Source organism: Nerophis lumbriciformis, linkage group LG39 (assembly GCF_033978685.3).
Source record: "Nerophis lumbriciformis linkage group LG39, RoL_Nlum_v2.1, whole genome shotgun sequence".
NCBI lineage: Eukaryota > Metazoa > Chordata > Actinopteri > Syngnathiformes > Syngnathidae > Nerophis > Nerophis lumbriciformis.
This window is the reverse complement of record NC_084586.2, coordinates 7710500-7961890: the sequence shown is the minus strand read 5'-3', so window position 1 is coordinate 7961890 and position 251391 is coordinate 7710500. Positions and strand designations below refer to the sequence as shown.

At 40.6% G+C, this 251391-nt stretch overlaps 10 protein-coding genes, 1 long non-coding RNA gene, 11 other non-coding genes and 1 pseudogene across 27 annotated transcripts; 18 read left to right on the top strand and 5 right to left on the bottom strand.

Moving 5' to 3' along the window:
- Positions 1-7817: 7817 nt before the first annotated feature.
- On the bottom strand, positions 7818-10590 carry ptges (prostaglandin E synthase). The gene is made up of 3 exons (XM_061931951.1): positions 10454-10590; positions 10296-10378; positions 7818-8742 (listed from the first exon to the last, which is right to left on the bottom strand). Exons 1-3 carry the CDS (start codon positions 10559-10561, stop codon positions 8493-8495), a joined length of 441 nt encoding a protein of 146 aa, XP_061787935.1. The 5' UTR covers positions 10562-10590; the 3' UTR covers positions 7818-8492.
- Positions 10591-22870: 12280 nt separating this feature from the next.
- Positions 22871-49823, bottom strand: usp20 (ubiquitin specific peptidase 20). Of its 3 annotated transcripts, XM_061931812.2 has the most exons (25): positions 49571-49823; positions 49370-49461; positions 45837-45890; positions 44328-44390; positions 44113-44247; positions 43948-44044; positions 43800-43869; positions 43611-43724; positions 42362-42461; positions 41255-41750; positions 40563-40712; positions 40353-40465; positions 39159-39331; positions 38984-39078; positions 36330-36363; positions 36206-36251; positions 34627-34807; positions 34431-34557; positions 31779-31948; positions 31527-31608; positions 27636-27744; positions 27467-27569; positions 27330-27398; positions 27100-27268; positions 22871-24086 (listed from the first exon to the last, which is right to left on the bottom strand). In XM_061931812.2, the coding sequence occupies exons 2-24, from the start codon at positions 49445-49447 to the stop codon at positions 27111-27113; spliced, it is 2817 nt and encodes a 938-aa protein (XP_061787796.1). In that variant the 5' UTR covers positions 49448-49461; positions 49571-49823; the 3' UTR covers positions 22871-24086; positions 27100-27110. The 3 variants fall into 3 exon arrangements, with proteins under 3 accessions (XP_061787796.1, XP_061787795.1, XP_061787797.1); XM_061931811.2 differs by having other exon boundaries at positions 22872-24086; positions 49370-49823; XM_061931813.2 differs by having other exon boundaries at positions 22872-24086; positions 42383-42461; positions 49370-49823.
- LOC133577702 (large ribosomal subunit protein eL8-like) lies at positions 49645-55064 on the top strand (annotated as a pseudogene).
- Positions 51150-51224, top strand: LOC133577965 (small nucleolar RNA SNORD24). The gene has a single exon (XR_009811800.1). It is a non-coding gene; the product is annotated as a small nucleolar RNA SNORD24 (small nucleolar RNA).
- On the top strand, positions 51488-51558 carry LOC133577966 (small nucleolar RNA SNORD24). Its single transcript, XR_009811801.1, has one exon. It is a non-coding gene; the product is annotated as a small nucleolar RNA SNORD24 (small nucleolar RNA).
- LOC133577973 (small nucleolar RNA SNORD36) lies at positions 53035-53111 on the top strand. The gene has a single exon (XR_009811808.1). It is a non-coding gene; the product is annotated as a small nucleolar RNA SNORD36 (small nucleolar RNA).
- Positions 53316-53392, top strand: LOC133577961 (small nucleolar RNA SNORD36). Its single transcript, XR_009811796.1, has one exon. It is a non-coding gene; the product is annotated as a small nucleolar RNA SNORD36 (small nucleolar RNA).
- On the top strand, positions 53597-53673 carry LOC133577972 (small nucleolar RNA SNORD36). Its single transcript, XR_009811807.1, has one exon. It is a non-coding gene; the product is annotated as a small nucleolar RNA SNORD36 (small nucleolar RNA).
- Positions 53875-53951, top strand: LOC133577970 (small nucleolar RNA SNORD36). Its single transcript, XR_009811805.1, has one exon. It is a non-coding gene; the product is annotated as a small nucleolar RNA SNORD36 (small nucleolar RNA).
- LOC133577971 (small nucleolar RNA SNORD36) lies at positions 54156-54232 on the top strand. Its single transcript, XR_009811806.1, has one exon. It is a non-coding gene; the product is annotated as a small nucleolar RNA SNORD36 (small nucleolar RNA).
- On the top strand, positions 54430-54506 carry LOC133577963 (small nucleolar RNA SNORD36). Its single transcript, XR_009811798.1, has one exon. It is a non-coding gene; the product is annotated as a small nucleolar RNA SNORD36 (small nucleolar RNA).
- Positions 55065-57792: 2728 nt separating the features above from the next.
- On the top strand, positions 57793-65581 carry rpl7a (ribosomal protein L7a). The gene is made up of 8 exons (XM_061931863.1): positions 57793-57829; positions 58535-58655; positions 58838-58987; positions 59163-59303; positions 64819-64898; positions 65091-65221; positions 65289-65358; positions 65445-65581. The coding sequence occupies exons 1-8, from the start codon at positions 57827-57829 to the stop codon at positions 65547-65549; spliced, it is 801 nt and encodes a 266-aa protein (XP_061787847.1). The 5' UTR covers positions 57793-57826; the 3' UTR covers positions 65550-65581.
- Positions 58698-58772, top strand: LOC133577964 (small nucleolar RNA SNORD24). Its single transcript, XR_009811799.1, has one exon. It is a non-coding gene; the product is annotated as a small nucleolar RNA SNORD24 (small nucleolar RNA).
- LOC133577967 (small nucleolar RNA SNORD24) lies at positions 59023-59093 on the top strand. Its single transcript, XR_009811802.1, has one exon. It is a non-coding gene; the product is annotated as a small nucleolar RNA SNORD24 (small nucleolar RNA).
- surf1 (SURF1 cytochrome c oxidase assembly factor) lies at positions 61233-77441 on the bottom strand. The gene is made up of 10 exons (XM_061931857.2): positions 77235-77441; positions 77105-77171; positions 74238-74362; positions 74093-74175; positions 73841-74032; positions 69212-69284; positions 68980-69142; positions 68831-68912; positions 68697-68759; positions 61233-61504 (listed from the first exon to the last, which is right to left on the bottom strand). Exons 1-10 carry the CDS (start codon positions 77295-77297, stop codon positions 61501-61503), a joined length of 915 nt encoding a protein of 304 aa, XP_061787841.1. The 5' UTR covers positions 77298-77441; the 3' UTR covers positions 61233-61500.
- On the top strand, positions 64942-65018 carry LOC133577962 (small nucleolar RNA SNORD36). Its single transcript, XR_009811797.1, has one exon. It is a non-coding gene; the product is annotated as a small nucleolar RNA SNORD36 (small nucleolar RNA).
- surf6 (surfeit 6) lies at positions 77389-80753 on the top strand. Of its 2 annotated transcripts, none has more exons than XM_061931856.2 (4): positions 77389-77615; positions 77752-77916; positions 78541-78623; positions 78690-80753. In XM_061931856.2, the coding sequence occupies exons 1-4, from the start codon at positions 77525-77527 to the stop codon at positions 79365-79367; spliced, it is 1017 nt and encodes a 338-aa protein (XP_061787840.1). In that variant the 5' UTR covers positions 77389-77524; the 3' UTR covers positions 79368-80753. The 2 variants fall into 2 exon arrangements, with proteins under 2 accessions (XP_061787840.1, XP_061787839.1); XM_061931855.2 differs by having other exon boundaries at positions 77752-77961; positions 78690-80752.
- A 12-nt stretch (positions 80754-80765) lies between these two features.
- Positions 80766-106856, top strand: LOC133577703 (kynurenine--oxoglutarate transaminase 1-like). Its single transcript, XM_061931681.2, has 25 exons — positions 80766-81132; positions 81221-81279; positions 81488-81635; positions 88918-89067; positions 91117-91203; positions 91272-91400; positions 91457-91577; positions 94215-94291; positions 94360-94449; positions 94506-94692; positions 98613-98689; positions 98918-99004; positions 99081-99139; positions 99607-99655; positions 99734-99773; positions 101807-101914; positions 101989-102148; positions 102235-102324; positions 102402-102451; positions 105615-105745; positions 105811-105883; positions 105957-106055; positions 106122-106224; positions 106367-106514; positions 106585-106856. The coding sequence occupies exons 1-25, from the start codon at positions 81052-81054 to the stop codon at positions 106648-106650; spliced, it is 2469 nt and encodes an 822-aa protein (XP_061787665.1). The 5' UTR covers positions 80766-81051; the 3' UTR covers positions 106651-106856.
- A 4-nt stretch (positions 106857-106860) lies between these two features.
- st6galnac6 (ST6 (alpha-N-acetyl-neuraminyl-2,3-beta-galactosyl-1,3)-N-acetylgalactosaminide alpha-2,6-sialyltransferase 6) lies at positions 106861-146013 on the bottom strand. Of its 2 annotated transcripts, none has more exons than XM_061931860.2 (6): positions 145933-146013; positions 128458-128516; positions 116719-116913; positions 116231-116643; positions 116061-116168; positions 106861-108884 (listed from the first exon to the last, which is right to left on the bottom strand). In XM_061931860.2, the coding sequence occupies exons 2-6, from the start codon at positions 128467-128469 to the stop codon at positions 108698-108700; spliced, it is 915 nt and encodes a 304-aa protein (XP_061787844.1). In that variant the 5' UTR covers positions 128470-128516; positions 145933-146013; the 3' UTR covers positions 106861-108697. The 2 variants fall into 2 exon arrangements, with proteins under 2 accessions (XP_061787844.1, XP_061787843.1); XM_061931859.2 differs by lacking the exon at positions 145933-146013 and adding an exon at positions 128717-128958.
- LOC133577820 (uncharacterized) lies at positions 139830-140517 on the top strand. Its single transcript, XR_009811772.2, has 2 exons — positions 139830-140020; positions 140124-140517. It is a non-coding gene; the product is annotated as an uncharacterized lncRNA (long non-coding RNA).
- An 8733-nt stretch (positions 146014-154746) lies between the features above and the next one.
- st6galnac4 (ST6 (alpha-N-acetyl-neuraminyl-2,3-beta-galactosyl-1,3)-N-acetylgalactosaminide alpha-2,6-sialyltransferase 4) lies at positions 154747-192756 on the bottom strand. Of its 2 annotated transcripts, XM_061931862.2 has the most exons (5): positions 192469-192756; positions 192243-192392; positions 169367-169776; positions 166803-166910; positions 154747-159580 (listed from the first exon to the last, which is right to left on the bottom strand). In XM_061931862.2, exons 1-5 carry the CDS (start codon positions 192478-192480, stop codon positions 159376-159378), a joined length of 885 nt encoding a protein of 294 aa, XP_061787846.1. In that variant the 5' UTR covers positions 192481-192756; the 3' UTR covers positions 154747-159375. The 2 variants fall into 2 exon arrangements, with proteins under 2 accessions (XP_061787846.1, XP_061787845.1); XM_061931861.1 differs by lacking the exon at positions 192469-192756 and having other exon boundaries at positions 192243-192410.
- A 267-nt stretch (positions 192757-193023) lies between these two features.
- Positions 193024-213854, top strand: miga2 (mitoguardin 2). The gene is made up of 16 exons (XM_061931732.2): positions 193024-193309; positions 193870-194108; positions 194214-194424; positions 194519-194634; positions 194709-194829; positions 200039-200163; positions 205783-205900; positions 205978-206084; positions 206160-206272; positions 209251-209323; positions 209412-209498; positions 209573-209671; positions 211028-211162; positions 211229-211282; positions 211357-211473; positions 211553-213854. The coding sequence occupies exons 2-16, from the start codon at positions 194013-194015 to the stop codon at positions 211748-211750; spliced, it is 1770 nt and encodes a 589-aa protein (XP_061787716.1). The 5' UTR covers positions 193024-193309; positions 193870-194012; the 3' UTR covers positions 211751-213854.
- Positions 213855-213991: 137 nt separating this feature from the next.
- dolpp1 (dolichyldiphosphatase 1) lies at positions 213992-225712 on the top strand. The gene is made up of 8 exons (XM_061931638.1): positions 213992-214109; positions 214741-214841; positions 216409-216493; positions 216573-216672; positions 216783-216881; positions 224077-224205; positions 224289-224378; positions 224454-225712. The coding sequence occupies exons 1-8, from the start codon at positions 214034-214036 to the stop codon at positions 224488-224490; spliced, it is 717 nt and encodes a 238-aa protein (XP_061787622.1). The 5' UTR covers positions 213992-214033; the 3' UTR covers positions 224491-225712.
- The last annotated feature ends 25679 nt before the right edge of the window (positions 225713-251391 follow it).

Genomic DNA, 251391 nt, shown 5'->3' with positions numbered 1-251391 from the left:
GGTCCTAAAGTTACACACGTTAAAAATAACAACTACATAATGAACTACTTTTATGTTAAAACTCTTATCTTTCTTGGTAGCAAATACTCAATAATAAACGACTTTTATAGTTTAAAAACGGTAAATATAAATTTCTTGGTATCAAATACTCAATAATAAAGGACTTTTGTAGTTTGAAAAAAAGGGTAAATATATACAGGTAAAAGCCAGTAAATTAGAATATTTTGAAAAACTTGATTTATTTCAGTAATTGCATTCAAAAGGTGTAACTTGTACATTATATTTATTCATTGCACACAGACTGATGCATTCAAATGTTTATTTCATTTAATTTTGATGATTTGAAGTGGCAACAAATGAAAATCCAAAATTCCGTGTGTCACAAAATTAGAATATTACTTAAGGCTAATACAAAAAAGGGATTTTTAGAAATGTTGGCCAACTGAAAAGTATGAAAATGAAAAATATGAGCATGTACAATACTCAATACTTGGTTGGAGCTCCTTTTGCCTCAATTACTGCGTTAATGCGGCGTGGCATGGAGTCGATGAGTTTCTGGCACTGCTCAGGTGTTATGAGAGCCCAGGTTGCTCTGATAGTGGCCTTCAACTCTTCTGCGTTTTTGGGTCTGGCATTCTACATCTTCCTTTTCACAATACCCCACAGATTTTCTATGGGGCTAAGGTCAGGGGAGTTGGCGGGCCAATTTAGAACAGAAATACCATGGTCCGTAAACCAGGCACGGGTAGATTTTGCGCTGTGTGCAGGCGCCAAGTCCTGTTGGAACTTGAAATCTCCATCTCCATAGAGCAGGTCAGCAGCAGGAAGCATGAAGTGCTCTAAAACTTGCTGGTAGACGGCTGCGTTGACCCTGGATCTCAGGAAACAGAGTGGACCGACACCAGCAGATGACATGGCACCCCAAACCATCACCCAACCATGCAAATTTTGCATTTCCTTTGGAAATTGAGGTCCCAGAGTCTGGAGGAAGACAGGAGAGGCACAGGATCCACGTTGCCTGAAGTCTAGTGTAAAGTTTCCACCATCAGTGATGGTTTGGGGTGCCATGTCATCTGCTGGTGTCGGTCCACTCTGTTTCCTGAGATCCAGGGTCAACGCAGCCGTCTACCAGCAAGTTTTAGAGCACTTCATGCTTCCTGCTACTGACCTGCTCTATGGAGATGGAGATTTCAAGTTCCAACAGGACTTGGCGCTTGCACACAGCGCAAAATCTACCCGTGCCTGGTTTACGGACCATGGTATTTCTGTTCTAAATTGGCCCGCCAACTCCCCTGACCTTAGCCCCATAGAAAATCTGTGGGGTATTGTGAAAAGGAAGATGCAGAATGCCAGACCCAAAAACGCAGAAGAGTTGAAGGCCACTATCAGAGCAACCTGGGCTCTCATAACACCTGAGCAGTGCCAGAAACTCATCGACTCCATGCCACGCCGCATTAACGCAGTAATTGAGGCAAAAGGAGCTCCAACCAAGTATTGAGTATTGTACATGCTCATATTTTTCATTTTCATACTTTTCAGTTGGCCAACATTTCTAAAAATCCCTTTTTTGTATTAGCCTTAAGTAATATTCTAATTTTGTGCACACGGAATTTTGGATTTTCATTTGTTGCCACTTCAAATCATCAAAATTAAATTAAATAAACATTTGAATGCATCAGTCTGTGTGCAATGAATAAATATAATGTACAAGTTACACCTTTTGAATGCAATTACTGAAATAAATCAAGTTTTTCAAAATATTCTAATTTACTGGCTTTTACCTGTATTTCCTACTATGCTAACATCGGTACGAGAGCTCTACCTGGTGGTGGCTTGGTGTCACAGCAGCCTTCAGATTGCCTGCATGACCTCCTCACCATCCTTTCCTCTCCTGCTCGTGTCCTCCAAGGTGGTGGAAGGTGATGTTTACAAAGATGCTGTGTTCATTATGACTTTTTATTCCCATTTTGTTCTCTCATTCCTACCTCCCCCTTGGCATTTGGCTGTTTTTTTGTTGTTTTGTATTGACATCTGTATTTCCTCTTGCTGAACCTCTCTGTGATATCAAAACGAAAGGAAAATTCACGAGAAAAAGGACAAAAAAAACAAAAAAAAACACCAAGTGTCTTAAAATATTGTATCGCCATCGTTTTTAATGCCAAGTACTACTTGTAAATGTTTGTGTATCAAATGTGGCCTCAAATGATGAAGCAGAGATGAAGAGTTATTATTACGATGAATTAATATTATAATTATTGTTATTGGAGCAGTTATTTTAAACGAGTGCTGTAGACCACCGCTGTGAAAGTAGTTCTGTTTATTGATATGTAATAAATATTTATGGAATTTAAGCTGTAACGATCTTTGTTTTGCGCTGATGTGGCAGGAAATGATTTGATGAAGGAAATGTTTGTTTTTCATCACAATTTCCTGCTTGCGTTTGTCTGATGCCAACATGAAGTGACATACTGACAGTAAAATACACACACACTGTTAATCACAATCTTGATAGAATCTTTAACAAAAGAATATATAGTTTTTAAAAATGTTTTGTGTATTTCATCTCCCAAGTGTATATATATTCATAAAATGTAGAGAAAATGTTTAGCTGAAATGTGCTAAAAATATTGTTTTTTTATGAAAAAAAAATCAAATGTATTCATTATAATAATACAAATATTATATATGTATATATATATAATATAGTATATATAATTATAAAAAAATAATTATATACAGTATACATACATGTATATACATATATATATATATATATATATACATGTATGTATATGTATATACATATGATGTATAATATATTTATATATATATAATTTATAATACATTTTTATAATTATATATATACATGTACAATATTTTTATTATAATTAATACATTTTATAATTTAATTTTTTTATAAAAAAATTTTTTTTAGCACATTTCATCTAAACATTTTCTCTACATTTTATGAATTATTTACAATAACATAATTATAATATATATTTTATGTTTAATATATTGTATATTAAAAAACGAATTTATATTTTCATAGTATTTTTTAATGATGGATTCTTTAACTAAAAATATTGTAGTTTTTACAAATGTTTTCATCGCCAAACTTTATTAATAGTGTGTGTGTGTGTGTGTGTGTGTGTGTGTGTGTGTGTGTGTGTGTGTGTGTGTGTGTGTGTGTGTGTTAAAATAATTTATAATATAAGATAAAAAATATTTATTTTTAGCACATATTTGAAGCTAGACATTTTTAATACAATTTATTAATTAAAAAAAAAATATTGTCTATCATATATATTAGAAGAGGGCAGCACGGTGGAAGAGGGGTTAGTGCATCTGCCTCACAATACGAATGTCCTGAGTAGTCCTTCATATATATTAGAAGGGGGCAGCACGGTGGGGGAGGGGTTAGTGCATCTGCCTCACAATACGAATGTCCTGAGTAGTCCTGAGTTCAATCCCGGGCTCGGGATCTTTCTGTGTGGAGTTTGCATGTTCTCCCCGTGACTGCGTGGGTTCCCTCCGGGTACTCCGGCTTCCTCCCACCTCCAAAGACATGCACCTGGGGATAGGTTGATTGGCAACACTAAATTGGCCCTAGTGTGTGAATGTGAGTGTGAATGTTGTCTGTCTATCTGTATTGGCCCTGTGATGAGGTGGAGACTTGTCCAGGGTGTACCCCGCCTTCCGCCCGGTTGTAGCTGAGATGGGCTCCAGCGACCCCAAAAGGGACAAGCGGTAGAAAATGGATGGATGGATGGATATATATTAGAGGAGTGCTTTTTTAATGCCGTCGTTCACTTTGAAAGTCGCCATTAAAGGTCAATGTTAACCATAGTAACAAGGTCAAAAGTCAAGGTAAAACCAAGTATGGCTTGCATCTAAAATCTCTGTTACAAGCAGTCCTGCAGCGTGTTTACTTCTGCTAAGCTACACAGTTAACGTCTAAATGTCCTTCAATAGGCACACAGCGCTGGTCTTTTTTGTAAACAAGGCAGGCTATAGTCTACTAAAAGCTAGCACCTACACAGCAGCTAAGCACACAAGAGCACACATGCTAGACATGCGTAATAAGTGTCCTCAGTTGAACAATATTGCACATTTGTTTATATAAACGTGTATAAAACAATCATAGTTGCATATTACTTACAGGTGCAAAGGATCCAAGGCAAAAGCATATTAGAAACGAGTCCGCATCATTCAATTGGCTGCATCATGAGCTAAACTGCATGATTTAATGTGGCTACTAAAAAAAACTATTACCATTCCACTTCAACTTAAAGACAACATAAGTCCATTCCAGAGAGTTAATAATAAATAAGTTAGTGTTTTTGTAGTGTTTGAGTCATTTCACTTGATAAAGCCTTTTCTAACATTCCACGCTACAAAGTAATAAAAGCATGTACTGTGATTCGTGCTGATATTGTTAGCAGCCACTACCCAAGGCGCCGATAGCGGTATCGGATGCGGGAAAAAGCTATATTGGGACACCCCTAGCGATTAAGATGATTGTGAAGGAAGTGCGCCAAGTTTCGAAGTTTGCTAGTCAATAATCCATGCGACACAAACCACATCGAGTCATATCTCAAATTAAAGCCCTCAATGAGCGCATTTGAGATACGCTGTTACTTAGTCAGACATACCTCGTATGATGACGCAATTGACAAAAGAAAATCAACAAAAACAACACAAAAGAGTTTAAAAGGTGATGTCACTATTTGTCTCTTTATCTTCTCAAACACATCTTTATTTCAGGGATGTCCAAACTTTTTCCACCGAGAAGCCACAGACTGACGAAACGTTTTCACCTTCAAAACCAGTAGCTAAAAACGCTAGCATGCTAATGATAGCAAGCTAAAATGTTAACTCTAACGTGCGTTAAGTACCATAACATAATACTTTGAGGTGTGTACCCCAAAATTGTATTTAAAATGCTAGCATGCATCAAGTACCAAAATATGACAGAGGTGTATACTTGAAAAAATAGCTAGGAAAAAAAGCTAGCAAACTAACATTAGCATAACAGGCATCGTTCATCAAGTAACAAAATATTTGACGCTGAGGTGCAAAATGAGCTAAAAAAAAAAATAGCATACTACACTAACATGCTAACAATAGCATGGTTACAGTTTGCATTAGTTAAATACCAATATATGACACTGAGGTGTAAACCTGCTAAATTCGCTAAAAAAAAGCTAGCATGCTTAGGACAGCATGCTAAAATGCTAACTGTAACATGCGTTAAGTACCAAAATATATTACTCTGTGGTGTATACTGGGAAAAAAATAGTTTAAAATGCTAGCATGCTAAAGTTGGCATGTATCAAGTACCAAAATATGACTGATGGGTATACCTACAAAATTAACTTTAAAAAAAACCCAGCATACTAATGTTAGCATGCTAACTGGTATCAGTTGAGGTGTGTACGGTAAAAATGTGTGTAAAATGCTAGCATGCTAACGTTAGCATGTATCAAGTACGAATATGTGACTTAACTTAAAAATAAAGACAACAGATTGTTGACTTTGTCTCACTTTGGCCGAAAAAAGAACAAGCACATTCTGAAAATGTACATATTGCAAACGATCCTCTTGGCAAAACACATCAAGTAAGTTAAAAATGCTGAGGAAAAAATTGGTGCAGTTTCAAAAACACCATGAAGAACATAATGAACTTTGTCTCAGTGTTTTTACAAAGCCATTACACTTTAAGCCCTTCCTGTTTAGCATTCTCATGTTGGCAGTTCACCATTTAAGACGTGTTTGGAAAAGCAACCGAGTGTTTCCTCAAACCGTCATATTGGTGACATCCGCAACTGCCACAACACATTCATGTATCATCATTTAAATATTACAATTATAATATTACCAAAACAATTGTCCAAAAAATGACACTATAATAGCCAAATTAAAGGTAACACAACTATAAACTTAACCAATGTCAACATAGTTGATTTAAGCTTAAAATAATATACAACAAACACAACAGATGTAGAAACACACATTTTTACAATGGAGTTCAGGGTGCGCAACGTGCTTTCGATCAATTGCAAGCTCTGCCTGTAACTAACCACAAGGATGATGGTCATGTTGACTGAAGTCTTTGCGTCTTACAGTTTCGTTTTTTTATCCGCTGAGTGGATAATTTACAATAAAAGAAGGTGTGCGTCAATACTGCATTAGTCTGTCGCCTTCTGCTGCCAACCACAGCAGGAGCAGCTGATTGCTTGAACCTGCGCTGATTGGAATAGCGGCAGCCAATCCAGAGAACGCTTAAAGTCAGCTGACAGGTCATCTTTAAACAGTGTGATGTGTTACGTGAGTTACTCTTGAATTGCTGTTGCGACATCCAGTGGACATATTTAGAACAGCAATTTATTTCATTAAAACATGCAACTCATTGTTGTATTTAGCAAACTCATCTGGTGGGCCGCGGGCCAGATTAAACCGGTTCGGGCCTGGGGGCCATACGTTTGTCACACCTGCTCTAAGGTATGTACCGAAAAAAATTGTTTAATATGCTGGCATGCTAACTTAGCATGCATCAAATACCAAATATGACTGAGGTGTATATATAAAATTTGCTTTAAAAAACCCAGCATACTAATGTCAGCATGCTAATAGATATTCATCAAGTAACAAAATATTTGACCCTGAGAGGTGTATACCTGCAAAATGAGCTAAAAAAAAGAAGGTAGAATGCTACCAGTACTATGCTAACATGCTAACAATAGCAAGCTTACAGTTAGCATTAGTGAAATATGCAGAAATTTGAGTCTTAGGTGTATACATGCAGAACTGTAACATGTATTAAGTACCTAAGCATATTGCTCTAAGATGTGTATCGCCAAAATTTGTTTGAAACGTTAGCATGCATCAAGTACCTAAATATGATTGAGGCGTATACCTACAAAATTCGCAAAAAAAAAAAAAAAAAACAGCATGCTAACCTTAGCATGCCAACAGCCATCATTCGTCAAGTAAAAAAATATTTGACGCTGAGGCGTACCTGCAAAATTAACTAAAAAAAAATCTAGCATGCTTACAGTAGTATACTAACATGCTAAGACTACCGTGCTTACACTTCGCACTAGTGAAATACTAAAATATATGACAGTCTAGTGTATACCTACTAAATTAGCCAAAAAAGCTACCTTACTAAAATGCTAAAGTTAGCATGTATCAAGTACCAATATTAGACTGAGTTGTATACTTACAAAATTAGCTTCACAAAATTGTTTGGCATGCTAACAGGCATCATTCATCAGGTTACAAAAAATTTGACGCTGGGATTTAAATCACCTATAAAAAAAAAATCTAAAAACAAAAAAGCTAGCATCCTTATTATGATAGCTTGCTAAAACGCAAACTGCAACGTGTGTTAAGTACCAAAACATATTACTCTGAGGTGTGCACTGCAAAAAAATGTTTTAATATGCTAGCATGCTAACGTTAGCATGCATCAAGTACCAAAATATGACTGCGGTGTATACCTACAAAATTCGCAAAAAAATAGCATGCTAACAGGCATCATTTGTCAAGTAACAAAATATTTGATGAATATTTGGTGTCTACCTGCAAAATTTGCTTAAAAAGCTGGCATGGTAAATTGCTAACTCTAACATGCGTTAAGTACTAAAACATATTACTCTAAGGAGTGTACTGGAATTTTTTTTTTTTTAAATACTAGCATCAAAATATAAAATTAATTAAAAAAAAAAAAAAGGTAGCATGCTAACAGGTATCATTTGTCAAGAAACAAAATATTTGGCGCTAAGCAAAATGAGCAAAAAAGATAGCGTGCCAATATTAGCATATTAACAATGAGCTACGGGCCGCACTGCTTCATTCCAAAACAATACACGTGCGTGTGCGCCCGTGCCAAAGCTGTGACTCCGCCCCTTTGCCCTCGTTAAGCTCCTGAATGTTGAACCGGAGCTTCGTGACGACATGAGTCCACGTCTTTCCCCGAATCCTCCCACGCGTTTTCCCTTTCTTTTGTCCGCCGGGGAAAACTCCTTCAAACCCCCAAAATGCCGCGGTCTTGAGTCACGGTCCCCGGCGGGGAAGATCAGCGGATGCTAGTGAAATAACATTAGCCTGAGGCCCGAGGTGATTAAAGGCAACATAGCAGTGCGGTGATGTGAGCGCCCCTCCTTGCCGCTGCCTGGGCCCCCTCGGGTTATGACAGAGAACAGACGCTTACATAAGAGCTGCAGGAATGCTTTAAGAGGGGCCCCTGGCGGGCAGCACATCATGACACCACACAACTTAAAAAGTCAGCTTTTTATTGTGGAGTCCCAAATAAAAATGAAAGAATAAATTACTGTGAAATGAGCGAACCTTCTCTGTCCGTGTCAGCAGGGTCTTCCTTCATTTCGCTTGCGTCCTCTCCACGCAAAACTTCATGTCTGGTAAACATATTGTACTCCTCTTCAGTGTGTGTGTGGGGGGGGGGGGCAAAGGTGACTGCTCGGGTCCTAGGCGTAGGGCGCCACCGCCGCAAGGATCTGCAGCGCCATGGATACACACGGCACCTGCGCCGCCACGTAGGCCAGCGAGCGGGTGGGCGCCGGCAGGGCCCCCAGGTAGGCCACGCTGTGCAGCGCCCGGCCCCCCAAGAAGGCCAGGAAGTGGAGGCGCGCCACGGCCAGCGAGGGGCCCGTCATGGAGTAGACGGCGCCCAGGAAGAGGAAGGGAAGGATGTTCTCCATGTCGTTGCGATGAGCTCTGCAAGAAGACGAGGACGTTTGGGTTTTGAAATGGACTGAGTTTGCAAAATGATAAATGTCGTGCATTTCTTTGAGAATTTGTGTTATGGGAGTAATGTGTCTCCACTGGTCTCTGATTAGAACTTAATTCCAGAACACCTTGCCTCTTGGATTGTTTACACATCTTTTGAAAAGTTTGTATGTTGTTGTTTTTTTTACGTTGGTATTCCATTAACCTCATACGACCATATAAATACAACAAGTTCAATTAAAATGTCAATTAAAACTAAATATCAAATTCAACTGTACATTAAAATTGTTTAATAACAGTAAAAAAAAAAATGTATTTACTTGAAATAAAAATGTAATTACATTTCATTTCATTAAATTCCATAAAATGTTTTCACATTTTGTTATGTTGTCTTGTGTTATGCCATATTATGTTTGTTATGCTATTTTATGCTATATTATTCTATACTATTTTATGTTATGTTATGCTTTATATTATGTTATGCTATGTTACTGTGTTATAGTATGCTATACTATGCTACGTAATCATATGCTATTCAATATTATATTTATGTTGTGTTATTTTATGCTATGTTATGTGATATTATATTTGTTATATCATGTTCTTTTGTATTATTTTATGCTATGATATGCTGTGCTATATTATGATTATGTTATGCTAGGCCATATTATATTTGTTGTTATTTTATATTGTGTTGTGTTGGTTTATATTATGCTATTCTATGCCGTGCTATGTAATGTTATGCTAAACTGTGCTATGCTTGTAATGTTGTGTTGTGCTATGCTATACTACACTACACTATGCTATATTATGTGTGTTGTTATGCTATGCTATACTGTGTGCTGTTATGCTATGCTATATTATGTGTGTTATGCTATGCTATACTACGCTAGATAATGCTACACTACGCGATGCCATCTAATATGTGTTATGCCATGCTATGCTATATCATATTTGTTGTTATTGTCTATTAATGTTTTTGTGTTGTTAATTTATGCTGTTATGCTACACTATGCTATGCTAAACTATGCTATGTTGGTAGTGTTGTGCTGTGCAATGCAATGCTATGTTGTGCTAAATACCTCGCTAAATGTTTGTAATGTTATGTTTTCCTATGTTTTATGTTATGCTATGCTATGCAATGCTATTTTCTGAACGTATTCCGACATTGATGGCCACGTATAGAAAAACTGAAATGAAATGCCTATACGTACGCAAAATACAATTCAATGTTGATAACAAGAAAAGTGCAGCAGTTTCTCTTTTAATGATGAATATTTTTTTATTTTAACGATAATGATTTTGAGGGTTTTATTTAAAAAAAACGCTGCTATGATGTGAATATCAAGTTTGTCTTGAAGTTTATCATTTCTCTCTGTCTGTCTTTTGTCGTACGCACGCCATCCTGTTGCACGTTTATAAAGCATACAGAGCCACCGTACTGCATCTTAGATGTAGCGCTGGAATTGTGTCACCATAAAGTGTTGTTGCAACAGCGTCATGTTGTGTTGTGTTGTGCAGCGTTGCGTAGTCGCCCATACCTGCGGCACCTTTCCACGTCGGGATCCAGCCTGTGAAACTGCAGTCCTCCGTGTCTCAGTGCGTCCTCCGGGTTAGCGAAAGCCTTCCACGACAAAAAACAAGAACATTGCGGCGTTGCGAGTGCAAGTCCCGCATGTACTCTTGGGGTCCCACTCACCTTCTTCCGCAGCCGCACTTGTCCCGTGATGACGGCCATGGCGTACATCTTCAACACCAGCAGCACCGCGTAGAAAACAAAGCAGGAGAAAACGTCATTCCTGATCATTGTGACTGCCGCTGTCCAAAAGTCAGAGAGGAGAAGTGGAAGAGTGAGCTCAAAGGAGGGAGGGGGGCTGATATTTGTAGGCTGAGCCTCCACCCACTTTTTGAGTCAAAAGGATGATGGCAGCAAAGCGTTCATTCATAGTCTGCTTCTTCTCCCACATGTGAAATGTCCAAACACGCATCACTCGGGCCCTCAGGCTGCAGTTCGGCTCTTTAAAAAAAACTTTTTTACTTTGCTCAGCTGCCTTACACATCCTACAGTCTGGACTTTTAGTCAGCATTACGGACGCCAAATACTCCCGATTGCCTTTCATTTATTTCATTGAAGACTAGAAATTGTCTTCCGAAGACCTCAAGTTGCTCAAAATATTCGCAAAAACATTAAAGGGGCCTAATATGCACAACCAACTTTTCTGACCTATTGGTAGATGTTTTTGTGTACCGTATTTTCCGCACTATAAGCCGCCCCGGGTTATTAGCCGCACCTTCAATGAATGGCATATTTCAAAACTTTGTCCACCTATAAGCCGCCCCGGACTATAAGCCGCGCCTACGCTGCGCTAAAGGGAATGTCAAAAAAAACAGTCAGATAGGTCAGTCAAACTTTAATAATATATTAAAATCCAGCGTTCTAACAACTCTGTCCCAAAATGTACGCAAATGTGCAATCACAAACATAGTAAAATTCAAAATAGTGCAGAGCAATAGCAACATAATGTTGCTCGAACGTTAATGTCACAACACACAAAATAAACATAACGCTCACTTTCTGAAGTTATTCTTCATTCATAAATCCCTCGAATTATTCTCCTTCGGTGTCCGAATTGAAAAGTTGGGCGAATGTGGGATCCAAAATGGATCTCGCTGTCTCCCTGTCTTAGTGAAGGTGTGTTCGCCTTCGGTCATCCATTGTTCCCACGCAGTTAGCAGTCTAGCTTCGAATGCCCTGTTGACACCAATATCTAGCGGCTGGAGGTCTTTTGTCAATCCACCCGGAATGACGGCGAGTATTGAATTAAGCGCGTAAGCGTGTCTCTTAATGTGATGTTATGAGCTAGCAAATATAACAACTACACTACCCAGCATGCAACGATAGTGACGAGCATGCGCGGTAGCCCTGAGAAGCGTTGTTGTATGCTGGCAGTTAGAATGTGGTTATGAGCACGCTGTGAGTAAACGTTGAGAACTCAGTTAACACGCCTCGTCTGCATTATTTATAATTAGACAGACAACACACTTAATAGGAGCCATTTTGGGGTCTTTACATAAACACACAAATGGAAATGAAACGTCACATATCCCAGCATGCACCGGGCGCTTCTTCTACGGGGAAAAAAGATGGCGGCTGTTTACCGTAGTTGCGAGACCTAAACTTTATGAAAATGAATCTTAATATTCATCCATATATAAAGCGCACCGGGTTATAAGGCGCACTGTCAGCTTTTGAGAAAATTTGTGGTTTTTAGGTGCGCCTTATAGTGCGGAAAATACGGTATTTGGGATTTGCATGAGTCCCGAAAATGTGAAATCATTGCGGGGAAATATATAAAACAATCTTCTAACTTCCTCCAAACGGTCCGTTTGGAATTTTGTTTAAGTGTGACGTCGTCATCCATATATGGTAGACATTTACCCAAACATCCTTGCACGAGTCTGCCTTTTTTTATTTATTTAAATACATCATGATGGAAACCCAATGAAGGAACATTTTGTTGTTTGTTTTAACCAGAAAAAGTCACTACACACATTTTCAGCCTCATATAAAGTAAAAAGTTATTTACTTTAAATGTTTTATGATTCGTGGCAATGTGCCTTCAACTTGAAGAAGTAGCAAACTTTCACAAAAAGATGGATTTTCTGAAAAAAATAATTTTAATGGCAGAGTGACTGCTCTTCATGGCAATGGAGGAGACAATGAAACGGTAGGTTAGAAATGTGTAAATAATACGCTGGCAATGTTAGCTCGAGTTGTTGCGTAGCTATCTTAGCCTTCTACTGTAAGACAATAGAATCTCATCCTCTGGCAAAATAAAGAATGAACATGGGATTTGTGGAGGGAAAAACATTGTCTATCACGATAACATGAACATTGTGTCGACTGAAGACTTTAAATTGGCTTAAATGTTTGCGAAAACACTTTGGATAAGTTCCGCACAGACTCCTAAATTGTTTGCGATGTTTGAAAAGAGGTACATGTCTACGGAATACGTGCATCGGATATTTGAAGACTACACTGTCTTTGACGTTGACAATAACATTCATGTCCCGTCAACCCTTTGGTTGTATATTGTATATTGCAAAACTAAATTGTTTTTGGATGTTTAAAAACACGTACGAGTGTACGAAGCAGATACAAAGGAGTCATGGAAGAGAGTACACTGCGACGTTTACGAAAACACATATATTAGGTGGGTTGAATTGTCTTTAATGTTTGCGAAAATGAGTACAAGACTCAAGACTCAAGACTTAAAAAAACATACAGATATTAACGCAAGAGGTACATTGGATTCGTAGAAGACGGTACACTATCTTTGATATTTATGGAAACCCATTAATAATAATAATGATGGATTAGATTTATATAGCGCTTTTCTAGACACTCAAAGTGCTTAGCGCATTAAGTTAGCAGAACAGTTTTTAATGTTTACTAAAACGAGTATGATATACTGACAGAAGACTTACAAAAACGTACAGAGGTTTACGAAACAAGTACATGGGATTCGTATTGTTCGTATTAATTCGTATGTTTACGAAATGTTCACTAAAGATTGGTTCCGATGTTTAAAAACACGATGTGATTAATTTAAGATTGCAAAACACAGTCTTTGATTTTTTATGAAAACACATACTAAAAGTTTTACAAAAACGTACAGATGTTTACAAAACAAGTACATGGGATTCATAAAAGACTGCGTAGTATCTTTGACGTTTATGAAAACGGGTGCGAAGACTTTCCAAGAAAAATAACATAAGAATTGTTAGAGACTCAGTATTTGCAAAATCACATACACTCGGGTTGTTGAATACTCTACACGTACAAAAACACGTATGTTACGTTCGTTAAAGACTAAATTGTCTTTAATGTTTACGAAAACACGTACGTTACGTTCGATAAAGACTAAATTGTCTTTAATGTTTACGAAAACACGTACGTTACGTTCATTAAAGACTAAATTGTCTTTAATGTTTACGAAAACACGTACGTTACGTTTGTTAAAGACTAAATTGTCTTTAATGTTTACGAAAACACGTACGTTAGGTTCGATAAAGACTAAATTGTCTTTATTGTTTACGAAAACACGTACGTTATGTTCGTGAAAGACTAAATTTTCTTTAATGTTTACGATAACACGTACGTTAGGTTCGTGAAAGACTAAATGGTCTTTACTGTTTACGAAAACATGTACGTTACGTTCGATAAAGACTAAATTGTCTACTGTTTACGAAAATACGTACGTTAGGTTCGTTAAAGACTGAAATGTCTTTACTGTTTACGAAAACACGAACGTTAGGTTCGTTAAAGACTAAATTGTCTTTATTGTTTACGAAAACGCGTACTTTAGGTTCGTTAAAGACTGAATTGTCTTTACTGTTTACGAAAACACATACGTTAGGTTCGTTAAAGACTGAATTGTCTTTACTTTTTACGAAAACACATACGTTAGTTTCGTTAAAGACTACATTGTCTTTAATGTTTCCGAAAACACGTACGTTAGGTTCGTTGAAAACTAAATTGTCTTAAATGTTTACAAAAACACAAATGTAAGATTCATTTAGGACTTCGTCTGTGTGAGCATGAATCGTTTCTACGTCAGTCTCGTGATTGACAGGTTAATCCTGCCTCTAGCTCAAAGTCCCCTGGGATAGACTCCAGCATCTCGTAATTCTAAGTAGAATAAATGTCGCTGTATAAAACGATGAATAAATGGTTCAAATTGCAGCCGTCACTCAGTGAGAATCAACTTATTTCATGAAGTTAGACAAACTTTCACTCTTGCATAATTTGACTCACATTGGGGGTGACTGTTTTGACTGACGTTACTTTTTTTTTTTTTTTTTGCCTCGTGTTTGCCTCATTGGCAACATGATAGACTGCTGGCAAAATATGGGCTCTCGTGTGTGTGTGTGTGTGTGTGTGTGTGTGTGTGTGTGTGTGTTTTGTGTGTGTGCGGTTGCAACACTAAGAAATTTTCCACTGTGTTGACTTTACAAGCCAGTCATCTCTGTCATCACTCAAAAAAACATCACATAAATGATTAAGACTATCTCTCATCTCCTCGTCTAGTGGATATATTGATTCAAAATGAATTGAACTACATGTTAACACAATTGTTAAAAAAAATAAAGTAAAAAAAAACTTCTGGTTTTATTTTGAAAAGGTTCTGGTAATACAAAGTGATATGTTAACACACTCATTGAAATCATACTTGATGACTGCTGTTTGAAGTTGGAGTGAGACAGCAATGTTAGAACTTTTTGTGGAATAACATGACCTGTAAATTGTGGCATGAAAATTCAGGTAAACAGTTTTTGTTGGAGAATCTGATGTAAACACATGCTAATGTAATTTGTGAAAACAACAACTGTACTGTGATTGTAACAAACATGGGCAAAAATACGGAGGGGGCCGGGGGGGAATGACGATATGACTTGGCAGGTGAAGTTACAAGGAAAAGGACAGACCGAAGCATAACTCCTTTGATCGAGCAGGTAGAGATGTGATATTCGTGAACGAATCGAGTCTTTTGGACGATTGCTCATTCTACTACAAAACCCAAAACCAGTGAAGTTGGCACGTCGTGTAATTCGTAAATAAAAACAGAATACAATGATTTGCAAATCCTTTTCAACTTATTCAATTGAATATACTGCAAAGACAAGATATTTACTGAGAAACTTTTCTTTTTTTTTTGCAAATAATCATTAACTTAGAATTTAATGGTAGCAACACATTGCAAAAAAGTTGGCACAGGGGTATTTTTACCACTGTGTTACATGGCCTTTCCTTTTAATAACATACAGTAAAAGTTTGGGAACTGAGGAGACACATTTTTTAAGCTTTTCAGGTGGAATTCTTTCCCATTCTTGCTTGATGTACAGCTTAAGTTGTTCAACAGTCCGGGGTCTCCGTTGTGGTATTTTCGGCTTCATATTGCACCACACATTCATATTGCACCAGTCTAGTACCCGCACTCTTTTACTGTGAAGCCACGCTGTTGTAACACGTGGCTTGGCATTGTCTTGCTGAAATAAGCAGGGGCGTCCATGATAACGTTGCTTGGATGGCATCATATGTTGCTCCAAAACCTGTATGTACCTTTTAGCATTAATGGTGCCTTCACAGATGTGTAAGTTACCCATGCCTTGGGCAATACACCCCCATACCATCACAGATGCTGACTTTTGAACTTTGCGTCTATAACAATAGTTATTTTCCTCTTTCACACGACGTCCACAGTTTCCAAAAACAATTTGAAATGTGGACTCGTCAGACCACAGAACACTTTTCCACTTTGCATCAGTCCATCTTAGATGAGCTCGGGCCCAGCGAAGCCGGCGGCCTTTCTGAGTGTTGTTGATAAATGGCTTTGGCTTTGCATAGTAGAGTTTTAACTTGTACTTGCAGATGTAGCAACAAACTGTAGTTACTGACAGTGGTTTTCTGAAGTTGTTCCTGAGCCCATGTGGTGATATTCTTTAGAATAGAATAGAATGGACTTTATTGTCATTATATTTGCATAAAACGAGATTAAGGACTCCAACTTAAGGTGCGGTAGTTGGAACAAATATGGGGTAAAAATAAATAAATAATAAAATTAATTACACAACAGGCAATAAAGAAAAAAATTAAGAATTTAAATAACAGACTACTATTCAATAAGAATAATAAGCAATCCTGTACAATATACAAAACACTATAGAAATACAAAATACTGTACAATATACAGAACAAAACAAGAGTACCGGAGTAATAAATAACAATCAGTGTCGGACGTATTGCCCTCGAAGGGTAATATTGCACAGTAGGGTACTAGGGTAGGATATTGTATAGGGGTGAATTATTATTATAAGTTAGAGTTCAACATGGTGACAGCTCTTGACTTGACTTGACTTTATTAATTCATGCTTGCAGTGGAGCCAGGGCCCCACTGAAAAAACAGCTGAACTTTACAATGAATATCAAACAAACAAAAATAAAAAAAATTAAAAGAACAGACAGTATTTTATATTAAAAAAAAAACATTTTCAGGGCAACAGCAGCATGGAAACTATTAGCATTCTGGTATATGACTGTATTACTTATTTAATTAGATAGTGTCATTATACAGTTTAATTGCAGCAGGGTAGAGTTTTTAAGTCTCTGTCTTGGCTTTGAGCTCGGGTTCAGCCAGCTTATGTTGGTTCCTCAATGTCCTGGCAGTGCGGCTGCCTCGTGTTGGAGGTAGCAAGTCATGCAGAGGGTGTTGCTCATCATGCATATCCCTGACCAGCTTCACTGCAGCCTCCTCTCTCCTGGTCTGGAGTGATGGTAGGGGTTGTGAGATGTTTCCAGCTTTCCTCGTAATGATTTTACAGGCACGTTTCTGGACTCGCTCTAGCTCTGCCTGTTGTTTTTTGGAGCAGCCCACTAAGAGCACTGAGCTATATTCCAGACACGGCCTGATGAGAGTGGTGTAGATGGTAACAAGGTCGTCTGCAGGTAGTCCATGTCTTCTCTGGGAAAGAAGCTGTCTCTGAGCCTGTTTGTTCTGGCTCTGATGCACCTGTAACGCCTGCCCGATGGTAGCAGGTCGAACAGGTGGAAGCCAGGGTGTGTGCTGTCCTTGGTAATGCTTTTTGCTCTGTTGAGGGAGCGGGACTTGTGTAAATCCTTCAGGGAGGGGAGGGGGCAGCCGATGATTTTTTGTGCAGACTTTATGACCCTCTGAATCGCCTGTTTGTGTGCTTCAGTGCAGCTGGCGTACCACACTGTTATGCAGTACGTCAGCAGGCTCCCGACAGCCGAGCGATAGAAGGTCACCATCAGCTGCCTCTCCAGTCTGTTCTTCCTCAGCACCCTCAGGAAGTGGAGTCTCCGCTGGGCCTTCCGGATGACCGCAGTTGTATTTTAGGTCCAGGAGAGGTCAGTAGATATGAGCGTGCCGAGGAACTTGAAGGAGCTGACTCTCTCCACCTCCTCGTCGTTGATGTAGAGGGGGGTGGGGTATGCAGTGTTTTTCCTGAAGTCAAAGATGAGTTCCTTGGTTTTTGTTGTAATGGGACCCACCACCGTTGTGTCATCGGCGAATTTGATTATGGTGTTCTCCGGGTGGGCTGGACTACAGTCATGGGTGTAGAGGGAATACAGCAAAGGGCTCAGCACACAGCCCTGTGGGGAGCCGATGCTGAGTGTGCGAGGAGGAGAGATGGGGGCCGAGTTTCACTGTCTGAGGTCGGTTGGTCAGGAAGTCCTTAATCCAAAGACAGGTGGGTGTGGGGAGGCCTAAATCCAGCAGTTTGGTGACCAGGATGTCTGGAATGATGGTATTGAAGGCGGAGCTACAGTCGATGAAAAGCATCCTGACATAGCTCCCCCGGTGTTCCAGGTGGCTCAGTGCCGAGTGGAGAGCCATGGTTATGGCGTCGTCCGTGGATCTGTTTGCCCGGTAGGCAAACTCCTGTGGGTCTAGGGCGGGGGGAGGCAGGCTTGAATGTGGTGTAGGACCAGCCTCCTGAAGCACTTCATGATGACAGGTGTGAGTGCTACTGGGCGATAGTCATTGAGGTTGTTTGTGGCAGCTTTCTTGGGTACCGGGATAATTGTGGCGGATTTAAGGCAGGGTGGGATGAGTGCCTGTGCCAAGGAGAGGTTGAAGAGGACGGTGATAATGTAGGAGAGCTGGTCAGCACCTTCTGGACCAGCCGCCTTCCTGGGTTTCACTGCCTTGAGCACCCGCCTGACCTCGTGCTCCTCAAGAGTGAGTGTGGGAGTGCTGGGGGCTGGGGGGGTTGGGAGGGCTGGGGGCCGGGGGTTGGGAGGGCTGGGGGTGGTGTGGTTGTGACTGTTTGTGATGTCTCAAAGCGAGCAAAGAAGCAGTTCAGCTCCTCTGCCAGCGATGCATCCCAGTCCCCGGTTACTGCGTCACAGCCTTTATAATTGGTGATGTGCTGTATGCCCTGCCACATCTGCCATGGGTTGTTGCTTGAGAGGTGGTCTTCGATCCTCTCTTTGTAGTCCCTCTTGGCTTCCTTGAGTCCTCTCTTCAGGTCAGCACGCGCAGCACTGTATAGAGCACTGTCACCTGACCTGAAGGCGGTGTCGCGGGCCTTGAGGAGCATGCGGACCTGGCTTGTCATCCAGGGTTTCTGGTTTGGGTAAACCCGGATGCTTTTTTTCACATTGACATTGCCGATACAGTACTTTATGTAGGATAGTACCGACTCTGTGTGTGTGGGCAGGTCTTGGTCTTTGAAAACATCCCATGCAGTGTATGCAAAGCAGTCCTGTAGCTGGGGGAGTGCATCCTCAGGCCAAATTGTGACAGTCTTTATTACTGCTTTTGTCCTTGATCTGAGGGGGGTGTAGGCAGGGATGAGCATCAAGGAGAGGTGGTCTGACTGGCCTAGGTGGGGAAGGGGGATGGCTCTATATGCCTCTTTGATATTAGAGTAAACATGGTCCAAAGTGTTTCCCCCTCTAGTAGGGCATTTAACATGCTGGTAAAATTTTGGTAGTACTGTTTTCAGATTGGCTTTATTAAAATCTCCAGCAATGATGTGAGCACTATTGGGGTGGGCACGTAGCTGTTTATTTATTGTATTTAGCAGTCGAGAGAGCCATGCTAACATTAGCATCCGGTGGTATGTAAACTGCCGTGATGACTACTGTTAGCTCTCTTGGCAGAAAAAAGGGTCTACATTTCACTGACATTAACTCTAGGTCAGGAGAACAGTGACTGTCTATGATAGTGCTGTTATTAGACCATGCGTTATGTACATAAACACAGAGACCACCTCCCCTGCTCTTACCGGAGTCCTCGTTTCGGTCCCGACGTAGCAGCGTGCGGTCTGTTAGCTGCACCGCAGCGTCGGGGATTAGGGGGTGAAGCCAGGTTTCGGAAATGACCAAAAAACAACAGTCCTGAATGTAGCTATTTCCAGCTAGCTCAAGTTTTAGCTCGTCCATTTTGTGAGCAATGGATCTGGCGTTGGTGAGGTATACGATCGGCAGCGGAGGCTTGTGGGGCTGTTTCTTGATTCTCTCCAGGAGACCAGACCGGCAGCCCCGCTTTTGTTTCCTCTCCCGCCGCCGCCGCCTGCGTCGCCTGCCGGATCCAATAACAATCCACGGAGATTCCGGTGGTCTTGCTATCTCGTCGGGTATGTTGTGTGAGCGGTGGAAATCGCTCGAAACAGTCGCAAAGGTAGACAGACATAACCAAAACAATATAAAACTTCACACACCGATGTCGGTTTTTGATGCAGTACCGCCTTTTGATGATATTACGGACCGTAGATGGTGAAATCCCTAAATTCCTTGAAATAGCTGGTTAAGAAATGTTGTTCTAAACTGTTGGACAATTTGCTCACGCATTTGTTCACAAAGTGGTGACCCTCGCCCCATCCTTGTTTGTGAATGACTGAGCACCTATAGAGTAATATGTGTGTACATTTAAATGTTTATGATCCACTGCTTATCTTATAACTGACACTAGTAATTGTTTGATTCCTTGATAAAAAAATAAAAAAAAACTGTTAAAAAAAATAGTAACAACGCAGCTTTTTGAAAGACTCTTTGGGGGGAAAAAAAAGGCTCCTCAAGATCCAGCTCCCTTCAAAAAGCCATAAATCCAACCTCTACCAGCAATGCCTCTGACGGCAGCAGACTCTGGAGCTCGAATACTCCCTTTCGAGGAGAAAGTACCCTGCCCTTGTTTGAATAAGATTAAGAAAGACACAATGCTATTTGATCAAGCTAACTTTGTAGCCCTTATTTTTAAAACGGTGACTGTAGCGATCCAACAGCAAAGGACAAGTGATAGAATTAAAACCGTAGTCAAGGCTGCAGAACAATTTCTGGGGATTGAGGAGGCGAAAGCAGAAATTCTTTATGAGATGCTTCAAGAATCCTGTCAACCATGATTGATGGTATTTCTTGTGCAACAATGCCAAAAGTTGAATTGTGAATGGGCAAGAGTTTAGGAAAATGGTATCAGAGATGAAAGTAGCTCATGAAACATGGTGTAAACCTCAGTTGGACTTTGTATTGAACTATCAGATCTGAAAGGAAACAGTCAACAGGATGGTGGCTGCTAAACATTTGTAAAAGATACTGAAGTGAATTAATTAACTCATATTATGTTTTGTATATGGTGAAGGTTTATATTCACCTTAGAGAAAGCGAACCACCAGTATAAGTAGTGGTATTTCAGTTTGAGCACATACTAAGATAATGCCCCTTAGTTTGACAGTCGCATGTGGACTGGATCATTTCTCGTCGGAGAAAAGGCCCAAATTTGGACTTCGGAATGCAAAAGTGATAGCCCTATCCTTGACTACATGTTTAGCTCAACGCCAACATTTAATTTATGACTTAAATCAGTTGTTTTTCCAGACACTTTCACATGAACATCTCCTTACATGGTCAGGTTGTGTTCTTCTGACTTAGCACACAGACACAGGAAGGAGGAATATAAGAACTGTTTTGGCTTGTCCTCCTCCAGGAACTGCAGTCCTGTGTCATGACGCTTGCTTGTAATAAAGCAACTTTTTGTTCAACGACGCATCACCGACGTCTCTTTTGATCCAGCCGCACTGCCATGTCACCCTTCTGTCCAGATGAGGATGACAAGATCCGAAATACACATCAATACACTGGCAAAACAAAAATAAAATGTTTCCAGTGACTTTGAATGAACATTAATTAAAGTCTGTAGCCCTATGATAAAATGCTGAAATTGTCAGTTTTCAAATCCAATAGATTCCCAGAAGTGCAAGAGGCGGGAAAAAGTACGGTGGTGCCATGTCGGAATGATGATTGCAAAAAAGCAATAAAGGTTAGAAACAACGCTTCTAGAAAATGAAGGAAGCATTGTAACCAAGACAGAATATAATAGAAGATCAATGAAAGAAAATAATGAAGTATGAGACAATTTTTCTCATGAATTGGTGCGGAGATACAACTAAGAGAAGTGTGCACAATGGTTAGGAATTTAAAAGAAACAAACAAGGTGTTAAAATACTTGTTAATGGAAATGACTGCGCTGTCACAAATTAAAAAAAAAAAAGTTGGACTTACTTGGAAAAAAGGTTGCAGATATTTAAAACAGTGGTAGTCCCTTGGACCAAGCTCACAGCCAGCACAAAGAGGAAATACCAAGAAGTAGTCAAGAAAAAGCCTAAAAAGGGAACTCTAGTCAATAATGATTTGACTGTATGAACTCAAAAGAGCCTTACACAGAAGTGGGTTTTCAGCACCAGGACAGTAGCCGATACGTTTTGCAAGTACCTGAGGAAGCAGTGATTGTTGTACTTAACTGTTTTAATAAGACATGGAGTGAAGGAGAAATGCAGGCCGGTTGGAATAGCGCCCTGATTCAGGAAGCAGGGCAAAGACACAGCAGATGCAGGAAACTATCGACCAATAGCACTTCTCACTTAGACAAATGAATGGAAAAAGTAACTGTCAACAGGTTGTCATATTATCTACAACCAACAGAATTACTTGTGTAACCCACCTGGTTCAGACCTTGGTTTCTGTTCCGACCAGGACTGAACCTAGTTCTGGCATGAGACGAGCGCACTATCAACCTGGTAACCAGCACTGCTCTTAAAGGTTGTCAGAGTGAGGTTTACCAATGTACCCAAGGCACAGCCACACCAGCTGGCCCCTGACACTCACCCCCTTAACCCTCACTCTCATCCGGGTCACGGCACCACTGTAACCTGCCTGGTTCAGTCCCTGCTTTTCTGTTAAGCCAGGACCCAAACCTGGGTCATCCAGCATGAGACAAGCATGCTAGGTAACCAGCACTGTTCTTGAGGTTGTCAGGGAGGTTTACCAACGTACCCAGGACCCAGCCACACCGGCCTGGCCTGTTACTGCAATGAACAAAGGAAATACTCGAAGTTTTTTTTATTACTTTTTAGAATTCGGAGGACTGATCTTGTGGTAGAGCCCTTCTTCTGTTGGATCCTGGCGCACATTGGTATATGGGGCAATGTAAGCGCTAACAAAGTGTTCAAAATTGCAGACAATGACCTGCTTTTATCATCTTCACAGAATTAGAGGTACCCTACTTTTTTTTTTACACAAGGTTATATATTATAATTTTTCATTCCTTTTAGGGTCTGTGTTGAAATGTTCAGCAGCACCAGAATACACTTCCTCTCAAGCTTATGGTGTCATGGCTGCGCCATAGTCAAATAATGATAGCGACAGAGGACACTTGATGAAATACCAAACCATTTAATCACCAGATACAAGAGGACATCCTGTTGACATTTCAAAATTAATGTGTGAAATAATGATTGACGTGAAATAAGATGACAGCAGCTGCTCTCCACTTTGCTAACGAGCATCTTTTGCTAATGAGCAGGAATCAAACTATTACATCTGTTAGCCTTTTCACAATATTGCTCGGGGGACATTTAAGATACGCTTTAATAAATTAAAGTTGTTGGACGTAATGTCACTAAAGTCCAACATTCTCATAAAGTGATGATAGTGGAGTGCTAATTCTAGTGTGCTAGCATCATGGATTTCAGCTTTTGTGTCTCAATTTAAAATGCCAGCTAGGTAGTGGTTCATTATTTAAAATGCTGCTAATCCATACAACTACAGCTCATACATATATTTGGACGTACAGTAGACATATCAGCTTATTATGACTTGAAAACCTTTTGACTTTGTTCTACCTATTTGCTTTGTAAACAATGCACTGTGTAGCTCTTGTGTTAACACTGAACAGACGGCGAACATACAGTAAGCTCGTATTCATCCAAAAAGTCTTGCTCGTGACGTTTTTATCGTCATCCCGGGCAATGTTCCGTCCATACGCGCATATTCCAACATGTTTTACGGCATAGCGGTGCCGTGGACCTCAACAGGAGTGACTCAGAAGTTGAATTCAGCCAATTCAAAGAAGCAAAGCCTGCGTTCATCCTGTTGGTGAAATGAGCGGCATGCTTTTTCTTTTCAACTGCGCGTGAAAATGCTCACTCGCACGCATGCTTGGTGCTTTCTTATGCACTCGCGAGACATTCCAGACGTGGCGTGCATTTCAAGTTTTGGCTCCAGGTGTGCAGGCTGTGTTGTCGGAGCAGGTTGCTATGCAGGCCAACAACAAGGAAGTTGTCTCTGGTAAGGAAAGGTGGACGCAGCATCAGGTGACATTTTACATAAAACACCAGCTTCAACTTCACTTCCATAACAAAAAAAGTGCCGTGTGGTCCAGTGGTTTGCAGAATACAGCGCTGCTCCATCCACTCACGGCCAAGAGGTGCAAATTCCTCAGCTGTCTGCGAGGGCAAACGGTGGAGAGGAGCTGCCAGGACAAGGGAGGAATTAAAGTTAGGAAGGAAATGAGTTGCAGCTGTTTAAATAATACGAGTGAGCGGCTCCATTATTCTTTTTCTTATTCTTGGCCACATGTGTTTAAAGAACTGACGTCAACAATGGAAACGTTTTAAGACCAGGACTTCCAGTAAATGCTTACACACCAGCGGCTGGGAAGTCCAACACACCAACGACTAAGTAAAGTACACACGTACACACCACTACTTACGTTGACCACAGAACTTTTCATTTTCATTTGAAAAAATTGAAAGATTTGATCCTAATCCTTTTTAAAATGCCACCTTTGTTCTCTTAAGTCACACTTTTTTTCTCAGAATTGTATTATTGTGTGGGTTTCCGCAACTTTAGTGTCATAAACCTTACTCATATTTTGTTTCTAGAAAATGTGTTTTTTTTCCCTCACTGATCTTTATTCCATTGATTATATAAATATTCAACTTTATTCAGACTTTTTTCCTGCTAATATTGCAAATTCCATCCATCCATCCATTTTCTACAGCTTAATTTAAACTGTTCTGTTCAAAACGACTTTTGCCCCCCCCCAATAAAACTTTGTTAAAACTACCTTTTTTGTCAAATTATTGATTTCTACAACTTTTGTCTAGTAATGAAAACATACTATTAAATTGAGATGTTATTCTTATATCATGATATTCTTGTATTATAGTTTCCCCACGAAATTACATTTTCATTGTAAAACATTCTACTTTATTTGGATAAAATCTGATTGTGGAGGGGGGCGTGGCCTGCGGGCCTGCCGCGGAACGGGGTGTGTCAGGACCGGCCTCGAAGATGGCGACAGGTGCGTAGATGGCCCAGGTGGGCCTTGTTATCTAATCACTTGTCGCCCTTTATTGGCAGCAGCCGGGAGGAAAGGAGTAGTTGGAGTTGGAGGTGCTGCTAAGCAGACGCAGAAAAGACTTGTTGCTGGAAAGCAAAAGTTTCGCACCTTGTGAGAACAAAATAAAACAGTGCTATACCCTGAATTCCTGGCAGTGTGTGGTGGTCTGAAGAACCCACTAGAGGGCAAACTCTACATTTGGCGCCCAACAAGCCAGATCACCCAAGGACGTTGGAAGCCGACGCCCTGACGGCTTTGTGGAGCGTTCTCGCGGAGGTGACAGTGGCCAGCTGTCAACAGCTGGAGGCGGTCCGCCAACAAGTGGCACAGCAGAGCCAAATCCTGCAGGCGCTGGCGGACCCGATCGGAGCGGCACCGCCAACATCAGCGGCCGTCTCCATGCAGCGCATGAGGGAAGAAGAGGACCCCCATGCCTTCATAGACATTTTTGTGGCCACAGCGGAGACATGTGCGTGGCCGAAGGAGGAGTGGGGAGTGCGACTCTTGCCGCTGCTGGCGGGGGAGGCGCAGCGAGTGGCGCTTAGCCTACCGGCAGCCTCCCGCGTGCACTTGCCGGACCTGAGGAGGGCTGTGCTAGACCGGACCGGTTGCACCGCCGAGGACCACCGACGCCGGTTCCAGGCGCTACGTCTGGGGACAGAGGACCGCCCGTTTGTGCTCGGAGCGGCTGGTCACGGAGGAGTTCTTGGAGGCGATCCCAGCGCGGACGGCGGCCTGGGTCCGTTACCACCGGCCCCAAGACCTGGCTGCAGCAGTGACGATCGCCGAGGACCACCTGGCGGTGCACCACGAGGCGCGAAGGGAGACGACCGTGGAGGCAGCCGAGCGGCCAGCACAAACACCGCTCAGAGGGAGGAGGCGGCGCCGGCAACTGACTCTTTTGTGTGTGCTTCCTCGCAGGTCCCAGCTTGTTGGGCGCCAAATGTAGAGGTTGCCCTCTAGTGGGTTCTTCAGACCACCACACACTGCCAGGAATTGGGCATAACACTGTTTTATTTTGTTCTCACAAGGTGCGAGACTTTTGCTTTCCAGGAACAAGTCTTTTCTGCGTCTGCTCAGCAGCACCTCCAACTCCAACTACTCCTCTCCTCCTGGCTGCTGCCAATAAAAGGCGACCGGTGATTAGATAACAAGGCCCACCTACGGGCCATCTACGCACCTGTCGCTGTCTTCGAGGCCGGTCCTGACACACCCCGTTCCGCGGCAGGCCTGCAGGCCACGCCCCCCTCCACACTGTTATTTTCATAAAATTTTAACTTTTTTTTTCTCAATATTGTACAATTAGAAATATATTCAAATATAACTTTATTCTCGTAAAATGACATTTTTCTTCTGGGTACAATTATGGATTTTTACAACTTTTTTCTCGTTATGTTCATACAATTTCAATAAAAGTGAGATTTTATTCTCATTAATTTTTCTCATATTATTAATTTCTTCTTATGAAAATAATTATTATTCTTATAAACATTTCAACTTTATTTAGATCAAATTTAAAACATCCTCCTTATATTACAATGTAGTTGCATAAAATCAGAATATTGCCAAACTTTTTTCTCAATAGAATTACAAATGTATTTTCCTAAAATGAAAAAATGTATTGTAAAATTATGTATTTTTAGTCTCGTAATAATGCTCATGAAATCAGATTTTTTTGTTTTGTTTTTATAAAAGTGAGATTGTATTCTTCTAACATCAAGATTTTATTATTATAATATTCCAATTTTTTATCACTAAAATCATGATTTTATACTTGTGTATGTAGGTTCATCCAACACTTTTTTCTTTCCAATATTACAACTTATTTACATTATTTTCTTTGTTTTTTTATTTCAAAGTGACTTTTTTGTAAAAATGTGTTATGCAAAATTAGGGTTTTTGCGTTTTCAGTCTCGTAATAATCAACAACAATCATTCATACATTTCTTTAAGGGATTGAGATATTGTTACTTTGCTCGTGTATGATTTACATGTTGTTCTCATAAGTTATGACTTTCAAAAAATACAATTAATACAATTCTTAATTCCAGTAATAGTTTTAGATTAGTGTTATAAAATGTGTTTATTTCCTCAGTGAACCTCAATGGAATTTGTTCAACTGAACATTGTTTCTTCTAACCTTCTGTGATGTCAAAGCGCTCTGGTCTCAGCTTCTATTTTCCTCTCTCCATGAAGACTGTCGGGGTCGGGCGGGGCCACCGTTTGCCTGACAGCAATTTCAGGCCCCCCGCCGTAAATAGCTAACAAGTACTGCCAGGTCTCCTCTGAAATCTGACCGTAGTCTGCACCTGGTGGGGGATGCACACATTTTAAGGTCTTCTTTGTGGCTTGGGTGTCCCTGAGGCTCACCTTGCTTGAGCTGAACATGTCCTGCCTTCATGACGCCTATTTTACTATTGTCGATTGGACCAGGCGGCTCTGCGCGGACAAAAAGCGAGCTGGTAGACCGTAAGGATGACACAGTGCGTTTGTGTGCGCCATCTTACCGTTGTCTTTGCCTTTGACAAAGCTCTCCCACTCGCGGAACCACTGCATGCTGATGCAGAGGATGACGGTGGGCGCCTCGTCGGCCTGGAACTCTTTGTTCAGCTGCACACAAAAAGAACACCTAGAAAGTCACACTCGTTCCTCACACAAGCAAAGCTACACTTTTACCTTAATGAATGTGTCTATTTCCGTTTTTCTGCGTTTAGCCAGCGCCTCGAGCTCCACCTGGCAGATGGCGCACATGTACAGGTGGTTGACTGCAGGCCCGCCTCCAAATCTGACAACACAAACCGTGTGTAATGCTTTATATTGTAACTCAATATTTTAAGTACTATAGTGTAATGTGTAAAACCATTGTTAATGAGAGGAATATTATAAGGTTAGAACAGGGGTCGGCAACCCAAAATATTGAAAGAGCCATATTGGACCAAAAATACAAAAAACGAATCTGTCTGGAGCTGCAAAAAATGAAAAACCGTATATACAGTACGTCTTATAATGACATGACGCAAATGTCTATATTGGCAATAATAGCCTACTATCAAAATGACTATGTGTCGCAGGCTGAAGCAAATCTTCATTGACAGAAATGTTGAAATTTAATATTCATTCGACACATTTTTACAACATTAGAAACCCTTGGTAAATCAGAGGCTACTCAGGTGAGGTAACTCCTGCAAATTACTGGCTTTTAACAGCCAACGTAAAGATGTGTGTGTCCCCGAGTTAAAGCTGTCTTCTTCTAATGGATTTATTACAATCTTTGGCAAACTAGGTAATGTTTGCTGTGGTCTGGAACAACATGGCACACAAACAACTTTCTGAAATGCAGCCAATATTACATACAGATAATGTGTCATGAGACATGCAAATATAAATTGTATACAAAGAGGATAAAAGTAAAGGATATTAAATGAGCTCAAATACACCTACAAATGAAGCATAATGATGCATCATGTTCATACAGCTAGCCTAAATAGCATGTTAGCATTGATTGGCTTGTAGTCATGCACTGACCCAACATGCCTGATTAGCACTCCCAACAAGTCAATAACCTCAACAAAGGTCACCGTTGTGCATTCACGCACAGTATAAAACATTTGGTGGATAAAATGAGAAAGATGGAGTGGAAGATTTTGTCCTCAAACAAAAAACATACTAAAACAAAATAATTATTTTCCCCCCATCATTTTCCATATTCAATCCTTTTTTAAGAATGCTCCAGGGAGCCACTAAGGTGGTACTAAAGAGCCGCGGGTTGTGGCTTAGACTATTTAAAATAGAAATGTAACACCTTTGAACCCCGAGGGCCCAAAACGGGCATTACATGTGTTCCTTATTGTTTAGTTTATTTTCAATAACATTTTATTGTGGTTTTAATTGCAGCCTTGTTATTATTGGATACAAACATAAAGTATGCACACATTCTCTTAAGGACTCTTTTGGTCCCATTGACTCCCATTATAAATGCTGATTTTTAACAGACAGTAATCCTGGTATATTACTATGCTGTTTCCATGAAAATTTAATGAATCTCATTCTTGCCAATTTATGGATGTTTTGGTGTAATTGTGCCTCTTAACCACCAGATGGCACCAGAAAACCATGAGCGTAATTCTCAGAGCTTTGATGAGCGCAAATGAGTTGAACGGCCATTAAAGGGGCCCTATAATGCAAAAACAACTTTTCTTACCTATTGGTACCTGCTGTTGTGTGTTTGGGATCTCCATTAAATAACGCAAATTTGAAATCAAACCGTGGCGGAGATATTTATGAAGATTTTGCCTAATTTCATACTTACTGTAAATGAGCTGTTTGGAATTGTGTGTCCTGTGGCATTTTTCACACCAGTGACATCAGCAGATTTTCCATATATGGTATAGATTTACCCAAAGTGCTTTGCACGACTCCGCCATTGTAGTCCGTGCAGTAGTTAATAAACTCCTATTTTTTTCTCTGTCCTCTTATTGTGATGCAGACTGGCTCGTAAATGCACATGCATCCTTTTTCCATTTCTAATACAAAGTACCGTAAAGTTCTAATTGTATATCTGTCAGTAGATTTGCTATGGAAGCACTAAAAACTGCAACAAAGATGAGAGAAGACGCTGTCAAAGTGGAGCCACGTAATTAAGGCCACCACAAAACGGCACATTCTGAAGGGAGATGGTCAGAAAGCAGGTTGAAGATGGTCCGTAAAACATAATCTATGCAATACTTTGACCAAAGAACCACCATTACATGTCATGTAGACCACAAGGAAGTGTTTTAAATGTAGAAAAAAAAATCTAATATTGACCCGTTTAAAACCACTGAAATACAATAAAATGATCTATAATAGCATGGCAAATATGTATAAATAACTTATGTAAACTCAATAAGCTCGTACAAATAATATTGGTTGTCTACTTGTCCACTGTATCAAAGTCAACGAATTATTGACCTGTTCTCGGCTGTAATTACCCAACAACAAATATTACACTCTGTAGTTTATTTATTTTTAAATATTGCAATTTAGCATTTTTCTATTACAGTATTTTTTATTTTTGTCAACAAAAACAAACATAAAACAACCCATAAAAAATTATAACTTCATATCAATTGATAGATCCGAACTTCTTAAAAGATTTCAAGCGTGGAAAGTACAAAATATATATATAAACTATTTATAGACTAATGACACTTTTACGAGTGAATCTCTTTTAAATCCTTGGTATAAGTGTGTATAGTCAATCTTAAAGGGGAACTGCACTTTTTTTGGAATTTTGCATATCGTTCACAATCATTATGAAAGACATGACAAAGGATGGATTTTTTTTAATGCATTCCAACTTGTAAATAAAAGTCCTCTTACTGCGGAGTTAATGGGAGCTCACCCATAAAATTCAACAAACAACCATTTAAAAACTGCCATCAATACTCCATTTACATTTTGTAATTTGAATATTAACCAAGTATTAGTGATATTGTTGTTATAAGCGCTAATGCATACAAACTACTTTCGTGTGTACCTATGTTTATATCATCAAGTGGTCTGCTGCTTCCTTGCTCCCTGTAAGTTTATTGTAGATCATAAATCATGCATCTCACCTGGACAGAAGACGCCTGAGTAGGTATTCCGACAAGTTGGTACACTTTGACAGCCATTTAGGCCCGAAATTGGCGAGGATTATGATTCTTTATTTAAATAGGAATATATGAACATCCGAGCAGTCGACATCCTAATGACAGCAGACATTGTGCAGTAGGTGATGTTTTGTTATGTTGGTTGGCTCTCATGAAGTCTGCAGTGAGTAATAATCAGTGATGAAGAAAAACAAAAAAGCAAACCTCATGCGTAAATTAATGTGCCGTGTATGCTTAAAATTATCAGAATACGTAAATATTAAATGCTATTATCAATGTTACTACATTACATATATGATAAATAAATGATAAATGGGTTGTACTTGTATAGCGCTTTTCTACCTTCAAGGTACTCAAAGCGCTTTGACACTACTTCCACATTTACCCATCCACACACACATTCACACACTGATGGAGGGAGCTGCCATGCAAGGCGCTAACCAGCACCCATCAGGAGCAAGGGTGAAGTGTCTTGCTCAGGACACAACGGACATGACGAGGTTGGTACTAGGTGGGGATTGAACCAGGGACCCTCGGGTCGCGCACGGCCACTCTTCCACTGCGCCACGCCGTCCCGTATACACAATAATATACTTACATTATGTATATAAAACCTCAATGAAGGTGTTTGGATATTCTTTTAAGGGCTTAATAGGCAGAATTGCACAGCTCCCATAAGCTCCATTGTAAGCGAACTTTTGATCACATTTATTTAATATTTAGAATACAAAACAAATATAACATCCGTCGTCATGTCTCTCATAATGATTATGAACGATGGGCAAAATTCTAAAAAAACAGTGCTTTCCACAGGTGTTCACTTTTTGCCATTCACAGAGATCTTGGAACATAGAATAGCAGGGGTCTGCCTAATAGATGTAAACTTGGACTCTTTTACAGAATGTGATTGCGTTGAAGCGTGTCAAATATTTACCTGTTGTAAAGGTACTCCCACACATTCTGGGGCACGATAACGACCAGGTCGTCAATGTAGTGGTATTTAGTCGGTGGGATGCCTGCAGGAAGAGAAGGAAATATGTGGAATGTGAGGGAGAACTGTTAACAAATGACTTTCACCAGGTAGTTGGTGAATTATAGACTTCAACCCGATTAGGAAATATTTTTAAATGGTTCATGAAATGTAAATAGGACAATGTGTAACAAAAAACTAGGATGCTCCCGTTACCTCCATGGCGACAGAGGAAGGTGTGGTTGCTGATAGGGCCGGGCTCGGCGAAGGTGTTGAACTTGTTGAGCCATTCTCGGGAGATGTAAAACTGCAGCAGGCTGGGCTCCTTGGCGCTGGCCAAGGCTACCACCTTCTGCCGCTCTCTCACCGACTCCTCGCTGCTTTTCCTGCACAGAGTTCCAGAACTGATCATTTCTTTATCGTTCACAATCCTTATGTGAGACAAGAACATATGTTTTAACTTTTTAATGCATTGTAACTCGTGAATAAACACTAGCAAAAGTCAGCTATCAGTAAAGCCAAAGGTAGACACTCAATTTCGCCTATTAAGCAATATATGTAATGTAGTAACATGTACATTCATAATAACATGTAATATTTATGTGTTTTGCACATTTTAAGCATACGGCAGCATATTACATTCACAGACGCATCACAAAGTTCGCGTTTCCCTTCAACAACAAAATTTTAATTATGGCAGACTTCATGAGAGACAACAACGACTACTTTGGGAAAAATTATGATCCAAACCTAATATTTTTAAGCCTGGATATGTGGAGGATGATCTACAAGTTTTAGAAGCGGAGTCCTAAACAGATCCAGCTTTAGTGGCACACTAAGCATCATGCAGCAGTTTTGCTAAATGCAAAACAAGATATACAAAACACGAACATAATAAAACAATCACTTACTGTACAATGTCTGCTCTCACTGGGATGCTGACTGATGGGATGTTTATATCTTCTCGTTTAAAAGAAGAATTAATCTAAATCCTATCGCAGGTATAAAAAAAAAAGGTACTCAAACAAGCGTCTTTTTGTGCCTTTCTTGTCATCTCTAGGTTTACGTTGACTGTCAAAGTTGAACAACTTCTCGTTCACAACATCCTTACTATCCAGGTGAGAGGCATGATTTATAATCAAGAATTAACTTTCACCAACTCAGAGGCGATGCAGCAAAAACAGCTTAGTATGTCAATACTGTATCAGCATAAGCATGTTAGCTCTCTGTGATCACGGCACCGCTAAACTTTGTCCGCGTTAGCGCTTATACTAACAATATCGCAAATACTTGGTTAATATTCAGGTCACGACATGTAAATAAGGGCAGCACGGTGGACAGGGGTTAGTGCATGTGCCTCACAATACGAAGGTCCTGAATAGTACTGAGGGATCTTTCTGTGTGGAGTTTGCATGTTCTCCCCTTGACTGCGTGGGTTCTCTCCGGGTACTCCGGCTTCCTCCAACCGCCAAAAACATGCACCTGGGGATAGGTTGATTGGCAACACTAAATTGGCTCTAGTGTGAATGTGAGTGTGAATGTTGTCTGTCTATCTGTGTTGGCCCTGCGATGAGGTGGCGACTTGTCCAGGGTGTACACTGCCTTCCGCCCGAATGCAGCTGAGATAGGCTCCAGCACCCCCCGCGAACCCAAAAGGGACAAGCGGTAGAAAATGGATGGATGGATGGACATGTAAATAAGAGTATTGTTGGCGGATTTTGGATTTAAGATTGTGGATGATAGGCAAAATTCTAAAAAAAAGTGCACTTCACATTTAAGTACAGCGGTACTTTACGAGTTTGTGACGCAGCTCGTACCTTGAAAAATTCGTATTGCGAATAAATAAATTAAAATATTTATTCGGGACAAAAAAACTACGGCACTCACTTCTTCAGTTAAAAGTATTTAACATTTACAGCATTTTTAATGGACCTTTTAGTCGCTCCAACTCGTTCCAGCCATTACCACAATTTTTAAAGTACACCAAGTGAGCTTAAAGCCAGGAATACCACCAATAGGGTGAAGTTGTTTGTCCCTCTGATGAAGGCCAGATAACTAAATCACTTTGGGGCTGATTAAAAGGTCCTTTAAAATATGCCGTAAAAAGAGAGTGCCTTAGTTTTTTTTGTACTTTTATTGAATTTGTGTCCCTATTCCATAGAGTACCTCTTTTGTGATAACCTTTCCACTTGGAAGCCCAGACAGCATTCCTCTTAAACCATTTTTCTATTTAATCTTCTCCCTCCCAAAACACCCCAATTTTAACATGTAACATGCCTTTTTAAAAATTAATACAAACTTTTAGATAATAAATATTGTATAAAAACAACACAATAGAATGTTGTATAAACAACTACAGTAGTTGTATTAATTAATTTAATAATGTACAGCGTTTACTTTAGAGAGCAGACTTCTACAATATCACCTTGTGAGCTGCTTCTTTATCAAACACACCATCAGCAGCATCCGCATATTTTCATGGATAAATGTTTGCCGGTTAGGTATTTTTTGGCTGGCGTTTATCGACTCATTCTGCTTCAGTATGGTGCAGACTAGCTACACAATTGGTCATGTTTTGATGTTTTCTTTCTTTAGTTCGATGAATATCATCTACTACTTCTTCTCAGCAATGTCCTTCACACTCACTTTCTTCCTTCCATTGTTTGAAAAACAAAGTTGTCGATCGCTAGCTATAAGCTAATGCCAGCGAGTAAAACCATATAATTTGGTCGGATTTTATGGGGTTTACTGTGACATTCACTACGCTAACTAACATAACAATTAGCAGATAGAGCGCTCATATCCCGAAAAACTCGTAGCCCGTAGTACCACTGTATGTGAGATTGTTACAAAACGGTTTATGCAAACCTGTAGAAGAGCACATAGGCTTCCGCGTTCTGCACCACAGTCTCATGAACCTCTGCGACGTACTGGTCGTCAAATTCGTACCACTGTCCGTTGATGACGTTCTGACAGTACGCTATGTAGTGTCCACCTGGAGGAAAACAGAATAAAATGTGTACAAAGTAATTTATATACATGATATATATTTTCTTTGTCGTACTTCCAGCCGTGCCGTGGTGACAGATGACCGAGAGAAGGTCGTAAGTGGTGACTTGGGATGAACTGTCTTTAGCCAGGAAGGGTCGCATGTCCAGGCCCTCCAGCGGGAAGGAAACGTGGCTGCCGATCTTGAAAGAATACATCACCTCGTGCCGGAAACGTTTCAGGTGAATGCACAGAATCTGCACCACAATATTTAAATTAAACAAAAAGACAACAGTAGGTTAAAGTATGAGAGGGTAATACAGTGGAACCTCGATTTGCAAACCCCTTATTTGTATTTCCGCCTTTTGACAAGTTTTTTCCATTTTGCTAACTCAACATGAGTCCCAAAAAGACAACAAACCAGTGTGGAAAGAAGGTGGAAATAGCTCTGGAGTTAAAAAAAAAAAAAAAAAAAGACAATTTGTGAAAGGTACAATAATGTACAAGCAAGAATGGAAGAATCGACAAAGCAGGCCTTTCTCTTTCTGTCTGTCTGTGCCTTCCACATCAGTTCCTCCTTTGCCGGTATTAATGTAAGTGGATTTCACTTTTCAGGTGTTTATTATTGTAACAATATAGTTGTTAAAGTTAAGTATTTGTGTGATTTCTGATTGTTAGTGAGGACACTAAAGGGACCAAAACCAGAACTAGCAAAAACAAAAGTATGGTCTGGAGTGTCATGTGTCGATGTACGGTAACAATAAAAGAAGGTGTCCAGTTGTCGTCTTAATGAATTGTTTTATTCAAGACCTTACAGCTACTCCACGAGCTAACTGCTAGCCTCAAGCATGTACACAGAATGTCCCAACATGAAGACGCGCGGCAACTCGCACAAATCACAACATGCAGGGCACAGAACAGCTCCATTTCAAGAAGAAAGCTAAAACAAAAGTAGTGAACAGAAGAAAACATTTATAAATAACGTGATTACGTCAGACAAGCAGAAATGCACAGAGCCATGTTTGTTTACAGCAAAAGTCACTGCTTCTTCGCCTTTTACTTCTGTTTCCGGTATGTGCTGCGCATGTCAAAATAAAATATTCCGATTTAAGGTGTGATGCATGAAAATGCACGTCATAATCGGATCGTTTTTTTCAGGGTCTATGTACACAATAACATTCTAATCCTAATTATGATCACATTAAATACGTTTTGCCCGTGTACATGTAGCTAATGTTGGTTTAATGTCTTGTTCTTGCTGGGAAGTAGTGTTGTTGTCATTTTGTTAATAAAGAGATCCATCACCCCCTTGTTATGTTTGTTTGACATACAGTACTGTATAGCACTTTATATCGTGTTCAATGCTTCAGTAAAATATGGACTTTTGTCAAGGCTGGAATCCATTATTCATATTTACATTTTTTCTAAAGGAGAAATTTGCCTCACTATACGAAACTTTTGCTTTACGATCCCTATTCGAGAACCAATTAAGTTCGTAAATCGAGGTTCCACTTTATTATGCTTTTTAAAGGCTCCTTGCATGTGTAGCAGTGTTGTGTTAGTAATACAATTGTGTGTAAATCTATACAGGTCCAACAAAAAGACACTTTACTGTCTAACTAAATATAGTCGCAGTGTTTAAAGACAAACAATACCTCTGGAAGTCGCAGGACTTTGCAATATTTCACTCCATTTCTCAACCTGCAAAATTGCATTGACAATAATTCAAGATTAAGAAATATGTTTTGGGTCATTTATTTGCTCCCTTTTCATACTCACTTCTTACATCTCTCACAGCTGTACATGTTGTCTCCTGCAAGGCGACAGGAAAGCAAAGTGTATTATCTATTATGTTGACATGTAGGGATGTAACAATATCAAAATTTCACAGTATGATATTGTCACTGTATTAAGGCCACATTATAATTTTATTGTGGTGTTGTCAAAAACAAAAGACTTGGTAAAAATGCCAAAATGTGTCAAATTAAGTGGCAGGATTGTTTATGATTAACACACTTACTGTAATTGAACACATACATAATGCTCAAATGTTCTAATCATATTTATTACTTTAAACATATATTTTTAAGTGCAGACAATTGTGTGGGAACATCCAGTGTTCATTCTCTAAAAGCAGTGTTGTCTACAGTGGACATTTTTCAGATCAGTTTGGAAAACAGCATTAACAACACACATCATGGCGCCGATGAAGGCTGCCTCGGTGCTCTCGTGGGCTCTGTTTTGTTTGTTTTTGTGCGTAAATTGTGTGTCCGCGTGTTCTTACACCCGCGAAGAGCTACTGAACATCAGATCCATCATTCCTATGGACTTATTACCGGTCATTTTAGCGTCAGCTGCAGATTTGGTCCATTCTGTGATCAAAAGAGGGAGGCCGCACCGAAGAGGGAAGCGAGCGGGCGCCCTTGTCCGTCTCCGCGGACAGGGATTACGCACGCCTCGACCTGGCATCTTTCTCTCCAACGTCCGCTCACTTGCCAACAAGATGGACGAGCTAGCGTTGCTGATGAGAAGGAACAAGGACTTTTCCTCATCTTGTGTTTTGTGCTTCACGGAGACGTGGCTGAGCGCAAGTGTCCCGGACAGCGCGGTTCAACTGGAGGGCTTTCATCTTCTCCGCGCGGACCGAGAAGCGGGACTCTCCGGCAAAATAAGAGGCGGCGGAGTCTGCTTCTTCATCAACAACAACTGGTGTACAGACGTGACAGTGATATCCAAACACTGCTCTCCTTCTCTGGAATATATTTTCATTCACTGTAAGCCCTTTTACTCACCGTGTGAGATCATTTCATTCATTCTGGTGGCTGTTTACATCCCACCCGGCGCGGACGTGCGTGACGCTCAGCACACGCTTGCAGACCAGATCTTACATGTGGAACGGTCTTTTCCGAACTCTCTTGTTATCGTGCTTGGTGACTTTAACAAGGGAAATTTGAGCCAGGAATTACCCAAGTATAGGCAGTTTATTAAATGCCCGTATACAAATTGCTGCACCTCCAGTCACCAGTTCGTAAAACTGCTCAAGTTTGCGGATGACACTACCCTCATCGGGCTCATCTCGGATGGCGATGAGACCGCCTACAGGAGAGAGGTGGACCGGCTGGCGTCCTGGTGCAGCCTCAACAACCTGAAGCTGAACGCCCAGAAAACAGTGGAGATGATCATGGACTTCAGGAAAGTCACAGCCCCACCATCCCCCCTCACCCTGATTGACTCTCCCACCCCCGTCTCCATTGTGGACTCCTTCCGTTTCTTGGGCACCACCATCACCCAGGACCTCAAGCCGACCATCAGCTCCCTCATCAAGAAGGCCCAGCAGAGGATGTACTTCGGCAGCTGAGGAAACTTAAGGTGCCGACCAAGATGCTGGTGCAGTTTTACTCAGCCATCATCGAGTCCATCCTGACCTCCTCCATCACCGTGTGGTTCCCTGGTGCCACAGTCCAGGATAAGCATCGACTGCAGCGCATCGTACGTGCTGCTGAGAAGGTTATTGGCTGCAAACTCCCATCCCTCCAGGACTTGTTCTCCTCCAGGACCAGGAGGCGTGTGGGTTCGGTTCACAGCGGACTCTTCTCACCCTGGACACAAACTATTCTCCCCTCTCCCATCAGGCAGGAGACTACGGTCCATCCAGACCCACACCTCCCGCCACCTGAACAGTTTTTTTCCCTCGGCCATCAGGCACATGAACAATAACTCCTAACAGTAGCTCCTTTGAATTCCTTATAAGTCTATAACAAGATCTGATAGCTCAGTTACAGCTCTTGTTATTACCAAATCTGTGTTATATGTGTTTTATGTTGCACGATTGCACCAAGAAAAATTCCTAGTTTGTGAACCCGTTCTCAAACAATGGCAATAAAACTATTCTGATTCTGATTCTGAAAATGCTGTTTCTCAGCTAAGTTAACAGACAATGTTACTTTTAATAATGTAGATACCTCACAAATTGGTGATTAGCATTGCTGGCTTCAAATATATTTTCCGCGTGATTATTTACCGAGTGTCGGTTTGGAAACGCTTCAGACGAAGGTGGGGTGCTTTGCTTTGGAGTACACAGACTTTATTACTTTCGCCAAAGAAGTTGTTTTCACAAGAGTTTCTTTGTCTGTGTATTAACTCAAAAATGTTATTGACTGATTTTGATGAAATTTTCAGTTAATGTCCGCATGCCCGTATTTCTCCCTTTTACGGCGTCACACGCCCCCAACTTGCCAGTCCCGCGCTGCGCAGAGGATTTTGGGAGATGTCGTTTTTTTCAGTCCAGCCAATGCAAAAGCGCCAGAAAAAAACTACACTCACCAATTTTTCTTTTGATGCTGTCACACATCACAGCATTATTGTGAGAATGGTGAAACCCAAATACAGTTACACCCCTATTGACATGTGAAACATGTTAGGCTGTTCTTGACCTTTAAGTTCATCTGCAGCAAAGAAGGCAGCAAGGCAGTCCTCCAAAGTCACCATGGGACCCCAAAACCAGCTGGGGATGCACGAGACCACAAACCTATACCAAAGAGAACGTCAGAACTGTTTCAGATGTCACACGGGATATTTCAGAAGGAAAAAAAATACAGATCTACTGACCGGCGTATGGAATCCATGATGAAGGAGATCCATCCCTGTGAGCCGTACGTTTCAGGACACACGCCGGTTTTGACTGGCATGTTCTGATGGATGGAAGAGTGCAGCTTGGCTAAGTCCTCCTTCCCGGGAATGGGCAGGGACAGGTCTTGGAAGGTTTCCACTGTAGTAGACACCTGTGGTAGCAGTCAGGCAGTTATGGTAATCAACGTTCCCTCTAAGGTGCGCGCCTGTGCAATTGCGCACTGCTCAAGCGTCCACTGCGCACAGCAAATATATGCCGCGCACCAAATCAAATCCCATCTGAATTCTAAACAAAATAAACACATTTATTCTGTGTAATTTTGCAATGCAACTGAGTGACAGTTGTTCGTCAACACCGTTCAATTGAACACCGTTCAATTATTGTAGCGTCTATCGAGATGTTTCGAGGACAGGAATTATATCGATTACTTTATTGAGCAAAACTGTTTATATTCGGCCATAACCACACCAAAAACATGAGTAAAAAACTTCTATCTCGAAAAACTAGTCATTTTCTGCCGTACAAACCAGGCCAAAACCAACACGCATACCACTAAGCCACTGGTGCGTTTATGGCCACACAAAAAGTCGGACAACTCAAACACCACACAAAGTTACACTATGACTCCTCAGTCATACGTGTGCTTATTCTACTGTCATTTATTATTAATGTTAATTTATTGATATTAATCATGGAATGCTGTTACTAGAGAAAGTTACAGGAATGCACACTTCATCCTATGCTTACATTTCATTGTGCAACATGAGGATGTTTAAAGGGAACTAAATGTGATCTCTGAAAAGGGTACAAATGATTTCCAAAGCAGGACCCCCACCCAGACATATTGTACAATACTAATCCATAGTTAATGAAGAACAAGATTTCTGTTATTTTCATTACAAGTGGGCCAAATCACTAATATTACTAAATAATCTCATGAAAATGACTCCTCTCATTTGAGTGTTATTATAAAAGATTGGTTTGAGAAAGGTGTGCACGCTGGTATTGCCACGTGTGATGTTGCTCACATGTGTTCCACTGAATGCTCAGGGAGTTTTTGTGTTTGCTCAGACACATGAACAATTAAAGGGAACATTGATAGTAACCCCTTTCACGGTGGATATTCTTTGCCATGAAGGTGGCGCCCCCTGGTGTTCAATCACACAACTCACCCTGTCGCAGGTCAAGCACTGGACCAGGCTGAGGATGGAGCCGTCGAAGATGTCGGAGATGACGCTGCGATAGTGCAACTGCTTCTTCTTTCTGTAGGTGAGCAGCAGCTGAGCTGAAGTGGAGAATAAAAAACATGATATGGTGGAAGTTGCTGAATAAGCACTAATGCTAATGGCCGTGTGGACGAGGGGGGAGACGGCTTTCCGCACCTTTCTTGAAGGGATAGGAAGCTCCTGCCGAGCGTAACGGGCTGGAGCGAGGTGGACTGGAGGACAGTTTGGAATGGAGATCCTGGAGGGTCCTGACGGGACTGCAGGGAGTGGAATGTGGCCGGGGCGTTGCCGCTTCGTTGTTTGGCTCTGCATAAAGAGGTTGTGAGAGGAATATTTTTTTTACCTTTGAGCAAAATGGAAGGCCTATAAATTACTAGCTTTGTCCTTTGTTTTGCTCGAATGATCACACCCTGTTTTTTATCAATGCACACACACACATACTGTATATTATCCTCTCTAGTTTTAACAGTGTCAAGATTTACCAGGTGTGGGGGGCCATAGTGGAGAACAATGTGTGTGCACTCAGCACACACGCCAAGCTAACTTTCAGTTTCGATCAGCCAAGGTCGACAAAAAGCATGTGAAAAGGGCGACTATTTTAGAGAAGGCTCTGGACTTTAGATGGCTCGGTCCTCTTTCAAGCTCTGCTATTGCTGTTGTTTGTACTTACTCTTTGGAATACAATGAATTGTTCATCTTTAATTTTAGTCACCTCTCATTATTTTAGACAGCCTGAGAACTAAAGAATCTGGGTGGACCCTTCTTTCAAAAAGGTTGGGTCCCAATAATGTCAAAGTGCACATGACTTTCAATGCAAGTGTTCATCCGCCAGCTTTAAAGCATCTTACCTGAGCTCTTGTCTGCAACTGTTGGACTTGACAAGTTGTTCTCTTGGGTTTGGCTGTCAGTATTCGCCGCCACCCTGCACTCCTCCTCCTCGCCTCTCTCGGGAAGGTCATCCTCAACTGCGGTGTCCACATCCGCGTCCTCGTCCATTTCCTGCGAGGCTCCGCGGAGCGGCGAGCCGGACACCCTCCTCTCCTTCAGCCTCTCCTTCTCTGAGATCGCCCCGCCAACGGGACCATCCCCCGCCCCCGAGGGCAGGCGGACGCCGTCGTACTCGTCCTGCGCCTGCAGCTCGCCGTCTCCGGCGCCTCCCACCTCTCCCCGGTCGCTGCTGGAGCCCGAGTCGCAGGACAGGAAGTCGTCCTCGGCCGGAGAGCGGTCGCCGTCCAGCCTCTCCTCGCCGTCGCTGCTCTCGCTGCTGGTGCCGCAGTCGCTCAGCGGCTCCTTGAGCTCCTCATGAAGCTGATCCATCAGGCAGCGCAGGAACTCCTGTGTGTCCTTTTGTACAATTACAACAAAACAAGACAGGATTATGTGCAACTGTTCTAAAGCAACACAAATAAATACATGTTGTATACTGTATATATAAATATATATATATATATATATACATTTGTACATAATTCTTATATATGTATATATATGCATATATGAACATATATATATACATATACATATATACACATATCTACACATATATATACATACAGACATATATACATACATACACATATATACAGTATATACATAGTGAAGTGAATTATATTTACATATTATACATACATACATATATACTGTGTATACGTGTGTGTATATATATATATATATATATATATATATATATATATATATATACATACATACATATATATACACACACACACACACACACACATACATCCATATATATGTAAACATTTCCAAAACTTTTGATACAGCTCTTGTATTCGATCACAATAGATTGTTTACCTAATGTTGTGGCCAGTCCATATCTACAACATCTCTTGCTTAACTTTCAGCGTTAAATTTTTATGCACTCAAATGTGCGGTGTAATGTAGTATTGTTGAAAAATAAAACGGAAATGAGGTCTTTTCTTGAGGGTAGTTACCTGCTGGGTGCTTGCCCCTACCTGCTGAGCATAACCACGGAACATGGGGTTCAGCAACTTGATGCCGTGGGACAGACTGGTAGGCACCACGTAACTGGGCCTGGAAGGGCGGTGGTGATTACAGTTTCAATACAGACTTTACAGACATGGCATGTGTAAAGCTGAAGTCGACACAAGTCCAACATTCCCGGAAAAAAGCTGCTAAGAATATAAACACTGACTGACACCATGAATTAGGGAACACAAGTGAGTGATAAACCGTTACGTGATTCAGTGAGTGACCATATTACAATACATATGATAATTTATTGATATATAAGTTAAGAATGTTTCTTTTAGGGTTTTTATGCTGATCATCCATGAGTAAGATCGGGCTGATAAAAATACCGACCACACGTTTTAACTCAAAACTCCCTTTTTTTTAATCAAAACAAAGTGAATACAACATAATAAATATACAAAAGTAAAAACTACTATTTACTGCTCTTTTAAATCCTTTGATTGTTGCCCTTTAAGTCGTCATGTGTCCAGGGAATACTCCCCAAGTTTGTAAAAACAAAAACAAAATTATTGTGAGAAAATAAAAATATCAACCTATCAATCATATACTGATACTACCCTTGGTGTCGATCGATCCGCCCTCTTCTTACATGTCGTGTACTGACTGTGACAATCTGACACAACAACAGTTGTTGTTATATTAACCTCTCTCTAACTCTTATTAATCTACTTGTTAATTTTATGTTAATGTCTGCTTATTTTCTGCTTCATCACGCACTTATTTATTGGTGCAGTTCCCAGCTATCTTAGCGGCTAGCTGGGCAATTAACATGCTTGCTCCTGACTGGCTCTTGGTGTGTCACATGTTTAGTCTCGTACTCTGGTGAAAATAATACTTAAAATACTAAGAAATGTAGTTTATTTGCCGTAACAGAGGTGATTATTACTAGCTTAAGGGAGCGGCTCCGCACTGTATGGAGATACATAATTAGCTGCTAGCCACTTGTCAGCCGGGGGGCTAACGATAAATACAGAGGGGCTGGGCATTAATTGGCAATGGCGATCACATACTTTTTCACGGTGGTCACTCGTTCGGCACATCCCGAGTAGTATCCTGATTGAGGTACAATTTTTTTTAGATGTGTTAATAAAATGTACCAATAAAGACCTCCCCCCTAATTAAAGCCTGACTGTTACACTCTGCAGTTGAGTAAAGTTGTCTCTCTATTAATAATCAACCGTTTATTACCGTTTTTTATGCCAGAGTTCTGAGATGAGTTTCTGGTAGCTTTTGCAAAGAGCGGGCTTCTTGTCGGTCCGGACCAGACCCCCGCAGTCCAGGAAGAACTGAGTGAGAGGAGGACTGCTCGGAAACGTCAGGACAGGAATCAGAACCTTGTCAAACGGAGGTGGTGTGTTGCGGCAAAAGCGACCTCACCAGTTGGACAGCGCTTGAAGAGCAGCGTTCATGTAGCAGGAGTTCCCAATATTTTTCATCCCTGTTAGACCTGAAAAATGTCAAGGGAAAACACGATCAATGTGATGTTGCTTGGGAGAGGAAATGCTGGGAGATGGAGGCGATGTACCTCTGGGCTTAAGCTCGTCCTCCTCCGACTCTGACCCTTCGTCTTCCGCCATGGCTATTGGCACGCCTTTTAGCGGGTGACTGAGCGGCGCAGCTTCCTGGTAAAGAGTAGCGTTGTGTCATTTCCGCACTCGTCACCTATGAGGGGGGCGGCGGCTTTACTTACCTGCTCTGAGGCTGCACAGTGGTGGGGGGCTGCAGGCACCAGGGCGGGCCGAGGTTCCAGGAACACCTCCCGCTCGCACACATAGCACCAGATCCTGAAAGTGGTCAGGTTCACGGTCAGGTTGTGCTTCTTAGCCTGAAAAAAAGACAGAATATTACATTTTAAGTGTTCTTTAATTGGACACGCTAGACTCAAGAAGGGGGGGTGAGGCTTACCTGAGCATGCAGCGTGCTGTGGTCAGAGTAGGACTCTCCGCAGCCAACATAAGGGCAGTCATTCTATGGAGCAAAAACACTGATTTACAAAACAATAATGCTTTTTTTTTTTAAAGCTATGTATGTCGTAAGGCTGCACAAAAAAGATCGCTATTTACACGAACACAAAATAAATTTTCGAAAGAACAGTGGAACCTCAATTTACGAAGTCTTTTATTTTGCAAACTTTTCGATTATGAACTTTTGGACAAAGCGAAATGTGTATCCGTGTGCGAAGACACTTAATTCATTAGGAAGGTGTGGCTCAGATGGTAGAGCGGGGGGTCCAGAAACTCGCCATTGTGTCTTTAGGCAAGACACTTCACCCACCTTGCTCCCTATATGAAGTTGGCGACCCCACCTTGTTCAAATCTCCCCAAAAACATCCAGCTGGTTTGTGCTGCAAAAATGTTTGTTTGTGCCGTTACAGGTTTTAATTTATTTACGTTTTATGTTCTTTACGATATTCACGTGTTATTATTCATAACCAGCCATTCAACCATGTCAAAATCTCCCCAAACTTGTCCCAATTGTTTGTGCTGGTTTGTCCTGCAAAAATGTTCAGTCTAATTTGGTTATTAACGTTTTATAGTTGTTATGCTTTTTAAGTGTTATTCATCATAACCAACCCATCCACCATGTCCAAATCTTCCCAAACTTGCCCCCTTTGTTTGTGCTTGCATTTGTGCTGCAAACATTTTTGGTCTAACTATTATAGTTTTTAAAAAGAAGGGGAGAATTGCTGTGGAGTTAAAAAAAAAAAAAAGAGAGACTATTTGGGTGTCAAGTATGGAAGAATGGACGAAGCAGGATTCATACCAAAGCAAGTTTGAATTGTGATGAGACTGTACTTTTTTGGAAAAAATATGCCAAAGCAGACTTATTTCATAGCAAAGAAGAAGGAACTCGTCTCTTTCAGCACACACACACCATCTCCTTCTCTCTGTGTCTGTCTGCTTTTTTCTTGTCAACTCATTTTAAGTGGATTTTGCTTCTTTAAATATTTATTATTGTTGTTGATGGTTGTTAAAGTTAATGATTTTTTAGATTTCTAATCACTTGTGAGGGCACCAAGGGCACTTCCGTGTGTGTGCAGAGCAGAACATACAGAAGAAAGCAGATTGTTGTTGTTTTGGCTTGTTCATAAGGAAAGTTGATCCTTCACCTCCTTGTTATGTTTGTTTGAGAGCACTTTACATTGTGTTCAAAGTGTTAAAACTCTCACTAAAATATGGAGTATTGTTGAAACTGGAACCCATTTTTCTTGTGGCGAAATTTGCTTCACTATACAAACTTTTCGATTTACAAACCCCGTTCAAGAACCAATTAAATTCGTAAATCGAGGTTCCACTGTATGTACAAACAGACCACTCTGAATTTTCTTTAAAGCAGAACAGGGTAATGAGCGGTCTAATAATAATGTAAATACGTTTGGTTAATGTATGTGTGTCACTTTTTCCCCAATATTACCTGAAGACAGGCCCAGAGGTTTGGCCCCCCGACACCACATGATTGGCAGGTTCCCTGCAGGAAAAGACATACAGTACTCAGTAATGGTGTTTTCCTGACATGAATAAAACATTTTGTGCATATAGTATTCGGGAATGACAGCTTCTAGAAGAGGGTTTTCCCAAACTTTTCGCCTCCAGGGGCCAAAGTGAAGATGTGTTAATAGGTCACGGGCCAAACATTGCGATTTTAAGTAGGGGTGTCCCGATAAAACTTCTTCACATTACAAATATTGGAGCCTAGAAAATTGGCCCATATCGATATTGATCCGTTACAATATCACCAGGAAGCATACAAACAACACTTGTATTAAAGTTAAAGTGCCAATGATTGCCACACACACACTAGGTGCGGTGAAATAAACCTCTGCATTTGACCTATCCCCACAGGGGAGCAGTGAGCAGCAGCGGTGGCCGTGCCTGGGAAGCATTTGGTGATTTAACCCCCAATTCCAACCCTTGATGCTGAGTGCCAAGCAGGGAGGTAATGGGTCCCATTTTTATCGTCTTTGGGATGACTCGGCCGGGGTTTGAACTCACGACCTACCCATCTCAGGGCGGACACTCTAACCACAGGTCTACTGAGCAGGTTTTATTATTATCATTTTGTAGTGTTGAATTTTAGAAAAGGCTTGGTCAAGTGAAATGAGTAAAACAGGGTTGATATGAAAAACACTAACCTATTTATTATTAACCAACTGGAATGGACTTATGCTGTCTTTTAAGTTGAAGTGGAGGGGTAGTTGTTTTTGGCGACCCCGAGTGGCCAGAATAATTCATGTACGTTAATTGATGCGGACACGTTTGTTATGGGTACTTTCTAATCCGCTTCTGCCTTGGGGACTTAAAATTATTTGAGACAAATGTCCTGTTTAAGACCGCAATATTGTTCAATGAAAGACACCTATGTCTAGCTTCAGTGCTACTGTGTGCTTAGCTGTTGTGTAGCTGCTAGCTCCTGGTAGCCGAGCATGATTACCTTTTGTAAATAACTTGACTAAAAGACGAGAAAAGACCTACCCTGTGTGCTTATTGGAGGACATTTATTAGATGTTAACTGGCTGCCCAGCTTTGAAGAAGTAAACATGCTTGTATCGGAGGTTTTACATGCAAACTGGTATCATCCGATACTTGTTTTTTGCTGATATCGCACCAATATCCTATACCAATAACGGATTATGACACCCTAATTATGAACTTGAAACACAAACAACCAAAATGTACAAACCCCGTTTCCATATGAGTTGGGAAATTGTGTTAGATGGAAATATAAATGGAATACAATGATTTTCAAATCATTTTCAACCCTTATTCAGTTGAATATGCTACAAAGACAACATATTTGATGTTCAAACTGATAAACATTTTTTTTTTGCAAATAATCATTAACTTTAGAATTTGATGCCAGCAACACGTGACAAAGAAGTTGGGAAAGGTGGCAATAAATACTGATAAAGTTGAGGAATGCTCATCAAACACTTGTTTGGAACATCCCACAGGTCTGCAGGCTAATTGGGAACAGGTGGGTGCCATGATTGGGTATAAAAACAGCTTCCCAAAAAATGCTCTGTCTTTCACAAGAAAGGATGGGGCGAGGTACACCCCTTTGTCCACAACTGTGTGAGCAAATAGTCAAACAGTTTAAGAACAACGTTTCTCAAAGTGCAATTGCAAGAAATTTAGGGATTTAAACATCTACGGTCCATAATATCATCAAAAGGTTCAGAGAATCTGGAGAAATCACTCCATGTAAGCGGCATGGCCAGAAACCAACATTGAATGACCGTGACCTTCGATCCCTCAGACGGCACTGTATCAAAAACCGACATCAATCTCTAAAGGATATCACCACATGGGCTCAGGAACACTTCAGAAAACCACTGTCAGTAAATACAGTTTGTCGCTACATCTGTAAGTGCAAGTTAAAGCTCTACTATGCAAAGCGAAAGCCATAACATAACAACATCCAGAAACGCCACCGGCTTCTGTGGGCCCGAGATCATCTAAGATGGACTGATGCAAAGTGGAAAAGTGTTCTGTGGTCTGACAAGTCCACATTTCAAATTGTTTTTGGAAATATTCGACATCGTGTCATCCGGACCAAAGGGGAAGCGAACCATCCAGACTGTTATCGACGCAAAGTTCAAAAGCCAGCATCTGTGATGGTATGGGGGTGCATTAGTGCCCAAGGCATGGGTAACTTACACATTTGTGAAGGCACCATAAATGCTTAGAGGTACATACAGGTTTTGGAACAACATATGCTGCCATCTAAGCGCCGTCTTTTTCATGGACGCCCCTGCTTATTTCAGCAAGACAATGCCAAGCCACATTCAGCATGTGTTACAACAGCGTGGCTTCGTAAAAAAAGAGTGCGGGTACTTTCCTGGCCCGCCTGCAGTCCAGACCTGTTTCCCATCGAAAATGTGTGGCGCATTATGAAGCGTAAAATACGACAGCGGCGACCCCGGACTGTTGAACGACTGAAGCTCTACATAAAACAAGAATGGGAAAGAATTCCACTTTCAAAGCTTCAACAAATAGTTTCCTCAGTTCCCAATCGTTTATTGAGTATTGTTAAAAACAAAAAGGTGATGTAACACAGTGGGGAACATGAAACTACTTTGGCACGTGCTGCAGCCATGAAATTTTAAGTTAATTATTATTTGCAAAAAAAAATAAAGTTTATGAGTTTGAACATCAAATATCTTGTCTTTGTAGTGCATTCAATTGAATATTGGTTGAAAAGGATTTGCAAATCATTGTATTCCGTTTATATTTACATCTAACACAATTTCCCAACTCATATGGAAACAGGGTTTGTAAATAATAAAGTTACCTCCCTTTGGCGGGCCCTGGTAACCTGACTCTCACCAGATCCTTGTAGTTCGCTGAGCTCCACACAAGGATCTGGGCTCGAGGGCATTGCAAACTCCTTCAAGATAGCAAAAAAATAATGAACCAATCCGGATCGCCGGGCGTGTTTTCATAGATGTCGCGTAGCGCCGAAGCAACTGTTTGATTCAAACAACAATGGCGGCACGCATTGAGGAGTCGTGTGCTGACATTGATTCTGCTATTGCAACTGTTTTGTCGAATCTATCGAATATTTAATATAATATAGTATATTTAATATAACTTTTCGCTCTGTTGTTATCCAATATGTCGGCTGTTCTGTTTTGGATTTCCTCTCATCAGCGTCACAAGTTGATTTCAATGTGAGTGGTTGAAGCAGCACGTCACTCAACATAACGGACAAGTGGTTTATCCAATCACATACAATTATTTTTTTACAAGGCCCCCCCTCTGAAATACATCTCCTATTGAGAAGTCCCAGATCCTTGTGTGGAGCTCAGCGAACTACAAGGATCTGGCGAGAGTCAGGTTAGGGCCCCGTCCCACGGGCCACACTTTGGGCTCCCCCATACTAGAACATACTGTAGCAAAGCAGGCACCTTCAATGTCAGTTAACACACAAAATAAACTAAGGCCCACCTTGGATTTCTGAAGGAGCTCATCCTTGGTGACCTCTCCGATGTCGTCCAGGTGGGGACAAAGGTTCTGCTCGGCCATGTTTACTTCTGCCGCTACAGCAACAATTCACAGCACAGGCTAATGTTAGCGTTGACTGATGACAAGACACAAAAGCGAGCACGACGACTACACATCGTGTCTGAATTCCTAAATGAAGGAAACCTTTCACAAGTAGCCTCCCACTCCCAAAGTAAACAGCGAAAAAGAAGCCACGAGAGGCCTCACTGACGACAACGATGGAGAAGAAGATGCTAAAAGATGCCAGCGGCGGCCATGACAGTTTCACGCTCGCCTTGACCGAGGCATGTGACAGCTGTCACGGTGATGACAGCGTCATAGTCCCGGTAGGCAAAGCACACCGGCTCCGACCGGGCAGCAACGGGGTGAACCGACTGACAACAAGAGTCCCCCAAAACAACACGTCACGCCCCCTCATGCGTCATAGTCACAAGCACTGCACGTCGCAGAGCTCAGCTGGGGACGGAGCTGTCGCTGTGACGTCACGACGTAACCTTACTGTTTACAACATATCATTTATTGAACCGTGTACGTATGTTAATATCAATAGAAACGTATCACTATATTCAAGGCAGACTTTCAACACACAAGCCTAGTAATTAGTATTCAAACTTACATACATTTGTAAGAAAACATTAAGGCAACAGCGCTGAAGAACTACAATGATTTCGGTTTAATTAAACACTTGCAGCCCCAACGCTGATGTTTATTGTTTATATTTTGTTTTGAACTATTTTAAAACATTTCTATTAAAGAAATGAAAAATGGCTATTGTAATATATTAATAAACTGTGACGCCCATCCTGGATCAGTGGTGCCATTTTTTTTTAAATACTGGAACGATTTGTAAAAATGTATATTCTGATTCCAGGTCTGCCCTTTGCAGATCACGTTGTCAGCTCTGCAAACCTCGCGGTATTTACGTTACCCAGCAGCCACTGTTCCTCCTTTCTGCCTGAACCGACATGGTGGGTGCATAGTCTACTTCACAGTGGAACTATCTTTCATATTGTATCTGTCTGCATCCTCGTGTGTTTGTATGCTGTTACATTGATCAACTGGTCATGCGGGATGTGTAATTTGGGAATATATCGTTATTGTTCGCTATAGCGTTTGTTTTTCGAACTTAGATGAAAAGCTTCCTAGGTAGTGCCGGTGCTAGTAGCTAGCACTGCGGCCGCTAGCTTAAATGCTAATGCCGACATGCGGTTAAAAAGCGTTCCTATTTCGTCTTTTATTCTCTAAAAAACTTTTCATACGGAATTGCTAGTTGCTAAGTCGCTTACTATTTGCAATAGTAATTAGTCCTGTTGGGGCCGTTTAATTCAACGAAATGAACGTAAATCACGTTAAGATAATTGCTAAACGCACATCCATTTTCATTTAATCAGTTTATTTGTATGACCCTTAATTGCAAGTGTCTCAGAAAGCTTCACAAACCAACGAATAGGTCTAATGCCATTGAAATGAACGAGTTCCTTTTACAGCCTTGATGATGATATCAGAAGTATTAGGTTAGTGATGAGGCATGGTCAATTGAACTTGTCTTGACTATGTCCGCCCAAAGGAAAAAAGGCTAAGGGGAAGAAGGTGGCACCTGCTCCTTCGGTGGACAAGAAGCATGAGGCCAAGAAACAAGTCAACCACCTGTCTGAGAAGAAACCAAAGAACTTTGGCATTGGTGAGTTAAACAATGGCGCCACTTGGTGTAAAGACTGCAAGGTGCAGATGATGTAAGCGAATATTTGCTATCATAATATCAGTGATGACAACTATTATCACCAAGATCGCTGATGCATGTTCTTGCATGATGCATTCCTGCGGTTTGTTGTGGTCAGATTCCTAACGTTTGCTCTCCCGCAGGCCAGGATATGCAGCCCAAGCGCGATTTGACACGCTTTGTCAAATGGCCGCGCTAGTCCGCCTGCAGAGGCAGCGCTCCATCTTGTACAAGTGCCTAAAGGTCCTCCCTGCCATCAACCAGTTCTCTCAGGCTCTCGACCGCCAGACCGGTATGTCTTGCGGGGGGGGGGGGGGGGGGGGGCGTTTCATATCAGGACATGCAGAGGATGTTAAAGAATATGTGCTATCTTAATACTACTGCTGACATTTCCACCAAGATCACTGATGCATCTTAACATTAACAATCACTCGTTTCCTTTGTGGATAAATGTATATAAAAGTGTATGTTTGTTTCAGCCACACAGCTGTTCAAGCTGGCCCATAAATACAGACCAGAGACCAAGCAGGAGAAAAAACAGGCTGCTGGCCCTCGCTGAGCAGAAGGCAGCCTTACCGACTGCAGGTGATACACCTACCTGTTCTACGTGCAGGTGAGCAGTGACCGACATTAAATCTGCACCAACAAACATCTGAGGCTTTGTCCACACATGTGCTACCTTCTCCACTAGGGCTGGGCTCTCTGGCTAAAAACTGTATCATGATACAGTTTTGGCCATATATGACCTGTCAAAAATAAGGACGAGTAGATAAATATATTAAATGGCAAGAAAAAAAAGTAACTTTTCTGATTATTATCCCCTCAGTTATCAAGGCAGAAAGGAAATGTCAACATAACCATGAAAAAGAATGTAAACAAAATTCTTTAAAATCAAATTGAACAATAACCTTTTAAAATATAAGGTGCAAATATAAGATATGCTTAATAAAGTGAAACAAAATAGTGCAAAGTGTTAAATGAACCAGAAAAACCTGACAACTATTTTTTGCAGTTTTCGTGCCAGGAAGTTACGGCTGTGCTCTAAAGGGTGAGCGCAGATAGGCCTGGACGATATGCCCTATAAATAAAATGGCAGATTTTTCACACAAAAAATTTCTCAACATACATGGTGGTATCATACATAACTGGTGTAAATGAGTCCACCATAGTAAGCTCGTAGTCTGTTTGTTGCGGTCTTTTTCGCCTCGTAAAGAGTTGCATTTCCCGTACTTTATTAGAGGCTCCGGTTTTAGATGCAGAAATAGGTTTGTTGTGCTGCTGTCAATTTTTAAACAAATTTTGCACTTTGTATTTATTGGTTCCACTTCTGTTGCAGCTAAACCAAAGTAACCTATGTTGCTCGGTTACCAGAGAGCGAGTGCCTTTGATCATGTAACCAACCCTGTCTCACAACTTCCGATTTCTTCCATCAAAGAAGAGAAAAAAATTATTAAACACATTTTTTGATATATTTCACGGTAAATGCCAAATTCGTGATCAGGAGTAACATTCGATTAATTGTGCAGCCCTAGTAAAGGATGTTAGACTTGCATTATATTTTGCAGCAAAATGAATCACTTTTTTCCATGAAAATGTGCCCTGTGGTCTAAAAGCATGAAGTAAACATAGGTTATGTTGTGTGGACAAAGTCATGTTGTTGTACTGAAGTGGCTTGTATGCGATAATTACTTTAATTCCTTGATCTGACACATGTATCACACTTGACCGCCTTCACAAAGTTTTTATTTTATTTTCCAGATGTGTCACTGTCACCTCTTTGGTGGATAGCAAGAAAGCCCAGCTTGTAGTCATCGCCCACGACGTAGACCCCATTGAGGTAAAATGTTATTACCGGTAAATGTCACTCGTCTTTTGGAGGAACGGTCACTGGCAATGATGTTTGAATTTCTTCACCTGAATCTTCCATGTTGATCAAAACATAGGAGCTTTTTAACCCTGAGCTACTGGCCAGCATGTCCACATGAACACTCAACATCACACTTGACCTCCTTCACAAAGGTTTTCTTTTATATTCCAGATGTTAACACCGTCACCTCTTTGGTGGATAGCAAGAAGGCCCAGCTGGTAGTCATCGCCCACGACGTAGACCCCATTGAGGTAAAATGTTATTACCGGTAAATGTCACTTGTCTTTTGGAGGAACGGTCACTGGCAATGATGTTTGAATTTCTTCACCTGAATCTTCCATGTTGATCAAAACATAAGAGCTTTTTAACCCTGAGCTACTGGCCAGCATGTCCACATGAACACTCAACATCACACTTGACCTCCTTCACAAAGGTTTTCTTTTATATTCCAGATGTTAACACCGTCACCTCCTTGGTGGATAGCAAGAAGGCCCAGCTGGTAGTCATCGCCCACGACGTAGACCCCATTGAGGTAAAATGTTATTACCGGTAAATGTCACTTGTCTTTTGGAGGAACGGTCACTGGCAATGATGTTTGAATTTCTTCACCTGAATCTTCCATGTTGATCAAAACATCAGAGCTTTTTAACCCTGAGCTACTGGCCAGCATGTCCACATGAACACTCATCACACTTGACCTCCTTCACAAAGGTTTTCTTTTATATTCCAGATGTTAACACCGTCACCTCCTTGGTGGATAGCAAGAAGGCCCAGCTGGTAGTCATCGCCCACGACGTAGACCCCATTGAGGTAAAATGTTATTACCGGTAAATGTCACTTGTCTTTTGGAGGAACGGTCACTGGCAATGATGTTTGAATTTCTTCACCTGAATCTTCCATGTTGATCAAAACATAAGAGCTTTTTAACCCTGAGCTACTGGCCAGCATGTCCACATGAAGACTCAACATCACACTTGACCTCCTTCACAAAGGTTTTCTTTTATATTCCAGATGTTAACACCGTCACCTCCTTGGTGGATATCAAGAAGGCCCAGCTAGTAGTCATCGCCCACGACGTAGACCCCATTGAGGTAAAATGTTATTACCGGTAAATGTCACTCGTCTTTTGGAGGAACGGTCACTGGCAATGATGTTTGAATTTCTTCACCTGAATCTTCCATGTTGATCAAAACATAAGAGCTTTTTAACCCTGAGCTACTGGCCAGCATGTCCACATGAAGACTCAACATCACACTTGACCTCCTTCACAAAGGTTTTATTTTATTTTCCAGATGTTATCACTGTCACCTCCTTTGTGGATAGCAAGAAAGCCCAGCTGTTAGTCATCAGCCACGACGTAAACCCCATTGAGGTAAAATGTTATTAAATGTCACTTGTCTTTTGGAGGAACGATCACTGCAATGATGTTTGAATTTCTTCACCTGAATCTTCTATGTTGATAAAAACATACAAGCTTTTTAACCCTGAGCAAGAGACCATTTTATATAATATTTTTCACTGCAGATGTTGACAATGCTGACCTGGCGTTTCTCTGCCTTTTCCAGGTGGCTGTCTTCTTGCCCGCTCTGTGTCGCAAGATGGGCATCGTGATGGGCAAAGCTCGCCTGGGCAAGCTGGTGCACAGGAAAACGTGCACCTCCGTGGCCTTCACACAGACCAACCCGTAAGCATGCACGTCTTTGCTTCCTGTCATGTATTTTAATAAGCTAATGGAACATTTCTTCTTCCAGAGAGGATAAAGGAGCACTTGCCAAGCTTATGGAAGCAATCAAGACCAACTACAACGAGAGTAATGAAGAGGTTCGCTTTTATTCTGCTGACTCTTAATGAAAATGGAGAATGAATGTCAGCATTGAGCATTTTGTTTTTGATAACTGATAACTGGCTCTACATCCATCGTCACTGGGGAGGCAACATCTTGGGTCCCAAATCCACCGCTCACGTCGCCAAGCTGGAGAGGGTGAAAGCCAAGGAGCTGGCAACCAAGCTTGGCTAAATTGTTTGGAATAAAAAGTGTATGTTCTAAAAGACGGCTTGTTTTTGTCATTTTGGCTTTGGCATGTTATAAATGATAAATGGGTTGTACTTGTATAGCGCTTTTCTACCTTCAAGGTACTCAAAGCGCTTTGATACTACTTCCACATTTACCCATTCACACACACATTCACACACTGATGGAGGGAGCTGCCATGCAAGGCGCTAACCAGCACCCATCAGGAGCAAGGGTGAAGTGTCTTGCTCAGGACACAACGGACATGACGAGGTTGGTACTAGGTAGGGATTGAACTAGGGACCCTCGGGTCGCGCACGGCCACTCTTCCACTGTGCCACGCCATCCCGTTGATCAAACGAAGATGAATTGTTGATTTGTGACGCTTAACAGTGTTGAGGTGGATAACTGGAGTGCTCTCACAGTTTTACAAGATGACCATGTAATCAAAATATACGCATTGTTGAGAAGATTATGATTTCCCTCACCAGTTAAACAGGAATATAGAAACCATAGCATTCACTTTTGAATCCTCAGTTCTCAATCTCGTGTGTGCATGTATGACCGGCGTGCACGTTTGCACAAGACCATTCAAATTTGGTCTGAACAGTAATTTTTTACTAAGTTGAAACCAATTCTGGCAAATATGCATCTGTTTCCTTAAATAGTCTTCTAAAACAGATTACCTCTTTTTTTACCTCAAGGCCTAACTTCTTGACTACAAAAGCAGCTGGTGGTACACAACACTGAATTAGTCATTTTATTCTTGATTTTAATCATTCAATGATATCAGACCTATCTACAGTTAAACAGGATAAACTGTCAAATTATATGAAATGTCAGAAAGATTATCAAGGCTCACGTCAGGCTGATTACAAATGTGAATATTGATGAAATATACTGGATTAGAAGGGACTCAATGAAAAAATTACACACTATAAAAAGTGCTAAAGGAACTGAATTCTGACTACAAATGTTTCTAAAAATAATTTCCTTTATTTCCAATAAAATTGCAAATGAAAATACAGATTTACCATATTTTATTTGTGCCATTTTATGAAAACTAACGAGCTCCAGACATTGATTTTGTCATTACTGCCACAAGTGGTAAAAAAAAAAGTGTATTACAACTGAGAACCGCTTCGGTTCATACGGACCATTGCTGAGAAAAATATATTTTTTAGGCGGGCCTATGGAGGGCGCTCGCAGCCCAACAAAGGGCCCGGCACTATGATTGATGTAGTTTTTGGTTAATTGTTTCTATTTTCAGCTGGTGTCTGGTGACACACTCCACCTTTAAATATTTAGGGTTTTTGAATGAAACATACAATATCTTTTATGGGGCAGTGGCCTATTTTAAGTCCAGGGAAAACTAGATAAAGAGTCAAGCAATACTGAAGCATTGAAACATAATGGAACACAGAGTGATACCTCACTTGTGTGGGCCACTAAGAAAAAAAACGTCGCCAATTAAAACTTCTTAAGTGCTTGTTTCAGCTCACGAGTGACAAGCTCCTACGACCTGAAGTAAGAAGATTTGTGTGACGTTTGATATCGATTTTCATCACTGAATGGAACTTAGAAAAAGGAAAACTTTCAAAGTCCATCCATCCATCCATTATCTACTGCTTGTACCGTGGGGGAAAAATGATATTACAGCCCCAAATAAGATCAATGTTATTTTCCTGTTTACTATTTGACCCATTGACCATAAAAGCATGTTTCATTCCCTTCTGCACACCTATTGGTTTAAAAAAAGAAGGTTTTTTGCTATTACCATAGTTACTTGCAGGCAAAATATAGATACTTTTTAAATCCAGCAGATAGCACCGTTATCAGTGGCCTAGTGCGGTAGGTTGTGAGTTCAACCTACCCCAAGTCATACCAAAGACTACAAAAATGGAACCCATTACCTCCCTGCTTGACACTCAGCATCAAGGGTTGGAATTGGGGGTTAAATCACCAAAAATAATTCCCGGGCGTGGCCATCGCTGCTGCTCACTACTCCCCTCACCTCCCAGGGGGTGATCGAGGGTGAATAATTTCGCCACACCTAGTGTGTGTGTGACAATCATTGGTACTTTAACTTTAAATGCCAATAGCGTGCCACAAACTCACCGAGGCGTCATTTACCTATCACTAGTATCAGGCATGGCAATTGGTGTCTTTATCTGTAAATACGTATTTATTGTCTGCAAATACAGTTATATTATGTTATGAATATATGTTCTACCAATTGTTTAAACGTAACACATTTTTTTGTACACAAAAAACGGGGGAGGAGCTGTCGCTCTGACGTCACGACGTAACCTTACTGTTTCCGATCATATCATATAACATATCATTTATTAAACAGTGTACGTGTGTTATCAATACAAACTTATCACCGTAATCAAGACAGACTTTCAACACACATAAGCCTAATAATTAGTATTACATCGTGCATGTATAATATTGTAAGAAAAAAATTAAGGCAACAGCGGTGAAAACTACAATGATTTCGGTTTAAATAAACACTTACAACCCCAACACTGATGTTTATTGTTTATATTTAGTTTTGAATTATTTTGAGAACATTTCTGTTGAAGAAATGACAAATGGCTATTCCACTATTTTCATACATTGTCACGCCCATCCTGGATCAGTGGTGTCATTTTTTTTTTTAAATACCGGAAACAAATTGTAAACATATGAATAATCTGATTCCAGATCTGCCCTTTGCAGATCACGTTGCCAGGCTGAAAACATCGCGGTATTTACGTTACCCAGCAGCCCTTGCTCCTCCTTTCTGCCTGAACCGACATGGTGGGTGCATAGTCTACTCCACAGTGGAACTATCTTTCATGTTGTATCTGTCTGCATCCTTGTGTCCATGTGTGTTTTTATACTGTTACATTGATTAACTGAGCATGCGGAATGTGTTCTTTAGAAATGTGTCGTTATTGTTCGCCACAGCGTTTGTTTTTGGACCTTAGATTAAAAGCCTCTGAGGTAGTGCCGGTGCTAGTAGCCAGCACTGCGGCCGCTAGCTTAAATGCTAATGCCGACATGCGGTGAAAAAACGTCATTTGAGTGGATTTTCACATCCGTATTTTGTACTTCCTTCTCTAAATATCGACGGTACGTTGGTTTTAGTTGTAATCATTATCGTGTAGCTGTTGGACTGGTACATGAACCACGTCTTATAGTATGACGAGGCCTCATGTAGTTTTCATACGGAATTGCTAGTTGCTCAGTCGTTTACTATTTGCAAAAGTAATCCGTCCTGTTGGGGCTTTTTAATTCAACGAAATGTTAAACAAGTTAAAGTATATGCTTAACGCACATCCATTTTCATTCTGTTTGTGTATGCCTCAGGAGGCTTTACAAACCACAACATCCCCTGACAATGTAAAAGTCTAATGCCATTGATTTAATTGAGTAGTTCCTTATACACCCTTGATGCTGTTTGAATTATCGGGAGGGTTGTGATGAGGCCTGTTAAATTAAATTTGTCTTGACTTTTGTCAGCCCAAAGGAAAGAAGGCTAAGGGGAAGAAGGTGGCACCTGCCCCTTCGGTGGCCAAGAAGCATGAGACCAAGAAAGAAGTCAACCACCTTTCTGAAAAGAAGCCAAAGAACTTCGGCATTGGTGAGTTAAACAATGACATTACTTGGTGTAATGACTGCAAGGTGCAGATGATGTAAACGAATATTTGCTATCTTAATCTCAGTGATGACATCTATTATCACCAAGATCGCTGATGCATGTTCTTGCATGATGTGTTCCTGCGGTTTGTTGTGGTCAGACTCCTAACATTTGCTCTCCCGCAGGCCAGGATATTCAGCCCAAGCGTGATTTGACACGCTTTGTCAAATGGCCGCGCTACGTTCGCCTGCAGAGGCAGCGCTCCATCTTGTACAAGCGCCTAAAGGTCCCCCCTGCCATCAACCAGTTCTCTCAGGCTCTCGACCGCCAGACCGGTATGTTTTGTGGGGTGGCGTTCAATATCAGGACATGCAAAGGATGTTAAAGAATAAGTGCTATCTTAATACTACTGCTGACATTTCCACCAAGATCACTGATGCATTTAACATGAACATAATCACCGATTTCCAATTGCGGATACATGTATATAAAAGTGAATGTTTCTTTCAGCCACACAGCTGTTCAAGCTGGCCCATAAGTACAGACCAGAGACCAAGCAGGAGAAGAAACAGAGGCTGCTGGCCCGCGCTGAGCAGAAAGCAGCCGGAAAGGGTGATACACCTACCAAGAGGCCCCCTGTTCTCCGTGCAGGTGAGCATTGTGGGACATTAAATCTGCAACAACAAATATCTGAGTCTTTGTCCACACATGTGCTACCTTCTCCACTGAAAACTGTATCATGTGTTTTTATATGACCTGTCAAAAATAAGGACCAGTAGAAAAACATATTAAATGGCCACAAAAAAGTTACCTTTCTCTGATTATAACCCCCTCAGCTATGAAGGCTTTTCAAATAACTAAATTTAGAGCTCCCCCCCGGTAAGCAATACTTCTGTAGTGATTAAAATACTTCTGTTAACAAAAATGTAGATTTGCAATTTGCATGTAAACAAAATAGTCTCCAACATTGAGATTATTAAAGTGTAATCTTAACACTTCTGTAAATAAAAATGATACATTATACTTTGTATCCAAATTACCGTATTTTCCGCACCATAAGGCGCCCTGGGTTAAAAGCCGCGCCTTCAATGAACGGCATATTTCAAAACTTTGTCCACCTATAAGCCGCCCGGTGTTGTAAGCCGCATCTAACTGCGCTAAAAGAATGTCAAAAAAAACAGTCAGATAGGTCAGTCAAACTTTAATAATATATTAAAAACCAGCGTTCTAACAACTCTGTTCACTCCCAAAATGTACGCAAATGTGCAATCACAAACATAGTAAAATTCAAAATAGTGCAGAGCAATAGCAACATAATGTTGCTCGAACGTTAATGTCACAACACACAAAATAAACATAACGCTCACTTTCTGAAGTTATTCTTCATTCATAAATCCCTCGAATTATTCTCCTTCGTTGTCCGAATTGAAAAGTTGGGCGAATGTGGGATCCAAAATGTCGTCTGGCGCTGTCTCCCTGCCTCCCTGTCTTGGTGAACGTCACGTGTGTTCGCCTTCTGTCATCCACTGTTCCCACGCAGTCAGCAGTCTAGCTTCGAATGCCCTGTTGACACCAATATCTAGCGGCTGGAGGTCTTTTGTCAATCCACCCGGAATGACGGCGAGTATTGAATTAAGCGCGTAAGCGTGTCTCTTAATGTGATGTTATGAGCTAGCAAATATAACAACTACACTACCCAGCATGCAACGATAGTGACGAGCATGCGCGGTAGCCCTGAGAAGCGTTGTTGTATGCTGGGAGTTAGAATGTGGTTATGAGCACGCTGTGAGTAAACGTTGAGAACTCAGTTAACACGCCTCGTCTGCATTATTTATAATTAGACAGACAACACACTTAATAGGAGCCATTTTGGGGTCTTTACATAAACACACAAATGGAAATGAAACGTCACATATCCCAGCATGCATCGCGCGCTTCTTCTACGGGGAAAAAGATGGCGGCTGTTTACCGAAGTTGCGAGACCGAAACTTTATGAAAATGAATCTTAATATTTATCCATATATAAAGCGCACCGGGTTATAAGGCGCACTGTCAGCTTTTGAGAAAATTTGTGTTTTTTAGGTGCGCCTTATAGTGCGGAAAATACGGTAATCAAGTAAAACATTGAGGGTTATACAGTAAGTTCCGTATTTTTCGGACTATAAGTCGCAGTTTTTTTCATAGTTTGGCCGGGGGTGCAACTTATACTCAGGAGCGACTTATGTCTGAAATTAACACATTACCGTAAAATATCAAATATTATTTAGCTCATTCACGTAAGAGACTAGACGTATAAGATTTCATCGGATTTTGCGATTAGAAGTGACAGATTGTTTGATAAACGTATAGCATGTTCTATATGTTATTTGAATGACTCTTACCATAATATGTTACGTTAACATACCAGGCACATTCTCAGTTGGTTATTTATGCGTCATATAACATACACATATTCAGCCTGTTCACTATTCTTTATTTTAAATTGCCTTTCAAATGTCTATTCTTGGTGTTGGGTTTTATCAAATAAATTTCCCCCAAAAATGCGACTAATACTCCAGTGCGACTTATGTTTTTTTCCTTCTTTATTATGCATTTTGGGCCGGAGCGACTTATACTCCGAAAAATATGGTAGATAAACAGAGGCTTTTTCATTCGCACATCTTGGAGATGTGCAGTGACTGCTTTAGTGATCGCTCTGCATTGTGCTTTTTTCTCAACATACATGGTATCATAATGAATAACTGGTGTGAATGAGTCCACCCTAGTAAGCTGCTTTTTAGTTTGTAGTCTTTGTTGCGGTCTTGTTAGCCTCGTAGAGAGTTGCTTTTCCCGTACTTGATTGGAGGCCCTACCTGCAAAGCAAATAACTCATAATCAAGGGTTCTTAATGTAACTTATCCACTCTAGAGAGGCCCACTCAAATATTAACACTGAATTAGTAATCATAGCCTTGAATTTATTCATAAATGATAATGATAAATGGGTTGTACTTGTATAGCGCTTTTCTACCTTCAAGGTACTCAAAGCGCTTTGACATTACTTCCACATTTACCCATTCACACACACATTCACACACTGATGGAGGGAGCTGCCATGCAAGGCGCTAACCAGCACCCATCAGGAGCAAGGGTGAAGTGGGGACGGCGTGGCGCAGTGGGAGAATGGCCGTGCGCGACCCGAGGGTCCCTGGTTCAATCCCCACCTAGTACCAACCTCGTCATGTCCGTTGTGTCCTGAGCAAGACACTTCACCCTTGCTCCTGATGGGTGCTGGTTAGCGCCTTGCATGGCAGCTCCCTCCATCAGTGTGTGAATGTGTGTGTGAATGGGTAAATGTGGAAGTAGTGTCAAAGCGCTTTGAGTACCTTGAAGGTAGAAAAGCGCTATACAAGTACAACCCATTTATCATTTATTATTTAAGTGTCTTGCTCAGGACACAACGGACATGACAAGGTTGGTACTAGGTGGGGATTGAACCAGGGACCCTCGGGTCGCGCACGGCCACTCTTCCACTGCGCCACGCCGTCCCTATTCATATTCAATATTTGTGTAAAGCCTACTTAGTTTACAGCCTTGTCAAGTTATATAACTACCGTATTTTCCGCACTATAAGGCGCACCGGATTATTAGCCGCACCTTCTATGAATTACATATTTCATAATTTTGTCCACCAATAAGCCGCCCCGGACTATAAGCCGCGCCTACGCTGCGCTAAAGTGAATGTCAAAAAAACGCTGCGCTAAAGTGAATGTCAAAAAAACAGTCAGATAGTTCAGTCAAACTTTAATAATATATTGAAAACCAGCGTTCTAACAACTCTGTCCCAAAATGTACGCAAATGTGCAATCACAAACATAGTAAAATTCAAAATGGTGTAGAGCAATAGTAACATAATGTTGCTCGAACGTTAATGTCACAACACACAAAATAAACATAGCGCTCACCTTCTGAAGTTATTCTTCATTCGTAAATCCTTCGAATTCTTCGTCTTCGGTGTCCGAATTGAAAAGTTGCGCAAGCGTGGTATCCAAAATGGCCGGTTCCGTCTCGTCGAAGTCATCGGGAGTCAGTGTCGCTGTTGTTCTGTGAATCCTGCCTTCCGGAAAGCTCGGACCACAGTTGTGACCGAAATATCTGCCCAGGCATTTACGATCCACTGGCAAATGTTGGCGTATGTCGTCCGGCGCTGTCTGCCCGTCTTAGTGAAGGTGTGTTCGCCTTCGGAGCTGTGTGAAAAAAGCCACCCGGCCTCTTTGCGTAAACTTCCCTTAACCACTCGCTCATCTTTTCTTCATCCATCCATCCCTTCGAGTTAGCTTTTATGATGACGCCGGCTGGAAAGGTCTCTTTTGGGAAGGTCTTCCTTTTGAATATCACCATGGGTGGAAGTTAGCATGGCAAGCTAGAACCACAGTGAAGGATGACTTCTCATTCCCTGTGGTGCGAATATTCACCGTACGTGCTCCCGTTCCACAGTGCGGTTCACAGGAATATCAGTTGCTGTGAAATACGGTAGTAATCCGTGTGCGGATGGAGAGATTGCGTCTTTTTATGAACCGGATCGCTTAGTAGGAGCCATTTTGTGGTCTTTACAGATGTAAACAGGAAATGAAACGTACGGTGATATCCGCGCGTTTTTTCTTCTTCTTCCGGGGGCGGGTAGAAGAAGAAGCGCTTCCTGTTCTATGGGGGCGGGTGCTTTCCTTGGCGGTTGCTTGCGTAGAAGAAGAAGCGCTTCCTGTTCTACCGGGAAAAAAGATGGCGGCTGTTTACCGAAGTTGCGAGATCGAAACTTTATGAAAATGAATCGTAATAAAGCGCACCGGGTTATAAGGCGCACTGTTAGCTTTTGAGAAAATTTGTGGTTTTTAGGTGCGCCTTATAGTGCGGAAAATACTGTATGTGCTAATCACAATTATTCAGTCAGCACATAAACCTTAGTTTAAGGTCAGGCTGATTAAAGAAACGTGTACTACCGTATTTTCCGCACTATAAGGCGCACCTAAAAACCACAAATTTTCTCAAAAGCCGACAGTGCGCCTTATAACCCGGTGCGCTTTATATATGGATTAATATTAAGATTCATTTTCATAAAGTTTCGGTCTCGCAACTACGGTAAACAGCCGCCATCTTTTTTCCCCGTAGAAGAGGAAGTGCTTCTTCTTCTACGCAAGCAACCGCCAAGGTAAGCACCCGCCCCCATAGAACAGGAAGCGCTTCTTCTTCTACTGTAAGCAACCACCCGCCCGCGTAGAAGAAGAAGAAGCGCGCGGATATTACCGTACGTTTCATTTCCTTTGTGTGTTTACATCTGTAAAGACCACAAAATGGCTCCTACTAAGCGACAGGGATCCGGTTCATGAAAAGACGCAATCTCTCCATCCGCATACGGACTACTATTTCACAGCAACTGCCTAAAGACTTTCAAGAAAAGCTGGCTACTTTCCGTGCATATTGTAAAAACAAGATAGCTGAAAAAAAGATCCGGCCAGAGAACATTATCAACATGGACGAGGTTCCACTGACTTTTGATATTCCTGTGAACCGCACTGTGGATACAACGGGAGCACGTACGGTGAATATTCGCACCACTGGGAATGAGAAGTCATCCTTCACTGTGGTTCTAGCTTGCCATGCTAATGGCCAGAAACTTCCACCCATGGTGATATTCAAAAGGAAGACCTTGCCAAAAGAGACCTTTCCAGCCGGCGTCATCATAAAAGCTAACTCGAAGGGATGGATGAAGAAAAGATGAGCGAGTGGTTAAGGTAAGTTTACGCGAAGAGGCCGGGTGGCTTTTTTCACGCAGCTCCGTCCATGTTGATATACGACTCCGTGCGCGCCCACATCACGCTGGTTTTTAATATATTATTAAAGTTTGACTGACCTATCTGACTGTTTTTTTGACATTCCTTTAGCGCAGTTAGATGCGGCTTATAACACGGGGCGTCTTATAGGTGGACAAAGTTTTGAAATATGCCGTTCATTGAAGGCGCGGCTTATAACCCAGGGCGCCTTATGGTGCGGAAAATACGGTACTTGAATTTCTTCACCTGACAGATGTTGATGTTTTTAGCTTTTTAACCCTGAGCTTACTGGCCAGCATGTCCACATGAAGACTCAACACCACACCTGACCTCCCTCACAAATGTTATTTTATTTTCCAGGTGTAAACAATGTCACCTCCCTGGTGGAGAGCAAGAAAGCGCAGCTGGTAGTCATCGCCCACGACGTAGACCCCATTGAGGTAACATTTGTTAAATGTCACTCGTCTTTTGGAGGAACGATCACTGCTATGATGTTTGAATTTCTTCACCTGAATCTTCTATGTTGATCAAAACATATGAGCTTTTTAACCCTGAGCAAGAGACCATTTTATATAATATTTAACACTGCGGATGTTCAGTATGCTGACCTGGTGTTTCTTTGCCTTTTCCAGCTGGTGGTTTTCCTGCCCGCTCTGTGCCGCAAGATGGGCGTCCCTTACTGCATCGTGAAGGGCAAAGCTCGCCTGGGCAAGCTGGTGCACAGGAAAACGTGCACCTCCGTGGCCTTCACACAGACCAACCCGTAAGCACGCACGTCTTTGCTTCCCGTCATGTATTTTAATAAGCTAATGGAACATTTCTTCTTCCAGAGAGGATAAAGGTGCACTTGCCAAGCTTGTGGAAGCAATCAAGACCAATTACAACGAAAGATATGAAGAGGTGAGCTTATATTCTGCTGACTCTTAATGAAAATGGAGAATGAACGTCAGTGTTGAGCACTTTGTTTTTGATAACTTCTTCTGTAGATCCGTCGTCACTGGGGAGGCAACATCTTGGGGCCCAAATCCACCGCTCGCGTCGCCAAGCTAGAGAGGGCAAAGGCCAAGGAGCTGGCAACCAAGCTTGGTTAAATTGTTTGGAATAAAAAAATTACGTTCTAAAAGACAGCTTGTTTTTGTCATTTTGGCTTTGGTAGGTTGATCAAACGGACATGAATTATTGTTGGTTTGTGATGCTTAACAGCGTTGAGGTGGATAACTGGAGTGCTCTGTTTTTGGGACGGCGTGGCGCAGTGGAAGAGTGGCCGTGCGCAACCCGAGGGTCCCTGGTTCAATCCCCACCTAGTACCAACCTCGTCATGTACGTTGTGTCCTGAGCAAGACACTTCACCCTTGCTCCTGATGGGTGCTGGTTAGCGCCTTGCATGGCAGCTCCCTCCATCAGTGTGTGAATGGGTAAATGTGGAAGTAGTGTCAAAGCGCTTTGAGTACCTTGAAGGTAGAAAAGCGCTATACAAGTACAACCCATTTATAATTTATTATCATTTATAAGATGACAACAAAATATACGCATTGAGAAAATTAGGATTTCCCTCACCAGTTAAACAGGAATATAGAAACCATAGCATTCATTTTTGAATCCTCAGTTGTCAATCTCGTGTGTGCAAGTTTGCACAAGACTAAGTGAACCTCTGGAAAATATACATCTGTCTACTAAAACAGATTTTTACCTGAAGTCCCTACTTAACTACAAAAGCAGCTGGGGGCACACAACATTGAATTAGTAATCTTATTCTTGATTTTAATCATTCAATGATAACAGACCTACCTACAGTTAAACAGGATAAACTCAAATTATATGAAATGCCAATTATCAAGGCTCATGTCAGGCTGATTACAATATAAATACTGATCAAATATACTGGATTACAAGGGACTCCTGAAAAATAAATGTACATAAGGGAATAAGTGGTAGAAAATGGATGGACAATAATGAAATGTTAAAAGAACTGCATTCTAACTGAATCACACATCTGTTTCTAAAATAAACCATCAAAATGAAAGTGCAAATTGTCATGTCATAATTTGTGCACTTATTTTAGGAAACAAACCAGCTCCGGATTTCTATTTGATATTGTCATTACTGCCACAAGTGGTGAAAAAGTGTATTACAACTGAGTACCGCTCCGGCCCATACGGACGGACCACTGCTGAGAAACAGGTATTTTTTTAAGCGGATCAGTGTTGTGCCAAAATGTGATTGCCTGCCAAAATTGGATTTCCTTCGCGGGAGCGCGTACCGCTCCCTAAACCTGCATTGCTTGGCTTCGTCTGTCCACAGCGAATTACTAGGTGTAACTTAAGACAAACTTTATCTTCATGGTCATTGTAACACTACGTGTTTGACATTATTTAAGCCTTTATCATGTCCGGAGAATGACAGTTTGCCTTTTTTGTGGTATTAATGAGATTTAAAGGAGCTTTTCTGTGCGTATTAATGAGATTTAAAGAACTGTTAGTCCAATGTTGATGTGATAAAACCTATTTCTTGTTTGGAAGATACAACTGTAACTGTTATTTCTTCATGCACATAAATATAAAGTGTTTGGATGTATTCATTTATGTAACATTTTCATTAAATGTAATATTGGTCCGTATGGGCAGCACGGTGGCAGAGGGGTTAGTGCGTCTGCCTCACAATACGAAGGTCCTGAGTAGTCTTGGGTTCAATCCCGGGCTCGGGATCTTTCTGTGTGGAGTTTGCATGTTCTCCCCGTGACTGCGTGGGTTCCCTCCGGGTACTCCGGCTTCCTCCCACCTCCAAAGACATGCACCTGGGGATAGGTTGATTGGCAACACTAAATGGTCCCTAGTGTGTGAATGTGAGTGTGAATGTTGTCTGTCTATCTGTGTTGGCCCTGCGATGAGGTGGCGACTTGTCCAGGGTGTACCCCGCCTTCCGCCCGATTGTAGCTGAGATAGGCTCCAGCGCCCCCCGTGACCCCGAAGGGAATAAGCGGTAGAAAATGGATGGATGTAATATTGCCTGACAAGTGATTCAACGTAATATTTTGATATTTACACACGCATATTTTACTAGACCAGTGGTTCTCAAATGGGGGTACGCGTACCCCTAGGAGTACTTGAAGGTATGCCAAGGGGTACGTGAGATTTTTTTTAAATGTCTGTCAAAAATAACTGTGAAAAGAAATGCAACAATGCAATATCCAGTGTTGACAGCTAGATTTTTTTGTGGACATGTTCCATAAATATTGATGTTAAAGATTTCTTTTTTTGTGAAGAAATGTTTAGAATTAAGTTCATGAATCCTGATGGATCTCTATTACAATCCCCAAAGAGGGCACTTTAAGTTGATTACTTCTATGTGTAGAAATCTTTATTTATAATTGAATCACTTGTTTATTTTTCAACAAGTTTTTAGTTATTTTTATATCTTTTTTTCTAAATAGTTCAAGAAAGACCACAACAAATGAGCAATATTTTGCACTGTTATACAATTTAATAAATCAGAAACTGATGACATAGTGCTGTATTTTACTTCTTTATCTCTTTTTTTCAACCAAAAATGCTTTGCTCTGATTAGGGGCTACTTGAATTAAAAAAGTGTTCACAGGAGGTACATCACTGAAAAAAGGTTGAGAACCACTGCACTAGACGACCCTTATGAGCATTACATATATCAAAATCAAGTACCTACTGTACTGTTGACTTGTTGAAATACCATTTCAAAGCTAAAATCTACCAAAACGACCACTTTACATAGTGGAACACAATGTACATCTGTTAATACCTCAGATGTGTGGGCCACTAAGTTTGTTTCGGCTCACGAGGGATGGCTCGTACGACATGAAGTAAGACGATTTATCAATTTTCATCACCATCATCAATCTGAATGGAACTTAGAAAAAGGAAAACTTTCAAAGTGTGGAATAAATTTGATATTACAGCGCCAAATAATGTCAATGTTATTTTCCTGTTTACTATTTGGCCCATTGACCATAAAAGCATGTTTCATATTACCTTCTGCACACCTATTTGTTTAAAAAAAATATGGCCTCATTTAAATATCACTAGTATCAGGCATGATAATTGGTGTCTTTATCTGTAAATACTTATTTACTTTCTGCAAATCAGTTATATTCTGTTATGAATGTCTGTGCTACCAATTGGAAAATGTAAACATTTTTTTTGTATACAAAAAAACGAAGGTAATCGGGAGCAACATCAGATTAGGAATATTTATTCAATTTGTCTTACATTTTAATCTTCTTGATGAACTTCATGTACCACATATAGGATGTGGCCGCACACAGGCCGTACCTAAGAAGGCAAATTGTGTTAATAAGCTAACAAGCTAACTCAGGTGTTTTGATCATTCACTGTCTGCCTACCATGTGATGACATACTGCATGTGTTCATTCCTCAGCGTCACCCTCGTCTGTCCGCCTATTGGTCCACCAGGGATGGTGCTCGCTGCAGCACATTTAAAATGTGCATTTAGAAAGATAAAAACGTGCTTATAACAATGCTGATATTCTACCAAAGTCTGCATCAATGAGGATGGGTTCCGCTCCGGTTATGGCAGACATGGCGTCCAGGTCGCGGTAGTGCCAGCGGTTCCTGTCCACATCGTTGTTGGGCATAAAAGGTCTACGCTGCTCTGTCAGCCTGACCACACCCACCAGCTCCACCTCGCCCTCCACCTGCGAAAAAGCACACATTATGTCAGGGGAAAAAAAATAAAATAAAGATACTAGTGTTGGAGTGCTCACCTGACCCTTCATCCTGGTCTCTGGTCGGACCTTCTGCTTGGGAACGTAGCCTCTGTTCACCAGGATGCTGATGCTGCACAGACAAGACCATGAGCATGTTTGGTGCATGCGAGAGATGTTACCACTATTTTGTCCTGTGAGTACAACTGGAATAGTACAACTTTATTCACAGAAAATGATAATTCGTTCATAAAATTACAACTTTTTTTAAGATGTGGGTTTAGATCAGTGGATTTCGTAAGTTTGTGAAGCCCTTTGAGACAGTTGTGATTCAGGGCAATAAACCTTGATTGATATACTTTGAAAATACCAAATTTTTCACATAAAATTAAAATGTTTTTTATTTGGAAGAATGACAACTTTATTCACAAAAAATAATAGCAATTTTGTCCGATCAGTACAATTTTTTCTAATGACATTACAAATGTACTCAGAGAAAAGAATGAGTATCTTGTCCCTTAAGTACAACCTTTTTACTCGGAATAGTACAACCTTATTCACAGAAGATTCTGATATTTTTTTCATAAAATTATTATTTTTTTTAACTCAAAATATTACAGCTTCATTCACAAACTATTATGACAGTTTTGCCATAAAAGTACAAATGTCTTCCTTGTAATATTACAAATGTATTCAGAAAAAAGTATGACTATTGTGTCCCATAAGTACAACTTTTTTACTTGGAATAGTACAACTCTATTCACAGAAAATTGTGATAAAATTTTGTTACTCAAAACATTATGACAGTTTTGCTGTATGAATACAAATTTCTTCCTTGTAATATTGCAAATTTATTCAGAGAAAAGTATGACTATTTTGTCCTATAAATAAATGTTTTTACTTGGAATAGTACAACTTTTTTCACACAAAATTATTATAATTTTTAACTTAAAATTTTTTGAGATGTGGGTTTAGATCAGGGGATTTCGTAAGTTTGTGAAACACTTTGAGACACTTGTGATTAGGGGCAATAAACCTTGAATCATATACTTTGAAAATACGACCATTTTCACATAAAATTACACCTTTTTTTTTTACTTAGAATAATGACAACTTTAGTTACAAAAAATAATAGCAATTTTGTCCGATCAGTACAATTGTTGTCTAATGATATTACAAATGTATTCAGAGAAAAGAATGAGTATTTTGTCCCTTAGTACAACCTTTTTATTTGGAATAGTCTAACTTTATTCACAGAAAATTCTGATATTTTTTTAATAAAACTAAACAATTTTTACTGAAATTATTATAGCTTCCTTCACAAAATATTATGACAGTTTTGCCCTGTAGGTACACATTTCTTCCTTGTAATATTACAAATTTATTCAGAGAAGAGTATGACTATTTTGTCCCATAAGTACAACTTCTTTACTTGGAAAGCCCTTTGTGACATTTGTGATTTAGGGCTATATAAATAAACATTTTAATGACATTAAATTACAACTTTTTACTCAAAATATTACAACTTTTTTCACAAAATAGTATTACAATTTTGTCCCTTAAGTACACATTTTTTCTTGTAATATTACATATTTAAGTATATTTTGTCCCATAAGTGCAACTATTTTACTTGGAATAGTACAGCTGTATGAACAGATAATTTTATTTTTTTTCATAAAACTACACCTTTTGTACTCAAAATATTACAGCTTCATTCACAAAAAAATATGAAGTTTTATCTGATAAGTACAAATTTCTTCCTTGTAATACTACAAATTTATTCAGAGAAATGTATGACTATTTTGGCCCATAATTAAAAAAGTTTTATTTGGAATAGTACAACTTTGAAATTATGAAATTTTTTGCACAAAATCACAACTTTTTTCACAAAAAACTATGACAATTTTGTCTGATTAGTACACTTTTTTTTTAATAATCACAAAGTGATTAAGAGAAAAGTATGACTCTTTTGTCCCATTAGTACAACTTTTTACTTGGAATAGTACAACATTATTTACCAAAAATATGACAGTTTTGCCCTGTAAGTAAAAACGTATTCCTTATAATATTACAAATGTATTCAGAGAAAAATAGGACTATTTTATTTACAAAAAATCATGATACTTTTTTCATCAAATTACAACTTTTTTAAGATGTAGGGAATGGCAGGAGTTTGTGAAGCCCTTTGAGACACTTTTGATTAAGGGCAATAAACTTTGAATGATAAACTTTGAAATTACGATTATTTTTACTTGGAATAATGACAACTTATTCACAAAAAATAATAGCAATTTCTTCTGATCAGTACAATTTTTTTCTAATGACATTACAAATGTATTCAGAGAAAATAATCAGTATTTTGTCCCTTAAGTACAACCCTTTTACTTGGAATAGTACAACTTTATTCACAGAAAATTCAGATATTTTTTTTATAAAATTAAACCATTTTTAGTCAAAATATTACAGCTTCCTTCACAAAATATTATGACAGTTTTGCCCTATAACTACACATTTCTTCCTTGTAATATTACAAATTTATTCAGAGAAGAGTATGACTATTTTGTCCCATGAGTACAACTTTTTTACTTGGAAAGCCCTTTCAGACACGTTTGATTAAAGGCTATATAAATTAACTATAAATAGATGAACTTTAAAATTATAACTTTTTTATGACATGAAATTTACAACTTTTTACTCAAAATATTACAACTTTTTTCACAAAATAGTATTACAATTTTGTCCCTTAAGTACACATTTTTTCTTGTAATATTACATATTTAAGTATATTTTGTCCCATAAGTGCAACTATTTTACTTGGAATAGTACAGCTGTATGAACAGATAATTTTATTTTTTTTCATAAAACTACACCTTTTGTACTCAAAATATTACAGCTTCATTCACAAAAAAATATGAAGTTTTATCTGATAAGTACAAATTTCTTCCTTGTAATACTACAAATTTATTCAGAGAAATGTATGACTATTTTGGCCCATAATTAAAAAAGTTTTATTTGGAATAGTACAACTTTGAAATTATGAAATTTTTTGCACAAAATCACAACTTTTTTCACAAAAAACTATGACAATTTTGTCTGATTAGTACACTTTTTTTTTAATAATCACAAAGTGATTAAGAGAAAAGTATGACTCTTTTGTCCCATTAGTACAACTTTTTACTTGGAATAGTACAACATTATTTACCAAAAATATGACAGTTTTGCCCTGTAAGTAAAAACGTATTCCTTATAATATTACAAATGTATTCAGAGAAAAATAGGACTATTTTATTTACAAAAAATCATGATACTTTTTTCATCAAATTACAACTTTTTTAAGATGTAGGGAATGGCAGGAGTTTGTGAAGCCCTTTGAGACACTTTTGATTAAGGGCAATAAACTTTGAATGATAAACTTTGAAATTACGATTATTTTTACTTGGAATAATGACAACTTATTCACAAAAAATAATAGCAATTTCTTCTGATCAGTACAATTTTTTTCTAATGACATTACAAATGTATTCAGAGAAAATAATCAGTATTTTGTCCCTTAAGTACAACCCTTTTACTTGGAATAGTACAACTTTATTCACAGAAAATTCAGATATTTTTTTTATAAAATTAAACCATTTTTAGTCAAAATATTACAGCTTCCTTCACAAAATATTATGACAGTTTTGCCCTATAACTACACATTTCTTCCTTGTAATATTACAAATTTATTCAGAGAAGAGTATGACTATTTTGTCCCATGAGTACAACTTTTTTACTTGGAAAGCCCTTTCAGACACGTTTGATTAAAGGCTATATAAATTAACTATAAATAGATGAACTTTAAAATTATAACTTTTTTATGACATGAAATTTACAACTTTTTACTCAAAATATTACAACTTTTTTTTTACAAAATACTATTAGAATTTTGTCTGATAACTACATATTTTTTCTTGTAATATTACAAATTTAAGTGTATTTTGTTCCATAAGTGCAACTATTTTACTTGGAATAGTACAACTGTATGAACATAAAATTATATTTTTTTCATAAAATTACACCTTTTGTACTCAAAATATTTCAGCTTCATTCACAAAAAATTATTAAGTTTTGTCCTATAAGTACATATTTCTTCCTTGTAATATTACAAATGTATTCAGAAAAAAGTATGACTATTTTGCCCCATAATTAATTTTTTTTGTACTTGGAATAGTACAACTTTGAAATTATGATTTTTTTTTACACAAAATCACAACTTTTTTCATTAAAAATTATGACAATTTTGTCCAATAAGTACACTTTTTTTTTTATAATTACAAAGTGATTCAGAGAAAAGTATGACTCTTTTGTTCCATTAGAACAAACATAGTTCTGCCCCGTAAGTAAAATGCCTTCCTTATAATATTACAAATGTATTCAGAGAAAAATATGACTAATTTAGTTACAAAAAAATGATGATAATTTTTTCATCAAATTACAACGTTTTTAAGATGTGGGATAAGAGCAGGGAATGTCAGGAGTTGGTGACACTTGTGATTATGGGCTATATAAATAAACTTAGATTGACTGATACAAAGGCAGCAGTGAAATGCTTTGTTGCTGTTATGTTTCGTTTTAAATCTATCCATCCATCCTTCCATTTTCTACCGCTTGTCCCTTTTAAATCCTCCTAACAAAGCGATAAAACGGACTCACCCAAGGTCCGTGCAGTGAAACGGCGTGACCACATTGGCGCCCGTCTCCCCGCTGGACGTCAGCCTGCCTGCCTCCCTGGCCTCCTTCTCAGGGTCGACGGGCGAGCGCGGCAGGATGTAGAGCTCCTTGGCGTGGTCGTAGCGCCCGCGCACTCTCACCCGCCTGTACTCCAGCTGGCCCAGCTCGTGCAGGCTGAACGGAGGAGAAGATGTTACGTTTTCGTGACGCGATAAGATGACCTGTGTCACTCACTCGACAGGAAGCGGAATGGGCTCCGCTGAGGTGAGCTTGTTCAGGTCGTCAATCAGCTGCAGTTTCCACTGGCGACGCTTCACCTAGACGACAAAGAGTCAGTGGAAAAACCACAGAGGAACAAGGCGGGAAGAAAATATGATACCTGCCAGGTGCCGAGACCAAATGTGCTGGCCGGGATGAGCAGCAAGAACCATTTAAAGAAGGAGTCTTCTGCAGTTGTAGTTTTGGCTGCTGTGGAGCTGCATTGTCGCCATCCAATGGACCTGGCTGGACATTTAGGACAGCTTGTTTTCCCCCTATTTAATGACTTTGTGGACAGTGTGCACATGTAATGATAGAATGATCGAGCCTGGCTGGCTAACAATAAATTAGCCAGGTTTAAACCTGGGCTGATATTCGATAAGTCAATCAATCGAACAATAAATGAGAACGAACTGGATAACTCTGCTGGCCTTGATAATCGGCATGTGCATGTTTGTTACAGGCTGCAAGAGCCGTTTGCAATTTCATCTGTCTTGATCCACATTGCAGCGACGTCTCCACGAGGCCCCACAGTCTTTCTGACAAGTTTCGGCTACCTTGCTTCTGAGGTGTCATGTGATGTTAGCGTGACGTCGTCTGTGACATGTTATATGGATTTTTCCATCCACCTGAGGTGTCAGGTACAAAAATTCACCTTTGTAGTCAAATAAATAATAATAAACGGTAATAATGATAAAACTCCCAACAGTTAGTTTTTCTGTATTAACTTAAAGTTATCGAAAAACTGTGATTGATTACCACGCTTTGATCAAAATATGGACCGACTGGCGTTAGCTTGCTAGCTAGCTTAAATGCTAACATGAAAACAAGAGTCTTTAACGTCTTTCCCTCTAAAGAAACGTCATATGACAATATAAACTTGTACAAACACATAACTGTCTAAACAACTAAGATATACTATTCACATTGAACATAAAGGCTGTCTAAACGGAGAGAGACATTTAAAAAAAAAAAACATTTTATAAACCTTTATTTATAAATTTCAAAATTTACAAACAGTTGAAAATAATAATCAAAGTAAGTACAAAACAGTACAAAACAGCGCCAGAGCCAGGGGGTTGTAAATTCAAAGTAACTAAAATAGAATGCAAAATATATATATATATATATATATATATATATATATATATATATATATATATATATAATAAAAAAAGTGCAAAGCCATAGGCTCACTCAATCTCAGTAAATAACTTAAATTTGGAACACATCATCATCGTTTTCACAGCTTTTTGGTTGTTAGAGGTAGAGAGTGTTTTAATGTAGAGTTCTAAATCTTTTTTAAAGGCACAAAAAACAGGTTGGGTATTGAGAAACTTACATTTATGAATATAAAACTTAGCCAATAGTATAATGAGGTTGCAAAGGTAAAATTCCTTTTCGGACAGAAACATCTTCAACGGGAAGCGAACTTGCGTGACGTTACATAAACCGGAAGTGAGCCAAGTGATCGCCCAGTTTGCATTTATTAAAAATCATTCTGAAACGTTTACAAATTAAAATGCAAAAAGATAAGCATATTTAAACACACACATAAAACTGATATGGCGCCTGTAGAGCCATTAACAATATTTAATGTTTCCTCTGCCAAGAAAATATATTGTGTGTCTACTTATTTTAGTTATTTAGAAAATAAAATACAACTTGATTCAAAGATTTACGTGTGTGTATACGGTAATACATTTTTGAGCACGTTCAAAAATATTGCCATAATAATGATAACTGTGATCATTTTGGTCAAAGTAACTTTATTCAGCCATTTTATTTATTGTTTTGGTTGTGTATATTTGACAGTGCCCCAACCTATCCTTAACAGAGACAGAACCTATTTTATTGCGATTTTTATTCAACTGCAAAACAGTTCGTTATTATCTATTTGTTTAATTTAACTCGGATATGTGAAACTTTACATTCAAATTACAATGCTAAAATATATGAGGAATACAAGTGTAATGCATTTGAAAGGGTATACTTGCATTATTATTATGTATTAACATTATATCAGTGGATAATTTAGTCTCAAAAAAGCTGGCCTTCAAAATTATATTGTTTATCTGCAATAATTCCTAGGTCAATAGATCGTAGAGCAGGGGTGTCAAACTCAAATACAGAGTGGGCCAAAATTTAAAACTGAACAAAGCCGCGGGCCAAGGTTGAACAAATTAACCTTTTAATAGGGACCCAAACAAGTTTTGCATTAAATATTGAACAAGCAAGGCTTATATAACTTTATAGTGACATGCAAAATCGAGTTTCAAATAATAATAATAATAATAAAGATTAAAAAATATCAATGGCATATCAAATACATTTTAAATAAAATTGAATGCCTCTTTTGTATTTGCAGCCTTCTGAGGTAAATATCAACATTAACTTTTTCCACAAGCTAATAAATTTGAAAATAAAATAATGAATAAACCAACCATTCAGGACTTTAAACTGCTCGGATTTCATATTTCATTCATTCACAACTCCTCCAACACGAACATTATTGTTTTTGCACTTTTGGCTTCTTATTAAATAACTTTTTTAAAATACATTCAATCTTGCACGTTGAAACTTTAAGTGTGGGCTTTAGTTGATATAACACTCCCGTCAGGGGGGTGCATTCTACGCCGGGGGTGTATTATCCAGGACAACACTTGGACGCTAACTGGCTAACTTCTGTTTTGTACAGCATTTTTTATTTACTGCATTTTCCCATTGCATGTTTTATAAATGGCCTTTGTATATTTTTTGGTTTTGAGTAGTAAGTCTAAAAATATACACTGCGCATATTTAATTGCTGTTTTTTTTCCTGCTAGTACATGTTTACTTCCTACTGTGGCATTCAAATGATGGTTATTTCTGCAACCATTAAGATTGGCCCGGGAAATATTAACTTTTAAAAGAAACAAAGCCATGTAAAGATGTATCTTTACAGTACATCTTTACATTTGTACTGTAAAGATGTGCAAATGTATTTACCATTTCCTCGCTTGACGAGAGGGGATCTGAGCAGGTAAAACGCCCTCTTGATGCAAACGACGTTTCTCTGCAATCACATTCAAGTTTTACACAACAAAACATTGTTAAAATGTTCTTTTAAAAAACTTACTTCCGCTGTTAAAATCGTAAAGGTTCTGTGGTGAGAAACCAGCAGCGTTTTTAGTGACAACATTCCGAATGGCAACTTAAACAACCAGAAACTAGAAATATTGTACAACCTTCCTACACGGACAGCTACATAACTGTCATGTTGCTAGTCAGACCGAGGACCAATTTTAGTGTAACTACTTCCGGTCCCTTCGTTTAATCCATCCCCCTTTTCACACGTGAAAGCATCATGGCTTTTCTTTTTATTGCGAATTTGAAAAATTAAGACAACATAAATATATATTAGTCGACATGGATCTCGCCTCTAAAGATTCGTACATCCAGAAGCTGACGAGTAAATTTTTAAACCAAGGCGTGCAGGAACCAAAGAAAAAGACATTTGGTAAAGTTCACTCCGTTTGTGTTCATTCTTGTCTTTTAGAATATTATCATACCTCCAAATTAAACATGCAACTCAAATTCCCATTATATAAATGTTTTTATTTAATAATAATATTCAGTTTTGTTTTCACCCGCAGTTCATTTTAACGCCAAGAAAAATGTTGGCCCTGCACAGAAGAAGAAGAAAAAGAGCCAACAATCACAAGATGGTAGAAATAACAATAATAATAATCGAAACCAGAGGAAGAAGAAGAAGCACATTCCTGCACCTCAAACAAAGTCCAGTCCAGCGGCACACAACGGTGGGCAAAAAATAAACAAAACTACACAACAGACTTCAGACAAAGGTATAGAGAATATTTACTTTATCACTCAAATTTGAGACAACTGGGATGTATAGTCATGCGTTGTTTCCAATTTACAGTAAAGTTCAGCGTTACTGGTAATGTTGGTGTTGATCTGATACCAAGTAAATACAGGGCTAGTATCGGCCATACTGATACTTTGACTTGTAATGTCATAACCATTGAATAATTTTGCCGTTAGGTAGTTGATTATGACTAAGAGTAACTATACAAAAAATGTATAAGTACAACATCAATTAAAACACCTTATGTATAATTTCTAATTAGTTATATAAGAAAATGGTTACTTGTCCTTCAATAGGTCAATAATTCATAACATTGATTTTGATTCATTATTATTTTTTGAGCAATGATAATTTTAAAGAAAAAAGATGCCTGCATGGCAGCTTTGTGTGATTAGTCAACATTTGCAACTTTTTCTTATAACATTTCAACTGTATGCTTTTTTTATTCTACTTTTTTAGTTTTTTTGTAATAGTATTTTTTAGAGCCATGCCGGTAAAAAAAATTGCTGTGGGCCGCACTTTGGACATGTCTGACTTGGTGTTTTTTCTTAAAAAGGAGGAGATGTGATGACCAACTTCTCCACAGTTGATATTCTCCGTAAGAGGCTGCATGAAAAGATCGAAGAGGCTAGAGGACAGGTGAGCAAAGATGAAGAAAACATAAGAGAAGTCCTGTAATTAACCGTCAGTGTCGTCAAATGTCAGGGAGCCCCAAAGGACTCGTTGTCCGAAGAAGTCCAAGCCAAGCGAGCCAAGCGGAAAATGGACCGCGAGCGCAAGAAGAGGAAGAAGAAGGAGTTCCGTATGAAGAAACTGGCAGAAGCCGCAGTGCAAAACCAGCAGCCGGAGGTTAAACAGGAAGAAGAGGAAGCGCCGGCTGTGAGCAAAAGACAAGAGACGGCCATCGTCTTCAACACGGTGGAAACGGTGAAGAAGGAGTACGTGGACAAAGCGCTGAAGCAGAAGACCAAGAAGCAGCGCCTCAAGGGTCAGATCACGCCGCTGTCGGGCAAGAATTACAAGCAACTGCTGAGCCGCGTGGAGGCGCGCAAAGACAAGCTGGAGAAGCTGAGGGAGAAAGACGAGGGCAAAGCCCGCGACATGGAGGTGAAGATGAAGTGGACCAACATGCTCTACAAGGCCGAGGGTGTCAAGATCAAGGACGACGAGAACATGCTGCGCGCTGCTTTGGCCAGGAAGGAGAAGAAGCGCGCTCAGAGGAAGAAGCAGTGGGACCAGCGGAGCGAGGCAGTTGTGGGGAAGATGCAGAAGAGGCAGGACAAGCGGCGGAGGAACATCCGGAAGCGGAACGACCAGAAGGCGGATAAGAAGGCGGCCAACGCCAGGAAGAAAGGGAGGGTTCTATCTCAGGACTTGAAATAAGCTTGTTTTTTGCAGTGCGACTTATGGAAATAATACTTAATGTGATTTCAAAGTATTAAATGGTTATTGTAAAAACATATTACATATTTTACCAAAATGATCCAAGAAGCTGAAATATGACAAAAAACTAAACACTGTGGTTTTGGGCTACATATTACCTTAGGCCAGGGGTCGGCAACTCAAAATGTTGAAAGAGCGATTTTGGTCCCAAAAAAAAAAAAGGTTTGGAGCCACACAAAATGAAAAGCCTTCTATAAGTGATATAATGAAGTCAGCACATGATGTACGTGTCTGTATTAGTTGTATTAGCCTACTATCAAAATGACTTTAAAAGTCTTATACAAGTGTTATAATGAAGACAACACATGATTTAAGTGTCCATATTAGCCTATTTTTATTTTTACAACATTGGAAAACATTAGTAAACCTTCTCAGAAGGTGAGATAACTACTCTAAATGACTGTCTTGGAATGGCCAAAGGTATAGATGTGAGTGTCCAAGTTAAAGGAAATGGCGGGCTGTCTTCTTCTAATTAATTTATTAGAATCTATGCAAGCTGGGTAACGTTTGCTGTGGTCTGGAACAACATGGCACACAAACAACTATCAGAAATGCAGCCAATATTACATACAGATAATGTGTCATGAGAAATGTAGATAAAAATTAAATACACAGAGGACATAAGTAAAGGAAATTAAATGAGCTCAAATATACCTCCCAAGTGAGGCATAATGATGCAATATGTACATAAAGCCAGCCTAAATAGCATGTTAGCATCGATTAGCTTGCAGTCATGCAGTGACCAAATATGCGTGATAAACACTCCACAGAAGTCAATAACATCAACAAAGCTCACTTTTGTGCATTCACGCACAGAATAAAACGTTTGGTGGACAAAATGAGACAAAGAAGGAGTGGCATAAAATATGTATTTCTCTGGCATGTTAAAGAAAGTTTAACATGAAGAAAGAGTTCAAGGACCGCCAAAATTAGGACAAAACGGCGCTCGCCAAATACTTTCATCAGAGAATCATGTTTAATATAAACTGTGGGATTTCTAACAATTAGGGAGGATTGTGTCATGTTGTCCTCCTACAGAAACCCTATTAAAACAAAAATATATATTTCCCCCCCCCCCCATCTTTTTTTATTTTCATACATTTTTGAAAAAGCTCCAGGGAGCCAGTAGGGCAGGGCTAAAGAGCCCACATGCAGGTAGCAGACCCCTGCCTTAGGCTAATTAGCTGCTGTGCTAATCTAACAGAAAGCTATTTCAAGAAGATATCTATCTCCCCTGATATTTCTGTTCATTATCACAGAACAACAATGAAAAACATACACATTTGAGATCGAATAAGTTAAACTATTAACAATTCTGTTTTTTTAAGTGTGCCAGCAGTCCTGCCATTTTGAGTTGGGCTACGCTAGCTTACGCGACTGCCACACATTTTAGAAAGCATTTCAGAAATAGTGAAAATTCCTTAATACAAAAAATAATGCTGTTGAATTATTTTGCTGTATTTTGTATTAATTAGTTAGTTTTTTTGTAGTTTTACGCCGCGTCTCCGTCACATCTTACCCGGCTCATAGCGGAAGTGCACTATCAAAACAAACGAGTCACCGCCGGCGTCTAAATCAACACAAACACCCTCAAGAAGTCTCAGGTAGCGGCACAAAACCCCACATGTATGCACGCATTTTACCCTTTAAAGACACTCCTGCGACTGCATTTATTGTGAAAGTTGTGACTGCAAATCTTCCGAATGTGAGTATAGTTGCGCAATGAAGCGTCTTAATCACTATCAATTTTGACCTTTGGTAAATATTATTTTCTCTCTCGCTTCTTTCTCCAGACAATCATGTCACGAAAACTCCGCGCCAGCAGGACCGAAGGAGTCGATAAAAACCTTTGGTAAGAAAAAGAACTGCAAGGACTCTCACATTATTATTTGCATTGGTTTTTTTTTTAATTCCAAATCTAATTCTTATCACGTGACAAGTGAACGGAGTGTAGCCAATCCGACTCTTCGTCACATTATATTCATATTAAAAGATAGCATACTCAATTCGACTGCTCCGATGTGTTATTATTTTAATGATACATTTTTTGCTTCAAACAGGGTTGAATTTACAGAGCTTGCAGCCAACTACAAAGTGGTCAACCTCGGGCAAGGCTTCCCGGACTTTGCTCCTCCTGAATTTATTCAAGATGCCTTCCGTAAAGCTCTGAGTGGAGGTCCCACCATGCATCAGTACACACGTGCCTTTGTAAGTGGACCACAAGAACTTCTTGCATTTTCCAGAAGTGACCTAGACAAACGGGTCATATACGCTTCCAAATCATTTGTTTAAACCAGGGGTTCCCCAAACTACGGCCCGCCAGCGTCTAAAATCCGTCCCGCGGGAAGTCCCAAGTTAAGCGTTAAAAAAAATAAAACAATTTCCTTTCTAATCCATTTTCTACCGCTTGTTACTCTCGGTGTCTCCTTCGCTGCTCAAGCAAATCATATTGTCTAAAAATGCATTTTCCATCGATAACGTAACATTATCGGCAAGTGCGCGCTCTTTCAGTCAATTAGTGCGTGAGGAATATATATATATATATTAGGGCTGCAACAACTAATCGATTAAATCGATTAAAATCGATTATAAAAAGTAGTTGGCGATTAATTTAGTCATCGATTCGTTGGATCTATGCTATGCGCATGCGCAGAGGCAATTTTTTTATTTTTATTTTTTATAAACCTTTATTTATAAACTGCAACATGTACAAACAGTTGAGAAACAATAATCAAAAAGAGTATGGTGCCAGAATGCTGTTTTTTTCCAATAAAATACTGGAAAGGATAGAAATGTAGTTTGTCTCTTTTATCCGATTATTAATCGATTTATCGAAGTAATAATCGACAGATTAATCAATTATCAAATTAATCGTTAGTTGCAGTCCCGATTGTATATATGTGTGTATATATATATACAGGTAAAAGCCAGTAAATTAGAATATTTTGAAAAACTTGATTTATTTCAGTAATTGCATTCAAAAGGTGTAACTTGTACATTATATTTATTCATTGCACACAGACTGATGCATTCAAATGTTTATTATTATTATTATAAATTATAAAATAAACATTTGAATGCATCAGTCTGTGTGCAATGAATAAATATAATGTACAAGTTACACCTTTTGAATGCAATTACTGAAATAAATCAAGTTTTTCAAAATATTCTAATTTACTGGCTTTTACCTATATATATATATATATATATATATATATATATATATATATATATATATATATATATATATATATATATATATATATATATACAGTATATATATATATATATATATAAATGATATATACAGTCAGTACAGGCCAAACGTGGATAGCCTATACCAGGGGTGCCCATTAGGTCGATGGCGAGCTACCGGTTGATAGCGGAAGGTGTGTGGGTCGATCGCGAGGTATAAAAAAAAAAAAAAATGCTTAAATATTTCTGATCATCAATCTTCACTATGATGTCACTTGATTCACATTCACAGCACCCGAGAAGCTTACGAGATGACGCTGGCTGCTGCCAGTTCAGTATGCTGGAAAAAACGGCCGCAGCAACGCGAGACGCAATTTTTATTTCAACAAACTCTCTCTCTTCGTATCGGCTGTCACAAATTTAAAGACCAATCGCACAGTTCCTGTCTTCCCAATAAAAGTGCTGCTCCATCCTGCCTGCGCAAACAATATAAGGCTCTCCGAAAAAATAGCGCATACAAGCCAGCGAGCTACACAGTTAACTCCAATGTATTTCTTGTAAAGGGTATAAAAAAAACGAGAATGGAAGCTGGACAAATAAGAAGCTAAAAAATAAACACTTTTTGCTGTGGTATTAGAAAGAGAGGATGACTTCACAATATACATTAAAAGTTGTGAAACTTATCAGCACTACTGTGAATCCTTTCTGATTCCAATAAATGCAAGTCATCACAATAAAGTAATATACAAATTTATATTCTCGTCTTCAAGAAAGAAGGGACTCTTTAAGCGTTAAACATGTTTGTATTTTTATTAAACACCTTTAACATGTTAATAAAAAACATCTATTATATATATATATATATATATATATATATATATATATATATATATATATATATATATATATATATATATATATATATATACACAGTCGTGGTCAAAAGTTGACATACACTTGTGAAGGACATAATGTCATGGCTGTCTTGAGTTTCTAATAATTTCTACAACTCTTATTGATAGAGTGATTGGAGCACTTACTTGTTTGTCACAAAAACATTCATGAAGTTTGGTTCTTTTATGAATTTATTATGGGTCCACTGAAAATGTGACCAAATCTGCTGGGTCAAAAGTGTACATACAGCAACATGATCAATTTTGGTGATGTAGAAAAGTTACAATCCAATCAAATTAGCTTCATGGCATGGCCTCTTAACTTCATGTGAGTGATTATGATTGACGACACCTGTTGACTTATCTGAGCCCATTTAAATAGGGCTCTTGTGATGCAGTCATTAGACTCGGTTACAAACGCGACAATGGGAAAGTCAAAGGAACTCAGCACAGATATGAAAAAACGAATCATTGACTTGAACAAGCCAGGAAAGTCACTTGGAGCCATTTCAAAGCAGCTTAAGGTCCAAAGAGCAACTGTGCAGACAATTGTTCGTACGTATAAAGTGCATGGCACAGTTTTGTCACTGCCACGATCAGGAAGAAAACGCACGCTAGCACCTGCTGCTGAGAGAACATTAGTCAGGATGATCAAGAGTCAACCAATAACCACCAAAAAGCAGGTCTGCAATGAATTGGAAGCTGCTGGAACACAGGTGTCAGTGTCCACAGTCAAGGGTGTTTTGCATCGCCATGGACTGAGAGGAAGCCAAGAAGGAAGCCCTTGCTCCAGAAGCAACACCTTAAGGCTTGTCTAAAGTTTGCTGCTGATCACATGGGCAAAGATAAGACCTTCTGGAGGAAAGTTCTGTGGTCAGATGAAACAAAAATTGAGCTGTTTGGCCACAATACCCAGCAATATGTTTGAAAGAGAAAAGGTGAGCCCTTTATCCCAGGAACACCAGGCCTACGGTCAAGCATGGTGGTGGCAGTATTATGCTCTGGTCCTGTTTTGCTGCCAATGAAACTGGTGCTTTACAGAGAGTAAATGGGACAATAAAAAAAGAGGATTACCTCCAAATTCTTCAGGACAACCTAAAATCATCAACCCGGAGGTTGGGTCTTGCGCGCAGTTGGGTGTTACAACAGGACATTGACCTCAAACACACATCAAAAGTGGTAAATGAATGGCTAAATCAGGCTAGAATTAAGGTTTTAGAATGGCCTTCCCAAAGTCCTGACTTAAACCCCATTGAGACCATGTGGACAATGCTGAAGAAAAAAGTCCATGTCAGAAAATCAACAAATTTAGCTGAACTGCACCAATTTTGTCAAGAGGAGTGGTCAACAATTCAACCAGATGCTTGCCAGAAGCTTGTGGATAGCCAACCAAAAGCGCCTTATTGGAGTGAAACTTGCCAAGGGACATGTAACCAAATATTAACATTGCTGTATGTATACTTTTGACCCAGCAGATTTGGTCACATTTTCAGTAGACCCATAATAAATTCATGAATGTTTGTTGTGACAAACAAGTATATATATATATACAAACCCCGTTTCCATATGAGTTGGGAAATTGTGTTAGATGTAAATATAAACGGAATACAATGATTGGGGCGGCATGGCGTAGTGGGTAGAGCAACCGTGCCAGAAACCTGAGGGTTGCAGGTTCGCTCCCCGCCTCTTACCATCCCAAAAAAAAAATCGCTGCCGTTGTGTCCTTGGGCGGGACACTTCACCCTTTGCCCCCGGTGCCACTCACACCGGTGAATTGAATGATGAATGATAGGTGGTGGTCGGAGGGGCCGTTGGCGCAAATTGCAGCCACGCTTCCGTCAGTCTACCCCAGGGCAGCTGTGGCTATGAAAGTAGCTTACCACCACCAGGTGTGAATGAATGATGGGTTCTACATGTAAAGCGACTTTGGGTACTTAGAAAAGCGCTATATAAATCCCAGTTATTATTATTATTATTAATGATTTGCAAATCCTTTTCAACCCATATTCAGTTGAATATGCTACAAAGACAACATATTTGATGTTCAAATTGATAAACTTTTTTTTTTTTGCAAATAATCATTAACTTTAGAATTTGATGCCAGCAACACGTGACAAAGAAGTTGGCAATAAATACTGATAAAGTTGAGGAATGCTCATCAAACACTTATTTGGAACATCCCACAGGTGAACAGGCAAATTGGGAACAGGTGAGTGCCATGATTGGGTATAAAAGTAGATTCCATGAAATGCTCAGTCATTCACAAACAAGGATGGGGCGAGGGTCACCACTTTGTCAACAAATGCGTGAGCAAATTGTTGAACAGTTTAAGAAAAACCTTTCTCAACCAGCTATTGCAAGGAATTTAGGGATTTTACCATCTACGGTCCGTAATATCATCAAAGGGTTCAGAGAATCTGGAGAAATCACTGCGCGTAATCAGCTAAGCCCGTGACCTTCGATCCCTCAGGCTGTACTGCATCAACAAGCGACATCAGTGTGTAAAGGATATCACCACATGGGCTCAGGAACACTTCAGAAACCCACTGTCAGTAACTACAGTTGGTCGCTACATCTGTAAGTGCAAGTTAAAACTCTCCTATGCAAGGCGAAAACCGTTTATCAACAACACCCAGAAACGCCGTCGGATTCGCTGGGCCTGAGCTCATCAAAGATGGACTGATACAAAGTGGGAAAGTGTACTGTGGTCTGACAAGTCCACATTTCAAATTGTTTTTGGAAACTGTGGACGTCGTGTCCTCCGGACCAAAGAGGAAAAGAACCATCCGGATTGTTATAGGCGCAAAGTTGAAAAGCCAGCACCTGTGATGGTATGGGGGTGTATTAGTGCCCAAGACATGGGTAACTTACACATCTGTTAAGGCACCATTAATGCTGAAAGGTACATACAGGTTTTGGAGCAACATATGTTGCCATCCAAGCAACGTTACCATGGACGCCCCTGCTTATTTCAGCAAGACAATGCCAAGCCACGTGTTACATCAACGTGGCTTCATAGTAAAAGAGTGCGGGAACTAGACTGGCCTGCCTGTAGTCCAGATCTGTCTCCCATTGAAAATGTGTGGCGCATTATGATGCCTAAAATACCACAACGGAGACCTCCGGACTGTTGAACAACTTAAGCTGTACATCAAGCAAGAATGGGAAAGAATCCCGCCTGAGAAGCTTAAAAAATGTGTCTCCTCAGTTCCCAAACGTTTACTGAGTGTTGTTAAAAGGAAAGGCCATGTAACACAGTGGTGAACATGCCCTTTACCAACTACTTTGGCACGTGTTGCAGCCATGAAATTCTAAGTTAATTATTATTTGCAAAAAGAAATAAGTTTATGAGTTTGAACATCAAATATCTTGTCTTTGTAGTGCATTCAATTGAATATGGGTTGAAAAGGATTTGCAAATCATTGTATTCCGTTTATATTTACATCTAACACAATTTCCCAACTCATATAGAAACGAGGTTTGTACATCTAACACAATTTCCCAACTCATATGGAAACGGGGTTTGTATATATGTATATATATATATAAATATTTATATATATATATATATATATATATATATATATATATATATATATATATATATACACATACATACAAACCAGGGGTGCTTGCTGAAAAAGTGCAGGCACCCCTGTCCTCTACAGCACTGCCCTTTAATGTCTTGGAAGTGCAACTGCATTGCAAATGAGGCACACATGGAATCATAAAACAAGATATAAGAACTGGACAGCACAGTTATCATAATCAGCTAATTTTTAAAGGTTACATTAAAAAAATAAAGGTTTATCGTCAAACACAATGTATATTAAAGCACACAAAATTACAGAAAATTGGTGAAGTTGAGTACCGGTATCGATTTATATCAATAATTGGTAATGTATCGGTTCAAATGTGAACGATACCAATCCCTCACTGTAGCTATTCTTTATCGCTGTTATTTAGGTCTGTGCCTAACCTAAATCTAATATTTTTATAGGTAGACCATTAAAACTTGTTTTACCACTGTTTATATACCTTTTCATAAAATTATCAGAGCCCTCTAGAAATGAAACACCCATATGGTCACTTTTAAATTTTTTTGTTAAAATATAGTAGTCATACATTAATAACAGTAAAAAATAAGACCTATACAGACTTTATGAGCCACGGTCTTGTACTACTGTATTAGTGATTTAACAATATGAAAATTGCATATCACTGTTATTGTGGCTGAAATGATCGAGTTGTTATTATTATTATCGCGGAATCGTTGAATGTGCTCAAAAGTACTTATACACACAATGAAATCTTTAGCTTTTTTAAGAATAACTAAAATAAATAGACCCACTGTTTGAAAGCCCACTATTTTGGATGTTTTGTTTTTCTTAATTTTACTGATAAGAGAGTTCTGGTGGGCGTTGCGGTGTTCTCCTCCAATCAGCTGTCCTTGAACGCACCATAAAAACACCTTTGTGTCATACCAGTGTTTCTTAACTATCGGGCCCATTGTTGGGCCGCTAGCGCCCCCTAGAGGGCGCCAAAAAAATACCTGTTTCTGAACTGTTAGCAGTACTGTAGCAGTACAGTTGTACTACATTTTTTCCACCACTTGTGACATCCATCCATCCATCCATTTTCTACCGCTTGTCCCTTTTGGCAATAATGACAATATTAAACAAACAGAAGAAGTCTGTAGCTAAAGTCATAGAGAAGTTTCTTAAGCGCAAAAATTATGACTAAAGTAATGAAGCTGTATTTTAAATTTTGTAGAAACTTTACTTAAAAAAAAATAATTATTTATTATTAATTTAGTTAGAATGTATTTATTGTGTAATTGTTTTATGAGTCTTTTCTTTTGCAGTATATTTGATTAGTATTTATTTTTGTAATCAGTCTGACCTAAGCCTTGATAGTAATATTTGTGATTAACATATGCTTTCATATCATTTTACATCATTTTTCTTTTTTTATTACTATTTCTAAAGTTATGTTTTTGTTTTTAACATGTCCAAAATAAACTACTACTAGTACAATTTTGAGACGTGCTATTTTCGGTGCTGTCAAAATGAACACATGAATGCAGTCCCTTTGCTCAAAATGAAACAGTGTTAATTTGGATAAAAAATGAATTATATTTAATCAAAATTAATCCAAAGCAACCTTGTGATTATTTTGATTAAAAAATGTTCATCGTTTGACAGCACAAAATATTTGACACTGTTATAAAGCAACCCATTTTTATGACCAAGATACATATTTACATATTTTTTTATTCCACCACTTTCTTGTCGGCGTCCCGCTCACGTAATTGCAAACTAAAAAATTCCTCAGGTTTTAGTGTCATTGTATGAACTCATTTGCAGTCAGGATTTAAAGAAAGCACCTTCTTCCCTCCTCAGGGTCACCCTCCTCTTGTGAAGAGCTTGGCCAAATTTTTCAGCGGAATTTTCGCACATGAGATCGACCCAATGGAGGACATCCTGGTCACCGTTGGCGCCTACCAGGCGCTCTTCTGTGCTTTCCAGGCCCTAATTGACGAAGGAGATGAGGTGAGAGTCCTCATCACGTCATGTGGTTAGCTAGGGATCGACCAATATGTTTTTTTCAGGCTCGATATCAATTATTTTTGTTTAAGGAGGTCGATAGCAGTAAGAGTTATTTAAACAGGAGTAGTATATTTTAGTAAACCGCTGGACAAATAGTTGCTTTTTTAACATGATATTTTAGGAAAGGTCGGACCAGTAGCGACAATGTTTTATGCAGCGCTAATGTTGTGGTTAAGTTAGCACAAAAACAACAGGGAATTTCACAAACACCTTTTATTAAGTGTGTTCAAGATGAGCATCAACATTTGCATGTGGCAAATCTCCTGAGAAAATTGCTAAAAATAACAATAACTCGCCATCTACTCAATTTTATAGTGGTTTATGGATTTAATACATTGTAAAGTTTCCTTGTGAGGAACCCTGAAATCTTGGGAACGTTTAAATAAAAATAATTCTGGGCTTCTCCACATAGATTATAGTGAATTCTTCAAGCTGGCTGACATAATTTCTTCCTGGATGTTACAGAAAATATGAGACTATGTGAGCAGCTGCCTGCTCTTCTTTGCTTTTATAATATTACCGAATAATTTCCTATTTCCAAATAGTTTCCTATTTGTCAAGATATTAACACAAACTTCGTATTTTTCGCAGCGATTTCTTTTCTGTCGTCTTCATGTCCGTCCATCTCTATCACGTTATTTGATTGAATCACGGACCATGAAACAAGCTCCTGTCAAGGGGAATTGCACTTTTTTTGGAATTTTGCCTATCGTTTACAATCATTATGAAAGACATGACAGCAGATGGATTATTTTTTAATGCATTCTAACTCGTAAATAAAAGTCCACTTAAAGTGGGCCAATAGAGGTTCTCTGTTGCGCCCATAAAATCCATTAAAAAAAACATCCAAAAAGCGTCAACAATACATTTTGTGAATTAAATATTGTTATTATAAGCGCTAACGCAGACAAACTATTTACATTGTATATTTTATTTATTTACATAACTGTTTACATCACCGAGTGGTTGGCTGTTTCCTCGCTTCCTTGCTCCCTGGAAGTTTATTCCAGATCATAAATAATGCCTCTCACCTGGATAGAAGAAGGCTGAGGACGTATTCCGACAAGTTGGTACACTTAACGGCCAATTCAGACTCGGAAAACGACATGAAAGTACCCTTGGCTCCACTCCGCTTTTCTTTGCGAGGATTATGAGTCATTCTTCATCTAAACAGGAATATAACAAGATTCTATTTGTCGGCATCCTAATGACAGAAGGCCTTGTACAGTAAGTGATGTTTTATTATGTTTGTTGGCTCTCATGAAGTCTGCAATGAGTAATAATCATTGATGTTAAGAAAAAAGAGAACGTTGTTATGCGTTTTTTAAATTAATGCGCTGCGTACACTTAAAATGATCAAAATACGTAAATATAAATGTTATTATAAATGTGCCCGTTACTGAATTACATATATACTTTCATTATTGATATAAAACATTAATGGAGGTGTTTGGATGTTTTTAAGGGCTTCATAGGCTCCATTGTAAGCTGACTTTTGATCAAATTTGTTTGATATTTCAAATGCATTAAAAAAAATCTATCCGTCATGTATTTCATAATGATTGTGAACAAATTCCGAAAGTGTAGTTCCCCTTTAAGGAGCCCACGCTCCGAGTGTTGCGGACGGAGGCTTGTTGGGTGATCGATCGCTGCAGAAAACAAACAAAACAGAACCGGGAAGATGCCAAGAAAGAAGGACAAAAACTGGACATCCCGGCAAAAAACTGGAAGTTTTAACAGGTAAGCAGAAGAGACGTACTGCAGGAGGGAAGGGGGAAACGGGCTGGTGATTGAGCAGTGGTTATTATGTATACAAAATGCTGGTATATATTGTATCTGCTGGCGTAGTTATGTTGTAGTTGTTCAAAAGAAGGCTGATATTAATAAAAAAGGGCCTTGCCAAAAGGCCAAATATCAGCGGCGATAATCGATCGATCTCTAGTTTTAGCCATTGATATTTTGTTGGCAAATATTGAACATGTGTCTTTCAAGGTGATCATCGTGGAGCCTTTCTTTGACTGCTACCAGCCCATGGTGAAGATGGCGGGTGGGAAGGCTGTCTATGTTCCTCTGAGGCCAGTAAGCGCTCGACTAAATGCGTCATTTTGCACTGAGCACAGCTGACACAATCACCTCTTTTCTGGCAGAGAGTGGAAAGCGGCGACGGCGTCCTGTCAAGCGGCGACTGGGTCCTGTCCGCCGACGAGCTGGCTGCTAAATTCACCCCGCGCACAAAAGCCATCGTCTTCAACACGCCCAACAACCCGCTCGGGAAGGTGGGATGAGCACGCTGCTTTCGAGCCGTGCCCCTTTTTGATGCGTAACCTTGCAGGTGTACAAGAGGGCGGAGCTCCAGATGATCGCTGACTTGTGCGTCAAACACGACGTGCTGTGCATCAGTGACGAGGTGTACGAGTGGCTCACTTACGACGCTGCCAAGCACGTGAAAATAGGTGAGGTGTCCCAGGGAAATACTGTAAACAAATCACGGTTTTATGTTACAATACTGTCAAAGGTGGGTAGAGAGCCAGTCATTGTAAAAATTAAGAGTACAGTTGCTTTAGAGTAGGGGTTTTCAACAGGGGGTCCGTGATCCCCGGGGGCCTGCAGAGGTACTGGAGGGGAGTTTTTGGTTGATTAGACCAGGGGTTCTTAACGTTTTTCAACTCTGGTGCCAACTTTTCCACTACAGAGGTGTCTGGGGTCCACTCAAAGATCAACACTGAATTAGTCATTTTACTCTGGATTTTAATGGTATCCAATAATTATATCTAACCTATTTACAGTTTACAACCTTGTCAAATGATATAAAAGCATGTGTTAATCACAAATACTATTATATATTTAAAACATAAACCTTAGGCTTAGGTCAGACTGATTAGAAAAATAAGTACTAATCAAATGTAACTAGTAACTGACAAAAAATGTACATACAATTGTTGTGGTAAAATAAATAAATTAATAAAGAATACGTTTCTAAACCGTCATTAAAATTGAAGTGCAAATGAAAATACAGCTTCACCACTTTAGTCATAATTTTTCCGCTGAAGAAACTTCTCAGTGACTTTAGCACCAGATTTCTTCTGTTCATTTGAAATTGTCTTTACTGCCACAAGTGGTGGAAAAGTGTATTACAGCTAGGTACCATTGCAGACCTTATATGGACCACAGGTGAGAAACAGATATTTATTTGGCGGTCCAACAGTGGTTAAGAAACACTGGATTAGACTATGTTTTCAGTAATTATTTTATATTACCTAGGCAATTTTACACCAAATTCAATTTTCTTTAAATACACATTAACACTCTGTAATGTAGCTTAGAAATAGAAGTGTCATAAACAATGTACTTGCTGTACCTTGCAAGTTTAAAATAAAAAACATGAATAAGTAATTATATTATTGGATCTATTTTAGCATTTAAAATAGCCAGTAATTAGCACACCAGATGCCATCTATCATTGGCGACGCAAGTTGCAAGCTAGCAATTAGCACACCAATTGCCTGCTGGTGACAGCTAGCGGTTAGCGGCGTTATACCTTACTATTTGAATATTTTAGTATTGCGCAATAACAAAGTACCTTTAGGACCATTCAAAACATCATTGTATACAGGATATATAAATGAGGGTCTATCGCTCTATCAGTTTGGGGGTCCTTGGCCGAAAAATGCTGAAGACCCCTGCTTTAGGGTAATATGACTCAAGTAAAAGTAAAAAGTAGTCATTCGAAAAATTACTTGAGTATTTAGTGAAAAAACTACTGATACTTAAATTATACTTTGCAACTTTCTCTTCTCTTTAAATGGGTTATACTTGTATAGCGCTTTTCTACCTTCAAGGTACTCATAATTTTTATTTCCATTCACACACTGACGGCGGGAGCTGCCATGCAAGGCCCTAACAACGACCCATCAGGAGCAAGTGTCTTGTTCAAAGACACAACGGACGTGACGAAGTTGGTAGAAGGTGGGGATTGAACCAGGAACCCTCAGGTTGCTGGCACGGCCACTCTCCCAACCACGCCACGCCGTCCCCAATAATACGACGAAGAAAAAAATGTGGATTATTTAATCAAACACATTTTCAATTGATATCGTTTACGTAAGTTGAGTTGAGTTTGAGTTTATTTGGAACATGCATGCATACAACATGATACATCACAGTTTCCAGTTTCTCTATTCAACATGTTTGAAAAAGAGTAGGAAGAAGCAGAGCTTATTTAATCCTACCCCTTTTCCTTTACATAGCAGTTGCTAAAACTTTTGTTCACTTCCTGTTCTCAATTTATTCACAATATACTCCATAAGTAATAACAATAACAATAAATAAATCATACTTGGTGAAGTAAGTTATATTTCATATGGTGAGATGAGATTATCTTGAAAATGAATGGATGGATGAGATAAATTCAGAATGTTTATCATGGTTCTTCTTCTTTATACTTTGTAAACACTTTAAGTTTGAAGAGTTTCTTGAAGTGGATCATATTAGTACATTATTTGATTTATTTGCTTAATCCATTCCTTAATTTAATTCCACATACTGATATACTGAAGGTCTTAAGTGTTGTACATGCGTACAAATGTTTTAAATTAAATTTTTCTCTAATATTATATTTCTCCTCTTTTGTTGAGAAGAATTGTTGTATATTCTTGGGTAGCAGTTTATAGTTTGCTTTGTGCATAATTTTAACTGTTTGCAAATTCACTATGTCATGGAATTTCAGTATTTTTGATTCAATAAATAAGGGGTTTGTATGTTCTCTATATTCAACATTATGTATTATTCTAACTGATCTTTTTTGCAACACCGTTAATGAATGAACGTGTGATGTATATTGATATCATTTTATCGCCCAGGCCTACTCCTGGTCATTTATTCCAGAATTTATGTACTGTATCAATGCAGTAGTCAATGATCACACGTAGCTAACAAGTACGTACTGTACTTGATATTTTACCTATGAAGTAAAGACTTTGTACGTTCACTCACAGGAAACCAGTGCACTGGAATCTGGACTTTTTTTTGTATGAGACAAAGAAAACAAGTGAGAGCTAATAGTTCATCATTTGTGTTCGCTCTGCCCACAGCCAGCCTGCCCGGCATGTGGGAGCGCACCATCACGATTGGAAGCGCAGGGAAGACGTTTAGCGCGACGGGGTGGAAGGTGACAGTCGACTCGGATCGGTGTTGTTTGTGTTGCTGGCACTGATCGGTGGCGTTGGTCTCTTTCAGGTGGGCTGGGCGATTGGCGCCGGACCTGTCATCAATCATATGATGACCGTCCATCAGAACTCTGTGTACCACTGTGCCACGGCCGCTCAGGTAAGGAGAAGCATGGTGATGATGAAGACAAACTGTGCTCCTTACTGCCCCCACAGGAGGCGGTCGCTCGCGGCTTTGAGCGAGAGTATGAGCTGTTTGGCTCGGCGGATAGCTACTTCCAGCAGCTGCCCGCCATGTTGCACCACAAGAGGGAGAAGCTGGCCAAGTGTTTGGAGAGCGTGGGTTTGAAGCCCATAATGCCCGAGGGCGGCTACTTCATGATGGCGGACATCTCCTCTGTCAGTAGGTGCCGCTCCAAACAATTTTAAGACCTGGATCCAGGGGCGGTTTTAGCTTCTCTGTTATAACGCTGTGGCGGGGACGTGACTTGCAATTCTCTACCAAAACGCTTTGAATTCTTGGTGACGCAAGATTTTTGGGGGGAACGTAGATGTCAATTTCTTTCCTGCAGACGGTTTGGTTTAGTCGGCGCTAGGCCCTGGCCAATCTATAAATCAATTATTCAAAACGATAAGTGAAAAAGATCTCAATCATTTTGCCGGCATCGATAAGTTGCCATGTCCGTGTGTTTATGTTTTGTTCGTCTCTCACTTTCAAACAGGGTGCAAGAGGGTTCACTCTGTGCACTATTTATTCAATAGTAGAATTAAATGAACCCTCTTGTCAGTCATTGTTTTTGGATTTTTTTCTTATTCAGTAAAGAAATGTCCACAGAGAGCTAAGGTATTTTAAATACCGTATTTTACCGGACTTTAGAACGTATCGGTATTTATGCTGCACTCACAAAATTTGGGAACATATTATTTTTTCCCCTTATATTAGCTGAATTGGACTATAAGCCACAGACATATATGTGGTGAAATTAGTTATTTACACAGAAATATTTTGTAAATGTTTATTTACATACATTAATTGTTTCCAAACGGTTTCTGTAAAACGGCTGATCAAACAAAACAGAAGTCATGGTCATGGACGCACTAGCTGCGGAAGCTAGCTCTCCAATCAGCTAAACAGACTCAATAACTCCAGGGTGACGTTTTGGTGAATTTATTGGGGAATTTGAGAAACCGAAACAATACAAAAATAATGCCATTGTAAGTTAATAATACTAACACAGACACTCGTAAACGTGTTAGCATATAAGCTAATGCAAACGACGCTAGCTTCATTACATTATGACAACACATATAAATATGCTTGAAAACACTCCTACAGACATCACACATGGGATGGTTTAGTAAGTATGAATTGTTGTAGTTATATTGTAAAACTTACAAACGTTGATTGGAGTGATGATTAAATTATCTATACGAATAGATGGACGTCTAGAAGATGGAACAGCACTTCTACTTCCAGTTTAAAGCACTAAATGGAAGAAAACTGCAGCACCTGCAGTGAGCGAAATTGTTCAAATGAGGGTGTCATAGAATAAACAATAACAGACCTTTTCAGTGTTTGTTTGTTTTTTAAACTATTTGCATTATTGCCGTCAGCGAAGAAAAATCAAAAAATTAGCTGCACCGTTTTATAATCCGCGGGGTGCAAAGCGTAGGAAAAGTATATGCTCCGAACAGAAAAGAAAAGAGAGAAACGAATAAAACTTGCAGACTTTTTGTCTGCCTTGGGAATGTGACGACAGAGGAGGAAGTGTTTGAGCGAAGAAGTGTTTTTTTGGGACGTATGGGAGGATGAGCAAAAGACAGACGCTATCTGATTGTGATATTGGCAAAAAATTGAATGGTTTGGTCAAGCGTTTGAAAAGGCAGCAATACAGCATCAATTACAAAAAGAAACCCATTTGGGGAGTAACCTTCGACAAAAAGACAAATACAACATAAATTAGTGATCTTTGCCATCATATTAGCTTTTGCATACTTGCCAACCCTCCCGAATTTTCCGGGAGACTCCCGAAATTCAGCGCCTCTCCCGAAAACCTCCCGGGACAAATATTCTCCTGAAAATCTCCTGCTTTTCAGCCGGAGCTGGAGGCCACGCCCCCTCCAGCTCCATGCCGACCTGAGTGAGGACAGTCTTTTTTCACGTCCGCTTTCCCACAATATAAACAGCGTGCCTGCCCAATCTCGTTATTCCATACGAGGCGTCCACGTTGCCAAAGCCGACGCTGGTCAGGCTGCTGAGGGTGAAATAGAGGGCGGCAATGTACGAGCTGCGCGCCGACGGGCCGCCAACTGTGTTGTTGACGTAGGGCATCTCCAGGCGTTTGCCCAGCTCATGGAGCCATCCTTGGGGAAGAGACGGGAGGACAACAGAGTGACAAGAACTAAATCATCTAGACTAGAGATACATTGTATTATTATGTTTCTCTTACCTGAAAATAAATATATTTATTCATTTTAAAAAAATATATACAGTATATACATTTTTACTATATTTTGCTAAAAACATCAAAATTAATTGTAATTGTATTTGTATTTTTTCTGACTCCTTATTACACCCAGCCATAGAATTATACATTAAAATAAACATATTTGAAATAATTAATTTTAAATGATCATAATAATTTATTTAAAATGACCATATTTAATTATTAAAATAACTGCTTGTTTATCAACAACTTTAGCATTTTATTCATTACATTTTGAAGCTCTCAGAAGCCAAGTTATGTTATATTGCTTAAGATTTATTTATGCAAGTTTGACATATCAATTATCTAAACACAGTTTTGTTTGCATATTTTCAGGATGTAGATATATATATATATATATATATATATATATATATATATATATATATATATATATATATATGAAATACTTGACTTGGTGAATTCTAGCTGTAAATATACTCCTCCCCTCTTAACCACGCCCCCAACCTCTCCTCCCAGGGGGTGATCAAGGGTGATGGGTCAAATGCAGAGAATAATTTCGCCACACCTAGTGTGTGTGTGACAACCATTGGTACTTTAATTAATTTAGCATAATTCAAAGTTCTTGGCCCTTTCAATTACAATATTAAAACAATACTTAAGAGAAATGCAAGTTTATTTGAAAGTGTTACTTATTATTATTATTATTATTATTACTTTTATTATTATTATTACATTGTAGCAGGAGTGTCCAAACTTTGCACACTGAAAAATCAAAGCATGCGGAGGCCATTTTGATATTTTTCATTTTTAAATCCAATACAATACGTGTATTTTTTCAACATTTTGTGCTCCCCTCAAGTTTGAAGGGCTTCAGTCATAAAAATGTTAGAAATAAGTCATTTATTTATATATATATATATATATATTTATTTATTTATTTTTTTTTTAAATTAAATGCTCTAATTTCTAGATCAACTTTAAAAAAAATGTTTTATGTCCTTTTTTTTAATCAAAATCCAACAACACAAAATGTGCAATATTTCAGCCCCCAAAAATGTCAAAGTGGAATATTTCATGTGAAGTAATTGGAGCCTTAAATAGTTCAATAATTCATCACACAATTGATTTTAATTCATTATTAGATTTAAAGTGTTAAAAATAAGTACAACTTTTTTTAAAACTTTGAACGCTTAGGTCTCTGGATAAAATGTAAATCTATCTGTCATGTATACGTTTTTATTTTTGTTTTTGGGGGTTTTGTTTTATGCCCTTTTTATCAAAGAAGACTTAGTTTTTATGGCAAACAGGCAAAATATGCAATAATTTTCCCCAAAAAATATTTCAAACTGGAATATTTGATGTGATGTAATTAATTAATTTGTTCTGTGAATAGGTCAATAATTCATAACATGGATTTTGATTACATAGTTATTAAACAAAGACAGCTTCAAAGAAAAAAACAGTCTGCAAGGCAGCTTTGTGTTACTAGTCAACATTGCAACTTTTTCTCCTTACATTCCACTGTTTTTTTAATGGTATTTTTAGAATGTGCCACAGGCTACAAATGGCCTCGGGCCACAATTTGGACACCCCTGCATTAGCGCTTCATTTTGTCTCCAAATAATGCTGACAATAGTGTCATTTGTCGGCAATAATTTGCGGGACAATATATTGTCCAGCCTAATCGGTCCAAGCCTCGTCTTCGCGGCTGCAGTTTAGGGGCCGCAGTGTAGGGGCGCTAATTCCACACACGGGTCAACATATACCACTGTTATATAGCCCACTGTTTTGCATGTTTATGTCCTTGTTTCATAAACCAATAATCTAAACTAAAACTAACACTGCTTGTAACTTCTGCTTGTTTTATTGACAGAGGTGGACCTCAACGACCAGAACACCAAAGACGAATGCTACGACTTTAGATTTGTCAAATGGTTAATTAAAGAGAAGGTAAATATTTAAGAAGATAATCCGTTCCAGGGTCAAACTGTGACCATTATTAAACTTGTTATGTATTTAACATGCTTTAATGACATTCAAGAAGTTATATGTAGTTAGTAATTTAATATAACTTTAATAAAGGGTCACGCATTTTTTTTTTTATCAGTAAGATTTAGTAGAATCCAAGTTAATGTATCGTTTAGCGTATCTATCCTTAATTTTCCCCTTCCCCGGCAGGGTTTAGCGACCATACCCGTGTCGGCGTTCTACAGTCCAGAGCACAGCAAAGAGTTTGACAAATACATCCGCTTCTGTTTCGTCAAGGTACGTCGATGCGAGCGCATCGTCCTTAAATTTACTTGTATCCGTGAACTCTTTCTTTTGTTTCCCCCCAATAAAGGAGGACGCCACCTTGGAGGCAGCACAGGATATCCTGAGAAAGTGGAGTCGCGGAGAATAAGATACATGAAGCACTTCCTAATCTATTTTAATTTCCTTTACGTCCATAATTAAACTAATCATGACCTATGAGCCGTATTAATTTTCAGCCATATTTCTGAAATACATCCTCACTATATGAGCCTTTTTTTTTTTAATTATTATTATTATTAACAGGTGCTGTAGTTTCTCCTTATGTTTGTCAACGCATAGTTGTTGTTTTTTAAATACATGAAATGTGATGAGCAGTTGTTTTAATCAACGTTTTTAGCATTGTAACGTAACAGGAAGTAAACATTGTCACATGATCTATATTGTAATAAAATTATAATAAATGTATATTTCTAAACTGACATGATTTAGTTTCTTGGTTGCAATTTTAAATTCAAACCTCACGTTGTGAGAAGCATCCGATGAATATTGAGCCCTTATTTTGAAATTTGGAACGCGACCCGGAAGCAGTTAAACAGCCCTTTCGCTGCTTAAAGCATGTCTGACTCGATACCTGCGAAGAAGCCCAAAATTATGTTCACTCAGGTACTGCTCTACTCATGTTTTACATCAGCACAACGTTTCTTTTTAACTTTTGGCATATTTGTTTTAATGTGTATTTAGCCCGAGGAGAAGGTGGACTGGAGGAAAAGGAAAGCGCTATGTGAGTAACGCAAACTGTTAGCTTGATGCTACTTGCGTGCAATCTTATGCTGGCTTTCACGCATCACATTCAATGTATTTTTACAGTTCAATATTCGAAACAACTAAGTTCCAATTTGTATAATTGATGAATTTTTCTCGTTGCCAAGGAAGTTTATTTGGAAAACCCGTGCGAATGTACGAAGTTGTGATCACCAAATAGTGTGAAGCTTTATAAACAGTGTATATAATTATACAGTGTCAACATCCATCCATCCATCCATCCATCCATCCATCCATCTTCTTCCGCTTATCCGAGGTCGGGTCGCGGGGGCAGCAGCCTAAGCAGGGAAGCCCAGACTTCCCTCTCCCCAGCCACTTCGTCCAGTTCTACCGGGGGATCCCGAGGCGTTCCCAGGCCAGCCGGGAGACATAGTCTTCCCAACGTGTCCTGGGTATTCCTCGTGGCCTCCTACCGGTCGGACATGCCCTAAACACCTCCTTAGGGAGGCGCTCGGGTGGCATCCTGACCAGATGCCCGAACCACCTCATCTGGCTCCTCTCGATGTGGAGGAGCAGCGGCTTTACTTTGAGCTCCCCCCGGATGGCAGAGCTTCTCACCCTATCTCTAAGGGAGAGCCCCGCCACCCGGCGGAGGAAACTCATTTCGGCCGCTTGTACCCGTGATCTTGTCCTTTCGGTCATAACCCAAAGCTCATGACCATAGGTGAGGATGGGAACGTAGATCGACCGGTAAATTGAGAGCTTTGCCTTCCGGCTCAGCTCCTTCTTCACCACAACGGATCGATACAGCGTCCGTATTACTGAAGACGCCGCACCGATCCGCCTGTCGATCTCACCATCCACTCTTCCCTCACTCGTGAACAAGACTCCGAGGTACAGTGTCAACACAGTGCAGTTAAATAACAAAATATGTTAAATTTACACGATGTATGCGAATATTTCTAAAGGGGCTGACTGTTTTGTATACTCCAAACAGAAATGCATCAAACTGAAACACAAGAAAATAATGCAATTTTAAAAGCATGTAATATCACGTTTTAAGTCTTGAAAGATGGATTTGCCTCAGATCTTATGTCTTGTGCAAAATGTTGCACGGTTTTGAGAAAAAAACCTGATTGCGATTGAATTTGCGAATTCTATATTTCATAAATACAAATGCATAAAACTAACGAAAAAATAACGCGTAAAGGAAAACATGTTTCATACATTGTGATGTAGCGTAATCATAATATATAATAATGCAAGTAACCATTTAACGTTTACCGTTAAACAGTAATTGGAAGGTAAAAACTTTGCTATCCTGAATAAATAACCAAAAATGGACTCTCATTTTTGTCAGCAAAAATTTACTTCAATTAAATATTAAACGTCTTAAAGTGCATTTACTTCCAGTTGGAAAAACGAGGTCAGATGTTGTGTTTTTGTTCATTGCCACCACGTGATCACGGCATTCTTGCTCGATCGTCAAGTATATTGCCCATCCAATTTGAAGCTGAAATATTATCACAAAAATCATTTTTTCCCCCCTCCAAATATTTGTTCATTTGCAGCGCTTTTCACTGGCCAGTCGTGAGTACGAAGGCTGTCTGTGTGTGTGGATAAAGTTTGCGCTCCGGTCTCTGCCCACCGAGACAAAGATTGTGGATGACTGAAGAGGGTTCACTGCGTTCAGTTAATTCTACTGTTAAATAAACGCGATACACATAGTGAGACCTCTTCCTCTATGTTTGAAGCAAGAGACGAACAAACGCGAAGCTCAACAATGCTGATTAGCAAACATGTCTGTCACTTCAATGCCAGAGACGGAAAAAATAAAATCCTCAGCCTCTTGCGGTTATTTATCGCCCTAATTAAAACCTTGATCATGCAGCCCTACTTGGCAGCCTGGCTAACTTCCGTTTTGTTCTGTCAACCTTTGGTATTTCTCTCATGCTTGTAATTTTGATCTTGTAGCATTTATGTTTTTGAAGTTAATGTTGTGTGTTGGCCCTGCCGTATATTTCACCTCATCACCTATCATGTTCTTAATAGTACAGGAAGCCAAGAGGCAAAGGAAAGCCGCCAAGCTCATCAAACAGTTGGAAAGGGAGAAACAGGCTGTAGAGAAAGAGAAAATTGAACAGGAGCAGATCCTTAAAGGTAAACAACAAACACATTCATGGATTGTGCAGCCGAATGTTGATGAATCCAAATGTCCTTTGTTTCTTCCCCAGGTCGTCCTTACACCGTGACTGTGGCTCTACCCGGTTCTGTCCTGGACAACGCTCAGTCGGCTGAGCTTCGGACCTATCTGGCGGGACAGATCGCACGTGCTTGTGTTGTTTTCTGTGTGGACGAGATCGTCGTGTTTGACGAGCACGGGAAAGATGCCAAGTGAGTTGCTTCTAGTGTAAATGTCCAACTTGAGATTTTTTGTAATGCAGCGTGACTGCAGTTTTACATTTTTTTGCGTGCCACAGGACTGTGGAAGGAGAGTTTACCGGTGTCGGCCGGAAAGGACACGGTTGTATTCAGCTTGCCAGGATACTGCAATACCTTGAATGTCCACAGTGAGTGTGAGATGACCAGAGCCTCACCAATCCGCGTATCTAAACTCATTTGGCTGACTTTGTTTTCCCTGCATTAGGTATCTGCGCAAGATGTTCTTCCCAAAACATCAAGACTTGCAGTATGCAGGTATGAAAAGTTCCCCCTGACATTTTTTAACCCAATGCGGCCACCCAGTCAAAAAGTTTGGACACCCCTGTTGTAGAGTATTTATGAGTAGCCAGCGAGATGGTATTATTTTGGGGTGACTGATTGTAAACAAAGGTCACAACACCGGAAGTATATTACCTGAGGAGGCGTGGCTACATGATAGTTGCCAAAAGTTTTCTGAGTTCTTTGCATGCATGTTATAGCATGTTGCATTACATTTTTAATGATACTATTTGTAAATCATCTACTAAAAATGTTTTTAATTCTGTGGTACATGGGAAATGTAAGTGTCAAAAAAACAGCCAAAAGAGGTTGGTAGATAATCATTCTAAAGGTAAAATATAGTGTAGAAATGCACACAATTGCAAGAAATGCAGTCTTGAATTTTCTAAATTTTTTGGGGCGGTTGCCGTGGAAGGACTTTATGTTGATAGACATTTTCCCCAAATGGTGCTCACATCCCTAAACTAATGTTTGGCCTATTGGACTTTTTTATGGGGAGAAAATGTTTTTTGTATTGAACCACCATGATATACAAGTGTGAGCTTTACAAAAATAGAAAGTGACCGCCAAGTTACGTCGTCATAGTGCCTTTTATCCGAGTTGCGTACAAAGAGAGTATGGTCAACTAAACAACAGACTGTGCGGCTGCAATTGCTGTCGTTTTTTTCTGACAAAATAAGCCAAAATAATACGTATGTGTATATATATATATATATTAGAGATGCGCGGATAGGCAATTATTTCATCCGCAACCGCATCACAAAAGTCGTCAACCATCCGCCATCCACCCGAACTAACATTTAATCAAAACCGCACCCGCCCGCCATCCGCCACCCGCCCGTTGTTATATATCTAATATAGACGATGCAAGGCATTAGTGAGGTTATAAAGCTTTTGCCTGTTAAAGAAAGGAGACTGATCCAATGCAGCAGAGACATTCAATGCGTACCACGCTGTCACGGCCCAGACGCACACCAGTGCGCAATCATCTGGCAGCCGCGCTGAGCGCACCTCCAAGTGCGCTCGCGCCACTCAAACTGCTGCAGGCAGCTGCGTTCTATCTTGTTTTAACATCCTGTGGCACTCTTCTGGGATCACGGCGGACGAAACTGCTCATGCTCGGGGTGTTTGTGGAGGTTCGGGGTTTTGCACAAATGTGATGCACCATGTTAGATGTCCCGGTTTTGTGACTGTCGTAGACATAAACAGCGTCACAGCTCTTGCAAATCACGTAGCCAGCATTACTATCATCCTGATTTACAACCTCATAAAAACGATTCCACGCTGAACTTTTCTGGCCTTTTTTTCCCCTGGTCTGTAGTATTCCCTTTTTTAGTTTGTCGCGTACCACGTTTGCTGCCGGCGTTGCCATCTCTTTTTTTTTTCTTCTTCTGTTGTGGCATGCTGCAGGTGCCTGCTCGTTTTTCGTATGTGGGTAACAACATTTAACTATGTATATATATTTCCGAATTGGTTTAACTGCCACCCGCCTGAATCTATTTAAAATCTAATTTTTTTTTTAATTTCAACCGCCCGACCCGCGGATAATCCGCGGACTCCGCGGTTGTGTCCGCAAACCGCGCATCTCTAATATATATATATATATATATATATATATATATATATATATATATATATATATATATATATATATATATATATATGTATATATATATATATATATAGTTCTGAACTTAATCCAGGTCATGAACGTATAAATGCTCTTATTTTGTCAAAGTATAATTTTGCGGCCGTATTTGACGCACTCTGCTGCTACAGTGTTTCGTGACCAGCAGGCCAGCTCCCGAAAAAAATACACAAAACGAGAAAAAAACAACCTATTAACCTCGTTTTACCAAAATCTTCCATGGCTTTGGACCAACAATCACAGAAACATTGTGATATTTGTGTGAAGTATGTCAACTGTTGTGGCACTGTATGGATCACTTATGTATTATTCTGAGCGTTTTTTATTGTAACATGCCAAGTGAATAAGTGTACTTTTGTAGTTATTTCCCCATATTTATGCACAATAACTCAGATATGCTAACACTGGCAAGCAGTAGAGAATATGGAGTGATTTTTGGTCCAGAATATATTTAGCTTTATTCATTATTTACATGTTTCTTACCACTTTATATTGTATATTTTTTTATTAGATTTTCAGTTCATTTTCACATCTATTATTGCACCTAAAATTTGGTTTATTTTACTTTTTCAATGTCTGTCTATTTGTATTTGTTTGACTTTCTCTTCTGCTGCTTCTAAATGTCATTATTTTAGTTTTACTGAGATTCAAAGTTAGTCTGTTTTCTGTCAAATCATGTCTTACATTTATTATTTATTCTGTCAATTATTTGTATCAGCTTCTGTGTGTTTTCTCCTGAACAAAACGCAGATGTTGTGTTGTGTGATTACCACGCACAAGATGCTGTTCTACAGTGTTGTTTGCAAATAACTGTCTTCTTTCCGGGTGGCGGGCAAAGCGACATATAAACTTTCCACAGTTCTCTCGAGTGGAGCAGCCCCCTGATGCAAAACAAGGCATTTGTACACATTGAAAAACTGAGGAAGCGCCGCAAACACATAGCGTCAGCTCAAAGTTTTTAGCAGTCATGGCGTCCTGTAGTCATGTGAGTGCCTAGTGACCAATCATTGAGGAGATCAGTGAAAGGAGTTGGCCATACTCTGTTTATATCTACTGTCACTGCCCCCTGGTGGTTTAAAGTATTTTGAATTATAGTAGTGTGATGGATGTTTTAAGTTAAAGTTAAAGTACCAATGATTGTCACACACACACTAGGTGTGGCAAAATTATTCTCTGCATTTGACCCATCACCCTTCATCACCCCCTGGGAGGTGAGGGGAGCAGTGGGCAGCAGCGGTGGCCGTGCCCGGGAATCATTTTTGGTGATTTAACCCCCAATTCCAACCCTTGGTGCTGAGTGCCAAGGAGGAAGGTAATGGGTCCCATTTTTATAGTCTTTGGTATGACTCGGCCGGGGTTTGAACTCACAACCTACCCATCTCAGGGCGGACACTAACCACTAGGCCACTAGATGGCTCTAGATGGCATTTACTTCAAACCTACCAGTTGTTTTTACAATCATTTTTTACACTTGTCTATTTCTTTCACCAGGTTTGCTGAACCCCTTGGACAGTCCTCACCACATGAGGATCGATGAGGAATCGGAATACAGAGAAGGCATCGTCCTCAACAGGCCGCCTAAAGCAGGAAAAGGCTCTTTTGTCAACTGTGGGATGAGGAAGGTAATACCGTACAAAAGGACAAACTCAATAGTCTTGCCAACGCTGACTGGCTGGCTTTCCTGTAGGAGGTTGGGATCGATAAACATCTGCAGCCGGGGCTGCGAGTCACTGTGCAGCTCAACAGCACACAGAAGCCAGGTGACGGTCTCTTTTAAGTTGTCAATGTTTTCAAGTCAGTCACGCATGTCTCTGTCTTCCTGTCCCTTCTCAGAGAACAAAAACTTCAAAGGCGTGGTGGTGGCTCCTCACGTGCCCAGGACCCATGGTGGTCTCTACTGGGGTTACACGGTCCGCCTGGCGTCCTGCCTCAGTAGGTGTCCTTCCCCACGTCACGTTCCTGCTCACAAACGGGGTCTGACAGTCTTGGTGTGCACAGGTGCAGTGTTCACAGAATGTCCACACAAGAAAGGCTACGATCTCAGCATCGGGACGTCTGAAAAAGGCAGCCACGTAGATGAGACCAAGCTGCCGCCGTTCAAGTAGGTGCTCGCTTTTTCACAGCCACACACGCTGGAGCCCACCTGCAGGGCACACTGGGACCGAGATGCCTTGCTCAAGACCACCACACCTCTTGTTTGGCTGGCATTTACCCTCACACTCCTTACGCGTTGGACATTCCAGGCATCTTCTGTTGGTTTTTGGAGGCCTAGAAGGCTTGGAGGCCAGTTTGGATGCTGACCAAAACCTGAATGTGACGTGTCCCAGCGACCTCTTTGACCACTACATCAACACGTGTCCCAGTCAGGGAAGCCGCACCATTCGCACAGAAGTAAGAGTGCAATATTTCAGCGGTACGTCAAGATGAAAGTAACCTTTTATTTATTTTTATTTTTGAACAGGAAGCCATTTTAATTTCCATGGCAGCGTTGAGACCGAAGATAGCTGCAGCCTTTTCCAATAGTTAAAAGAATGGAGTAAGGTGCATATGTAGGACTGCAGCGCGTACAGGAGGGTGGATGATGTCATCTAATTTGCATAATTGACAACTTTTATGGGCGCTGTGAGAGTCAAAGTGGGCAAAAAAACGTCCAAAGAATAGTTTGCAACATTTTTTTTTAAAGAGGAATCTGGATACTCGCTAAATTTATAAATAAATCCGCCAAGTTTGCAACGCTCTTCTGTTATGTCTTATTCTCTGGCAGAATAGCTGCTGAGGTATTTGTAGGCAGTTACAATGCCATGGAATGACATGCTACATTCCTAGTGTTTTTTAGCGAGGGCGATCAGGTAGCGCCAAATCTCAAGAAGGATTTTTAAAAGCTCTTTGATGTTTTTGCATTTTTTCCCCCCCAAACAATGGTACGTTTTTTTTCCACATAATTTTATTGATGCAAATCTTCACAAGGAAATTCATACATTTGATCTTACTCTTGTATATAACACATCAGTGCAAAAAATTCACTTAATAGAATTTGTATATTCTGAGTATATTGTAAGGTGTATTGTATATTGTATATTCCATCCATTTTCTACCGCTTATTCCCTTCGGGGTCGCGGGGGGCGCTGGAGCCTATCTCAGCTACAATCGGGCGGAAGGCGGGGTACACCCTGGACAAGTCGCCACCTCATCACAGGGCCAACACAGATAGACAGACAACATTCACACTCACATTCACACACTAGGGCCAATTTAGTGTTGCCAATCAACGTATCCCCAGGTGCATGTCTTTGGAGGTGGGAGGAAGCCGGAGTACCGGGAGGGAACCCACGCAGTCACGGGGAGAACATGCAAACTCCACACAGAAAGATCCCGAGGCCGGGATTGAACTCACGACTACTCAGGACCTTCGTATTGTGAGGCAGACGCACTAACCCCTCTTCCACCGTGCTGTATATTGTATATTGCAAAAAATTCACTTAATAGAATCAGCACCTCCAAGTCCGAGTCCATGGTTCTCGCCCGGAAAAGGGTGGAGTTCCATCTCTGGGTTGGGGAGGAGTTCAAGTACCTCGGAGTCTTGTTCACGAGTGAGGGAAGAGTGGATCGTGAGATCGACAGGCGGATCGGTGCGGCGTCTTCAGTAATGCGGACGCTGTATCGATCCGTTGTGGTGAAGAAGGAGCTGAGCCGTAAGGCAAAGCTCTCAATTTACCGGTTGATCTACGTTCCCATCCTCACCTATGGTCATGAGCTTTGGGTTATGACCAAAAGGACAAGATCACGGGTACAAGCGGCCGAAATGAGTTTCCTCTGCCGGGTGGCGGGGCTCTCCCTTAGAGATAGGGTGAGAAGCTCTGTCATCCGGGGGGAGCTCAAAGTAAAGCCGCTGCTCCTCCACATCGAGAGGAGCCAGATGAGGTGGTTCGGGCATCTGGTCAGGATGCCACCCGAACGCCTCCCTAGGGAGGTATTTGGGGCATGTCCGACCGGTAGGAGGCCACGGGGAAGACCCAGGACACGTTGGGAAGACTATGTCTCCCGGCTGGCCTGGGAACGCCTCGGGATCCCCCGGGAAGAGCTGGACGAAGTGGCTGGGGAGAGGGAAGTCTGGGCTTCCCTGCTTAGGCTGCTGCCCCCGCGACCCAACCTCGGATAAGCGGAAGAAGATAAATGGATGGATGGAATTTGTATAAATCTGAAATAAATACACGAATGTAACAAACCAAATATAACATGGTAGTCGTTATTACAAACAACCTGCAGGTGCTTTTCATGGCTTCATCCCCGGAAAGCAAGCTCATTTCTTCCTAATCTGCCTTAAAACCCCCCAAAGGCTTCACCGTGGAGCGCACTTGGATCTTTTTAAGCCTTTTTTGTCAGAAGTGTCTTAGCAGCCATCCATGAGATGATGCACTCACTGTACCGGCCGATAATTATGGGAAACATAAGAGCATCACTTTTGACGCAAACGAAAACATTTGGTCCTCTTTGTAGTGATCCCTGAAAGTCTATGTCGTCACTCGGCTACTTGCCGGTCTTAGCCCGTGTACGGGCAAAGGGAAAGGGTACTGTCACCAAGCGGGATAGGCGAAGGTGATATTGTACTGATGCGCCCAGCGCGAAAACACCTGCTTCTCAGTGATGAAGCGATGGTGGCTCCCTACTTTGTTGTTCTCGTTCTCCACGTAAGTCTCGCATTCGTCCGAGCCCCTCGGTTTGTAGTAGTGATACGGCAGCTTTTTGGATCCCATCCTATTCCTGAAAAAACAAAAAACAAACACGCAATAAACAAGTTTGTCAAATAATACGTTTTTTTCCTCTGTAGAAATGATGCATATTACAATTTGTCCCGTAAAAAGTTAGTGAAGTGGTTAGTTTTAAATTCTGCGCTGCAGTGCACTAGTGTACAACAAGTGAATTTTGATCAATCATTGTGCAAGGGTGTTTTTACAGTGCGCATAGAAATTAATTTGACGAATGTAATCCCTGAACATCATCTTTTTCAGGAATTACATTTTGTTTGGTTTTATTCAGGAGATTTTAGACATTTAGAAGAGGACCAATGATGATTTTAGTCTACATTTAACACTTCCTTGTGGTCGAGATCAGTGGTTCTGAAACTTTTTTCACCACCTTGGAAAAAAACTAATGACCAACATTAAAATACAGTAGTGTAGTAGACCTAAGTTTTCATTAAAAACAAGCCAGAGGTTTTATTTAACATTTTTGGACACACTAACATTACATACAATTTGAACAGTAACTTTGTTTAAATGTAGGAAAATAAAACACTATTCTTTTATCAAGTGTTTCTTTGGCACACCACTTGATAGATCCAGCATACCACAGTTTGCAAATCACTGGTCTAGATCAGTGTTTTTCAACCACTGTGCCGTGAAATACAGTCTGGTGTGCCGTGGAATATTATGTAATTCCACCTAATTGGGTTAAAAATATTTTTTGCAAACCAGTAATTGTAATCCGCAAATGTGCTGTTGAGTGTCTACTGTCTAGAGTTTGGCAGAGTAACCGTGTAATACGCTTCCATACCAGTAGGTGGCAGCAGGTAGCTAATTGTCGCAATCACAATATGCAGACGACAGCGGGAGGCAGCGTGCAGAAGAAAAGGTATCTAATGCTTAAACCAAAAATAGGCAAAAGGCGTGTTGCTAAGAAAAGGCATGGAAACTAAAACTGAACTGGCTACAAAGTAAACAATAACAGAATGCTGGACGACAGCAAAGACTTACAACGTGTGGAGCAGAGAAGGCGTCAAAGAACATCTGAACATGAAATGACAATCAACATTGTCCCCACAAAGAAGGATAGGAACAACTTAAATATTCTTGATTGATAAAACAAAGCAAGTGTGGGGAACAGCACTCAGGGAAGAAATGAAACTGCTACAGGAAAATACCAACAAAACAGGAAAAGCCACCAAAAAACAAGAACTAAAACACTATACACAGACACAAAAAAACTCGAAACGATGTGACAAGTCGTGTCAGTACTTTCAGACAAGGGCTACAGTATAGTGATGCATGCTTAGTTATGGTTTGAATTCATATCCAACACTTGCGAGAACAACTTCTTACTGTCAATATCGGCTGCTGAGTTTCATTTTTAATGTTTTCTGCTGGTGGTGTGCCTCCGCATTTTTTCAATGAAAAAAATGTGCCTTGGCTCAAAAAAGGTTGAAAAACACTGGTCTCGATAATACTGTACATATTGGATATGCTTTGGTGTCATTTTTGCTCCACAGTCACGGTTATATAACCCCGTTTTTTAGTCTGTCTGCAAGTTGTGGAGGCGTTCCCAGATTGTAAATGAAACCATATGTGCCACCCTCTCCAAAAGCATCACATTTTATCTTTGGAAAAAGTACATGGTTTAAATATATATCTTGAAGTTGTCACTATTTTCCAGCAATTAAACACATAGATTCATTTGGTCACATCATTAGGTACAGCTGCACAATCTCTGATTCCGAGTGCATACAAATGCTGTTTTTTGTAGCATTTATGTCACTGCACGTTGCACTTTAGTGTAATTATGCACACGCCAAAATTACATAAAGATAATACTTTAACCCTCCTGTTGTTTTCTCATGGCATCAAATGTTCCTTGTGGATTGAACAATTTCCCTTGTGGATCAATAAAGTTTGTCTAAGTCTCCCCTTCTGGTTGAGAGCTTTACTTAATGTCCGAATAAGTTAGTCTGTCACGACGTAATCAGACTGCAGACCCTGCCAACAGAGGCATCCAAAACTGTGTGCAAGCTCACGCCAAAATGCATGAACCTTTTGATTTTGGCCGTTTTCTGCATTTTTTGTAAGCAAGTATCCAACATTGTAACATTTAAAAGTCCGAATAGATCAAATTCATAATAGCTCTCCTTTAACAATTTTATCCATAGATATTTTAAAACATTTTAATGATTGAAGAAAAAAAATCCCTTATGCATAAGGGATTTTAATTTTTTTCTTCAATCAACTGACATTCAATCACAATTACTTGTAATTGTGATTGAATGTCAGTTTTCAGTTTATAATACAAGTTCGTACAGGTTATGTTCTGAAATAGCCCAGTGCAAGTGACTGATCAGGCTCATTTCCCTTTAGAACCATTGCTCAAAGACACCACAACAACAGTTTCCTCCCCTTGTACTGCAGAGTCTTTTGCAGCCCGACACATTTCCGCTTGCCTCCAGCAGGGACTTCACATTTGTAATAAAAATAAATGAAAAAAACTCACACTGCTAGCAGCAGTTGTACTTGATACAGTTTCTTAGAAGAGGTGCATGCTCTATGGCAGGGGTCCTCAAGTACAAATCTTGAAGGTCCACAAATGTTTTTTTGAAACAGGCTGGGTCCGTTTATTATCGGTCAAGCTTATATAGTAGCAGGAGGTAGGTAGTTTAACATTTTCTTAAAATTAACAAAAATAAAACAAATATCCAATAAAATACATGAAATATTTTCTTTGAAACAAAAATAAATAAGAACTTTGAAAAAATGTGTCTTCTGCATTTGACCCATCCCTTGATCACCCCTTGGGAGGTGAGGGGAGCAGTGGGCAGCAGTGGCACTGCGCCCGGGAAGAATTTTTGGTGATTTAACCCCCAATTCCAACCCTTGATGCTGAGTGCCAAGCAGAGAAGAATGCTGGTATGAGCTTTTAAACATAACCCGTTAACTGCTGCCAATCAAATGGTGAATAAGATACTCTTTAGGGTTCATATGTTTGTAAATCTGACTGTGATGAAGTCAGTGCCTCACCAGCCATCAACCTCACCGCACGTCACTGCTCTGTTGCTATTTGTTGTTGTGTCATAGATTTAACAAAAATCTTGCTTGATGTTTCATATGACTTTTTCAGCCTCGTGATTTCTTTTTTTCTTAGCTCCGAATCATGAGGAAATGTGTCTTCAAATTCGCGGTGCTCTTTCAGATAGTGACGTTTCAGATTTTCACTTTTCACCAGAGCAACAGTACTGTTGCATATTAGACACATTGGTCTGGTACTTGCAGTAGGTAGGATGAAAACATATTGCTCTGTCCATTCTTCCTTGAAAAGTCGGTTTTCCCTGTCCACCTTTCTTTTACCAGCCTGAGCCAACTTGGAGCATGCCATTGTGATTTGATTCACATTCAGTGACTGACGAGTGAACAGTTAGCGAAGTAGCGATACGAGACAACTGTGTGCCTGCAGCGAAAGGTTCCATATGCACTGTGCACATGTGTATGACCCAGGTGGTAACAGCCTATCAGCGCGTCGTTGTGATAGAGATGACAACCCATACCCCGGAATTAGCCAATCAGAGTGGCGTTCTCTCGCTCTCACTCCGTCTCTCTCTCTTTCTCTCTCTGAGAGAGAGAAAGAGAGAGAGAGAGAGAGACGGAGTGAGTGAGACATGAGAAATGTAAACGAAACGTGGAGATATTTGACTAAAAACAACAAAGAACGTTGACTTGCGCTAGCGATAACTCACAGATAAATACAATTATTATATTTTTTTATAATAATTATAATTATAATAATACAACTTTTTTTTTTTTTTTTTTTTTTGTTTAACTATAATTCGTGCTGGGTCCGGACGGACACGTCGCTGGGTCCGGACATGGACCGCGGTCCGCCTGTTGAGGATCACTGCTCTATGGGTTGCGGTCTCAAAGGGGACCTATGATCAGCTTTCTCTTTTCTGACTTATAAATGTCGTTACGATGTTGGATATTTGTGTTAAAACATCAAACAAGGTTGATGCTTCTTTTTTTTTAAGACCTCAGAAAGCTGTGTTTTGCAGTCTTTTTTTTAACCAGTGATGTCACAGATTTGACGGACGTCCTCATTTAGGCATTCCAGTACATGCTCTCTGCCTGTAAATATGTCTGTTTTTTGTAATGATCCAAGAGTGTGCATTTTCAACTTTTCATTTATTTCCGTGACTGGAGAAAATAGCGGTGATGTTCGTGTTAAAAAAAAAATACATCTAACAGTGTACAGTATACTTTCAAGATTATAATTCTGATACTTTTGGGGAGGACCGAGCATGTAGAGCAGGGGTGCTCACACTTTTTCTGCACGCGAGCTACTTTTCAATTGATCAAGTCGTGGGGATCTACCTCATTTATATATACAATTTATATTTACTTATTTATGAAATATATGTTTTTGTTAATAAGTTAAAGGTGTTTAATGATAATGCAAGCATGTTTAACACATATAGTTAATATTGTTAATAAATTAAAGGTGTTTAATGATAATGCAATCATGTTTAACACATAATTAATATTGTTAATAAATTAAAGGTGTTTAATGATAATACAAGAATGTTTAATACATATAGTTAATATTGTTAATAAATTAAAGGTGTTTAATGATAATACAAGTATGTTTAATACATATAGTTAATATTGTTAACAAGTTAAAGGTGTTTAAAGATAATGCAAGCATGTTTAATACATATAGTTAATATTGTTAACAAGTTAAATTTGTTTAATGATAATACAAACATGTTTAATACATATAGTTAATATTATTAATAAGTTAAAGGTGTTTAAAGATAATACAAGCATGTTTAACACATATAGTTAATATTGTTAACAAGTTAAAGGTGTTTCAAGATAATGCAAGCATGAATATTGTTAACAAGTTAAGGTGTTTAAAGATAATACAGGCATGTTTAACACATATAGATTCCTTTCTTTCATGAAGACAAGAATATAAGTTGGTGTATTACCTGATTCTGATGACTTGCATTGATTGGAATCAGACAGTGGTGCTAAAAACATCCGCATTTTCGAATGGAGGAGAAAAAAGTCCTCCTTTCTGTCCAATACCACATGAAAGTGGTTGGTTTTTGGCATCTTATTTGTCCAGCTTCCATACTCCTTTGTATACACTTTACAAGAAATACATTGTCGGCAAACTCCGTAGCTTGCTAGCTTGTGCAAGCCAGCTTTCTGAGACTCTTGTTTTGTTAGCGCAACTGTGCAGTCGGTCTTTGGAGTTTTGACGACAGGTACGGCGCCAGAGTCTGTTAAAATAAAGTGTTTCTCACCTTCCAGTCGGTAATTTTAATGAGCTGGCAGCAGCCAGCGTCATCTCAGAAGACCCTCGGGTGCCGTGACTGTCAATCAAGTGACGAAAGTGACGTCATAGTGAAGATTTATGATCGCTCATTTTTAGGACTATTTTTTTAATGTCTGGCTGGTGATCGACTGACACACCCTCCGAGATCGACCGGTAGCTCGCGATCGACGTAATGAGCACCCCTGACGTAGAGGTTAATTTGCAATCTAAAGCAGAGGTCTTCACCAAGGGGTCAGTAGAGGAACTGCAGGCAGGGTCGTAAAATTTTGGGTTGATTGTACTTTAAAATGCGATGAGGTGGCGACTTGTCCAGGGTGTACCCCGCCTTCCGCCCGATTGTAGCTGAGATAGGCTCCAGCGCCCCCCGCGACCCCAAAGGGAATAAGCGGTAGAAAATGGATGGATGGATGGATGTACTTTAAAAAAAAATATATATATATATATATATTTTCTCATATTCCCCCACAATTTTTCCACAAATTTAAATGTCCTTAAATACACATTAACATTGATCCAACAGACTGTAGTGTAGTTTATAAACGGCATTGGCATGGCCGCCCTACTCACTGTACCATGCAGGTTTTAAAAATAAAAACAAGAAATAAGTAAATATTATTCTGATGAACATTTAAGATAGCTAGCAATTAGCAGTGCTGGTTTCCAGGTAGCTATTAGCAGCACTATACTGTATTATTTGAATATCTTAGTATTGCACAGCAGCAAGTTTAATTCAAAACACAATATAATACAGGATATATAAATCTCCCCAGTTTTTTGTTTTTGTTTTTAGAGGTCCTTGGCCTGGAACCTGTGGAAAACCCCTGATCTAAAAGGTAACTCCTCATATACAACCGATTTGCAGACATATTCAGGTATGCATATCTATTACATATTATTTAGACCAGTGTTTAACCGCTGTTGGGTCGCCAAAAATGTTTCTCAGTTGTGGTCGGTATGGGCCGCTGCAGTACTCAGTTGTTATACACTTTTCCACCACTTGTGGCAGTAATGACAATCTCAAACAGAAGAACTCTGGAGCTATGGTCATCGAAGTTTCTGAAGAGCAAAAATTATGACTAAAGTAGTGAAGCTGTATTTTCATTTGCAGTACAAATGTATAGCTGTTTTTTTAAGAAACATTATTTTTCATTAATTTAGTAAGAATGTTTCTGCGTAATTGTATGTAAATTGATTTTTCATCAATTTTTATGAGTCCCTTACTTTACAGTATATTTGATTAGTATTTATTATTGTAATCAGCCTGACCTAAGCCTTGATAATAATATTTGTGATTAATACATGCTTTCATATCGTTTGGCAAGGTTGTAAACTAAGAAGGCTCGATATAATTATTGAATATTATTAAAATCAAGAGTAAGATGACTAATTCAGTGTTAATATCTGAGTGGGCCTCAAAAAATTGGGCCTCGAGGTCAAAAGGGTTAAGAACCCCTGATCTCGACCACAAGGAAGTGTATTCAACGTACATTAAAATTTTCACTTTGTTTCTCTGATACATAACCAGTCACTTAAGATTATGCTTTTTACCAACCAGTCAGCAACTCAGTAAAAAGAATACATTTCATAAACCTGCAGATCACAGATAGGTGTGGTTTTGCACGCAATTGCTTGACCTAGACAGAAACTGGATATTTAACTTGCAAGTCGAGACACTGTGGATTTCAATCTAACTTCACAATTGTAATCAAGGCCCTGTAACAATGCAGGGGTCCAATGCAGTGAAGGCGACATGTTTTACCCTAAAGGAAATGCGTCCCTCAAGAAATGAACGTGTCTATGCTGAGCTGACTGGCTCCTGCTTGGACCAAAGTATCTACTCACTTGCAGTGATTGGGCGGAACCATCCCGTACACTTTGATATTGTCGCATATTTCAATGGCGATGACCATGGTGAACCAGCCAGTGCTCAACCATGAGTGTGATTTTTGTCTGCACAAAAAGATAGTGACATTAAAACCAAGATGTCTTTAGATGGTTTCTAAAAGCCTCACCTGTCTCGTCCGGTCTCTCGTTGGAACAGACTGTCAAATCTGCTCATTTTGCTGGGCGCCACGGTGAAACAAGAAACATTGGCATAAGTGGCGTGGATTGTCTGGATGGATCTGTACACGGCTGCTTTGGAGTTCTTAGTCATTTTGCTTGGGGGTCCCCAAAAGATGATGATGGGTTTGCTGTCCGCGCCGCTCAGGAACTCTTTAGGCTGCCGGACCACCCTGTACACGCTAGAGTGGGCGACCACCCTCAGGGTTGTCCGTTTGCCCACGTCAGCAAAGTAACCCGTCGTAGGGGCGTCGTTCATGCGGATGACGCAATTCGTGGCGTCGATCTCCTTCCCGGCATTGCTGCCCAGGACGTGGCTGGAGCTGGTGACCAAGGCGCATTGGTGACATCGCAAAGTCATGCTCTGCCGAGGAGACAAAACACAAGATGTCCATAACATAACGTAAAGTCACTATCGGTCTCGTACGAAACTGCCTACCTTATTCCCCTGAACGGGCACGTAACAATCTTTGGTGGCCCACTTCTTTAGGTCTGTGGTCTTGGGGGTGTGGTTGCTGACCACGGTGAAGGGCGCGTATGTTTCGTTGCTGGTGTTGGAGTTGTAGAGGATGAAGAGCGTCATCAAGATGAAGACAGCGGCCAAGATGGCTAACCGATGGCTCCGCGGTGCGTCCTGAGAAGAAACAAGTGCACCTCTAAGAATGTGGTCCACAAATCGACACGGGGGGGGGGGACACGCCCAGATGCTCAAAGCCGACTGACTGAGGCCAGGTTGTGGGGTCGGCCTCTCGTCAAAGACTTCAAAACACTTTTGTCCAACCATGCAACGCATACGGAAAAATCCAGATACCGTTTCGTTCTCACCCTGTATTTTGGAACAAATTCCCAAGCTCACAGAGAGAGTGGCCGTCGAAGAGTTTGTCATTTCAAAAACCAGAAAAGGAAAAGTGAGACCCAAAGCAAACACTCAAATGGGTACAGGATTCTTGTGTGCAGACAAATGTAGTTTTTTTGAGTGAGAGATAACTTACCTACTGACACTTCAGCCTTCGTCAGACCTGTCAGGTTACAGTTTCTACAGTGAGCAAAAAAACCTGCAAATATTTCCTAGAAAATCAGGTTTTTTTGCAATTATATACTGAGAGAGTTGCAGCAAAGCAGAACGCCATCACCAATTTGTTCATGACAACAACCAAGAAGCAAAATCTCGCAAAGTCCCTGATCTGCCGCAACTTTTAATCTAGATCGTCCCCCAAAGTTGAGCAACTTATTTTTTCCAAGGCCTCTTTTGTGTAAAGGTTTGTGGTAATCAATAGTTATTTTTAAATAACTTGTGCTCACTCAGAAGAAAATGGCAATGAAAGCATCCCCTTGTGTTACGTGTATCTCCAAAATGTAATTTGTCTGAAACGTGAAGTAAATTTGTGTCGGTTCAAAACGATGAAAAAAAAATTGGAGTCACATGTTTTATATTGGCCTGTAGAAATGCTAAGGTCAAACCTAACTATTAGCGTGAATGCCGCAATGCCGGATGAGTCTTATTTAATCACTTGCTCCTTCTGGAAGAAATAGAGACGTCCAGAATGGATCTTTTAATGCTAGCAGAACGGACGTCTGGTGGGTTGCATGGCTCAAAAGCTTTCTTTCCAGAGACATTTCTGGTTGTTATTCTCCATTGAATGTCCTCCGGGGACTTCACAGCTGGGATATTCAACTAAATTGTTTTGGGAGTCACACTTACAGAAAGCCAAGGAACAGGAGGGCAGACTTCCCCCTTCACTGTTCGTCTTATTTTGTATAGTCCTGAGAACTAGCGTCCTCTACAGAACACATTTGGTCTGTTTAGTTTGCCAGAGTTACAATCGTGCTCTGCAGTTTTAAGGACATTCTGCAGATTACCTCTATGACAGCATTTGAGTGTTTTTTTTAGAATCTGAGTGTCTTACAAGTTTTTTCAACCAAACTCGCAGACCACACGACCAAATGACTACAAAGAGAGGACCTAAAACCAACCTTGGAAGATTACTGCTAGTATTACTAATGAAGTTGAACAACTGATTACTGACTGCATCTGAAGCTACAGCAACACCTTAGTTACATAAATCACTTGATGCCAAGCCACGTGTTACAACAGCGTGGCTTCATAGTAAAAGAGTGCGGGTACTAGACTGGGCTGCCTGTAGTCCAGACCTGTCTCCCATTGAAAATGTGTGGCTCATTATGAAGCCTAAAATACCACAACGGAGACCCCGGACTGTTGAACAACTTAAGCTGTACATCAAGCAAGAATGGGAAAGAATTCCACCTGAAAAGCTTAAAAAATTGGTCTCCTCAGTTCCCAAACGTTGACTGAGTGTTGTTAAAAGGAAAGGCCATGTAACACAGTGGTAAAAATGCCCCTGTGACTACTTTTTTGCAATGTGTTGCTGCCATAAAATTTTAAGTTAATGATTTGCAACAAAAAAAATGTGTTTCTCAGTTCGAACACTAAATATCTTGTCTTTGCAGTCTATTCAATTGAATATAATTTGAAAAAAGGGATGTCAGATATTGGCTTTTTGCCGATATCCGATATTCCGATATTGTCCAATGTAATTACCGATACCGATATCAACCGATATATACAGTCGTGGAATTAACACATTATTATGCCTAATTTGGACAACCAGGTATGGTGAAGATAAGGTACTTTAAAAAATTAAAAAATAAAAATTAAAAAATTAATTAAAAACATTTTCTTGAATAAAAAAGAAAGTAAAACATTATAAAAACAGTTACATAGAAACAAGTAATTAATGAAAATGAGTAAAATTAACTGTTAAAGGTTAGTACTATTAGTGGACCAGCAGCATGCACAATCATGTGTGCTTACGGACTGCATCCCTTGCAGACTGTACTGATATATATTGATATATAATGTAGGAACCAGAATATTAATAACAGAAAGAAACAACCCTTTTGTGTGAATGAGTGGGGGATGGGAGTTTTTTTGGGTTGGTGCACTAATTGTAAGTGTATCTTGTGTTTTTTATGTTGATTTAATAAAAAAAAACCTAAAAAACCCTCGATACCGATAATAAAAAAAAACGATACCGATAATTTCCGATATTACATTTTAACGCAATTATCGGCCGATAATATCGGCAGGCCGATATTAACGGACATCTCTAGTTGGAAAGGATTTGAAAATCATTGTATTCGGTTTTTACTTACAAATTGCCAACTTTACTGGTTTTGAAGTGTTATTTTTGTACAAGATTGTGATGTACAAACAATCAACTGGCAAAAAAAAGCGTCCTAATTTGTGTTCGCCTGTCTGTGCGCACGCGCATCCATATAAATGCATTTGCGATTACTATCGAAAATATGGCTTTCCCGCAGGTTGTACTGTATTCTTACTTGTTTGGCAAACTTCCATCTTCAATTTGGTACGAAATTAATAAGCAGACTTCAAGCATTGCGATCGGCGATTACATGGGGGGGGGGGGGAGATGTGTAAACGTTATCACAGATCATTTTGAGACAGCACACAGTTGTAATAAATAAAAAAAACAACTGAAGTTAGTGCAGTGATTTCGGTATCAAATTTATTTAGATGCTTATTTAATTACATTACACCTATTTATTTATTTTTCTCTCTGGCTCTCATCGAGGGCGGACGCTCCCCTTTCCTCTCCCTTATCTCTCCTGCTTGCTTCTTTGTCTTGTCTTAACTTTCTTGTTGCCTCTTTTTGCACTGCTCTCCAAATCTAAACATTGGAACTATTTAACTGGCCTCTACGAAATTGACAAGATCTTGGGTTTGGGGGAACCTGCTTGTCGTGACGGAGCGGTTGTTGCTGGACACACGACGGACTCTTGGGAGAAGAAGGAGTGCCGCGTGCCTGGCGACCCTTTTCTGTCGAGGACGTGAAGATATCCACCTATTAGGAATCATGACAACAGGACATCTGCTGATTGGAGTAAGCGTTGCTCTGGTTTGTCGACAAATTAGAAGTTACTGGCAGTCTTCAAAGTACCCCAAAGCTGCCACGAATGATTGGAGGATGCGGGAAGAACTGTGGACATTCTTGTGATTTGGATAACATCGGACTGTCTGCCCCGCAGGATTTTTGAGGACCAGTCATAGACAATTTAGAGTGAAAAGCTAATTTTTATTTTCACTCGCATACAAAACATTCTAACTTGGATTGTTTCCGTGGCTTCGAGACTCTCCCGGAAGACTGTGCGGCGAAGACACAACAAACTCCCTTCTTGTCTCTCATGGACACACACCTGTTGTTGTTGACTTTGGACTAGCGTCTGCACAAGATCAAGGCCGCGGAACAGAGACACATTGCAGGCTTACACACAAACATGCATCCAAAAAAATATACGCCACACATACACCCCTCCCCCCAAACCCAACGCCCTCGACGCAAATCCCATCGGGGTGATGAAAGGATGGTCAGCGCCTGAGAGCTGCGGCCTACCAACATGACCCCGCACTCCCTTCCCTCTGTTGCTAGATATCTCGAGATGTACGTTGTAATATGTATATGTGCTTTGCTATGGAGGTTTTTTCCCACTCCAGACTGGGCCCCCTTAGGAGCCCAGTCTAGATTGTATTTTTTTACTCATCCTTCCCCAGTGTTTTACCTTTTTCCCCATCTTTTACAGAGCGCCTTGTGGCGACCCATCATTGTTCCTGTTCTGTAACCCTGTAGACCAGGGGTAGGGAACCTATGGCTCTAGAGCCAGATGAGGCTCTTTTGATGACTGCATCTGGCTCTCAGATAAAACAAAGTTTCGTTGTACTTGTGCAATGACAATAAAGACCTATCTATCTATTTAATATCTATATAAGTACACATACTTCAGAACTGTATAAATATATAAATTGTATGTACATTGTGTGCATGTGAGTGTGTATATACATAAATAGTATGTATATATAATCATATGTATATAATATATATACACATTTATAGGCTATCAGTATGTATGTATATATAAATATATTGTTAATTTACATGCAGTCGGGATTCGGCCCCCTATTAGCCCAATGAGGCCCCCCGAGTTATAAAGTTTGGACATCCCTGTTCTAAACTTTATTATCTAACCATGCAACAAGATATCCCAAGCATTTTTGTCATAAATACTCACGATTGTTTGTACTAAGTTTTGGTGTAAATTCTGTGATAACGTTCTTATTTCTAGTTTCCACTTCCTGTGTGCTTCCTCATTTGCCACTGAGCACTGCCTCCTACACCTGTCCCTGATTGGCAATCAGTGCACACCTGTCCCTGGGTGCCAATCAGAGTCTTTCTGATGACAGCCCTGTTACACTGGAAGGGGACGGCATCACTGTAGTTGTTTTCTGCAGTGCTATTTCTATTAAGAACAAAAAAACAGACTCTCGCGCTGTCAAAAGCCTAAAGGCCGACCGCACAGTTCCTGGCTTCACAATAAAAGCGCTGCTCCATCCTGTCTGCGCTAACAAAATAAGAGTCTCAGAAAGCTAGCCCACACAAGCGAGCAAGCTACGGAGTTTGCCGTCAATGTATTTCTTGTAAAGAATGAAAGCTGGACAAATAAGATGCCCAAAACCAACCACTTTCATGTGCTGTTGGACAGAAAGGAAGACTATTTTTTTTCTCTTCCACAATGTACAAACCTCGTTTCCATATGAGTTGGGAAAAAAACATTTTATTTTTTTTTGCAAATACCGTAATCATTAACTTTAGAATTTGATGCCAGCAACACGTGACAAAGAAGTTGGGAAAGGTGGCAATAAATACTGATAAAGTTGAGGAATGCTCATCAAACACTTATTTGGAACATCCCACAGGTCAACAGGCAAATTGGGAACAGGTGGGTGCCATGATTGGGTATAAAAGTAGATTCCATGAAATGCTCAGTCATTCACAAACAAGGATGGGGCGAGGGTCACCACTTTGTCAACAAATGCCTGAGCAAATTGTTGAACAGTTTAAGAAAAACCTTTCTCAACCAGCTATTGCAAGGAATTTAGGGATTTCACCATCTACGGTCCGTAATATCATCAAAGGGTTCAGAGAATCTGGAGAAATCACTGCATGTAAGCAGCTAAGCCCGTGACCTTCGATCCCTCAGGCTGTACTGCATCAACAAGCGACATCAGTGTGTAAAGGATATCACCACATGGGCTCAGGAACACTTCAGAAACCCACTGTCAGTAACTACAAATGGTCGCTACATCTGTAAGTGCAAGTTAAAACTCTCCTATGCAAGGCGAAAACCGTTTATCAACAACACCCAGAAACGCCGTCGGCTTCGCTGGGCCTGAGCTCATCTAAGATGGACTGATACAAAGTGGAAAAGTGTTCTGTGGTCTGACGAGTCCACATTTCAAATAGTTTTTGGAAACTGCGGACGTCGTGTCCTCCGGACCAAAGAGGAAAAGAACCATCCGGATTGTTTTAGGCGCAAAGTTGAAAAGCCAGCACCTGTGATGGTATGGGGGTGTATGAGTGCCCAAGACATGGGTAACTTACACATCTGTGAAGGCGCCATTAATGCTGAAAGGTACATACAGGTTTTGGAGCAACATATGTTGCCATCCAAGCAACGTTACCATGGACGCCCCTGCTTATTTCAGCAAGACAATGCCAAGCCACGTGTTACATCAACATGGCTTCATAGTAAAAGAGTGCAGGTACTAGACTGGCCTGCCTGTAGTCCAGACCTGTCTCCCATTGAAAATGTGTGGCGCATTATGATGCCTAAAATACCACAACGGAGACCCCCGGACTGTTGAACAACTTAAGCTGTACATCAAGCAAGAATGGGAAATAATTCCACCTGAGAAGCTTAAAAAATGTGTCTCCTCAGTTCCCAAACGTTTACTGAGTGTTGTTAAAAGAAAAGGCGATGTAACACAGTGGTGAACATGCCCTTTCCCAACTACTTTGGCACGTGTTGCAGCCATGAAATTCTAAGTTAATTATTATTTGCCAAAAAAAAATAAAGTTTATGAGTTTGAACATCAAATATCTTGTCTTTGTAGTGCATTCAACTGAATATGGGTCGAAAATGATTTGCAAATCATTGTATTCCGTTTATATTTACATCTAACACAATTTCCCAACTCATATGGAAAAGGGGTTTGTAAATACGAAAATGTGGAAGTTATCAGCACTACTGTGACTCCTGTCTGATTCCAATCAATGCAAGTCATCAGAATAAGGTAATACACCAACTTATATTGTCTTCATGAAAGAAAGAAATCTATAGGTTATGGTTATGATTTGAGTTTACTTTGAACATGCATGCAATTACAACATGATGCCTGTGTTAACCATGCTTGTATTTTTATTCAACAAACATGTTAACAATAAACGTCTGTTTCATAAATAATTAAATATAAATTATAAATATATTATATTTTGTGGTTGTGTGTGTGTGTGTGTGTGTTTGTGAAGATGAGGTGGATCACCTTGACTTGCTCATTTGACAAAGTTCGACCACCCCCGATCTCGGTGTTTTGTTGTTTACTGCATGCCATTGTGCGGAATACTTCCACCTTGGCAAAGTGGAACGCTTGAGGAACGAAACACCATGAGTCCGTGTTTGTATCTTTACACATAGTGAAGTGAAGTGAATTACATTTATATAGCGCTTTTTCTCAAGTGACTCAAAGCACTTTACATTGTGAAACCCAATATCTAAGTTACATTTAAACCAGTGTGAGTGGCACTGGGAGCAGGTGGGTAAAGTGTCTTGCCCAAGGACACAACAGTAGTGACTAGGATGGCAGAAGCGGGGATCGAACCTGCAACCTTCAAGTTGCTGGCACTGCCGCTCTACCAACCGAGCTATACCGCCCCACAATAGACACAATTAGCATACTCCCTTAGTTTCGATGGTGAGAAGAGGTGTCAGCTACAAGATGGAGCGAATCGCGCATCTGTGTGTGTGTGCGTGTACTAGCTTCTAATAACACAAACACTTAGATTATCTTGATTTATCTTTCAAAACAAGTGGTTCGTCAATATGTTAGCACGGGCAATTGCGTTTGAATGTTTAACGAGGTTACTGACTGTGACACGTATACTTGCCAACCCTCCCGGATTTTCCGGGAGACTCCCGAAATTCAGCGCTTCTCCCGAAAACCTCCCGGGACAAATTTCCTCCCGAAAATCTCCCCCCCAAGCTCCATGCGGACCTGACCTGTTTTCACGTCCGCTTTCCCACAATATAAACATCGTGCCTACCTAATCACGTTATAACTGTAGAATGATCGAGGGCGAGTTCTTGGTTTCTTATGTGGGTTTATTGTTAGGCAGTTTCATTAACGTCCTACCAGCGCGGTAACAACACACAACAACAGCAGTCACGTTTTCGTCTACCGTAAAGCAGTTTGTCTGCCGTAAACAGCAATGTTGTGACTGTTGGAATAATTGTTTGTAAGTTATCACAAAAGAAACGTTGTATTACATTATGTTCCTGATAAGAAGATGAAGGCTGTCTTTCGAGGCCTACCAAGAGGAAGAAGGCTCGTGAAACTCCACTGTGATTTCAACACGGACAGATGGCAGGATCTGCTCAACTTCCAGAGGAACTCTCTTTGAAGTATTTCACAAACTCTCTTCCAACTATTTGGGAACCGAGGTCAACGCTATTTACGACCCGCTGCCCTCTTGAAGCAGCTGTGGTCAGGAGACGGGAGGGGTTATCCATTGTCCTCCAACACCTGCCCCAGCTGGATCCAGGAAGAGCCCAAGCCCGAGACATCCTCTTCTTGGTCTTCAATGTGACCAAAAACAATGACTGTTTTACATACTTCCCATTCCTGCTGAGACATGTGTTGGTGCGTGAGAACATTGAATATTTAAATAAAAGAGGGGACAAAAACCTTTTTCGGCAGAGCGTGGTGCAGGACTGTACAGAGAGTGCAGTGGCTATGTCTCTCCTCAATATTGAGTCCAAATTGAATTCTGTCTCTGTTTGACTCCTTGCCTTTTGTCTTGTTTAATAGATGTCCTCAGTGTTTGAACGTGACAGTGACACTCTTAAACAGGACAATACTGCCATCTACTGTACATGCATATGTGACAATAACATCTACGGCTTTTAGAGAGTGCAGTGCACAACTGCGCACACAACAAGGAGACGAAGCAGAAAAAGTGGCGACGCCGACGTTGAGTAAGATGAAGAAATACGCTTGTAAGTTCCAAGCCGCAGCTGCGATTGGACCTGGATAGCCTCCGGGAAGAAGTAGTGGACTACCAAGTGCTTGGCAGTGAAGATCTTCCTCAGGAAGCAAAGATTGACCCGTTTTGGGCCATGCTAGGGAGAGATGGAAGATTCCAGACTATAGTGCATTTGATGAAAGCACTTTTGTGCGTGCCACACAGCAATGCATCATCAGAGAGGGTGTTCAGCAAGGTTAGAAAAATAGTGACAGAATAGAACAAGGATGGACAATTCAACCCTTAACTCAACAATGAGTAGATGAGTGTTATGTGTGTGTATATGTGTAAATAAATGAACACTGAAATTAAAGTATTTCTTTTATATATATATATATATATATATATATACAGGTAAAAGCCAGTAAATTAGAATATTTTGAAAAACTTGATTTATTTCAGTAATTGCATTCAAAAGGTATAACTTGTACATTATATTTATTCATTGCACACAGACTGATGCATTCAAATGTTTATTTCATTTAATTTTGATGATTTGAAGTGGCAACAAATGAAAATCCAAAATTCCGTGTGTCACAAAATTAGAATATTGTGTAAGGCTAATACAAAAAAGGGATTTGGCCAACTGAAAAGTATGAAAATGAAAAATATGAGCATGTACAATACTCAATACTTGGTTGGAGCTCCTTTTGCCTCAATTACTGCGTTAATGCGGCGTGGCATGGAGTCGATGAGTTTCTGGCACTGCTCAGGTGTTATGAGAGCCCAGGTTGCTCTGATAGTGGCCTTCAAACCGCGCTTATAGTTCCGCTGGACGTCCACCCGTCTGTCATGAGCGCAACAGATGATGCTCGGGATAGTTCATCCACAACTTTTTTCTTCTCCTGCTCATAAAGATCTGGCACAATCTTATTGCTGAAGTGGGTGCGCGACGGGATGTCGTAACGTGGTTCAAGCACGTTCAGCATGTGTTTAAAACCCTCGTTTTGTTTCATATATCAAACCGCGGATCAAACCTCCCCTCCCCGCGGGGAGGGGAGGTTTGATCCGCGGTTTGATATATGAAACAAACAAAAAAAGTTGTTGGCACGTTCAGTCCACACACAGCGTGGTCATGGCGAGCGCAATAACGGAGGAGCTTGAACGCCCAGCGCCATTGAATCGGTGTGTTTATAAGTGCAGATTCGGTTGTGCAAAACGAGGGTTTTAAACACATGCTGAACGTGCTTGAACCACGTTACGACATCCCGTCGCGCACCCACTTCAGCAATAAGATTGTGCCAGATCTTTATGAGCAGGAGAAGAAAAAAGTTGTGGATGAACTATCCCGAGCATCATCTGTTGCGCTCATGACAGACGGGTGGACGTCCAGCGGAACTATAAGCGCTCACTTCATCACAGCAGACTGGGAGATGAGAAGACACGCCCCCTCTACGAGAGTCACCTTGCGCAGGTACTGACACAAGCAGTGGAGGAATGGAAGATAAAGATATCCCAGTCACATGTCCATCCCATCCATTTTCTACCGCTTATTCCCTTTTGGGGTCGCGGGGGGCGCTGGAGCCTATCTCAGCTACAATCGGGCGGAAGGCGGGGTACACCCTGGACAAGTCGCCACCTCATCGCAGGGCCAACACAGATAGACAGACAACATTCACACTCACATCCACACACTAGGGCCAATTTAGTGTTGTCAATCAACTTATCCCCAGTGCATGTCTTTGGAGGTGGGAGGAAGCCGGAGTACCCGGAGGGAACCCACGCAGTCACGGGTAGAACATGCAAACTCCACACAGAAAGATCCCGAGCCCGGGATTGAACCCAAGACTACTCAGGACCTTCGTATTGTGAGGCAGATGCACTAACCCCTCTTCCACCGTGAAGCCCCAGTCACACGTGATAATGCCAAAAATCAAATAATTACAGAGAATGAGGCAGGACTGGGACCACAGATAGGTGCTTTGCACATGTAGTGAATTTGGCATCACAGAAGGGAATCTCAGTCAATAGGATGGAGCGCCTCTTTGGGAGGATCAGGAAGGTTTCTTACTTCCACCCAAGCACAACAGCTGCTCATGTGCTTAAGACAAAGCAAGAAATGCTAAAGCTGCCTGCTCATACATGATGTCCCAACGAGGTGGAACTCCACTTATATGTTGGAGCAGCAGGCAGCTATATACTCTGCATTGACCCACAACACCCTGAAGACAAATGTCACCCTGTCTGATGATGATGTGAGAGTGGCAGATGAGGTCCTCTAGGTGCTTAAACCCCTCAAAAGTGTTACATCTCTACTGAGCACTGAAACTTCACCATCTGTGTCAATGATCCTGCCACTGAAAACAAGGATTCTACAATCCATGGCTCCAAGTGTGGAAGACAGCAGCATCACTCCAGATGTCAGGCTTTATTTCACTACCTATGTTTCAAGGAAGATGATGTTTCTTCTTATGTTGCACTTAAACTTGTTTTTTATTAATGGTCATTGGTCCAAGTTTAAAGAAAGGAGGAATGCCTTTTTATGTTGCACTGTTTTTCATTAATTATGTTAAAAGGAAAATAAAAATGCATGTCAAGTTGATCAACAGATTGTATTATTCTCTAGTGCAATAACAGTACTGAAATGAAGGCAAAAAGGGCATTAATGGGAGCTTTAAAAAAAAAAAGAAGAAAAAAAGAAGTAACTAAATAGTTACTTTTCACAGTAACGCATTACTTTTTGGTGTAAGTAACTGAGTTAGTAACTGAGTTACTTTTGAAATAAAGTAACTAGTAACTGTAACTAGTTACTGGTTTTCAGTAACTAACCCAACACTGGTGACTGGCACAGTAAATTAGCCCTACAGCCACATTTCTTATGTTTAAACAGTTTATTGCACCTAACTGCATGTGAGAAGTTGCACAGCACCACCGCAAAGACAATAAAGATAAGAAAAACATACAAAGTAGTAAGCATGGTTATGGAAGATAGAGATGCGAACGTTGTGGTTGGACCACACCCTCCTGTTTTTTTATGTGTGTGTGTCTTTTTTTTTTTTTTTTACCTTAAGCGCCATGCTCCTATGTCCCGCTGTGTTTTGACGCCTCGCAGGTTGTGACGCTCCTGCAAAGAAAATTCAGAACCAGACAAACACAATCTCAATGTTTGTTTTAATGGCTGCTGCTGTTTGCACACTGCAAGTCAAGGCACTCCATGTCAATGCAAAGCCACCCACGGACGGTATGATCATTGCTCACTTATTTACCGAAACATGTTTAAATATACAAAATAAATAAATGGACTGGAAAAATATGAGATATTACCATTTTACGCATCCCCCAGTGGTCGACGTTGATGGAGATTTCCCGCGAGCGACATTCCCACGACGTTTTCTTTATTTTTATTTTTTTAAGCTGTAAATGTTACCACGTTATGCTCACGGAAACCCCGACTAGTCCACAGTGTCATGTTTTGTTTCTGTATTTTCTTTTTATTATAGCCGATTCAACGGAGCTGGATGTTTGTTCATGCAGTCCTAGCTTCCTGCGCCATCCGCTGACGTCATCACCCAGTTCACTGCAGCACGTCATGAACCCCCCCCACTTTACCTCCGCCAAGCACCACATACAGGTATAGTTTTAAGCATTCTCATTAGCAATATACTGTATATCCATCCGTTTCTACCGCTTGTCCCTACACAAAAACACTGTCAAGGAGCCATCAAACTGCAGAGTGTCTGAATAAACCATATATATTTAGATTCACCATTTTCATTTTTTTCCCCATTTATTTATTTATTTCAGGCAATGACATAAAGAAGTACAAGTTGACAAAACATAATAATATAAATCAATATAGTGCATGATTGTCCAGTTTTGCCTGAAAGGGAGTGAGAAGAAGATAATTTATTTAATCCCACCCCCAGTTCTCCATTCAGTGATTATTCACATGAGTTTCACTCTTACTTTGTTCAAGGATTATAATACAGATGTTGTATCATAGTGGCATTACCACAGGTAACAATAATTATTACACTGTAACAATAATTTGTGTCAACAATGTAGGAATAATGAATATACCAACAATGGTAATAGACAACATAGCAATAATGGTAAGGAAACATTGAGCATTATTGCTATGTTGTCTATTACCATTATTTTATTTTAAATGTGAGATTAATATATATTTTTTATTTTAAAAAACAATGCTATGGGTTTTTTTGTCATCCTTTATGGTTCCTTTTAAATTTGGTCCCTTGGGCCCCGAGGGTCTCAGTTATTTAAAGAATTAAATACAAATTATAATAAATACACACACACATATATATATACACACACACATGTATGTACGTACATACATACATACATACATACATACATACATACATACATACATACATACATACACATATGCATTTTTACACACACACACACACACATATATATATACATATATACATACATACATATACACATATATATATACATATATACATACATATATATATATATATTCTTCCAACTCGGGTAAGGACAGGAGAATCCGGGCCCCTGACAGGTGGCGATGGAACCTCTCTCAGATGTGATCGGTTCCTCCTGATGTAGCCTGTTGGAGTTTGGATCTCGTAGGATCGTGGTGTCCCCGCCGACTGAGAGACAACACCTTGGTGTGGCCCTTTCTTTATCAAAACTTTTTGGCCTGGCTACAGAGGTGGCTTCTCACATGCTCTGTGGTGTCGGTTATACCCCTCAGCCTGCTGTATTTTGAGTGCTATGTCATTTGCCTAAAATGCTTCCAAATCTGGCCACGCTGGTGTGAGAGTGCTCGGGCACTCAGGGAGGGGTGTCTGAATCTTGCGCCCCATTAAGAGCTGTGCTGGTGATACCCAATGAGCAAGGGGGGTTGCTCTGTACGCCATCAGTGCTTTGAAGGGATCTTCACTGTTCTGTAGCAGTGACTTGACGGTTTTGACAGCCCGCTCGGCTTCCCCGTTGCTCCGGAGATACCGTGGGCTGCTAGTGACATGTTGAAAGTTGTAGTCTTGTGCAAAGTCAGCAAACACTGCGGCTGCAAATTGAGGGCCGTTATCAGCGATGAACTTGTCTGGCACCCCATGACGGCTGGAATTGGATTTCATTCTCAACACCACAGCTGATGATGTCGTAGTTGGGAGACTAGCAACCTCGATGTATCTTGAGTAGTAATCAATAACTAATAAACACTGTCCCTTCTTCCATTCAAAGATATCAGCAGCCAGGTGTTGCCATGGTCTTGAGGGCAAGAGTGTAGAAACCAAGGGTTCAGGTGAGATGTAACGTTCTTTTGCACAGATTTCACACTGGTTTACTTTCTCTTTGATCTGCTGAGAAAGTCCCGGCCACCACACTGCGTCATGAGTCCTGGCAAGACATTTTACCATTCCTTGATGACCTTGATGGATTATGTCTAGGATGTCATCTTGTATGCTCCTCTGGATCACTATTCTTCTTCCCTTCATTAAAAGACCATCCACAATTAAAAGATCATGTCTGTGCTGCCAGTACGGCTTTAGCTCTGGAGCCGATTTTTTCTTTTCCCAGCCTGCGACAAAAAGAGAGGACAGCTTTCTGCACACTGGATCCTCCTGCTTTCTTTAATTGCAGTAATTTCTCTGGTGAAGCTGGGAGGTTTTGCACCACATCATTGACCTGAGCTCTGACCTCATTCTGAAGTGTGCTATCCTGGTCTGTTGTTGTCGTCTCTTGGAGTGGTGCTCTAAACAGAGCATCTGCTGTAATCAGATTTTTCCCAGGCACGTGCACTATTGTGTATGAGAAACGAAGGAGCCTCAGTCTGAATCGCAATACTCAAGGTGGAACATCGTCCAGCGCCCTTGAGCTTAGGAGGCTGATCAGTGGTTTATGGTCAGTGCGGATTCCAAAGTGTAGGCCCAAAAGGTAAGTCTGAAGTCGTTCACATGCTCATGTGACAGCCAGGTCTTCCTTCTCGATTTGAGCATACCTATGCTCAGTATCAGACATGCTGCAGGAGATAAAGGCAACTGGCTTCCAGCCGCCAGAGGGTTGAAGTTGTGACAAGACTCCTAATCCACAAGAAGACGTGTCTGCTGACACTCTGGTTGTTTTTTCTGGACAGTACTGGGCTAGTACTGTTGACAAACTGAGTTCCATCTTTACTCTCTCAAAAGGCATTTTGCTATGCTACACCCCATGTCCACATATTGTCAGCTTCAAGGAGTTCTCTGATTGGTCCCGTGAGCTCTGCAATTCTTGGAGAGAATTCCCCTACGTAATTCACCATTCCCATGAATCTCTTCACTCCTGTAACATCACTGGGGGATGGCATCGCTTTGATTGCCCTAATCTTGTCAGGGTCAGGGTGTATCCCATTTGCGCTGACTATGTGCCGAAAGAACTTGACCTGGCTCACTGCTAACTGACCCTTTTCGTTAAGAGTCAGGCCACATTTTTCCAGCCGCTTCAGCACCTTGTGTAATCGTTGGTCGTGTTGTTTCATTGTGGCCCCAAATACAAGTATGTCGTCAGCATGACAGACTGTGCCCTCAAGGCTCCTGTTAATTTTGCGAGTGTCTCATCGACAGCTGGAAGAATGTGTCTTTCCCTACAAACATTTTCATTTAGATGAGTCAGGTCTACACAGATACACATTTTTTCATTGGGTTTAGGTACCACGACCATTCCTGAGCACCATTCATTTGCCTCTTGAATGGGTGATCTGTTCCATCCTGTTTAACTCGTCTCACACTTTACCCATTAATGGGATTGGCACCCTGCGTGGTACAGCCAAAGTGAAGGGCATGGCATTCTTTTAGCATAATTGTATAATCCCCCTCTAGCTTGCCCAACCCTGTGAAGACTTTGGGGTACTGTGTTGTGTCGTTTGTCTCTGCTGTGTTGATGGCTTCGATTTGGGAGAGCAACTGGAGGTTCTTGATTGCAGGTAAGCCCAGCAGAGGAGTTACAAGACCTGGCACTACATACACTTGCTGTTTCACATTTCTCCCTTGGTGAGTCATCTCTGCTGTGAAGAATCCCTTTACCACTAGTGGAACATTACTTGGCCCTCACAGCCTTTTGGTTGCAGGTGACAACTCTCCATGTAGTTTTTGAGAGTACATGCTGACTGTTAAATTAATATCATAGATAGATAGATATAGACAAGACAGACACAGACATATAGCAAAATGAGAAATATATAGACATTTCAAAATACTGTGTGCGCGCATGCACGCACGCACGCACGCACGCACGCACGCACAAACACACTCTAGCTGCTACTGCAAGATGCCACAGATCGTGTCCTTGGGAGGGAGCGCATATTTCACAAACATGTTTTGCCCGAAGTGACGAATATTTATTTGAACGCTTGAGGCTACCTCAGCAGTCCCACTTTCTTAAACTTCCATTTTGACATTATTTATTTCCCCCGCGGGATAATATGAATTTCTCTTCTGTAATCTGTTTGTGTTTTCTCCGTGAGTCTGAAGTTCGGCTTTTCCGACGGAATTGTGTCCTTATATGGGGAATTAAGGGTTTTTACCTATGCAAATTACAGGGTTAAGGGTGTTGACATATGCATATTGGGGAAATAAGGGCGTGTTTATATGCAAATTATGATAGATGCGCACACGCTAACCTTTTGGCATTCAGCCACTTAAGAACAGCAGGTGGAAACAATTTGGGCGTTTAAGAACACGTCATGAATTTGAATGGACTCCTCTTAGGAAATCACTTGGGAAGAAAGATAAGAGGAAAAGTTAGGAACTTATTGCTGAATGGGGCCCATTGTTTCTACACTGTCAACAAGTTAGCTTAGATTTACAAACTGCGGCAAAATGGCCCCTCTTCTTACATTTTCTACATTCTGCATTACGCGCAGGACAAACCCCGAAAGTGTTCGCATGTGTCTTTCCACACCTATAAAACCCATTGCTTTCCATACTGCCAGACGATGCATTCCCCTTTTTTGCTGGCTCGTGTGGCACATATTTCTGTTTCAATTTGAAATGTATTGCATTTGCATCCATGTTTGCTTCATTGTTTTCAGTGCTCGTTTGTCTTAGGGAGGGCTGCTGTCTTTTTATTTCCTCGCTTTGTCGAATTTTTGTCATTGCTTTGCTGAGAGTTAGCTCAGAGTCTAACAGTAGCTTCTCGGCGAGACCGTGATCCCTAATGCCCACTCAGGCGATCTCGTACCATCTCGTCTTTGAGCACTCCATGTAGTGGAGGCCCTTAGGGATATTTTCGTTCACTTTTGTCTAAAAAGCGTCAAATTTGGCACAGGTGTAGCTCAGGGCATATTTAAATGATTTAGCTAGAGCGCCCGCGCCGTTGACCTTTGGGGTCACCACAGTGGCCAATCAAATATGGCCGCCACTTGTAATAGCTTTTGTCTCTAACATTTGAAACAGATGAGCTACAACTTGGTGTCTATTTGATGTGTTTTGACAATTAGAAATGTGTTGGAATGCTCATTTTTAATTTTGGGTGTGTCTAGACCCCTAATTCGCATATTTCCAAGTGGCGTTTTGCTATTCTGAAGACATTGGACGCAACTTGGGCATTGTTATGAGTAAAACCTGGTCCAACATGCATGAATCCTTTCTAATGTTTATATGAAATGTCGGGGGGGGGGAAGGGTCGGCTGTGGTTGTGACATTTTGAAGACATTGGTTTTACCTAAAGGGCAACTACTCTTTGGCTACTTGCGGGGGAGGCCACGTGGAGGCGGTCTTCTTCTCCCCCATTTTTTTTTTTGTTTTTTTTGGGGGGGGGGGGGGGGGTTGTTTTTGTTCCCCTAACCCTAACTTGACAAAAGCTGCACCAGGTGTGCGCATCCAGGTTAGTGTGCTGGACCCTCATTGCACCTCACATCCACACAATGAGGTGCAACAGACCCCAGATTTAAAGCACTTGCACCGCCCGCTACAAGACTTCTTGCACCAGCAGCGAAGAAGGATGGCACAGGCTGTACTGGCATCTGGCAGATGGGTCCAGTATGGTTCCCAAGTCTTTGTTGTCGAGCTGTTCCATCCCCACATTCCAAAATTGGGAATATTCAGTTTGACGGAGGTTGCCTGACTCCAATAAAAACTGGCTTGCAGTAGTGCCCTTCTGTATTATCCTCATAGGCTTTGAGGAGTCCTGGTCCTTGAAGGACAATGTCATTGAATACTCTTAAAGGTTCAGGAACGGATACCGTAAGACAGTTGGAAGGTAAGGTGCCATCAAATTTGTGTCCTGGTTGTAAACAATACTTGTGTAAAACCAAGGCAGCCCTTGTCAACAAAAGTGCCTCATCTTGATCAATCTGGTTGGAATCATGGCCTCTAGCTACACTGTCTGCCACTTTTTGCTTGCTTGCAATGTCTCCCTCTTTTTCTGGTGTTCACTCCAGTCAGGCAGAAAAGAGAGGAGATGCGTCTTGAATCTTGTTGTGTGAGGTTCATTATAACAACAGACAGTATGTGAATGTGAGTGTGAATGTTGTCTGTCTATCTGTGTTGACCCTGTGATGAGGTGGTCCAGGGTGTACCGCGCCTTCCGCCCGATTGTAGCTGACGTCCAGAAAACGGATGGATGGATACCCACGTTCATTCATAAGGGTTCTATAGAGTTGCCTTAAATTTGAAATTGTGAAGGAGCAATCTGAATCCTCAACTAGGGCAACAATTTGTATAGTCAGAGGGTCAAAGGTTTCCCTGGATTCACTGGTAGACGCTTCTTCTTCTGATATGCTGGAAGATGTTTTATGTTGTGCAACTTGTGCTGCATATCTCAAGTTCGGATAACATTTGGTATGATAGTACACATCTGCTGCGTGCACACCAGACGCTTGGGTAACAAATCTCCCAAGAAGTTTAAAATCTTTACTAGATTCTGCCCAGCTTTTCATTTTGGAATCAACATTATTTGTTAATGCCTTGTGCAGATCTTTCGTATCCTCCCCTTCACATATCACACAATGAATACCACTGGTTCGGGGATGACTTGATCAAAGCTTTTTAGGACTTAATAAGGAGGGGACAGCATGATCCTCATGCTTTCGAGCCCTTTTAACACGAGAACTACTACAGTAGCTTCTGCAGCGTTTGTGGTATTTGATCAATTGTGACATTTATACATGAAGGTATAGCATTCGCAATTTCAATGAAATCTTTGAGATCCTTTTCTAGCGAAAAAAGTCCTTCGCTTTTGGGTGTTTGTCAGGGGTCATCAGACTGTAATTGGCAGAGACAACATAAGTCCCAATTGATGCTGCTGCTGCTGCTGCTACTAGGGATGATGCTCGAAACCGGTGTTCCCGGTTGTTCGATAAGAAAAGAACCGAGTCCTCGGACTCGAATCCCTTTTTGAGAACCGGTACCCGTTATCGAGAACACTATGGCAAAGAAAAAGAGTTGGTTCTTTATTCGAATCCCTGGGAACGAATCCCGTCCAGACAAGAAATGCCCCGTGAGACATCACAAGAAATGACGTCACGTAGCTCAGTCATTTGTCACGGTGGGGTGCAGCATGCTGCGGTTCATTCCCGGGACGCAAAACTGACAGCTCCGGACGAAAGCGTGCAGGTAGGAGATGATTTATTTCTCATAAATCATACACATTACAACAGACAGGAATGAAACAAAAGGAAAGCGTGCCGTTCGCACAAGAAGCTAAAGCAAAAACTTACTTAGCACAGGGAAACTAGAAGCTAAGGTAACTTTAGCACAGGAATCATGGGCTCGAAAACCAGAATGGCAACGTAACTGTTGCAAATGCAAACAATGAAGCCACAACGAGTGACCGGAAAAGGCAGGCTTAAATAGAGTCTCTGATGAGCAACAGGTGCGCGTACAAGGCAGTTGAAAATCATAAGTAGCCATGGTGACTAAAACAAACCCCCGAAGTGCACAAAACAACTAAGGAAGTCCAAAACTAACAGAACATAACTAAACTAAACATGATCCGACCACATCATAATACATCACAGTTTCATATCATTTCACTTTACAGGAGTAGGAAGAAGTAAAGCTTATTTAATCCTACCCCTTTCCCACTTCATAGCGTTTACAAATGTATACATCATTTACTGACCTTTTTATAATAAAATATCTGTGAATTAGTATATACAACAGTTTTGTAATATGTAATTAATTAATTCAGTCATTATTAATATACTGAGATGAAGAATAACTTATTTTCAATAAGGTTGAAAGTATTTCTCATAATTCTTCTTCTTTGTACTTTGTAAGCACTATTCATTTGAACAACCTCTTAAACTGGATCATATCAGTACAATGTTTAACTTCTTTACTTAATCCATTCCATCATTTAATTCCACATCATTTTAGCTGTTTGCAATTTTACCAAATCATCAACCTTTAATATTTTTGACTCAATAAATAAAGTGTTTGTATGTTCTCTATATCCAACATTATGTATCAGTCTAATTGATCTTTTTTGTAACACGGTTAACGAATGTAGCGCACATTTGTAGTTGTTTCCCCACATTTCTGCACAATAACTCATATATGGTCAGGGCCGGCCCGTGGCATAGGCCGTATAGGCAAATGCTAAGGGCGCCGTCCATCAGGGGGCGCCACGCCATTGCCACAAATGTTGGAGAAAAAGAAAAAAGAAAAAAGTTGGTACTCCATCCATCCATTTTCTACCGCTTATTCCCTTTGGGGTCGCGGGGGGCGCTGGAGCCTATCTCAGCTACAATTGGGCGGAAGGCGGGGTACACCCTGGACAAGTCGCCAACTCATCGCAGGGCCAACACAGATAGACAGACAACATTCACACTCACATACTATTATTTCTAAATACAAAAAATAATCCCACGTTAATTAAAATGCAAAGTAAAGCCTATTTAATAGAAATATTATTTGTTACAACATTACGGCCCCCCGCACGGTGCGCCCCCTCCCTTCCCGTATCATGACTCTTTTTGGACGTGACCACATCAAAAAATCAACACAAGATGTCAAAACGGCCAAAACTGTCAGGTGCCCAGGGAAGAAAAAAGATAAAAGAAGAGGAGGAGAAACGAGAAAAGACAGAGGTAGCAGGTAGGTAACGTTAGCCTACATGAAATGATTTGTCTGTTACAGAATGTGATAGTAACCTGGCTTTTTAGCATTAATAATAATAATAATAACTGGGATTTATCTAGCGCTTTTCTAAGTACCCAAAGTCGCTTTACATGTAGAACCCATCAATCATTCACACCTGGTGATGGTAAGCTACTTTCATAGCCTCAGCTGCCCTGGGGTAGACTGACGGAAGCGTGGCTGCAATTTGCGCCAACGGCCCCTCCGACCACCACCTATCATTCATCATTCAATTCACCGGTGTGAGTGGCACCGGGGGCAAAGGGTGAAGTGTCCCGCCCAAGGACACAACGGCAGCGATTTTCTTTTTTTTTTGGATGGTAAGAGACGGGGAGCGAACCTGCAACCCTCAGGTTTCTGGCACGGTTGCTCTACCCACTAAGCTAATGTTACATGATTCGGCAATTGCTAATCAATAAATAGCTAGTTCTGTTTTAACGTCAGGTTAATATTGTGGAGGGGGCTAAATTGTTATGGAAAATAATAATGTAACGTTAGGTAATTACAGTACTCCCACCTTACATTCCTCAGGGACATTTGTATTAGATCTTTTAAGCAGGTGTTTTTGTTTACATTGTTATTGCCTTCTGGTTAGCTAATGTTTGCCCTGCAGGTAATAGTCACTTTTCCACCCCTTTGTATATTAGATATAGTTGTAAGTAAAAAAAAAAGGTCAAAGACAAAGCTATTCGGTTTCTTGTGAGTATATACACTTCACTGCCGATGTGGGGGGGGGGCGCCACCTAAAATCTTGCCTAGGGCGCCAGATTGGTTAGGGCCGGGCCTGTATATGGTAATACTATAGTAGCGAGCAGTAGAGAATGTGAAGTGATTTGTTAAACCAAATAGTGTTTTTTTCCATATACAACCTATCTGGACTCGATAAGAGAATCCATAAGGAATCGGTTCGATAAGAGGATTCGATAATAGGCTCGAACTCGATAATTTCTTTTCAAACATCATCCCTAGCTGCTACTAGGGATGATCATTTCTTATCAAACATCATCCCTAGCTGCAACTATTACTATCAGATGATGTGGAGGCCATATTGTTTGATAATAGCTACACTGAAAAATGCATTACATGAAAATAAAGTTGATGATTTTCACAGTGTTAGATTAGGCAGTAGAATGACTGTACATAGATAAGCTCTTCTGTATGATTTTCACATCAGGAGAAGTCAGGAGACACACCAGTAGCCTGTCGAGGGACCAAACTATTATCACACTGTGTAGATAACAGTGTCGGAGCATTCTCTGTAAGATACATTTAATGACACTGACTTTCTCTACTTTTAGGTTTCTGTTTCTGTTGAAACAGAAACCTATATTACAGGGGGCAAGGGGGGTAACACTGACTTTCTCTACTTTTACTAATGTTACAATGAAATATATCTGTAGCTTTACTTTCTATCTGTGTTGAAATATATGTGCAATACATTTTGGTAGATAATGGCTGTGTTGTTAATATGGAAATTAAAGCGCTCTAATAAATAAATGATCATAAATCTGATCATTCCAGTATGTTTCTGATGCTCAAAAAATAAAATAGTATTGCAAAAAACTGATGCAAAATAGTTTGCCAAAAGTATCAAAAGTTAAGGTAGACCTATTTTTTACATAGCCTTGGAAATATGCTAATCAGGTGTCCAGACACACCCAATCATAAAGATGATTTTTTTCCATCATACTTCTAATTGTCAAAAAACATGAAATAGACACCAAGTTTGGATTTGTAGCTCATCTGGTTCAAATGTAGAGGCAAAAGCATGTTCAGGTGGTGGCCATACTGGATCAGCCGCAGTGGCGACCCCAAAGGTCACCGGCGCCCTAGCCAAATCATTTAAGTATGCCCTGAGCCACACCTGTGCCAAATTTGCCGCTTTTAGACAAAAGTGAACGAACACACCCTAAAATCTCCCTAAGGGCCCCCACTAATACTGACATTGCTCGGCAAGCTTGTGCACCGCTGTAATAAACGATTCAACCGTTTCTCCTGTCTGCTGATAGCGTTTGTTGAACTTAGCTCGCTCATATATCACATTGTGCTGATGTGATGGGACACAAGTAGGGGATTTTATTTTTTATGTTTCATTGCCATGCATGTCTTAGTGTTTTCATTGCTGTGGATTTTAATTGCAAGTTTTTACACTTTAGAATTTGATTGTCTTTTTAAATTGCATGTTTTTACTCCTTGTGGACTTTGCTGGCATTTTAAGACATTTCCCCTTTTAGCTTATTGCCCCTAGCAACCAAGGTGCCCAATCGAACGGCACCAGACTGCACATTTAAAAGGAGAGAACAGGCAAGGATCGAGGAAAGCGACAGGAGGAGGAAGCGAACGGAAGGAAGAGCGACCGGAGAGTATCGACAGGCTTTGCCAAGAGTGTCCGGGTGGACGCCCGCAGGCTGGGAAGGAATCCAGGACTACGCAGCAGACCCCGCAAGCTACCGGAGTGAACCCCAAGAAGCCCACAACACGCAGGGGCAGAGGCAACTCTGCCTCCAAAGTAAGTGTCGTGTTTTGTGGATATGTGGGGGTGATCAAACTGCCTTTGGCTGTGGGCTTGCGGGCTCATGCGTTGTACGCTGGCTGTGTGGTCCTGTGGGCAGGAGCAGTCGGGACCCAGAGACCTGCGGTGACTCCCAGGAGCGACCAAGAGGCGGGGCGAGACGGGACGCGTACGGCCACGTAGGTCCCACCAGAGACTGGTGAGGAGAGTGGGCGTACTCAATATTTCTACGCGGAACTACAGCAGAGGTTGCGTGCAAGTGTGACGTCAGCCCTGAGAGCGTCTCCGTGTTTTTAAATGATTTTATCCCCGTGGCCTGCCTCCGATTTAATTTGTGTGCAGGAGGACGCTGTGGAAGTGAGCGGAGCCAGGACACTGACCACGCCTGTCGTGGCTGTAACCTCACCTATATTTTGTTTACCAATTGGTATTTTTAGTGTCATCCACTTGACTGTTTTTTAATCTATATTGTAATAAATTGTAAATGAGCATCATTATCTTTACTTATTTTGGGACGGTTGCTCTCGCTACATTGGGTTCTTAATATTTATATTAGTTTTTATCAAAATTGTATTCGATTTTAAATTTCCACCACTCGGGTCCATCACACTTACATATGAAATGTCCATCAAAAGCTTCTTTTACCTCAGAGTACATTTTTCTGTCCTTCTCTGATAAAGCTAGCGTGTTCAGCACATCGTCTGCCATATCTCCCATGGTATAGACAAGCAAGTTAACTTGGTATTCTTGACTTAAGATTGAGTCCGGCAGCAATCCGGAACCATTCGAAACGTCGAATCCAATTAGGCCAGTTTGCTAAGTCCCCAAAATCAAACGAGTCCGGCGGATGTATCGAAAACAAGGAATCCATGTTGGTTATCTTTGCGTTCTTTCACTTGACCTGTCCTGTCGGGGTATTCTTAAACTTTGCTCAAACCTTGAAGATTTCATTGTCTGCAGCATGTGTATGCATCCCGGAGACGAGGTCGGCGAATTCTGACACCATGTTGAGTACGCTTGTACTTTAAATGAAATCAATGAAGCTGAGATGATCGCCTGCAGTTGTTCGTCTTTTATTTGGTAACTTTGGCCCTGCCCCACATCCCGCGCATGCATCGCTCACTGCCCATACATTACAATTGGAACCTTTTTAAGAGTTAAATATTTCATAAGAACATTGATTTTATATTCATAATTTTTTTTTGAGAAATTAGTTAAACATTTTTTAGAAATCCCACTGAAATTATTGGTGATCCAAAAAGGCATGACTCAAGTGCTGAAAATAAGTCATACATTTTTTTTCTTTTGACACTTAAGTTTTCAGATCAAATTCAGAACTATCCGACGATTTTAGGTTTTTATTTTCTACGTTTTAAAAAAATTTTTTTTTAATGCCTTTTGTTTATATGGCAAAATATTTTCATATTTTCCCCTAAAATATTTCAAATGAGAAATTTGATTTAATTGGAGCCTTGAATAGGTCAATAACTCATAAAAAATTTGATTTTGATTCATTAAAATTTTTGAGCAATGACAGTTTTAAAGAAAAAAAACAGCCTGCATTGCAGCTTTGTGTTATTAGAGTCAACATTGCAATGTTTTCTCCTTTAATTTCACCTGCTTGCGCTTTTATTCTTTTTTTAAAGTTTTTTCCTAATAGTACATTTTAGAATGTGACACCGCCGGTTAAAAATTTAGCTGCTGGCCGCAAAAGGTCCCCCGGGCCACACTTTGGACACCTGTGCTAGAGTATAAAGTAGGTGTCCAAATTGAGATAATATTTTACATGTTCTGAAAATTAAAATTACTATATTAGGTCCCTGGCAGAGGGGTTAGTGCCTCACAATACGAAGGTCCTGAGTAGTCTTGGGTTCAATCCCGGGCTCGGGATCTTTCTGTGTGGAGTTTGCATGTTCTCCCCGTGACTGCGTGGGTTCCCTCCGGGTACTCCGGCTTCCTTCCACCTCCAAAGACATGCACCTGGGGATAAGTTGATTGGCAACACTAAATTGGCCCTAGTGTGTGGATGTGAGTGTGAATGTTGTCTGTCTATCTGTGTTGGCCCTGCGACGAGGTGGCGACTTGTCCAGGGTGTACCCCGCCTTCCGCCCGATTGTAGCTGAGATAGGCTCCAGCGCCCCCCGCCACCCCAAAGGGAATAAGCGGTAGAAAATGGATGGATGGATGGATATTAGGTCCCATTTTTTTAATCTTTATATGCTGCCTCTTGTGGACGTCGTTAGGAGACACTGCATCAGTTCCCATGGTTACGCTGATGATACACAGTTGTACATTGCCTGTCTCCTGATGATACAGGATCAATAGATACCTTTTCACCTGCATTTTAAACATCAAGTCATGGATGGCAGTGAATTTTCTACAGCTCAACCAGAACAAAACAGAGGTTTTAGTTTAGGCTCAAACCTTTACCAAAATTATAATATTTTAAACCAGCAGTCTATAAAAAATCTGGGTGTGATTTTTGACTCCAAGCTGACTTATAGCCCGTATATTAAAACAATTTCAAAAATAGTTTTGATCATAGCCAGAGTGCGCCCGTTTCTCTCTCAGGCCAATGCGGAGGTGCTAATGCATGTTTTTATTTCCTGTCGTTTCAAATATTGTAATGCCTTCCTCCCTGGCCTTCCCAAAAATAATAGGGCGGGAGCACATTACACCAGTTTTAAAGTCGCCGCATTGACTCCCCACCCGCTTGAGGGTGGATTTGAAAGTTATATTTGTTTTTAAATGTCTTAATGGCTTTGCGCCTTCTTATCTATCTGACTTGCTTCTACGATATCAACCCCTCGCGGATCCTGAGGTCCTCTGACATCGTCTTTTATCTTTACCAAATACCAGAAGAAAGACCTACTGTGAGGTGTCATTTAGCCACTAAAGACACACCTTTTTAATCATGCTTTTTACTGATCATCTTTTGTTTTTTTTTTAATTGTATTTAATGCTGTTTTCTATCCTAATTATTAATATTACTATTATTACTCTCTCAATGTTATGTTTTTATCAACCTGTTATGGTAATACTTATATCAGGAGTGTCAAACTCATTTTAGCTCAGGGGCGACATGGAGGAAAATATATTCCCACCGGACTAATAAAATCATGGCATAATCATTAAAAAAACAAAGACAACTTAAATTGTTTTTTTGTTGTTTTACTTTGGCCAAAAATACAACAAGCACATTCTAAAAATGTACATATTACAACTAATCCTCTTGGCAAAACACCTCAAGTTAGTTAAACATTTTGAAGAACAAAAACAGTGCAGTTGCAAAAACAAGAACACAAAGAACTTAGACTTTGTCTCAGTATATTTACCAAGCCCTTGACTTTAAGCACTTCCTGTTCAGCATTCTCCTGTTGGCAGTTCAGCATTAAAGACGTTTTTGGAAGAGCAATCAAGTGTTTCCTCAAACCGCCCCATTGGTGAAATCCACAACTGCCACAACACACTCATTTATCACCATTCAAATATTACAATTAATCAACTAATTTTCCAAAAAAATGACACCATAACAGCCGAATTAGAAGGTACAATAGCTACAAACTCAACCAATGTCAACATGCTGGATTTAAGCATAAAATAAAACAGAACAAACAACAAATGTAGAAACACACATTTTACAATGGAGTTCAGAGTACGTATCGTGCCGTCAACAAATTGCGAGCGCTGAACGGAATTTCTAATCACTTCAAAGATAGTCATGTTAACTTAAGTCATTGCATCTTGCCGTGTGGTCATTTTATCTGTTGAGTGGATAATTTACAATAGAAGAAAGTATTGTGCGTGTAAATAACGTTTAATTTTATTACATCATATCTTGAACAACTGTTTGCAGTTTGCCAAACTGGAAGATCAAAAAACAATTGAACATTAAACGGAGTTTGCACATTAAAAAAAACTGCACATTACCCTTTAAATGGAACTAATTTGGCATAACTTGTAGCAAAAATTAGATTTTGGTCGAGTTCGAAAGGTTGGTGACGTCACTTCAGGAAACTAAACTGCTCAGTGTTCCAATTTTCAAAGCAAAATATAAATAACAAAAACATTGGCTAGCTTTTGTTAACATTAGTGGGTCAACAAAATACTTGTGTTTTACAGTTGTTTTTGACGATTACAAAGTTTATATAAACATTTTTCACTGGCCCGTATAAAATAATTGCTGTTTATGGCTCTCAGTTGAAGAGGAGTGACGAACAATTTATTATGATAGAATATACATTTAATGATAGCTAACAATAACTATCCAAGTCACTGTCATTGGCTAACAACATCAACAGATAATACGTATGTAATTACGTCATTGAAGCCATAAGAGGGTGGGTTGTATTGGGTAAAATACATTAAAAGGTTAGTGCCCTCTAGGCATCTGTATGAATGATGCAAACAGACCCTTTGATATCTCAAAAACATTTTAACATCTATTTTGGCTTAATTTGTAAAAAAAAACAAAAAACAAACAAAAAAAAAAACATCACTTTTGTGAATTTGAACATTTAATAACCCAAAAAAGGAAAACACCACAAATAACCATTTTAACGGCACAAACCAACACAAACGAATGAGATTATTAAAACAGTTTTGCGAGGCGTGGGGGGCCAACTTCACGCAGGTCTTATAATATTGAAAAATGTATTGAAAACTTTGTAAACAGGTTGTTAATGCGCTTGCTGTAAAAAATTTCCTATTTGAATACACAGACGCAACAAAAAAGATGGAGAGCCACAGGTAACCTGAGGTAACTTGCCCAAAGATAGGTGTGCCAAGCTTATGGTATTCAAAAAGACCTGGGGCTGTAATTGCTGCCAAATGTGCATCAACTAAGTATTGAGCAAAGACTGTGAATAATAATCTACATGTGATTTCCTAGCTTTTTATTTGTAATACATTTTCAAAAAGCTGTAAAAAGAAAAACAAATTCACATTGTCATTATGGGGTATTGTGTGTAGAATTTTGAGGATGTATTCTATTTTGGAATAACAAAATGAAGCGCTGTGATAAAAATGTATGAGGAAGATGGAAATGGGCTGAGTAATGATTACGTGAAAATGTATATGCACAGAAAAATTGCTAAATTGTATCACATGTGCTACAAAAACACAGAAAATTATAACAATGTTGATTAAAATGATGAAACATTTATCATCTTTTAAAAGTTTGGATACCCCTGAGCTAAGTGAGTTAATTTCTTTTTACATTCAGCACCTCATAAACCGTAACATATTTGTTAGTTGCCATAGAGCGGTTGTGTTTCTTTTACCTAACATTCTTGCACAACCTGTTGTGGGAGAGGTCTTTTGTTGTGATTTCAACCTCTACCTTTGTGACTTGTCCGATGAAGTGTGCAGACATGTCACCTCAAACACCACAATGCCTGTATCTCACCATCTCGTGCTGACACAATGGAACCATACTTTGGTTTGGGCTTCAAAAACATCACACTTAAAATAATAAAAGAAATAAATAAATGATAAATGGGTTATACTTGTATAGCGCTTTTCTACCTTCAAGGTACTCAAAGCGCTTTGACAGTATTTCCACATTCACCCATTCACACACACATTCATAATACTTATAATAATAATAATAATAATAATAATAACAACAATAACGATAGCAAAACCACAATACAATTTCAAAGAGGAGGGGAAGCCGGTAATATTTGCTCAAGGTTTTCCTTTAATTAGCATACAAATGTTGCTCAACATTACACATGAGTAATGTAGCAGTGATCTGAGGTGAGGTTCAAGGCAGTTGAGCAAAAAAAACAATCCTATGCTGTCATCAGTGTCAACACAGGCTGGGCATTCCAAAAGAAAAGAAGATCAAACGCTATCAAATACTTCTTAGTCACATTTACACAATTAAATAACATTTGGGGTCCTACCTTTTATTTGTATGTGAAGTTCATGCACATATCCTCTTCCAGCAGGTCACAGCAGGTCCATACTTGCCAACCTTGAGTCCTCCGAATTCGGGAGGTGGGGGGCATGGTCGGGGGTGGGGCGGGGCGTTGTTGGGGCGTGGGGCGTGGTTGGGGCGTGGTTAAGAGGGGAGGAGTATATTTACAGCTAGAATAGGTGAGGGTGAAATTGTATCCGCTTTCATCAAGGGCTTTTTGGTACGGGGGGGTTGCTTGGTCAAATTCGGCTTTGCTAGATGATAGCATCGATAGCCTTTAATTGATTCCGGTAGGTATTCTTTTAAAAGGCTATCGATGCTGTCATCTAGCAAAGCTGAATTTGACCAAGCAACCCCCCCGTACCAAAAAGCCCTTGATGAAAGCGGATACAATTTCACCCTCACCTATGAACCCACGCCAGGAAACCAGCCAAAAAAGAACAGAAAACGAAACGGCATCATCTGGTACAACCCCCCATACAGCAAAAACGTCTCAACGAACATTGGACACAAATTCCTCAACCTGATTGACAAACACTTTCCCAAAGACAACAACCTAAGAAAAGTATTCAACAAGAACAACATCAAATTGAGCTACAGCTGCATGAACAATATACGACAAATCATCTCAAACCACAACAAAACAATTGCAAATGAGCCGTCGACCCCCAGTCAGAACGACTCCAAAACCAACAAAGCATGTAACTGTCGAAAGAAACCTGATTGCCCCCTCAACGGGGGATGCTTACAAACATCAGTTGTCTACCAATCTAAGGTAATACGCAAGGACATTAACACATCCGACACATATGTAGGATTAACCGAGGGTGAATTCAAAACCAGATGGAACAACCACAAGGCTTCTTTCAGGAACAAAAACCTGCGAAATACCACAGAACTCAGCAAACACATTTGGGACCTCAAAGACAATAATGTTGAATATTCAATAACATGGCAAATTCTTGCATCCAGCACACCTTACAATAGTGGTAATAAAAGATGCAACCTATGCTTGAAAGAGAAACTGTTTATTATCTACCGTCCAGACCTGTCATCCCTCAACAAGCGCAGCGAAATTGTAACAACATGCCGCCATAGACGGAAACACCTCCTAGGTAACACATGAACCAATCACCACGCCCCTAGGCCAGCCTGTACCCACCCACTCTGTGCCCTATATAAACCATGGTATGCGAATGCTCCCATTAAAATCTCCTGACGATTGAGGGTACCCCCCTCATGAAACAGGCCTGTAGAGATGAAATAGTCTTGTGATTTTTTTCCCCCACACATACATATATATATATATATATATATATATATATATATATATATATATATATATGTATGTATGTATGTATGTATGTATGTATGTATGTATGAAATACTTGACTTTCAGTGAATTCTAGCTATATATATATATATTTATTTATTTTATTATATATATAAATAAAATAAATACTTTTTTGAATTTCAGTGTTCATTTATTTACACATATACACACACATAACACTCATCTACTCATTGTTGTACTTGAAAGTACAATGCAATAAAATTCCGGGGCAATGGCACCTATCAAATACACAGTAATGAAAACACAGTTGTTCTACTAACTGTACTGTGTGTTATGAAAGTAGAGTATGTGTGTGTGTGGCCCTTTAATAGGTGACAGCATGTGAGGTGAGTGACGTCAGTGAGTGTGTGGGCGAGAGAAGAGAGGGAGCGGTAGCGAGTGCGGGGAGGGACTAGTTGGTTTTGTGTTGGATTGGCTGTGTGCAAGTAATCAATAAAGCAAGATTTGCAACTAATCGCTGGACTCATCATTCACCCTAAAGTTGTCCGCTGTGGAGATCCACTGCCGGTAAGGGGAAAGGTGTTGCCCCGAGCATACATTGGCCCTGGAGAAGTGTCTCCCCTGCGCTCTTAGACTATGTCTCGTTCTTCTGCTTCGTTTCCTTGTGTGCGCACACTGGACTCAGGTCCGCACGGAGCTGGAGGGGGCGTGGCCTCCAGCTCCGGCTGAATTCCGGGAGATTTTCGGGAGAAAATTTCTTCCGGGAGGTTTGCGGGAGAGGCGCTGAATTTCGGGAGTCTCCCGGAAAATCCGGGAGGGTTGGCAAGTATGCAGCAGGTCGGACCTATTCTTCCATTTCCTTATTTCCTCTATTGCTTTAGTTCACTTCCTGTCTGGCTGCGCCACTCCTCTCCCTCACCTGTCCCTGATTGGCACACCTGTTCCGGGTTGTCAATCAGGCGCCTTTATATACCAACCCTGCCCTCCAGACAGGGCTGGATTATTGCGCTGATTGGTTCACCACCCATGGTGTTGCTATTTATTTTTACATTGATTTTCCTGTGCACTTCCCTGCTGCACTACCTACCTGTTTTGAGACCTAAAGTCACTCTTGCCTGCATGTCGCCTCCTGTCTCCGCATCTTTTGAGTCAGAACTACCGCAGCGATGCGAGTTTGTGACAATTGCTTTGTTTATAAAAGTGATTACCATCCGTTATGTCCGAAAGTCCAGTTTTGAGATGTTTTGGAGCTTATCCTTGTTGAACAATCCTCCATCTTGGTAGTCGTATTAAATATTTTTTACAGGGCTTTCAAAATTAATGAGTTAACTCGTGTGGTTACTGACAAAAAATTATCGCAGTAATCTTAACTAAACTTTGATCAATCATGAAATTTATCTTGACAGTACAAGCTATTTTACCCCAACCCAGGGGTGTCCAAACTTTGACTTGGGGGCCGCATTGGGCTAAAAAAAATTTGGTTGAGGGCCAAAAGCTGACTGCATGTAGATTAACTATATACAGTATATATAGCCTATACATATGTGTACATTCTATAAGTAAACTTTGTATCATAGGCACACCATTTAAGAACTGCAATATCATTCTCGAGTTTGTATTCCTTTATAATAATGTTCCACACTTTAAGGGTCCATTTCACCCATGGGTTATCAATGTTATTTATGTGGGTTTGTAAATTGCTATCCGCCAGGATTGCTTGTATGGGGATGGAGGGCATTTCTTCTTCAATAATTTTCCATTGAGCAATGTATGACGGGTTGCACCAGCATATCACTGCTCTCATCTGGGCTGCAAAATAGTAATATTGGAGGCAAGGTAAACCCCATCCTCCCTTTTGTTTGACCAATTGTAAAGTTTTGAGACAAACTCTTGGCCTTTTACTTTGCCATATATACCTTGATAGCATTTTGTCCCATTCATTGAATTGGTTTTGGTTAATCTCTATTGGCAGGGTTTGAAATAGGTACAGCAGTCTTGGCAGTACATTCATTTTAATGGAATCAATTCTAGAACTAAGGCTAAAAAAAGGAATTAAGTTCCATCTTGCTATGTCATCTTTTATTTTTTTATATATGGGTAGATAATTGTATTCAGATAATTTTGTTAGATCTTTTGGCAAATTAATGCCCAAGTATTTAAAGGACTCTGTTTGCCATATCAGAGGGTAACTACTTCTGATTTCCCCTGGTGGGTTATAATTATATGAGAGTAGGTGGGTTTTACCTATATTAATTTTATATCCTGATAGTTGACTATACAGTTCAAATTAATGCATTAATTTAGGGAGTGAGTATGTTGGGTGTCCGAGGTAAACCAAAATTTCATCCGCATAGCAGGCCAATTTATACTCTCTTCCTTTAATCATGATTCCCTTAATATCTTCATTTTCTCTGATAGACTGAGCTAATGGCTCCAGATATAATGCAAAGAGTAATGGTGACCATGCACATCCCTGTCTAGAGCCCCTTTCTAGGGTAAAACTGTTTGATAAGTATCCATTGACTTTAATCCTAGCAGTAGGATTGTTATATAGTGCCTGTATAGTTTAATGATTGTATCCTGAAAGCCGAATTTATATAAAACTCTGTAAAGAAAATTCCAATTGACCGAATCAAAGGCCTTTTCAGCATCCACACTTATAACAATTGCTTCGATGTTTTTTCTTTGTATATGATCCATAATATGTAGTGTCTTTATTATATTGTCTTGTGTTTGTCGTTGATGTATAAAACCTGTTTGATCATTATGTATCAATATAGGTTAGAAATCTTCTAATCGTTTGGCCATAATGGAAGTAAATAGTTTTTAATCTACATTGAGAACCGATATTGGCCTGTAAGATCCACATTCAATTCTATCCTTGCCTTCTTTTGGTATAGCTGAGATAATTGCCTCCCTCCAACTAAGTGGCGTTTGTGCCTTTTTTAAGACCCAATTCAATTTATGCAGTAAAACAGGTATTAATTATTTTTTAAATTCCTTATACCACTCAGCCGTGTAACCGTCTGATCCTGGCGATTTACTTAATTTAAGCCTACTAATTGCAACTTTTAATTCATTTTCAGTTATATCTGCAGATAATGTTTGGTTTGGTTTTTCATCTAAAATAGGTAAATCCAGAGAGTTCAGGAAGCTGTCTATTTGGGTTATGCTCCTACTAGAGACCTCGGAGTATAAAGTTTTATAAAAATGTTCGAAGGCTGCCTGAATTTCATTTGGTTTAGTTTTTATCTCTTTTGTTCTTGGATCCCTGATTTTATGAATTGTGTTTTCCGCTATCTTTTTTTTTAGTTTCCAGGCCAATATTTTCATAGGCTTAGAGCCACTTTCATAGTGTCTCTGTTTCAAAAACATTAGATTTTTTTTTATTTCTTGTGTGGCCAAACTGCTAATTTCATTCCTAGTATTTCTTATTTCCCTTAATGTATCCTGTCGCAAATCTAGTTTGTGTTTTCTTTCTAATTCTTTTAGTTTGTTTTTTAAGTAATTTGATTTTGTATTCTCATTTTTTTTCTTAAATGAAGATATTGCTATAATTTTCCCTCTTAAAACAGCCTTCAGGGTGTCCCATAACATGGGAGGCGAAACCTCTCCTGTGTCATTAAACTCCAAGAAGAGACTCATTTCAGATTTAATTTGTGTTTTAAAGGTTAGGTCATTCAGCAGACTTGAGTTTAGTTTCCATGTATTATTTTTTGCCCTTAGATTAAAGTCAATAGATAGGTATATAGGTGCATGGTCACTTAGATCTATCGTCCCAATTTCACAGGTACATATTTTATCTTTATCCTTTCCAAATGTTAAAAAATAATCTATTCTTGTATAAAGACAATGCGGAGCAGAGAAATAAGTATAATCCCTTCTGTCTGGGAAAAAAGTCTCGCCATATGTCAATTAAGCCTACTTCCTCAAATAGTGTGTTTACTTTCTTATAAAGGGGTTTAACGTTATGTATTTTTATACTAGATGAGTCCAATTTTACCGGGGTGGTGGTTCCTCTCTTTAAAAAGGGGAACCGGAGGGTGTGTTCTAACTATCGTGGGATCACACTCCTCAGCCTTCCCGGTAAGGTCTATTCAGGTGTACTGGAGAGGAGGCTACGCCGGATAGTCGAACCTCGGATTCAGGAGGAACAGTGTGGTTTTCGTCCTGGTCGTGGAACTGTGGACCAGCTCTATACTCTCGGCAGGGTCCTTGAGGGTGCATGGGAGTTTGCCCAACCAGTCTACATGTGCTTTGTGGACTTGGAGAAGGCATTCGACCCGTGACCGTGCTCAGAGAGTATGGGGTTTCGGACTGTCTGATTGTGGCGGTCCGCTCCCTGTATGATCAGTGTCAGAGCTTGGTTCGCATTGCCGGCAGTAAGTCGGACACGTTTCCGGTGAGGGTTGGACTCCGCCAAGGCTGCCCTTTGTCACCGATTCTGTTCATAACTTTTATGGACAGAATTTCTAGGCGCAGTCAAGGCGTTGAGGGGATCCGGTTTGGTGGCTGCAGGATTAGGTCTCTGCTTTTTGCAGATGATTTGGTCCTGATGGCTTCATCTGGCCAGGATCTTCAGCTCTCACTGGATCGGTTCGCAGCTGAGTGTGAAGCGACTGGGATGAGAATCAGCACCTCCAAGTCCGAGTCCATGGTTCTCGCCCGGAAAAGGGTGGAGTGCCATCTCCGGGTTGGGGAGGAGATCTTGCCCCAAGTGGAGGAGTTCAAGTACCTCGGAGTCTTGTTCACGAGTGAGGGAAGAGTGGATCGTGAGATCGACAGGCGGATCGGTGCGGCGTCTTCAGTAATGCGGACGCTGTATCGATCCGTTGTGGTGAAGAAGGAGCTGAGCCAGAAGGCAAAGCTCTCAATTTACCGGTCGATCTACGTTCCCATCCTCACCTATGGTCATGAGCTTTGGGTTATGACCGAAAGGACAAGATCACGGGTACAAGCGGCCGAAATGAGTTTCCTCCGCCGGGTGGCGGGGCTCTCCCTTAGAGATAGGGTGAGAAGCTCTGTCATCCGGGGGGAGCTTAAAGTAAAGCCGCTGCTCCTCCACATCGAGAGGAGCCAGATGAGGTGGTTCGGGCATCTGGTCAGGATGCCACCCGAGCGCCTCCCTAAGGAGGTGTTTAGGGCATGTCCGACCGGTAGGAGGCCACGAGGAAGACCCAGGAACACGTTGGGAAGACTATGTCTCCCGGCTGGCCTGGGAACGCCTCGGGATCCCCCGGGAGGAGCTGGACGAAGTGGCTGGGGAGAGGGAAGTCTGGGCTTCCCTGCTTAGGCTGCTGCCCCCGCGACCCGACCTCGGATAAGCGGAAGAAGATGGATGGATGGATGGATGGATGGAGTCCAATTTTGGCTGTCAATGTACATTTAAATCCCCACCACAAATCAAAAGACCTTCGGTTTTCGTTACCATAATATTGGTACATTTTTGGAAGAAATTAATATCACTCCCAGGGGGTGCATAGACATTCAATAAGGTGATTGGGTTCCCATCTATCTTTCCCTTTACTAAAATAAATCTACACTCCTTATTACCAAATTCCAGTCCTTTTTTAAAATGTAGCTTTTTTGAGATGAGGATTGCAACTCCTCTCCTATGTCCTAATTTATATGACGAAAAAAAACAAACGAGTGAAGCCCATTCTCTTTAGTTTTACATGCTCTTTGTCAGTCAAATGGGTCTCTTGCTATGTGTGCTACTATGTGGGCTTGTTCTGTCCTCACCTTCGATAATATTTTATTGCGTTTAATTGGGTTCAATAGCCCATTAACATTAAACAAAACACATTTTACTTTGTCACTAACCATATGTATTGACTTGTAAGTGTACCAAGTAACAAGTCTACTCTCATAACGAAAAAAAATTATTATACCCAATCATGGCATCCACCTGTTCCCAATTAGCCTGTTCACCTGTGGGATTTTCCAAATAAGTGTTTGATGAGCATTCCTAAACTTTCTCAGTCTTTTTTGTCACTTGTGCCAGCTTTTTTTAAATATGCTGCAGGCATCAAATACCAAATGAGCTAATATTTGCAAAAAATAACGTTTACCAGTTCGAATTTGTATTTGCAGTCTATTCAATTTAATGTAGGTTGAAAAGGATTTGCAAATCATTACATTCTGTTTTTATTTATGATTCACACAACGTGCCAACTTCACTGGTTTTGGGTTTCGTACATCAAATACATCCAAAAATTGTTATATTGGCGACATTGCTGACAAACAGGAAATCTTCGCTTGCAGACAAAATGAGAAAACAAATAGCCTCGTCTGTTTTTCTGTTTTCTACTCTGTATTCATTTAGTGCACCCCTGACAAACATTGGTAATACGCACTAATCAGTCAAAATAATAATCAAAAACCAGCAGTCATTTTCATTATATGTTTTTCTACAAACCCCGTTTCCATATGAGTTGGGAAATTGTGTTAGATGTAAATATAAACGGAATACAATGATTTGCAAATCCTTTTCAACCCATATTCAATTGAATGCACTACAAAGACAAGATATTTGATGTTCAAAATTTCTTTGTCACGTGTTGCTGGCATCAAATTCTAAAGTTAATGATTATTTGCAAAAACATTTTTTTTTATCAGTTTGAACGTCAAATATGTTGTCTTTGTAGCATATTCAACTGAATATGGGTTGAAAATGATTTGCAAATCATTGTATTCCGTTTATATTTACATCTAACACAATTTCCCAACTCATATGGAAACAGGGTTTGTAATATAAGTGATTTGGCCCACTTAAATGAATATAACAAATACAATCTTGCTGTGTGCTATAGTGTCTCGGTGGGGGTCCAGCTTTGGAAATAATTTATATCACTTTCAGAGATCATATTTAGTTTAATATATCTTTTTATTAGCATTTAACATTTAAGTCCCATCTCAAAACTCATTTGTATACTCTAGCCTTTGAATAGCCCCCCTTTTTTTAGACCAGTTGATCTGCCGTTTCTTTTCTTTTCTCCTCTGCTCCCCCCTATCCCTTGTGGAGGGGAAGACACACAGATCCGGTGGCCATGGATGGGGTGCTGGCTGTCCGGGGTCGGGACCCGGGGTGGACCGCTCGCCTGTATATTGGTTGGGAACATCTCTGCGCTGCTGACCCGTCTCCGCTCGGGATGGTTTCCTGCTGACCCCACTGTGGACTGGACTCTTACTGTTATGCTGGATCCACTATGGACTGGACTCTCACAATATTATGTTAGACCCACTCGACATCCATTGCATTCGGTCTCCCTAGAGGGGGGGGGGTTACCCACATATGCGGTCCTCTCCAAGGTTTCTCATAGTCATTCACATCGACGTCCCACTGGGGTGAGTTTTTCCTTGCCCTTATGTGGGCTATACCGAGGATGTCGTTGTGGCTTGTGCAGCCCTTTGAGACACTTGTGATTTAGGGCTATATAAATAAACATTGATTGATTGATTGATTGATTTCTGTAATCTAGTGATCAAAAGAGACATCAGAGACTCTTTACTGAACCAAAAGTTGCTTTATTACAAGCGAGTGTCATTATACAGGACTGCAGTTCCTGGAGGAGGTCAGGTAAAAAATTAAGCACTCCTAACTTGGAGAAGCCAAACCATCCGTTTTATATTCATCCTTTCTGTCTCTGGGCGTGTGCTAAATCAGGACAGCCCACCCTGACCATAAAAGTAGTAGTTTGTGTGTAAGTGTCTGGAAAGACAACAGATGAAGGTGGTATCATAGATGCTGTCATTGAGCTAAACATGTAGTCTCTTCTCACGGATCGACCTTTGCATACCAAGGTCCAATTTTATTGCCTTTTCTTCCGTGAGAACTAATCCAATTCACACACGAATGTCAGTACTAATGGGCCTTATGTTGTTTGTGCCCAAACTGAAATACCTACCATTTACAACTGGTGGTTTGCTTTCTCCCAGATGAATAAAATCATTCACCATGTTCAAAACATGATACGAGTTAATTAATTCACTTCACTAGTAACAGCATTCCATGATTAATATTCATACGACAAATGAACATTCTTAATAAATGACAGTAGAAAAAGCACTTCTGTTTGGGGAGTCATAGTGTAACGATCTGGAATTGAAACGTTGTGTGGTGTTGGCGTTATCCGACTTTTTGGGTAGCCGTAAATGCATCACTGGCGAAATGTGGAGTGCGTGCATTGGTGCAAATGAGAGAGAGAGAACGGCTGCTATCGATACAACAGATGACAAAGAGTTGGTTTAAGCCCGGTTTGTACGGCAGACAATGACAAGTGTTGCTATGTTTGTGTTGTGGTTACGGCCGACAAACAGTTTTACTCAATAATGTGATGGATGGAATTTTAAAGCGTCTCTAGACTAGAGACGTAATCATTTAAGTGTTGATGAACATTGTTTTCTCTGTTGTGGCCGCTTTCTGTCACCTGCTACTCACAGTTGCATTGCAAAATTATACATAAACATTTATCTGTTTATTTTGTTTATAGTTCAGATGGGATTTGATTTTTTTTCTTTTTTATGCTCCAAAGACATGCACCTGGGGATAAGTTGATTGGCAACACTAAATTGGCCCTAGTGTGTGGATGTGAGTGTGAATGTTGTCTGTCTATCTGTGTTGGCCCTGCGATGAGGTGGCGACTTGTCCAGGGTGTACCCTGCCTTCCGCCCGATTGTAGCTGAGATAGGCTCCAGCGCCCCCCGCGACCCCAAAGGGAATAAGCGGTAGAAAATGGATGGATGGATGGATGCTAAACCATTTCTTTTACCGTGCTCTGACCTCCTCAGCCCAAACTCATACGACAAACACGCACATAATCCGCACACCTTCTTAATATGACCAATAATGACACTCTACCTAGCCTTTTTTTTTTAGTTCTGTTCAAAACAAAATAGAAAGTAGAGTGTAGTTGTACAAATTACAAATACTTTGATAGTCTTTAGGGCAGTGGTTCTTAACCTGGGTTCGATCGAACCCTAGGGGTTCGGTGAGTCGGCCTCAGGGGTTCGGCGGAGGTCAAAACACACCCGACTCATCGTGTAAATAAAAACTTCTCCCTATCGGCGTATTACGGATACGGCAACAGCAGACTGGTTTGCAGGTGTGTAATTTGTTGTGAGTTTATGCACTGTGTTGGTTTTGTTGTTTGAACAAGGTGATGTTCATGCACGGTTCATTTTGTGCACCAGTAAAAAAACATGGTAACACTTTAGTATGGGGAACATATTCACCATTAATTAGTTGCTTATTAACATGCAAATTGGCAACATAATGACTCTTAACTAGTCATTATTAAGTACTTAGTAATGCCTTATTCGGCATGGCCTTATTATAACCCTAACCCTCTAACCCTGACCCTAACCAAATAACTCTAAATTAAGTCTTTATTACTTAGAATATGTTCCCCTAGTGTCCAAATAACTCTAAATTAAGTCTTTGTTACTTAGAATATGTTCCCCATACTAAAGTGTTACCAAAAACATATAACTTTGTCTTGAATTTGAAAAAAAAAACAATTGTATTTTTCACTAAAGAAGGGTTCGGTGAATGCGCATATGAAACTGGTGGGGTTCTATACCTCCAACAAGGTTAAGAACCACTGCTTTAGGGTCACAAAACAAGCTTTTTGCAACGTATTGAATGTAAACAAGAAGCAAAGTAGGCATGGTACATGCAGCTTGTTTCTTTTAATTGGCCCATGACATATTTAGAAAAATAATGTATTATCAATGACATACATTATTAGTAGGGCTGTCAAAGTTAACGTGATAATAGGGCTCTCAATGCATTGTGGGGGCTGGACAAAGTGTTTGTTTACATGGCTGTACTCAACCAGCGGCATTGTGAGAGAGAGCAACAAACTGGATTCAAATGGATCGTGCGAATGTAAAAACTCAAGGGACTGTACCGAAACAAACTGGATCCTGTTCCAAAGGCTCGCCGTCTTAAAAAATAAGTACCGGTACTATTGGTGGAACTGATCAATATGAGTGTGTTCAATAGACAAGATTTGAGCAAGCTGCCGACATGTCCTGTATCTCGATTGTCAACCCAGTCAGTTTTTATACAGCCCTAGTCTCTAAAAGCTCACAGACAAACCAACTTTGGGTTTGTGTAAAATTATATGTTGTCTTTCAGAGGTAAACTTGTCACTGTGTGGTGTCTTCTGGAAAAATCTGTTTCAAACTTAATTTATTTCAAGTGTGAAATACACTGTGCATTAATGTGGGAAATATATTTAAAGTTTAGGGGTATTTTTCCCAAATACTGTATGTTGTTTGTAACCCGCAGCTAGCTTAGCTTAGTTTAGCTAACGCTAACATCTTACTAAATGCGAAGTGTGCAACAGAACAAAACATGCTTTGATTCAAACTTACCAGTGTGAAAATGCCATAAACACCAACCTGTACCAGGTGACGGCGTTAAAAGTCATGTTTGATCGTCTCACGTCTCTTTATTAGCTTCATAACCCGACCTCCTTCGGCTTTGCTTTTACGCAAGAAATGAGGAAAAAAAACCTCGCCAAAACTCTTTTTTCCTGAAGCGATTGTTAATGATGCCCACGTTTGCGAGTTGTTTTGAACTTGAAAAAACAAAACCTAAGCACGGAGTCTTGTATTCAGCCATAAGCTACTCAGAGTCAAGCAAGACCCACAATGCAATGGCTTTCCACGCCACACTTTCAATCCCAATAGGGAGTAAACGGTCATTTCCCAATTTGTTGTGTCCCCACACCGTAAATGCGGGAAAACTCACCTGCGCCGCAGCAACGAACAGGGACAAACGCAGAGCAGAAACAGAAAAAGAAAAAAAGAGTAGCCTCCCAAAACTGTTTTTTTAAATAGTGAGACAGTATGTTTCCATTTTGTGTTGAGCTGTTTAAAAAAGCATGTTTATTGAACTAACATTTGCAGAACACAAAGTGTCCAGTGCCATGGTGATGGTATTAGAAACTTAATAATCACCTAGTGCAGAGTTTCTTAACCATAAGGCCAGGGTCCATTTTTGGGCCGTGATATGTTTCTCAGCAGTATGCGGTACTCAGTTGTAATACATTTTTCCACCACTTGAGGCAGTAATGACAAACAAACAGAAGAAGTCTGGCGCTAAAGTCAGAGAGAAGTTTCTTAAGTGCAAAAATTATGACTGAAGTGCTAAAGCTGTATTTTCATTTGCACTTTAATTGTATTAAGAATTTAGTTATGAAACGTGTTATTATTATTCATTACCAATTTAGTTGGAATGTATTCATTTCGGCACTGCGTAATTGTATTTTTCATCCGTTTTAAGAGTCCTGTATGTTTGATTAGTACTTATTTTTGTAATCAGCCTGACCTAAGCCTTGATAATAATTTAGGTAATTACCACATAGCTTCAAATCATTTGACAAGGTTGTAAACTGTAAGTAGGTTAGATATAATATAATAATATATGATTCAAATCAAGATTAGGATTACTCATTCAGTGGGTCCCAGGGTCCAAAAAGTTAAGAACCCCTGATCTAAGGCACTATTTTGAAAGATTAAAAAATGTATATCCCCGATTAATTACTACGGTAAATTTGATTAATCGCGATTAAATATATTTGACAGCCCTAATTATTAGACATTACACTAATTTGCTTTGTCAGCTATAACACAAAGCATATATTGACCTCCATTGGATTGCTTTCTGCATTGTTAAAGTACAAAATGTATCAAAGCTAACCCTAATCTTTGCTAAATTAATCTTATTTTTTGCCCCCCTTAGCCTCCTTATCCTTCAATATTTCTTTATAACGCCCCCATCGGACTGGTTTTATACTTCAGTAAAATTGGGCTCTTTTTAGGCTCAATAAATAACTTGAGTATTTGATCTCGTTAGACAGACACTAGACTGTATTCCTGTGAAATGCTCATATAACATTACAACAACACCCATCATGGCATGAAAGTCCACTCCCTGTTGCACTATAAAGTCTAAGAACATTAATATTTAGGAAAAAAGCAGCAGTAAATTGTGCAAAATATTAGTTAAGAAAGGCTCATCTCTTCAAACAAATAAGTGTACATTTCAGCTTTGTCTGTAATTTAAGTGATCGTCAGGGTGGTGCTTTATGACAACTTCCTGCTCCGGAAATCCACCGAAGCGAGTCAGGGTAGTTTTAAGTTGGAAATATTCCAAGAAGGATGTTTAAACTCCATCTTGTGACGCGAGGCCCACTTGGCGTAAATGGCTTTCTCCGTGATGAAGCGGTGTCCGCCGTGCTGCGTTCGCTCGTGCATTCTGTACATGCGGCATTCGTTCATCTTGCCCCGCTCGTAGTAATGGTAGGAGGCCGCGCTGTGATTGGTTCCACTGCCAAGGGGAGGGGAAGAAGGGCAGAAGGGCAAAGGTTACATGGGAAAGTAAACGCTAGTGCACAGTGTCAAATAAGGATCTGCCTCAAACTATTATTACACAATTGCCCATGTGTTTATATATATATATATATATATATATATATATATATATATACATACATACATATATATATATATACATATACATATATATATATATATATATACACATACATACATATATATATATATACATATACATATATACACATACATACATATACATACATATATATACATATATACACACACACACACACACACACACACACACACACACACACACACACACACACACACACACACACACACACACACACACACACACACACACACACACACACACACACACACACACACACACACACACACATACATATATATATATATATATATATATATATATATATATATATATATATATATATATATATATATAAACCAACAAAGGCTGTAACTGCCGCAAGAAACCTGATTGCCCTCTCAACGGGGGGTGCTTACAAACATCAGTTGTCTACCAATCTAAGGTAACACGCAAGGACATTAACACATCCGACACATATGTAGGATTAACCGAGGGAGAGTTTAAAACCAGATGGAACAATCACAAGGCTTCTTTCAGGAACCAAAACCTGCGGAATACCACAGAACTCAGCAAACACATTTGGAACCTCAAAGACAATAATGTTGAATATTCAATAACATGGCAACTTCTTGCATCCAGCACACCTTACAATAGTGGTAATAAAAGATGCAACCTATGCTTGAAAGAGAAACTGTTTATAATATACCGTCCAGACCTGTCATCCCTCAACAAGCGCAGCGAAATTGTATCAGCATGCCGCCACAGACGGAAACACCTCCTAGGTAACACATGAGCCAATCACCACGCCCCTAGGCCAGCCTGTACCCACCCACTCTGTGCCCTGTATAAACCATGGTATGTGAATGCTCCCATTAAAATCTCCTGATGATTGAGGGAACCCCCTCATGAAACAGGCCTGTAGAGATGAAATAGTCTTGTGATTTTTTTCCCACACATACACATACATATATATATATATATATATATATATATATATATATATATATATATATATATATATATATATATATATATAATTTATTTATTTATATATGTATATATATATACATACACACACACAATATATATATATATATATATATATACAAAACCAGTGAAGTTGGCAAGTTGTGTAAATCGCAAATAAAAACAGAATACAATGATTTGCAAATCCTTTTAAACCTATATTAAATTGAATAAACTGCAAAGAGAAGATACTTAACGTTCGAACTGGTAAACTGTTATTTTTTGCAAATATTAGCTCATTTGGAATTTGATGCCTGCAACATGTTTCAAAAAAGCTGGCACACTTGGCAAAAAAGACTGAGAAACTTGAGGAATGCTCATCAAAAACTTATTTGGAACATCCCAAAGGTGAACAGGCTACTTGGGAACAGGTGGGTGCCATGATTGGGTATGAAAGCAGCTTCCAGTCATTCACAAACAAGGATGGGGCGAGGGTCAACACTTTGTGAACAAATGCGTCAACAAATTGTCGAAAGGTTTAAGAACATTTCTCAACCAGCTATTGCAAAGAATGTAGGGATTTTATCGTCTACGGTCCGTAATACCATCAAGAGAATCTGGAAAAATCACTGCACACAAGCGGCAAGGCAGAAAAACATTGAAAGCCTGTGACCTTTGATCCCTCAGGCGGTACTGCATCAAAAAGCGACATCGGTGTGTAAAGGATATCACCACATGGGCTCAGGAACACTTCAGAAAACCACTGTCAGTAACTACAGTTTTTCACTACATCTGTACTGTCACTGGGCTCGAGCTCATCTAAAATGGACTGATGCAAAGTGGAAAAGTGTTCTGTGGTCTGACGAGTCCACATTTCAAATTGTTTTTGGAAACTGTGGACGTCGTGTCCTCCGGACCAAAAAGGAAAAGAACCATCCGGACTGTTATAGGCGCAAAGTTTAAAAGCCAGCATCTGTGATGGTATGGGGGTGTATTAGTGCCCAAGGCATGGGTAACTTACACATCTGTGAAGGCGCCATTAATGCTGAAAGGTACATACAGGTTTTGTCATGCAAGCAACGTATTTTTCATGGACGCCCCTGCTTATTTCAGCAAGTTAATGCCAAGCCACGTGTTACAACAGCGTGGCTTCATAGTAAAAGAGTGTGGGTACTAGACTGGCCTGCCTGTAGTCCAGACCTGTCTCCCATTGAAAATGTGTGGCGCATTATGAAGCGTAAAATACCACAACGGAGACCCCGGACTGTTGAACAACTTAAGCTGTACATCAAGCAAGAATAGGAAATAATTCCACCTGAAAAGCTTCAAAAATTGGTCTCTTCAGTTTCCAAACGTTTACTGAGTGTTGTTAAAAGGAAAGGCCATGTGGTAAAAATGCCCCTGTGCTAATTGTTTTGCAATGTGTTTTGCAAAGTTAATGATTATATGCAAAAAAAAAAAGGTTTCTCAGTTGGAACATTAAATATCTTGTCTTTGCAGTCTATTCAATTGAATATAAGTTGAAAAGGATTTGCAAATCATTTTATATTCTGTTTTTATTTACGATTTACACAACATGCCAACTTCACTTATTTTGGGTTTTGTACACACACACACACACACACACACACACACACACACACACACACACACACACACACACACACACACACACACACACACACACACACACACACACACACACACACACACACACACACACACACACTATGTACTTAACAAAAGAGTGTGCAGAGCAGTAATCAGAGCAAAGGGTGGCTATTTTGAAGAAACTAGAATATAAACACGTTTTCAGTTATTTCACCTTTTTTTGTTAAGTTCATCAGTGTTTTTCAACCTTTTTTGAGCCAAGACTCATTTTTTTCATTGAAAAACCCCGGAGGCACACCACCAGCAGAAAACATTAAAAAATTAAACTCACCAGCCAATATTGACATTAAAAAGTCGTCACAATTGTTGGGTATGACTTTAAACCATCACCAACCATGCATCACTATAGCTCTTGTCTCAAAGAAGGTCTACTGTCACGACCTGTCACATCACGCCGCGACTTATTTAGAATTTTTGGGTGTTTTCCTGTGTGTAGTGTTTTATATTTAGTTCTTGTCTTGCGCTCCTGTTTTGGTGGCTTTTCCTGTCTTGTTGGTATTTTCCTGTAGCAGTTTCATGTCTTCCTTGACCGCTATTCCCCACACCTGCTTTGTTTTTAGCAATCAAGAATACTTAAGTTGTTTTTATCCTTCTTTGTGTGGACATTGTAGATTGTCATGTCATATTCGAATGTTGGCCTTCTCTGCTCCACACGCTGTGAGTCTTCGTTGTAGTCCAGCATTCTGTTTTTGTTTACTTTGCAGCCAGTTCAGTTTTAGTTTCGTTCTGCATAGCCTTCCCTAAGCTTCAATGCCTTTTCTTAGGGGCACTCACCTTTTGTTTATTTTTGGTTTGAGCATTAAATACCATTTTACCTGTATCTCACGACACACGAGTGTGCCGCAGCACAGTGATTGAAAAACACTGAAGTACATAACTCCACATGTGTTCATTCATACATTTGATGCCTTCAGTGACAATTTACAATCTACAATGTAAATAGTCATGAAAATAAAGAAAAACGCATTGAATGGTGTGTCCAAACTTATATACACGTATATATACACACACACACATATATAATTATATATATATATATAATATACACACACACACACACACACAAACACATGTATATACATACATATACACAGTTGTGATCAAAAGTTTACCTGTAAAGAACATAATGTCATGGCTGTGTTGAGTTTCCAATACTTTCTACAACTCTTATTTTTTTGCGATAGAGTGATTGGAGCACATACTTGTTGGTCACAAAAAACATTCACGTGTGTGTGTGTGTGTGGCCAAACAGCTCAATTTTTGTTTCATCTGACCACAGAACTTTCCTCCAGAAGGTCTTATCTCTGTCCATGTGATGTCAGATTAAACAAAAATTGAGCTGTTTGCCCACAATACCCAGCAATATGTTTGGAGGAGAAAAGGTGAGGCCTTTAATCCCAGCAACACCATTCCTACCGTCAAGCATGGTGGTGGTAGTATTATGCTCTGGGCCTGTTTTGCTGCCAATGGAACTGGTGCTTTAAATGGGACAATGAAAAAGGAGGATTACTTACAAATTTTTCAGGACAACCTACAATCTTCAGCCCGGAGGTTGGGTCTTGGGCGCAGTTGGGTGTTCCAACAGGACAATGACCCAAACACACGTCAAAAGTGGTAAAGGAATGGCTTAATCAGGCTAGAATGAAGGTTTTAGAATGGCCTTCCTAAAGTCCTGACTTTAGGTGTGCACAATGCTGAAGAAACAAGTCCATGTCAGAAAAACAATACATTTAGCTGAACTGCACCAATTTTGTCAAGAGGAGTGGTCAAAAACTCAACCAGAAGCTTGCCAGAAGCTTGTGGACGGCTACCAAAAGCGCCTTATTGCAGTGAAACTTGCCAAGGGACATGTAACCAAATATTAACATTGCTGTATGTATACTTTTGACCCAGCAGATTTGGTCACATTTTCAGTAGACCCATAATAAATTCATAAAAGAACCAAACTTCATGAATGTTTTTTGTGACCTACAAGTATGTGCTACAACTCTATCACAAAAAAATAAGAATTGTAGAAATGATTGGAAACTAAAGACAGCCATGACATTATGTTCTTTACAAGTGTATGTAAACTTTTGAAGCATAAAAAAGCATAATGTTTAAAAAACATTTCATCAAAACCTTTTGTCCAGTCATGGTTTTTGTAACTTGAAAATGATCCGTCAAGAGTACACCAATATTGATGAAAAATTGTATCTATCTGCGATTAATAGCGAACAATTTGGGTTAACTATGAACAAAATGTGATTACATATTTTAATTGTTTGTAAATGTGTATGTAAAAATATATTCAAAAAAGTAATAACCAAACAATGTTACGACCTCCCTGCAGTACCTCTACGGACTCCCTGTTGAAGACCCTTGATTTAATACATTACGTCACATATTTGAATAATCAATTTAACTAGCTTAAAATATATTACTAGCTTCAAATATATTATTAATTTATTACCTCCCGTGGTAGGTGAATCAGCGTAAAGTAGGGACGCTTTTCATTTTATGATTTATATCAATATTATGTTTCTTTATAAGGCCTCCACATAGATTCCACACACTCTCATAAGCACTTCCTGTCATGATCTCTCATGACAATTATTACTCATTTTTGGTATTTTGTTTTTTTTCTTCCTACTTGTTTTTTCTTCCGACTTGTTTGTTCCATTTCCTATTTGCCTCATGTTTGCCACTACGTCTGACTGAGCCCTGGTTCCCTTACTTGTCCCTGAATGACAATCAGGATGCATTTTATGCCAGCCCTGTACTCTGTCCTGTTCCCTATAAGGGCTGGACAATTCATCACATTTTGATTTCGATTACGACTTGTCACGATCATGAAAATATAATTATCAAAAAAATGTGTGCAGATTCTAGAGCTTGTAACGGTGAAACAGATGAGGAACGAATGAGTGAAAAAAAGCATGTTTACTAGAAATGTGGGATCTTATCACTTATTATTTGACATAGGGCTAGTATGGCTAATCAATAACAACAAAAATATAAAGCATATGATTTCAGCATTGACGCAACAGCAGACAGAGTCACAGAATTTGCCAATATGACGAAAACCGCTGTTAATCGCAGTATATCAAGGAAATTGACATAAATGTGGGTGAAATTTTGTCATTATGAGGAGAAGGAACATTTGTTTGAGAAAATAATGTGTAAAATAATGTGAAAATAACGCTCATTCATCCCCGAAACATGCAGCCGCCCTAACAATGTCGAGACGGGCACTTAATTAATTAAACTAGGAAGCTAAAGCTAACAAGAACAATCCATACACCCGCAACACATCTCATCTGTTGTGTTGTTGTGAACGACATCACGGATGTAACATCAATGTACAAACAATCATACACACAACACATCTCATCTGTTGTGTTGTTGTGAACAACATCATGGTTGTAACATTAATGTACAAACAATCATACACTCGCAACACATCTTATCTACTTGTGTTGTTGTTAACGACATCATCGATGTAAGATAAACTTACAAACATCTCCTCAGTCGCAACTTGGGAGTCGGTCTCTCTTTTTTTCTCTTTAAACAGCCTCAAGTCGCCTCCACACGTCAAACTGAGAACAGCAGCACACTTCCCCCCCTTCACAATAATGCACCACGTCCGGTCTGATTGCGCTAACAAATGAAAGGTTTCCGAAAAGTACCTTACACAAGCATAATGAACTTAAAGCACGTATTGATACATTTACACAAATATTACACTTTGACCTAAAATACTGGTCAAAATTGTCCAAAGATGTATTGCACCAATAAATGTGAGAGATTTTGCATTTAATCAACAAACATTTTATAAAATTGTATTTGACACAAAAAGCACACAGTCTATAGTAAAAGATATAAAATGGAACTAAAAACAATTACAAGGTTAAAAACGGAATTTTTCAGTTTCTTATATTTCTATTGTTTTAGTTTTTGTTATAACTATTATTCATTGCTAATTTATATCCCTTTATTTAAGGTTGAGTTTTGGTGGTACAATAAATACTTGTTTTCAAATTAATGAATAATTGTGAAATTAATTTTAATTACAATATCAATGAAAATAAGTGTGATTATTATTTTTGCCATAATCGTCCAGCCCCATTCCCTACGCTTCCTGTGCACTTTCCTGTTGCACTATTTTTGTTTTTATTACTCAATACATTTATACCCGCACTTCGCCTGACGTCTCTGCACCCTGGGGTCCGAACCTACAACACCCGCATCAGAACGTAACAACTTTCTTTGCTCTTTAAACACGTCATATACTCTAAAACCTCCATCATTTTTGACATAGTACGTAAATCTCAAAGTACACTTTAAAATAATCCACACAGACCGTAGTAAGTTAACCACAGAGTGGCGAGGGAACACTGAATTTGCAGACACCACAAAAATAGCTTCACTTCTAGTAACTATACCAGGATGTAATGGTTTACTGTTGTGGACTCACCTGCAGAAGTCGGTGTTGATCATGCCGTACACGCGGATGCTGTCGCACATTTCCATAGCGAGAATCATCGTGAAGAATCCTGTGCTGAGATACGCTCCCGACTTCAACCTGAGCGGGGACACGCCAGCAATATTACCACGATATTGTTGAATGATTATAGGTACTTTTTGAGCACATAGAAACAATCTTTAAACCAAGTTTGGACATATTTAAATAAGTCAAGTAAATAAACCGACAAAATAAATACATTTTCTTGGCAGAAGAAACATTAAATAATGTTCTGGCTTCTTAAGAGTGTTAGGGGAATATTTTTCTTAATACTGTATGTATCTAACATTTTTATATATTTTTATATTATTCTCACTAGTTTTAATGATGTTACAATAGTGTTATCCCAATACCAGTATTTCCGTACCGGTACCAACATGTATTTAAGCATTTTTCAATACTTTTCAAAATAAAGGGGACTACAAAAAATGTCATTATTGGCTTTATTTGAACAAAAAATGGCATGATACTTTAAATATATGTTTCTTTTTGCAATCAAAGAACAATTTTGTCATCATATAAAATAGTGAACATTCTAACTTGTCTTTTAGTAGTAAGTAAGCAAACAAAGGCTCTTAATTTGTCTCCTGACATATGCAGTAACATATTGTGTCATTTTTCATTCTATTATTTTGTCAAAATTATGAGCGAGAAGCGGTAGAAAATGGATTATTAATCTACTTGCTCATTTACTGTTACTATCTGCTTACTTTCTGTTTTAACGTGTTCCATCTACACTTCTGTTCAAATGTAATAATCACATATTCTTCTGTTGTTTGGATACATTACCTATGTTTTGAGTCATACTATACATTTGGGTAATCCAATAACAAGTAGTTACAGGATCATACATTTGTCAAAATAAAAGTTCTACTGTCTCCAGGGAAGTATTTCCTGAGTTTATAAATAAAAAAAGACAACATATTTTGTGATAATAAAAAATATCGATGTAATCTTTGTAGTATCGACTACGGTATATGAGGCTCTTGTACTTGGTATCGATACAGTCGATATTTGTACAGATTCACCCATTTGTTTACATTCAGGAGCGCTAGCTTGCTGTTAGCGGTTAGCTATTGTATCCTCCTACGGTGTGTAGTGAATCCATCCATCCATTTTCTACCGCTTGTCTCTTTTGGGGTCGTGGGGGGTGCTGGAGCCTATCTCAGCTGCATTCAGGCAGAAGGCGGGGTACACACTGGACAAGTCGCCAACTCATCGCAGGGCCATTCCTCGTCCTGCAGGTTTGATACTAGTAAGAAACTTACTTCATTTGTCGCCATGGAGGCTAGGATTAGCAATTTAGAAGTAGCTAAAACACTGCGGACAGATGTTAGCGGCTAGCTAGCAATGTTTTTATAACAGGGTAACAACTTCGTCAATTGATATGAAAGCATGTGTTAATCGCAAAGATTTTTATGAAGGTTTAGGTCAGGCTGATAACAAAAATAAGTAATAATCAAATTAGGGCGGCAACTAACGATTAATTTGATAATCGATTAATCTGTCGATTATTACTTCGATTAATCGATTAATAATCGGATAAGAGACGAACTACATTTTTATCCTTTCCAGTATTTTATTGAAAAAAACAGCATACTGGCACCATACTTATTTTGATGATTGTTTCTCAGCTGTTTGTACATGTTGCAGTTTATAAATAAATGTTTATAAAAAAAAAATTAAAAAAATTATAAATTAAAAAATTGCCTCTGCGCATGCGCATAGCATAGATCCAACGAATCGATGACTAAATTAATCGCGAACTATTTTTATAATCGATTTTAATCGATTAGTTGTTGCAGCCCTAAATCAAATATACTGCATAAGAAGGGACTAATAATTAACCGATGAAAGTTAAATGTACATAAAACTATATTGTTCTTAAAATAAATAAACTAAATGATTAATAAATATCAATAAATGTTTTGTTTACTAAACTGTCGATAAAATTCAAGTTGAAAAAATACAGCTTCACAACTTTAGTCATAATTTTTACGCTTATTAAACTTCTCTGACTTGAGGTCCAGACGTCTTCTTGAGAATACCATTGCTGCCACAGGTGGTGGAAATGTGTATTGCAACTAATTACCATACGGACAAAACACGTTTTTGGTGGCTCTCGAGAGGGTGCTCATGTCCCCACAATGTTTAAGAAACACTGCATTAATGTGAAATCAATTCCCCATTAATTTTTTTTATTACACAACAAGACACCAAATGAAATTCAAGTTTGATTCAAAAAGTATTAATCCATCCATCCATCCATCCATCCATTTTCTACCGCTTATTCCCTTCGGGGTCGCGGGGGGCGCTGGAGCCTATCTCAGCTACAATCGGGCGGAAGGTGGGGTACACCCTGGACAAGTCGCCACCATTAATCATTTCACATAAATAATAAAGTGTGACAAAATGTTGTAATTAATACAATTTTACTTAAGGCCCCTGAGACCAAGGGCCTCCTGTATATTATTAGTAATGTAGAAACACCGTAGTCCATGCCAAAATGTTCCTACCTGTTCTTTCCGGTTTCATTCTGAAAGATTTGGTCGCAGTGCGCCACTCTTTCCTGCGTCATGGCGTACATTCGGACATCGGGATACTTCTTTGCTATCCTCAGGAGAGCGTTGAAGACGCCACCTTTCCCGTCTGTCCTCATGTTCCTCTGCGGACCCCAGAACACGTATGTGGTGTTGGCTGCCTCTTCAAAGTAGTAGCGCTGGTTCTTCACCAGGTGCGGGGCGCTGGTGTGGGACACCACCCGCACGCTGGTCCGGCTGCCCACGTCCTTCTCGTAGCCCAGGGTGGGAGCGTTGTTCATGCGGATCACGCACTGGATTTTGTCGATGTCGGCGCCCAGGCCCGCTCCGAGCATCTGGCCGGAACTGGAAACTAAGGCACACTGGTTGAAGTGCACGTTCAAGAACTGCAAAGACACACAAAGACCCAGATTTCAATGATGCGGCTGTTCACTTCTTTGTGTACCAGCAACCATTACATCATTACAAAAAAAAAGCTTCAATATATATTCTGTTGCTTTAATGAATCATTGAATGCAGAGGTCTTCAACAGGGGGTCCGTGATTGGCAGAGGCACTGCAAAGGTGTTGTGAATTTTTTCAAAATAAAAGCCATACTAAATAACTATACAGTACCGGTAATATTATATTAATGTTAGCATTTAGAATAGCTACACTGCAAAAACTGAAATCTAAATAAGATTAAATATCTCAAATAAGGGTGATATTTGCTTATTTTCTGTCTGATAAGATAATTATTCTCACTAAGCAGATTTTATGTTAGTGTTTTACTTGTTTTAAGGGTTTTGGTCCTAAATTATCTCAGTAAGATATAACAGCTTGTTGCTGAGATTTTATGACCTATTGAGTAAAACATGCTTGAAACTAGAATATCAACTGATGCAAAGCTGTGTCATTAACACTCACAAGTATAAAACTACTTTTTTAAAGTAATAATTTCTTTTTTCAAGCATGAAAAAAAAATCAAGTCATACTTGGTCAACAGCCATACAGGTCACACTGAGGGTGGCCGTATAAACAACTTTAACACTGTTACAAATATGCGCCACACCGTGAACCCACACCAAACAAGAATGACAGACACATTTCGGGAGAACATCTGCACCGTAACACAACATAAACACAACAGAACAAATACCCAGAACCCGTTGCAGCACTAACTCTTCCTGGACGCTACGCTACAATATACCCCCACCCCTCCCACACACACACCTCAACCCCCATGTTAAAAAAAATAATGCACTTTGTGACTTCAATAAGAAATATGGCAGTGCCATGTTGGCATTTTTTCCCATAACTTGAGTTGATTTATTTTGGAAAACCTTGTTACATTGTTTAATGCATCCAGCGGGGCATCACAACAAAATTAGGCATAATAATGTGTTAATTCCACGACTGTATATATCGGTATCGGTTGATATCAGAATCGGTAATTAAGAGTTGGACAATATCGGAATATCGGATATCGGCAAAAAAGCCATTATCAGACATCTCTAGTATTAACACTTTTTGGGGCGCAACAATAACACTCCGTTTACTGCCATCTAACGTCTTGAACTTGCAACTGTAAGTGCAACTTAATGACGACGTTTACACTGCAGGCCAAGGTGGCCCAAATCAGTTTTTTTTCCAGCTGACTGTTTACACTGCAAGTAAAATGTGATCTTTATCAGACCGCAGTGTAAACGCGCATGTGGCCCCAATGTGGTCCCAGTGTGGCCTCGACATACCCCTCATGCGCACTTTGATAAAGTGAAAACAAAGGAAGTTGACCGGGAGGAAGTCACTGATACTATAAAATAAAAGTCGTTGCACCCTAAAAGTGAGTGTTTTTTTTAAGGATAAATTAAAGTAATATAATGTATGAATGAGTGTATATACTATATAGTGTAATATATTGTATTGGGGACGGTTATAATCTTTTAATGGCTGTTAAGTAGAGAAGACACAGACATCAGCATGGACCTACGGAAGCCTTATTTTTAACTCACATGTAAGCAAATGCTCCACAGTATCAATTGCGGTCTTTTAACAATCGCAATTTCTTCGGAATCAAAATATGTTTTCATGTATTACATATTGCCTTTTATTTGCGCACTATTGACGAGTGATGCACCGAAAATTTGATTGTCTTAAATAGACAACGGATGTTGTGATGAAATATCCAGCTGAAGCTGACGGAAAAAAATCACATTTAAGTCACATTGCGAAACGCGTTTGAGTTTGTAAAGCACAAAATACCAATCTGTACTGATTGAAAAACATGAACAATCATATTACATTATCTCTAAATTTGTCCTAGTGTGTGAATGTGAGTGTGAATGTTGTCTGTCTATCTGTGTTGGCCCTGCCATGAGGTTGCGACTTGTCCAGGGTGTACCCTGCCTTCCGCCCGAGTGCAGCTGTGATAGGCTCCGGCACCCCAGAGAAGGACAAGCGGTAGTAAATGGATGTAAAGAATTCGCCGACATTTCATGTTTTGTTTGTACACAGCTAGCCAGACAGTGTATGTACTGTAGTTGTCATAACATGCATGACGTGCTGTGTGTATCATGATCAATATAAAGTTTGACTCACTCGATGGACAGTTGTGCGTTTGGTTCAGAGTTTTTTCTGGTTTATTTGGGTAAGCACTCCATTTATGTCAAATAGCATGACTCCAAGTTCCACATTTATAACTCAATGTCACTTTCACCTCACTCTCTCGGCTTTCGTCTGCTCCAACGTCTCACTCTTCCTTCGTGCTGGCTTTTATGACCAGCAGTTCATCCTCAGTATATTCAGCTTCAAAAATAAGGTTGTGAATCCTCATTTGTCCAAAAATAGTCGTCGTCGTTGTCTGTTATTATTTCTGTCATGATTGTAAACACACTATTATATATTTACTTGCAGTGTGTATATTGTACATATTACATATTGTTATGAAGGTGTCTGTTACTACATTATATATAGACTTGCAGTGTGTATATAAAACGTTGCTGGAGGGCTTTGAAGGCTACAACGCAGACTCCCATCTTTCAAGCGCTTTTTTAATCATCTTTAAAATCCTAAAAAAAGACATTGTATTCGAAAACATTTATATGCCGTCGTATAAACATTTAGACGTTCTTTTAGTCAGGAACAAACCAAACGTACTGTGCTTTTAGTCTTTGAATCAAATGTAACATATGATGCTTTAACCTTAAGAGAACTTCATTGACGATTGTACAATGCTGAAATTTTTTAAGGTTGTTCAACGTCCCCGACATCTGCTTAGTCATTAGTTTAGTGTCAAAGGTTACTCCCTCCCTCCTGCTTGTATTCTATAAGAAAATGACACATCTGTCACTTTGCGCAAAGTGACAGATGTGTCATTTTTTCTAGGAAAGGAAAAGTCCTTTCCTAGCTGCTGATGTGAACTGTACCTTTTGAAATGCTTGAGCTTCTCAAAAATAAATCTAAGACAGACAATTTTTTGATCAGGAAAAATTTCCGATACAACTTGGTGTCAGAAGTGGGATGCCCGGAACGACCACGGGACCGGATCACGGACGGTGATTGATCATCCAGACTGAAAGAGAGACGGACGGGAGGACTGACCGTGACTCGGCGCCCCACTGTTGGCCGCAGAATTTCTAGCAACGGACTCATTGAGTCCAGACCTACAAACTACTAAACTCGGTAATGTAAAACTTTCATTTCAAAGAAATATTACAAACAGAGTTTACTTATATCCCTTGAACAAGTCCTAAATTATGTTTTTCTCTGGGTTTTATACCCTTTGAGAGGTTTGTTTTTGTTGGGTTTAAAACCCTTTGAAATGTTTTTTTTTAGGGTTATATACTTTTGAGAGTTTTGTTTTTCTCGGGGTTTAATACCCTTTGAGAGGTTTTTCATGGTTCACTCCACTTGTAGACATAATGATGGACTCAAACGTCAGCAAAGTTCAATGGTCTTCACCAATTTTAATGGCCATGAATGCCAAATATGGACTGACTGTCTGGAATGTGTTGAAGAATGGGTCAAACTGGGTTTCCCTGTGGGAGGAAGTCCGAGTTCTAGGCAATTGACTCAGAAGAAAGGTTGAAGAATGCATGCGAGTGTGAAAGATCCATCCATCCATCCATCAATCTTCTTCCGCTTATCCGAGGTCGGGTCGCGGGGGCAGCAGCCTAAGCAGGGAAGCCCAGACTTCCCTCTCCCCAGCCACTTCGTCCAGCTCTTCCCGGGGGATCCCGAGGCGTTCCCAGGCCAGCCGGGAGACATAGTCTTCCCAACGTGTCCTGGGTCTTCACCGTGGCCTCCTACCGGTTGGACGTGCCCTAAACACCTCCCTAGGGAGGCGTTCGGGTGGCATCCTGACCAGATGCCCGAACCACCTCATCTGGCTCCTCTCGATGTGGAGGAGCAGCGGCTTTACTTTGAGCTCCCCCTGGATGACAGAGCTTCTCACCCTATCTCTAAGGGAGAACCCCGCCACCCGGCGGAGGAAACTCATTTCAGCCGCTTGTACCCGTGATCTTGTCCTTTCGGTCATAACCCAAAGCTCATGACCATAGGTGAGGATGGGAACGTAGATCGACCGGTAAATTAAATAAATAAATAAATGATAAATGGGTTATACTTGTATAGCGCTTTTCTACCTTCAAGGTACTCAAAGCGCTTTGACAGTATTTCCACATTTACCCATTCACACACACATTCACCCACTGATGGCGGGAGCTGCCATGCAAGGCGCTAACCAGCAGCCATCAGGAGCAAGGGGTGAAGTGTCTTGCCCAAGGACACAACGGACGTGACTAGGATGGTAGAAGGTGGGGATTGAACCCCAGTAACCAGCAACCCTCCGATTGCTGGCACAGCCACTCTACCAACTTCGCCACGCCGTCCCAATTGAGAGCTTTGCCTTACGGCTCAGCTCCTTCTTCACCACAACGGATCGATACAGCGTCCGCATTACTATAGACGCCGCACCGATCCGCCTGTCGATCTCACGATCCACTCTTCCCTCACTCGTGAACAAGACTCTGAGGTACTTGAACTCCTCCACTTGGGGCAAGATCTCCTCCCCAACCCGGAGATGGCACTCCCCACGAATGCGACGCCCACCTCAACCGCCACAGGCCGCCCTCAGACAAGCAAAAAAAGGAAAAGACAGCCCAGGCCTCAAGTCGTGTTGCATATGACGATGATAAACTATCTGACATAACACCAGCCCTGGGACATCCAATGACAGCAGTCAAAAATTAACTTTTCAAAACGGGTCACCTCCTCCGTCCTCGACAAAGGCAGCGCCATCAACTTCCACCTTCCTGGGGGGTACAATCAAGTTCACAGGTCCTGGCGAGGACCCAATCCTGGTCTACAGCCACATGACCCCCACAGCTCAACTAAGCAGCAAAGAACGAACTTCCACCGGTCAAAAATAACGGAACTGTGTTCAATTCCTTTGTCTGCGCATGGCGTCCTACTGGCTACAAAATCACCACTATCTTGAAACAAATACTTTGCCAAAGTCTCAGCTGTGGTAGATGTATTGGCAAACCAAAATCTAAGAGCCACCCAACCCATCTGGGACGATGACAGTGCGTGGGAAGCACACGTCAATCGCATCCTCGCCCATATCGAGGAGGTGTTTCCACCGCAATCTGATCTGCACGCTGTCTTCCGCTGCAAACAAAGACAGGCCAAGCTCGTTGAAGAATACTACTTCCGGCTCAAAAAAACGTTTGCGCTGCTAAATGTGGTCATCAAGGGCCCAAAGATTGGGGTTCCCGTGTGGGCCACTTAGAAGGAACTAAGCGCACTGCTCTCGTTAATGACCTCCGCCCTACACTTAAGGCGGAGGTCGAGCAGTCGATCGTGGGCGCCTGGAATCAAGCCCGCCTAGACAAATATCTCAAGCACGCCATGTATGCTGAAAAGAAAGAGGCGAACAAGAGCACGTCAACAAAGACAGCAACCTGGCTTTGCCGTGGTTGGTGATCATGGCGTTGTCACCTCTTCTTCTCCCTCTCAGCTCAGGCTGCAGAACTCATTGCCCTCACCACTGCATGCACACTGGCTGGCGGAAAATCTGTGACACTATGATCCTGATGGCAATCCTTGTTTGCCCATGTAATGTTTCACCCTGTGTCAAAAGGGGGGGGACATTGTGACTGTCTAAAGCAGGGGTTCTCCAATTGTTTTACCAAGTACCACTTTAGAAAAAACTTGTCTCGCCAAGTACCACCATGGTGAAAAACATGGCGGTAGGGCTAAGTATTCATTAAAAACAAGGACACGCAGTTTGAGTATAGGAAAATACAACAATGTACTTAAATCAAGTGATTCTTTGGTGTACCATAGTTTGCGAATCACTGGTCCAAAGTATGTGGTTCTGTGCATAAGCGGGACAACCCAAAACTCTGCCAGCCGCTGACCCGCCACCCGACTTCCCCTTTCAATATGTATTGATTTCATAGAGCTCCACCCATGCGAAGGGAAGATATATTGCTTGGTGAGGGTTGACATGTCCAAGTGGGTTGAAGCTTTCCCAACAAAGATTGCGACAGCCGACACCATAGCGAAGCGGCTGGTGCAAGAGGTAATACCAGAAAAGATCTCCTCTGCAAAACGGGGGCCATTGTCAAACGCATTAATTACCAACATGAGTGACACTTTAGGTATCGACCTGAGAAAACGTTGCAGTTACCACCCGCAGTCGGGAGAGAGAACGGCAACACTAAACAGAAATGAGCTAAATGCTGTAATGAGGCATGAATTGGAAACGATGCCTGCCCCTGGTACTGGTGCAGATGCGGATGAGAGTTCGCAGCCGAAGCAACCAGTCTCCCATTGAGATTTTGTTTGGTGCCCAACCAAACGTGCTGATGGGTCCCAGGCCACAAGGATCCCTTCAGACCTTCATGGGAGATGATGCTTTGATTGAATATTGCTTGCACTTAACCAATTCTCTTACTGCCATCAGGAGGACCGTTTGAGAAGCGCTTCCGAGAACCGCCAACAGACTTGGGTCCTCATCCGGAACCCAAGCCCAAATGGTTCAAGCCCGGACGCTGGCTTGGGCCGTTCCAGGTTCAACTGACAATGCACACTGCAGTTAAGGTTGCAGAATGTGCTACGTGGGTCCGCGCCACTCACTGCCAAAAATCCCACAGCTGACGACGGTTCCGTATGTCAAGTCCAGGAAAGACGGCTGCATAATATAATTACACATCTGTGTCACTTTGCACCTTTTTCTTTCCCACCTGCTACGAATGTGAACTGTGTCTTTAAGAAAGACAATTTTGTTTGACTACTTGATCAGGAAAATTTCCAATACAACAAGTGTGTTCTTGTCTTTCATAATGATTGTAAACGATAGGCAAAATTCCCCAAAAAGGGCAGTTCTCCTTTAATACATGAGGGCCCCTGTTAATAGACCGTATAACTACCACCTTTTAGGTAACCATCCACGGCTAAGGTAAAGGAGCATATACAGTCAAAACACATTTTATGATTAATCTGAGCATATACATTAATAATGGCATATTTTTTGGTGACTAATTGAATTACTTTACGGGTTATTCTTCACAGCACTAGTTACTGTAATACTGTACATTCTGTCAGTGCTTCTCAATTTTTTTGTCATGCCCCCCCATGGGAAGATTATTTTTTTCAAGCTCACCCTAAATTGAAACATGATTGAGAACCTGATAATATTTTTTCCTTTATTTCTTGGTACAAACCCCTCGATGAATTGCTGGCACCTTTACATGCCACCAAGCTGACAACTTGTGTTTTTCTCACGCCGCACCCGACACCTTATCGTTCAAGATTAGAATGAAAACATACGCTAATTCTGGGCACCGAGGGGGGTCCGCCCCACTATTGGAGAAGCACTGCGCTATGTCAAAATGGAAAAATACCAGTACACTTGTGAGGTTGTACTAAAAGGAAGGAAACCAACCGAAGCACAAGATAAATAGTTTCTAAGGTGAGCTATGCAGTAAAAGTAAACACAAAAGTGTGTAAAAACACTCACTCCTACCCTGCAGGAACAGGGGTGGACTGGCCATCGTGAGTACCTTGAGTTTTCCTACATGGGTTTCATTCATTTATTATTCATGATTGCTGCACCTTGCCTTGGTAACTATGGGTACCGGTACTGTCCCGGGGGCCAGAGTGGGGACATGTAACCCAACAGAGACAATACAAGTGTTGAACAAACAGTCGTTACTCAACACACGGTGTCGTTATTTATTCAAGGATCCAGAAGATAGAGAGACATTCTTTTGCTTTTGTGAATCAATGGGGCGAGGTGGCACGCAAAGACATCCATAACACGTCATAGTTGTAATCCTGTATAGGAACGGCGACACTTTACAAGAATAGATACAAGTGTTAGCAATGCCCTCTTTTGTCTTCTTTCGCTAGCTTTGAGAGACCTTATTTGAGGTGTGTCACTCATAATAAAGACTTCATAAATGACTTCTATGTCTTGCTAGGGCCGTGTCCTCATTAGAAAAGCAAAATTTTTGTCCCAGTTCAAAAATTAGTATCCGTGTTGTTTCTTACAATGTGCGTGGGCTGCGTGTCGCTCTCAGCGAAACTGATACATCACGCCGAGTTGTGGTGGACAAATTGATGGACATTCTGTGCATCCAAGAGACCTTCCTGGCTAAGCAAGACCTGGAAAGACTCAATACAATTTATACATAGTGACTTTAATGGCGCAGGAGAATCTACAAATGACCTGAGTACTGAAGTCATCCGGGGGAGGATCCCAATGTGGAATAAGAAATATGACCAGCTGGTTAATATTATAAGATTGGGAGTTGACTGGGCTATTGGGATTGAGCTGTGTTGTGTGGCTGGGCGATATATCGATATACTCGATATATCGCGGGTTTGTCTCTGTGCGATATAGAAAATTACTATATCGTGATATTCGAGTATACGTTCTCACGCAGTTGCTTTTAGCTGCGGGCATTACATTACAGGCGTTTCTCACTCATTGTTGTCTCTCCTTCTCACAGCGACATAAAACAAGCGCACCTTCTTACATACGTCACATACGTATAAGCCCTCGCGGAGCAGAGAGGTAGCGGCATGGGTAACGTTAGCTGTGGTGCGAGTGATAATACGAGAACATGAAGGTGCGAATCTGGTAACGAAGGAAGAATTAATTCCCAAGAAAAACAGCACGGGGTCCATCGTCTGGAGGTGGTTTGGCTTCAAGCGGGAATATGTCGAACAGACAACCGTAATTTGTCAAATGTGGGGCAAAAGCGTTGCTACAAAAAGTAGCATTACTGCTAATATGTAGCATCATTGAAAAGTCACCCGCTAGAGAATGAAGAGTGTTTGAAACTTCGCATGTCAACATCTCCGTTCGGTGCCACACCAACAAAATGCCAAGGCAACCATTTCCACATCAACACCGTATGAAAAAAAATAGTCAACAACAGAAGGAGAGAACGTCCGCAGTAACCTACCACATAGCGAAGGACATACACTATTTGATTTCCTATTATGCAGCTCATTTTTATTTGACAGTTATTGAAATATTTTGTGGCACATCATGCACAAAAGTGCACTTTATTTGTTTTAAACTATTGTAGTGGCGTTCTGTACAAAAAGTGCACTTTAATTTAGTGTTGTTTTGATATGTCATCTTAGTGACATCATGCACAAAAGTGCACTCAAAGCTTGTTTTAAAATGTTTCTGACAATCTTGCACTTTCTGTTTTGAAATTACATGAATGTTTGTGCCACTGCTTAGTAACTGTTTAATAAATACAGTTTTGGTCAATTGACTTAGTTGTGATTTCCCTCTCTGCATGAAAGTTTAAAATGAGCATATATTAATGCAGTATGAACAAGAATGTTTTAATGTAGACACATAGAATCATCATACTGGTGTGATTACATGCATCAAGTGTTCATTCAAGGCTAAGGCAAAATATCGAGTTATATATAGAGTATCGTGACATGGCCTAAAAATATTGAGATATTAAAAAAAGGCCATATCGCCCAGCCCTAGTTGTGATGATAAAAAGGTAATAATTCTGAATATATATACGCCATATGAATGTGTACAACATAAAGAAGAATACCTCAGTAGATTGGCATTTATATTGTCTTTTGTACATGACAACCCTTCTACCTGCATTGATCTTGTTGGTGACATGTATGCTGACATAACTGATGTCAACTCTTTATTTGGTAACCACTTAATTCAGTTTTGTTCAGATAGTGGATTGATTTTATCTAGTAAGGTACTGTTGCCAAATGATGGTTATTCTTACATCAGCGAGGCTTGGCTCCGACATCCTGGCTGGACCACTGCATTTGTACAGGGGCTGCACATGATTCGATTGAGATGATGACAATTGATTATATGATCTGGCTACTACAGACCATATTCCTTTTCGCATGGTGTTAAACACGGGTGATTTACCTGTGTTGCTGCCTGTAGATAATAGCATTGAGGAGGGGAAAATAGTCTAAATTAGGGATGTCCCGATCCAGGTTTTTGCACGTCCGATCCGATACCGATATTGTTTTTGCACTTCCGATCCGATACCGATACTGACCAATACCGATACTGACCGATACTGGCCTATCCGAGCATGTATTAAAGTTTAAAGTTATTTAGCCTACTTAGTTGTCAGAATCATGTTGAAAAGGGTTTTAGTACTCTTGATAACAACTAGCCAGCTGAATTAGGGGAGTTTGAATAATACACAATGGTTGGTAACAAGAAACTGACCTGTTTATTCAAGGATAAACACAAAATAGACAAAATTATACATGACAAACAGAAATGGCATCATTGAAACTAAGGCTGGGCGATATGGCCTTTTTTTAATATTGCGATATTTTAAGGCCATATTGCGATACACGATACATATCTCGATATTTTGCCTTAGCCTTGAATGAACACTTGATGCATATAATCACAGCAGTATGATGATTCTATGTGTTTTGATATGATTGATTGAGACTGTTATTAGTAGGTTGCACAGTGAAGTACATATTCCGTACAATTGACCACTAAATGGTAACACCCGAATAAGTTTTTCAACTTGTTTAAGTCGGGGTCCACTTAAATTGATTCATGATACAGATATATACTATCAGATATATACTATCATATAATACAGTCATCACACAAGATAATCACATTGAATTATTTACATTATTTATAATCCAGGGTGTGGAGAGGGGCGCCGGATGTAAGTGTCAAAAAGACAGCCAAAAGAGTTTGATATGAGAATAAATCTAAAGTTAAAATATAGGGTAGAAATGCACTCATTTGCAGGAAATGTAGTCTTGATTTTAAAATTTTTCTTTCAAGGCTTGCATGTCTACATTAAAACATTCTTCTTCATACTGCATTAATATATGCTACTTTTAAACTTTCATGCAGAGAAGGAAATCACAACTAAAACAATCACTATTTTTTTCATACGGTGTTGATCTGGAAATGTTTGCCTCGGCATTTTGATGGTGTGGCGTGTGGCACCGAATGGAGATAAGCGTCTCGACAGACGTTACAATATTTGAACAATGATGACGATAACAGTTTTCTCTGTCGAAAATTGTTATGCACTTATTTTTTTTATTTGATTTTGTGCGTGGCATATAATTGCTATGCGCAGAGGACGATTGATCAGTGCGTAATTGCACAGGCGCACCTTAGAGGGAACGTTGGTCACACGGCTGCGCTAGCATCACAGCTAACGTTAGCCATGCCATGCTGCTACCTCTCTGCTCGGGGAGGACGATACGTATGTGACGTATGACGTGACAGTATGTGACGTATGACGTGACGGTATGTGACGTATGACGTGACAGTACGTGACGTATGACGTGACAGTATGTGACGTATGACATGACAGTATGTGACGTGTGTAAGAAGGTGCGCTTGCTGTCTGTGAGAGGGAGACACAGAAAAGAGCGAGAAGAGCCTGTCGTGTAATGCCAGCAGCTAAAAGCAACTGTGTGAGAATCCACAGACCTGTAGATGTATTGAAGGTGTGCCGGAAAATGCGGAACGGAAATTAGGGAGCAGCAGAAAAGTGGAATGTATTATTTAAATCTGTGCGTTAGAAAACACGGACCGGAGTTTTTTTTTAAACTGGATCTGGATCGGCATTTTCACATGCCTTGCCGATACGCATATTTTGGCAAATATCGGCGGCCATCCATCCATCCATCTTCTTCCGCTTATCCGAGGTCGGGTCGCGGGGGCAGCAGCCTAAGCAGGGAAGCCCAGACTTCCCTCTCCCCAGCCACTTCGTCCAGCTCCTCCCGGGGAATCCCGAGGCGTTCCCAGGCCAGCCGGGACACATAGTCTTCCCAACGTGTCCTGGGTCTTCCTCGTGGCCTCCTACCGGTCGGACATGCCCTAAACACCTCCTTAGGGAGGCGCTCGGGTGGCATCCTGACCAGATGCCCGAGCCACCTCATCTGGCTCCTCTCGATGTGGAGGAGCAGCGGCTTTACTTTGAGCTCCCCCCGGATGGCAGAGCTTCTCACCCTATCTCTAAGGGAGAGCCCCGCCACCCGGCGGAGGAAACTCATTTCGGCCGCTTGTACCCGTGATCTTGTCCTTTCGGTCATAACCCAAAGCTCATGACCATAGGTGAGGATGGGAACGTAGATCGACCGGTAAATTGAGAGCTTTGCCTTCCGGCTCAGCTCCTTCTTCACCACAACGGATCGATACAGCGTCCGCATTACTGAAGACGCCGCACCGATCCGCCTGTCGATCTCACGATCCACTCTTCCCTCACTCGTGAACAAGACTCCAAGGTACTTGAACTCCTCCACTTGGGGCAAGATCTCCTCCCCAACCCGGAGATGGCACTCCACCCTTTTCCGGGCGAGAACCATAGACTCGGACTTGGAGGTGCTGATTCTCATCCCAGTCGCTTCACACTCAGCTGCGAACCGATCCAGTGAGAGCTGAAGATCCTGGCCAGATGAAGCCATCAGGACCAAATCATCTGCAAAAAGCAGAGACCTAATCCTGCAGCCACCAAACCGGATCCCCTCAACGCCTTGACTGCGCCTAGAAATTCTGTCCATAAAAGTTATGAACAGAATCGGTGACAAAGGGCAGCCTTGGCGGAGTCCAACCCTCACCGGAAACGTGTCCGACTTACTGCCGGCAATGCGAACCAAGCTCTGACACTGATCATACAGGGAGCGGACCGCCACAATCAGACAGTCCGAAACCCCATACTCTTTGAGCACTCCCCACAGGACTTCCCGAGGGACACGGTCGAATGCCTTCTCCAAGTCCACAAAGCACATGTAGACTAGTTGGGCAAACTCCCATGCACCCTCAAGGACCCTGCCGAGAGTATAGAGCTGGTCCACAGTTCCACGACCAGGACGAAAACCACACTGTTCCTCCTGAATCCGAGGTTTGACTATCCAGCGTAGCCTCCTCTCCAGTACACCTGAATAGACCTTACCGGGAAGGCTGAGGAGTGTGATCCCACGATAGTTAGAACACACCCTCCGGTTCCCCTTTTTAAAGAGAGGAACCACCACCCCGGTCTGCCAATCCAGAGGTACTGCCCCCGATGTCCACGCGATGCTGCAGAGTCTTGTCAACCAAGACAGCCCTACAGCATCCAGAGCCTTAAGGAACTCCGGGCGGATCTCATCCACCCCCGGGGCCTTGCCACCGAGGAGCTTTTTAACTACCTCAGCAACCTCAGCCCCAGAAATAGGAGAGCCCACCACAGATTCCCCAGGCACTGCTTCCTCATAGGAAGACGTGTTGGTGGGATTGAGGAGGTCTTCGAAGTATTCCCTCCACCGATCCACAACTTCCGCAGTCGAGGTCAGCAGAACACCATCCGCACCATACACGGTGTTGGTAGTGCACTGCTTCCCCTTCCTGAGGCGGCGGATGGTGGTCCAGAATCGCTTCGAAGCCGTCCGGAAGTCGTTTTCCATGGCTTCCCCGAACTCCTCCCATGTCCGAGTTTTTGCCTCCGCGACCGCTGAAGCCGCACACCGCTTGGCCTGTCGGTACCTGTCCGCTGCCTCAGGAGTCCCATGAGCCAAAAGAACCCGATAGGACTCCTTCTTCAGCTTGACGGCATCCCTCACCGCCGGTGTCCACCAACGGGTTCTAGGATTACCGCCACGACAGGCACCAACTACCTTGCGGCCACAGCTCCAATCAGCCGCCTCGACAATAGAGGTGCGGAATATGGTCCACTCGGACTCAATGTCCAGCACCTCCCTCGTGACATGTTCAAAGTTCTTCCGGAGGTGGGAATTGAAACTCTCTCTGACAGGAGACTCTGCTAGACGTTCCCAGCAAACCCTCACAATGCGTTTGGGCCTGCCAGGTCTGTCCGGCATCCTCCCCCACCATCGCAGCCAACTCACCACCAGGTGGTGATCGGTAGAAAGCTCCGCCCCTCTCTTCACCCGAGTGTCCAAAACATGAGGCCGCAAATCCGATGACACAACTACAAAGTCGATCATAGAACTGCGGCCTAGGGTGTCCTGGTGCCAAGTGCAAATATGGACACCCTTATGCTTGAACATGGTGTTCGTTATGGACAATCCGTGACGGGCACAAAAGTCCAATAACAAAACACCACTTGGGTTCAGATCCGGGCGGCCATTCTTCCCAATCACGCCTCTCCAGGTTTCACTGTCGTTGCCAATATGAGCGTTGAAGTCCCCCAGTAGAACGAGGGAATCACCCGGGGGAGCACTCTCAAGTACTCCCTCGAGTAAATCCAAAAAGGGTGGGTACTCTGAGCTGCTGTTTGGCGCGTAAGCGCAAACAACAGTCAGGACCCGTCCCCCCACCCGAAGGCGGAGGGAAGCTACCCTCTCGTCCACCGGGTTGAACTCCAACATGCAGGCTCTGAGCCGGGGGGCAACAAGAATTGCCACCCCAGCCCGTCGCCTCTCACTGCTGGCAACGCCAGAGTGGAAGAGAGTCCAGCCCCTCTCGAGAGAACTGGTTCCAGAGCCCTTGCTGTGCGTCGAGGTGAGTCCGACTATATCCAACCGGAACTTCTCTACCTCGCGCACTAGCTCAGGCTCCTTCCCCCCCAGCGAGGTGACGTTCCACGTCCCAAGAGCTAGCTTCTGTAGCCGAGGATCGGACCGCCAAGTGCCCTGCCTTCGGCTACCGCCCAGCTCACATTGCACCCGACCTCTATGGCCCCTGCTATGGGTGGTGAGCCCATTGGAGGGGGGACCCACGTTGCCTCTTCGGGCTGTGCCCGGCCGGGCCCCATGGGGACAGGCCCGGCCACCAGGCGCTCGCCATCGTGCCCCAACTCCGGGCCTGGCTCCGGAGGAGGGCCCCGGTGACCCGCGTCCGGGCGAGGGAAATCTGAGTCTCGGTTCTTGCATTTCCATAGAAGTCTTCGAGCTGCTCTTTGTCTGATCCCTCACCTAGGACCTGTTTGTCTTGGGAGACCCTACCAGGGGGCATGGAAGCCCCCGGACAACATAGCTCCTAGGATCATTGGGACACGCAAACTCCTCCACCACGTTAAGGTGGCAGCTCAGAGAGGAGAATATCGGCCGATCCGATCCAAATATCGGATCGGTACATCCCTAGTCTAAATTGTCTCAGAAAGATATAAATAAATATGCCAATGATTCTGATGCTTTGCTGGGCAGTGTTAAAGTCCCAAAAGATGCCTTATCGTGTCGGGATGTGAACTGTAAGAATGCACAACACTGTAAGGAATTAGGCTCCCTGTATGAAGCCATTGTTGAGGCTCTCAGTACCTCGAGCAGGCCACTGTATAAATGTAGGACAAAAGTGTGCAATATTAAGCCAGGTTGGAAGGATCATGTAGATGAGCTCCATGCAGAGGCCCAAATTGCTTTTAAAAAATTGGCTGAGGCAGGCAAAAGCAGACATGGCCCCTTGTTTGAGAACAAAAAATGCACCAATGCTAGATTTAAACATGCACTTCGCTATATTAAAATAAATGAAAATACTATGCGGTCAGATTTGCTGGCAAGAAAGCTGCAAAAGAATAATTGCAAAGACATTTGGAAAGAAATAAGAACTATCAATAATTGCAAAACATCTCTACCATTGAATATTGATGGTGTGACTGGGTTTGAGAAAATAGTACAGTTGTGGCAGAAACAATGTAGTGGACTGTTAAACTCCATAATAATCTATTTGCAGTGGATAAAGTGGAGTTTAATGATGATGTAACTGTCATTTCGACTGAAATACATTCAGCTATAATGACGTTGAGAGATAATAAGGCCTGTGGTCTGGATAACATTGCAGCTGAACATATTAAACATGCTAATAAGAAAGTGTACCCTCTGTTGGCTATGTGCTATGCAGGTTTTCTTGTCCATGGAGTGTTACCTGATGCTATGCTAACTGTTGTGCTAGTCAAATCAAATCAAATCAACTTTATTTATAAAGCACATTTAAAATTTACCACAGGGGTAGCCAAAGTGCTGTACAATGAACAGGTTAAAAGATAAAACGAGTACCGAGCAAACACAACACAACACAAACAGAACACGATAAAAAATAAATAATTAAAATAGAATTAATAAAAACATAAAAACATAAAAACAGGATCACAGCAGGTGTATTATGGGGCGCCATTGCAGGATGGATATCACTCAGTGTTAAAAGCCATGGAATAAAAGTATGTTTTTAAGAGAGATTTAAAAACAGGAAGAGAGGAGGCTTGTCTAACACTCAGGGGTAGGTCGTTCCAGAGCTTGGGAGCAGCAACGGCGAAAGCTCTGTCACCTCTAAGCTTCAGCCTTGTGTCAGGGACCGTCAACAGCAGCTGATCGGCTGATATTAAGGATCGGGTGGGGCAGTAAGGCTGAAGGAGGTCGGAGAGATAGGTTGGCGCGAGGTTGTTTAGACATTTAAAAACAAATAAAAGGAGTTTAAAATTGATTCGGTAACGCACAGGGAGCCAGTGAAGGGACGCTAAAATAGGGGTGATGTGCTCACGTCTGCGGGTCTGTGTTAGCAGACGAGCAGCAGAGTTCTGCACGAGCTGCAGGCGGGCGAGGGAGGCCTGGCTAATGCCTACATACAGGGCATTACAATAATCAAGACGAGTCGAGATAAAGGCGTGGATTAATTTCTCAAGATCATGTCTTGATAGAAGCGGTTTCACTTTCGCTATTTGGCGTAATTGATAAAAGCTTTTTTGAACGACGCTGCTGATTTGTTTTTCGAATTTAAAATCTGAGTCAAACTTTACCCCCAGGTTTGTGACAGAGTCGCTGAGATACGGGGTCAGAGTGCCGAGGTCAACGTTGGGGGAGGGAGAGCGACTTGGACCGAACAACATAACTTCTGTTTTATCTTCATTTAGGCTCAGGAAGTTAGCTGAAAGCTAACAGTAGCTAAACAGCTCAGATAATTACAGGCCAATAGCCCTGGCAAGTGTCCGAGTCAGTTCTACGGAGTAGACTGGAGGAGTACCGTATTTTTCGGACTATAAGTCGCAGTTTTTTTCATAGTTTGGCCGGGGGTGCGACTTATACTCAGGAGCGACTTATGTGTGAAATTATTAACACATTACCGTAAAATATATATAAAAAAAAAATATGGGCTTCACGGTGGCAGAGGGGTTAGTGCATCTGCCTCACAATACGAAGGTCCTGAGTAGTCTTGGGTTCAATCCCGGGCTCGGGATCTTTCTGTGTGGAGTTTGCATGTTCTCCCCGTGACTGCGTGGGTTCCCTCCGGGTACTCCGGCTTCCTCCCACTTCCAAAGACATGCACCTGGGGATAAGTTGATTGGCAACACTAAATTGGCCCTAGTGTGTGGATGTGAGTGTGAATGTTGTCTGTCTATCTGTGTTGGCCCTGCGATGAGATGGCGACTTGTCCAGGGTGTACCCCGCCTTCCGCCCGATTGTAGCTGAGATAGGCTCCAGCGCCCCCGCGACCCCAAAGGGAATAAGCGGTAGAAAATGGATGGATGGATGGAATACCGTAAAATATCAAATAATATTATTTAGCTCATTTACGTAAGAAACTAGACGTATAAGATTTCATCGGATTTAGCGATTAGGAGTGACAGATTGTTTGGTAAACGTATAGCATGTTCTATATGTTATAGTTATTTGAATGATTCTTACAATAATATGTTACGTTAACATACCAGGCACATTCTCAGTTGGTTATTTATGCGTCATATAACGTACACTTATTCAGCCCGTTGTTCACTATTCTTTATTTATTTTAAATTGCCTTTCAAATGTCTATTCTTGGTGTTGGGTTTTATCAAATACATTTCCCCAAAAAATGCGACTTATACTCCAGTGTGACTTATATATGTTTTTTCCTTCTTTATTATGCATTTTCGGCCGGTGCGACTTATACTCCGAAAAATACGGTACATTTTAACCACTGACAATCAATTTGGTTTTAAACGTAAGCATGGCACTGACTTATGTATTTTTGTACTAAAGGAGATTTTAGATAAATATAAGACAGAACTCCACAATGTTTATATGCTTTATTGATGCTTCTAAAGGATTCGATAGAGTTTATCATGAAAAGTTGTTATTTTAAATTGTCTAAAAGTGGTGTCCTGATTTTTTAATCAGAATCTTGGTGTATTGGTATTCTTATCAGACAATGAGAGTGTGATGGCGGAATATGTTATCAGATTCATTCCATGTGAGCTATGGTGTGCGCCAAGGTGGGATTTTGTCACTGTTCCTTTTTAATGTGTACATGAATGATTTGTCTCTGATGTTAAATGCATCTGGTACTGGTTGTAGGATTGGTGACTTAGTCATCAGTCACCTTATGTATGCAGATGATTTGGTCATTTTTAGCCTGTGTATAATTCAACAGCTTCTGATATGCACACAATATGGTAGTGATTTTAACATCATATACAATGCTAAGAAGAGCCACATCATGATAATTAGAAGTAGAGAAGACAGACAGTCAGTCTTTCCTGACTTCTCTCTATGTGGTTCTGCACTCAGTGTGTGCAGTGAAATTAAATATCTGGGACATATTACCAATGACCTGTCTGATGACAAATATATTTATAGACAGCGATGGAAGTTATATGCTCAAGCAAACATGCTGTGTCGAAAGTTCAGTATGTGCTCAGTTTCTGTTAAGATCACACTTTTTAAAGCATATTGCACACCACTGTATACTGCCCATCCGTGGTGCCAGTGTTAAGAAGCTCATAGTGGCTTACAATGACAGCATGAGACTGCTTCTAAGAGCTTCAAGGCGCTGCAGTGCAAGCCAAATGTTTGTCAGTATTGGGGTCCTCACCTGCTCTGCCATTTTACATCATCTCATGTACAGGTTCATGTGTAGGGCAGCTGAGTCAGACAACAATGGGCCCCATTCAGTAATAAGTTCCTAACTTTTCCTCTTATCTTTCTTCCTAAGTGATTTCCTAAGAGGAGTCCATTCAAATTCATGACGTGGTCTTAAATGACCAAATTGTTCCCACCTGCTTTTCTAAAGTTGCTGAATGCCAAATGGTCAGCGCGTGCGTGTCTATCATAATTTGCATAAAAACACGCCCTTATTTCCCTAAGATGCATATGTAAACGCCCTTAATTCCGTAATTTGCGTAGGTAAACGCCCTTAATTCCGCACAATTCCGGGGGGAAAGCCGACCATCAAACACACGGAGAAAATACAAACAGATTACAGAAGAGAAATTCGTATTATCCCGCGGGGGAAATACATAATGTCAAAACGCAAGTTTAAGAAAGGGGGGACTGCAGCGTTCAAATAAATATTTGTCACTTTGGGCAAATAGGTCTACATGGCCATCAAATATGCGCTCCCTCCCCGGCGCACGATATGCGTCATCATTCAGTAGCAGCAAAAGCATTGCCATTGTGTGTGTGTACACGGTATTTTGAAATGTCTATATATTGCTCATTTTGCTATATGTCTGTTTGTCTTATCTCTATCAATCTATCTATATATTATATATATATACATATATATATACATACCGTATTTTCCGCACTATAAGGCGCACCTAAAAACCACAAATTTTCTCAAAAGCTAACAGTGCGCCTTATAACCCGGTGCGCTTTATTACGATTAATTTTCATAAAGTTTCGATCTCGCAACTTCGGTAAACAGCCGCCATCTTTTTTCCCGGTAGAACAGGAAGCGCTTCTTCTTCTACGCAAGCAACCGCCAAGGAAAGCACCCGCCCCCATAGAACAGGAAGCGCTTCACCCGCCCCCATAGAACAGGAAGCGCTTCACCCGCCCCCGGAAGAAGAAGAAAAAACGCGCGGATATCACCGTACGTTTCATTTCCTGTTTACATCTGTAAAGACCACAAAATGGCTCCTAATAAGCGATCCGGTTCATAAAAAGACGCAATCTCTCCATCCGCACACGGATTACTACCGTATTTCACAGCAACTGATATTCCTGTGAACCGCACTGTGGAACGGGAGCACGTACGGTGAATATTCGCACCACAGGGAATGAAGTCATCCTTCACTGTGGTTCTAGCTTGCCATGCTAACTTCCACTCATGGTGATATTCAAAAGGAAGACCTTGCCAAAAGAGACCTTTCCAGCCGGCGTCATCATAAAAGCTAACTCGAAGGGATGGATGGATGAAGAAAAGATGAGCGAGTGGTTAAGGGAAGTTTACGCGAAGAGGCCGGGTGGCTTTTTTCACACAGCTCCGAAGGCGAACACACCTTCACTAAGACGGGCAGACAGCCTCGGACGACATACGCCAACATTTGCCAGTGGATCGTAAATGCTTGGGCAGATATTTCGGTCACAACTGTGGTCCGAGCTTTCCGGAAGGCAGGATTCACAGAACAACAGCGACACTGACTCCCGATGACTTCTACGAGACGGAACCGGCCATTTTGGATACCACGCTTGCGCAACTTTTCAATTCGGACACCGAAGACGAAGAATTCGAAGGATTTACGAATGAAGAATAACTTCAGAAGGTGAGCGCTATGTTTATTTTGTGTGTTGTGACATTAACGTTCGAGCAACATTATGTTACTATTGCTCTACACCATTTTGAATTTTACTATGTTTGTGATTGCACATTTGCGTACATTTTGGGACAGAGTTGTTAGAACGCTGGTTTTCAATATATTATTAAAGTTTGACTGAACTATCTGACTGTTTTTTTGACATTCACTTTAGCGCAGCGTTTTTTTGACATTCACTTTAGCGCAGCGTAGGCGCGGCTTTTAGTCCGGGGCGGCTTATTGGTGGACAAAATTATGAAATATGTAATTCATAGAAGGTGCGGCTAATAATCCGGTGCGCCTTATAGTGCGGAAAATACGGTACATACACACACACACACACATACATACATACATACATACATATACATACATATATATATATATATATATATATATATATATGTAGCTATCTATATATCTATCCATCTATCTATCTATGATATTAATTTAACATCAGACAATAGAAGTAAGGGAACTTGTCACACTTAAGAACAAATAGGCCACACTAAGAGTGCTCTGGAGCACTCGTAGATTTTGTTCTTACCTACGAACAAATCTCAGCTAAGAAAACATTGGTGAATACAAAAAATCTCCTTAAAAACTTCGTAAGTGGGTCTAAGAACAAAATTTGTTCTTAGACGGTTGCTGAATGGGGCCCAATGTCATTAATGGTCTGACAAACCCGACTCGTAGTTCTGTCAGCTTTTTATCCAGTCTGTGGAACCATTGGTGAGTAAGCCTGTATGCTAGACATACATAGTGTGGGTGTGGGCCCAGCCTACAGGGTGTTGTGATGCGTCTAGTGCAGTAGTTAGAGGGAAGGTTGCATGTCTACTTCCCACATGCTTGCTAACCTCTCGCTTACAGACACTGCCACTGGCTAGCCCTTGTGGTGAACGGAGAAGCAGCATTGTGCGTCAGTCTTCTCCTGCCAGTACACAGCCTCTCCTTCACCAAGACTCCTGTCAGGCCTCCACGTGGCCACACACGGGAACTAGGGCCCCGCGGCCCAAGGCAAACGTGACGGGATCTCGGAGCTGCAGTGGTCCCCAGAGGCGTGATGCGCAGGCCCACTTTGTGGACACGCCCTGGCATCACCCAACCACTGCCCCGCTGCCTTGTGGGTTAGTCTGGGAAGACAAAAGGCTAGGGGAGCACACCCTGAGAGAAAAGCAAGTGCTGGTAGGCGCACCATAGGCGGTCCTCCGACAGACCGGAGCTCCGGCAGCCTCCTGCAGCTGTGAGGAGGTGCCGGTCGTCCTGGGTTTCCCTTGCCACCGGATACAGCTCCCCACAGCGAAGAAGTGACGTTGGAGTCTGCGCCTCTCCCTCGTAGAAAAAGACCTCAACGGCAGAGTGGGCGGATGATGGTTGCATAGAAGCTCCACAACGGTCACAAAGGCGGAAGAAGGCTGCAGCAAAGATGGGCCCCCAATTGTCTTGGTCTCCATGCCATTGGACCCTGGCCTTCTCTTTGCCAAAGACTGGCTGTCTGTGCACCAGTCTCCCCACTTTAAAAGATTCCACGCACAGGCGTTCTCCTGAAGGCAATCCCACCAACAGGAGGACAATCATATTTGTTTTGAGTGATTGCGACGATGCTAGACATGGAATATTGTGGAGTGTTTTTTATTTATAAACAAGTATTTTTTTTTTCTGCTTGTATTTCTTTTATTTGGGTTTTATTGTTATATGGTTTATTTTTCTGTGATATGGATCCCCCTGGGTCTGAAATAAAATGACTACTACTATTATACATTGCTTAACTTCTTTACACACTTATAGAGTCGGAGGTGTTGCAATAGATGTACTGTACAAATCTATTTGATGTCCTCTAATCGAAACAAGATGGGTCAAATATGGTCTTACCTGCTCCGCGGTGTCCGGGCTGACCCTCACGTATCCCCGTAGCCCAACACTTTGCTTCGCGACGCGGGCTGAACCCTCCCGTGTGATCACATGTCCGAACCAGAACAGGACAGGGAGGCTTATGCTGAGCAAGCAAAGCCATCGAAGCGTCTGTGTGCGTGGATACATCCCCGAGTGAAGTTACGGATTGGAACATGCGCTCGGTGCGTTCAAAGATAGGACTCACCATCGAGTTCATGACGTCAGCGTATCAGGGACAAGCCCTGGCAGGACTCGTTTTTCCAGTCTCCAAAGCATCTTCTGAAAGTCATGGCAACGCCTTTTCTCGGTTCCGTTATGTTTGTCCAATAATTTAACCAGGCATTTCCGCCCAGTCCATGTCCCAAAGACTACAAGCGCCAATGTCAAGTATGTCTTGCGCCTTCACGACATAGCTGACCCGGTCACGCACTCGGGACTTTTCCCTAATACCAGAACCGAACATCCGGTCCAGTCGTTTACGATAACAAAGGCATAGTTTGATTTAATCTAATATAATCTGTTGTAAGCAAACAATTCAGACCACACTTTGTACACATACTAACTAAACACATTTAACAATGTCATTCCAGTGTTTGACACAAACACAGAAACACATGTAGCGTGTTACAGCCGCTTTTATTTTGAAAATACATTTCTGAAAGCGGAAACTGCCTCACGTATTCATTTCCGGCTGCAGATGCGCAACACGCGTGGATAAAGTCACCATTCTAGTGACACACTTTATTCTTCTCTATTTTAATAATGTTGAAATGTGTTAGGATGCCCTAAATTTACTTGACGTTTATCTAGATAGCGTTTCATTCCTGAGTTGAGTTATGGCTTTATAAGCGAACATCTGATTGGATTGTAAAAAAAAACACATTTCAGTCACATGTAATCCAATTGGTTTAAATGATCAGGAAGTCCCTCGTACCCCTCACGCAATTGGTTAAAACAGATGCCAACTTCATGACGTCATTCCAAAAATTGTGTGCTTTCACTGACTGACACAAGAATGCCCTTCCTCATCTCCTTGGATGCTCACGGTATGAATGCATACTATTTATACGCGGATTATTTTTGTTACACGTTAGGAATTTGGGGGTATTGTAAAAGCGCTAAAATTGTAAAATGTTGTCCGGTTGGTGTTACAATGTGAAGTGACTGAAGAAGTAAGCTAGTCAAGCTACTGTGCATGCTAACATTGCTTAGCATCGCCGGTATCTGCTTACTTTTGTCATCTAATTGTACACACATGCAAGTAAAAATGTTTTTATAAGTGGTAAGTGTTTATCAAGGCGTTATAGGGTGGGGCTCTGGCTCTAACTACATAGGTCATAGGCTAACAACATAGTTTAATTTTCAACCTTTATTATTATCACTTTCCCCATCTCCATGTGCACAGAGCTGTCTTGTACCTGTTTAGATTTGCACAAGAAGCACCTGCTATCCAGCTGGAAGCATGACAAGTTTTCCACCTGCTTAACTGTTAATGCATGCCTGACTTTCCAGCTTTAAACCTCTAATTCTCTGTAGTCACTGCAGGTTGCCTTATTTACATGATGCCAAAGATCTGTTGCGCTCATGTGGACGTCTTCTGTTGCAGGCTAACAAAACGTCACAGTGGACCGCACCATCAGGAGTGGATGACAGACGGACAGACCGTTTGGAACAAGCCCTGAGCTGGCTCATCCCGGTGGGCTGCGGTAGCTCTATTTGAAGGCTTTGGAGACCTGTGGCTGTCTCAAGATGTCCATGAGACGGACAGAAGGGGTGTCCATCGCCCAGGCTTTGGCCATGACGGTTGCGGAGATCCCAGTCTTCCTCTATTCCACATTTGGTCAGGTAATCCCTTTCATTAATATGTGCTGCTATTGCCTCCGGTTCTTTCTTCCTATGTCTGTTAAGCTCAAAGATCCACTTACAGCAGCAGTTCTCGTTGCCTCTCAGTCCATATTTTCCCAGCTGAAGCTGACGCCGAGCTTGAAGAAAGTGCTCTTCGCCACGGCGCTGGGCAGCGTGGCGTTGGCGCTCACGGCTCATCATCTGAAGCGGCGAGGGAGGAAAAGGAAGCAGGCCATCCAGGCCAAGGAGGGGCAGAAGACGGTGGGAATGCCCGAAGCACTGCTCCGGACAGGAAGACCCTCGTCGTTGAAGAGAGGTAGTCATCGGACAGCTGGAGAACAATAATTACATGGCTGTCACCAACAGCCTGACAGTCAAATTGCTCCTAACTTAACTCGTTTTCTACGCAGTTCCGTTGTCGGGGCGACAGATGATGAGTCCGAGCACACGCAGCAACGACACTCTGAGCGGCATCTCCTCCCTGGCCCCCAGTAAACACTCGAGTTCCTCGCACAGCTTGGCATCTGTATGTGTTTCTGCAAGCCCTTTTTCCCGCCTGCGCGGCACATTGCTTTGACACGTGCGGTTTCACGCTAACAGATGCGAGTTCCGACCTCCCCGAATCAGTCGGCCAACCCGCCGACACCCTGGGAGGCCGAGGCTGTGGTTGAAGAGTCGGGTGCAGCGGAGGACGCCAACGCAGAGAATCTCTACTTAATGGGTAGGTGGTTGGAAAAGTTCTCATCATTTGTCCAGACTTTTGGCGTGACGGTATTCAAACATGTAACATCTCAAAGTTAACACAATAATAACAAGGTAACTAAATATTTTTTTTATCCCGTGATGGTGCTCAAGTGACTTCATTTCAGGAGTTGCTTGCAAAGTTTGGGTTGTGGGTTTTTTTAAGCTTATTTTTTAACGCACCGTTGCTTATTTGGGCTTGCTTCTTTGGGTCTGTTTCCTGGTAATGGCGCCCCCAGGTCGATTTGGTATGCATGCAAATGCCACATGTGCAACTACGCCAGAGCCCAGACCGACAGACAAACAAGTGATGAAAGAAAGGGTGAATTAGTGGGGAAAAATAATACAATTTAAAGGGGAACTGCACTTTTTGGGGGATTTTTACCTTCCATTCACAATCCTTAAGTAAGACAAGAACACGTATGCTTTTCCTTTTTCATGCATTCTAACTCGTAAATAAACATAGCAAAAGTCAGCTAACAATAGAGTCGATCTATTAAATATCGAAAAACCTCCATCAAGGTTTTACATACAGTACATGCCAAAAGTTTGGACACACCTTCTTATTCAATGCGTTTTCTTTATTTTCATGACTATTTACATTGTAGATTGTCACTGAATGCATCAAAACTATGAATGAACACATATGGAGTTATGTACTTTCAGAATCAGAAATACTTTAATAATCCCAGAGAACAAATTAACATTTTCAGCACAATCCCATTCAAAAGCGGACAAACATTACAGGGAGACAGAACAGGATCGCTGACGGGTCTGCCAACTTCCGGCGCCCCTTACAAAATGGTGAGAAACAGGTAAACACTGGGGAGGAGGGTGAGAAAAAAAAATTCAGTTTATGCCTGGGCCCTTGGAGAGGGGGTCCAGACTGAGGCCAAGGAAGAAAAAAAAAAAAAAACTCTTAGCCATAGCACACAAAAACATGTGCGTAAGAGGGAAAACTTAAAAAAACACAAACGACATTAAAGACATTAAAAGAGAAGAGCTGATACAACCAGCCACTTCTACACACAGCCACAAAAGTAAAACAACAAAAAAACATATACACTGTGGTGTTCCACGCCATCGTCTGCTGGGGTGGGGGGAGCATGGCCAGAGACAGGAGCAGACCCAACAAAGCAACCAAGAGAGTCGACTTCACCCTCGGCCGCCCACCAACTCTCGGCCAGTGTCCAGTCCGCATGGATGAGTGAGGATGCGTCTAAGGAGACCGAAGTGTCCGATACCTGCTCATTCAGCCAAGACTCTGAAGCCCGTCCATCCCGGCGCTCAGTGTCAGCTCCGCAGCCCTGTCTCTTCATCCGCATCTCCTCCAGTCTCTCCAAACGGACTGTGGTGTAGCAGAGACCCAGCAGCTGGTCTCCATGGCCAAAAGGCTCCCGGGAGGCAGATCCAGAAGTTCACGAAAAAAAAGTTTACCAAAAAAAGGTGAAATAACTGAAAACATGTTTTATGCCAAGAGTGTGCAAAGCAGTAATCAGAGTAAAGGGTGGATTTTTTGAAGAAACTAGAATATAAAACTTGTTTTCAGTTACAGTATTTTACCTTTTTTTGTCAGTACATGACTCCACGTGTGTTCATTCATAGTTTTGATGCCTTCAGTGACAATCTACAACAAGGGTGTCAAACTCATTTTAGCTCAGGGGCCGCACAGAGCAAAATCTGCGCACATGCGGGCCGGACGATTAAAATCATGGTATTAAAACTAAAAAAATAAAGACAACTTCAGGTTGTTTGGTTTGTCTTACTTTGGCCCAAAATAGAACAAACCCATTCTCAAAATTTTACAATAAAAATATTGAAAAAAATACCTAGCGCCAACACAATACCAGTGTTGGCGCTAGGTATGCTTTGCATACATTGGTGCATGCAAAACAACCGCAGGCGGCTGTGGCCTGCGGCTGGGGACCATAGTGGCCTTGACTTTGACACCACTGATTTACAATGTAAATAGTCATGAAAATAAAGAAAACGCATTGAATGAGAACGTGTGTCCAAACTTTTGGCCTGTACTGTACATCCTTCCATCCATTTTCTACCGCTCGTCCCTTTCGGGGTCGCGGGGGGGTGCTGGAGCCTATCTCAGCTGCCTTCGAGCGGAAGGCGGCGTACACTCTGGACAAGTCGCTACCTCATCGGAGGGCCAACACAGATAGACAGACAACATTCACACTCACATTCACACACTGTACTGTAAATGCTTTATGTATATGCAATGTAACAGGCACATTCATATATTTCCGTATTTTGCTCATTTTAAGCATACGGCGGTGTATTAATTTTCACAGACGCATCACAACGTTCGCTTTTTTTCTTCAACACTCTTGACTACAACTCGCGGCAGGCTTCGTGAGAGACAACAAACATAATGAAACCATGGCCCTGTACAACGTCTGCTCTCACCGGGATGCCGTCTGATGGGATCTTAATATATTCCCGTTTAGATGAAGAATTAATCATAATCCTCACGAAAGGTTAAAAGTGGGAGCAAACCAGCGTCTTTTCGTGTCATTCTCGCCATCTCAGGGTCTAAGTTGAATGTCAAAGTTGACCAACTTCTCGGTTTATGGCCACAACCTTCTACTATCCAGGTGAGAGGCATGATTTGTAATAAAAAAAAAACAAAAAAACTTTCAGAAGCTCAGAGGCAATGCAGCAGCTTAATATGTCAATATAGCAGCATACGCTAGTTAGCTCTCTGTGATCAATGCGCCAGTGCTAAAAGTAGGTACCTCACGTTAGCGCTTATAATAACAATATCGCTAATTCTTGGTTAATAGTCAGCTCATGAAATGTAAATGGAGTATTGCTGGCACTTTTTGGAGGGTTTTTTTAGTGGTTTAATGAGCGCATTAGACACTGACTTGTGTCTGTGTTTATTAAACAAGCATTGCATGAATCTAACTGTAGAGTCCCATGAGTACATTTTAATAAGGTACATATATTAAAGAAAAAAAAAATATTTGTGATTAATAGCAATTAGCTATAATTTAACTATAGGCAAAATGCAATAAAGCATAATTAACCCACACAGTATATTGGGGACTTTTTTTGTCCTAAATGTGTGCTCTATTTTTGGCCATAACTTTAGTTGTTTATTCCGAATAAGAATATTTTTTTCTAAAATGTCTTTTTTTTCATGTTTAATTGTAATATTTTTGTTTCACATACTTTCCTATATGAATGATACACTGGGAATTAATGTTATAGCCGTATAATAGCTAAAGGACAAACATGTTTGGATTCATATTTTTGTCTACATTGTTTTGGTCAAATCATTCAATACTTTCAGTCCTAAATAAAAATAGCAAACATGTCATGTTTGTTTTAATTTTAATTAATTCAATATCCATTTGATCCAATGTTTTTTAACATGAGTTTAAATATTAAAGGTCTGTGGTACTGGTGTAAAGATCAGGCCTAAATATACATACTATTGGTAATAAAATTAATATTGATGCATTGTTATATTTTTTAGCAGTGTAGTATTGGAGAAAAAAAAGTTAACATAACCACCATTTTTAACTGTACAGTCATTACACTATATAATTAAGCATTTTATAATTTAATTTTGGATGAAATAAAACAAGTTTTGATTACTAATCTTATGTAAACTTTGGCCTGATCTTTTTCTAGCAATGACTGTATCGATGATAACTTTCGTTATGCAAGTATTTTGCAATAATAAATAGGGATGATGTTCAAAAACCGGTTCTCCCGATGCTTCCATAAGAAAACAACCGATTCCATGGGTTCGAATCCCTTTTTGAGAACCGGTTCCCGTTATCGAAGCCACTACACCGTATTTTCGCGACCATAGGGGCACCGTGTCAGTTACGGGTGCTATTTCTGTATTTGACGCATAAATAAGGCGCAGCGTATTTTTGGGCGCAGGCATGGTTAAATATACGCTAGCTTAAAACATACGCTAGCATGCATGGACGCTGTTTTAAAAAGGCAGCAAGAGAAAAGCTGAGTTCAGTTGTACTTTATTGAAGTATTTATCAATGTACTCACATTATTTTTGGATCAATGCTCATCCACAAGTCCATCAAAGTCCTCATCTTCTGTGTCCGAAATTAGCAGCTGGGTAAGTTCTCCATCAAACAAGCCAGATTCCCTCTCGTCATTTTCAAAGTCAGTCTCGTGGCCGTGGGGCTCCTCGGAAAAGATGCCGGCTTTTGCGAAAGCTCGAACAACAGTGCAAGCAGACACGTTAGCTCAAGCATCCACGATCCATTCACAAATTGTAACGTAACTCGCCCGACGCTGCCTCCCAGTTTTCGTGAAGCTGTGTTCGTCCGTCATCCATCGCTCCCATGAAGCTCACAACTTCACTTTGAACGTCCTGTCCCATGTCCAGCGGTTGGAGTTCCTTCGTCATGCCTTAATGATGACTCCAGGTGGAAACTTTTCTTTCGGCAGCGTCTTCCCTTTGAAAATCACCACAGGTGACAGTTTCTGTCCATTAGCATAGCAAGCTAGGACAACAGTAAAAGCCAACTTCTCTTGCCCCGTTGTGCGTATCGATTCTCTACCGTGCTGGTCCCCTTCTTCTCCACAGTGTGCTTCACCGGGATGTCGAAAGTGAGCGGCACCCCGTCCATGTTGGTGATGTGTTTGTCTGCAATTTTTTTAATTTACAACGCACATAGCAGCATTCTATGCTCACTGGGGGTGTGCCTTTAGCGTCCTCTCTCACCTGAAACCTTCACCCTTTAACGTTCGCATGCTGTCCTCAGTCACGTCCACCTTTCCTCCATATAAACAGTGTGCCGGTCCAGTCACATAACATCTACGGCTTTTGGAACTCAGTGCACACACAACAACCAAGAGATTCGATAAGGAATCGGTTCGATAAGAGAATTCGATAATGGCATCGACATCAATAATTTATTAACGAACATCATCCCTAATAATAAATTAGATCAAATGGGAATTCAAAGGGTCAAAATGAAAACAAAACATGAAATGTTTTCTATTTTATTTAGGACTAAAGTTGATTTGTGAAATAAATATGAATCTCAACATGTTTTATACACATTAAACTAAATTTTTTTTATCCTTTAGCCACTCTATGGCTATAAGATGTAGTAATGAGGTGACTATGGACAAAATGCAATTAATTGCTTGTGTGTTAAGATGCACTGTGCGTGTGTGTGTTCTGTCAGGCATGGAGTTGTTTGAGGAAGCGCTCCGAAAGTGGGAACAGGCCCTGCTCATACGCCACCGCACCCACTCCAGCAGCAACAGCAGCCTGGCTCTGCAGGGGGCAGCGAGCGGAGATGCACCCACGGTAACAGTCATGCGTCTGTCCAGCCTGTTTTCTGTTTGTTTAGTCATTGTTATGTCTGCTGAGGAAACACCACTTGGTATGTACAACTTCCTGTCCTGATGAGTACGCGTGCAATAAACCTTCAAAATACAAATCATTACAATTAATGCATCATTAAAGTGTAACTTGGCATACCTTCTTTTTTTTTGTTTTAACAAAGTGAACCATGTTTCCAAAGTTACATTTAAAAAATGGTAATATTATACGAAATGTATTGAATAAAAAAAATCTGCACTTAGGGATGTCCTGATCAACATCCGATCTGGTCCGATTTTGAGTCCCGATCCGATACTTTGACAATAGCTTATACAAGTGAAAATGTTGTATAGCAAGTAACTAAAGTCAACACAATAACTTATTTTTATTAAACTTATCTTATTACATATATAATCTGCTAGTATTGTTGTAAATCAGATGATGTCTTAATATTGAATGCTAGATACAATTGTTTTAGAATAGAATAGAATAGATCTTTATTGTCATTGTACATTGTACAACGAAATTGCAAGCAAACTCATTTCTACAAAATAAACTATCTAGTGCAGAGGTTCTCAAGCTTTTTTCACCAAGTACCACATCAGGAAAAACTTAGCCCTCCAAGTACCACCGTAATGAACAACATTAAAATACAGTAACGTAGTAGGCCCAAGTATTCATTAAAAACAAGGCAGAGGTTTTATTTAGCAAGTGTATTGAATATTTTTGGCCACTGTAATGTTTGAACAGTAACACTGTGTTTGAATTAGGGTTGTATGGTATACTGCTATTAGCAGAGGTGGGTAGAGTAGCCAGAAATTGTACTCAAGTAAGAGTACTGGTGCTTTAGAGATTTATTACTCAAGTAAAAGTAAGGAGTAGTCACCTAAATATTTACTTGAGTAAAAGTAAAAAGTATGTTGTGAAAAAACTACTCAAGTACTGAGTAACTGATGAGTAACCTGTTTATTTAATGACTGCAACAAATAATGCACAAAAACATAAAAATAGCAATGAGCAAATTCAGAGCCAGGAATATCTCTGAAACAACTAAAACAATAATGTATATTAAATAATAATATATTAACCTGAAAAAAATTAAGGCAAATTGAGCCACACCATAGGCTCAGTAGGCAGAGATTACAAAGGAAAATAACAAGTTAGCCTTTACACAAACCATAAACTGATAGGTGTGGGCTGCACCTGGGAACACACTGTGCACTTCTGATTGGTGTTTGTATGCATGCGTGTGTGTTTGTGCGACTGTGCGTGTCTCTGTCTGTCTGTCTGTCTATGAGGCTGCAGTGCGTTAATAAATGTCCCCACACGATGTACATTTGACAGTGATTCATAGCAGGGAAGCTAACATCAGCCTACGGTGACAGCCAACATATCTACTAACGTTACTTACCGCGATGTGCTTCCTCAAATTTGACGTTGAGTTCATGTAAGCTTAAATGTCCACTTGTTTGGGGAGACACATATGACAACGCATTACATAACTGTTTTTTTGGTTGTCTGAAGCGTGAACATCGATTGTATGTGAGGCCAGGGAGGTTAGCGTTTGTTGTTGTCTCTGCCATTGTTGTTGTTTGCCGCTGAAACTTTATGTGCAGTTAATCATGTGACCACCTGGCTCTGTTTGATTGGTGAAACGGAGTCAAACGTCACCAGTGACTGCATTTGATTGGTGAAACGGAGTCAAACGTCACCAGTGACTGTATTTGATTGGTGAAACGCAGGCATGCGATAGAACCTACTTTGAAGGTATGTCTGACAAACCAAAACAAAAAAAGCGTGCATTAACAGATCGATAAAAATCAGTAGCGAGCTGAATGTACATAAATGGAGCGGAGTAAAAGTAGCGTTTCTTCTCTATAAATATACTCAAGTAAAAGTATGTTGCATTAAAACTACTCTTAGAAGTACAATTTATCCCAAAAGTTACTCAAGTACAAACCCCGTTTCCATATGAGTTGGGAAATTGTGTTAGATGTAAATATAAACGGAATACAATGATTTGCAAATCCTTTTCAACCCATATTCAATTGAATGCACTACAAAGACAAGATATTTGATGTTCAAACTCATAAACTTTTTTTTTTTTTTGCTTAGAATTTCATGGCTGCAACACGTGCCAAAGTAGTTGGGAAAGGGCATGTTCACCACTGTGTTACATGGCCTTTCCTTTTAACAACACTCAGTAAACGTTTGGGAACTGAGGAGACACATTTATTAAGCTTCTCAGGTGGAATTATTTCCCATTCTTGCTTGATGTACAGCTTAAGTTGTTCAACAGTCCGGGGGTCTCCGTTGTGGTATTTTAGGCTTCATAATGCGCCACACATTTTCAATGGGAGACAGGTCTGGACTACAGGCAGGCCAGTCTAGTACCCGCACTCTTTTACTATGAAGCCACGTTGATGTAACACGTGGCTTGGCATTGTCTTGCTGAAATAAGCAGGGGCATCCATGGTAACGTTGCTTGGATGGCAACATATGTTGCTCCAAAACCTGTATGTACCTTTCAGCATTAATGGCACCTTCACAGATGTGTAAGTTACCCATGCCTTGGGCACTAATACACCCCCATACCATCACAGATGCTGGCTTTTCAACTTTGCGCCTATAACAATCCGGATGGTTATTTTCCTCTTTGGTCCGGAGGACACGACGTCCACAGTTTCCAAAAACAATATGAAATGTGGACTCGTCAGACCACAGAACACTTTTCCACTTTGTATCAGTCCATCTTAGATGAGCTCAGGCCCAGCGAAGACGACGGCGTTTCTGGGTGTTGTTGCTAAACGGTTTTCGCCTTGCATAGGAGAGTTTGAACTTGCACTTACATATGTAGCGACCAACTGTAGTTACTGACAGTGGGTTTTTGAAGTGTTCCAGGGCCCATGTGGCGATATCCTTTACACACTGATGTTGCTTGTTGATGCAGTACAGCCTGAGGGATCGAAGGTCACGGGCTTAGCTGCTTACGTGCAGTGATTTCTCCAGATTCTTTGAACCCTTTGATGATATTACGGACCGTAGATGGTGGAATCCCTAAATTCCTTGCAATAGCTGGTTGAGAAAGGTTTTTCTTAAGCTGTTCAACAATTTGCTCACACATTTGTTGACAAAGTGGTGACCCTCGCCCCATCCTTGTTTGTGAATGACTGAGCATTTCATGGAATCTACTTTTGTACCCAATCATGGCACCCACCTGTTCCCAATTTGCCTGTTCACCTGTGGGATGTTCCAAATAAGTGTTTGATGAGCATTCCTCAACTTTATCAGTATTTATTGCCACCATTCCCAACTTCTTTGTCACGTGTTGCTGGCATCAAATTCTAAAGTTAATGATTATTTGCAAAAAAAAAAAAGTTCATCAGTTTGAACATCAAATATGTTGTCTTTGTAGCATATTCAACTGAATATGGGTTGAAAATGATTTGCAAATCATTGTATTCCGTTTATATTTACATCTAACACAATTTCCCAACTCATATGGAAACGGGGTTTGTCGATGTAACGGAGTAAATGTCGCGCGTTACTACCCACCTCTGGGTATTAGTATAGTACCGTGATACTAATGAATCATTTTCGCTACGATACCGTCTCTGAAACGTAGCGGTCCCGCGCCCGCGTCGAAGTCACGTCGTGACATTGCTGGTTTACGAGCAGAGGAGCATGTTCGGCAGCACACAATCACGGAGTACTTACAAGCAGACACAGTGTGTAGACAGAAAAGGGAGAACGGACGCATTTTGGCTTAAAAACTAAAGATAAAGGTGAAGTTATAACACTGAAACGCCCTCAGGAAGAGGTGCTTTAAGACAGACAGTAGCTAGCTAGCGGCTAACGTCCATCCGCCGTCTGCAGTGTTTTAACTACTTCTAAATCAGTAATCCTGGTCTCCATGGCGACAAAGTATGTTTCTTACAAGTATCATCCCTGCAGGACGGGGAATAGTTAAACATGCTTCACTACACACCGTAGGAGGATGCAATAGCTCACAGGCATCAAAATGTAAACAAACGCCATGGGTAGATCTGCACCTAACATCCACTGTAATGATATCAAGTACAGGCACGTACCTAGTCGATACTACTATGAATACGTTGATATTTTTTGCCATCACAACATCTTCTTTCGTTTTTTTAAAATGTACATTATGTTTATAAACTCAGGAAATATGTCCTGGACACATGAGGACTTTGAATATGACCAATGTGTGATCCTGTAACTACTTGGTATCGGATTGATACCTAAATGTGTGGTATCATCCAAAACTAATGTAAAGTATCACACAGAAGAATAAGTGATTATTACATTTTAACAGAAGTGTAGACAGAACATGTTAAAAGAGAAAGTAAGCAGATATTAACAGTAAATGAACAAGTAGATTAATAATTATGTTTCTACAACTTGTCCTTAATAATTTTGACAAAATAATAGAATGATGAATGACACAATATGTTTCTGCATATGTCAGCAGACTAATTAGGAGTCTTTGTTTGTTTACTTACTACTAAAAGACAAGATGTCTAGTATGTTTACTATTTTATTTAAGGACTTAACTGCAATAAGAAACATATGTTTAATGTACCGTAAGATGTTTTGTTAAAATAAATCCAATAATAAAAACATTTTGTGGTCCCCTTTATCTAGAAAAGTACCAAAATAATTTTAGTTCCGGTACCAAAATATTGGTGTCGTTACAACTCTAGTTTGAATACTTCATAATCAAGTGATTTATTTTTGGGTGTACCAAAAGATGGAGCCTGTGTACCACTACACAATCACTGAACTAGTGCACAATAACTAAACAAAAGCAAAAACTATCATTTGCTCCCATTGAAATCAGAATCAGAATCAGCTTTATTGTCATTACGCAAGGTAACGAGATTGAGGCCATTCCATCCAGTGCGATGTGTGCATGCTAGAAAAACAATGTGCAAATATATAAAAATATAAAAATGTAGAAGTGCAATGAATATGGTGTGAAATGAATATATACATGAAAAAAAAACAAAAAAAAAACAGGGTGGTTGGTGGAATGGGTTATTGCACCGAAGAGAAGGCAGTTATGAGGGACAATGGGGCAGTCCGTTCAGGATGGTTATGGCCCTGGGGAAGAAGCTGTTCTTTAGCCTGTTACTTCCTGACCTTGTAAACAAAAACTCAAAACATTATTTTGCAATAAAAGAAAAATATCGATCTAATCATTTTAGTATGATTTCTATACTGATACTACACTATGTATCAATAGGATCGACATCTGGATCGACCACCTCTACTTTAAATTGAAGTTTAAGCAGTTAGCTCTGTGCGTGCATGCGTGCGTGTAGGATGCTTAGCCATTCATTCACCTCTAGTCCTCAAGTGATAATAGTACTTGGAAGAGACTTAGTTCATTTTCCACTATGGTGGTGAGGATTAGTATCTTCGAAGCTGCTACGCACTGTGGATAGACGACGCCTCCGTTGCAGCGTGCTCTCAAATCCGAGCCGGTGTTCTAGCAAGACACGCCCCCTCCTGGAATTCACATGCCTCCTGCATGTGTGTGACCAGAAAATACAAAAATGTAATTGTGTCTGTGGCTTCCAGGTTGAAGCCCACAATAAAGTGCTTGCCGACAAGCTGGAGACTCTGCTGCACAGGGCGTACCACCTGCAGGAGGACTTTGGCGGCAGCATCCCGACCGACAGCTTGCTGGCAGACTTTGGTAGGAGAGCCCAAAATAAAGATTTAAGAAATATATGATTCAAGAAAAAAAAAAAAAACTGTGCTTTCTTTTGACAGAGAGCGTGGGGACGCTCATCCTGCCTCCAGTGGAGAGGTTCCACATGCTGCAGGACGACGACACCGCCACCATTTCCTCTGACCAGTCCTTCTTCTCGGCCGCCGAGGTAAATGCTACGCTAACCCCGCCACCCACATTCCTTAATGGTTTACTCGACAACAATTGTTTTTTGTCGGCGCAGATGTTTGACACCTTCTCTCTGGAGGACTCCTACCAGCTCCTCAAACCAGCGGCTCTCTATGAAGAAGCCTTGGCCCTGGTCAGGGAGGACAAAGTGGCCTACAGGTCTCTCAGGTACGTCCGAGAAAAAGGTATTGTCACTTTCCGTTATTTGTAGAGCACAAAATATTCTTCACTACAACAAGTGAGTTTTCACTTCTGATACCAATATTGGAGCTTTGTAGGGGCCGATACCAATATTTATCCGATATGATATCAGCAGGAATCATACATGCTTTTATTATTTTGTAATATGCAATGTTAGAAAAGGCTTGATCAAGTGAAATTATTCAGAGTACCATAGTAGGTACTGCTCACACTAGAACTGATGCAGTACCAATTTCTGGTACCTGGGAATCCATACAGATACTCCAATGTTTGGTACTTGTGTGTGTTAATAAATATTTGTTTTTGATTGGAAAATCTATTTTTTTTTATTGCAAAATAAGCTGATTATGATAACTGCTGTCCAGTTGTTATATCTTATTTTATCATCATCATAATATCATTTGCGAGTATAACATTAAGTTGCAAATCCAAGACGTTAGATTAATTTTTTTTATTTTTTTATTTTTATTTAGCCTTTATTTAACCAGGTAAAATCCCAATGAGATCAAATATCTCTTTTCCAAGAGAGACCTGGCCAAGAGGGCAGCAGCAAGGTTACATTAAAAACAGTAAACAAATACATAAAAAAATCACATTTACAACATTAAAACTTGCTCACATGACACATGTGCATACAGACAAGGTAGACTGCAGTCCTTTCACAGAAGCTTTAAACTCATTCAACGTAACAAGGGTTTGAAGTTTATTATTCGATTGTAGGTTATTCCAAGCCTTCGGTGCTGAAAACCTAAACGCTTTCTTGCCCAGTTCAGTTCTTACTTTGGGGACGACAAATTGCAGAACATTCATTGAACGAAGATTGTGACGTCCTTGTTTCTTTGTTAAAAGACAAGACTGATAAGATGGAGTGATACCCAGAATGGTTTTGTAGATGAAAACATACCAATGATTGAGGCGTCGAGCACATAAAGATGTCCAGTTAACAATTGAGTATAATACGCAATGGTGAGTAAGGCGAGCACAGTTGGTGATGAATCTCAGTGCCCCGTGGTACACACTATCCAGCTTGTGGAGACAACCAGCAGTAGCATTCATGTACAACACAGTAGCGGCAGTAGTGTATAGTTTATGGTGTGAAAAACACTAACATCATTTTCAACTGTCTACAATGGACTTACGCTGTCTTTGACGTTGAGTGGTAATTGTTTTTGGCGACACCAAGTGGCCACAATGATTCATTACGTTAAGCTCATGATGAAGTAAGTTGAATGATGTGGACACGTTTGTTACCGGATACGTTTTAATGTGCTTCTGCCTTGGAGACTTTGTATGTGTAAGTAATAGGCAACTATAATTATTTGATACTTGTTTATATTGACAAATGTGCTGTTTTAGACTGCAGTATCGTTCAATGAAGGACACTTGTTACGTATGTCTGACTTGTGTGCTTAGCTGTTGTGTAGCTGCTCCTAGTAGCATACCATGTTTACATCCATCCATCCATTTTCTACCGCTTGTCCTTTTCGGGGTGGTGTGGGTGGTCGCTGGAGCCTATCCCATCTGCACTCGGACAGAAGGAAGGTACAAGTCACCTTCATATGAATGACTTGACTAAAATACAAGAAAAGATCAACCTTGTGTGCTTTTTAGAGGACATTTAGATGTTAACTGGCTGTCCAGCTTTGTGCAAGTAAACACGCTGCGGGACTGATTGTATCGGAGCGCTTATGTCGGATATTTTGCATGCAAGCCCATATGGTCCAATACTTGTTTTTTGCTTTGCCCATATCGATGCGAATCAAGACACCGTGACTTTTAGCACTTTTTGGTTGACGTTGCCCCCAGCTTTCTTTAATTGCCATTGTTCAATCGCAGCAAAGGAAGCTGGCAAGCTACCGTATTTTCTGGGCTATACAGTGCACCGTTATTTACGCCGCATCCACCAAATTTGAGAAAAAAAAGGTATGTTTACATATATTAGCCGCACCAAACTATAAGCCGCAGATATATACCGATACGAAAGATATTTGTAAATGTTTATTTACATACTTTAATTGTGTCCAAACGGTGTAACACGGCAGTAAATCGGATGATCAAACAAAACATAAGTCATCGTCATGGACCTACTAGCTGCGGAAGCTAGCTCTCCAATCAGCTAAACAGACTGAGTAACTCCACGGTGTCGTCTTGGTGAATTTACAAAAGAATGTCATTGTGAGTTAATAATACTAACACAGACACTTGTAAATGTGTTAGCATATTCGCTAAAGTTAACGACGCTAGCTTAATGACATTACAATAAAATGTACAAATTTGCATGAAAACACTCCCACAGACATCACACATGGGACGGTTTAGTAAGCATGAATGTTCTTAGTTATATTGTAAAACTTGCAAACGTTGCTTGGAGTGATGAAGAATCATTTCGAGCAGAAACGGTATGGACAAATACTTCTAGTCCAGGGCATGAAACAGGAAGTACATTGTCAACCTGCACCACCTTGACGTGAGCAAACTCGTCCAAAAGATAGCGCCATAGCACAAACAATAAAACATCTTTCCAGAGTCTCTCTTGGTGCTGTATAAAAACTAATTGTTGAATACAAAGCATTATGGCAGCTAGCGAAGAAAAATCCATAGATTAGCCGCATTGCTTTTATAAGCCGCAGGGTTCAAAGCATGGGAAAAAGGTAGCAGCTTATAGTCCAGAAGATACAGTAAATGCATGGAAGCACAATCCAGGTTTAAAACCCCAACACATTGTATTCAACACATTGAAATGATCAAATGTGTTTGTACTCGGCACTAATGTTGACGAAAGATGATTAATCAAACAGATGAAATCAGAGTCATGGTCTAGTCTTTAAGCAGTAGCAACAGAAACGTCCTATTTTAGGAGAAAAACACACAGCAAAAATGTTAAGATTGATTCTGACTGGTGAGTATGATCCGTTGTAATGAAGTCTTTGATGTGGTCTTACCAGGACTGAACTGCTTGAATGCTACGGCAACCGAGACTTCCTGGCCAAGCTTCACTGTGTCAGACAAGCGTTCCAGGTGGGCTTGAAGTTTGTGAATTTCCACAACATCGACAACGCTTCCCTGTTGATGCCTCAAAGATCAGGACCCTCCGCTTGTCTTGCAGGTTCTGCTGCTGGACGAGACTCACCGCACGTTCTTCATGGAGACCGGCAAGCAAATGATTGCCGGCTTGATGGTGAAGGCAAACAAGGTGAAGCGTCTGCTCGGACCAACACTTTCCTTGCGGCCTAAGATGATTTAGTTGGTTAATTTCTAACCCCCCAGAGTCCTAAAGGCTTCCTGGAGAGCTACGAGGACATGTTGCTGTATACGCAGCGAGAGGAAACGTGGCCCGTCACCAAGATGGAGCTGCATGGCCGTGGGGTGAGTGACAAATAAAACACGTTTATAGACTTAAACATCAAATATGTTGTTTACTTTCTTCTCCTGCTGTCACCATTGGTGTTTATTCTTAATGCACAGATGTCCAAAGTGCGGCCTATAGAGTAGTTAATTTTTTTTATTTTGCACATTCTAAAAATACAATTAAGTGTTTAAATATTGTAATAAAGTGCTGTTTTCTTCCAGTGCAAAATAATACTAAAAATATACAGCAAGTTATTCTCCCGGGACTCTTATTTTGTTAGCGCAGTCAGACAGAATTAGAAATGGGACATTCGCGAACAAAACAAGTCTTTTGAACGGCTTTTTTAAGTGAACGATAAGAATTGATTCACACTTGTGAGCCGTTTGTTTGGGAGCCGTTTTGTATGCACATGCATACTACCTGACTGGCAACTGGACTAGAAATGAGTCAGAGTCAAAGGAAACTGGGCACTATTTGGAATTATTATTTTTAATGGTATTTATTTATTTATTTTTATTTTTATTTAGATTCACTTTTTCGGTTCATTATACTAAAGTGTACACACACACAAAGTATGATATTAAAATTTTGTACTCAAATTTTTATTAATTCCTAATTTTTACAGTAAAAGTCAATCAATAAAGATCTATCTATCTATCTATTTAGTTTTATTTATATTTTTTGTACCCATTAATTATTTTTAATTTTATTTACTATTATTGTGTTTTTTCTGTGTTGTTAAAATGCTACATAATTTTTCTAGGTGAGTTTTGATTTCAAAATAGTGATGTCACTGCCAAAGCCTGGAAATATGGCACCGCCTTTTGGAATGTTTACAATGAAAACACAACAAAAAACAAAAGTATAGCTAATGTTTCAGAATAATTCCCATCAACAGAGTAATATTTGTGTAAATTAAATTATTCTGTCCTACATCAGCACGGTGGAACAGGGGTTAGTGCATGTGCCTCACAATACGAAGGTCTTGAGTTCAATCCCGAGCTCGGGATCTTTCTGTGTGGAGTTTGCATGTTCTCCAAGTGACTGCGTGGGTTCCCTCCGGGTACTCCGGCTTCCTCCCACCTCCAAAGACCTGGGGATAGGTTGATTGGCAACACTACATTGGCCCTAGTGTGTGAATGTGAGTGTGAATATTGTCTATCTGTGTTGGCCCTGCGATGAGGTGGCGACTTGTCCAGGGTGTACCCCGCCTACCGCTCGAATGCAGCTGGGATAGGCTCCAGGACCCCTGCGACCCCAAAGGGGACAAGCGGCAGAAAATGGATGGATGGATATTGACAGATAGATCTGAAAATGATCTAGAGATTTAAGCGTTAAATAAAATATAAAAAATAATTGACTTATGTTCACAGGTGGTGTGCATGAGCTTCTTTGACATCGTGCTGGACTTTATCCTGATGGACGCCTTCGAAGACCTGGAGAACCCTCCCTCCTCGGTCGTGGCGGTGCTGAGGAACCGCTGGCTCTCGGACAGCTTTAAAGAGACTGTGAGTGTTTCACACACACACGCAGACAGTCAGTATTATTAAATCATGATTATGTTGTTGTGTCAGGCTCTGGCCACAGCTTGCTGGTCTGTCCTGAAGGCAAAAAGACGTCTTCTCATGGTGAGATGGGCGTGTGCGTTTATTACACTTTTCCCCTCTCCCTGAGGTCCAATTGTTTGTTTTCCTTCTGTCAGGTTCCCGACGGCTTCATCTCACACTTCTACGCCATATCGGAGCACGTGAGCCCGGTTTTAGCTTTCGGCTTTTTGGGCCCCCGGCAGCACTTAAGCGAAGTGTGTACTATTTTTAAGGTGCGTATGAGTTTCAAGGCACACTGTTGACCATCCGCGCCTCAAGAACCAGACTTATTTGGCTTCCGTTCATCCGCAGCAACAAATCGTGCAGTACCTCAAGGACATGTTTGACCACGACAAGGTCCGCTTCAACTCGGCGCAGTGCTTGGCCGAAGACATCCTGAAACTTTCCCACCGCCGGAGTGACATTTTGCTGGGCTACTTGGGCATTGATGGGCTCCAGGAGCTCAACGGCGCGCCGCCTGCCGACACGTTCGCGAGCCTCACTGACTGACAACATCAACTCACGCTTTGTCACTCGCCATTGTGAAGAAGGAGGGAGGAGCGGAGTTATCAGCCGCAGCCAATCAGTCAATTCCCCCTGCAATCACATGATCTCAGGCGCGAGGAGGAGCTCGCTAGGAATGAAGGGACCACTTGCCTGTAGACTGCACCGCTGGATTGGCAGCAGTTTTGCTTTGTCACTTTCACATCATCAGCCTGTGATCTTGGAGATATCTTACAGGTGTGAATGACAGTCTGCCTGTTTCTGTTGTGTACCGTATTTTCCGGGCTATATTGAAGCCGAGCCCACCAAATTTTAGAAGAAATAAATATTTTCACATATATTAACCGCAGCGGACCATAAGCCGCACATATATGCCGGTAAGAAAGAGTTTGTAAATTTTTATTTACATACCTTAATTGTTTCCAAACAGTGTTTGTAAATTATTTTATCAAACAAAACAGAAGTCTCGTCATGGACTTACTAGCTGCGGAGGCTAGCTCTCCAAACAGCTAACTAGACTCGATAACTCCACTGTGATGTTTTGGTGAATTTAGGAAAAAAATATTTAAAAAGATTGCCATTGTAAGTTAATAATAATAACACGGACGCTCACATAACGTGTTAGCATATTAGCTAATGCTAACCACGATAGCTGGATTACGATAGCCCGTACAAATATGCATGAAAACACTACTACAGACATCACACATGGGACGGCTTAGTAAGTATGAATAGTTTTAGTTGTATTGTAAAACTTACAAACGTTGCTTGGAGTGATGAATGAAGAATCCCTATGAGCAAAAACGCTATGGACGAATACATCCGGTTCAAGGAACGAAACAGGAAGTACATTTTCAACCCGCAGCACCTGCAGTGAGCAAACTCGTTCAAAAGACGGCGCCATAGCACAAACAATAACACACCTTTTCAGTGTCTCTGTCAGTGTATTATGAAAAAGTAGTGGCTTATAGTACGGGAAATACGGTATTTTATCGTAAACAATACCTGCTAAATGAATTTGAATTCTACTTGAATCTGAATGCAGCTATATAGGAATCATTTTATTTATATATATATATATATATATATATATAATTTTTTTTTTTCATTTAGTTTTAATTGTCTGTGGGAATTGCTAAATATACATATGTTACTGTGGACTTGTCACATTCCTTGCTGCACGGGGACTTGTTTTTTTTCTGGAGTTGTGAAATGCCGATTTGACATTTGTTAAAAGCGACTGATGAAATGTAACAATGTACATCACCACCACCACCACCACAAATGAAAACATAACACAAAACGCGTATTTACCCATGCAATGCCTCTTTTACATTTACAATATCTTACACACAATATCTTCTGAGAACAACTGAACTGACCATAAGAGGAAACATGTCCCCCTGGTGGTGATGGATAACATTACATTGTTTGTAATTTTGCAACTGGATGTCAAACAGGCACATTGTAACCTACATGATTGCACTGATTACCTTAAAGTTATCCAACTTTATAATTTGATGCCCTTAAAGTGAATTAACTAGCTGTAAATATGGAATGATACAGGCCATTAGAATGCATTTATGCCTTTTGGGTGTTAACATTATGTCTCATATGTTAATATTATGATAATGTACATAAGAGATTATCTTTCCCACAAAACTATATGAAAATACGTTTCCTTTGTCTGACATTTACTATAATATTTAATCCATCAATGTTTAGTTGACTATCAAACATCCAGTTCCAAAAACAATGTTAATACTGTTTTTTTCTTTTGAGAACAGTTGTTGCATGTGAATGTGTAGAATCATTCATTTAAACCCAATTTATACAAGTACGTCTTGAAGAAAATGTTATGGAAACACTTAGTAAAAAATGAAATCTAAAGGGAAAATACTTGTTTTTAAAACTGCATCAAGAGTCCTCTTCATGTATTTATATCATTTTAATTCTAATGCTTGTATCAAGTGTAAATGGGTGTTGATATTCTATATTAAATGTTATTTTTTGTTATCAACAAATAGTATGTCAATGTTTAATGATTTGACTAAATGTATAGCTTTAAAAAATATTGCGTGTGTTTAGTGTTTGAGACTTTGAAGTGTGTGTTTTTGGTCCATTCAATAATTCTTCTCGATACACTTCCGGCTTCCACCTCTCTCTTTGTGCTGATTGGGCGTTTCCCGAACTGCCGGGGATCCTTTGAAGGCGATTCCCGCCTCACCATTGGCTGGACGGAGGCGAGAGGCGTGGCCTGTAAGGATCGCCCGGTTGTGTCCGGGTAAGATGGCGTTGGAAGAGCAGTGCTCGGCACCACCCCGATGGCGGTCCATATCGGTGACACACGTAGAGTTTCCCGAGGGTGAGTATACTTAACGTTTCTCTCCGAGGAGCGAAGCTTTTTGGCGGCTGCGGGCTTTGAGCGGAGTCATTTCAGGCTGCGCGTTCGGTTTTAGTCGCCCGTCAATGGAAACGACTATCGCCTATATGGCTGCCAAATTATGAGACACAGTGAAAGTCAACGCACGCAAGGTGGGCTGCGAAATTGTGAGAAGTTGCGCATGCGCACTCGGCGGCCGTGGCCACAATGAGGGCCAGCTAGCTAGCGTGTTAGGTCTGTTTATATGAACATTAAGTTGACAATAAATACGTATGTCCCACGATTAACAATTCACACATTTAGTACACTTTGAAAAGCAAGTTGTGGCATGTCGGTTTGTGCTATTGTGTTAACGTTGTCCGGACTGCTGCTGGCATTGAGAGCTAGCTCACTGGCCTTATATTGTTAGCATTGCTAGCATAAAACAGAGTTTGTTCAAAGACGCTGTAAAATGAGATGATTACTTTTATTACTTAAGTAATTTGGAATTATGAGCTTTGGGAACTACTAATCTGTGCTCATCATGTATCTTGTTCATCATGGGGTATAGTTGGCACTTTAATGCAACTCCCACCAGTGTGGTTTTAACATTTCTGTGTCTTCCTTGTTGTAGATGATCTGACGGGACAGGTGCTCGCCTACATCACCCTCCTTCCCATTGCCATCATCGTGGGCTTTGTTACGCTGATTGTGTTTAAAAGAGAGCTGCACACGGTAAGAAGTGCACCCGCAAAAAGGCCTGTAGTAAACAAAGGTCCATCAATGTTCCCTCTAATTTTTCATGTGTGTGAGCAAACGCAAAAACTCCCTGAGCATTCAGTGGAGCCCATGTGAGCAGCATCAGACGTGCACACTGTGGCTACACCAGCAGCACACCTGTCCCAAACCTGACTAAATAACAAGTTTAATCTCCATCCATCCATTCATTTTCTACCACTTGTCCCTTTCGGGGTAGCTGGAGCCTATCTCAGCTGCATTCGGGCGGAAGGCGGGGAGACAAGTCCCCACCTCATCGCAGGGCCAACACAGATAGACAACATTCTCTTATTATTATAATCAAATGACAGCAGTCATTTCCATGAGGTTATTTTCTAATATAAGTGTTTCGGCCCACTTACAATGACAATTACAAAAATATGGGGAAGACCCAGGACACGTTGGGAAGACTATGTCTCCCGGCTGGCCTGGGAACGCCTCGGGGTCCCACAGGAAGAGCTGGACGAAGTGGCTGGGGAGAGGGAAGTCTGGGCTTCCCTGCTTAGGCTGCTGCCCCCGCGACCCGACCTCGGATAAGCGGAAGAAGATGGATGGATGGATAAAACATTCACATGACTGCGTGGGTTCCCTCCGGGCACTCCGGCTTCCTCCCACCTCCAAAGACATGCACCTGGGGATAAGTTGATTGGCAACACTAAAATTGGCCCTAGTGTGTGGATGTAAGTGTGAATGTTGTCTGTCTATCTGTGTTGGCCCTGCGATGAGGTGGCGACTTGTCCAGGATGTACCCCGCCTTCCGCCCGAATGCAGCTGAGATAGGCTCCAGCGCCCCCCGTGACCCCAAAAGGGAATAAGCGGTAGAAAATGGATGGATGGATGTTGCACAATGAGATGTAAGCAGGGAATCATGTGTACATTCCTGCAACTTCCTGTTTGTAAAAAATATATTTTTATTAGTATTTATTTAATATACTAACAGCATTTCATGATTAAAATGTATACATTAAGATTCCTAATAAATGACACTAGTATAAGCACACATTTGATTGGTAAATCATAGTGTAACGACCTGGAATGACACTTTATGTGTGGTGTTAGAGTTGTCCGACTTTTTGTGTGGCTGTAAACACATCACTGGCTAAGTGCCATACGTGCATGTGTTGGCGCAAGTGAGAAAGAGCGAGCGGCTGCTGTTGATATAGCAAAGTTGCTTTTGGTCTGGTTTGTACTGCAGAAAATGACCAGTTTTGCTAGATATAATTTTTTTTACTAATGTTTTGGTGATGTGTTTATGGCCGACAATAAAGAGTTTTGCTCAGTAAAGTGATCGGTGGAATTCATGTCCTCAAAGCGTCTCGACAGACGTTACAATATTTGAACAATGATGACGAAAATTGTTTTCTGTGTCGTGTCCGTGTGTCGAAAATTGTTATGCGCTTATTTTTTTATTTGATTTTGTGCGTGGCATAGATTTGCCGTGCGCAGAGGACGCTTGAGCAGTGCGCAATTGCACAGGCGCGCACCTTATAGGGAACGTTGGTCGTCATGATGTTTTTTTTTGCAGATCTCGTTTTTCAGCGGTTTCCTCCTCAACGAAGGACTGAACTGGACGCTAAAGCGCATTATCCGCGAGCCACGGCCATGTGCAGGTGAGCACAATGGTAGTAGTAGTCGGCGTTACATGATTTTATAGTATGTACCTGAGAAGGTGAAATTGTTGTCTTCAAGGAGCTCACTCGTTGCTGATCTCGGATTATGGGATGCCCTCCAGTCATTCCCAGATCATCTGGTTCTTTGTTGTTTACTTCTTTCTTTTCCTTTATTTAAGGTGAGTGCTACAAATGAAAATGATTCATCTTATCTTTGCGTTATTTGTGTGCGTGTGTGTAGATGGATAGATACCTTGCCGGCGTTTTCTTATTTATGTTGTCTTTTAAGAATGCATCAAACGAACAACGCCCGATGTGTGGACCTGCTATGGAGACACATCCTGTCCATCCTTCTGCTAGGCTTGGCCTTATCAGTCTCATACAGCAGGTAAGACACAGCCTCAGCCTAGCTTTTAGTCTAAAGTGGAACATCTGTCTGTTCCTGGGTCAAACTGTGGCCATCATTAAATACTTACTTTAGTGTTCAGACAATGATTTAACATTCTTAACACATAAGTGTAAAAAGAAGCAAGGCAGTGTTAATGAGTATAACATGTAAAACTTGCTAACAAGTGAGTTCGCATATCACTGCGGCGGTAGGTTGTGGGGGTGCTAGATGACATTGTCGTAGGGCTGCAGTTATTGATTATTTTAGTAATCAAGTAATTTATCGATTAGGTTGTTCAATTAATTGAGTAATCAGATTAAACATACTTTATAGTCTCAATCCGTATTTTAGGGATTTTATATTTTTTTAATAAAAAATACTTTTATACTTGCCATAACCTTCATTACCTCCTATTTGCCTCATTTTACATTATATTTTCCTTCTAGTTACTTTTTTAAACCTTATATTACCTTTTTACCTCCTTACCTTCTATTTGCTTATTTTACCTTATGTACCTAATTGGATCTGCAAACCAAAAACTTTATATAGTGAAGCAGAGTTTCCCATAAGAAACAATGTAAACATGAATAATTAGATTTAGCCTCGACAAAAGTCCATATTTTAAACAAAAAAATGCACACTTTGAATACACTATAACGTTGTGCGTGTGTGTATATATATATATATATATACACTGTGTGTGTGTGTATGTATGTATATATATATATATATATATATATATATTACTGTATATAAAAATGTATGAGACTGAGATGAATAAATAATAACTCGATAGCACATAAATATGTTACACATAAACCACAAGACTTGCAACAGTAGGGGGGGTTGCTTCTCAGCTGTTCATCGCCTCTAAGGGGTTTTTAAACGGTGGCAAAGGCGTGGGGTGCATATGCCCATTGTCCAGAGAGAGTGTGTGTGTGTGTGTGTGTGTGTGTGTTGTCGTGTCTACAGTCGCTCTGCAAGCGTTATGAGCAAAGTTCAACTCCCAGGTGTTGTTGACGGAGGGAGGAATGTCAGAGCGGTTATCACTGTGATGTCCTCTAGGGATGTTTTCAAAGCAGCCTTCGTCAAGGTTATTTGAGGGAGTCGAATCGTTGATAAAGATTGTTGTTTTCCAAGCGAGCAGACATTTCAATGGTTTGTCTATTCTAATTGTCCATTCTGGCTCTCGAGTGGATCAATCTGTGCATTTCAGAAAGCCTTTCCATGATGTTATCCAACTTAAGATTCAGTTCTGAAATCGCCACAGTCTGTGTTCCCACAGCCATACCCATGTCATCCATTGCGACGGGCAGCTTTGGGGCTCCTTGAACGGCGGCCATTGTCTTCCGATATTGTCCATAGACCAAAACAATGCTCAGCCCAATCAGCATATGCCCTGTGATCACAATTTCAAATAGATAGTTCGTCCTCGACGGGAAGCACTGAGAGGCACAGGACTTGCCATTTCTCTCTTGAGTCCCTTACGTACTGAGCAGCAAACGTTTTGTCAGGACAGCAAGGTTCCTCCAAACCTCTGCTCCTTGTTGAGAAGATTGTGTCAATTGAGCCGAGAGTCCAGTATATCAATTCCATATTTAGATGTTTAGATTTCGGAGGTCAGCGCAGAAAAAGAGGCTCTTAAAACATACACATACAAAGAGGCAAGCGGGCAGAAACAGAGGGGGAGAGGATGCGAATGCCTTCACCTAGTGCAGTGGTTCTTAACCTTGTTGGAGGTACCGCACTCCACCAGTTTCATATGCACATTCACCGAACCCTTCTTTAGTGAAAAATAAAAATATATATATATTTTTTTTCAAATTCAAGACAAAGTTATGTTTTTTTACTAGTGCACAAAATGAACCGTGCATGAACATCACCTTGTTCAAAGAACAAAACCAACACAGTGCATGAACTCACAACAAATTACACGCTTGCAAATCAGATGGAAAATTAGAGGGACATTGTTTGGGGGTATCTATAATACTTAGACTTAGACTTCCTTTTTATTGTCATTCAAATTTTAACTTTACAGTACAGATACGCCGATCGGGAGAAGTTTTTATTTACACGATTGATTGACTGAAATTTATTAGTAGATTGCACAGTACAGTACATATTCCGTACTATTGACCACTGAATGGTAACACTCACATACGTTTTTCAACTTGTTTAATTAAGTCGGGTTTCACGTTAATCAATTCATGAGTCTGGTGTGTCTTGACCGCTGCGGCGGAGGCTCTGCCAAACCCCTGAGGCCTACTCACCGAACCCAGGTTTAGAACCACTGACCTAGTGCCAAGAAGGAAAAAATCAAACATCGCATTATAAACCCTTTATAGTTATGTTAGTTCTTCAGTCTATGAGAATGATGCAGACTAAAGTTTTGAGCCTGTCTGCATCAAGTCAAATATGTTTTAAATAGGGCTCCAACTAACGATTAATTTGATAATCGATTAATCTGTCGATTATTACTTCGATTCATCGATTAATAATCGGATTAAAGAGACAAACAACATTTTTATCCTTTCCAGTATTTTATTGGGGGGAAAAACAGCATACTGGCACCATACTTATTTTGATTATTGTTTCTCAGCTGTTTGTACATGTTGCAGTTTATAACTAAAGGTTTATAAAAAAATAAAATAAAAAATGCGTATGTGCATAGCATAAATCCAACGAATCGATGACTAAATTAATCGCCGACTATTTTTATAATCGATTTTAATCGATTTAATCGATTAGTTGTTGCAGCCCTAGTTTTAAAGTAAAATATTGTGTGGCACCTTGAGACAGGAATATGTTGATTGACAGTCTGAAACTAACAAATCTTCTTTCACTCTATTTTTGCAGCGTTTTGCATTTATATGTATAAAATATAAAAATTGCATATCGTATCACAATCGCAATTTTGGAGAGAAAAATTGCAATTAGGTTTTTTCTCCAAATTCTGCAGCCCTACAGCGCACTACTAAAAAAATGGTGGGCTCAAACAAGCATCTTTTCGTGTCTTTCTCGTCATCTCCAGGTTGAAGTTGATTGTCAAAATTGACTGTAGTTTATCTGCGTCAGCGATTATAATAACAATATCGCTAATACTTGGTTAATATTCAAGTAACGAAATGTAAATGGAGTGAGTATTGATGGCGGTTTTTGGATGGTTATTTAGAGGGCTTTATAGGCGGACTAGATTACTCCCATTAGCTGCATTGTTAGCCACCTCGAAATTGCCATATTTTGCAACTTAGAATGCATAAAAAAGACAAAAAAAACTAACATATTTGTTCTTGTCTTACATAAAGATTGTGAATGATATAAATGAAATAAAAAAAACAAAACCAGTGCAGTTCCCCTTTAATGTGTTTTGTTATTAGGCCCTGGGCCGATATTCAATAAGTCAATTAACCAACGATAAATGTAAATTACCGGGTAAGTTTTTCGACATCAATAAATGGCTATGTGCATGCTTCAAGAGCATTAACGCTTTTCATTGGTTTTTGCAGCTGCGCTCGTTTGAGCCATAGCGAAAACAAAAGAAGGAGGTGAATCCTCTTGTTATCAAAGGGGAACTGCACTTTTTGGGAATTTTGCCTATCGTTCACAATCATTATGAGAGATAAGAAGACAGAAGGTGTTTTTTTTAATTCTAACATGTAAAATTGTCTTGTTGTAAGTGGCGAGCAATGCAGTTAATGTGAGCAATCAGTTCTACGTTCCGTAGCCTGTACAATAACCAAGTCGTAGCAACATTGTTATTGTAAGAGTGAACACTGAGGAACTCTTTTTCTAGCGCAGTAACACATTGGCGTGCTACGGTATTAGCCGTATAAGCTAACTACGGCAAGAAACTTAAACATGAAACGCGTTTGAGTTTGTAATGTACTGCGATAGGACAATAACCTGTACTGACTGAAAAAAAACATCATATTACAGTATTTGTGAAGTATTAGCCCACATGACAGGTTGATTGGCAACACAAAAAATTGGCCCTAGTGTGTGAATGTGAGTGTGAATGTTGTCTATTTGTGTTGGCCCTGTGATGAGGTGGCGACTTGTCCAGGGTGTACACTGCCTTCCGCCCGAATGCAGCTGAGATAGGCTCCAGCGACCCACTGCAACCCCAAAAGGGGTTAGAAAATGGATGGATGGATGGATAGCCCTCATGTTTTGTTTGTCCACAGCTAGCCAGACAGCGTATGTACTGTAGTTGTAATAACATGCATGACGTGCTGCCTGTATCATTAACGGTAATAAAGTGACTTACTCGATGGACAGTTGTTCGTCTGGTCCAACTGGCCCGGGACGTTTCCTGTTGATTTTGGGTAAGCACGCCATTTATGTCAAAATAGCTTGTTTCCAAGTTCCACATTTATAACGTCGTCACTTTCATCTAACTCTTATCGGCTTTCATCTGCTCCAAGGTGTCACTTTTCCTTAGTGCTCGCTTCTTTAACCAACTGTTCATCCTCATTATATTTAGCTTAAACAATAAGGTTGTGAATCCTTATTTTTGTCCAAAAATAGTCGTCTTTGTTGTCTGTTACCAAGTCTGCCATGATTAGAAAAAACCCTCGGATATGGACAAAATGGTCACAAAACTATTTCAGTTTTAACCTTCGGAACAAGATGAGCCTATCAACATTGAGGAGCCAGTTGCCAACTCAGTCCGTGTTTGTTGTACAAGGTGAGCGCAAAGAAAACAGTGCAAAATAGTGTGCGCTCACAGAAATTGTGGTTCACTACATCCCCAAAGACATGGTGCCATTTAATACTGTTGAAAAACTAGCATTTCTAAAAACGCTGCATACGTTCGACAGACATTTGTCATGTTGTCATGCCATGGTGGGGTTTCCTTTCTGGAATCTGCCAAACTTAAGTTTTTTTGCATATTACCTGTTAATACACCTGCTTATACTGTAGTGTTTGTGTTGTTACTCTGCACGTTTGTTTAAAAAAAGTCCTACCTTGATTATCAGTTAAAGGTGCCATATGTAATAATTTCATGCCAGGTCATTAAATGGCCCTAATATGTCAAAAGGCATTCATAAATCATGTTCTTTTCAAATACCTTTATAACTGATAACAGTAGTCCAGCTGGGATATGCTCAATATTAAAATAGATTTACAGCTCAGAAATCGTATTGTTTTCATTTCGATGCCCCACCCGCCACCGTTTGACCAATTAGAAAGTCTGTGAGTGTGTCACAATTAGGTTCGTCTGGCTACTGCCACTGGTAAAGTTACTAAACATGTCAGACCTTAGTAAATCTAAAAGGCCTCGTTACAACTCTCAGCTTATTCATGAAAAAGCCAGGAACAAAACGAGGATTTGTATCGGGGATGCCTTTTGAAAGATGGAGACAATTGAAGGCGGAGAAGATTTTTTCATCTGATGCCAAACTTGCTATTTTCCTCCTTTTGGTTGTGATTTGTATTCAAGTGCGACGTTTTGCTCACCAAGTACATTTTATTGTTATTTGTTTTTGATTTAACTTGGAGATGTAAAAGTTTACATTTAAATTACAATGTTAAAATATTGTATCACATGTGAACAGAGGTGGGTAGAGTAGCCAGAAATTGTACTCAAGTAAGAGTACTGTTACTTTAGAGATTTATTACTCAAGTAAAAGTAAGGAGTAGTCACCCAAATATTTACTTGAGTAAAAAGTATGTTGTGAAAAAACTACTCAAGTACTGAGTAACTGATGAGTAACATACACACACACATCATATATATATATATATATATATATATATATATATATATATATATATACACACACACACACATACATACATACATACATATATATATATATATATATATATATATATATATATACATACATATGTATATATATATACACACACACATATATATATATATATATATATATATATATATATATATATATATATATATATATATACACATATACTGTGTATATATATATACATACATTGATATATACAGTATATAGTTTATATTTATTTATTTTGCCGTTTTTGTTTACATGTTAAAGGTGTTTTAATGAATATACATGCATGTTTAACACATATAGAGTCATTTCTTTCATGAAGACAAGAATATAAGTTGGTGTATTACCTGATTCTGATGACTTGCATTGATTGTAATCAGACAGTAGTGCTGATTACGTCCTCGTTTTCAAATGGAGGAGAAAAAAATTTCCTCCTTTCTGTCTAATACCACATGAAAGTGGTTGCTTTTTGGCATCTTATTTGTCCAGCTTCCAAATTCGTTTTTATACACCTTACAAGAAATACATTGGCGGCAAACTCCGTAGCTTGCTAGCTTGTTTGCGCTGGCTTTCGGAGACTCTTATTTTGAAAGCGCAGGCGCCATGGAGCGGCACATTTATTGTGAAGACAGGAACTGTGCAGTCAGTCTTTAGGCTTTTGACGGGATGTACGGTTGAAATAAAAAAAGGGTCTTTTTTCCTTCACACTTTTGATTGATTGATTGGAACTTTTATTAGTAGATTGCACAGTGAAGTATATATTCCGTACAATTGACCACTAAATGGTAACACCCGAATACGTTTTTTCAACTTGTTTAAGTCAGGTCATGTGACCACTGGCTCTGTTTGATTGGTCCAACGTCACCAGTGACTGCATCTGATTGGTGGAACGGAGTGAACGTCACCAGTGACTGTATTTGTTGAAACGCAGGCACTATGGAGGTCTGTCTGACAGACCAAAACAAACAAAGCGTGCATTAACAGATCGATAAAAATTAGTAGCGAGCTGAATGTAGATAAAAGTAGCGGAGTAAAAGTAGCGGAGTAAAAGTAGCGGAGTAAAAGTAGCGTTTCTTCTCTATAAATATACTCAAGTAAAAGTAAAAGTATGTTGCATTAAAACTACTCTTAGAAGTACAATTTATCCCAAAAGTTACTCAAGTAGATGTAACGGAGTAAATGTAGCGCGTTACTACCCACCTCTGCATGTGAAGGTATATACATGCATTATTATTATGTATTATCATTACATCAGTGGTTAATTTGGTCTCCCAAAAAATAATAGCAGTAATTTCCTGGTCAATATATCATTGAGCAAAATTTTATCCACTCTGGCCTATTTGTTGTCTGAATGTACCCTGCCTGGTGTAAAAGTGTGAGAAGAATGAGCTGCTTGTTAGACCAGCAACTTCAGCCTTGTTGTCTGCTGCCAGGGTGTACCTGCTCTATCACAGCTGGAGCCAGGTGTTCTACGGCGGCGTGGCCGGCACCACTGTCGGCATCATCTGGTTCTTTTTGACGCAAGAAGTGCTGACCCCGTTATTCCCCAAAATAGCAGCGTGGTAAGACGCGACCCACATCCTTTGTCAGTGGGGACTCCCCGTCAAAGCCTGACGCTCTCTTCTTTCTCCCCGCCGCTTTGCAGGCCCGTATCTGAGTACTTCCTGGTGCGCGACACCAGCTTGATTCCCAACATCTTGTGGTTTGAGTACACAGTCACCCGCTCTGAGGCCAGGTAGGTCGGCGTGGCGATACACAACCAAAGGCGCATGTTGCGCTTTTCTTAGCATTTCCTTCTTCCTTTCTTCAGGAACAGACAACGAAAGCTCGGAACAAAACTTCAGTGATGCGCTCGGCTTCTTTGTGAACACACATCTCATGCACACAAACACACACACACAGGAGAAGCGACTTCTGGACTTTTGACACGGTTGCTGGGTAGAAAAAGGGCAAAAAGCGCGTCCACACGTGTCGTCCTCATGCAGCTCGCCCGTAAGCTCCTCAGTGCATGCAAGACTGTGCAAGAGGCGAACTATTTAAGCATAGATTAATATATATCTATATTTCAACTACGCACGCTGACGGTTACCGAAGTCAAGGAGCCAAAATGGAGGCTTTACTTAAAAGAAGAAAAAAAAATGCATCCATTTGGCATCGTTGCAGCATGTTTATTTCCCATTCTTTTCTTACATAAGACTTTTATAAAATTGGTTTACTTGTAAATCTACATAACAACGCACTTTGTAGAAAAACAAAAAAACAAAGACAAGAAACATCTACGGTAACACTAGTCAAATTAGGACACGCCCCTTTTATTATTATTTTTTGTCTCATTTCTGCCTCTTCTATTTGCCTCCACTTCTTTTCTAGCCTTTCCTGAATAATTCTCCCTGAGGTGTTTAGCTACAGGTGTTTGAAGGAGAATCATTCATTTGTTCAAACATAATAGTGAACACCTAATGTTTTGTCACAAGCAGAGCTAATACTTGAACAATATCTAAAGCTTAATTTTTTTTGTGGCTTTTTACCTGTTCAACTTTATTATAGGATAAGTATAAAAATACAACCCAGTAACAGATGCTGCAACATAAAAGTTCCATTCATAGACAGACCTAAGAAATGCAAATGTTTGTTTTATTCCAGTGTATTCCCAAATAATCTCATTCAATTCCACGCAAAGCATTTTTCTACTTCAGGGTTCATTGCAGGTAATTTCCTTTTGGACCAATGTGGTGTTTTTTAACGCAATGCCTCATGTAGTAGCAGCCGGGAAACAGAATTTAGTCAACTCTTTTTTTTAATTTTTTTTTTTACACCTGCATTTCCAAGACAACATTCCATATCATGTCGGAAACATCATGACTGCCGACAGGACAAACTTTCCTTTTTTTGTATCATTTTTGAAAAAAGGGAAACAAGAGAAAAAGCCTCAGGTCAGTCGTGTAGCATGTGAGAATGAGAATGATGATAATTGTCATGTCATTAGCACCACAAAGGGAAGTGGTTCTCTTAAGTTTTTTTTTTTCATTTGTAACCTTTTATCGGGCTGAATAAACATGTTTATGTACACCTGGATGTTGTCCATGTGATAATGAACATACCTGGTATGATAGTAACATATTTGTTTACGTAACTAAAGGAACACGTTTATCAGTCATACGAGTAACTGAATATGGACAACGTGAAATTTAAAAATATTCATATACCGGTACAGTCATGGCCAAAAATATTGGCACCCCTGCATTTCTGTCAGATAATGCACCACTTCTCCCAGAAAATGGTTGAAATTACAAATGCTTTGGTGTTCACATGTTTGTTTCTTTTGTTTGCATTGGAACAACACAAACCAAATCTGATATTATTTTACACAGAACTCCAAAAATGGACTGGCACCTTTTCAAAATTGTAAGAAATAGTTGTATTCTAAGCATGTGATGCTCCTTTAATTTGTAATTAAACTCACCTGTAGCAAGTAACAGGCGCTGGCAATATAGAAATCACACTTACAGCCAAATGGAGAAAAGTTGACTCAACTTTTGTGTTGTGTGTACCACACTGAGCATGGCGAAGAGAAAGAAGAGCAAATAACTCAGAAGATTTGAGAACCAAGATTGTGGAAAAGCATGGACAATCTCAAGGCTACAAGTCCACCTCCAGAGATCTAAATGTTCCTGTGTCTACTGTGCGCAATGTCATCAAGAAGTTTAAAGCCCATGGCACTGTAGCTAACCTCCCTGGACGTGGACGCAAGAGAACAATTTATGAAAGACCGCAACAAAGGATTGTTAAAATTGTGGATAAAGAACCTCGGTCTACTTCCAAACAAATTCCAGCTGACCTGCAGACACAGGGTACAACAGTGTCAGCTCGCATGTTAGAGTGTCCGCCCTGAGATCGGTAAGCTGTGAGTTCAAACCCCGGCCGAGTCATACCAAAGACTATAAAAATGGGACCCATTACCTCCCTGCTTGGCACTCAGCATCAAGGGTTGGAATTGGGGGTTAAATCACCAAAATGATTCCGAGCTGCTCCCCTCACCTCCCAGGGGGTGATCAAGGGTGATGGGTCAAATGCAGAGAATAATTTCGCCACAGCTAGTGTGTGTGTGTGTGTGTGTGTGTGTGTGTGTGTGACAATTATTGGCACGCTATGGTAGGAGACCCAGGAGGACCCCGCTTCTTACACAAAGCAAGACTGGAGTACCCGAGGAAGCCAAAATCCTTCTGGGAGACTAAAGTGGAGCTTTTTGGTAAAGCGCATCATCACAATATGACCAGCTCAGTAGCCTAGTGGTTAGAGTGTCTGCCCTGAGACTGGGAGGTTGTGAGTTCCACCCCCGGCCGAGTCATACCAAAGACTACAAAAAATGGGACCCATTACCTCCCTGCTTGGCACTCAGCATCAAGGATTGGAATTGGGGGTTAAATCACGGACACCGCTGTTGCTCACTGCTCCCCACGTACCGTTACACCCTTACAGTCAAGGCATCCAGTACCAGAAGCAGCAAAGCAACCCCAAAACATCAGTGAAACTCCACCATGTTCTTTTCTTTGAAGGCCTCATTTTGTTTTCTGTAAAAAGTTAAAAGTCAAAATTAAAGTCCCAATGATTGTCACACACACACTGGGTGTGGTGAAATTACCATTCCCTTTTTCCAGCCCCTTGGGCTGGGATGGTAATTTCATGCCATCATGGAAAGAAAAAAAAAATATTGTTATATGTATCCAGTGATTATACTATAAAGTTATTTTCCATTTAACTTCACCAGTTTTAGATTATTTTTATTCAAAATCGCTGAATTTTCACATTTGCCGTTCAAATATTGAGAAGAGACTTGCGGTGATCAGCAGCCAGTTGAGCCTCACCATGGATTGCGCAATGACTCGGCTAACTGCTGGCCTGCTGTGCAGTGAGACCGTATTGCTATATGAATTATATTATACATTTCCATAGTTTAGTTAGCTGAGGTATATAATGTACAGTGTATTTTGTCAACAACTGTATGTGTGTAACTTATTTCTTGTGCTGAGCAATCATAAAACGGCTGCGAAGACGCACTGGCTGAGGCTCGCAGTAATCCCGCCTCATGGTGGTAGAGGGCGCTAGTGATCCCAGGGATCATTTTTGCGACTACTGGGCTGCATAATAAGTGACAACAAGCAGCAACAGTTAGCGATCGTTTATTTTTTCCTCTCGCCTGGACTTTTAACATGGAGGATTACATATCTAAAATAAAACAGTTTTCTAAACTGGACTTTCAATCGAAGCAGGAGGTAATAAAGGAAGATCTCCTTCGAGACAGAGAACCTTTTAAAACTGAAGAAAGAAAAGGAAGACTTTTATAAACAAGTTATCGATGCTTTTGTTCAGAAAGAGCAGCGCATGGACTTCATTTATAAGTAAAGGTAAGACCATAATAACGTTGTTTTATTAAATGTGCTTTTTTGTGTGCTACAGTTTGTATGTGTAAAGTTAAGTTAAAGTACCAATGATTGTCACACACACACTAGGTGTGGTGAAATTTGTCCTCTGCATTTGACCCATCCCCTTGATCACCCCCTGGGAGGTGAGGGGAGCAGTGGGCAGCAGCGGGGCCGCGCCCGGGAATCATTTTTGGTGATTTAACCCCCAATTCCAACCCTTGATGCTGAGTGCCAAGCAGGGAAGAATGCTGGTATGAGCTTTTAAACATAACCCGTTAACTGCTGCCAATCAAATGGTGAATAAGATACTCTTTGGGGTTCATATGTTTGTAAATCTGACTGTGATGAAGTCAGTGCCTCACCAGCCATCAACCTCACTGCACGTCACTGGTTACTGTGTATACATTTACTTTATAAAACTATAATAGAGATGTAAGAGAATAATAGATATATATTGTTCAACAAGATATAGCTGTGTAAATATGCATAAACATAATGTTTAGGAGTCAAATGTAAGCAGGCACGTTTTTGTTACTGATATACAAGAGTTTAACAGCCACAAATCAATGGTTTAAACCATGGTGTCATTTCTCTCCACTAGAGGGCGGCACTAGAGCATGTTTTAAGCTTGTTCAATGCATTAAGGAAAAAGTTGATCTTAAAAGATAAACATTGTTGGGACCATGTTGCAGTTACATATGAATGTGACACCGAATACAATGGAATGAAAGATGAATGTGATACCCTTATAGTGTTTCATTCAACTTCCTACTTTTATAATGGCGAAGTTGGTAGAGTGGCCGTGCCAGCAATCGGGAGTGTTGCTGGTTACTGGGGTTCAATCCCCACCTTCTACCATCCTAGTCACGTCCGTTGTGTCCTTGGGCAAGACACTTCACCCCTTGCTCCTGATGGCTGCTAGTTAGCGCCTTGCATGGCAGCTCCCGCCATCAGTGTGTGAATGTGTGTGTGAATGTGGAAATACTGTCAAAGCGCTTTGAGTACCTTGAAGGTAGAAAAGCGCTATACAAGTATAACCCATTTATCATTTATCATTATAATAGCAAAATAACATGTTGCATACTAGAAACAATTGGATTATATTAACGTGAAGTTTAACTCGTCAATAATGTTTTAATTAGAGATTTCCGATAATGGCTTTTTTGTCCAACTCTTAATTACAGATTCTGATATCAACCGATACGATATATACAGTCGTGGAATTAACACATTATTATGCCTAATTTTGTTGTGATGCATTAAACAATGTAACAAGGTTTTCCAAAATAAATCAACTCAAGTTATGGAAAAAAATGCCAATATGCCACTGCCATATTTATTATTGAAGTCACAAAGTGCATTATTTTTTTTAACATGCCTCAAAACAGCAGCTTGGAATTTGGGACATGCTCTCCCTGAGACCCACTACAACTATGGGAAGTACCAGAGGTGGGACCAAGTCATTGTTTTGCAAGTCACAAGTAAGTCTCAAGTCTTTGCCCTCAAGTCCGAGTCAAGTCCCGAGTCAAGACAGGCAAGCCCCGAGTCAAGTCCAAAGTCAAGACTGGAAAGTCTCAAGTCAAGTCCTAAGTCCTGCATTTTGAGTTTCGAGTCCTTTCAAGTCCTTTTAACCACAGACTAATATATTAACACAGATTGTGTATGCTTTTCAAACGCTGTATTTATTTATTAAAACAAGTGCATTTTAAATTGCAGGAAAGAAAATTGTGCTGACATTGCACTTTATAATAGCACTATTAACCAGTCATTTTAAACATTAACTCATTCCTTTACAGAACAAACACATTGAAAAATAAAGTGCAAATGTACTTATTTGTACAAAAGTGTTAACATTGAAAAAACATGACATATACGTGAACATAACAAAAAAGTTGTACTTTTTATATGTCAGGGCCCTATGCTGCATTGCATCTGCAAAAGACCAAATTAGCCAAGAGTCTGTCAGTCATTTGTGCACGATGGGGGCGTAGTATGATGCCACCATGGCTGAAAACTCGCTCCACTGGAGCACTGGAAGCAGGCACTGCCAAGACTCTCATGGCCACTCGGAACAGTAAAGGAAGAGTCTTCATGTTCAATGCCCAGAACAAAAGGGGGGAGAGAGTTGTTTTGGGTTGGTGCACTACTTGTAAGTGTATCTTGTGTTTTTTATGTTGATTTAATTAAAAAAAGAAAAAATATATATATTTCTTGTGCGGCCCGATACCAATCGATCCACGGACCAGTACCGGCCCGCGGCCCGGTGGTTGGGCACCACTGAGGTAAACAACCAACAGTATGTCAGAAAGCTAGCTAAAACGGTACACATATTCATAATATAGTATACATTTTAACTGACCTTTATTTTACTATTTTTGTCTTTTTTTAGGTGGCTAAAATACGCGGTGCTGCTGACCGCCGTCTAACGTACGTGTGATATATTGACTAACGTAACCCTGCTTAAAAAAATAATTGAACAAAAAGTATGAATAAGGTAGTGAACTGCAACAGATTCCCGTGTTTGCAATAACGTTATAACGTTAGCAGTGAGTTTACAGCCTCACTGATTTAACTACACAGCAAATAAAAGTCACGTTACTTAGCCAATAAACGTTATCTTACATTCAAAACTTACCGTTCTTTGTGCAACTTCAAATGCCGGACGAAGTTGGAAGTTGTTGCCTCTCCATCAGTAATTTTCGAACCGCATGTGTTGCATACTGCAAACCGTTTTGTGTTGACCACCTCGTAATTTTTATACCCAAACAAAATTATTTTAGGTATCATTTTTTGTTCACTGGCGTGTGGTTTGGACATGTCTTCTTCGTTGGTTGTCCTGCAATTTGATTGGACGAATGCTGTGTGATGAAAACAAAGTAGATCTAATTTGATTGGCTGTTGTACTGAGACCACACCAGCTGACACACGCAACGCTGATAGACAAGTACACAATGAAAAATACGGAGCGCTCCCGAATAACTTTTTCATCTTTGGGTTTTGGGGAAAGTAGCAAGTCATGTCAAGTCATGTCAATTCAAAAGGCTCAAGTCCAAGTGAAGTCACAAGTCATTGATGTTAAAGTCTAAGTCGAGTTGCAAGTCTTTTTACATTTTGTCAAGTCGAGTCTAAAGTCATCAAATTCATGACTCGAGTCTGACTCGAGTCCAAGTCATGTGACTCGAGTCCACACCTCTGGGAAGTACTATACTTTGACTTTCACAAAGTGCATTATTTTTTTATTTTTTTTAACATGCCTCAAAACAACAGCTACAAAAACAATGAATGCACACAGCTTCAGTCCAGAGTATACTAGAGTCATAAAGTAAACAATAACATAGTCCTCCTTTAGTGCAAGACTGCCTGGCATACTGTATAACAGGAAATTATAAAACTGGGCTCAATCTGCCCTGCTCTAACGTATCTGTATGAGTAACACAAATGTGTTGCAAGCTAGTGGTGAGTGCTTGAAGTGGCCTAGCAGTCAGCCAGAGCTTCTGAAATGCTGCGTTGAGACAGGGGTGGATTTTGTTATATTTTAGTTTTTTCTCGGCGGACTATTTAAGCGACAACTGTGTGGTTTTACCGTATTTTTCGGACTATAAGTCGCTCCGGAGTATAAGACGCACCGGCCGAAAATGCATAATAAAGAAGAGAAAAACATATATACGTCGCACTGGGGTATAAGTCGCATTTTTTGGGGAAATTTATTTGATAAAACCCAACACCAAGAATAGACATTTGAAAGGCAATTAAAATAAATAAAGAATAGTGAAAAACAGGCTGAATAAGTGTACGTTATATGACGCATAAATAACCAACTGAGAACGTGCCTGGTATGTTAACGTAACATACGGTAAGAGTCATTCAAATAACTATAACATATAGAACATGCTATACGTTTACCAAACAATCTGTCACTCCTGATCGCTAAATCCCATGAAATCTTATACGTCTAGTCTCTTACGTGAATGAGCTAAATAATATTATTTGATATTTTATAAAGATGTCCGATATTATTACTCCTTCATTCTACACTCCATCCAGCTGTATAACCACTCGCCATACAGAAATAGATGACATCTGCCCATTACCTGACACCTGACATGTTAGCTACTTCTCTTTGTTTATAATGTTTATAATGTCTATTTTCTATTTCCTTCTGATCTACTCTCTATTTTATGCTGCTGCTGTCACATTATATTGGTATATACTGTATATATGTTATAGACATAATATAATATATCTGTATATATATTATTCTGTACACATATTATGTATATATTCGTATATATGTTAGATTTTTTATCGCTATATTAGTCTATTTATACCTGCATTGTCCTTTCCATCCTTACACTTTCCATCATTGTAACTGAGCTACTGTGTTGAACAATTTCCCTTGTGGATCATTAAAGTAAGTCTAAGTCTAATTATCGGCCGATAAATGCGTTAAAATGTAATATCGGAAATTATCGGTATCGTTTTTTTATTATCGGTATCTTTTTTTAATTTTTTTAAATTTATTTATTTATTTTTAAATTAAATCAACATAAAAAACACAAGATACACTTACAATTAGTGCACTAACCCAAAAAAACCTCCCTCCCCCAACTCATTCACACAAAAGGGTTGTTTCTTTCTGTTATTAATATTCTGTTCCTACATTATATATCAATATATATCAATACAGTCTGCAAGGGATACAGTCCGTAAGCACACATGATTGTGCGTGCTGCTGGTCCACTAATAGTACTAACCTTTAACAGTTAATTTTACTCATTTGCATTAATTACTAGTTTCTATGTAACTGTTTTTATATTGTTTTACTTGCTTTTTTATTCAAGAAAATGTTTTTAATTTATTTATCTTATTTTATTAATTAAAAAAAAAACAACCTTATCTTCACTCTACCTGGTTGTCCAAATTAGGCATAATAATGTGTTAATTCCACGACTGCATATATCGGTATCGGTCAATATCGGTATCGGTAATTAAAGAGTTGGAAAATATCGGAATATCGGATATCGGCAAAAAGCCATTATCGGACATCACTAATATTTTACGGTAATGTGTTAATTTTACACATAAGTCGCTCCTGAGTATAAGTCGCACCCGCGGCCAAACTATGAAAAAAACTGTGACTTATAGTCCGAAAAATATGGTACTTTTTTTCACTGTTTTTTATTTTCATCCATCTTCCGCTTGTATTCATTGTGTATCTCCTTATGATTCTTGAAGAGGTGGGAGATCAAATTGCTCGTATTAAAGGAAGACATCTTAGTTCCTCCTCGCCTAACCAACTTTTTGCAGTCATTGCAAATTGACAGTTTTTTTATCCGTCAGAGACACTTTAAAATAATCTCAAACCATAGACATAGGTTCCTAACGACAGTCACCGAGTTCGCTGGCTTGTTAGCCACGGCTACAGCACCGGCAACAACACACTCTTGTTGTTGTTATGCTCTGCTCGCGGCGGTTTGATGAGGTCATCAAGCGTCGGCAGTAAACTTCTCATGCTGCAGTTGTGCTGCAACTCCTGTATTGTGTGTGGGAGAGGGGATGGGGGACGCAACTGCTCTGTATTTCACTGCTCTGTATTTCTCCCTACGTCCGTGTACTGCTCCGTACAGCGGCGTTTTAAAACGTCATACATTTTACTTTTTGAAACCGATACCGATAATTTCCAATATTACATTTTAAAGCATTTATCGGCAGTCCGATATTATCGGACATCTCTAGTTTTAATATCTGACATTCATATGAAGTCTGCCTCGTCCTTGCTCTTTGTTTTCAGTGGAAAATAGTCGAACCTCGGATTCAGGAGGAACAGTGTGGTTTTCGTCCTGGTCGTGGAACTGTGGACCAGCTCTATACTCTCGGCAGGGTCCTTGAGGGTGCATGGGAGTTTGCCCAACCAGTCTACATGTGCTTTGTGGACTTGGAGAAGGCATTCGACCGTGTCCCTCGGGAAGTCCTGTGGGGAGTGCTCAGAGAGTATGGGGTTTCGGACTGTCTGATTGTGGCGGTCCGCTCCCTGTATGATCAGTGTCAGAGCTTGGTTCGCATTGCCGGCAGTAAGTCGGACACGTTTCCGGTGAGGGTTGGACTCCGCCAAGGCTGCCCTTTGTCACCGATTCTGTTCATAACTTTTATGGACAGAATTTCTAGGCGCAGTCAAGGCGTTGAGGGGATCCGGTTTGGTGGCTGCAGGATTAGGTCTCTGCTTTTTGCAGATGATTTGGTCCTGATGGCTTCATCTGGCCAGGATCTTCAGCTCTCACTGGATCGGTTCGCAGCTGAGTGTGAAGCGACTGGGATGAGAATCAGCACCTCCAAGTCCGAGTCCATGGTTCTCGCCCGGAAAAGGGTGGAGTGCCATCTCCGGGTTGGGGAGGAGATCTTGCCCCAAGTGGAGGAGTTCAAGTACCTCGGAGTCTTGTTCACGAGTGAGGGAAGAGTGGATCGTGAGATCGACAGGCGGATCGGTGCGGCGTCTTCAGTAATGCGGACGCTGTATCGATCCGTTGTGGTGAAGAAGGAGCTGAGCCGGAAGGCAAAGCTCTCAATTTACCGGTCGATCTACGTTCCCATCCTCACCTATGGTCATGAGCTTTGGGTTATGACCGAAAGGACAAGATCACGGGTACAAGCGGCCGAAATGAGTTTCCTCCGCCGGGTGGCGGGGCTCTCCCTTAGAGATAGGGTGAGAAGCTCTGTCATCCGGGGGGAGCTCAAAGTAAAGCCGCTGCTCCTCCGCATCGAGAGGAGCCAGATGAGGTGGTTCGGTCATCTGGTCAGGATGCCACCTGAGCGCCTCCCTAAGGAGGTGTTTAGGGCATGTCCGACCGGTAGGAGGCCACGGGGAAGACCCAGGACACGTTGGGAAGACTATGTCTCCCGGCTGGCCTGGGAACGCCTCGGGATCCCCCGGGAGGAGCTGGACGAAGTGGCTGGGGAGAGGGAAGTCTGGGCTTCCCTGCTTAGGCTGCTGCCCCCGCGACCCGACCTCGGATAAGCGGAAGAAGATGGATGGATGGATGGATGGAGTTTATGTTCAAAGATACCATTTTTATCCTTCATGATGGCTGCGACGTTTGAGCGGCTGTAACCGGGCATGATTAAATGAGGGCGATCCATCCATTTTCTACCGCTTGTCCCTTCTGGAGTCGCGGGGGGTGCTGGAGCCTATCCCGGCTGCATTCGGGCGGTATGGTGGGGTACACCCTGGACAAGTCGCCACCTCATCAACACAGATAGACAACATTCACACACGAGGGATCATTTTAGTGTTGCCAATCAACGATCGTCCGCGATAACATTTAAAAAACATTCTGCGCCGCATTTCAGACCAAACAGTTTCGCAACCAACAGTCGGCCAACCACCAGGGGGCGACTGGTAGACCGTGGCCTCCATTGAGAGCGAGTAAGAGAGCGGCGCAAAGCCCCAATGCACAGCTACAAAAGCGAGGATGCTCAAAATACAGATGACCGTAACCACCGGGCACCGAGGGACCCCGTATCCACCCACCTCTCAAAGACTCGCCAAAATAACGTTTTATTTGGCCAAAGACATATTGTGAGCAGTACAATGAATGTGTTCCTTTTTATGTGTCTTTCGTGCATAATCTTATTTTTCTCCCCCCACTTGATTGCGCTTTGTCATCGCATTCTAAAACAGCATATTATTTTTAGTTAGCCCTTTGTATTTTGTACATTTTATTTATTTTTATAGTTTCATTTTGAAATGAAAGCCAAGTTCACATACTGTTTGTTTAAAAAATATATATAAATAAAATAGTGCAATAAAATGTTTTAATCAACATTAATAATCGTGATTAATATTTTGGCCATAAACGTCCAGCCCTAATGTCTACTTACACTTTCCTTTTCTTTGACTTTCTTGTTTCTTGTTTTTTTTGACAAGAACAAGAAAGTTTGATCATATTACTCCTATACTGGCATTAAGGTTTTAAAATACTAAACGGTGTAGCTCCATCTTATCTTGCTGATTGTATTGTACCATATGCCCCGGCAAGAAATCTGCATTCAAAGAACTCCGGCTTATTAGTGATTCCCAGAGCCAAAAAAAAGTCTGCAGGCTACAGAGCGTTTTCTATTCGGGCTCCCGGTAACAGTTAGAGATGCTACCTCAGTAGAAGCATTTAAGTCCTATCTTAAAACTCATTTGTATACTCTAGCCTTTAAATAGACCCCCTTTTAGACCAGTTGATCTGCCGTCTCTTTTCTACTCTGCCACCCTCCTGCGTGTAGAGGTTATTAGGTGACCACAGATGAAGTGCCAGCTGTTCAAAGTCGGGACCCGGGGTGGACCACTCATCTGTGCATCAGTTGATGACGTCTCTGCGCTGCTGACTTGTCTCCACTCAAGATGATCCCCTGCTGGCCCCACTATGGACTGGACTCTCACACTATAACTAGATCCACTCGACGTCCATTGCACCGGTCCCCACATCTGCGGTCCCCTCCAAGGTTTCTCATTGTATCCCATTGGGTCGAGTTTTTTTCTTGCCCTGATGGGGCTTGTGCAGCCCTTTGAGACACTCGTAATTTAGGGCTATATAAATAAACTTTGATGGATTGATTTGACGAGCTGCCGTCACAGAGTCTGTCCCATGGTTGGAAGATAAAAGGTTCACGAAAACAAAAGCGTAGTGACGCAGAACTACGCAAGTAGTCAGTTCTTTGTTCCTGTGTACGGTAATCATTAATGGGAGTGCGTACGTACTGTAACCATGGTATGTAGCAACACAAACATTATGTGGTTCTGTTCTTCCTCCTGTGCATCTTCCCTCAAATAGCTTCTACCATCCAAACTTATGCTTTTCCCCTAATTCTACTTGACCATCTCTCAGGGCCTACACCGCATAAGACTTGGGCTTTTTATTCGAGCTGAATCTCATTGAATCCTTTTTTTAAACACAAGCCCATCCTCTTGTCTGATGGTTACCACAGCAACCGTCAACAAAGGAGCTACATTAGGGAAAATAAACCATCTTATGAACATCCATTTGGTCTGGAGAAGAGTGGAAAGTATACGGAGCTCTTGTAAGTGAGCTGATTGGTTTATCTTTATAGCAGCACACTCACTGAAATACTTGAAATAATACTAAAACCATTAAAAGAGGAAAATATATGTTTTTCTTACTGTGAGCTGAGACCTTTGAGAAGTTTGTTTAACTAAATATTAAATAATATTAAAACCTGTAAAATTGATCGAATAAGGTTTGTAAAATTTCAGTAACATTTTTAGAATTTGTAATAATTCATAGCTTAATGACAGTAATGTATTATCAGTTGTTTCATTATATTTATTTGTTTCTACAGTGCATTATAGTGAGACATGTGAGTGGTGTAAAATGTCAGCTATAATTAAAACACTTTAATCCCAGTAACTTCATTTAGTTCACTACAAAAAATAGTTGATTAACTAGAGTACATTTTTTTTAAGAATTGACATTTGTTTATTGGATTTTTGACATATACAGCTCAGAAATATATTTAAACACATGTCAAATGTTCTTTTGTTCTCTCTCTTCCAAACAAGTAACTCACAAAAATGATATATAAAACACAAACAAAAAATAAACAACACGCATCAGTTAAATAAGTAATTTAAAAAAATGATCTATAATGACTGCTATGCAGCAACATATTTTACATTTACACGGGCGCAGTTTGGAGAAACTTTCAGGAAAAGTAAAAAATGGAATAAGTGATTACATTTTGGCGGTGAACTGAGTTACTGTCAGGATTCGGGGATTTTTAAAAAGTGTTTTTTTACTATTTGGAAGTAAAGAAGACTGCGTCCTTTTGTAGTTATAATTATTTTTTTTGTATGTTTGAATGTATGTTTAATTACGGGCAGCACGGTGGAAGATGGGTTAGTGCATCTGCCTCACAATACAAAGGTCCCGAGTAGTCTTGGGTTCAATCCCAGGCTCGGGATCTTTCTGTGTGGAGTTTGCATGTTCTCCCCGTGACTGCGTGGGTTCCCTCCGGGCACTCCGGCTTCCTCCCACCTCCAAAGACATGCACCTGGGGATAAGTTGATTGGCAACACTAAAATTGGCCCTAGTGTGTGAATGTGAGTGTGAATGTTGTCTGTCTATCTGTGTTGGCCCTGCGATGAGGTAGCGACTTGTCCAGGGTGTACACCGCCTTCCGCCCGATTGTCGCTGAGATAGGCTCCAGCGCCCCCCGCGACCCCAAAGGGAATAAGCGGTAGAAAATGGATGGATGGATGTTTAATTACCATTACGTGTATGGGAAACAATCCATTCCACAATTGTAAAATTAGTAATGTTATTAACATTTAAAAAATAAAATGTTAACTGCAAAGCATTATTCATTACTTTCATTGTATTTATTACTGCATTTAGTGAGGCTTGTGAGAGGCTTCTTAGTTTTTTATTTGAATTATAAATGATTTGTTCCTCTAAATTGTATATCAATATTTACTTGTGTTACTTGGAGTGTTAAAGCCACAGTTAGAATGAGATATCTATTTCTTTGTGTCGTACTTTTACACTTTGAACTCGTCACAGCGTTGAACAAAGCAAGCGGTGTGGTGGACTAAGACTTTTGCACACAACTGTATTTGTGTTTTTCTGCACCGCCGACTTCTCATAAAAAGAACCGCTCCGCAATCTCCTGCACAAGCCAAAGTTCCTTGAATCCTCATCAATTTTGTATCAGGCAGAAAATGACAACTGTTGGATTATTACACCCGCTCAAGAATCTAAATGCCCTGATGAATATAAAGCACTTCCACATGAATCAATGTCCAAATACAAAACAAAGTAACTTTTTGTGGCTGTCCACCAGATAGAAGCGTTTGTACTTTCTAATGGAAATAGAAATCAGCTGTTTCAAGGTCATCATAAAAGATTTTAAGTGTACAGGCGATGTTTTAAAGCAGTGTTTCATAACCTCCATTGTTCGGCCACGAGCGCTTCCTAGAGGGCTCCCAAAAAATATCTATTTCTCAACTATAGTCCGTATGGGCCGTCGTGGCACTCTGCTGTATTACACTTTTCCACCACTTGTGGCAGTAATGACAATATCAAACAAACAGAAGAAGTCTAGAGCAAAAGTCAGAGAGAAGTTTCTTAAGAGCAAAAATTATGACTAAAGTGATGAAGCTGTATTTTAATTTGCCCTTTAAGTTTATTGAAACATTTTCATTACTATTATATGTTATTAATTTTGTTATAATTTATTAATATGTAAATGTATTTTTCATCAGTTTTACCAGTCTCTTCTTATGTAGTATAAATACAGTTAAATATTTTTTTGTGTTGTCATGGATTCATATCATTTGACAAGGTAGTAAATTGTAAGTAGGTTAGATATAATTATTGAATATGATTAAAATTAAAGGGTAAGATCAATAATTCAGTGGCAATATTTGAGTGGTCCCCGGTTCCCTCTGTAATGGAAAAGTTGGACCCCGAGGTCAAAAAGGTTAAGAACCCCAGGCCTGTAGTAGTATATACTGACTGGTCACTAGGTGTCAGTAACGTCCCATGGCTGTGCTTGCACATATACAGTGGGTCAATATCCTAATGTCATGACTGTGTGGGTTTCCTCCGGGTACTCCGGCTCATTCTCACCTCCAAAAGACATGGACCTGTGGATAGGTTGATTGGCAACACTAAATTGGCACTCGTGTGCGAATGTTGTCTATCTGTATTGGTCCTGAGATGAGGTGGCGACTTGTCCAGGGTGTACTCCGTCTTTTGCCCGAACTCAAACTTATTTTAGCTCAGGGGCGCATGGAGAAAAATCTATATGTCGTGGTTTAACTCTTATCTTACTGACAGGATGCAATGCGTCTCCCATAATAATGTGACCTCGGACTATGTTAAGGTAACGTGCGGAGTTCCTCAGGGTTCGGTTCTTGGCCCTGCACTCTTTAGTATTTACATGCTGCCGCTAGGCGACATCATACGCAAATACGGTGTTAGCTTTCATTGTTATGCTGATGACACCCAACTCTACATGCCCCTAAAGCTGACCAACACGCCGGATTGTAGTCAGCTGGAGGCGTGTCTTAATGAAATTAAACAATGGATGTCCGCTAACTTCTTGCAACTCAACGCCAAGAAAACGGAAATGCTGATTATCGGTCCTGCTAAACACCGACATTTATTTAATAATACCACCTTAACATTTGACAACCAAACAATTACACAAGGCGAATCAGTAAAGAATCTGGGTATTATCTTCGACCCAACTCTCTCGTTTGAGTCACACATTAAGAGTGTTACTAAAACGGCCTTCTTTCATCTCCGTAATATCGCTAAAATTCGTTCTATTTTATCCACTAGCGACGCTGAGATCATTATTCATGCGTTCGTTACGTCTCGTCTCGACTATTGTAACATATTATTTTCGGGGCTCCCTATGTCTAGCATTAAAAAATTACAGTTGGTACAAAATGCGGCTGCTAGACTTTTGACAAGAACAAGAAAGTTTGATCATATTACGCCTATACTGGCTCACCTGCACTGGCTTCCTGTGCACTTAAGATGTGACTTTAAGGTTTTACTACTTACGTATAAAATACTACACGGTCTAGCTCCGTCCTATCTTGTCGATTGCATTGTACCATATGTCCCGGCAAGAAATCTGCGTTCAAAGAACTCCGGCTTATTAGTGATTCCCAGAGCCCAAAAAAAGTCTGCGGGCTATAGAGCGTTTTCTATTCGGGCTCCAGTACTATGGAATGCCCTCCCGGTAACAATTAGAGATGCTACCTCAGTAGAAGCATTTAAGTCCCATCTTAAAACTCATTTGTATACTCTAGCCTTTAAATAGCCCCCCTGTTGGACCAGTTGATCTGCCGTTTCTTTTCTCCTCTGCTCCCCTTTTCCTTGAGGGGGGGGGGGGGGCACAGGTCCGGTGGCCATGGATGAAGTGCTGGCTGTCCAGAGTCGGGACCCGGGGTGGACCGCTCGCCTGTGCATCGGCAGGGAACATCTCTGCGCTGCTGACCCGTCTCCGCTCGGGATGGTGTCTTGCTGGCCCCACTATGGACTGGACTCTTACTATTATGTTGGATCCACTATGGACTGGACTCTCACAATATTATGTCAGACCCACTCGACATCCATTGCTTTCGGTCTCCCCTAGAGGGGGGGGGGTTACCCACATATGCGGTCCTCTCCAAGGTTTCTCATAGTCATTCACATCGACGTCCCACTGGGGTGAGTTTTTCCTTGCCCGTATGTGGGCTTTGTACCGAGGATGTCGTTGTGGCTTGTGCAGCCCTTTGAGACACTTGTGATTTAGGGCTATATAAATAAAGATTGATTGATTGATTGATACCAAGTGGACCGGACTGGTAAAACCATGGCATGATAACTTAAAAATAAGGACAACTTTAGATTGTTTTCTTTGGCCAAAATTAGAACAAGCACATTCTGAAAATGTACATATCACAAATAATACTCTTGACAAAACACTTTATTTGTAAATTCCGAGGAAAAAAATGGGTGCAGTGTCAAAAACACAATGTACTTTTAGACTTTGTGTCAGTGTATTTACAACGCCCTCAAACCTCAAGTCACAGCCATTCTGCGATTGAGCAAAATAAACAATAGATAAAAACTCTTCTAGGTATTAAATACCTCATTTGTCATGTCCACATATTAATCCTGTGCTAACTCAACAAACCATGCAAACGAAGGTAGAGACTATTCAGAAGGGTTGAGTTACACACTGCGTTCACTTTTCACATTTTTGACATTTTGGGGCAAAGGCGGTGCAAAATAGCGACGTGTTCGAAGCATAAGACGTAAAATGGCAGGTTTTACGTTTCATTAGGATCAAAGGGGAGGAACCAAAGCCACATTTTCCGTTGTACCTCTTGCTTGGCCTCAGTATGAACCATTTGATTGCCTAACAGAATTGCTCTTCTGACATCCGGTGGACACATTTAGAACAGTAGTTGCTTTCATTAAAAAAAATTCAGCTCATTTTTATACTATGCAAACTCAACTTGTGGGCCGCGGCCGCAGGTCAAATAAAACCTGTTAAGGCCAGCAGATCGTATGTTTGACACCCCTGAAATAAAAGGTACATATAAAAGAATACAGTCTTTCATTAGATGAACCAGAACAAAGATACAAATTTGCAACTTTTTTAACCTAAAAAAAAAAAAGCTAAACCAAATTTTGTAAGGTCCTCAGCTCTGGCGTCGAAGTAAAAGTTGTAATAAAGTTTTTATATGTAAACCTGAAGAAGGATCGTGGACCTTTTTCTAGAGGAGAGCTACACCTCTCAACCGCGCTCTGTCCAGTTTCTGGCGAGTTTCACCAAGGCCAATGGCGGGATTCAGCCAGACAGGCCGTGTCTGATAGCATCACGTCCTCAATGGAGAAACATCCTAAAACCTATTTGTCTTCTGCATGGAGAGGATACCCTTTGGTCACGGATAATTTCTCTATATGTACCAGTCGGTGGACCACTCTTCTCTGCATAGCTGGTGACGTCTCTGCATTGCCGACTTGTCTACCAATTGTCTACTAATTGTACTCATCTGTGGCCCCTTCCCAAGGTTTCTTCTTTTCCCCAGTTTAATAATAATAATAATAATTACCTTTATTGTCTCAGAGGAGAAATTTGTCTTGGACATCAAGACACAGCGTTTTACATATAAACCCCGTTTCCATATGAGTTGGGAAATTGTGTTGGATGTAAATATAAACGGAATACAATGATTTGCAAATAATTTTCAACCCATATTCAGTTAAATATAAGACAACATATTTGATGTTCAAACTGATAAACATTTTTTTTTTTGCAAATAATCATTAACTTTAGAATTTGGTGCCAGCAACACGTGACAAAGAAGTTGGGAAAGGTGGCAATAAATACTGATAAAGTTGAGGAATGCTCATCAAACACTTATTTGGAACATCCCACAGGTGTGCAGGCTAATTGGGAACCAGTGAGTGCCATGATTGGGTATAAAAACAGCTTCCCAAAAAATGCTCAGTCTTTCACAAGAAAGGATGGGGCGAGGTACACCCCTTTGTGCACAACTGTGTGAGCAAATAGTCAAACAGTTTAAGAACAACGTTTCTCAAAGTGCAATTTCAAGAAATGTAGGGATTTCAACATCTACGGTCCATAATATCATCAAAAGGTTCAGAGAATCTGGAAAAATCACTCCACGTAAGCGGCATGGCCGGAAACCAACATTGAATGACCGTGACCTTCGATCCCTCAGACGGCACTGTATCAAAAACCGACATCAATCTCTAAAGGATATCACCACATGGGCTCAGGAACACTTCAGAAAACCACTGTTACTAAATACAGTTCGTCACTACATCTGTAAGTGCAAGTTAAAGCTCTACTATGCAAAGTGAAAGCCATTTATTAACAACATCCAGAAACGCCGTCGGCTTCTCTGGGCCCGAGATCATCTAAGATGGACTGATGCAAAGTGGAAAAGTGTTCTGTGGTCTGACGAGTCCACATTTCAAATTTTTTTGGGAAATATTCGACATCGTGTCATCAGGACCAAAGGGGAAGTGAACCATCCAGACTGTTATCGACGCAAAGTTCAAAAGCCAGCATCTGTGATGGTATGGGGGTGCATTAGTGCCGAGGGCATGGGTAACTTACACATCTGTGAAGGCACCATTAATGCTGAAAGGTACATACAGGTTTTGGAACAACATATGCTGCCATCTAAGCGCCGTTTTTTTCATGGACGCCCCTGCTTATTGCCAAGCCACATTCAGCACATGTTACAACAGCGTGGCTTCGTAAAAAAAGAGTGTGGGTACTTTCCTGGCCCGCCTGCAGTCCAAACCTGTCTCCCATCGAAAATGTGTGGCGCATTATGAAGCGTAAAATACAACAGCGGAGACCCTGGACTGTTGAACACATACATAAAACAAGAATTCGAAAGAATTCCACTTTCAAAGCTTCCACAATTAGTTTCCTCAGTTCCCAATTGTTTATTGAGTGTTGTTAAAAGAAAAGGTGATGTAACACAGTGGTGAACATGCCCTTTCCCAACTACTTTGGCACGTGTTGCAGCCATGAAATTCTAAGTTAATTATTATTTGCAAAAAAAAAATAAAGTTTATGAGTTTGAACATCAAATATCTTGTCTTTGTAGTGCATTCAATTGAATATGGGTTGAAAAGGATTTGCAAATCATTGTATTCCGTTTATATTTACATCTAACACAATTTCCCAACTCATATGGAAACGTGGTTTGTACATACACACATACATACATACAGTTCATTCAACAATACAGTGGCGACAGTGAACAGTGCACAGGACGGCGTGGCGCAGTGGAAGAGTGGCCGTGCGCGACCCGAGGGTCCCTGGTTCAATCCCCACCTAGTACCAACCTCGTCATGTCCGTTGTGTCCTGAGCAAGACACTTCACCCTTGCTCCTGATGGGTGCTGGTTAGCGCCTTGCATGGCAGCTCCCTCCATCAGTGTGTGAATGGGTAAATGTGGAAGTAGTGTCAAAGCGCTTTGAGTACCTTGAAGGTAGAAAAGCGCTATACAAGTACAACCCATTTATCATTTATTTATATCAGTTGGTTATGTCATTTATTTATCATTTATCATTTATTTATGGATCACACATTACATTGCACTATCCCAATATTGCACTCCTTATTATTGCGTCCAATTATTACAGTAGTTTTCTGTTAAGTGCTCTGATAGCCAGTGGGACAAAGGAAAATCTATACCTGTTCAGTTTGTATCTTGCTGTTCTGTACCATTTACCATTTGGCATCAACACAATTTTACTATGAAGTATGTGGTGTGGGTGACGGGAGATTTTAAGAGAACTGCTTCCTCACAGTCTTGTTGAATATTTCTTGAAGGGAACAAGGGGGTTGCATGCCAATTATTTTACCAGCCCTCTTGATAAGGTTTTGAAGTTGGGTTTTGAGTTTGACAGACAGATTTCCAAACCATGTGAAGATGCCATAACGGATGACAGATTCAATATTTGCCTTATAGAACAACATCATGATGTTGCTTGCCTCACTGTGGACCCTGAGCCTCCATAGAAAGTGCAGGCGCTGGTTAATACGGAAACAAAGAGAGTCAACTTGGTTGGCCCAAGTTAGCTGGGAATCAAAACAAATACCCAAGTACTTAAAGGAGGACACCTGCCCCACTCTCTCCCCATGGATAATGATCGAGCTGTGATCCCCCACAGATTTGAGATCAAAAACCATCTCCTTCGTTTTTTTACATTTAAAATCAGATTTTTCTCCTCACACCACCTCACAGCCCTTTCTGTAGACTTTTGTAGTTTTTCCTTGCCCAGATGTGGATTCAGATCGGGGATGTCATTGTGGTTTGTGAAGCCTTTTGAGGCACTTGTGATTACGGGCTATATAAATAAATTGTGATTGGTTGATTGTAATGTCTTGCGTGTCTTGCCTAGGCTTTGTATCTGCTTTTAGTGGTAAGATCTAGACCCCTTAGGTACTCAGCCTTACCTGGGTTAACAAACGAACTCCCAGCCGCAGACGATTAGGAGTGGATCAGGACTGGCACTGACATGCATGAGCTTAGTCTTGGACCAGTCGACACACAGTCTAAGCTTTGTCGCCTTAATGTGGGGACGGAATCCTCATAAAACGTCTTCTGCAGATCTGGTTGAACAATCTTCACATACAGTAGCTAAACATCACATTATTATTCTTTTTTTTTTTTTTTTTTTTTGTGTGTCCTGTCCAGCTTCTCAGGCAAATCATATAGTTGATGTAGATGCCCATGTCGGCTGTTCAGATTTACTTTACAAAAGAGAAGTGTAGGATACTTCTCTTGTTGCCTTATTTGTATTTGACTTTATTAAATGTATTTATATTATCATTTAGTGCAGCCGGGCCGGAGCAGGAGGGGATAGAAAGAGAAAAAAAAAGAAGACAGAGGGGGAAATTGTGGGGACAAGAGGGGGATTAGACAGAGAGACAAAAACAACAACAGCAAACAACAACAACAACAACAATAGAGCAACATCAGCAAATATGACATGTACAAATATGATGGTAAAAGTAATAGCAAATAAGCAGTTAGCGAAAAATAAAAAATAATACAGAAATGACAATGAGCATTATTACACTACAAATGGATCAATACAAATACCAATAGAAATAGCGCTATTGATAATGAACAATACCAATAATTTACCTTTATTATCAACAATACAGTTGTTTAAATGCAACAATACATATACGTAATGATAACTTGAGATACGAAAGAATGCAGAAAAATGGAGGGGGAGAAAGAGAAGCAACCTACATTAACCTTGTAGATTGTTATAGTCACAATAGGTTAAGCTTTGTCAGTGTGCCATGTGTTACACCCAGTTTACCCTAGGGCAACAACGTTAATATATGTTTGATGAAACGTGATTATGTGCATGAGTGTAAGTATGCATATGTACTTGTATATGTACAGAATGTGTATATGTGTTTGTACAATGAATGTATATGTACAGAATGTGTATATGTGTTTGTACAGTGAATGTATATGTACAGTATGTGTATGTGTATGTTTGTATATTGAATGTGCGTGTGGATGTACGAACATTAGGTAGGTAAATATGTACTGTATTTGTGTATGTATGTGGGAGCGTAGGTACCTATGTACGTATGTGAGCATATGTGAATTTGCATGTACAATACATTCGACTCCCAGAGTGCGTGAGAGCCAGAGCACGGCCCCATCACCCCCGAGAGCCCAACCCACAAACAGGAGGCGTGGTGCCCAGGGAACTAGGGACCACCGCCCCCACGCAGCCAAGCCGGCCAGCGACAGGAACCCCAGAGCCCGACCCACCGTACCGCCCACAAGGGCCAGCAGCAGGCCGCAGACAGACGCACCCGGCAGAGGACAGGGCACGAGAAAAGCAGGGGACAGCCAGACCCCAAGCCAGCGAGAGACCACACCCCACACGGGCAGAAAGGCGAGACGCCCCGCCCGAGGGACCCAGAGACTCCCCGCAACCGGACGGGAAGACCGCCCCCGCCCCACCGGCAACCGGGCCCCCACGAGCCCACCCCCCACCCCCGGAGAGCGCGGCGAGGCCAGCCCCCGGCCACCCCACCCAAACCGGCCGCCGCAGGACCACCCAGGCACAGGGCCACGGGAACCACCCACCCCACCCGCAGGGACCCCAACGATGGAGATGGAACAACCAGCAACCGCCCCGCCGAGCCCCCCCCCTGAGGGAGGGGAAAAATTAAAAAATAATATTAATAAAATATATAAAAAATGATTACACATTATTATTCTTGATGCTCTAAAAGCCCAAACAGTAGCATATTTAATTGTCTGTTTGCTACCTCACATCCGCGCTTCTTCTTCCCGTTTGCTGTCACTTTCCTTCTTTCGTGTTACGGAATGTCGTTAGTCTCACAGTTAGCGTTCCAACTGTAATGACGGCGCTGACGTTTGAAGTTTGAGCCTCGACGGGGGTCTGACCACATTAAGCATGCACCTTTCAAATGCAAATTTGCCTGAAATAAATGTAAACGTAGCGCGATGCGAGCATGTGTATCCTATAGCCTCTGTTTTTCAAGAAAAGCTCTCATATTAATAGTTCTTCCATTTATCAACCATCGCAGCAATGGTGCTGTGTTTATCGCCAAGCTTTTTGTTAATACTCTTCAAGTCCTTTCCAGTCTTGTGCAGGTCTACAAGCTTGTCCGAGAGGTCCTTTGATGGCTCTTTGGTTTGGCTCATGGTGATGAAGAGCAATGGTGTCCAAACCTTTTCCACTGAGGGCCACAGAATGAAAAATTAAACCCTGCGGGGGCCATTTTTGTATTTTTAATTTTCAAAACCAATAAAATATATATATTTTTTTGTTTGTTTTGTCTCGGAGACCCTGAAGGGTCTCAGTCATAAAGATGTTAAAAATAAGTCATAAATTGCTTATTTATTTTATCCAACGCTTAAATCTCCAGAACAAATTCAGGTCTATCTGCCAATATAAAGTTTAAAAAAAATTAAAAAAATTGTGTTTCATACCCTTTTGTGACAAAACAAACTTTTTTACAGCAAAAACACAAAATATACAATATTACCCCCCTACAAAAATTCAAAGTGGAATTTTTGGTGTGAAATAATTGGTCGTTATAGCTCGGTTGGTAGAGCAGCCGTATCAGCAACTTGAGGGTTGCAGGTTCGATCCCCGCTTCCGCCATCCTAGTCACTGCCGTTGTGTCCTTGGGCAAGACACTTTACCCACCTGCTCCCAGTGCCACCCACACTGGTTTAAATGTAACTTAGATATTGGGTTTCACAATGTAAAAGCGCTTTGAGTCACAAGAGAAAATGCGCTATATAAATGTAATTCACTTCATTTCAATAAATCATAACACCACTAAATTTACTTCAATATTATTTTTGAGCAATGACAGTTTAAAAAAAATCCCACTAAAATTCTTAGGGATCTAAAAGGGCCCCACTCATAAAAGTGTTAAAAATAAGTTTTGTTTTTTTTCTACTTTCAACACTTAAGTCTCTCGATCAACTTTAGATCTGTCGATTATAAGCTTTCATTCTTTAATGTTTTTTTTAATTTGTTTGTTTTAAAGTACCAATGAAATTAAAATAGTGTCAATCTCACAGAGATTTCTGAGCCATCTTGAAAGATACTGAGCAGTCCAGACACGTCATTGCGTGATGTCGTGATAGTGACGGCAGATTCCTTCCAACAACGATTACCGGTACTTTGGGCAAAATGATGATCCAGAACCTGAATAAAAGAAGGATGAGCTACAAGTTTTAGAGGCTCTGCTAAACAAATCCAGCTTTAGTTAAACACTATAGCATCATGTAGCAGTAGCGCTAAGTGATAAACAAGAAATACAAACATAATAAAATGATAGCTTACTCTACAATGTCTGTATCATTGCGCCGCTAAGAAATAGTTTGTTTGTGTTACCGCCTATAATAACAACATCACTAATATTTGGTTAATATCCAGGTCACGATATGTATAAAGAGTATTGTTGCCAGGTTTTGGATGGTTATTTAGAGAGTTTTGTGGGCGAAATAGAGAGCCTCCATTGACTACATTGTTAGCGACTTTTATGTATTTGTTTATTTACGACTTGGAATGCATAAAAAAAGAAGAAAAAACATATGTGTTTATGTCTTATATAAAGATTGTGAATAATAACACATCTGTAATTTTTGCATATTTCCAGTATCACTGATCTGATAATATGGTCAGAGTGCAGAAGCGTTCCTATTGTGACGTCAATCTCCAGGAACAGCTGAAGGTATTCGGAGCGGAATATTCAAAATGGCCGACTAACTTTGTGGCATTTTGTGATGTTTAAACTGTGTTTTTACATACTTTGCGGGTTGTAAATATGATTGGATATGGTTTAATGGACACAATGAGCATATAAAGTCAACTTGTTTTTTTACTCTACTGGTACTTTAAGTCCCTTTTTTGGCCAAAGAAAACTTAATTATTTATGAATAAACACACAAAATGTGCAATACACCTCCCCAAAAAATATTTCAAAGTGGAATAATTTTATGTGAAGTAATTGGAGACAATAATTCATGACATAGATTTTGATTATTATTTTTCAAGCAATGACAGCTTTAAAGATAAAAGGCAGACAACAGCTCTGTGTTATCAAAGTCAACATTGCACCTTTTTCTGGTAACATTTCACTTGCTTGCTCTTTTATTCCACTTAAAAAAAAAAAAATGTAATACTAGGTTTAGAATGTGCCACGGGCCATTAAAAAAATAACTGCGGGCCGCAAATGGCACCCGGGCCACACTTTGTACACACCTGGTGTAGAGTTTTGCATGGAAAAGTTTCTGTGAGTGCTGTCTTTTATCTACATAATGAGTTGAGATGAGTACTTTCTCAAAGGTACATGACTACGGTAATTAGTGTACTTTGGACACAACCAGTCTGCGGGCGTCAGAATGCTTTCTGGATGATAGGGGATCAAATACTTATTCCCCTTAATCAAGTACACATTCTTTTATAACCGTTGTTTACTATTGCTGTTTTTCCTGAGTTTAAACTACCATAAAAATGATGAACTGTTCATATCTTTGTAAGGAGGTACACTTACAAAATCAGCAATGGACACACTGTCATGCGCCATTTTGGTTTGCAAAGCCCCATTTTTAGGGGGTACTGGACATTTCCAGTTTTTCTTAGTTTTTTGTCTGTCTGTCTGTAACAGATACATTTGTCCAATTAAAAAGGAGCCGCCGGCCTCAAAACTGAACTCCTTGTGCGTCCCTCCCAGCCTAACCTCCATCACCAGGCTCTTATCCTGTTGAGAACTGTGGGATTACTGCTTCTCCGTCGTTTTAGCTCTTGTTTCATCCCCCACAAAATCCTCCGTCTTGAGCAAATGCAACAATAAAATATTCATCATTTTCATTTCTCAGCATCTAACCAGAGCTCATTAATAGCTCAGCATTTGTTGTGTTCCTTCCACTCGGAGGCCGAAGGAGCGCTATGGTGGAGAGATTAGAGATAAAAATAAACATCTGATCGACTTTGTACGGATCTGGAAAAGCCCTTGTAGATTTGTTCACATCACCAAACCCTAAATAACCTCAGGGCATTTCAATCCTTGACATTTTATAGTTTTATTTCCATTTTCTGCTGCGGTAGTCTTAAAGATGTGATGTTATGATTTTTTTCCTATATTCAAAACACTTCGTTGTGGTCTACATAACATGCAATGGTGGTTCTTTGGTCAAAATGTGGCATGGATTTCGTTTTACAGATCATCTTCAAGTCGTTTCTGACCGTCTCTTCAGTCTGCCCCATTTTGTGGGCGGTCTTATTTATGTGGTTCCACTTTGACAGCGTCTTCTCCCCATCAGCCAAGTTGTAATTTGTAGCGCTTCCATATATCTGTCTACTGTAGTTACAACTATACACTATATTAGAAATGGCAAAAGCGGAGGATGCATGTGCATGTACGAGCCAGTCGGCCCCACAACAAGAGAATAGGGAAAAATAAAGAACTTATTGAATACAACGTCAAACTACAATGGCGGACTTGCACAAAGCTCTTCGGGTAAATCTTGACCACAAATAGAGATATCCGCTGACGTCACAACTGAGAAAAACGTTCCAAATTGGGCAAATTCCAAACCGCTCGTTTGGAGGAGGTATGAAGGAAGGCAATATTGTTTATAAATATCTCCGCCATGCCTCCCCAATTACCTAAAAACAGGCACCAATAGGTAAGAAAAGTTGGTTTTGCATAATAGATCTACTTTGAAGAGGAACTGCACTTTTT

What these genes read in the sequence shown, in the direction of transcription:
- ptges (XM_061931951.1), bottom strand. Translation starts at nt 10,561, where the DNA reads ATGATCAGGAATGACGTTTTCTCCTGCTTTGTTTTCTACGCGGTGCTG. An exon ending in AAGTGCGGCTGCGGAAGAAG is followed by an intron (nt 10,379 to 10,453) that starts GTGAGTGGGACC and finishes TTGTCGTGGAAG; the next exon opens with GCTTTCGCTAACCCGGAGGA. An exon ending in GACGTGGAAAGGTGCCGCAG is followed by an intron (nt 8,743 to 10,295) that starts GTATGGGCGACT and finishes GTCTTCTTGCAG; the next exon opens with AGCTCATCGCAACGACATGG.
- usp20 (XM_061931812.2), bottom strand. Translation starts at nt 49,447, where the DNA reads ATGGCCGAGCAGAACCTTTGTCCCCACCTGGACGACATCGGAGAGGTC. An exon ending in GCCTATGTGCTCTTCTACAG is followed by an intron (nt 31,949 to 34,430) that starts GTTTGCATAAAC and finishes AACTCTGTGCAG; the next exon opens with GAAAAGCAGCGAGGAGTCGG. An exon ending in TGGGAGTACCTTTACAACAG is followed by an intron (nt 27,745 to 31,526) that starts GTAAATATTTGA and finishes TTGTGTTGTCAG; the next exon opens with ATTTGGAGGCGGGCCTGCAG.
- rpl7a (XM_061931863.1), top strand. An exon ending in GCCTTCACACAGACCAACCC is followed by an intron (nt 65,222 to 65,288) that starts GTAAGCACGCAC and finishes TTCTTCTTCCAG; the next exon opens with AGAGGATAAAGGTGCACTTG. An exon ending in ACAACGAAAGATATGAAGAG is followed by an intron (nt 65,359 to 65,444) that starts GTGAGCTTATAT and finishes CTTCTTCTGTAG; the next exon opens with ATCCGTCGTCACTGGGGAGG.
- surf1 (XM_061931857.2), bottom strand. Translation starts at nt 77,297, where the DNA reads ATGTTGTCACTAAAAACGCTGCTGGTTTCTCACCACAGAACCTTTACG. An exon ending in TTGGTCTCGGCACCTGGCAG is followed by an intron (nt 74,176 to 74,237) that starts GTATCATATTTT and finishes TTTGTCGTCTAG; the next exon opens with GTGAAGCGTCGCCAGTGGAA. An exon ending in CCCATTCCGCTTCCTGTCGA is followed by an intron (nt 74,033 to 74,092) that starts GTGAGTGACACA and finishes TCCTCCGTTCAG; the next exon opens with CCTGCACGAGCTGGGCCAGC.
- surf6 (XM_061931855.2), top strand. Translation starts at nt 77,525, where the DNA reads ATGGATCTCGCCTCTAAAGATTCGTACATCCAGAAGCTGACGAGTAAA. An exon ending in ACCAAAGAAAAAGACATTTG is followed by an intron (nt 77,616 to 77,751) that starts GTAAAGTTCACT and finishes TTTCACCCGCAG; the next exon opens with TTCATTTTAACGCCAAGAAA. An exon ending in ACAACAGACTTCAGACAAAG is followed by an intron (nt 77,962 to 78,540) that starts GTATAGAGAATA and finishes TTTCTTAAAAAG; the next exon opens with GAGGAGATGTGATGACCAAC.
- LOC133577703 (XM_061931681.2), top strand. Translation starts at nt 81,052, where the DNA reads ATGTATGCACGCATTTTACCCTTTAAAGACACTCCTGCGACTGCATTT. An exon ending in TAATTGACGAAGGAGATGAG is followed by an intron (nt 89,068 to 91,116) that starts GTGAGAGTCCTC and finishes GTGTCTTTCAAG; the next exon opens with GTGATCATCGTGGAGCCTTT. An exon ending in TCAAGACTTGCAGTATGCAG is followed by an intron (nt 102,452 to 105,614) that starts GTATGAAAAGTT and finishes TTCTTTCACCAG; the next exon opens with GTTTGCTGAACCCCTTGGAC.
- st6galnac6 (XM_061931860.2), bottom strand. An exon ending in TGCCCGTTCAGGGGAATAAG is followed by an intron (nt 116,644 to 116,718) that starts GTAGGCAGTTTC and finishes TCTCCTCGGCAG; the next exon opens with AGCATGACTTTGCGATGTCA. An exon ending in CGAGAGACCGGACGAGACAG is followed by an intron (nt 116,169 to 116,230) that starts GTGAGGCTTTTA and finishes CTTTTTGTGCAG; the next exon opens with ACAAAAATCACACTCATGGT.
- st6galnac4 (XM_061931861.1), bottom strand. Translation starts at nt 192,410, where the DNA reads ATGTATCCACGCACACAGACGCTTCGATGGCTTTGCTTGCTCAGCATA. An exon ending in AATGAAACCGGAAAGAACAG is followed by an intron (nt 166,911 to 169,366) that starts GTAGGAACATTT and finishes GTCCCCGCTCAG; the next exon opens with GTTGAAGTCGGGAGCGTATC. An exon ending in ATCAACACCGACTTCTGCAG is followed by an intron (nt 159,581 to 166,802) that starts GTGAGTCCACAA and finishes TCCCCTTGGCAG; the next exon opens with TGGAACCAATCACAGCGCGG.
- miga2 (XM_061931732.2), top strand. Translation starts at nt 194,013, where the DNA reads ATGTCCATGAGACGGACAGAAGGGGTGTCCATCGCCCAGGCTTTGGCC. An exon ending in AGAGAATCTCTACTTAATGG is followed by an intron (nt 194,830 to 200,038) that starts GTAGGTGGTTGG and finishes GTGTTCTGTCAG; the next exon opens with GCATGGAGTTGTTTGAGGAA. An exon ending in CAAAAAGACGTCTTCTCATG is followed by an intron (nt 211,283 to 211,356) that starts GTGAGATGGGCG and finishes TCCTTCTGTCAG; the next exon opens with GTTCCCGACGGCTTCATCTC.
- dolpp1 (XM_061931638.1), top strand. Translation starts at nt 214,034, where the DNA reads ATGGCGTTGGAAGAGCAGTGCTCGGCACCACCCCGATGGCGGTCCATA. An exon ending in CGAGCCACGGCCATGTGCAG is followed by an intron (nt 216,494 to 216,572) that starts GTGAGCACAATG and finishes GTTGTCTTCAAG; the next exon opens with GAGCTCACTCGTTGCTGATC. An exon ending in TTCCCCAAAATAGCAGCGTG is followed by an intron (nt 224,206 to 224,288) that starts GTAAGACGCGAC and finishes GCCGCTTTGCAG; the next exon opens with GCCCGTATCTGAGTACTTCC.